Source organism: Hemicordylus capensis, chromosome 1 (assembly GCF_027244095.1).
Source record: "Hemicordylus capensis ecotype Gifberg chromosome 1, rHemCap1.1.pri, whole genome shotgun sequence".
Lineage (NCBI taxonomy): Eukaryota > Metazoa > Chordata > Lepidosauria > Squamata > Cordylidae > Hemicordylus > Hemicordylus capensis.
The window spans coordinates 300,355,365-300,643,722 of NC_069657.1; the positions used below are offsets into that span (position 1 = coordinate 300,355,365).

At 43.1% G+C, this 288,358-nt stretch overlaps 2 protein-coding genes across 2 annotated transcripts; one reads left to right on the forward strand and one right to left on the reverse strand.

The window, feature by feature from the left end:
* Positions 1–3,765: 3,765 nt before the first annotated feature.
* On the reverse strand, positions 3,766–223,269 carry LOC128337958 (protein eyes shut homolog). The gene is made up of 12 exons (XM_053279776.1): positions 223,242–223,269; positions 199,909–200,793; positions 197,444–197,557; positions 122,307–122,500; positions 108,408–108,535; positions 89,651–89,765; positions 66,241–66,400; positions 42,359–42,463; positions 39,252–39,391; positions 32,382–32,548; positions 3,982–4,235; positions 3,766–3,788 (listed from the first exon to the last, which is right to left on the reverse strand). The coding sequence occupies exons 2-12, from the start codon at positions 200,663–200,665 to the stop codon at positions 3,766–3,768; spliced, it is 2,157 nt and encodes a 718-aa protein (XP_053135751.1). The 5' UTR covers positions 200,666–200,793; positions 223,242–223,269.
* Positions 223,270–273,351: 50,082 nt separating this feature from the next.
* Positions 273,352–277,677, forward strand: LOC128338006 (uncharacterized). Its single transcript, XM_053279896.1, is given in 1 exon segment — positions 273,352–277,677. A coding segment is annotated over 1 exon segment (4,326 nt).
* The last annotated feature ends 10,681 nt before the right edge of the window (positions 277,678–288,358 follow it).

A 288,358-nucleotide genomic window follows, 5' to 3' on the forward strand; every position in this document is an offset into this window, starting at 1 on the left:
CTAAAACCCTCCCAGTGGTCAATATGAGACATTGCAGATGAGAGCTGATGCTGCCAGGGTCCTAGCTCCAACACTGTCTACCTTTCTGAAACCATCAGAACAGCAGCAAAGCAAATTTCTTGGCTTTAAAAAGGGCCAGATCTGCTTTTCAAAAACTCCATGTAGATTAGTTGGGTTGATAAAAATAAAAGGCCAGTTCTATCACTCAATTCAAGGTAATTTTTCTCCTCCTGTGGCCATAAAGAGACAGATATAATTGAACCTCATAAGCCTTGTCCTTTGGAAAATATCCCAGAATCACAAACGACACCAGGGACTCTACAAAAATAAAATTACTTTTGCCACTGAGGCACTAATTAAACACTTTCAAACCACAATAATAGAGTGCTACTCCTCTGAAATACAGTATCTTGTGTGTTATCTGATGTTGTGATGATGATGATGATGATGATGATGATGATGATAATAATAATAATAATAATAGCAGTACCAGTAATTCAATGCAATTTATTTGTATTTTTCAGTTTGTTTCATGGGAATTCTTATAATGCATTGCATACTGGGTAGTAAAGATATCACACACATTCTCACACGCAGACACACACAGACACCACATCTATATAAAAACCCATCACATTGCAGTCAAGTGTATCAAATCATGCAGTGTTTAAGTTTCAAGTGTGTAATGAAAATGTATTATGTTGGTATTGTTTGTTTGCAGTATACCTGGGGCATGATTTTCTCACTTTGGTTTTGCTCAGCCACTTAACTGCTCCTTCTAAATTGTAAATTTTAGGCCAACTTGGCTAGATTCAGTATAATGCTCTGCTAGTTGAAAAACATTAAATTCTTCTTAAGACCTGTGGACTAATGCTCTTCTCTCTGTTTTGTTTTTTACTGGAAATATCCTTCCAAGTATTCAGTCCAGGTGGGATCCTACATGTTGATAAAAGCTATTTGGCAACGTTTCTGTATCAATGGCAAAAAACTGTGTGAAAAACTAAAATCTGCATATTTTGCTCATCACAGAAGGTCACTTCTGAAAATATATGGGGAAAACAATTATATACAATGAAATAGAAACTAATAGGTACTAGGAGTATAAACTAAATACTAAAAGGATGCTACTATTAGATGTTTGCAACAGAAATGAAAAAAGTCCTGTAATGCAGTAATTTGCAGAGAAAGTTCTCTCTATGTCTGTATCATTGATTTCAGTGGGACAGAGTGTTGCATATGCACTTAATGAGCTTCATTTCGGCTGAACTGTGCTCTAACAAGTTTATTGTGGTATAGGTTTTAATAGGCAAAGTGATGCAACCTGCAAAGGAGACAGTAGTTCCTAAAACGCAACAAAAATCAATGGCTTTCATTCCCTGAACAGTTTCTATTCACAGTGATGAGTAAGTGTTCAAGAACTGATTTTTGGATAGCTATGACCAACCCTTGTGGAAAAATGCAGCGGGGTGGGGTGGCAATGTCGAAGATATTGTACAGTTAAGCCTATTTCACTGAACCAAGTGAAACAAACAAACAGAATGCACACTAGCCAGAGGCAAAGCCACCATTGAGTGGTAGGGTTCAAAGAACCCAGGCTGCCAATGAAAAGGGCTGCCGGTGCATCCATGTCTGTTTGTGATGTCACACACAAAGGGGGTGGGACCTGGGCTCTGGAGAGCCATGAGAACTCTCCCGAGATCATTTCCAGCCAGCGTTTGCTGTTGGGCTGTGTTTATTTCCCTTCCGAGGAAGAGAAAGGCAAATAAACACATCCAGCCAGCAAAGGCATGCAGCCTGCAGGGAATAGCAGCAGGGAACTCACACAGTGGCACACAGTGTCAGGGAACTCATGCAGGCTGCAAGGAACAGCACTGCAGCCACCATGGCCTTTGCTAGTGCAAGCTCCGCACCTGGAAAAGCGGTGGGGTGGCAGCGGAGCAGGTAAGGGCCTGCTTCTTAAGGGAACCACTGCCCACCCTGCCGAACCGGTTTGGCTATGGGTGTTCGATCTGGTCCAGCACTTCCCAAAGGAGGTGCCAAACCGTCTTGTGCACATCCCTACTACTAAGGTGGTATAATTCAGAAAATTATAGCAAAAACAGGATATTTGCTTTTCTGAGTACCCAGAATGTTGGGGGCAATATGCTAAATCATTGTAAACTGCTTAGAGAGCTTCGGCTATAGCTATAGAGCGGTATATAAATGTAAGTGCTATTGCTATTGCTATTGCTAAATTGGTGTCCCATGCATGTGAGCAGGTAAGTACAGTGTGTTACTGGGCCAGCACAGAACATTAAGAAGAGAACTAGTCTGCATGTTACTTTTACCATACAGAAGCTGTTGGAAAATGCAGCTCTCCCTTCAAAAAGGACATTTTTTTTACCATAGGAACTGGCTTGATTCATTCCGAGCGAGCACTGCTAAGATGCCTTGCTACTTTATTGCAGAGTTCTCTTAGATGTAGGATTTTAGATGTCTAATTTTAATACTGTGAGGCTGAGGCTCTACACACCAGCTCTCCCACACACAAGCAGTAGCGGAGTCCTGGGCAGCTGGATCAGCCTCCCACACAACTACCGGCTCTGTCACAGAGCTGGTTACGGCTGCAGGGATTGGGGGCGAGTACACGGGGCATCCTGGGGAGACCCCCGAGGCTGGGATGCTTGCTGTTGCCTCCTGGTTGGGGATCTAATCGCGCAGAGCTGTGCCATGGCAACTCATGATCAACTAAATGGGGTTAGCAGAGTGCTCTCTCCACTAACCTCATTTAGGAGGGGGCAATTAAGCGGGCTAACTGCTGGGAGCTGCAAAACTCCCGGCAGTTCACACGTATGGGGGGAACAGGGCTGGGCTCCCTTAGCTCATTTCCCTCCATTTGTGTGAACAGCCTCTGTTTCTAATTTATGAAAATCTAAGTGGAGCATAACAAGAGAAACTTGCAACAGCTTCTAAGTGGTGCCTTCCCCATGCCACCACCACAGCTAAACATATTTTTCTACCAACGTATGGATTTTCCTTCTAAATTCCCTACTTCTGATGGTAACTGGCATTGGTATGGAAACATTCCAGGTAATGGTGGAGAATCACATGACAATCCATATATACATAGATACAGGAGTCCCTAGATGTTGCAATACAGCTCCCATCATTCCCAGCCACAATCCCCAGGCAAGCTGATGGGAGTTATAGTCCAACAAGTGGGGGCCCAAGTTTGCAACATTAATAGAATGGTATGGACCTTCCTGCATTAATAGAATGGTACGGACCTTCATCCATCACCTTAATATGGACAAATTAGGCTGCCCACATGCCAAGCATATCCAGTTTTAGAATGCCAGCTGGCAGTTCCAGTAAAAGTTAAGGCAGATATGTGCATAGCTGCACTATTGACTGGTATGCATTCAGAACATAAAGAATAGCTAAACCAGACAAGCTGCCCAATTCAATCTGTATAATATTGTTGCTGCAGCCTTCTAGGCTACTGAGTCTTCGGGAATAGATAAGGATATAAACTGAAACAAATCAGATGTGTATCAAGGTAGAACAATCACGCAGATAACATTTCTAACATGATATATGTGAAAGGCCATGACCTGAGAGAATTTCTGGGATTGTTCTCTGGTGTGGAATGTACTGACGGATGTATAGAGTTCTGCCACAAATAAACAACCTCTCCTTATACTGGAGTCCAAAGTAATGACCTCAATTATTATGCATGCATTTAGTGGATACGTGACACTTTCAAGTGCCTAAAAATACCAGTTCTCATCTTCCTACTTCAAGTAACCCTACAATTACAAACGGAGGTGAAAGAAAAATATAAGACATTATAATGAACATTAAAGTTTCATAGGTATTGAAAACCACACACTGAGGCAAATTAAGAAAAATGCCTAATTAAAAATAATGACAATCCAAGCTAAAGTGAAGAAGAAATGGACTATGAAATGTGCCAAGTAAAAGGTGAACATTGAAACTTGCCTTTGAAGCCTGCGACACACTGACATGAGAAGTGGCCAATTAAATCCAAACAGGTGGCCCCATTTTTGCAGGGTGAACTTGAGCATTCATTAGCTTCCACTTCACAGAATGGTCCTTCATAGCCAAGCATGCAGTGGCAGGTATAATTATTCAAATGGGCCCGACAAAAGCCATAGTCTGAACATCGGTTTTGAATGCAAGGGTCTAAGCCGAGTTCACATAATGTACCAGAATAACCTGGAGGACACACACATCTGAAAAACACAAAGTGAGAAATTAACAACAAACCTTTCTAATCCACTGGGAAGCCATCATAATCATGATCACAAGTCTGTTCCCCCAAACAATATTAACAATCACATCCTTAGCTTTGAGTCAGCACCAAATCCAACATCACATAGTTAACCAAATGACAATTTGGTGAAGACAGTTACTGTTTTATACATTAAACAATATTTACTGGTCTGTGTCAAGAAAAGTGCATTCCTCCATATGTATGAAATGTCTATCAATATAGCCACTCTCTTAGCTAAGGAATTAAATTGATCTCTGTCTGCATTAAAAGTCTTTGCAAGATGGTGCTCAATATCACATGTTGCACTGGATTCACAGAGATGGAGAGAAATTTACTGTAGAAATAAATCCCACAACATACACTAATAAAAAGAACTGCTAATACTACAGGAGCACTGCTTGGATGGGAGATCATTTGGGAATCATATGCATGCCATTGTGTGGCCTGATGGGAGCACCAAAAAGTGTAGAGACAGGGGAGAAAAGGACAACATAGATTCAGAGGGGGGAGGTTCTACTTCACACATTAAACCATGTCAAACTGAAACATGTCTATATTTCACAACATTTCAATCTGGGAAGAGCACGTACATGCTTGCATGCAGAAATTTCCAAGTTCCCTCCCTGGCATCTCCAAGATAGGGCTGAGAGAGATTCCTGCCTGCAGCCTTGGAGAAGCCTCTGCTAGTCTGTGTAGACAATACTGAGCTAGATGGACCAATGGTCTGACTCAGTATAAGGCAGCTTCCTATGTCCCTAATCCAAAGATATTTACTCAGAAGCAAGTTCCATTATTTCAATGAGATTTGCAAAGTACACACGGGTACAGTTGTAACCTTAAAATTCTAACTTACGAGAATCAAGCTGCTCACTGCCCGACTGGGTGGTGCGGCTGCTTTGCCTCCATCCCCCTGCAAGAAGCACAGGATGCAGGCGAAGCCTAATTGGTTGGCCTGCCCATGCGAGGGTGGGGATAAGACTCACCAGTCTGTCTTGGCATCTCCAAGCTCATTCTGCTCATTGGAGGCAGCAGAAGTGGACGCGGAGGCTGGAGATCTGTCGGCCGAAAGAAGAGGCAGTTTGGGTGTGCGGCCTCCTCTCCCTTTGGGCCGGCGGGGTGGTCGGGCTCCACCTTGTGAGGTGGCAGCGACAGCATGGCTTGGAGTCAACGAAAGCGGGGGGAGGTTTTCGTAAAAAAAAACCCAACACCATGGTTTGGAAGAGGGCCTGTGGGCCAGGGGGCAAGCCAGGCAGGCATTTGTCCGGTGCCACGAGCAATGGTGCTTGGTCTCATTTGGGGGGGTTCCCACAAGGAACAGTGTGTGGCAGCAACTCATCCCGTTAACTGGGGTGGCAGCGGGGGTGATTTACACCTCCCCTGTCTGGAAAAGGTGGTAACAGGCGAGGCTGGGGAGCTAATGGGGGTAGTGGTTACAGCGTGGGGCAAGGAATAAGAAGACTCGCGTTCAGATCCCCTCTCAGCCAAGCAACTCATCTGGGTCATCCTCCCTCTTTCTGCCTAACATACCTGACAGGGTTGTTGTGGGCACTGTTCCCTCTCAGGCATGTGCACATGCGTGTGCTCACACATTTGGGCCAACCGGGGGGGGTAGTTATTTCACGGGCCCACATAGCCTAGGGGCTAAGGGGGGCCATGCCTCGACAACTCAGTGAGCTTTGGGCAGCATAAGCCCTAGAGCCAATCCTTGACATTGGAGCCAGCACAACTTGTTATGGGGGCCCAAGAAAGTGAAGGGAAAAACTGACAGGAAACCTGTACGGCCACCCAGGAGGCCCACTCCTTTGCCTGATTCTTCTTCAGATGAGGATAATGATATGGGTACACTCAGGGCCCTTATAGCACACTTGGAAGCTTTGGAGAAGGAGGAACAGGGGGCACCTGTGGGAAAAGATAAGGGTGGCCCCTCTGGGGTGCAGGCCGGGCTTTCCAAAGCCACCAGCCTTGGAAAAAAGGCCAAGCTGATGCAATTTTTATCTGATAGGCTAGAAGCACCAGAAGCAACAAATGCAGGGCCTGCTTCTGTGTGGGGGTAGACTTAACTGCAGACAACACAGTGGTCACGCCAATGATGGATTTGACAAGGGACGACGGGAGTGAGGTGGACAGGCCTGGTCAGATTGAGTCATGGGTGGTGCCCACCTTGGGGTCCCAGTATGGCCTATACAGTTGGCACCCCAGTCTTTATGGCCACTTGACATCCTATAGCGCCTGCACACAGGTTTGGCAACCTGGGTTCCCAGCTGCTTTGCCCCACTTGGGGTCGGCAACTCAGACATGCAGGAACGCATACCCACCTTGTGACTCCACTCTTCCAATTGGGGATCATCTTCTTCCTACAGTAAAGGGGCACATCTGGAGGGGGGATTTTGTGGATATGTTCCAAATGCTTTTTAGGGAGCTGGAGCCAGAAGATAAGGAAGGTGAGCAGAAGAGGGAGGAAGAGACGTCCAAGCGTAAGCCTATTGAGCATAACTGGACCAACTGGTTGTCGGCTTACACAGTTTACATGGGTGTAGTTCTCCAGGTCCACACATCCAAGGGCCCCGCTTTGGTTAAATATTCAGATATCATTTGGCGGGGCTACATAGACTTCATGGGAAATGCTTGGAGTGGTATGACCGCTCCTTCTGCATGAGGGCTGCCCTGAACCCAGCTATTCTGTGGGACAAGCAACACTAAGAACTCTAGCTACTTATTATGATGCCCTCCAGCCCCATTCAGGGTAAGTATTCTGACAGTGGACACATAGTTTCCAAGGCTCCCGCAGCACAGCCCTCTGGGCCCCCAGCTGTGCTGGGAGTTCAACGCAAGGGGCAGGTGCAACCACTCGCCATGCCGCTTTCTGCACGAGTGTAGCTTTTGTGGAGAGAAGCATGCCAGCGACCACTGCCAAAGAACCAAGGGGTCCCAGGGGATGTAACATCTGTATGAGAGAAATTCAATAGGAGCAGCTTTTCCCAGCATGAAAGTACAACAATGAAAGCTTCACCTGCAGTATTTCTACCAGCTATTAACAGCACAGGAGTCTTGACAACAAAGGAGGTGGCAGCCAATTGTTTCAGAGGCACTTTAAATGAAATGGTGCATTTAAAAAATCCAGGTGGCTAAAATAAGAGATGCAATCAACATGCCACAGAGAGCATAAGTGTGAGAATACAAGAGCAGAGAAAGAAAAGGTGTTGAGGTGAAAGGGCAGAAGGTAAATATGAGTGTTCCATATGAGGAGAGTGGGAAATCCACTTATACTCAGTCCTTTTACTTGGTATAAAACCTGAAATAGCTAACTCCTCTGTTTGGGAGGCCCATTTGCCTCTCAGTCCAGCATTCAAGCATTTGGAAATCCTGAACTGGCCTGCAGATTTACGAGTTTCATAACTTTCCAGGCTAGATGTCAGGCTATTAAGGCAATAAACTAAAGTGAGAGGAGGAAAACTTGAAAACTGCAGTTACATTGGATAAGCCAGTTCCTGGAACCTAGTTGAGAATATTAGTACCTGAGTAGCAGCTGACAGTCCCCCACCCACTTTGTCCTGTTACATTAAACTCAGCCTTCTTCCTCTCTCCTCAATCATAATTCATCAAGAGATATATGAACTTTCCCCTTTACTGCTACACCACTTAATATACCCTCAAGAATTCTTGTAGGCCATAGAAAACTCCATCTTGCTGTCTGAAATTGCATAGAATGTACCAAATAGCTTGTCAGCACAGTGGCTACAAAACAAAACAAAATGTGATTCATTCTGTCCGAGTTCCAATCAACAGCCTAGTTTAGAATTATACTCTGCCATGGACCACTGCCAGCTAAGAGGACAGACAAAGGAGGTGTTTGTGTTTTATTTTTCTGGTTGAACATTTACCGCTCAACACTCTCACTGTGGTACTGCCTATGTTGAGCTCATTAAAAGAAGAGCACAATATAAACATATTTAAACAAATAATCAAAATGACATGTTCTGTTGCCTGGAAATTATGCTAATGTACGTCGTCTGTAGTACTTCTTAATCATACCCTCAACATCACTGTTAGAGTTTGTATAAAGGAAACCATACGTACTTTCTGGCATTTGGTTGGTGCTTCCCAGTTGCAAAATAGCTTTTGTGCTGTTATAAGAATCATAATTCTGAATTCACAAGTGTTTCAGGAAATCTGGAGGAAAGTCAAGCTGCTATCAGATAGATAGCTTTGCTTTTCCCAAGGTTATCATAATAATTGGAAATCTTTCAGCTTAATACAGAAGGTCCACTGCCCTGCTTTCATTAGCATGGTTAGGCCCTCCATTTTACAATACAAATTTGAAAGAAAGAGCTTTGTTTATCCCCTTGATTGTGGAACATTTGCTCAGCCAATCTGTTAAATATAGATCACTGCTTTGTCAAATATACACTAGCTACTAATTATTTTTTGTATGTAAAACATGATTAGGAGAAAGAATTATAAACAGTAGGTTCTCCACACCACGTGTAACTGAATCGCTGATATATGTGCTTCCTCTTGTAATTAACATTTACTGTGTATAATCTGCAATCTAACAGTACTGAAACAGTCTTTGTTCTATCAGTATTTGATCCAAACATACAATAATGCAAAGAATGGTATTTCTAATCTCACTGATAGGAAATGTTTATTTTGTTCTAAGGGATAGGCATCAAATGCTAATGAATTCATGCTAGAAAATTGACTTGATAATAAAATCTATTCTCTGTTCATTTCACCTGTCAACAACCTTGCAAACTATTTTCCACCAAACCCCACCTCTACTGAATATATTCTGTTCAATGGACTAATCAATCATTTATTTTCCTCATTATAATAGATTTTAGCTTGGCATGTCTACATCAATTCTAAAAAATCCCCAATACCAATAATCCATCCATATAAATGTAGTCTATTCCATCAGACTCATTTAATTCAGTGAAGTTTACTGACGCTTCCCCGAACCTAACCTCGAACATTTTGGCCATTCTGCTGGAAGAGGGAAGTTTAATCATTTGTGAGGCCACCAAAACCAACTCATCTTACTTTGTGCATTTGCTGATAGAACCTGATTCATAGATTGTATCATTAAGAAGGCATCTTAGAAGACGGATCTCAGAGATTGAAATGGGACACTCAGGAGGCTGTCTCTGTGGCTGGATGCAAGAGAATAAGGGTGACAAAAACGGGCTGATAGAATGGGTTGTACCACTTCAGCCTGCAGATGGGGGTATGATACTGCATACCTTTGCTGTACCATTAAGCCATGTTAAATGGGTTGCTTCAAGTGGCAGATTGTGGTTCACCCACCATGGATGGCCTACAGAGGAAGGAAGGAAGGAAGATGGTTCTATACTTCCTAACAGAAAAGGAAAGAAGGGGGGAGGTTTTGAAAGAAGGAAAGAACTGGGAGTGTGGTTTTGATAGGGGGAAAGAGGGAGGGGCCATTCGGTGTTCCACTCCAGACAGCAAAATGTCATGGGTCACTACTGCTCCTTGCAGTCCGTCCTTATTAGAAGATGGGGCTGCTGCATTCTGCATCAACTGAAGTTTCAAAGCAGTTTTCAAGGGCAGCCGTAAGAAGAGCACATAAGCCATTTATGGACTACCATGGGATCACATTCCTAATCTGGTGCCAGTTTTTACAAGCCCTTATAAAAGAGTATTCCATATTGCAAGAGTGAAACAGGAGTGCAATATGGGAATATCCTGTTCCCATACTGCACTCCTCTTCCCAGCACAAAATGGGAACATTTTCAGTTCACTGTACTATACTGATATGGCGCAGCGGGGAAGTAATTTGGCTAGGGAGCAAGAGGTTGCTGGTTCGAATCCCCACTGATATGTTTCCCAGACTATGAGAAACACCTATATCGGGCAGCAGCGATATAGGAAGATGCTGAAAGGCATCCTCTCATACTGCGCGGGAGATGGCAATGACAAACCCTTCCTGTATTATACCAAAGACAACCACAGGGCTCTGTGGTCACCAGGAGTCGACACTGACTCGATGACACACCTTTACCTTTACTGATATTTCACAACCAGTTCCCTCAGACATTGGAAGATAACAGTTAATCCCTTCCCAATATGAACCACAAAGCAAAACAATAAAAGAAGCTACCTGTCATGGTAGTTTATGTAACATGAGGTGGTGCCCAAATGCAAGCATTTGCTTTCTTTGAGACACAAGTATGCTGTATAATCATCTCAGAATTAACAGATGAATGAGAGAGATAGAAATCATGCTTATTGGATCACTACAGGCTTCAACTGTTCTCATTTTCTGGAGTCCATGCCTGGTAAATCACTATTATTTTGTCCTTATTTTTGCCACCTGGGTATGCCTAGTTCAGTTTTTGTCATATGAGTTACTAAGTTTCTCATTCTGCAGGATTCAGCTCCCTCCCCACAGTGGCTAGAAATTAAATATCCAAGTGCATGGATAGGGGTGCACCTAGGTAATGGGGGCACCCAAACAGATGCTGTAAGCCCTCTGCTGTGAGGCCCCCTTAACTTGCTTGGGGGGGGGGCTCCCTGCACTTGCTGCAGTGCTCTGAAGCTCCGCTGCCCCCCTCCCATAATTTCAGCTGCCATGTGTGTGGCAGAGGGGCGGCAGCAAGGGGTGAGCCCAGCAGGCCTCTCCCCTCCACGGTGGCGGCAGCAGTGAACAAAGCGACCACTGAGCCTGTCCGGCCAGCCCAGCGGCTCTTGATAACAGCGAGGCACTCCAGAGTGCCTGCACAGTTGAAATAGAGCATCGCAAGCCTGTGACATCACAGGCTTGTGTGATCTATTTCAACTGTCCAGGCACACTGGAGCAACTTGTAGCTATCAAGAGCCACTTGGCCAGACAGACAGGTCCAGCAATCGCTCCGTTCAGCACCACCGTGGGGGGAATGCCTGCTCATCTCACTGCCGGCCCCTACCCCTTGGCCACACACATGAAGGCTGAAATTATGCGGGGGGGGGATGAAGGTTCAGTGAGGCAGTGGTGGAGCAGGCAGGGGGTGGCTACAGGAGGCCCCCCTGGCCATTTGGAGGCCCTCCTGGAGGCCACAGACCGGGGGTCCCAAGAGTGCTTATGATCATGCCTCGACTGCACCTGCATGTAAATGGAATCACAGTACTAAAGCACCATACAGTGCACAGCATTTAGCACATGGAATCCAGTCTTCAGCAATGTACAATAGTGGGTGAGGACTTTGGCAGTAATCCTTGATATGAGAATTTGTGGTTACAAATAGTAGAATCCAAGAGAAGTGGTGTGCAAGGACAAGGCACTGGAGTTGAATCAAGAATATTCACAGTTTAATGAAAGAGATATTATGCACACAGAGAGGCGAGTGTAGTCTGCCTTCAGTGCTCTTGCTGCTGGCTGTTTGTTAGCCCCACCTCTATTCCAGGACTGGCATACATGTAACTAAAGCCCCATTCAAAAGCTGGCCTGCATCAAGGAATATATGAACCAAAAACACCACTATCTCCATTTCCATTTGTAAAATGTTGGAGGATAAGGGTATGGCCCATTTGTGTTGGTAATCTGGAATGATGGGCTCTGCATGTACTTTATTACCTACTTTCCATTTGTGGCATGCTTGTAGTCAGAATTGTACACCATGCTTCCCACACCTTGGCCACACCTGCTATATGTTTACAGGAATACCCCTATTTCCCTTGGTGAAATGTTGGAGCCTTTTAGGCTAGCCAAAACAAAGTAAGAGGTCCATTTTGAATGGCAGGACAGCTGGAGGTCTTTGCTTCAATCCAGAATTATGCCTGTGCAACAGGGGACTGCTCTGTGCTTGCTTCCACAAACTGAGACTCTCAATACATTCAGAACCATATGCCAGTTTTTAAGGGTTGGCTGAGAAGGAGCAGAGGTTGAGAAGTGGTGCAGGGTCAGGGTGTTTGACTAGATCAGGGCTGCACAACTTCAGCACCCCTGTTGTTGGACTACAGTTCACATCATCCCTGACTATTGGCTACTGTGGCTGGGGACTATGGGAGTTGTAGTCCAACACGCTGGAGGGCTAAAGTTGTGCAGCCCTGGACTAGACCAAGGACTTAGCTCCCCACTCAGCCATGAAGCTCACTGAATGATTTCGAGGCAGTCACACTATCTCTCCACCTAATTTCTTCAAAGGGTCTTTGTGAGAGCCGAATTGGAAATGAGAAGCCCTGAGCTCCTTGGAGGAGGACAGGCTAAAAAGCTAATGAATGTACAACTACAATTTTCTGTTCAGAGGGTGCAAGCAGTGAGGAGGGGCTGGATTCAGAGCTCTGTACTCCACAGCCTTCTGATCAGCACTATTGCTAAGGATTTGATTGGGATTGCCAGTGCACTGTCCCAGTTTCTGGAGTAGATCTGCTGACATCTGCATACAATGCCTGCTTGTGAATGTATTTCCTCATTTACCTAGGATAAGCACATAGAAGCCTTTGGGTGTGTGTGTGTGTGTGTGTGTGTGTGTGTGTGTGTGTGTGTGTGTGTGTTTTCTTGTTTTGCATGCATACTTGCAACCCTACTTGGGTTGGAGGAATTTTATATATTCATTTAGGCACTACTGTGTGTGGCCCTCAGTTCTGTATAGCAAACCAGTTCAGAGAACTTGGCAGTCTTCTTAGCCCTGAAAGTCTGTCTATGTTTCTATGCTTTTTGTGCTAATGTGCTATTTTCCATGTCTTGAACAGTGTTCTTCCATTAAATACTGCTTTGAAGGGCACTGAACAATCTTTAACTCTATGTAAAAGATGTATATCTATCAAGTGATTAGACGTCTGCTCTTCTAGGGGAAATAATCATGTTGGTCTCTAATGAACATGACCTTGCATTAATGTCCTAAATCTTTCTAGCGGCAGTACACTAAACACACTATTAAAAGCTTTGAGACACAGGTTAATTTGCTATTTAACTTTGCTGCAAGGTTAAACTTAAAATGGCTCTTCTAACAAATTTTGGGGAAACCATTTTGATTTTTCAAACAAACGATCTTGTGGGATTCTTCTTTTACTTTCTCTAAAAGCACCACATTTATGGTATAACTTAGCCAATAAGCCAGTGTAAAAGCACCACATTTATGGTATAACTTAGCCAATAAGCCACTTAGCCAATAACCCAGCAAAGTGCTGGGCTTGGACTGGGGAGACTTAAGTTCAAATCTTCACTCAGCCATGAAGCTGGGTGCTTTCCAGATTACACACTGTTCAGCAGTAAATGCTTTGGCTCACCAGGATCATTTTGAAAACATAAATAGCTTGTGTAACCCTCCTACAATGGGAAAATATAGGTGTGGTTTTTTTGTGTGACACACATGCAACGTTGTAGGACTAAAACTCAAGGATAAAATCCAAAAGAAGGCATCAGAAATGTGAACAACACCTTGCTGACCGTGCAGGGACTGCAATGTCGAAACACAGGCAATACGGAACCACACTGAATGGACACGTATTGACACTGTTGTAGCGTGTAATCTGGAAAGCACCCTTGTCTCGGAGCATGGGTTGAGAGCACATGAAACCACCACCTTGCTGAAGATAAGCAGGTCTAGGTTTGATCAATGCTGAATGGATGACCACCTGAGAACACCATGTATGCCATCTTGAGTTTCATGATGGAAGAAAGATGGAAAACAAATATAATAAAATCAATACTTATAGAATAAAATAAGTCATGAAGTTCACTGACTGACTGAGCCAGTAGCTGTTTCTCAACTGTCAAGACAATTGCCAGTGCTGGGTTATGGACAGCCACTGCGGGGGTCCGTCAGAACACTGGGAGGACTAATCAGAGGACCAGAAGGAGCAAGAGAGTCAACCAAGAATCTGGGTCAGGAAGCAAACCGGGAATCGACGTTAAAGCCAAGCAGAAAAACAGGAACCAGGAGTGCAAGACAAGTTGAGCAGACCACCAGGACCAAAGAGATCTTGAAACTGTTACAAAACCTGAGCCCAGACAAAAAGAGGAGAGCTGGTCTTGTGGTACCAAGCATGATTTGTCCCCATAGCTAAGCAGGGTCTGCCCTGGTTGCATATGAATGGGAGACTTGATGTGTGAGCACTGCAAGATATTCCCCTCAGGGGATGAAGCCACTCTGGGAAGAGCAGAAGGTTTCAAGTTCCCTCCCTGGCTTCTCCAAGATCGGGCTGAGAGAGATTCCTGCCTGTAACCTTGGAGAGGCCGCTGCCAGTCTGTGAAGACAATACTGAGCTAGATAGAGCAATAGTCTGATTCAGTATATGGTAGCTTCCTATGTTCCTATGACATGTATATCTTTCCTGTGGGGGGATAGTGAGGAAGGAAGGTTGACTCTTTCCCCCCACACCATTTTCCTGGTGAAAATCACCCCCTGAAGCTGCTCTTTGCCTCGAAGCTATTTGCTATTTTAATAGAGTATTTAAAGACACTGATGTATAAAAGTCTAGAGATGTAAACAAATTTGTATTAAAAGCTGGAAAATGTGATGGCTGAAGGCAGCTAGAAAGAACAGTAGTGACATAGCCAGCAGGACCAAGAGATAATGGCTCCCACAAGCCTTGGAGCAGCCCCTGCCCTGTCCAAATCTGAATTTAAAAAATCTAGACCTCATGCACAGAGCCATTGAAGAACTGTGCATGTTTCATAACTTCTAGAGCTACTGGAGGCTATAAAGAACATTGTGGGTGTGAAGTGCTCTGTTTGTGTGGCAGAAACCATGAATGTAAACAGAGGCACTCTTACCCCTGGACTTCAGGGCCAAAGTCCAGGGCCTCCACACTCTGAGGGCCCCCCAAATTCTCTTTAGTCTGTTTCCCTGGTGGTGTGGTCGCCGCTAGCCTGTGATGCAGTGGGCGGCTGGGCATTACCTCTGCTTTAGAGACAGAGGGAGGAGGGGAGAGAGAAAGATATGGATGGGAATATGTTAAGTTGCCTGTTGAAATGTTCCTGCTAATGAATATTTGCCTAAATAGACCTGTTTTATATTCTTACATTCTTATGAGTTCCGTTGCTGATTGTGCCCTCAAGAACCCATGTGTTTAAAATACTGCATGTGTACAGGGACAGAGCCACCATTGGGCGAAAGGGTTCAAAGAATCTGGCCGCCCACAAATCAGGGGCCGTGAGCATGGCCCAGAGACGCCCCCGCGTCTGATATCAGATGCGGGGGCATTATTTTGGTTCAAAACGGGCTGCACGGGGCTGAAATTGGCCATGCTGCATGGCAGGAGTGACTCTTCCTAACTGGGCAGGGACTCGGAGCTGCTTCTAATCTCACTGCTGATCAATTGGCCCCACTGCATTGCCAGCGTGGCCGGAACGGCACCGATGTCTCCGATCTGCTGGAGAAGCACTTGCGAGAGCTTGGGCTGAAAATGGTAGCAGCGGCTCCCCTGCAGGCGAAGGGCAAGCTGGTTGGCCGTCCAGCTGGCCTCTCTCACCCCAGCAGCCCGGCCCCCCACTCAGTCGCATGCGAGGGAGATAGCAAAGGAGCAAAAGAGCAACACGAAGCTGCCCCTGGCAGCTAGGAAGACATGGCCATACTCTGCAGCTGGTCAAGCCAGCTTGGGGTGAGCTCTGCTTTTGTTTCCTACTCTCCATTTCTCTCGCACGGACACACACACACCCTGCGCGGGCGGGCAGCCCCCTCCTCTCGCAGCCCTGCCTGCCACCTCCCAGGTTGGCTCCCAGTTGCAGATGTATTATTTGGTGGAGCCCGGTTTACTGGGCTCTTCTTAAGTATCTTGCAAGCTCTTTCTCCCCCCCTCCCCACTCCCAGGTACGCTCGGTCCCCCCTTCCAATGAATGAGACTGGACAGAGGTAACTAGAAACAAATCAAGGAAGCCTACGGACTTGGGGAGGTGTAAACTCCCCTAGAAATGGGATGGGAGTGAGGTGAGTGCGGGCTATCCCGGAGCCACATACAGACGCGGCGATGACTTGAAGGCGGTTGCTCTATAGGAGAAAGGAAGCGGGTTTTTCGGAGCAACCTTGTGGGCGGAGGGGCTGGGGACACACACCTGGATATTATTGCTTCGCACCCTTCTCCCTCCTTCCCTCTTTCTTGGAGTCCCTCCCTTGAGGGGAAAGTGCTTGGCTCTCTGCGCTGGGTTTATTGATTTATTGATAGGGCTGATAGATCTGGGAAGCCACACCCCTGCGTCAGACGCAGGGCATCTGACATCAGAGGGGGCGGGGCCAGGGGTGGAGGTGGCTGCACATGGGCCGCCACCAGCCTCACTGTGCCACTGCATGTGTCACAGTGTGTGTGTGTGTGTGTGTGTGTGTAGGGGGATGATACTTAACTTGCAGCGTGTGGGGGGCGGATCCAAAGTCCTTTAGGTCCAGACTCTAAATTTACCTAGGTTCACCTCTGAATGTAAACTAAGAAACAGGGAAAGAAAAAGGAAGCAGTTTGCTTTCTAGATGCTTAGATCTCCACTGCTTAAATTTCAGTAGAGAAATATGTAAAGGTCTGAGCAGTATGTGGGAGAGAAGTATAACAAAGTAATTACTTCATTGCACCTTTCTTGGCATGCATCAGTAAGTGGGCCAGAATCACAGCTTGAATTACATAGCTAACACATTTGGCAGGCATTTCTGTGAACACAGTTAACTGATGTTTATGTGTCAGGAGGCAAGCTGTTTTGTTTTAAATATGTATTGCCAAAAAGATATATAAAAGCACCTTATGGCTGTGTCCACAGCCTAGTTAGTGTACTGCTCATGCAACAGAAAGTGGGTGAAAGGATTTCATCCTAAATTGTAATAATTGTTCAGAATTGTTCAGAATATTGAACCATCATTCATTTTATCAGATACTTCATGGCTTCCACGGGTATTGTTAGATTCTCATGCCTAAACCTGTCAGTGTCTGCATGAGAAAGAGCATGGCTTTTCCTTGCAAACCAGCAAGGCTGGTACTAACTGGCGGATGATGCACCAGTCAACTCCTTCTAATGGTCAATGACAGTCTTCACAATCTCTCTTTAAATGTTTCTTCAAATGTTGCCTTTTCCCCAGAGGCCCAATCATACAGTTGTCATATATGTGTCTTACGGTGTTTTGTCCAACGTTAAGTCTAAAAGGTTTCCCACATCTCCTTGGGACATTGCAGAAGGGCACTTTTTAATATGCTGGAGCAGTATGATGTTTTTTTAATTCATTCATTCATTCATTCATTCATTCATAAACAAGTTTACCTTTCAGATTAATTGACTGCCTGTATTTTTAGTCCACCTTTTGTATTTTGACCCACAAGGCAGCTTACAAAGAATTAAAGCATTAAAACTACATCAAAAAAAGGAAAAAAGCCCCTTTAATTTACAGCTAAAACAGACACAGGCACAAATAGAACCATATATATCACAGTGGCTGCAAAGTTATCTCAAAAATCCTTTTATGGTCCAAAGGCCTGAAAGAAGTCACATCTCCCCCCACTCCTTTTCAGGCTACAGCAGCTCTCAGCAGCTCCTGTCCTCACCTGGGGGCACCTGTCAAATCTCCCCAAAAACTAACACTCCCTACTCCATCTGTTGCAGCCTTGTTCTCACCAGGCCTGCTGCCAAAGCTAATCAGGGGAGAAGACCAAGCCCACAGAGACAGCACATGTTACCCATTCATCTGTTCCTGTCCTCTCCTCTTATCAAAGAACAGAAACAAGGGGATCTGGGAAATGAGTGAAGGCGTTGCTCTAGCAGTCATTTCACATTGAGACCTTCAAGAATGTGATAGAGGCATCCCACTCCCAGGCTGATGTCAGGGCAAATTAAGGTCTTGGAGAAGGAGGACATCATTCTGAGGAAGAGGGAAACACTCCCTTGAAGCGACCTCTTCAGTGAATGATGAGCCCATATCCTCTTACACAGGGGATACTGCTCTGGAAGGTGGAGGCATCCCAATAGTGGGCAAAGTGATCATTAGGGGTATAGAGAGATGGGTCTGTGACCCATCTAGTCCACATATACCATATGTGGTGCCATATAAGTTACCATATAGTCCACATGGTAACTTGTCTGCCTGGTGTAAAGATTGTGGACATCACACAGCATCTAGGCAGGCTATTAGGCAGTGCTGGGGAGGAGTCAGCTGTGGTGGTGCACGGAGGAATCAACGAGGTTGGGAAATGCAGTTGAGAAGTCCTGGAAGTTAAATTTAGGCTGTTAGGTAGCATATTGAAGTCCAGGCCCCGCAAGGTAGCATTCTCAGAATTATTATTTTGGGCTCCTTTATGCTGTCATTAAAATGCTTTTTAAGAGGGAACACCTCTCCCCAGGAGAGATGGTTTCTGCTGCTCACTGTCTCCTCTCCTCACTGTCTCCTTTTTAAAAAAGTTACGAGGAAGTCTTCCACACAGTCACTGCTTAGCTTCTGCAAGGTTGCTATGCCATGTGCCTTCAGATTATGCCTCATGAGTGGAGTTTGATCAATAATCATTCTCATTGGGGCATAAACAAATGCCCCTGACAGGACTCAAATCCCTGGAATTAGTATCACCCTGTCAGTGCCAGGATAGATGGTAGTGTCCTCTCTATTTTCTCCATCCTCTAGTGCTAACAGTTCTCCTCATATCTGTGATTGGGATGAGAAAGTGATTCTGCTCTTGTCCTTTTGCAATCTTAGTAATCTGACCCCAAATGGAATTTAAAATAGTTCTTCACATAGGCAACAGTATTCAATTAATCTTGTTCTGTGTAGTGTGTTTTCTTCATACATTTTCTTATGCATTATGAAAAGTCAGCAGGGATCTGTGTGCAGTTCACTATGGATCTGTGGACCAGCCATAGTGGGGTGCACGCTGCTTTCCTCTCCCTTAGTGCACACTGGTGGGGGCAGGAGAGGGAGGAGACATCTGCTGCTGCTGGTGCGGCCAGCCCCTCCTGTGCAGCAAAGCCCAGGTAGGCTGTGCTTCATGTGGAGCTGATGGACACTGACTACACAGCAGATGAACTGTTGGTGGTCACTGAATGGTCATCAGTGGTCATCGAGGTGGAGGAATGGCTGTCTGGGAAGCCAAACCTTTGCCACAGGTTCCTGATCACAGACAATGGCGCCATTTCTTGTTGCTGCTCTTCTGCTGGAGAAGACAATGGGTGATCTTCAGGCCTTCCGGACCACTGGGGAAGCACATGCCCTGGCAGGCTGATCGAGGACTAGAGTGGTGGAGTATCTCAACAACACTTTGGGTCAATCAGCAGAATATGTTTTGGCCTACCTATGTGACCCAATGATGAAGGGCAACACTATCACCCCTGACAAGTTGCCCAGATGGAGGGACCTCCTGGTTCAAGGTTAGGCAGGCCTATGGGAGGAGGCAGCTGGGTCTGAACCAGGAAGAGGCTGCTGGTGCACCTACTTTTAGTGTGCTTTCTACTCCCAGCAGCAGCATCACAATTGCTTCCCAGACCAGCAGCAGCATGGTGTCCCTGGCAACACCAACAAAGACAGCAGATAAGCCCGAGCATTCCACCCAGTAGTTGAAACGGGGGTGCCTTGGCACCTTGCCAGGGGTACGAGAGGAACCCACCAGGTCCTGGAGCACTGAGGAGCAATCTGCGCTCTTTATACGTCTGCTCAAACCATTGAATCATTTCAAGCTGGTTCAATCAAACCGACCAGTCCTCCAGTTCGCAGAACCAGTTTGTGGACCCACGGTCGAGTCCGAATCCAATCTGAATTCGGACCGAATCTCAAAAAATGATCTGTGCAGTCCCCTAGTTCAAACTGTTTGAACCAAATCATGGAAAATGGATCTGTGCATGACCCTATAACTTACAGTAGATTGCCCTTACTCTGTTGCCCACCCCATACTTTTATCACACACAAAAATGCTGTGCTATCATAGATATTGATCTGAACATACAAAACAGAAACATTTGGCACTATAGTATTGTCTCAATTGGTGCCTTTTCTTTGAAAACAAAACAAAACAAAACAAAAAAAACCCCTCATAGTCATAATGGCTGCTTTCATATCAAGAGCACCATCCAATTTCAGCATGCTGAGCCTAACCATCAAAACGCAGCCATGGTGCTTGAAGCTCTGAAAAAGTACTGGCCAGGTCAACATCTTCATCTATAACATAGAGTGATAGTGTTGTCTTGGGGAACTTTGCCAGTTTTGATTTCGCCTCTGTTTTGTGACTATGGGAGGTTAATAGGGATCAGAACACAAACATATCCAGCTCGACCTTGCTTTGGCATTAAAGGGCTTCTGTGCACTGGAACCTTACTACACACATTTATCTCATCTTAATGCAACAGCAATGAAATCTCACCTGTGGAGCCTGCATGAAACATCATTTGGAATGTCCATCGCCTGAATCACTGCACAAAAAGTGTCCCAAACAGAAGGGCTATATTCTGCTTCAGTTTATCCCACAGTGCAGCAAAATGTGAAAATTAGGATCAACAGTACCAGGTAATTTCTCCCCCTTCAGCTATCACTAGCAACCCAAAAGACATTGCTGAAATATGCATTATTTTCATTAATGAAAATAACTTTTTGCCGGTTTCAGAAATGTTTCAGTATTATTACTACAGTTCATCAGTACAGGTCAAAACACTAGGTTACAAAACACAGCCCAAAGGCACGATGTGCACGCACGCACACCCCTCCTCCGGTGCCAGCACAGGCAGCCAAATGCTGGTAAACCTCAGCATAGCTGGTGTATGAGACGGACCAGCAGTTGTGCAGCACCACCAATGCTATTGGAACTGGTCACAGCAGTTGCAGCAGCTCCCATCCAGTCCTGTGCCTAACCGGCTGCAGCAAAATCAGTGGCAGTCACTGGGCAGATGATGGGCTACACAGTTTCAGCATCCTAAATTCCAAGTATGCCTAGGACTTGGATCTTTGCATGAGTCTGTGTGCATGTCTGTCGCAGCATAGTGCCCCCCCCCCCAAAAAAAGGCTGAAGATAACACCCTGACACTTTATACATTGTTATCAATTAGAGTAGTTCAGTTTCAGGCATTCAGTTAATTAATAACTGCAGAGAAGTGGCAATGAAAATAGTGTGATTTTCAAGGTGTTGCATGTAATACAAAGGCGCAAAGTCTAAAGATATTCATAACAGCAGTAATGTTGACTCAGATGAACTAGGCAAAATTATGTTTTTAGAAATTGTGTAATATGTCTTTAAGAACTGGGTTGACACAAATGGAATGTTCTTCAACTCCCAAATAATGTTGTTAGTGTGCAATTTTAGCAATGTGATACTTGGTAAGGTGTTGCTGATGAAATTAAATTATACATATACAGAATAAGACATTATACTGAAAATGCCAAGAGAGCTGAGAAATGGATAGAACATTCAGGCTTCATTATAAATAGAATCCATCTTTTTCACTGGGGAGATTTTTCTCAGTCACTTTCTCTAAGTGTATATCTCAAACTTGAGGTGCATGCCACAACTACAGAATGTCATTGTTCAATTAGTTCATCAATCCCACATTTGAAATCATGATAAAGCAGTGAGATTACTATACACTAACCTAGAAACATTGATGCAACATAGTAAAAGTAATAGTCCTCCAGTCCCCCAATGCATATTATTGAAAACGTATTTGAGTTAGCCTAATTTATGATAGTCACCTTACGTGGCACAGTGGGGAAATGCTTTACTAACAAGCAGAAGTTTGCCGGCTCGAATCCCCGCTGGTATATTTCCCAGATTATGGAAAACACTTATATCAGGCAGCAGTGATATAGGAAGATGCTGAAAGGCATCATCTCATACTGCATAGGAGGAGGCAATGGTCAACCCCTCCTGTATTCTACCAGAGACAATCACAGGGCTCTGTGGTTGCCAGGAGTTGAAATTGACTTGACGGCACACTTTCCCTTTAATTTATGATGCATGGAAGGAAAATAAGAGTGATTAACATGATGTTTGAGTCTCATGGCAGCCTTGTAAGAAGCTTTGTCTGAAAACTAAGTTGCCAAAGGCCACTCACTGAGCTTCATCAACAAGCTACCTCTCTACAGAGCAAGTACTCTGTGAGGAAGAAGAAGAAGAAAAATCCATATACATTAATACTTTGGGTTTTCTTAAACAAAAGGCTCTACTAAAATTGGCTCTACTAAAACGGCCATATGCAACAAGTGATACTATATTTTTGATGAGGAACTTGGTTCCAAAGAAACTAAGTCAGCAGCAGCATCACCTTCTAAAGAGTGAACCAAATTTAATGAGTTTCTAATTACCTACTTGTCAAATGTTGGGGGCACAACCCACCAAGAAAGAATTTTTCCTGTGCAAGCCCCAGTGGAATGAAGGAGAGCACTGCAGTGTGAGATTGTTGTGGCACTGTGGCAGTCCCAGTTAATTCTATCAGAAGTCATCTCATCTCCCGAAACAGCTCTGTATACCTGAAGGACCTATAGCCCAGAGGTAGGCAGCTTCATATTGCATTTTCTACTAACAGGTGATGAACTGCAACATCATAAACCATTTAGACTGGAACAAATAATCTGTCTCCTACATTTATGTATTGTTGTTGGGTGGTTTGTTTGTTTTTTCCCCATGTTAGCTGGGAGTTGGGAAGGATACTGGCAGCTGGAACAATTTAGCTATTTTTATCAATTCCTTCTATTATTTATTTACTTTGGGGAATTGATGGCTCACCTTTCTTTCAATTACCTGTTGTTCCCAAGGCAAGAACAATTGTTAAAACATTAAACAATATCAGGGTTAAAATATACAATTGCCAAAAGTCAGGCAGTGGCACTTTCCATGAGCGCAGTTGCACTCACAGAAGGTGCTGCCGCCCAGTCTGTGCAGATTCTCTCCTCCTATGGAAGCCCCTCATATGACATCCCACACCACACTTGCAACCCTGAGAAGTGAGTTCATGTGGACTCAGGAGGCTACAGGAGGGAGGGAGGGTTGAGAAAGTCTCCCCCCACCTGCCAGTGAACTTCATTACACTTCACTTGTACAATAGTTAGGAACTCGATACCATTAATAGATAGAACTCAATACTATTAAAACCAATTGAGCAAAAGGAATGAATGCATTATATAGCAGCTAATGAAATCGTGGGAGGTGGGGGGAGCTAAATCTTCAATGCCCATTTAAAAGGGCCAAGGAGAATGTGGTGAATTCCAGGAGATAATTGATTCTATAGCCCAGGGAGAGAGAAAACTCTTTCTGCAGTGGTCATCAATGTAATAAATGGTAAGATCACCAAAAGATTATCAGAGTTCAATCTTAATTATCAAGGAGATACATAGGAGAAAAAATGCTCCTTCAGATATCCACCCTGAGCCCAGATCATAAAGGCCTTTAAAAGTAAGTACCAGGACCTTTAATTTAGCCTTGAAGCCGATGAGCAACCAGTGAGCTCATGCAAAGCTGGCATTATATGCTCCCTGCGGCTAACACTGGAAATCAATCTGGCTGCTCATTCTGTAGCACTGCAGCCTCCAAACATCTTTCAAAAGCAGCCTCCTATTGAGTGTATGACAGTAGGCTAGTTGGGAGGTTACCAGGGAATGCTTCATTTTTTCTGGAGGAACGTGACCCCATTTAAGAAAGGCCTTTTCACCCCTTCACTGGTACCAGAGCTTCCTATCATGAGCAACACTGGAGTAAAATTTCAATTTTAGGATATCTGTAGTACACATGTATCTCTTCTGATGCCACAAATTCCTATTCTTTATATGACACAAATGGCAAAATATATGAACTGCTATTGTATTTCATCAGACAGAAGAGGACATGAAAGCAATGGCACCTTCAATGTATGCATGAAGAGGGGTCAATACTGACTAAGAGAAAGTGCCCACATTTCCCTTCCACTGGGGAGGGGTGTTATACCTCTGCGGCCTTAATAACGTTAGTGATCTGAATGACAGTACCCTTAAGAACTGCTAGCTACTGATATAAGTATGCTGTGACAGAATCACTCCTCAGCTGGGACTGAGTCATATAGCTCCCTGCTGAGATGTGCGTGTCCTGGGCACATGGTGCACTTCATGGACTGAGGCATTTGTCTCCTTGCTTCACCAAACACTTCCCAATCAGTGTGTGATGATGCACTGAGGGAGTGGGCAGGGGGGACATATCCTCAGAAAGCTGTACACAGCATAGGGAGTGAGATATATAAGCATGAAGCATGGTCTGTATGGAAACAGATACATACATGGCTGTATGAAAACAAAGTCATTTCTGAATTAGGCTTCATCCCACATAGCACAACATGAGCAGGGCAGTGGGGAGTAAGAGTTAAACCCATGCTGCATAGGAGAATACCTTGAATTTCAGGCTCATTGTTGCTGTGCACCACTTAATGGCGCAGTGGGGAATGACGTGACTAGCAAGCCAGAGGCTGCCGGTTCAAATCTTCGCTGGTATGTTTCCCAGACTATGTTTCCCAGACTATGGGAAACACCTATATCAGGCAGCAGCAACATAGGAAGGTGCTGAAAGGCATCATCTCATACTGCACGGGAGGAGGCAATGGTAAGCCCCTCCTGTATTCTACCAAAGACAACCACAGGGCTCTGTGGTTGCCAGGAGTTGACACTGACAATTTACTTTACTGTTATAACAGAGGACTATGTGTGATATTGATGAGATGTCAGAGAGATGGAGAACAGGAAGCTCAGGCATATCTTCTAGAGAGTCTCTTTACTACTATTACTACAACTACAAATATTTTATATACCACTTCTCAACAAATGCTATCAAAGTGGTTTATGCAGAAAAAATAAATAATAAAATCGTTCCTTGTCCCAAAAGGGCTCACAATATAAAAAGACAGACCCCAGCAAAAGCCATGGAATAGATATACTGGGGTTGGATAGGGACAGTTGCTCCCCAATGCCCCACCACTAAATACAAGATAATCACCATTTTAAAAGTTAGCAGGGTCTCTGTACAACTGCCAGCATCCCCAGCCACAATGCATTTCTGGGAGCTGTAGATCAGCAACATCTGGTGGGCCCCACATTAAGAACCACTGCATTATTGACTCTGGACTGCCTTTTTGTAATTTGTTATTCAGTATAAATCAAACTGCTACAAAGACCCTGCTAACTTAGAAAACAGCCACCTTTTAAAATGGTGATTATCTTGTATTTAGTTCAGAAACATCTGGGTGGACCCCACATCAAGAACCACTGCAGTAATGTTATAAGACCAGAGGCTCCTTCAGACATTAATCTGGAGGGTTGCCAATTCTGTGAGCAGTGGGGTGAAGGAAAATGAAATCCCGCCCCCACATCACTCATCCCCATGCCCCATTGCTCAATGGTCCAACAGGGCTTGTCTGAAAAGGGGGGAAACCCTCTCTGTGGTGGTGGATGGACCAGTGACTGCAAGGGTGGATTTATTGCTTGGAAGAGATTACTGCCAGTGGTAAGTTTTGTACCTCTCTATTCCACCTCTGAAAGAATAACTGGAATCTCTCCTCAAAAGAGGCATAGCAAGTGTGGAAGGAGCCTGTGTTCGATGCCCCTGGCTCACAGACCCATCCCAGCAGTGCTCAGGGCTCCATCCTATTAGTGCACCTGCTCATGCACACATACACCCCACAGACCCACTGCCTCCACCACTTCTTCCACTAGAGATGTGCAAAAGTCATTTTTTAAAAATTTGATTTGTGCCCCAAATGTTATCAGACCAGAAGCTGATTTGTTTTGTATTCAAATCTACCCCCTCCAAATCACCCCAGATTTGATTGGTATTTGCTTTGCTTTGCTTTGGATTTGGACTGATTCGGACCACTTAACAAGGCCCTAGGGGCACCAGAGTTGGTTGGTGGGTAGGTCCCCATAAGTGACACCTATCAGCCAAATTTCAAGGCAGTGGGACATTAGGTTGATATTTAAAGATTTTTTTACTGATTTTGAACATTAACGCCATAGGAAACAATGGGGATTCGAAGTTGCTGTATCCTAACCCTTATAGGGATCCCCAGCTTTCATTTTTTTAAAAAAGCTAAGCTCTAGCCTTTGTAGAAGTAGACTTATGGAGCAAAATGTGCAGTCATTAGTTTTCAAGTGTTTGGATTATTTGGTGGATAATAACTTTTCCTCATAATGAATCCCTAGGAAGATTCATTGCACACCTATTTCTTCTGTTCATTTTGACTATCAAGTGCCATGTGCCAACTACACCCCCCACCCCACCCCTACCTGCAAGGCAGTGTGGTACACATTTTAATTCTTAGGAATATTGAAATGTTTAGATTCTTTGGTGTCTAATAACTTTTCCTCATAATGAATCCCTATGAGGATTATACACCTTCCTTTCTTCTGTTAATTTTGACTATCATTGGACAATGCCAACTGTCAACTGCCATGTATCAACCACACACACACACACACACACTGGGGTACTCAGTTTATTTTTTAGATATTTTTGAAGTGTCTAGATTCTTTGGTGTCTTCATTACACATCTTCATTTTTTTTGTTCATTTTGACCCACTGCTTTGCAGGTGGGGGTGGGGAATTAGTGGCATCCCATGTTCCAACTGTCCAACAACCCACAAGTCACTTTATATTTTAGGAATTTTTGAGGTGTTTAGACTCTTTCGTATGTAATGAATCCTCATAGGGATTCATTATGTGGAAAGGTTATTAGACACCAAAGAGCCTAAACACTTGGAAAAAAAACCCTAGAACATAAACTGAGTAGTAGCCCACTGCCTTGAAGGTGGGAGTGGGGTGCAGTTGGCACATGGTAGTTGACAGTTGACACTGTTGAAAAGACAGTCAAAATGAATACAAGAAATGAAGGTGTGTAATGAATCCTCATAGGGATTCAAAGAGGGAAAGTTATTATACACCAAGAATCCAAACACTTGAAAACTAGTGACCACACAATTTGCTCCATAACGCTGCCTCTACAGCATCTGGGGGAATTCATAGGAGGTATGTGAATCTTGAATTGATTTGAATTGAATCAGGTGTGATTCGATTTGTACCCGAATCTCGCCAATGGACTACAGGGGTGATTTGTTTTGTCTCCAAATCACCCAAATCAGCTAGATTTGGGTACAAATCGATTTGCACTCATATCAATTTGCACATCCATATCATCCATCCCTCTCTCTGCTGCACCTCTTTTGATGCCAGCTAGTTGGCTGGCCACTGCTGCTGCTGATATTGCTGCTGCTGCTGCCACCACTCACATGCTAGCCTCTGCTGGCTGCCTTGTACTTCTTGCTCGCTGGCAGGCTGGCCTGCCTCCTCCTCTTCCTCTGCCACTGCCTCCACCACACTTTCCTTGCCAAGGAAATGTGATGAATGGTTTGCAAGTGGTGGAGGAGGAGGCAGAGGAGGAGGCAAGCTGACCAGTCAGTGAGCAAGCAAGCACAGGGTGGCCCACGGAGGCAGGCGCATGTGTGAGGAGGCAGTGGCAGCAGCAGCAGCTGGCCAACTGGATGGCAGCAAGAAGGATGAATCAGGGCAGTGTGGAAGAGCACCGTCCCAATGGGTGAGTAGGCCCATGTTATGCCCCTGGTCTACACACTTTTGCAGCTTGCTAGTGGAGTTTCAAAAAATAGTAGAGCCATTGCAGCCCAACAACGGGCATCACTAGCATTAGACAAGGGGAAACAGTTGTCTTGGGGTCCCACTGCCTCAAGGGCCCCCCAGAGACATGTCACATGACTCCCCACCCACCCGTTTTGCACCCCTATTAATTAATATTGAATCTCTTGGAGATTGGCACTTCGGCAGCAGCAGAGAGTCAAGAAAGGGTTAACCTTTCTCTCAGCCCTATTGGTTCTCCTGGAGTCTTGTGCTCCTCCCCCATTTGGAATTTGTATGGAACTTCAGATCCCAGGAACCTGGCTGTTGGCTTGTTGTTCTCCCTCCAAGAACAAAAGTAAGAAGACATTTTGTAAAAATTAACCCTTTGCTGTTTGTTTGTTTGTTTTGTCTGTGATTTGTTCCCCTTGATCAAGCTACCATGTTGCTTGCTTTCTCCCTCCACCCCCATGTACCATGTCTCTGTGTGTGTGTGTGTGTGTGTGTGTGTGTCTTGTACATGTGAGAGAAACCCCATCCTGTGTATGTGTGAAAGAGAGAATTCTTGTGAAAAAATTCTTTGAAATTTTTTTTTCAAAGTATGCCAAAACTATTCTAGTGCAAACTTGTAAGAAAAACCCTCCCCATCCCAACAGTATACCTTGTAGGGGTGTGCATTTTGGAATTTCTTGTTTCTATTTGTATCCGAATCGAAACATCCCCGTTTTGTTTTCTACCCAAATTTTCTGATTCCGAATCAGCCCTGTTTTGTTTTGTAGCCAAATTTTCTGAATCCAAATCCGAATCAATTTGCATTTTTAAAAAAGGGTCCCAGGGCAAAAAGAATGGGTGGTGGTGGTGGTAGTGTCCAATGGGTGTAAGGTACCACCCAAATTTCAAAGGAATTAGGCAAAGGGCTGATTTTCTTTGTGAATTTTATTTAAGTTTACACATCTTTAAGAATTTTCCCATAGGGAATAATGGGGATTCCAGTAAATTTATTGCTTCAAATCAAGGGGAAAGGGATGACCCAGAGCAGAGTGTGGTGGGTGGTAGTGCCCAATGGGGGCAAGGAAACTTCCAGAATTATTTCAAAGGAATTGGGCAAAGGGCTGATCTTTTGTGATTTGTTGAAGTTTACATGTCTTTAAGATTTCTCCCATGGGGAATAATGGAGGTTTCAGCAGCCCCATAATTCCACTTGGGGGGCACTGGGGTTGCCCAGAGCGAGGGGTTGTGTAGTGCACATAGGGTGCCAAAGCCTGTGGGGTACTGGGCTTTGTTATTTCTGAGGTGTTCATTGTAGATTCTCTGGTAGCATATGAGATTTTCAGTGAAAAGCAAGAATACACTCTCATATGCTACCAGAGAATCTACACTCAGATCACCACAGAAACAGCAGAACCCAGCACCCCATAGGTTAGCAACCCTTCCCCTGGCCAATGTGGGGTTCAGTAAAAAGTGGGAAGAAGCAAAAGAGCCAATGGGGAACAAGGAGGGAATTGTCAGCAGGTCAGCCCATGATTTAGGTCACTGATCAGAAGGCTGGAAGGGTGGGAAATTCAAAGAGATGTCAAACACAAAATGGAGACTGACTCCGAGCTCACCACAAAATGGAGGTCCGAAACAACAAAACGTTTTGTAGCCGAAACAGGGACGTTTTGTTTTGTATACAAAACTTTTGGATCTGGAAAATGGGTGTTTTGTTTTGTCTACAAAACACCTGAAACAGGGTGTTTTGGGTACAAAACGTTTTGTATCCGAAACGTTTCGCACATCCCTAAAACCTTGTTGTGAGGAAATTAGTTAGTGCAAAAGTATTAAAAGCTTTGAAAAGAATGAGGAGGGGGATGCTCTGACAAAATGGATCTGTTTTTGTTTTTGTTCCTTTTTATTCTTGAAGTTACACTGCTTATACTCTAATCTGGTCTCTGTGTGTGTTGCTTTCTCTCCCCGCGCTATTTATTTAATATTTATATGCTGCTTTTTTTAGCAACAGAGTTCTCACAATGGAATAAATAGCAAAATATGAGAAAATGTTTCTCTTAACATGTTTTCTCTTTTAAACATTACTGTTTTACTTTACTTTGCTTTGTGCTTGTAGCATGCTCCCCCACCAAAAGTCTATTTTTGTACTGTGTACACTTGCTTCAAAATGAGGCTTTGCAAATCCGTTCACAAGAAACTCATTTTTAAATTGGCATGAAATGATTGGTTGTCTTTAAATTCTGCAAAATTGGGGTAGCTCCATATATGACATTCTGCTGTCCTATATGATCAAAATGGTGGCTTTTGTTTCTGTAGCGTATATAGACATACACTATAGTTGCATTTGATTTTTTTGCATATGATTTTATTGCTTAAATGAAATGTACTAAATAAAAGATCAAACTGAATTGCGTGCTGATGTGATTGGTGTAAAAACACACTGGATCTTTTAAGTACCTAGCAACACCTTTGTAATGGAGAGAGGAAGAGTGATAGGATTTTCTATGTAAAAGCTGGTATTAGCAGGTATGTTCCGAATTTCTTCTTTAAAAAAATAAATCAATCTTTCCCTGAGTGTATTTTAGTGTAAAAAGTAATGAATTCAGCTAATTGGGGACGGGCAGGGGAGAAAAGGAATTAGAGAAAGAGCTGAGAGGAGGAGGAAGATAGGTGGTGTGAGGTGGGCACAAGGCTATGTGTGCCTCACCAGAGGTGTATCAGAATCTAATCTGGCCCACCACCAAATTTTAGTTTGACACCCCCTGGCATAGGACCCCCTGGCCCTATCCACCCTTAGCACAGTACTTCCAGTGACTGTTGCTGGTGTCTATCTGGTGTCTATCTTGTGTGTGTTTTTGGATTGTGATCCCTTTGGGGACAGGGAGCCATCTTATTTATTTGTTATTTCTCTGTGTAAACCGCCCTGAGCCATTTTTGGAAGGGCGGTATAGAAATTGAATGAATGAATGAATGAATGAATAGTGCATTTGCAGAACAGAGAAAATTCAAGACCCAATATTTATTTGGGGGGGGGATATTTTATGGGGGTAAATTCTTGTTGTACCCCCTGTAATTTCCTGCTGGATCTGCCCCTGTGAACTAGATTCAATGTGAACTAGATATTCACCATATTCATAATGGGGATGTGAGTGTGAGTGCACTATATATTGTGAAGTGTGTTTGTGTGTATATATCAGCGAGGGGCCCATTTTAAAATCTTGTCTTTGGGCCCACTGCAACCTTGCTAGGACCCTTAGCCAACGTTGAATTAGTCTCTTCTGCCATCCACAGGATGGTGCAGCAGAACAGCGCAGATCAGACCAGCAATGCCCTCCATCAGCAAGTAGGGTTGCCAACCCTCCAGTATGAGCCTGGAGTCTCTCAGAATCAGCATCAATCTCCAGGAGACTATTAAAAGGAATCCTAGAGACTGCAGTAGCTTGATATTGGGGGAAATGCCGAGGGGAAAATCTCCAGGAGTAGCTTCAGTCAGAACTGGCAACCCCACCAGAAAGCTGCCCCATTAGTACAGGAGGGAAACCTGGGAACCATTGGCAATAGCTGCCTGGGAACCATTGGCAATGCAGTATATTGTGAGAACCTGGAGTTTCTGAGTGATGCTGGTTAAATTGCTATGGTTGACCAGCAATTAACCGGGGTTGCTAATCCTGGTTAGAGATCCCATTTAAATGCTGGTTAACCACAGCAATTTTACCAGGCTTGCTGGAAATTCTGGGTTCTCACAACACACTCCATGGTGGCATGCAGGGCTTGCTGATCACAATTAACACTTTAACCATGATCATTCTATGTTGAACACAGGTACAACAGTACACTTCCTATCAGCACCATATATTTGAGGGTCCTATACCCAGATTTTAAAAATGAACCCAGGTACAGTAATTCACACAGGAACATGTGCCTGGGCACAGATACTTGTACACTCTGCACGTTGATTAGAGCTTTGTTGTCTTACACTGGTGCAATGCAAAGGCTTTATGAGGATTAAAGTAAAATGAGGATACATTGTAACATCCCCCAGGGATTTTGGAATGGTGCAATTATCACAACACCTTTTACAACAGTATTTAGGATGCTCAGTATGACGCTGGTGTGGAAACTCATCATGCAGAAGTGATTTCTCCAAACTATTCTCCTGTTTAAAATGGAAGGATGAAATTTATATTTTTTTAAAAAAGTAGAATGTTTTTGACAACTTTACTTTTCCTCAAATGCTACTATAGTTCTGTATGTGTACTATCCAAATAGTTATTTTCCAAGTTTTTAATATATGCACTATATAAGAACGGCTCCTGCTCTTTTCACTTGTTCTTTATGCTGAATTTATTTATTTTGCTGGAGAAAAGAATATATTCATTAGAGATTGTATCTCAGTTGCTTGACTTTCTCCTTGAGTCAATGCATTTTTTTTTTATTTTTTTTGGAAATACGACTTAGGTAATCAATCTGTTTACTTAAATAGCCATGTTTATTGCAAGGTACTGCCCATAACATTTTAGAATGTGAAGGGGATAAATGCAACAGCAATGACATTTTAATTGCAGTTGGAAGCTGCAGGAGGGAAACAGTATTTCAATCATGCCTTGTAACATCCCAGAGGTTTATGGAGAAAGCTGCCGTAATGGAGGCATGTTAGTACCTGTATTCATTGATTCCATCTTCACAAGTGCTGCCATTCTCACACCAATTCACTTCACAGTCATTAATATTTTCCAGGCATGTAGTTCCAGTCCATCCAGGAGCACAGACACACTGATAACCCTGGTTTTCTTCATCTTGGAAGCATCTTCCTCCATTCGCACACAACTAGAAGTGAAAATTATGCACATAGATTCAGGAAAAGAGTTGATAGTTCACCTGTAATACCATTGTAGGAAAGTCATGAGGAATTAAACATTCTTAATGCCCTAAAATACTAGATGATATGTTGAAGAAAGGTACATCTGTGGCTGCTAATGAGTTGCTGCCAGGGTATATTCTTTGGTGTGTCTACACAACTGTCAGCCTAAAGCTGAATAAGACATATACAAGGTTTGGACATATTTTGATGTATGAAAATATATTTCCATGCAAGTATCAAGCTTTGTTTGCTCTTAGAGATAAGATGCTGAACTTGAGATTGATGGACTGGCCAGATAAAGTTGTTCTCATGTAAAGATAAGATCAATATTGAAAATTATTGCTGACCATAATGGCATGACAGGGCTCACTGTAACAATGTACAGTAGTTTGTTGCAATGGATTCCAAGTACATTTCATTCATGTTGGAAGGAACAAAAGAATTGCCTTGGTGACTGAGGCCAAAGGTTTAACTAGTTCAGCACTCTGTCTCCAACAGAAGCCATCCAGATGTCCTTGTAAAATTCTCATACCATCCCACTGTTTTTCCTTAGCATTTGACAACCAGAAATATGCTAACTAGGATACAGAGTTTCAATTTATGCCTGTCATAGCTAACAGCTGTTGACAGATTTAAACTACAGGAATTTGTTTAAACTTTTTTAAAAGTCATTTTTTAAAAGTCAATTTGCGGGGTTAGTGTAAATATTTTCCCCTGATAGTTCAGACACAACTAAAATCCCAACAATACATGATTTTCTCTAGCAGATTCCTGTAAGTGAAAATAATTCCTGCTTTTTCCTAATCAATGAGAAGAAAAGGGTGACTCAGGTGGAGCTAATCAGCCATCCTGCTTTCCACTCCCCCAATCTGATTGAGACAGAACCTATTTAAAATGCTACTGAGATCTGCAATAACAACAACTCTTGGCAGAAATGTGCTATCTTAATTTGTCTCTGATTAAATTTTAAATTGACCTTAAAATTGGATCTTTTTGCTATGCCATTAGTGCTAAATTCCAAAATTATGCTGGGACATTTCTCATAAAAAGCCACTAGTCAGCTTGAGCAAACCTTGCAAAATTAATCCCATATTTGCAACTATGGAAGTATTCTTCCTTTGCCCATTTTTTTAGATTACTGTTTCCAAGCTAAGTGCATGTAAAGCAGATTGTACAAATGGGAATTTAACAATTGCCCCCCAAATAAGGCTAACCACAGTGTTTTAGTACACATAAGTCTTTCTGTATACCTGGCTCCTTTCTAATTCCCAGCAGTTGATCTCATAACAGGTGTCCTAAGGATAGGTCCTTTACTAGTAGCATACAGTGCTATTAAAATGAAGGCCTTGATTTTGATTTAGACGTACAAGGTAGCTTCTGCTTGTGTGTAGGGGCTTTTTGATTTCTACTTTCTCATGGCAGTCTTCCACCTCTGCTCCAGCCACACAGAAGACCAGGCAGCCTCTGGAAGAGCACCCCTTGTGGACTGAGGAGCTGCCAAACTTTTATGCAAAAATCTGGGCAAGAAAGTGCTTTCCATGCATGCACAGGCCCCTCTGGATCCCAGGCCTTCTGGATCCTTACTGATGGTAATGAATGCCATCAGAAATTGTGGGAAACATAAAATAAAATAAAATAAAATACATTTTCAATGTTCTTTTTATTACCAGTAGAGGTAATAAAAGAATCTTGTAAACCTAATAGGAATCCAGAAAATAATATAGTAAAACCACCTGAAATTTGCACACAAAATGGAGCACTATTGTCTCTGCAACTGAAGTGTACTTACCCCTCCTGCCGCTTTCCCCCCTCTGGGGGTCCACTTCAGAGCAAAGGTTTGGGGGTGGCAGCGTTCCTCCCTGCCGCCCCTGCCCCCATAGTTGGCCGGGAAAGGGGGAAGTTGCCTCCATACATGCACCCATTGCACAGTGTGCGCACCTGTCGCCACCGTACACGCTGCACACGTCACATGTTGCGTGCACATGCAATGTGTGATATGTGCGGCACACGGAGCGGCGACAGACGCGTGCATGCCGCAATGGGCGCATGCGTGGAGGCAACTTCCCCTTTTCCCGGCCAACTATGGGGGAAGGGGAGGCAGGGAGGAACGCTGCCACCCCAAAACCTTTGCTCTGAAGTGGAGTGCCAGAGGGGGGAAAGCGGCGGGAGGGGTAAGTACCCCCCCACACTTAAAGTTAGACACCCCCCAGTGCTGGGCCGGGCCTCCGTGGTTCCGTGCACATCCCTAATCCAAGCTATGTACATTATAGCCTGAGCAACTGTCATGAAGCAGCACACAAGTGGATGAAAAGTATGCTAGAATCTTTTGGAAATATGCATTATGAATATTCTGGTGAGAGGTATATGTTATCTTTATGGTCAAAGCTGTGACTATAAACATGTCTGACAGATATGTCGGGTCTCTGACTGGCTGAGATCCGATACCCATGACACTGTAGTTGGGAAGCCCCTCTCGACAGCCTCACTCTTGGGTTAGATTCAAGTTCGAATCCCCATTCTGCCATGAAACTCCCTGGGCCAGTCATGTCTCTCTCAGCCTAACCTACCTCACAGGGTTGTTGTGAGGATAAAAATAACTATGTACACCTCTCTGAGTTCCTCAGAGGAATAGAAGTGTAAAAATGAATGAATGAATGAATGAATGAATAAATGTTGGGCTGTGCGTGCACAGTCCTAGTTACTATCTTATTACAACATAATATATGCACAAAATATTTAAATTACCATCTGTATGTATACAAGGTATACAGTAGTAGAATCAACATATTTATTTTCATATGTTGGACATTTTACGTGTATTGTGCATGCATTAACAATATGTTTGAAATGGCATCAGGACACTGAAGGCCAGATCACAAGGCAGGCAAGAGCAGAATCTAGGCTATACACAGTACCTAGATCAGAGATCAGGGGGGTTAGGCAGTGATCTACCTCACCAAATCAAGCCCAAATCTTATCCCCCAGTGTACATATTTAAAATAAACAGATGTGCAAAGGCTACAAAAATAAGTTCTACATTGAAATATGCAAGAGATGGTGTATTGCCTCTACAACTTTCACTATTATAACATATTCACAATTGTGCCCAATACCATTCTGAGTTATTATTATTTTTAGCAATTATTCATTTCATTAAGCAAATGCTATTAATTTATTGAACTTTGCATTAGTGGATACCAAAAGGTCAATATATCTCATAAGTACCATTAACCTCTATTTCCATTTACTTTAGAAAACAAAGTAATTTACCTGATTAAATGCCTGGTATCCTACATGTGAGTACAAGAAGCACAAATATATATTATAATCCATGTAATGATGGTTTGAATAAATTAAGCCTGTCTGAGAGCTTTTAACAAATATTACATGGAAATGCTTTAGTAGCTCCCATCAGAATCCTCAGCACATCAGCACTTCCCAGCCTCAATGGCCATAATGATTATTGCATTATTTCAAACAATTGCCATGTGCAACTGATATTTATCCAGGTTTAAAAAAAATACAGACTCCAAACTATTTATGTTAAAGAATTTCTGAAGTAGTGTGTATGCCTGTAGAATAATTAATACTCAGTCAGTGTGGTGTGGTGGTTAGAGTGCTGGACTAGGACCGGGGAGACCTGAGTTCAAATCCCCATTCAGCCATGAAACTAGCTGGGTGACTCTGGGCCAGTCACTTCTCTCTCAGCCTAACCTACTTCACAGGGTTGTTGTGAAAGAGAAACTCAGGTATGTAATACACCGCTCTGGGCTCCTTGGAGGAAGAGCGGGATATAAATGTAATAATAATAATAATAATAATAATAATAATGTGATACTAATGGATTTGAAGGTAAAATAAACGCAGAGCTTCTTAGTTAATGCATTGCCTAGGCCAAGGTTTCTTAACTTTGGATCCCCAGAATCTGGGGATCTGAGATGTTGTTGGATTACAACTCCCATCATCCCCAGCCACAAAGGCCATGGCTGGGAATGATGGGAGTTGTAGTCCAACAACATCTGGGGACCCAAAGTTAAGAAATCCTGGCCTAGGCTAACAGTATAGCAGTGAGGTATTAGATAGCAAAGGAGCTCCTGGTAGCTCCTGGACTTGTCTTCCAGCATTGGGCTTGCTTCTCCCTCCTACAGCAATAGGGATGTGCAAAAAATTTCAGGCACAGAACGATCTGTGCCCGAAACGAGCAATTTTGGGGCCGAACCGAATCACCCCGATATCCCCGTCGGGCATGAAATTTCGGGCATGAAATTTTGGGGCCGAACCGAATCACCCCGATGTCCCCGTAGGGCATGAAAAATTTGAGTGATTCGGTTCATGGTTGATTTGGGGGGATTTTTTGAAGTTTTAGTGACTTTGGGGCAGTTTGGGGGCATAGCATGGGATCTGGGCAAAAGAAGTGGGGTGGGGTGGTAGTGCCTAATGGGTGCAGGCTACCACCCCAATTTCAGGGGGATTGGGCAAAGGGCTGATTTTTTGGTGAATTTCTGAATTTTTCATGTCTTTGGGGCAGATTGGGGCAGATGGGGCAGAAAGTGGGGACTGGGGCAGAATATTGGGGTGGGGTGGTAGTGCCTAATGGGTGGTGCTATCATTGAATGAGAATTCACACCTCAGAAAATAAGGGAATAACATCCCTTCAGAAAAACTTCTGAGGTGTGAATTCTTATTCTATCATAGCAAATAAGATTTTTTTCAATTAGACAACTCTCATGACCCCACTTTCACTTTTTCACACTCTCAATTACTATGAATATGAGGAAGTAATCTATTTAGCACACTTCACCTTATGAAGACAAACCTCAGAATTCACCAAAATTCACCCCTCTGCCAAATCACTCTGAAATTGGGGACGGGTGGTAGCCTCCACCCATTAGGCACTATCTACCAGCCCACCCCACTCCTTTGGGGCAGATCCACTTTCTGCCCCCAATCTGCCCCAAAGACACCAAAACTTCAAATATTCCCAAAAAATCAGGCCTCTGCCCAATCCCCCTGAAATTGGGGTGGTAGCCTCCACCCATTATGCACTAACACCCCACCCCACTATTCTGCCCCAGTCCCCACTTTCTGCCCCAATCTGCCCCAATCTGCCCCAAAGACATGAAAACTTCAGAAATTCACCAAAAATCAGCCCTTTGCCCAATCCCCCTGAAATTGGGGTGATAGCCTGCACCCATTAGTCACTACCACCCCACCCCACTCCTTTTGCCCAGATCCCATTCTATGCCCCCGAACTGCCCCAAAGTCACTAAAATTTCAAAAATTCCCCCAAAACCAGCCCTTTGCTCAATTCCCCTGAAATTGGGGTGGTAGACTCCACCCATTGGGCAATACCACCCCACCTCAGAATTTTGCCCCTGGGCCCCTTTTTACCCCCTGAATCGATTCAGATTCAGATTCGGATTAAATCCGAATCCGAACCGAATCAAGGGTGATTCGGGTGGCCTATATTCGGGCACAAAACAGAACAGGGGTGATTCGGTTCGGGTCCCGAACTGAATCACCGAATTCCCAAATTGCACACCCCTATACAGCAAAAGGTTTTGATGTTAACATTGCTTATTCTGCCCATGTAATTTTTTGTATAAGCTGCTATTCTGTGACTGACTCTGCCTCTTCAAGTCACCATTTTGGGACCGACTCAGCCTCTCCAAGCTGCTATTCCATGCTGGCATCTCCCAAGGCTCTTGCAGGTGGGGGAGTAACTTCTGGAAACCTTACATCTGCTCATCCTTGCTATACAGCATGGTATTCCCAGTAGTGGTATTAAAAAACACTAGTTTTCATACTGACTTTCAGATCATGGCTTGTTAGATACTATGTCTTTGCATCTGTTTATAAACATTTTATAACCCCATGCATATTGCTGTTGCAAGTGAGTGAATAATTCAGTTTAAAAATCATAATTCTGAACTTGCTAGAAAGCATGCATGCAATATTAAGCAACTTATGGGACACACAGACTTAGTTCAGGGCTTAAATGAAATGGTGCGATCTTCAATGTACAGAAAAATCAGTATTAGGGCCGAACTTGTCCCCACAGGACACAAAAGGCCAAAGTTTTTCCTGAAGGGCAAGCAAATAACACAACTTGAAATGAATGAGGGTCCACAATCACACCTGTCAGGTTGACAATGGAGAACATATATTTTACTCTGTTTAAGAGTACCATCCCTTCTCTGGAGCATAGAGTCCTCTAGCACTCAAGGATATAATTTCTGGAGACAAAGGCAGCTGCAAAAGGAATGGGAGATCACTGAAAATTGCCCCTTCTTTCTCACGTGACAGAAACTCTGGCATGTCCGTGCCGAATTTTTCACAATGTTGGCCAGTTACTTGTATCCTTTCAATTACTGTGATATCTATGCATTGAATTCTTCAACTGCTAGCACTGAGAACTGGTTCACACTGCATTTTGTTATATATACATGAAATACTTTCTGCCTCTGGAATTATATTCAAGTGGGAAAATGTCATTTGTGAACTAGACAGTCATGAATATAGTCTACAGCACCTGGGAAAAGAAGGCAGCACAATCACAGGTACCGGTGACGCAGAGACTTATATCCAATATCACACATGGGAACAGATCCTGACTTGTTTTAATTTTCAAAGCTATGAGAGCAATTCTCACCATTCAGCTGATCTTACCATTTCATTTTCCTGGCATGCTGTCCCACACATATAAGCAAGTTGGTATGGTTTGTCCACACACTGAGCTCCAGGGCTGCAGCTTATATTGTGAAGTAAACATGCATCAATATCAACTTCACACTCTTGACCTTCAAATCCTATACAACAAAAAATACTTTTCAAAAACAAAAAAATTAAACAGCATTACATTATTTACATTATACTGAAACTGGAATAATTTGCATTGCACTTAGCCATACCATCAATTACAGACGGGACATCATGCATGTTCTCAAAAAGCACCCCTTCAGTGCAAAATTTAGCATCTGTTAAGCACACAGAATGAAATTATTCAATTTTCAGACTGAATTGATGCACATTTATTCAAACGTAAATCCCACTGGCTGACATGTCCCACAGTATACCACAGGTGCATCAACACCACCCACACTGCTGCAGATGACTGAAAGAATGTTACAGATGTTGCACAAAAAATTGGAAATAATGGCTGTAGTGTTGTGGAAGCATGATTGTTTAATGTTCCATATTAGTGCAAATGCATTCTTGCGCAACACCTCCAACACTGGAATAGAGCCAGCATGGTGTAGTGGTTAGAGTGTTGGACAAGGACCAGGAAGACCCAAGTAAGTTCCCATTCAGTCATGAAGTTCACTGTGTGACTCTGGGCCAGTCATGTATCTCTCAGTCTAACCTACATCACAGGGTTATTGTGAGGACAAACATAACCATGCACACAGCTCTGGGCTCCTTGGAGGAAGAGAGGGATATAAATGTATAAATAAATAAATGTTTTAGTCACTCACAGTGGCAAGGCAGGTACTGAATTTCCTGTGGTATGCTGCGGGACATGTCAATCACTGATGTCAAGGGGACTGACCCCCAAATAGTTGAATCCTATTAACTATTGTAACCTTAACAGATTAATTCTTCCACTTTTTTTTTTTGTTTGTTTAGCTTCATGAAGTAGGACTGAGATTCATGAAGTAGGACTGAGATTACCAGCTGGCAAATTGCATAAAATATTGTGCCCCTGAAGCAATTATTTAGTAGGGGTGTGCGAAATGTTTCAGATACAAAACGTTTTGTACCCAAAACAGCCCGTTTTGGGTGTTTTGTAGACAAAACAAAACACCCACTTTCCAGATCCAGAAGTTTTGTATACAAAACAAAATGTTCCTGTTTCGGCTACAAAACATTTTGTTGTTTCGGACCTCCATTTTGTGGCGATCTCTGAGTCAATCTCCATTTTGTGTTTGACATCTCTTTGAATTTCCCGCCCTTCCAGCCTTCCAATCGGTGACCTAAAGCATGGGCTGACCTGCTGACAATTCCCTCCTTGTTCCCCATTTGCTCTTTTGCTTCTTGCCACTCTTTACTGACCCCACATTGGCCAGAGGAAAGGTCAAAGAAGGGGCAAGGGTGGGGGGAGTTCAAGGAGGGGTTTTCAATTCATTCAGCAAGTTAGTAGTTGGCATTCTGCCTTTCTGCCGAGAGAGAGAGAGAGAGAAAGAGAGAGAGAGAGAGAGAGAGAGAGAGAGAGAGAGAGAGAGAGAGAGAGAGAGAACTAGTTTGGAGCATTGTATTTTTCAAGTTGCCATGATGCCATGCCATTGCCTATGCCTGCCTTGTTGCAAGCCTGAGCCCAGCCTGCCAGCCTGCTATGGCTACTGCAAGCCAGCCTGAGAATGGATTCAGGGGCAGAAGAGTGGGTTGGGTGGTAGTGCCCCAGTGGGTGCCTGCCAGTCTGCCACTATCCTGATTCCAAAGGAATTGGGCAAAGAGCTGATTATTTGTGATTTGTTAAAATTTACATGTCTTTAAGATTTTTCCTCATAGGGAATAACTGAGGTTTCAGCAGCCCCATAACTCCACTTGGGGGGGGGGGCACTGGGATAGCCCAGAGCGAGTAGTGGTGTAGTGCACATAGGATGCCAACCACCCCCATGGGTTGCTAACCCATGGGGTGCTGGGTTCTGTAGTTTCTGTGGTGTTCTGAGTGTGGGTTCTCTGGTAGCATATGAGAGTGGATTCTTGTTTTTCACTGAAAATCTAATATGCTACCAGAGAATCTACACTGAACACCTCAGAAATAACAAAACCCTGTACCTCACGGGCTTGTGGGTATGGGGGTGGTTGGCACCCAATGTGCATTACACAACCACTCGCTCTGGGCAACCCCAGTGCCTCCCAAGTGGAATTATGGAGCTGCTGAAACCTCCACTCTTCTCTATGGGAGAAATCTTAAAGACACATAAACTTCAACAAATCACAAAATATCAGCCCTTTGCCCAATTCCTTTGAAATAATTCTGGTAGTATCCTTGCCCCCATTGGGCACTACCACCCACCACACTCTGCTCTGGGCCACCCCTTTCTCCTCAATGTGAAGCGATACATTTGCTGGAATCCCCATTATTCCCTATGGGAAAATTCTTAACGACGCGTAAACTTAAAAAAAAATCACACAAAAAATCAGCCCTTTGCCCAATTCCTTTGAAATTTGGGTGGTACCTTCCATCCATTGGACACTACCACCCCCCACTCATTTTGCCCTGGGACCCTTTTTAAAAATCCAAATCAATTTGGATTCGGATTCTGAAAATTTGGCTACAGAATGAAGCAGGGGTGATTCAGATTCTGAAAATTTGGGTACAAAACAAAATGGGGGTGTTTTGATTTGGATACAAATCAAAATGAGAAAATTCCAAAATGCACACCCTTATTATTTAGGTCTAGAAGCAATTTCATAGCTCCATAACATTGTACTGCAGGTATGGCAAAAGGTTTGCCCACACTTCTTCTCATAAGGAAAAGTAAATATGCTTTCAGTTTGTAAGAGATGGAGATAGTACACACTCCAGTGTTACACATTTTGGCTGGAATGTTCTGGTTATGCCCAAAATATGTGCTCTATAATTGTGAGGCCCTTACCGCAAAAACTTAAAGACACGTAAATTTTAGAGTCTGCCCATCCCTGAAGAGATCAGTTTGTGTGGCAAAATTTACTTCTGGTTCCCAGAGCATTTTCTGATTTTCCAGAGCATTTTTCAAGGGCCACAGATGAGTATACAGCAGTTGGTTCATACCTCATATTAGAGGACTTACCTAAAGGGCAGATGCACTTAAAATGCCCGATGAAGTCATTGCATAATCCTCCATGTTTGCATGGATTAGAATCACATTGATCGACTTCTGTCTCACAAAACAACCCTACATTATTTGTAAAGAGAAAATTAAATATTAGTATTTTTACATAAACACATTATATCAAATAAATGTGCTCAACATTTAAACAGAATATATTATAGATCTATTATACAAAGAATAATTCACAGTCAGTTAGATACACTTTAGAAAAGATACTACATGCTTAATAATAATAATAATAATTATTATTATTATTATTATTTTATTATTATTATCAATAATCAAATGATGATAATGATGATGATGATGATGATAGTCTGGGAATGATCAGTATCTTGTGGAAGATCTCTCAGAATCCTAGAATCTCTGCCAATGAGTATCTCTGTCAATGCAGTATCATTGGAACTGCAAAGAAGTACCTATGTTTGCTTACCTGACTGCAAGAGTATTTGCAAAATAGACTCTGGACAAATTTGGACATAAGGCAAAACCAGAGTCAAAGAGGGCAGAGGTTGGAACTCCATTATGTGTGGATGTGTGCAACTGCAGTTTCGCAGCTAAAGGAACCTGTGGTTTACCTCATCAAACTCCAATTTGAACCTTTGGTTCGCACTAAGGTTTACCACCAAAACCATAGGTTTGGCTGCCAAATTGTTACATCTGAACATGGACAGCACCATAACTGCAGTTCCATACAGGTTTTGGAACTGCAATCATAGAGATGGTGCTGCAGACCTGCCTGAGATTTCACCCACTCCATGCCTGTGGTGCTTCTTGTTGGCCACCTCTCCAACCACTCACCCCGCCCCTCCTGTCTCTGATCCAACAAAACAGTTGCCCAGCAACTGGGAAACTGCCATGTCCAATCCCAAGCTTGTTCGCCTGTTAAGCAGCAAAGTCCCACAGGGGCATGCCCTCTTTCCACTCTGTCCCTTGCTCACCCATCCGGACAAGCAGGAGGGAAAGGGGACAGGATGACAGGATGGGCACTAAGTGCTTTGCTCAGCAAGAATGAAGTGACAAATGATGTATGTTTACAAGCACAAACAGTCCAGGTAGCAACATAAGTAGGGTACCCCATTAGAGCACCATGATGGAAACATATGTTAGGGTGGGGACTAGGTATGTGCACGGAACTGTCAGGGGCCAGTTCAAAGGTGTGGGAACACCTTTAAGGGTGTGGGAGGGTTCACTTACCCCACCTCCATGTTTTCCCTACCAGCACTCTTAAAAAGGCCTGGCAGGGAAGCAGCGTACCTCCCTGCCACCCTGTTCCCTCCTTGGTCTGGAAGTGAACAGAAGTACCCCACGCATGTACGTGCATGTTGCATGTGCGCCCAATGCATGTGAGAGTGAGCGCGGTGTGCGTACGTGCACGGGGTACTTCCAGTCATGTCTGGACCGAGGAGGGAACGGGGTGGAAGGGAAGTATGCTTCCGCCCTGCCGGACCAGTTTTTAAGATAAGGGGGAAACGCACATGGGGAGGGGGGTTAAGTACACCTTCCCCCACCCTTAAAGGTGTCTCCCCGTCTTTGAACCATTCAAATTGCCAACTCTGCAAACCTGTTCGGAGGCCAGTAAAATGGTCTCTGAACAGGTTCGTGCACATCCATAGTGGGGATACCTGGTGTCGGGTTTGAAACCAAAGATTCTTGATTAGTCAATTTCTATTTTTTCACAAATATGTTGGGGAATGGGGGACCACCCTTCCCCTTGGGGGTGTCTGTGCAGTCCCTAGGCTTACTCATGTGAATGGCCAGACACCAGGAACAGCACTGCCAACACTGAGAGGTGAGATTGCTCATGAGTGATGGTGATGGGCGCTGATCCTGAAGGGACCACTCATACATTTGAGTGTAAGGCCATGGGTACAACCCCCCCCCCCCGCAACTAATGAGAAGAACTGTCTGTGGGGCCAAGGATGTTGGGCCCAATTGCTAATAAAGTGTGATGACAAAACACCATGGATCACTCTCTCATGGCAGATGCTGCCCAACCAGGTTTCTCTTTAGAAGCTAGCAGTGGGGATGGGTACCCCACCAACAGCTCTCCCTGGTGACCACCGCCAAGAAGCTGTCAAAGCATGCCCTCTGCCAGCCCACCTGCTCACTTAGACATGTCCACTATTGCATGTGCCCCAAAATGTTGACCCCACTCTCCTGTGATCTCTGGAAATCGAGGTTCCCCTCTCCAGTGATTTATGTAGTGGCATGTCTTCATAAGGTGCAACACCAGCCCAAATCTGGGAATTTTGAATGTAAATAAAGATCCATCCTCGCACCCTGTTCCTTCTGTCCATACACATTGCTAGGCACATCTGACACATGGAGCATAACAATCTCCTTTGGGACCATGCAAGGTTTCCCAAGGAAGAGGAGGTTGCAGTGCAAAAGTTATATCATTAACCAGAGAGAGTGGGGGGCCTCACCCAAGCGGGGTCCCCATTGATGGGTCAGCTCAACTCATGACTGCGCACAGTCTGATGGAAGACTGTTCTACCCTATGGTCCTTCCCAGCAGCCTGGCCCTCTCATGAGAGTACTAATCAGCCAGCAGCAAGCTGCCAGGGGAGCAGGAATGTGGTTGGTTGTGCATGGACCGCTTTAGCATGATGAGCCCTCACAAGAGCATCCTAAGTCACAGAGGGACAGACCATCAGGATCCTTTGGCCCCCCTCATATACATAACCCCTCTTACGAAGTCATCACATTACCTTCCCTTTCCTGAGTAACAGGGCTTAGTGCCCCTCACAAGATCTTCCCCCCAGGGCTCTTACGAGGATGGCGGTACTATCACTGTCAGAAGGAGCACTGGTTTGGCACTTGGCTTGGCTTGCCGATGGCAGGTGGACAGTTCTGAAAAGGCATGATTGCACTTAGCACGCCCCCTTTAAGATCACGGCCAATGACAGTTACTCTGGTGACATGCTGCTGATGCCTTCCCCACAATCTGGTGATGCAAGCACTACACTTTGGTTTAGTTTAGTTTTAATCAGAGGATTAATCAGATGATCTGCTCAGAGGAATCTCTAGAGGATGTAAGGAAGCCTTAAAAGAGATAAACACTGAGAGCATGATCCGGTCTTCAATAGGCTCTGCACATGTAAGATACATCATTGGTGGCAAACAAATATATTTATATATTTAGTTAGTTTTTTAAATTTATTTATTTATTTATTTATTTATTTATTTGACCTTCCAAAAATGGCGCAGGGCGTGTGTGTGTGTGTGTGTGTGTGTGTATCCACAATCCAACACAATCTTCTAAATGTCAGAAAAAAATGTAGGCAAATTCCAATATCTCTCCTGTCAATTAAAACAATCTCTTGAGGCCAGCACTGAAAGTAATCTAAAAATTAATCCACCTAAGGAAGAGAACATGGCTGTTACTCAGGAGAAATAATTGCCATATGTAAACACAGTGGCTGGCATCCTGACTAACAAAGTGCTTGCATAATAAACAAAGTTGAGTTAGCACAAGGAGATTGTATAGTTGCACTAAAATGGGGATTTGGTGAATTGGGCTCTTGGGTATAGCACTCTTGTGCACAAGTTCCCTTTTAAACAAATGAGGTGTACTGCAGGTTGCACAACTGATGCACAAGGATAATTGTAGTAACACAACACTAGTTAGAACACAAGATTCAGCACAAGTAGCTAGCACAACTTTGCACTAGTACAGTGTCCATCCACAAGTGCTTCATTTGTCAGGATGTCAGCCGGAGCCATTTTTGGAAGGGTGGTATAGAAATCGAATAAATAAATAAATAATGAAATAATAATGCAATGTGGACATGCAATGTGGAAGATGCATCTGTGCTGTGGAGAGCTTTCCTAGCTGTGCACCATCAGATGCATACTAGTAGGGGAAGTTAGACTTTTGACAATCTGCACTGCCTCTGGAAGGGCCCTGTCTCATTTTCAAGTAATATAACCATCCATGATCTCTATCACAAAATTTGCTCTCTTGCCCATTGCTTGTGGGCACAGTGGTAAAGGGGGAAGCTCTCCGCAAAATGGACGTGGCTTCCTGGAATGTCCATGCTGTGTTTGTTAGGATGGCAGCTACTGCCCTCCTAACTTCTGAAGGAAGGGGCCTCTGAAGTTGATTATTGTTTTTGGAAGGACTCAGGACTTATCACATTATTTTTATTTATTGTTAAATTTATATATCGCCTTTCATTAAAAAAAATCCCAAAGCGGTTTACAGCAGAATTTAAAAACAAGATTGTAAAAATGACACAATTAAAATATTAAGCTAAAAACAAAAACAAATCTGATTTAAAAATTTAAAACACAGGCATAAAAACAATACAAAATACAAAGTACAAAGAGCAGCAGCAGAGGCAATCATATAAAAGCCTGGGTAAAAAGCCAGGATTTAACATGCTTTCTAAAGGCTGTGATGGAGTCTGAGGAGTTAATAAACACCAGGAGAGCATTCCAGAGTCTGCAGGCAGCAAGAGAGAAGGCCCTGTCCCATGTGCATGACAACCGAGCCTCCCTCATTGTTGGCACCTGGAGCAGAGCCCCCTCAGATGACCTCATCAAGCGGAAAGCAACCCTTGGGAGCAGGCGGTCCTTCAGATATCCAGGGCCCAAACCTCTAAGGGCTTTAAAGATCAAAACCAGCACCTTGAATTGGACCCAGAAACAAACTGGTTGCCTGTGCAGCTCTTTCAAAATTGGTGTGATATGCTCCCATCAGGTAGCTCCAGATAAAACCTTAGCTGCCACATTTTGCACTATCTGCAGTTTCCGGATATCCTTCAAGGGCAGACCAAAGTAGAGTGTGTTACAGTAATTCAGCCGTGACGTGATGGGTAACTGTGGCCAGATCTGCCTTCTCGAGAAAGGGTCTGATCTGCCTTCTCGAGAGAGGGCGAGATCTGCCTTCTTGAGAAAGCTGGCACGCTAGCTGAAGCCATGCAAAGGCACCCCTGGCCAGTGCCTCCACCTGAGCCTCCAAAAGCAGAGCCGGGTCCAGTAATACCCCCAAGCTGCGTACTTGCTCCTTCAAGGGGACTGCAACCCCATTCAGAACCAGTAAAATCTCCTCATCCCAATTGGCTCTCCTACTGACCAACATTACCTCAGTCTTGTCCAAATTAAATTTCAGCTTATTAGCCCACATCCAACCCATCACGGCCTCCAGTCCCCGATTCAGGACATCCACCGCCTCCCTTGGATCAGGTGACAAGGAGATATAGAGTTGAGTGTCATCCGCATATTGCTGACAACTCAGTCCATGTCCCCAGATGACCTCTCCCAGCAGTTTCATGTAGATGCTAAACAGCATGGGGGACAAGATCGGACCCTGTGGGACCCCACAGGCCAGTGGCCACGGAGCTCAGCAGTAGTCCCCCAGCACCACTTTCTTTCCCACAAGAAAGGACCCGGATTACTGCAACACAGTTCCTCCAATTCCCATACTCAAGAGGCAGCCCAGAAGGATACCATGGTCGATGGTATCGAAAGCTGCCGAGAGGTCCAGCAGAACCAACAGGGATGCACTCCCCCTGTCTAGTTCCTGGTGCACGTCATCCACTAGAGCAACCAAGGCAGTCTCAGTCCCATATCCAGGGTGGAAGCCAGATTGAAAAGGGTCCACATAATCCATATCATCCTCTCTCTGCAGCTGGGATGCCACCACATGCTCTATCACTTTGCCCAAAAAGTGCAGGTTAGAGACCGGTCTATAGTTGTCCAGGTTGGAGGGCTCAAGGGAGGGCTTTTTTAATAATGGTCTTACGATTGCCTCCTTGAGGCACAATGGCATCTTGCCCTCCCTTAATGAAGCATTCATAATCACCCTCAACCATCTACCTTACCCACATTACTTGGGTAAAGCTCAAGTAATATGTTGGGGGGTGGTCCATGATATTTAGGCGTAATGAAGGTAAGGATGCCATTAGAGGTGGGAATGGAGAGAAATATAAGGTCCACTCCCATTTTTGAAAAATGTGATAAAACTCATATCATAGTTTGACACAAGAAATATTTGTGATACTTCTCATAAAACTTTACAACTTTGAGAACTACAATGAAGTCAAGATAATGCCAAACTCGTATACCTTTTATTTAGACCCTAATTCTACTTGGAAGCACATAATTTATAGCATTAATATCTGATTAAATGTTAAATGGATGTCAGGAGAGATCTTGACAGTAATCCACTCAGCTTTTGATGCCTAATTATCACTTTGTTCTTGAATGAGGGCTAAATAATTGAGGACTGCAACAATAAAAACACTCAAATAGGATTTTTATGTATGCAATTAAACAAGACATCCTTCCACCAGTAATTTAACTTTAACAGGTAGACAGAGCATAAGGGAGACAGATTGTAGGGAAAATAAGTAGGTTAAAATTGCTTTACTTTTTTATTTACCTAATTAAGTGTCCTTGGCTATCTAATTCAAAAAGCATGGTACATCATGATCTTAAAAAACAATATACCAAAACAGTGGGCACTGGGTAAAACAAATCAAATTATCGTATTTAGCCTAGTGCATTTTAGAGTAACAATACTAATAAAATAGAACAGCAACTCATCCCATGATAATTCAGCTACGAGAAAAGCAAGAAGGGAGAGCAGTTTATTGGATGTCCTCAGATTCACCCCTTCTCAAAGAAAGAAATAACGCTGACCAAATAAATAAAGAAGAAATTGGAGAAATAATGTTTAATTAAACCTGAGTTGTCTTACAGAACTTTTTGAGGTTATTGAACCTGAAGAAGCATGCCTGGTAGGCCTGTGTGCGTTCAGAAAATTTAGATTTGGATCCAACCTGAACTGAATTTGGCAATATTAGATTTGGATTCTATATGCTCTGGCAGTATCAGATATCAGATCAGATTTGGAATCCAAATCCTAATTTTGACTTAAATGTGGATTTTCCCCCATAGCAGTAAATGGGGGGAAACTAAAAACTGGTTGGCCCTAGAGCCATGAAACTTAGCACACATGTGGGGAGGGGGGTGAATGCCTCATGTAGTATTTTTTAAAAGAATTCATCAAACCCCTGGTTTCTGGAGAATTTTTGAAGTTATTGTAAAAATGGCTAAAAATAATGAAATCTGGCATTTTGTGAAGCCAGAACTTTGCAAAAACTTCTGCAGCTGAAGATCTCCTTAAACCATCATTTCTCCAGCATGTGGAGGAATCTGCCCTTTGCCTTTGTGAAAAGGGGTAACAGCCCCATTTTCTATTTCTGGAATGAATGGTCATAGAGTAATGAAATCTGGCAGACATGAAGTCCACATTGGAAGGACTTTTTGTAATTTTCTTTAAAGCAATAGGTCAATCCCATGATTTGTATTTGTGTGAATTTTTGAAATTATTCTTTAAAATGGTTAAAAAATGTGAAATCTGGCTTGTTTCAAGCCAAAACATTACAAAGGTTTCTGGATCTGAATCCCCTCCTTCAACCATAATCCCACCCCCATGTGTAGGAAAAAGGACATTCCTTTGATTTTATATTAAGTTTTTTTCATCCCTATTGCAGGAACAGGCAGACCTTTTAAAAGGGGTTGAAAGGACTTTTACACCTTTTGATCCTGGAATGGCTAGAAGGGAAAATGAGAAATTCTTTCTAACCACAAAAGCAGAAACGTTCAAAGTACTTTCACTTTTACAGACTGTGTGCTTCTGCATTGTGGAATTAAAACAAATTAATATGAAATCAAAGAAATGTCCTTTTCCCTCCACATGGGGGTAGAATGATGGTCCTACGGAGGGCGTCAGATCCAGAAATTTTTGTAAAGTCCTGGCTTGAAACAAGCCAGATTTCTACATTTTTAGCAATTTTAAAAGAAAAATTTCAAAAATCCACCAAAACATCAGAGGATTAACCAATTGTCTTAATATTTGTGACAGGGGGCCATGACTCCCTTTCCTCATATGTGTGGCCAGCTTCAAGGCTCTATGTCCAACCAGTGATTTTTTTTCAATTTCTCCATTCATCTCTATGGGGAAAAGTCCTATTCCATTTTGCTAATTCAAAAATTTTGAAGTATATCTGTAATTTATTATGATATTTCAGAATTAATTCCAACTTCATCAATCCATTTTAATTTTTTTTTAAACCAATTCAAATTTTATTGATTTGGGGCAATTTCAGATAAAATCAAAATTTTCAAAGCTGGTAATGGCTGACATTTGCTCGAGTGCTGAAGAGATTAACTAGCTCAGTATGAATATGAGGATGCTGGGCAAGTTATTAGACACATTTGTTTCAATCCAGATTATGTTAGTCAAGCATACAATCACAAATCCCACTGCAATCAATGCAGGTAGATATATATGATACTAATAGATCTCCATATTGATACAAGTCCCTCTTGTATTAAGATTTTACATGTTACCAAAAAATTGATAAAATAAATAACCAAGGACATCCTATTGTGTCAGGTTAACAACCCACCTTCTGAAAGAAAATATCTATATATCGACTTAAACTTACATAATTCGGTACAAAATGTCCCATCATATATTAAAAGTAGTAATGATTTCCTAATCATTCCAGTCTATTAATATTCCAATAGACAATATCATTTTGGCAACAATACCATATTGGTTATGTTTGATGTAACATTTCTTTATACTAATATACCACACAATGATGATATTCAGGCCCTTCATGTTTTCCTAAAACACATAATTTTGAATGATCTTTCCACAGAATTTACCACTACCTTAATTAAGCTAGTCCTTACTTGTAATAATTTTACATTTGATGGAGAACACTATTTGCAACTTCAAGGTAAGTTATAAACTTCCCAAATCTACTAGTTTACATTAGGTGGTATAAACATGCAAAAATAAATGAAATAAAAATAATAAGATACTGCAATGTTCACTTGTATGGTCCCATCCAATGCAAATTTATTCATGGGAAAACTGGAACAAGACATTCTTAAAAAAGGCCACTCACAAACCACCTAAGGTAAAGTGTGCCATCAAGTCAGTTTCGACTCCTGGTGACCACATAGCCATGTGGTTTTCTTTGATAGAATACAGGAGGGGTTTAACATTGCCTCCTCCCACGCAGGAGGAGATGATGCCTTTCAGCATCTTCCTGCATTGCTGCTCACCAATATAGTAGCAGCGGGGATTCAAACCAGCAACCTTCTGCTTGTTAGTCAATCATTCCCCCACTGCACCACTTAAGGTGACTCACTACACAGTGGCAAAATATCAGTGACATCTTTGTAGTCTGTATGGTTGGTAAAGAGAGGGATTTTTTTAAAATGACATTAACTCATTTCATTCACATTCACATACAGCAGCATCTTGAATAATCCTCACACCCATCATTCCTGTATGTCCCGCTCACCATCAAGATCAATGGAATAGTCACTGATCCTTACAAGAAACCTAGTGATGTCCACAGCTCCATGAACTGGAAATCCTGACATACAAAACTCATGAAGAGAAACATCACCTACAGCCATCTCTGAAATTTAAATGCATCTGCAACAATAAACTAAAAACACTTCTGCTATAGAAAGGGTATCCCCCACACACACAAATAATCAACTACATCCACTGTCCACTGAGCATCTATATTACCTAGAGATGTCATTCTCCACAACAGTTGTACATTTACAACAAAGCACAACACATCTGTAGTTTATTTCCATTCAGCAGCCTGTCACCTAGCAATTAGGGAAAGTTACCCAGCACTAGCCAATCTGGAATGTCTGCCTATAGCTATCAGTCTACCATCAGTGATAGCGTTTCACCAACTTCCCAGTCTTACTAGTGAGAGTAGTACTTAAACCACCCATCAATAATCCAGGATCACATCACTGTGATTCCAAATGCTGCATTACTTGTGCTTACCTTAATGAGACTGTCACCTGCTGGAGCACTATGACTGGCAGAACTTACTATAGTCAACAAAGCATGAGCTTCAGATCCTACAGTGTTCGTTGCATCCTTGAATGTATACAGCCAGGAAGCTATATTCAATACACAGGCTAAATTACCATTGAACTACATGCTCGCTTTAGATACAACATATCTGCAAAATTGACACAATTAGAGCAATCATTTTAATTCTGATAATCACAGCCTGCCTGATTTATGCATAATTGCCACAGAAATACTATCTGATCCAAAAAGGTCAAAATGAGAAAAAATCTGGATATATAGACTTGATAGATTAATACTATTCATTATTATTATTATTATTATTATTATTATTATTAAAACTTTTATACTGCCCTTCCAAAAGGCTCAGGACAGTTTACATTAAAACACCATTAAAATCAATTAATTAGTAAAACAAAAATTATAAAGCATAAAAACAATGATTAACAATTAAAAACATCATAAAACAACAATTAAATAATCAGAACAATTTAAAAACAAATTTTAAAAAGCTGAGAAAGCCTAGCTGAAGAGATGTGTTTTCAGGTGTTTTAGGAAAATTCATTAGAGTTGATAGTATATATAGATTTAATAGATTAATGCTTTAATCTAGTAATGCCATAATCTTATTAATGCTATAATCCTATATAAGATATATAGACATAATAAGTTAATGTTTTGGTAACATCCAAATTAGACTACTGCAATGCGCTCTATGTGGGGCTGCCCTTGAATATGGTTCAGAAGCTTCAGCTGGTCCAGAATGCTGCTGCAAGGATGCTCATGGGCACAATTCACTCCATGAGTGTCACATCTGCATTAGGTACCAGTCCACTTCCAGGCTAGATTCAAGGTGCTGGTCTTGACCTTTAAAGGTCTACATGGCTTGAGGCTGGGGTACTTGTTGGACTGCATCGCCCATAGTAACCTTCCAGGGCCCTCCACTTGGCATCTCAGGCCCTGCTCATGGCCACTAATAGAGATCCGCTTGGCAGGGACTAGAAACAAGGCCTTTTGGTTTGTGGCCCCTTGGCTTTGGAATGCCCTCCCCGAAGAACTCTGCCATGCTCCTCAATGCTTTTAAAAATAATTAAAAACACACCTTTTTAAAGAGGCTTTTAATGTTTTATCTGCTGCTTATATATGGTAAGTTCTTTCATTTTTATAGTTCTCGGTTTTTTTGCTTTTTATTAATAACTTTTATATTGTAACTTTTTTTAAAAAATTGAAATTTTAAATTTGGTTTTAGTCTGGTCTTTTAACTTGTTTAACTTTATTAGTCTTCTATTTTACATTAATGTTGTGAGCCATCCGAAGCAGTAGTGTACTGGAGGGGTGGGGCATAAATATCTTAAATAAATAAAACCACATTCTTTAAACCTGGAGGATAACACCTGATATCTCCTTGTCATCCCTGGTTTCTTACTTTGCATGGTATTTTCTTTTCTCACTGCTACCCAGTTTGTTATGCCATTTATTTCACACTGCAAAGAAGTTCAGAAACAAAACCAGTGTAAATTGTAGCTCAAACACTCTCAACCTGATTTATAGAACATCCACAACAACATGGGTTATTAAAGTTTAATATCTAATTGCTCTTAATGGCAGAATGTTTATAAATTATAAACAATACAGCTGCACCAAAATTTAGGCAACACTTAAATAGGAACTGGCATGAAGCAATTTAAAATGCAATGAGATGCTTACTTTTTCAAAACTATATAAACATAGCCTTTTTTAAAAAAGGAAGAAAGTAAGCTGTATATTTAAAAAACCTTAAACATTGCTGAATGATTTCTGTGTTTACAACATATTGTTAATGGTATTTTGTTTAATGGTTTGTTTTATTCTTAGCATAAGGTAAGATCTGACAAGTTTTTCAATGTAATTAGAAACTGCAAACAATGAATATTCTTAAATGAACAATCTTAGTAGGGAATTATTAAAATCAGAACCTGATCCCAAGTATATTCACTCGGAGATAAAGCCCAAAGAATTCTTCAAAGTTTGCTTCCTTAGAAACATGCATTGGGCTACAGGCCAAAGATATTTTGAAATTTCAGACTGCAGTGGATCAGTTTAAAGGAGTGGTTCCCAACCTAGGAGACACCAGATGTTGCTGAACTCCTCCAGATATTGCTAGCTACAAGAAGCTGGGGATGATGGGAGTTGTAGTTCAGCAACATCTGGAGGCCCTCAGGTTGGGAATTACTGGTTTAGAGTCAACGCCAAAGAGGGAATTGTAGCCAAATATTTATGAACAGAAGAAAACCCAAGCAAGAGAGCTACCCCGACCCTTCTCCCCCTCAGCCGCCCCCTGAAAAGCTCATTTTGAGGGTTGGGGGACCATAAAAATACCATTAAAAGGGACCATATAATGGTGAAAATGTGAGGTAGGGCACAAGGAATGCAATGAGAAAGGAAAACGCCTCCAGAAGAGGCACCGATGAGCTTTCTGTTATTTGAGGGTGTGGCATTCTGTTGAGCTTAGCAGCACATCAGAATGAATCCCTGATGGGTGAATTCCTCAGCTGGATACAAGTTCAGCTTGGGATATATGAATCTTCTCAGAGATGTTTACTTTTTACATTTGTAAAAAATAAGTTCAGAGTGGCTTCTATGAGGTTTTTCCTATTTTATGGTCACACAAAAACATTGGCGTACATGCAGTGCAGCAAGCTGTGCACCCAAGGTTGCGTGAAGCTCATCACTCCATTGGTATTCTAGTGAAAGCAGAAGAGACTTTGTGCGAATGATGCTGTGCATCATCAGTGCCGAGTAGGGGTGTGCTTGGAACCGGCTGCTCCGGTTTGGTTCAAGTCCAAATTGGACCTGAACTGTACTGGGCCAGTTCAGTCTGGCACCCCCTCGAACCCTGCTGGTCTGGTCTGGTCCAGTCCAGAGGGAGTGGGGTTTGCGAACATTTTTTAAAAGTGTTTTTTAAAACCTACCCCTTCTGGATGGTTCTCTGAGGTGGTGGTGGTGGGGGTTCGTGGAAGTTCCCCCTCCCCTGCTGGCCTTCCATCCTTCCAAATATGGCCCTTTCAGCTGTTCCCCCAGTGTGGTGGCCATTTTGGAGGCCGCCGTGCCTGTGCAATGGGTCTGTGTGTGTCCTGGCATGGGGAGGTGGCAGGGGGATCTGTGTGGCCTGGCATCACCCTCCGCAGAACCCCCCCCCCCAGCGCCACCTCGGAGAATCCCCCCAGAGGGGGTAAGTTTTAGAAAAGGTTTACATTTGTGGGGGAAACATTCACAAACTCCCAAATGGGCCAGGGAGATTTCAGTCCAGGGTCAAGCTAAACCGGGGGTGGTTCAGCTTGACCCCTAGCCTTCAGACCAAACCAGTTTGACTTTGAACCAGTTTGGTACCAAACCTGTTTGCACATTGGTCCAAGCCCTACTCTCATTGAGAATGCTAGGAATCAGGCACAGCTGTGATGATGGAGTGGTGAGCAATGGCAGCTCCAGGGGGCACATGGGGGGAAGCACTCCTCAGATGTTTGCTCCCCAATTTCTATTTCAGAAATCTAATATGTGGGACAGGCTTGCCCCATCAACAGAGGAGTAATGTGGTCTCTCCGAGATGACCCAGAGACCAACCTGGCTGCCGCGTTCTGAACCAGCTGAAGTTTCTGGACTACGTACAAAGGCAGCCCCACACAAAACGCATTACAGAAGTCAAGTCTGGAGGTTGCCAAAAAATGTACCACTGTTTTGAGGTCACTGATCTCAAGAAACGGCGCGGCTGGCGTATCAGCCAGAGCTGATAGAAAGCACCCCTGGCCACCACCTCCACCTGAGAAACCAAGGAGAGACATTGGTCCAGAAGTACTCCCAGACTGCGAACCTGTTCCTTTTGGGGAAGTGTGACCCCGTCTAAAACAGGTAGATCAAAATTGACTCTAGAGTTCTGACCCCGCACAATAAGTACCTCCGTCTTATCTGCATTCAGCTTCAGTTTATTCTCCCTCATCCAGCCCATTACTGCTTCCAGGCAGGCATTTAGGGAGGATATGCCTACTTCCTGAAGAAGTTGACATGGAGAAGTAGAACTGGGTGTCATCAGCATACTGGTAACACCCAGCTCCAAATCCCCTGATGATCTCTCCCAGCAGTTTCATGTAGATATTAAAAAGCAATGGAGAGAGTATGGAGCCTTGAGGGACACCATACTTAAGCTCAGATTTTGAAGAGCAACAATCTCTAATTGACACCATCTGGAATCTGTCCGAGAGGTAGGAGAGGAACCACTGTAATACAGTGCCTCCAACCCCCAACACCCTCAGACCTTCCAGAAGGATACTATGGTCAATAGTATCGAAAGCAGCCGAGAGATCCAAGAGGACCAACAGAGTCACACTTCCTCTGTCCATTGCCAATTGGAGATCATCCATCAGGCCAACCAAGGCAGTCTCCACCCCATAGCCCGCCTGAAAACCAGTTTGAAATGGGTCTAGATCAGGCCTGCTCAACTTCGGCCCTCCTGCAGATGTTGGCCTACAATTCCCATAATTCCTGGCTATTGGCTCCTGTGGCTGAGAATTATGGGAGTTGTAGTCCAAAAACAGCTGGGGGGCCTAAGTTGAGCAGGCCTGGTGTAGATAATCAGTTTCCTCCAAGACCGCCTGGAGTTGAGAGGCCACCACCCTATCAATTACCTTGCCCAGCCATGGGAGGTTGAAAACTGGCCTATAATTGCTCAACTCTGAGGGATCTAATGCAGGCTTCTTTAGAAGAGGTCTAATAATTGCCTCCTTAAGACAAGGAGGCATCCTGCCTTCCCTCAGAGAAGCATTTATGATTTCTACCAGGCCGCCTACAACAGCCTCCCTGCTAGATAGAACAAGCCATGTTGGACAAGGGTCAAGGGAACAAGTGGTATGCCTCACCACTCCAAGCAGCTTGTCCACATCATCAGGAGTCACAAACTGAAATTGATCCAGTCGAATTGTATAAGAGGAGTTGTTGGATACCTCCAGCTCAGACATCAAATTAATTGTAGAGTCTCCATTTAAGTCGGCCCAAATCCGAGAGATTTTGTCTGCGAAAAATTCATTAAACACACCACAGCGGGTAACTGATGCCTCCAAATTCTGGTTCAAGGGAGAGGGAGCAGATACTAGTCCCCTCACAACCCTGAACAACTCTGCTGGATGTGAACTCGCAGAGGCAATACAGGCAGAAAAGAACCACTTCTTTGCTGCATGTATCGCCTGAGCATAGATCTTTAAATGTGCTCCATGTCGTAATCTGTCGGATTCGAGTTGAGTTTTTCTCCACTTGTGCTCCAGTCGCCTACCTTGCTGCTTCAGCCCCCGTAGATCTTCCGTACACCAAGGGGCCAATTTTGAAGCGGGTTGGAGGGGACACTTAGGAGCAATCGTGTCTTTTAAAAAATATTTTATTTTATTTTATTTTACTTATTTGATTTTTATACCGCCCTTCCAAAAATGCCTCAGGGCAGTTTACATCAAAATAAAAACAATTAAAATCAAAATAAAATCAATTAAACAATTAAAATCAACAATTAAAATCAATTAAAAACATTAAAACCATTAACATTAAAATAATTAAAAACCTACATTAAAAATTTAAAGCCATCAATCTAATTAAAAGCCTGGTTCAATAAATGTGTCTTCAGTGCCTTTTAAGAAGTTGCCAGGCTCTTATTTCAACAGGGCGCGCATTCCAAAGTCCAGGAGCAGCAACAGAGAAGGCTCATTCCCATGTAGCCGCCAATCGAGTTGGTGGCAACTGCAGACAAACCTCTCCAGATGATCTTAACAGGCCCATGGGTGCTTTCCAGTTTAGACCCTGCAACAGGGTCACGACGTATCTCTGAAGTGTGTTTCCGTACTTCCTGTGTTGTGACACCACAGTCCCTACGCTGACAGCAGGGTGCCGTTCATATTTCCTACGCCTTGTTTAGAATTTAATCGCTGTGATATAGTGCTATAATGTTGTATATCCGGTGTAAAAAAAGTTGCTGGTTTTTTTGGTTGTTAGCTTTTGTGAGACTGCTCCCGCTGCTGGGTGCTTTGCTATTTACCTTTTGAATGCAATTTGCCTGAACGGAAACATTTTGCCGCTGTTGAGTGGCTAACTGGAAAGCGCCATGGTGAAGAAGACGTTCTCTTAAATACCCAGGGCCTAAGCTGTTTAGGTCTTTATAGGTAATAACCAGCACCTTGTATTTCCCCCGGAAACTTATTGGCAGTCATGTAGTTCTTTCAACACAGGAGTAAGATGGTCTCTTCTAGATGACCCAGAGAGCAATCTGGCTGCCGCATTCTGGACCAACTGTAGTTTCCGGACTACATACAAAGGCAGCCCCACATAGAGCACATTGCAGCAATCCAACCTAGAGGTTACCAGCATATGTACTACCATTTTGGTACATGAAATGTACCAAGCACGTTTCATGTCTGAGCAGGGATTTGTTCCCTGGTCTCACTGGTTCAAATCCAACATTCTTTCCATTATATCACACCAAATTGTCCTTCCTTTGTGCACATAAGTTTAATTGCAAGAGTTTGGTATAATGGTTCAATGAGGAAAGCTCCTGCACTTGCACCATTTTCATGTTGCAAGATGTATCAACCAAGTTGTGCCATTTACTACCCAATTCATTGTCTTCTTCATTCTGGCAGCTGCATCAAATTGCCATCTTGATACTGTGGTGTTATACATTTGTAATCAGGAACTTAAAAGGAAACATGAAAGGCATAAAATTATATATAGGGGTGTTTTTTTTTAACCAAAGCAAAACACATTCAAGTGATGCTTTTTTCTGTTTTTGATTTCTTCATATGATTTGTGCCTGATTTTGCTTTGCTATTTATTTTCTAAAGAAGCAGCTGGTGCTATTTCATAAGGCTGTTTTATGACATTGAAAAAGCGGAGGGAAAACCCATGTCAGCTCTTTCTCAAATAGTGCATAGTCAACCAATTGTCCTTGAAGTAGCTTCTTTTAATTAATTACTATCTTTCCTTGCGTATAGAATGATCATATTGGCAGGAATTGACTGGGTGTATTAGACATTTCATTTAGAGGTGGAATAATCCTTTAATTAAAATAATCTTATTGCTGATAACATTAACTGCACCCTGTATAAATTCATCAGTTTGAATTTAGAGTACAGTACAGGTTCAATGATGGTTTTACTCAGAATAAAGAACCACAACCTTGTAATGTCAGATACATTCAATAAGATCAAGTCCAGAAAAACAAAAACAAAGTACAAATGAATGCTCTTTGAGTCTATTAATATTGTAGCATTAACTCTTCCTAGAGCTAATGCTACAACAAATTATCACAATGCGAAATTATCACAAAAATTAATTCACTTTGGAGTGAATTGGTACTCTACTGTAGTGACAGGATTATCTGTATGGGAAGGAAGGAAGGAAGGAAGGAAGGAAGGAAGGAAGGAAGGAAGGAAGGAAGGAAGGAAAATCCTATTATTAACATATCTGCTATCTAAAACATTTTATATTCTGAGGTCATTCTAGGTCTACTAATTAACTTTTTATCATTATGACTAAACATCAGAGCAGTTCATTCAACATTCATATACAAGGACTGATTTTTTTTTCTCTGGAAGAAGCTACTAGCATTCAATAAAAAGTTAAAGAGACAAAGGTGTCAAGATGGGGAAGAGAGTTTGATTTGGCAGGATGCTGAATAAAGAATTAGAAATGAAGAGAAAAACTCCCTTCCGAGCACATCCAAAGAGAGAGTATAAAAAACCCTAAGTATCTCTCTCTGATTATAATCCCTTGGGGCCATTTCACCCATTATGTAGAGGCAAAGCTGTGCTTGCTCCTAGTATACACTCAACAAGGAGCTGCAGCCAATCACATTTCATGTATTGTTGTGCCGAAATAAATGTGTTTGCAAATGTTATATTCAGATTTCACACTTTAAAGTGTGCACTTGAAGCACCATAAAACTGAAGTGTATTGTGCAAACTGACCCTGATTAATGTGCCACCAAGGACAGTAAAAATGATTTAGAGTATGTCAAGCGAAAGGAAAGAAGAAATATAATGCTCATGGAACCTGAAACCAGTCCTGCTATATAGCCATATAGCTTACAATACTAGGTTATTTAATTAGATTTATAGGATGCTCTGTCCTATGTCAATGAACTAGCTCCAAAGCAGAGGCTGCCAGGGACATACCATTGAAGGGTCATAGCTGAGCCTGTGAAAAGGAAAAATAGTCCAATCCACCCTGACACGATCCAACATGAAAACGATTGGATTCAGGATGAGAAGGCTTTAAACTTGTTAGACTGTCAAATAGTGTCAGATTTCAGTCAGAAATATCTGACGTCGTATTTCCCATAGAGATCAATGGGAAACATTTAAAAATTCATAACTCCTGAATGCCTGGTCAGAAAGCTCTGAAATTTCACATGGTGGTATTACATCAAGAAGCATTATGTTTGTTGACTTTAAAGGAGGCTGGTCCACTTATTAATTTTTAGTGAATTTTAAAGTAGTCTTTAAAACTTTCAAACCATGCCATAGCTGCTTCTTTTAATGGCAGAAAGTTACAAAAAGTGCAGGGATTGAAGCTCCCATTCTGGCCTTTAAACATGCCCTGTCAGGTGAAAAATGCTGCCTGCTTTCATATAAAAGGACTATCCCCCACCCCCCATTTTTGGCAACCAATGCTATAATTCCAGAGTGGCTGGGCAGAAAGTTGTCAAATCCAGTAGCGACCAGTGAGTGTCGCTTTATGGGGTCAATAAGGGCAGGAGCATACAACTTTAAACAGTGGCAAACGTGCCCACTGCAGGTTCCCAGTATGGTCTATGGGGCCGTGTTGCCCACCCTAACTTCCAGCACTCATTTTCTTTCCCTTAAAATACTGGTGTATATCCCTGTGCACAAACACAGACTCTTTTCTATCTTAGCTACCACTACACACACACACACACACACACACACACACACACACACACACACACACACATCCACCCCCCCCCCCGGCACCAGGTAGTTAATGGAGCCATTCCACTCACAAAGTCATCTGTTCTGCAGGCAGCTATGTCCTTAGGGCTTGAGTTCAGAGAGCTCTTTTTGAAGCCACAGGACTCTTTGAGAACTGGTACCTCAGTGGAGTCTTACTGTGTACATGGGGGTCTAGTTCAGACCCAGTCTGCATGTTGCCTCAGTCTGCATGTTGCCTGCATATATAAAACAAAAGCTAGGGCAAACAAAGGATCCTACACTAGTTATCTAAACCCAAGAAAAGTGAGATTAAAGAGAGAAAAAACAGGAAATATTTATCTCCTAGCTGGTACAATGCACATGTTAAAAACTATTCCCAATCAAAATAGGCTGAGTTATAATCCAGTATTGTGAATAGGTTGTATCTTACCACAAGTCAAATCACTATGGTTTCTTGAATTCAAATTCAAATCAATAACAACACTTGATCCTCGTAAATATATTAAAGTATTGCATCCAGTTAGTGAATAACTGGGTGAAACCCTGAAAGCAAGAAAATCAGATCTGAACTGTTCAGAATGAAATCCTATAATATGTAATGGGCAGGTTTAGACTAACATGGCTCCAGGAAGGGAGCGCCAAACTGGTTCGTGCATATCCCTAATTGCTACGGTGCAATCTAGTATTTCAGAAATCAATTTTAAAAGGATCAGTAACTTGCAGGATTCTGACCTTTGTGGTCTGGGTTGGTTTTGCAGCATGTGTCAAGGGGTGATTCAAATTGTCAACACACACACACACACACACACACACACACACACACTCTCTCTCTCTCTCTCTCTCTCTCTCTCTCTCTCTCTCTCCACAGGATTAAAAGACATGTTGAGAATGCATCTGCAAGTCCTTTAATGATGTTATGGTTCATGCTGTATATATTAGGCACTTTCCCACTTAAGTTCAAGAAGTACCTCCCAATTTGGTGTAATAACTGAATGTGATTAATGTGTTGTTTAACCATGCTTCCAGTTCATCAATAAAGGTGTTAAACAATGTTGGGACTAACATCGATCCTTATAGCACCCTACTGGATATGTGCCCCAAACAGAGACCATAGCTATTTATCAACGCCGTTGGTTTATTATTCAATGCAGCCACATAAACTTGAATTTCTTATGTTCATAGCCAAAAAGGCCACAAGTAATTTTTCTTTTTCTTTTTCTTTTTCTTAATTTAATGTTTTTTAACATTTTGTTTTTTACAACACAAGTAATTTTTCAAGGAAGGCATGGAGGAGCAGTTTATCAGAAGGTTAGGGGCTGCAATCATCCCTGAATCTTTTGAAGGTGGAGAGTACTTTTTTCTTTCTTTCAGGACTGCTAAGTCCTCGGCAACTCAGTCCTTTGGAAAAAACAGGGCTGGATGGAGAGTTATAATATCCAGCTATCCTTTTATTAGCTTTGTCTATTCTGATTCTAAGACTCATGCTTGGTCAATTCTTTTTGTAGTATGACTCTATCATAATCTTAAGGAACGCTATACAGCAATTTACACAACCTACCATAAAGCTTTTTATATAATCCCCTAATCTTTTTTCCTCACCTGAAATAAAGCCTAAGTAGATGTAACTGAACTTAGTCATATTCATCCCTTGTTTTCTATGGCTCTCAGTATCCATCCTCTCCCTTTGTTATCACCTCCTCTATAAAATTCAGGTTGTAAAGTCCTGGGGGCAGGGGTCTTATGTCTTTTTGTTGTGCTATTCTTTAAAACATCATGAGGTTGTTCACATGAGCAGCCCTAACCAGGTGTAGGCAGCCCTACCTGGGTAAAAGGACATGAGTGTGCCCTTTTACCCAGGTCTGGGATAGTGTGTCTGCTTGGGCTGCATTGAGCGGAAATCCCTCACTGCACTGTGCTCCTCATATCTGGAGTTGATGCTTCATTTTCCCAGCCTCCAGAGATCTGTGCTGCTCAGAGCGCACACACAACACTTCTGTGATTGTCAGGGAGGAGGGTAGGTTCATCCCTGCCTTATCCCGCCCACCCTCCACACCAGAAATGGTTGTGTGAAAGACCTCCATCTATCTTAGTGGGGGCATACACACACTAACACATGAGAAAAGGGTTATCTTGTGTAGGGCATTCTTTTATTTTCAAATCTAGGACCCACCTTAAGTCCCAACCTGCTACAACATGGGACATATTCTTTAAAGCCCCTGGTGGCGCAGTGGTAAAAACTGCCGCCCTGTAACCAGAAGGTTACAAGTTCGATCCTGACCAGGGGCTCAAGGTTGACTCAGCCTTCCATCCTTCCGAGGTCGGTAAAATGAGTACCCAGAATGTTGGGGGCAATATGCTAAAATCATTGTAAACCGCTTAGAGAGCTCCGGCTATAGAGCAGTATATAAATGTAAGTGCTATTGCTATTGCTATCCTACACACACACACACATATACACAAACACACACACACACACACACACACAGCATTCACGTGGGCTGATCCCCCCTCCCCCCACTCTCCTGTCCAAATTTGGAGGAGAGAACTGGCTGTGCAGGCTTCCTTCTTGACTGAAGGACAGCCCGCATAGCCAATCATGGCTAGAGTTCTTCCCTCAACTCCGGTTGAAGGGGACACAGCCTGAGGAGGACACAGCCTTGCAACATTTGGATGCAACACAGGCTGTGTCCAACCTCAGGCTGTGATGATGAAACTCACTACAACCTGAGGGTTCTGACTGGAGTCAGAAAATGGAAACCTTGGGTACATCACCGCATAGAACAGCATTTGCACGCATTTGCATGTAACACTTGGGGAACCTCTGGCCCATTCAACTCCAGTTCTGCATTATGTGTGAATGAGGCCTCTCTCTGTGTTTTTCTCCTTCCAGTCTCCCTCCTTCCCTCTCTCCCTCCCTCCCTCTCTCTGTGTATCTGGTAGCATAGTCTGGTCTTCACTCCCCTGAGTTGCAAAGATATCCAGGGACAGCACTCTGAGTTTTGTTTACTTCAGAAAAGTAGTGAGGTGCACTGGAGACTTAAATGTTTCTGTAATAATTGCTTTATTTACAAATATACAAGCAAAACATAAGGGGAGGGAAATAAACAGTCCAGCAAAGCAACTAAGCAGCCCTCACAAGGTTGCATCATTCCCAGCCTGCCATAAAAAGTGGCACAGCTAATCTCAGCTAGAAACTCTTTTGCCCCAAGTGTATGCTTTCAAAACTTTCAACTGTGGTTTACATCTCTCTCTGCATCCTTGTCTGGAAGGATGTCACCTTTTCCAATGATCACAGAGAGATTCCCATCTATCAGGAACTCATCCCTAAACTATTAACTCCTATTGATGAAACATGACCCAACCATCTTGGACTACTGACCAGCAAGTTTCTTAATGGTACTACTGGCCAACACCCTTAACAACATATACATGGAAAGCAGCCCCATTACAGTTCAAGGTCTGGGTTTAGTTTACAGTGAAGCCAAATGGTGCTGTGTGGAAGACTGGAACACCTTTCTGCCAGTGATCTATTGATAAATAAGATGCTCAGCATGCCACATATTATGGCAGGTTGGGGATTGGGGGATTTAAATTGATTTACACATTTGTACTGCAAATGTGCAAACAGGAAGGTTTGAAGCAAACTAACCCAAGAAAAATAATATGGAAGACAGCTTTAGTTCCAGTGGAATCAATTCCATTAACAAACATGCATATTGGCAGTGGGTTGTAGCGGTATCTACCTACCTACCCACCTATCTGCCAACCAGGGGGTTATCAAGGTTGAAGTGGGCCCTGGGATAAGAAGTAAAGTTGAGCCCTTGTTCCCCTGTCTTCTTATCCTTCTCCTTCACTAGCCAGCCAGTCAAGAGGACACATGGATGGAGGGATGCTGCCTGACAGTCCTCCCCCTTCCCTCCATCTCACTTCAAGCCAAAAATGACTCTTCTGAGCAGGAGCCAAGAGTGTGCCAGCGGGTCAAGGAGCTGGGAGTGAGAGAGTGAAGAGTGAGTTCTTGCCCAGTCAGTGCTCACCCCTTAGGGCCTATCCATCCCTCTATCCATATTTGTGACACAGAAACCCATAATGTGAGACTCATTTTTAAGTCACAAGATTTGAAGGTTTTATTCTATAAACTTAAAAGATAATTTTTATTTAAAAAGCAATCTTCCCCCCAAAAAATATAGAATCACAGTTGATTAAGTACACTAATCTAAACAAACATTCAGCTTCTCTTTCTTGAATAGCCTTAACAAGCATTAGTAAGAGACAGACATATGGAAAGACAGTCTCTATTACTGGGTATTCTTCTAGGTAAGATTCATCCTTTTTGATGAACTAGCTCTGCTAAAATATGTATTTTCTTCTTACTAAAGGTGCTCAGTGTATGAAAAAACAAAACAAAAAGAGAATTATGCTGTATTGAAGTAAATAAGCTAAGCGGAAATAGCACTCAATTTGTCTTGATGGGTTTTTTTCACACACACAAATTGCAAATGACATTTAAGTGACAAATTTAGATACAATTATCTTTGCTCAAGAGCAAGCAGATGGAATATATCACCTTTTTAAAGTCCCCTATAATTATAGGAGTTTTGATCCCGCACTTAACCAACCAAGTTAGAATTACTGTCATTAATGTAAAACACACATATGGATTGAATGACCTTGAAGAGGTGACATAATATAGAATGCTATTATCTATCATGGAAAACCAGAGCACACTCTATCATATAACCATTTATTATTAGCTTTTATATAAGGAAGCCAGCATATAAGCTTTTAGCCACAATATGACAGTTAGACATGCTTGAACCCATTCAAATAAGTGGTTTCAGTATGCCCTCTGGACTGGACTGCAACCTTTGTATAAAAGAAACATTCTTCATACATTACAATGCTTTTTTCAAGGCCTAAAGTGAATAATATTTACCTATGATTACAAACAGATATTCAACCTAACAATTAGAAATGCTAGTTTTTGTGGACAATCTTCTTTCTTACCTGTGAAACCAAGTGGGCATTCACATTCAATTTGTGGTTTGAGCTTTGACTGACTCACATCAACACAAGTAGATTCACTTTGACAATGGTCAGAGTAAATTAAACAAGCATTTTCTACAAATTGGCAAAATTCTCCTGTCCATCCTGGAGCACAGAGGCACTAGGGAGGGAAAAGAAACAAAATGAATTAAAGAGAGATTTGACTGATTATTGTATCTGACACTATAATATAAAATAGGAAAATAGATTAATTGATCACACTGTCACATGTGTGTCCAAGCCTATTACATGGAAAACTGCTGATTGATATAATGTCCAGATCAGTTTGTTGGAAACTGGATGGATAAAATGAGTATAACTGAAATGAAAATCATGTCTATATCATGTAATTTATACTTGCATATTGTGTATGCTATCCTACTGCAAAAAAAGACTGTATACATTAGAAGTGCAGAAGACATCACCATACAGTTCACCCTTGGCCTTCTGCACAGTCTGAAAATCATTTTTGTATTTGGGTGGATCTTCAAAGTATAAAACTCCATGAAACGCAGAGCACCTCTAGACATTCTGCTTTATCTTACAGATTAGAATCATCTTCTTGTGTCTGTCAGCTGCCTCCTCCTCAATATCTGGAGAGCAAAGAGGACTTTGCCAAGTACAAAATGGCCCTGGGAATATCTGAAAGTTCCTAATTGCTCCCAGTTCCTCACAGATATGTACTGGATCTCTTTGTTTTACATCACCCTCACTCCTTATTTTCCCACCTCTTTCTAATTCCCCTGTATCATACTTGCCGTACATCCCACCCCCCGCATATTTTATTTCAAACTGCAATGCTTTTTCTCTGCTACTGACCTAATCCTGAATCAGTTTCCATTACTTCAAACTTCTCACCCACCCCCAACACTTTGCTCTATGGGTTTTTTACTGATGATCTCCCTTATCATGCCTCCACAGCAAGCAAGCCAGCTTCCCTATCCTTCTCCTCAGGAGAAAGCAATTCACAATGTGTGGCTATTGATTTCTCTTCATGGGTATTACTATTAGGGCTCCGGGGACTTCTGTATCCATTATTTCTCTTGTCCCCATTATGTCAGCTCCTATATTACTGACCATATTTCTTAATTATCTGGCAGTAGTATAACAACATACAAACTGCATTCTGTTATTTATCAATTTAAGGTATGGCAAACACCACTGAGGATGAGAACAATGGTGGGTTTAAAAATTAATAATTTTAAATAAAGCAATAAACAACTTGCTAACATTTCAATTCAGCCCAGCCATTCTTCCTATTAATTTACTATTACTAATTTATTTTTTTCAATGACAGCTGACAGGAAATATATCTGAGAACAGTTACCAATTTCCCCCTAAGTTTGTTCTTCATCATATATATATATATATATATATATATATATATATATATATATATATATATACACACACACACACACACACACACACACACACACACACACCCGGAGATATGGAGGGAGATATCCAGGAAGAGGGCTCTTCTTGCAGCTTCATGATTAAATGAGCATGTATAAGTCTTAAGGTTGGACGCAGCTCCCCAGATTCTCAACATTGGGTCCCCAGATGTTATTGGACTTCAACTCCCATAATCCCCAGCCCCAGTAGCCTTTGGTTGGGGATTATGGAGTTGAAGTCCAATAACATCTGCGGACCCAACATTGCGAAGCCTTGCCCCAGATTATGTATATAACTCAGTGCATGTCTTGGCCCTATCTTTTCAGACATGTATCATAAGATCTTGCATTTACACACTACTAAGGTTACAAGCATCATTTAGGGGGAATTACATATGTTAATTTTATATGTGTATGTCAAAATCCAGTTGTGAGACTATGCATCTTCATTGTGTAATGGACATTCTTGTGACCCTTTTTATGTGGCCATCTTATTCATCAGCTGCAGCATAACTGAACAAACACATTCTGTACTCATGTTGTGAAGTTTAATCAGATAAATTTGCAGGATTTACTAACTTTAGGATGCTGGAAGGGGCTGCCCATATATTGCACAAATATACATGCTGCACAAATATTTTGGGAGGGACCATCAGATTTTCAGTATTCATCAGCGTTTCACTGAGACACATACTTGCAAATCAGATTAAAATGATAAGCAATAGATGATGTAAGCTTTGTAGACAATTATAGAATGTTACCTTTTAAATGGATTCCTGCAGGGATTGTTAGCAGCATTTTGTCACAGAAAAAGGACTAATTAATGTCAGGTAATAAAACTAGCAGTGACTTTGAACTTTTGCTGTCAGCCCAGTTCATCTGAGCAGCAAATTCAAATAAATACAGCAGGAAAAATTAATGGTGGTGACAAACTGACTTCATAGGCATAAAATGCTAGTACAGTCAGTGGGGACTTAGCAGCAGGAGGGAGTGTAGAATGGCTTTGAAAATAGAGACAATAGTCTATTTTGGGTATTTGAAACCATCAATATGAAAGTTGCAACTGAGAACAGCAGATTTTGCACTGCCAATTTTTCTAGCTCCCAGCTTTGCTGGTGGAGATGTTTGTAAATATTCAGAACAATTTTATCACTCCAACCAACTGCTTTAAGATATAGTGTGCCAAATACATTAAATGTTTGTTTGATTAGGGCTTTATTTTAATACTTGGAGAATAAGTGTTGACTGAAGCAGTACAGTTGGCTTTTAAACATTTGAGTGCCTTATTGTTTTAAGAGGAAAATTTGGTAAGCAATGTAATGTTCCTTTGGGTATGCTTTTCTTCATTTTAGATGTAGAAGCAAGACATTTTCTTCCTTTTGGCATCCCATGTTAGTTTGAAATTTTTAGCACAGGGCTATGAGGTGTGATGACAGAAATAACTTAGATTATTTTTAATCCTGTATGGGGGGAGCAAAAGGTCATTGCAGTTATGTTACAGATGGCTGCAGAGTAACATGTAGTGCCCCAATGCATGATCTCGGGAAGCAACTTCATTGCTGTATTTCTAACAAAAATATACAATTAAGAGATAAGATAAAAGAAAGTATAAGAGATTAAGCATTCTTTAGAACTTCAGCAATGATTATCCTCAACAGGCCAAGGCATTTCCAGTTTTACAGCTGTTGAGAAGCACACTGAAGTTCATCAATAGCAAGCTCTGTGGTAATAATTGGTAAATCAATATCAACTGGTAGAAGTTAACAAAGCAGGACTTTGTGAAACTGAAAGATCTTTTAGGTTTATGCTCTGTTTATCAAGTAGTTCATCTGACCAATCAAGTCTCTGTTTACCCCTGGTTTCTCAAATCGAGGATTGGTTCAAACAAATTGACATTTAATTTTCTAAGCAGCAGACAACAGTAGCTTTTAAATCCTTGCTCCTCAGGTAAATTTTTTTGCCAGTTTATCTTCTAGTGGCAGAGGCAGCCAAGAAAGACGTTCTGCATCAGGGCTACTTATTGCAATGTTAGGCTACTAGTTCTACACAAACCCATATGAACTCTGCATCCCATTTTCTGAAGAGGAGATTTCTAAAAGATCATAAGCTTGACCCTTCATTTACTTATTTTATTTACCATTAGCTAACACAATTCAAGAGCTTGCCCAGAGGAAGTAAAAGTTTACCATTCCATTGTACAATTCATTGGTTCACTGTGGAATGGTAAATGTCATAAAGCTCTCTTAGTATCAGAGCAGCTGAGCCAATGACAGCCTGTCCTATCCCGCTATGATGTTAGGAGGAGAGTGCCAATAACGGCTGCCCTCCAAGGGCAAATAGGAGTTTTTTTGGGGAGGCAGTTTTAACTGGGACTGTGGAGAAACAGATCAAGCAGATGATTTTTTTATTTTTGTTTTTGGTTATTTAATGTTCAGCAAAGGGTTGAAAGCTACATTGTAATGTCATGGCCTGTTGGCAATCTGTCAGGGACAAAAGCATGATATGGTTACTGTAGCCAAGGTGAGTTCCAGGTGGGTTACATGATAGGCCTTTGGGACTGAAACAATTATCAGAGGTATCCCAAAATAGTCTTCTGAGGTATTCATAGATGTATGTGGGGCAGAGGTATATGAAAACGATGAGTATTTATATATTGCTTTTCAACCAAAGTTCCCAAAGCGGTTTACATTCAGAAATTAAATAATTAATTAAATGGCTGCCTGTCCCCAAAGGGCTCACAGTCTAAAAAAGAAACATAAGAAAGACACCAACAACAGCCACTGGAGGGATGCTGTGCTGGGGTTGGATAGGACCAGTTGCTCTTCCCCTGCTAAATAAAGAGAATCACCACTTTTAAAAGGTGCCTCTTTGCTCAGTTAGCAGGGGTATCCAAAAAGGGACAAAAGGGTTTAAATGGTTGCTCAGGGATTGGACATTCCATCCTCTATAACTGATGTTCGGTGTCAGGCTAATGAGACTCATGCCTGATATAGGTCAAGTAATGATTGGCTGAAGAAGTCAAGGCACAGCCTTGCTAGAGAGAGTGACTTAGGCAGGGAATCAGAGAGCCTTGCTTAGAAGCTCTCTGGGGCCTGAGAGACAGCAACAAAAAGAATATGGAATTGCTAACATTGTGAAGGGAGAAACAGAAGGAAAAATATCTGTGAGGAAAGGGTGGGTGGGGATGGGCAGGGGGGATTTCTAGAAACAATGGCCGCATTCGCACATAACCTGAACCTGCAGTTACAGTGCAGAGGTTGGAATTTCATGAAGTCCAAATGCGTGCACCTGCGGTTTCAAGACAAAAGTGACCTGAGGTTTGCCTCACTAAATTCCAATTTCAACCTTAAGTATGTAGTGAGTTTTGCTGCCATAACCTGAGATTTTTTGGAGGCAGCATTACATCCGAATGTGGATGGTGCCATAACAAGTTTTGTTCACTGTCAGGAAGCATAATCATAGAGACCGAGGCACAGACTACCTGGGATTGCACCCACTCCATGCCTGCAGCACTTCTCGCTGGCTGCCTCTCTGAGCACTTGCCCCAACTCCGGAGACCTTGTTGCTCTCTGATCCAGCAAAGCAGTTGCCCAGCAACTGGGATGCCACCATGTCCCATCCCAAGATTCAAAGCCTGACATACAGCAAAGCCACACAGGGGCGTGCCCTCCTCCCCCCCACCAGCTTCTTAATTCATTGACATGACCTGGGAAAATGCTTGCATTTGGCCCGTTTGGGCCTCTGTAAGTGTGTGAGGTGGTCATTTTGGCCGCCACTGTGCATGCGTAAATGGCCCCTGTGAGCCCTGGCATGACCCAGGGCCTCGCAGAGGTCATTTGCGCATGCGCAGTGGTGAATTAAGAGGCCGGTGGGGGGAGGGGAATACCCCTTCACACAGCCTCCAGGAAGCCCCCCAAAGGGGCTAGAGGTATTTTGATTTTATTTATATTTAAAAAATTTTTTAAAAAAATTGCAAACTCGTCCAGACCAGACCGGCGGGGTGGTGGGTTCGATAGGGGCCAGACTGGACTTGGCCAGTCAATTTCAAGTCTGGTCTGGACTCAAACCAAACCAGGCCAGCCAGTTCCATGCACACCCCTATCAAGAATGTGGTTTGGTCTCCATTGACTGCTCTGCTGCGGTGAGCCCTCTCAAGAGCACCCTTGGTCACAGCGGGATCCTTTGCCCTTCCTCACACACATATCCCCTTCTAGGAAGTCATCATGTTGCCTTCTCTTTCCTGAGTAATAGGAAAAGTTTTCCACCAAGACCCCCTCATCAAAAAGTGTACTGATGTGAGGCTATTACTAGGGTGGCAGTGCAACTGTCAGATGGGCTTGAATGGCATGGCATTTAAAGGGATTTAATTCTGAAAAAGCACAATGGTGCACCATTAGCTTGAAGATCATGGCCAATGGCTGCCACCTTGCAGAAGTTCTGACACCTTGCCCACAGTCTGGCAACACGAGCTTACTGGGATGCTGCCTCGATGGACTAGGAAAAGGGAGGAGCTCCTCTGCCCTGAAAACAGAGGTTGCCAGACTTCAGTTAGAGAAAACATCTGCAATGTGATTCATGGTTTGGAAAATTAGCTGCAAATCCAGCAACCTCTGGTTTCACTATATGTGCGAATGCAGCCAATCAGAGAATGCTTCAAGCCTTGATGACCAGCAAGGACAATCTTTGAAGAGGTGAGGCTCAAGCAATGCTGTCTTCAAGGAGCAGAGACTCGACTGCCTCTTGTATCTCATGCTTTTAGTAGTGTGCTCTTACCAGAAAGAAGATTTTGTGCCCAAATGGCTGTGAATGCAAACTGGTGAAGGAGTTAAGAGTAAGGAAATTGGCCATTGATAGTAATTGGGCAAGTGACCTATCTCGGGTTTATTAACACATCTCTTCATGACTGCTTGTAATGACCTGCCTTGGCCAACTGCCCAGCAGCTGCGAAAACCACTATTTTCCAAGGGGAAGGGAGAACCAACAGATAGGGATGGAAAGTCAGACATAGCCAGAAGTCAACACCGGAGAACGGACGAATGAAGAATCCATGAGAGTGGATTCATGATTTGTCATTGAAAACCTCATTTGCTACCAGAGAATCTACATTCAGAGCACCTCAGAAACAACAAAACCCTGTACCACATGGGTTAGCAACCCATGGGGATGGTTGGCACCCTCTGCGCACTACACCACCACTTGCTCTGGGCCACCCCAGCACCCCCCAAGTGCAATTATGGGGCTGCTGAAACCTCCATTCTTCCTTATGGAGAAAAACACGTAAAGACGCGTAAACTTCAAAAATCACTTAAAAATCAGCCCTTTGCCTAATTCCTTTCAAATAATTCTGGTAGCTTCCTTGCCCCCCTTGGGCACTACCAGCCACCAGACTCCACTCTAGGCCATCCCTTTCCCCCTGATGTGAATGTATCACTATACATTTGCTGGAATCCTCATTATTCCCTATGAGGAATTAAAAAATATTTTTAAAATTCACAAATAATCGGAGGAGTGTCTGATTGCCTTGGGGTTTTGTGCCTACCACCCACCCCACTTTTGTGCCCCTAGGTGCTCCATGATAGGGGATAATGGGCTTCGAATCCCATTATACCCTATGAGAAAAATAATTTAAAAATATTTCAAATATTCATAAAATATCATAGGAGTTCAAATATTGGTTCGAATTCAAACCATTTGCACATCTCTACCTGTCAGTTGTGGCTCTGTTGACTGGAGTTTCAGCCTGCTCCCCCTGCTCTGGTTCTTCATCTGAGGAATCCTCCTCCATGACCCCCATGGGAGTCATTACACTGCTTTTATTAAGCTAGATCTGAAGCAAACCAGTTTTTAGCCTACTTTCCTTAAGGAAACTAAGCTTATGAGATCACCCGGCATTCTGTGAGGTAATTCACACATTCAAAAACTGTGTTCTACTCGGGTTTATGGATGTGCAAACCAGCTCAACCTTAAGCCATTTTGACATCTAACTGGTCCAGCTCGAGGGCTCACCCTTGAGCTGAACTGAGCCCAGTTTGACTCAAAGTGGAGCCGAACCCCCTGGGCTGGCTTGGGGCTGGTTTAGGGGTTCTAGAGGTTTTTTTTTTTTTAAAGTATGTTTTTACTTATCCGGCCATGCAAATGGCCAGGGCGTATTCATGGTGGCCGTTAAAATGTATAGTGCCATATCTGAAAGGGCTGAAACAGCCTGAAAACATGCCATAATGGCCTTTTTGAGAATGGGGGGAGGCCAGAAGGGGGAGGGGGAACCGCTGGGGTCAGCTCAGTGGTCCCTGGGGTGCTTGCGATGAGGTGTGTATGTGTGAGGCTCAAATTTGAGCCAAGCCGGGGCCCTCATTCGGGGTGACAAAACCAAACATGCCTGGGCTGATTCAAGTCCAGTTCAGACTCAAACTGAACTGTGCAAACCAGTTTTGTGCACAACCCTACCAAGGCTTGGGAGCAGAGTGTGTGCCCAATGTTCAGTTGTGTGAAAGCAAAGTAAAAGAAAAGCTACCCAAGTTTTCCTCCTACCTTGCTTCTACATGATCACGTCTACCCAGGTTTTTGTCTTACCTTGCTTCCACGCAACAGAAAATTGGGAGCACACACTGCTTCCAAACCTGGGTTTGTGATGATGTCACCCACCCCAACTGAAGATAGAGGATGCAGAAACATTTGAGGCTCACATGGGCTAACTTGTGAACAGCCTAACTGATTTGAATCAAATTTGCTACAACTGTAGGGACACATTGGCAAACCTCAGTGGTATAGCTTGTGATGATCTTATCCATCCCAATTCAAGATGGCAGATGCATGAATGTTTTAGGCACAAGTGGGCTAACTTGTGAACTGCCTAACTGATTTGGACCAAATTTAGTCCAGTTGTAGGGATAGTGAAAGGAAAGTAGGCAGATAAGTTCTTATCAGAACTTGTCTTTTCCTGCAAGAAGTAAATATTCTGTTTACATGTTTAAGATATATTCATTCTAATAATTATATTTTAGCCTACTTTAAGAAATTGGTCTCACTGCCTGTCTATCTTAAGTCAAGAACAGGACCAAGTTACCAAAGATTTAAGGAAGAGGTGGGAGGCGGGGAGGACAGAGAAATGGTAATTGGTGGCAGTGGAAATAAATGATAGATTATAAGACAGTGTTAAACAATCAATACAACATTTACAGAAACAATTACCAGGATTTCTTGGTTTGGTTGCAATGAGAGATATTTGGCCCCTTCTAAGTCCGGACTGGAAGGAGAATCCTTCCTCCTTTAGTATGCAAAATGCATTCCCAAAGGCTATGGAACTTTATATGATCAATCCTGGCTCTACTGTACGTCTGAATCAGGCCAATGTGTCGTTTGACCCTCAGTGTTTGGTAGTTCACCATATGCTAGTAAATATATGCAGAAATTGCTAAACCCATTGACTTTGAGTCATAGAGGTCATTCACACAATCAAAAACTGTTATCTATCAAGGTTAGGGAGCTGTGTGCTGTGCTTCCAATTTTTGGTTGTGTGGAAGCAAAGTAAGAGGAAAACATGGGTAGAAGTGATAGGGTGGAAGCAAGGTAGGAGGAAAACCTGGGTAGCTTTTCCTCCTACCTTCTCCTACCTTGCTTTCACACAAGCACTGTGTGAATGACCTCATAATAAACTTTTCATGATGAGCTCATCTGACCACAGCACGTTCCCCCTAAAATTTCCCTGCTCAAGCTCTAATAGATTAGCAAAGATAAGGAGAGTACGCCAAAATCTTGATTCTTAATCTAGAAAAGGTTATTTGACTGTTTAGTTTAGGTTTATTGATTATTATTATTATTAATATTATTATTATTATCATCCTGTAAAAACATCAACAACCAGGAGCAAAGAATAAATTGTATTCCTATAAGCAAGCTCTTTCAATGAATTTTCATAACACATGGTATATGGGTTATATGTGAATAAATACACAGGCATCACTGGATAAAAGAATGAAATGAGATTAAGAATAAAAAGAAACCAAAGACCAAAGGGGCGGGGGGAGATAACTGAGCAGCATTTCTAAATGGCAGAGAAAGACATCCTTAAAGTTGGTGGATTAAGGCAAGTACAGCTGCCTACAGCCCCAGATAAAGATGCCACATCGGGGACTGACACGCAGAGAAAAGAACTGGGATAGTTTAATCCTGGCTTGTTTGTGCCTTCTTGTGCACTGTGTTTCAGCACAATATATTCATCCTCAACAAAAACACCAATCATTCGTGCCAAGTCCTTTAATCCTCTTTTTCACGCTTCTTCCACTTTGTCTGACCAGCATTATTTGTCAGTCCCCAAGGCCTGTCATGTTGGTTTCCAAGCATATATTGTATCCTGTTAGTCTCTTCTCATAGGCAGAATGCAGTCTTCCCTGTGCCAGCATGTTTAGCTCTTTCTGTTCAGAAAGTTTCATCATTGCCTTGCTCCACATACTGAGCAAAGAGCATGTGCTATGAAGGTTGTGTTGCCTTTTAGGAGTGTGTACAAAACTGGCTTGGCCTGTTTGGTTCGAATTCAAACCAAATTTGGTTTTGGTTTTGCTTGGAACCCCCCCTCCCCATTCGAACCCAACTCGAACTGTTTCTAAAAGGTTCTACACAGAGTATAATGGGGACTCAAACTGGCCCATTATTCCCTATGCAGAGCACCTAGGGACACAAAACCAGGATGGGCGGTAGACACACATGGGTGCAATGGGTGATAGACACCCATGCAAAGCAATCGGACACTCCTGCCATTTTAAATTCTTTTGGTGGGTGATTTTGGCACCTATCCCATGGGTAACAAAAACCCACCCTGGTTTTGTGTCCCTAGCAGGCTGCAATACAACAGGCAGTGACTCAACTAAGTAGACACCAAGCTGCAAAAAAAACCCCACCAAACCCCCAAACAAAAAAACAACCAAAACAACCCACCCACAGAGACAGACCTGCCAAGTCAGCACAACTGCAAAACCAAGGAAATCAGCCCAAACTACTACTGCCAGAAACAAGCACCTATCAAGACACACACTATGGCGCAAGGCAGCAAAACCAACCCAGCACACAAACTGCAAAGGAAGAGGGGTGGCTGAGGCAAACCACATTGAATGAGAAATTAAAACAATGCACCTTGAGATTTTCTCCACTCCTTTCTCTTTGTGCATGTAGTGTGCTTGCAAGGGAAATCCGCCTCAGACTGGCAGCTTCAGACCTCTTTGCTGGAGGCCACACAGGCCCCAGACACGTGTTGGCAACAGACCACTGACTCATCATTGGCAGTGCATACATTGGTGCATGTGTGTGTGTCCTAAAACTAAACTGAAGAGGGAAAAGAAAAAGAAGGGCCCATATACATATTGCACACATACATTACATACAAGCATATATATACACATCCATCTATACAGCTGTAGTATTTACACACCAACTATCTACATCAACCAAAACTTCCAAAACACTATCTACACACAAAAAAAACCCTCCAGTCTTTACCACACAAGCAAAACCTCCATCCACGAACGCATGTGCACACCTGCTCACTCACCTCTGCAATATTTCTATTTGTTTGTTTGTTTGTTTGTTTGTTTGTTTAAATATTTCTATACTGCCCAAACTCATGTCTCTGGGCAGTTTACAACAGAAAGGTTAAAACATTAGTTAAAACAATAAATGACAGAAAAGTTAAAACATTAATTAAAACAAAATAAATAACAAAAAATTGACACATAACAATAATTAAAATTTTAAAACAATGTTAAAACTATTAAAACACTATTTAATTAAAAGCCTGGGTGAACAGATGCATCTTTAAAGATTTTTAAAAAGTTGTCAGAGATGGGGAGGCTCTTATTTCACTAGGGCGTGCATTCCAAAGACTTGGGGCAGCAACGGAGAAGGCCCATCCCTGAGTAACCACCAGACGAGCCGGTGGCAAATGCAGACGGACCTCTCCTGATGATCTCAATGGGCAGTGGGGTTCATCACAAAGAAGATGTTCTCTTAAATACCCAGGGCCCAAGCTGTTTAGGGCTTGGGCCCTGGGTATTATACCCTTCTACATGTCTACAGCAGCTAGTTCTACATATTCAAATATTTAGTTTAACACATTTTCAAATTTACATTTTTACAAACCATATATTTATAAATCCACATTTTTATCCCCCCTCCACCGCACTGCCTCCTGCCCAAGACAGGTCACCTATGTACACATTCAAAAATCTACATATGTACAAATTTACATTTTTAGAAATACACAAATTAAATCTACACATTGACAAATATAGACAGTGCCACACTGGCACAACTGCCTAGAGTTCGTGTGTGTGTGTGTGTGTGTGTGTGTGTGCCCATGGCCCCCCAAGTGCTGCTGGCCTGGTGGGACCAGAGGGGGTTTTCAGCACCATGCGTTAAGCTAGTGGGGGAAGTCCAGTTGTCATTAGGGGTATGTGAACCGGTTCGGAATCAAACCGGTTTGACTTTGAGCTGGTTTAGTTTGACAGTTCGGGATTGAGCGGAACTATCCCCGGTTCGGCTTGACCCCGGACCAAACCTCCCCCAGCCATTCAGGGGGTTCATGGACCAAAAAGTTAAAAAAAAAAAAATTCCAACTAAACCTCTCCAGAGGCTTCTCTGAGGTGGCGGGGAGGTGTCAGCAAAGGTTCCCCCTCCCTCTGCCGGCCTCCATCATGGACCCATCACCTGGTTTGGGAAGTCTTCAGCGCTTCACACTGGGCTATGGGTGCATTATGGAGGCCAGTAGGGAGAAGGGGAGCCTCCGCAGACCCTCCGCTGCTTCGGAGAAGCCCCTGGAGGGGGTAAGTTGTAAAAACATGTTTTAAAACTTTTTGTTCTGTGAACACCCTCAGGACCGAACCATGGGGGTTCGAGGGGGTGCCAGACTGAACTGGACTGGTCCAGTTCAGGTCTGGTTCGGAAGCGAACTGGGCCAGCCAGTTCCATGCACATCCCTAGTTGTCATGTCACAATACTAGAGGCACAATGACATGGCACAGCTGAAGAAAGAGGGGGGGAGGGGAGGGATGAGGAGAAGCTGTTGTCGGGCATGGGACCATGGGCCAGTCACTCACCCAGCTCAACTTCCAGCTCAGGGTAGCCCAGCTCGGTATAGCAGAGCAGGGGGAGGTTATCTTTGAAGAACACCAACTGCTCCACCAAGCAGGGGCGTATCTAGGGTGGGGCAGGCAGGGCACGTGCCCCGGGCACCACTTGAAGGGGAGCGCCATTTCTTAAAATTTAAAAAAAAATGGCCACCAAAACCAAAATGGCCACTGGACATGCTCAAATGGCCTCTGTGAGGCCCTAGACCATGCCAGGCCTTGAAGAGGTCATTTGAGCAAGTGTGCTGGCCATTTTGTTTTCAGCGGCCATTTTTTTTTAAAAGAAATTATTTTAAAAAATGACCACCACACATGATGTTTGGACAGGGGGCGCAATTTCAGTGCTTGCCCTAGGCGCTATTTTCCCTAGATACGCCTCTGCCACCAAGCCATGGACCAAGCAGGTGTTACCACATTGCCAGCATGTGAAAACACGTGCTCGCTCTGGATGCTGGTTGGGGGAAAGGAGCGTACAGTAACCACTACCAGATCCAGCCAGACTTGGTGGTGAGTTGCTCAAAACTGCACACAATTCATCTCAACGTCTTCCCCCACGGGGGTCCTCCAGGTACTGTGCAATGCATTGGGAAGCACTGGTGGGCCTCATAGGCTGAGCATCCCACACATCAGGCAAGTGCTATGGCTAAAACCACTGGGCTGATTTAGCAGGAGGAACTTCCTGCTGCATTGGTGGTGGTGCCTGGGATGCTGTGCTGCTAGACTGGGAAGAGGTAGGGATGGGAGTTGAAGGGTTACCCACACTGCTTCAGGGTGTGGCTCGTGCATGTTTGGGAGGCACACGATCACCACCCTCCTGGTTTCTGGTCCAACAATCCTCCTCCTCTCTAACTCTCTGGTCCAGGAGGTCCCTCCACATGGGCAAGTAATCGTGCAAACAACATTGCTCTTGATGGTCAGATCACAGAGACAAGACAGGATGTACTCCCCTCTGTTACCCAACACCCCAACCAGCCTGTCAACAACCCTGTTCCTATGCCTTCCAGTCAGCACACTCCTCTCTGGCATGGTCAGCGAGGTCCAGAGTTCATCAGTCAGCATTTCCAAGAGAATAGCTGTGATCAGGGCCTGACACAGAGAAGTGGTATTGGCACACAAGCTCTTCATGGCAAACAGGAAAGGCTTTAGTGCTGACACCATCTCAGACATGAACCTCCATTCTGAGTTGGATAGGTCACACATGCCCAAGGCCTTGTTCCTTCATGTCACCACATAACCTGGGGTAAAGAACACACCAGTGGGGATCTGTGGGACCCCTTGCCATCTTCTCTGCCTCCCAACCTGGCCTCCCGCACCAGATTGGGGGCCCCTCTCACTTCTGCCTGCCATCCTGCTGTGAGCACGGCTTGCCACACAGTGCTCAGAAATTACCCCTGTGGGTGTGGGCTTTTTAAAAAAATTAAGAATTCTTTTAATTTATTTTATTATTTATTTATTTGATTTGATTTGTATACTGCCCTTCCAACACGGCTCAGAGCGGTTTACAATTAAAAACAAACCACTAAAACAATAAAGAGCTAAAACAATAATTAAAAACAATAACACAACAATTAACAATTTAAAAACTTTTAAAAATAAGAATTAAACAATTGAAATAATTAAAAACCCTGAAACCGGATTAAGATATTAAAACCGATTTTAAAACCCTGGAAAGCCAGGCCAAACAAATATGTTTTAAGGGCTCTCCTGAAGGCTAACAGAGAATTCAAATTATGGATTTCTGCAGGGAGCACATTCCACAGCCCCGGAGGAGCTATAGAGAAGGCCTGCCTCTGAGTCGCCACCAGACAAGCTGCTGGTAACTGAGAGAAGAACCTCCTCAGATGACCTTAATGTGCAGTGGGGATCGCGCAGAAGAAGGAGCTCTCTGAGGTAACTCGGGCCTAAGCCATTCAGGGCTTTAAAGGTAATAATCAGCACTTTGTATTTTGTCCGAAAACATATCGGCAGCCAGTGCAATTGTTTCAAAATAGGCATAGTATGGTCTCTCTGGGTTACCCCAGAGACCAATCTGGCTGCCGCATTCTGAACTAATTGAAGTTTCCGAACTACGTACAAAGGCAGTCCCACATAGAGCACATTGCCATAGTCAGCCAGGAGGTTACCAGCTGGTGTACCACAGTTTTGAGGTCATCCTCTTCAAGGAATGGGCGCAGCTGTCGAATCAGCCGATGCTGACAGAAAGCACTCCTGGCCATGGCCTCCACCTGAGATACCAGGGTGAGGCCTGGGTCTAGGAGTACTCCCAAGCTGCGCACCTGTTCCTTCTGAGGGAGTGTAACCCCATCCAGCACAGGAAGATCTATTTAACCCCTCAGATTCTGAGCCCCCACAATGAGCACCTCCGTCTTGCTTGGATTAAAAAAAAATTGGATTTTAAAAAAATGTATGGGGGGGGGAACACACACACTAAACCCTATCCAAAAAAAATCCAAAATTAGACTGCACACCTACCCACCCACTCCACCCACACCACCACCACAATACAATACAGTAAAATACAATGGGGGGCAACTAAGGGGAAACCTTTAAAAACAATGAACAACCTGTAAAAACAAGAGACAATCTGTAAAAAGAAAAAAAGACACAGAAAAAATATCTCCCCCAATCCAAACAAGAAAGGAGGCCCGATGTAATGAAAGTGAAGGACAAAGGGGGCGCACACACACACAAAACCCACTTACCCCTTTTTCCTGAAGAATCTTCTGCCCCACACAGTGTTCGGGGGGGGGACACACCCTTACCTGACCAATGGCAGGCAGGCTGCAGGTCGGCACAGCCCGGGCGGGGGCTGGGCCAAATGAGCAGTCTTCCAGCTACACACCCACTCCAAAAAACAAATTAAAACAGAAACCCTGAATGAAATAAAATGAAAAGCTGGTGGGGAAAAAATTTGCTGGGGGAATAGGTGAGGGGGAAAAGGAAGGGAGGGAAAGAGGAAAGGGGAAGCAACCACTGCACTGAAGTCTGGAGCAAGCCGTGTGCTAAGCACAGCAGGAAAAGGGCTAAAGAAGAAAAACACCTGCTCCAGAGAAAAAAAGGAACCCCCCCCCCCAAAGAAATAAAATAAATGGTTTAAACTGAACCAGGCTCAATTTTTCGATCTCGGACTAGCATTGCCAATGCAATGCCCTATTTGGTCCCAATTTGAACCTTTGAACCAAACTGGTTAGAATTTGAACCAGTTTGCACACCCCTATTGCTTTCCCTTTTTTGGAGGGGGGGGGCTTTCACTGTGGATTCCCCCCTTTCAGTATTTGCCAACTTATACTTCGATATCAGTAATTATTTTACCATGTCACATGAACAGCATTTACTTGGATGAATTAAGCCCCTTATACATTCTAATCCTTATACAATAATCTCTATATATAATTTTCTAAGGCGTACCTGTGGCAAATCCCACGTGTGGCAGCTCTCGTGAGAGTTTGCAATCAAGAGTACCTGATTGGGCAGTGGAGATTCCATATAGCAATAGCAATAGCACTTACATTTATATACCGCTCTATAGCCGAAGCTCTCTAAGTGGTTTACAATGATTTAGCATATTGCCCCAACATTCTGGGTACTCATTTTACTGACCTCGGAAGGATGGAAGGCTGAGTCAACCTTGAGCCCCTGTCAGGATCGAACTTGTAACCTTCTGGTTACAGGGCGGCAGTTTTACCACTGCACCACCAGGGGCTCCTCCAGATGCAGATAGGGAGGAGGAGCCTGTGAGAGCAGAAGCACCATGTTGATTGGGCAGTAGGGATCCCATATGCAGATAGGGAGGAGAAGCCTGTGGCACCATGGTGATTGGGCAGTGGGGATTCCCTATGCAGATAGGGAGGAGGAGCCTGAGATGGTTAAAGTCAGTTGTAACGCAACGGTTACGCATCGGAAGATGTTTTTGATTGTAGAGGAGAGGAATCTATATCTATATAAGTGGGCAGGGGTCTGTGAAGAGAGGGGTCGTGAGAGAGGAAAGAGCCTTTTCAGGAGAAGGATGCTACCATTGTGTGAATTAGATGAGGAAACAAGATGAACAAGATCTGTCAATTCAGGAAGAAGGGGGGGGAGAAAGACAGAGGGGAAGAATGAGTGGAGGAGAAAGAAAGAGAGAGAGAGAAGGGAGGGGAAGAGAGAAAGAAGGAAGGGCGAGGGATGGGCCAGAGCCCGTCTGTGGCCTGAGGAGAATAAGTGGCCATGGCAGTGGCAGGAAAGAAGGGCCCAGTCAACCACTACTGCTGTTTGGGGCTACTGAATGCCACTGGCAGAGGGAGGTAGGCAGGCAAGGGATGTGCCCAGGCCTGTCAGCGGCCTGAGGGGAACGAGAAACCATGGCGATGGCGGAGGCGAGGAACGGCCCGGTCAACTGCTGTGGAGAGCAAGATCAGAGCTTGGGTGAGGGTGGGGAGGTCTCTGGGGATAGGTGGCTGCAGCTTGGCCAACAGGCACCAACAATGCTGCAGCCACAACCAAGAGGGGTGAGGGGGATAGAAGCAACCGGATGAAGGAGGAGGAGCAGGAGTATTGTTCAGGTGAGGGTGGAGAGATCTCTGAAGTGAGGGGGGCTCTAGCAGGGAGTGAGGGGAGCAATCAAGTACTAGCATGCAGATGCTCTGCATGGGTTAAGCTAGTTCATTTTATCGTCGAATGCAAATGGGCTTGGGAAACAAACAACTGAAAAGAGATGAATACGGTGCCTTCACTTTGCAACAATATGGATAAATAATAATGTATATCAGCAAACCAAAAAAGTGGGGAAGGTATGAGGTATTTCTCCATGTTCATTTTAGCAAGAACACACAGGCTAAAAAATGTTTCTTTTTTAAATCTGCTGACTAGCCCCTATTTTCTTATTACTTTAAGGAAATCCAAATAATTGGCACTCCCCACCTTTGGGGTATGCTCTGATTATTTAAGATATAGGCAGATGAGCAATAAGATAGCATTCACAAGGTACTGTGAATTCTGCTCAGATAAACATCATTTAAAATTTCACATAAGTATTTCCTGGATTCAGAATTTATTGCAAGAGATTGCTGGAAATAAGAAGACATAAAGGTGCACAAGACAACAAAAGACAAAGCCCCAGAAGAGGAAAAGTGAGGATGGCAGTATTAGACTTTTGTTAATCACAAACTGATTTTGAGCCACCAGCTTATCTCAGTGCAAAAGCAGATATAGTTGGGTACACTTCTTTATAAGCCACCGAATGGCGCAGTGGGGAAGTAAGAGGGGAGCAAGAGATTGCCAGTAGGGGTGTGCAATTTGGATTTTCAGTGTTTCGATTTGGATCCGAACTGAAACACCCCTGTTCTGTTCTGTATCCGAATATTGCCCATCCGAATCACCCCTGATTCAATTCGGATCCGAATTAATCCGAATCCGAATAGATTCAGATTTTAAAAATGGGTCCTGGGGCCAAAAGAGTGGGGTGGGGTGGTAGTTCCTAATGGGTGGAGGCTACCACCCAAATTTCAGAGGGATTGGCCAAAGGGCTGGTTTTTGGTGAATTTTTGAAATTTTAGTGTCTTTGGGGCAGATCGGGGGCATAATGTGGGATCTGGGCCCAAAGCGTGGGGTGGGGTGGTAGTGCCTAATGGGTGGAGGCTACCACCCCAATTGCAGAGTGATTGGGCAAAGGGCTGATATTTGGTGAATTGTTGAAGTTTACGCGTCTTCAAGGTTTCCCCCCATTAGGTATAATGTAGGGTGTATCGCTTCATGTCAGGGGGAAATGGGTAGCCTAGAGTGGTGTGGGGTTGGTGGTAGTGCCGGGTAGGGGCAAGGAAGCTGCCTGAATTTTTTCAAAGGATTTGGGCAGAGGGCTGATTTTTGGTTAATTGTTGAAGTTTACATGTCTTTAAGGTTTTTCCTCATAATGTATAATGAAGCTTTCAGCAGCCCCATAAGTGCACTTGGGGGGTGCTGGGGTGGCCCAGAGCGAGTGGTGGTGTAGTTCACATGGGGTGCCAACCACCCCCATGGGTTTCTAACCCATGGGGTACAGGGTTCTGTTGTTTCTGAGGTATTCTAAGTGTGGATTCTATGATAGCAAATTAGAGTGGATTCATGGTGTTTAATTGAAAATCATTTGCTATCATAGAATCCTTTACCTTTACCCTTCTTTATGGTTGTGGTCAATTCTAGTGATAAATCCATTTACATTACTTATTGCTAATTAGAATAACATTTTTTATTCCACCTTTGCATTTGGGGTGTGGGGTAGGGTGTGGGGGTGAATGCCCAGGGTAGCTAACAATCAATGTATAAATAAAACCAATTAGTACAGTTGGTTATACCATCAAAAAAACATATTTAAGAACAATCTAAAATAGACAGTGATGGCCAAAACAATTTTAAATAGTGCACAGAGGATAGGTTATAATCACGTTCTTATTTGAAGAACATGTTTCTTGGTTAATATCAAAACAGTGACATACTCAGAACTCTTTTATGTCTTCAGAAAGCACCAATGATCTCAAACGTTAATTTGTTGTGTCTTTATTGGATAATTGGAATGACCTAAAAGGCTTTAGCACCCATTTTTATAACAGTCTATTTGTCTGTTTGAGAATATTATTGTCTCTCTAATTCCAAAAGGAAAAGCTTGAGGTGGCTTTTAATAGCAAATGAAGTTGAAAACTTCAAGTTTGGGGTTAAAAAAGATATAACTATAGGAGATTTCATGAAAAATAATTATATACATTATAATTATGTATGTATATAATATATTAATAATATATCATTATATAATATTATATTAATAAAATAGTTAATATAATATAATCATATTGTTATAATATAATATGATTGTGAGTGTGTGTGTATACACACACACACACACATAGACTTTAATTATGATATATATAATTATAGTCATATAATTATAATTTTTTTATTTTAATGGTTAACTGGTTTTAATTGTTTTTATCCTGTTGTAAACCACCCTGAGCCATTTTGGAACAGCGGTATATAAATCATATATATAGTCATTCTCATATATATATATATATATATATATATATATAAAATTATGATATACATCATAATTATAGTCCTGTCATTGACTGGGCAAAATCATTTTGCCTAGATTACACTTCTAGGAAAGTTCAAGAAACTAAATACATGTAATAGAACTTTTTATTAATATCAAGGGAAGTTAAAGAACAATTTGAAATTTATAGGTTATCAACGTCAAAAATTTATTTTATGATATAATGACCATATATGGTAAATTTGAATACTAGAAAATCTGAATCTGAGAAAGATCTTCTGTTTTTCTTGGGCATTTTGTCACTTTGGAATTATTGATCTGCTTATTAAATATTAAAAATCTCTTGAGAACAATAGCAGTTAAAATATTATAATTAAGATTTTCTGTTAAAACATTAAAAATTAATGTTTAAAAACATTAAATTAAATTTAAAAAACATTTTTATTATTTATTTGTTAATTAATATTTTCTTATATACTGCCTCCTCCAGACTCTAGGCAGTGAACAACAATACCAATAACAATTAATTAAAATAATAACAACAACAACAACAACAACAATAATAAAAAATGAACAGAGGAAAAATAACAAAAATGGAAGGAATAGAACTGCCGCCTAGAAGCAACAACAAGAACCTAGAAGAGAAAGAATATTACAAATACTTGGGCATTCTCAAGGCTGATAACATCGCACACTCTGAAGTTAAAAGAAAAACTGGAAGTGAGTACATCAGGAGAGTTAGAAATATCCTAAAGTCCAAAATCCATGGTGGGAACACCATACAAGCCATAAACACCTGGGCTATACCTGTTATCAGATACACTGCAGGAATAGTAAACTGGACCCAGGCAGAGCTAGAGATGCTAGATCGTAAGACCAGGGGGAAAAAAGACCATCAGTCATGCTCTACACCCCCGCAGTGATGTAGATAGGCTATACCTCCCTCGCAGCTCAGGTGGAAGAGGAATGCTGCAAGTCCATCAAACAGTCAAGGAGGAGAAAAGAGGCCTTGAAGAATATATAAAATTGACCACTGCATGGTCAATATTTGCACACTATAACTGGAAAATCAGACATCACCAAGACCTGGAAATGGCTTAAGAATGGCAACTTGAAGAAAGAAACAGAGGGTTTAATACTGGCTGCACAAGAACACGCACTAAGAACAAATGCAATAAGAGCAAAAGTAGGAAAATCCACAACAAACAGCAAGTGCCGCCTTTGTAAAGAAGCAGATGAAACCGTGGACCACCTAATCAGCTGTTGTAAAAAGATCGCACAGACTGACTGAAACAAAGGCATGACAAGGTAGCAGGGATGATACACTGGAACATCTGCAAAAAAAATACAAGCTACCTGTAGCCAAAAATTGGTGGGACCATAAAATTGAAAAAGTTGAAGAAAATGAAGATGTAAAAATATTATAGGACTTCCGACTACAAACAGACAAACATCTGCCACACAATACACCAGAAAAATACCAAAATAATCCCAGTGGTAATTGGCGCCCTAGGTGCAATTCCAAAAAAACTTGAAGAGCACTTCAACACCATAGGGGCCACAGAAATCACCACCAGCCAATTACAAAAAGCAACTTTACTGGGAACAGCCTATATTCTGTGACAGTATCTATAATAACAGCAACAATATTGATAATAAAATTCAGCCATCCCAGGTCCTTGGGAAGGACTCGATGTCTGGATAAAACAAACCAGTCAATAACACCTGTCTGACTGTGTAAATTAATAACAATAACAACAGCAATAATAATAACAACAAGAAGCAACTTTACTGGGAACAGCCTATATTCTGTGATGATATCTATAACAACAGCAACAACACTGACAATAAAATTCAGCCATCCCAGGTCCTTGGGAAGGACTCGATGTCTGGATAAAACAAACCAGTCAATAACACCTGTCTGACTGTGTAAATAAATAATAATAGGGCAAATGCCTGGAGAAACAGGTGGGTCTTAAGAAGCATCCAGGGAAGGGGCTGAAGGAATCTGCGGGGGGGGGGATGTCTATTTTCTAGTATAAAATTGAGTGTATTCAGGTAATTTAAGTGACAGGATTGTTCGTGAAAAATTTGGTAACTGTAGGTAATTGGGAAGTATGATATTCAAAATTTCTTTTAAAAACTACTTAAATTATCATCAAGCCTATTCTGCCGTAAAAAGTAGTGCATTCAACTAATTTCAGTGGCGTGTACATGTATGCAATATTTGGTGTCTGTAGGTCATTGAGAAGCATGACTATTTTATTATGCAAGTTTTGGGTGGTGGAGAAATATTTATTATTATTATTATTATTATTATTATTATTATTATTAAATAAATGATTTTTTTCATAAACATACAAATGAACAAATTATTCAAAAATATAACAGATATATTGGATATCTTCAAGTACAACCTTCTCAAGTTGCGTCTTTAAAATGTGCCACTTAATTGAACAATATATTTTAATAAACATTGAAACATGAGAAATATCTTGCATCCCGTTCCATCAGGTTTATTTTTCAAATCAAAAGCTGTTAATAAGCCATGAGACAATGGGAACAAAATTTTTGCATGATGACAATTCTTATGTCAATTTACTCTAAACAGACATTTTTCACGCAAATTTAATGTTTTTTTAAAAATTCTAAGTCAATGGCAATGAAACCATGACCCCGCAACTGAGGAAATAATTTTGAGTTATTCATATAGGGCAGCAGTGATATAGGAAGCTGCTGAAAGGCATACTGCATGGGAGATGGCAATGGTAAACCCCTCCTGCATTCTACCAAAGAAAACCACAGGGCTCTGTGGGCCCCAGGAGTCGAAATCGCCTTGACGGCACACTTAAGCTTTACCTTTTTTCATATCTAGTTGAACCATCAGTTTATTATAGTCAATGTGTAACCAAAAAGAAAGGTTAAATTTTAAGGGAGAAAACAGATTGATATTTTGATGACAACTGTTAAAATTGCAATTTTAAATTGCAGGCTATAACTGGAAATTGAAACTCTTCTGAGGAAGTGGGCACTGTGAAATCTTATGCCATAATAAAGGAACAGTGCCACAGGTCTGCTATACCAGCAGGGCTAGTAACTGACAGACTTTCAGTGCCAAATCTTGAGAAGTGATTAGCACAAATTTGGAAACATATCATATGTACGAGATTGAACTAAAAAACACTGTTGATCAGAAAAACAGGACAATCTTTTTTAAAAAATTGCCCTCATTAATCCTTGGAAAAGGAGATATGTGTGTTCAAACAGATATCTTTGCTATCAGATACCTGTTTGTGATTCAGGTATGTAGATTTTGTTCATTTTTCAAATCTCTAAAAGAAACAAGGAAAAGGAACACAGATTTATTAAAAGCCTTATTTATTTATTTATTTATTTATTTATTTATTTAGCTTGTTGTTGAGATGGCATGAAATCTAATTAATTTTGTTTAAAGTCCTTCAATTAAATGATTGACTAAGTTGCTGACTTCCTTTCAGTATAAATGCTACAATCCATTAAAAATATCTTTTTAGCAGAATTAATATGATGGTATAAATGTGGTTTTCATCTAAGTGAGTTAATAGAACTGTCCACAAATTAGCTGTATATTTTAGCAAAGATAAAATAGTTTTCCCGTTATTTGATACAGTTTAAAGAAGAATCCCAGTGGAGAAGTTATTTTTAAAAACTCCTTATTACCGGAGTTAATACTTGTATTACTGACTGAAGTATATAAAAAGTATAGAAATATGTTGCTATTTCTTGCGTGTTTGTGTGTCTGTGTCTGTATCTCTTGGCTGGCTGAGGTTTTCCTATTTTTTAACTACTGAATACATTTACCATATTAAATTACTTACACGGAATCCTCCAATTATATTGAGACATAATCCTTCATTCAGACAGTTGATGCTGAGCAGCCTGCAGTAGTCAGTTACTTCTTCACAGTTCTTTCCAGTGTATCCTGGCACGCAGCTGTAATATACCAGCAGATTTCAGAACACTAGCAGAATTTTGCAGTACATAGTCCATTTTTTAATTAGCTTCCATACGTTAGTTCCACCAAATAATGTTCTTCTAATAAGAAAACAGTGCCTGCTATTTGTGCACAACGTGAAAAAAACAGAGCAAGCCAAACAATAACACATTAATGTCACCAATTGTCAATTGGTTATTCCAAGTCAGATTACATTCACTTTGGTAAAGAAATATGGGTTTTGTCTTATATACATTAAAACACTTTTTGTTGGTGTTAAATACAAATATAAGTGCAGCCTTCCACATGCTCTTGTATAAAATCAACCTTGAGCTAAACAGATCTTAACTGCAAACTCTGTATATAAACTAAAGGCTTTGGAACACTATTAGAATAGATGGCTCTATTACTGAGAAATGGAGAAGAATGATGACAAATGTGATTTGGAACAGTTAGCTAATGATCACTGTATAATAGCTATGCTAACAATAGTCAATAATGACACACACTGGCTTGAGGAAACAATAGTAGGAGCTTCTGCAGAGTATAATGGCATGCCTATTGCTTTATTTACTATAATTATCATTATCGATTTTCTTAATTATAAAATTAGCATTTCTGCTCTGTATCAGCTCAAAAGGTCCAATGTATGACAAGTATACAAGTGCTACTTCCATGGCATTAGTTCTGCTGTACCATCAATACCCCCAAAAAGGTTCACCCCTCCTATCTACCCTGCCCTTGCTGATTTTTAAGGGGTTCTTCCAGTTTAAACTGAAAAACACATTCAAGGCAGTTGACAGAAATGATTCAATCAATCAAATAACCCAAGAGTAAAGATCTTGTGTATAAAGCTGCACACAAGTTCTAAAAAAACGCAAAAGAGCATTACCAAAAATTGTCCTCCATCAATCATTTTGCAGAAACTTGCTCCTTCAAGTAGCTTGATGTGGGTGCACAAATGGAAGTTAAAAGTAGTGGGCAGCATCCAGTCTAGTTTGTAATGACTAAGCATCATTGCCACTAAGACAAGTGTTTATAATTGCTTCTCTCATACAAACAAGGGAATCTTATGTGGATTTAATGAAAGCTTTATTCAGCAACAATTCTATTTTCTCCTTTTTCTTCCCTTCCCTTTTTCCTTTTTCACTCCCCCGCCCACACTCTCTAAAGAGTCCCCCTTGAACAAAGGTCCAAACAAACTGCAAAGATAACCGGAAAAGATACTACACATTCCTCCCCTTTACAATAAACAAAAACTGAATTGATTTAAAATGTAGTGACATAGTCTTGAAGTCTTTTAAGTGGTGTCCTATCATGCACACTCCCCCTAAGTCTTGGGTTCTCTGGCACACGAGCTGTTTATTCTTCTGGTACTGAGGATCATCCATCACTTTAATCAGCCTTATCTGCGAGGTCAAATTCCTCTTCAATTCCTCTCTTGAAATCAGACTCCCTTCCCTCTTGTCTCATAGTATGCATGCTTGAAAGTCTCAAACTGTTTCATTTCTTTCCATCACCCAATAGTAGGGATGTGCAAAAGATTTTGGGCACAGAACGATCTGTGCCCGAAATGAGCAATTTCGGGTGATTCGGGGCTGAACCAAATCACCCCCGATGTCCCCCGATATTTTTCGGGCCCGAGCCGAATCACCCGAATTTCGTGCACGAAAAATTCGCGTGATTCGGTTCATGGTTGATTTGGGGGGATTTTTTGAAGTTTTAGTGACTTTGGGGCAGTTTGGGGGCATAGCATGGGATCTGGGCAAAAAGAGTGGGGTGGGGTGGTAGTGCCTAATGGGTGCAGGCTACCACCCCAATTTCAGGGGGATTGGGCAAAGGGCTGATTTTGGGGGGATTTCTGAAGTTTTCATGTCTTTGGGGCAGATTGGGGCAGAAAGTGGGGACTGGGGCAGAATACTGTGGTGGGGTGGTAGTGCCTAATGGGTGGAGGCTACCACCCCAATTTCAGGGGGATTGGGCAGAGGCCTGATTTTTTGGGAATATTTGAAGTTTTGGTGTCTTTGGAGGCCGATTGGGGGCAGAAAGTGGATCTGCCACAAAGGAGTGGGGTGGGCTGGTAGATAGTGCCTAATGGGTGGAGGCTACCACCCATCCCCAATTTCAGAGTGATTGGGCAGAGGGGTGAATTTTGTTTGTCTTCATAAGGTGAAGTGTGCTAAATTGATTACTTCCTCATATTCATAGTAAGTGTGAAAAAGTGAAAGTGGGGTCATGAGAGTTGTCTAATTGAAAAAAATCTCATTTGCTATGATAGAATGAGAATTCACACCTCAGAAGTTTTTCATATCTGGTCTTGTGAACAGATATGATGTGTAGCTTGGCATTACATGCCAGAGGAACAGAAGAGTCTCCAATGGTTTTGGTTCCAAGGCAAACCTATTCCTGCATGATAATTGGCAACGATGAAGGATCTGCCCCAAATTGCACAAGGGCAGAAGGGTGGGTTGGGTAGTAGTGCCCCAATGGGTGCCTGCTACCACCCAGATTCAAAAGGATTTTGTGAAAGGGGTGATTTTTAATTTTTTTCTGAATTTTGTGAGTCTTTAAGCTTTTCCCCCATAGGGAATAATGGGGGTTCCAGCAGTCCCATAACTCTACTTGGGGGCACTGGGGTGGCCCAGAGCAAGTGGTGGTGTAGTGCACACAGGGTGCCAACCACCCCCATAGCCACAGGCCCATGGGGTACTGGGTTTTGTTGTGGATTCGGAACTTCAGAAATTCTTTAAAAATCACCTCTTTCACCAATTTCTTTGAAATCTGGATGGTAGCAGGCACCCATTGGGGGCACTACTGCCTGACCCACTCTTTTGTCCCAAAAACCCTCTTTCTGCCCTGAATCTGCCACAAAGACAAGCCAACTTCAAAAATCATTTAAAAGTCAGCCTTTTGCCCAATTCCTTTGAAATCTGGGTGGCAGCTTCATTGCACCCATTAGGCACTACCACCCACCACAACCTGCTCTGGGCCACCATGCTGCTGCCACCCCCCCTCCCAGGGAGTTATAACTAAGGCTGATGAAATCCCCATTATTCCCTATAGGGAAAAGCTTAAAGGCATGTAAATTTCAAAAATCATTTAAAAATCATCCCTTTGCCCAATTCATTTGAAATATGGGTGGTAGCTTCCTTGAATCCATTGGGCACTACCACCCACCACAGCCTGCTCTGGGCCACCCCAGTACCCCCCATGTGGAGTTATAAGGTCACTGAAATCCCCATTATTCCTGATGGGGAAAAGCTTAAAGACGTGTAAATTTCAAAAATTCTTTAAATATCACTCCTTTGCCCAAATTCTTTTTGGGTGGTAGCTTCCACCCATTGAGAACTACCACCCACCCCACTCTTTTGACCCCGGGACCCTTTTTAAAAAACCCACATCTGATATTGAAAATTCAGGTACAAATCAAATCTGGGGTGATTCGGGGGGGGTCAGATTCGGACCCAAAACAAATCTGGGGTGTTTCAATTTGGGTACAAATTGAAACAAAAAAGAAGATTCGTGCACACCACTAGTAATTGCCATTGGGTAAGTTTGGAAGTAGCTTGGCAATATCTCACTTGTTCAAAAGGTGATTTTCCTGTAGTGAATGGGGAGTAATACAATAAGCACATAGAGAGCTGGGTGTCACAATCCGTGAGACCCAGTTTCATTTGGTGAGTGGGAAGAGCGGGCTAAGCCTGCTCTCCCTGCTCACGAGTGGGGAGGGAGCCCTGGGCGGCCGGATCAGCCGCCCACACAATGGCCGGCTCCAAGACGGAGCCGGCGGGGGCTGGGGAGCTCAAGGCCGTGCAGCTCCCGGAAGCCCCAGTATGCCCTGAGCGAGAGAGCAGGGCATATTGGGAAGACCCCCAAGCTGGGAGGCTGCTTTTAAGCCTCCTGGCCGGTGATCCACTCACGAGTAGCCGTGGCGCAGAGCCGCAGCACAGCTACTCATGAGCAGTTAGCCCGGGTTTGCGGAGTGCTCGCTCCGCAAACCCAGGCTAAGAGGTGGGCTACAGGAGTGGGTTAGCCACTCCAGAACCACCGGGCTCAGCTGCGAGCCCGGTGATTCTAACGATCACAAAAATCGGGCTAGGATTTTCCTAGCCCAATTTTTGTGACCGTAAGAATAGCCCCAGAGTTTCATGGATTGCCTCTTTCCAGGGTTGTTGTTGCATAGTAGCCAGTTGTAAACTTTTTTTTCACTAATCTGTTCATTCTTTCCACCAAGCCATTCCCTTGAGGATAGTACAAGGAAAGAATATTGTGTTTTGTCTGATGGTTAATGTAAATATTGCTCCATTTCAAATCAGGTAAGCTGTGTCCCATTGTCAGTCACTATGTTCTTTAGGAAGACCTTCCCTCATAAAAACTGCAGCCATGAATTTGGGTCACCTTGATTGTGGTAATGTTGTCAACAAATGAAACTTCTGGCCACCTGGAATAGTAATTCACCACCACTATAACAAATCTTTGCTTTGCAGGTTGGTTATCAAAAGGCCCCATTATACCCAGAGCAAATTTTCCCCAGGGACCATTGGGGTACCCTAACAGAGTCAAAGGTGTGGTAAAGGTCTTCTGCCACTTGTCACATACAGCACAAGCCATACAGTGCTGGATTACATTTTCAATGTGTTTGTCCGTATGTGGAAACCAAAAACTTCCCCTGATTTGCCTTTTAGTCATGCCCAGGTGAACTTCATGGGCAATTTTGATCACTTTTGCTAGTAAGGAGGTTGGCACCACCAAATGATCAATCCTCAGCATTGAGAAGCGGAAACTCATTGAGAAGGAAAAACTCACTCGCTACTTGCATGTATGGTTGAAGAGATTCAAGTACCCTTTTTGCATGGCCATCCATTCATTACATCAGGTTTAAGTTCAGTAAGCACTTGATCAGCACTGAGGGCAGCTTTCCATTCAGAAAACATGGTCACTTCATGAGTGAATGAAGCTATTTGCACAATTACTACTCCTTCATCCACGTCTTCTGGGATCTCCTCTGGGCCTTGAAGTGGAAGTCAAGATAAACAATCTACAGTTGTATTCCAAAGTCTTGGCAGATATTCCACCTGGAAATCAAAATCCATTAGTCCAGTGATCCATTTTGCTATTCTTGGGGTTGCTCGACTTGATCCCAAAATAGTAAATAAAGCAGAAGGGGTTTACAGTCAGACCATGAGGTGAATTTTTGGCCCCACAAGTAAGTCCTGAAATGCCTTACTGCCCAGAAACATGCTAGAGCTTCTTTTTCTCAGCAGTAAGCACTGGAAGCAAAGGCAACTGTAACTTCCCTGTTCCCTTTTTGCTGGGTCGAGACAGCACCAAACCATATTCAGAAGCATCAGTGGTTACAATAGTGTGTCTGTTGGTGTTAAGAGAAGTGAGAGCAGGGCTTTCAGCAATGGCTGATTTGATCGTCTGAAAACTAGCCTTGCAGGATGCATCCAAGCTAAAGACTACATTCTTTTTAAAAGGAAAATGCAATGGAGAAACTTTTGAGGCAAATAGTCTGACAATTTTAGAGTAATATACACAGAGTTATAAAATGAGTGAAGTGCATCTTTGTTGTGTGGCTCTGCTGCCTCCCAAATAGCTTTCACCAACTCTGTTTTGGGGTGTATGCCACTCTGAGATATTTTATGTCCCAAGTACGTCACCAATTCTGAGCTAAACTGACATTTCTTTGCAGAGATAATAAGTCTGTGTTGTCTGAGTTTTTGTAAGACTCATGTCAGTTTAGCATCATGCTCCTCAATGGTTTTGCCATACAATAAATTATCATCTTGAAAGTATGTAATGCCATCTGACTAGTGACTAGTTCCAGCATTTCCCCCATAATTGCATGCATCATTTGTTGAAATACCAGAGCTGCAGAGGATAATCCAAATGGCAGCCTTTTGTATCGAAAAAGACTGTCTGGGCTAATGAAGGCTTTGTATTTGAGAGAATTTTTGAGCAGAGGAATTTGATGATAGACCAAAGACAAGTCCAAAGTTGTGAACAGGGAGGCATCTTTCAGAGTAAACAACATTTTATTGATATTGGTAATAGATGACAATCCACTACCATGTTGGACTTCACATCTCTTAAATCTTCACACATTTGAAGTGTACCATTTGATTTCCTCACAAGAACAATGGGAGAGGCCCAATCTGATGAATAAACAGGCTCTATGATGTCAGCATGCTGAAATCTTAAAAGCTACTCTTTAAGTGGTTGGTGCAATGCTAAGGGTATGTTCTTCACTTTGTGTTGTATGAGAACTGCATTTGCCTCCATCTGAATTTTGTGTTTGAAATGTATGGCAGTGCCAGGAGTATCAGCAAAAACATCCCCAAAATCAGCAATCATATCAGCATATGGGTGCTGCAACATCTATAATATGGGTTCCATGCTATTTGGATCCAATATTACCCATAGATTTTTTTTAATGTATTGAGTCCCAGTATTGAGACTTCTTTTTGTGACACATACACTTTCCCTTCTGCATTATGTCCTTTGTACAGCAGTGAAGTATCCATTTATGGCAATAGGGGAACACCCATATGCCCATGGAAGGCAACTGAAAGCTACAGTTGCAGGTATGATGTAGTGAGGAGTTTCTCGTAAAGCAGATGGAAAATTGTAGTGTACAGAGAACCAAAATCAGCCACCATCGGTCATAGCCATTAAGTTTAACATTACAATGTGGTGAAGTAGGCTCTGCCACACTTAAAATGCTGTCAGGAAGTGGGTCAGCTGCCTCATCCTTATCATATGGTGAATCAGTAATGGAGTGGACAGCAGATTTGCAAACCTCAACAAAGAGTCCCCCTTTTTTCCAACCTGTTGCAAGTTACCTTCCATGCAGGACAGTGAGCAAAATTGGCTTGTGGGCAGACTCTCCACATTGGCAGCTCCTTCTTTCTTCTGCTCCCATTGTCTGGGGCAGTGCCATATGAGAAGACTGGGTATGGAAGGATTTAGACTTAACAGCCTGGATTTCAGGAGGTGGGTTTTGGGGTACCAAAGAGAGACAGCATTTTCCACCTTCATAGTCATCTCTATAATTTTATTCAAGGTAAGCTTCTGCCCCAGTAGCAGATTTTCATGCAGTTTGGAGCAGTTTGATTTCATAACAATTGATCCTTGATCATTTCATCAGTAAAGCCGGCAAATTCACAGGTTGCACTTAAGGCACACAGTGCTGTGATAGATTGATAGATTCACCAGGCTGTCGGGATCTAGAACAGAACTTGTAACATTCAGCAATCACATTCAAAGTTGGGTTGAAAAAGATCATCTAAGACTTGAAGAGCATGTTCATAAGGGCTGGCATCCCCTTCCAAATTGTCAGGAACAGAAAAATGATTCTATATTCTTCAGGCCCCAGGCAGTGAAGCAATATAGCCTTCAGCTTTTGCTGGAGTAAAATCAGGGGTCTGTATGGTGAGGAGGTAAATTGGCAAGATAGGGACTCCATGGTTTCCAGGGAAGAGCAGGTTCTCCTCAGGCAGACAAGGGAAAAAAAAGTGGTGGTCGGATCTGAGTTATGTTTATCCTCAGTAAACAACAGCGTGCCAGATAGATAAGGGGAAAGTGCCTTCAGGGTTTTTGCAGGTCAGGAAGCTGCAGAACCAACAGCAGCAGCGATAGTAGAAAGCAGTGCAGAAATGTACACTGCAAAACAAACTGCGAAAGATAACTGGATAGGATACAAGAAGTTTGTTATTACTACTTGAAGTCTCATTAATTTCCATGGGACTCAATTCTAATGACTAATTTGGTCTGGATGCTGCCCAGTGTAACTAGAATGAAAAACATACAGGGGCCATTCACACAACCTACCGGGCATGCTTGCGGGCAGGTGAGTTGAAGGCTTCCCAAACCTTGCCTTCCCCACAGACGATCATTTATTGCTCAGTGGAAGCACAGAGCATGCTCCCACATGATCAGCCCTGCTCCATGCAGCACGGATCAAGGCCCATTGATCTGAGTCTGGGACTTCTTGTCCTGGCCTCTGTGAATCCCACAATGCACCATGCAACACATGTGATGCATTGAAGGATTTTCCCCAAGACATGGGCACTGTAGGTGCCCGTATCAGTGTGCAGCCAGGCTGAAAGCAGTCCTGCTCGCACATGAGCAAGTGGCCTGGGTTTAAGGAGTGTTTCCTCTCTAAACCTTGGCTAGCAGCCGGGCTAGAAAGCTGGGCCAGGTGGCGCTGGCCTGCCAAAATCAGGCCCAATCCCAGCGATTCTCATGCGCAGCCTAACCCAGGCTAGGTATCCCTAGCCTGGGTTAGGCTGAGCATGAGAACAGCCTCTCAAAAATGTTCAAAGTACCCTGCTGGATCAGACCAAAGATCCATCAAGACTAGCATTCCATTTCTCATGGTAGCCAACCTCTTGTTTCTGGTAAGAAGGGGTATTACTAGGTAGTCAATAGATCTGGGGCCCCATCCCTTGGACTTCGATTAAAGGAATTCCTTTCTCTAAAGGAATCCAGTATTCTCTTTCAGTTTTCCGTTGCAATTAAGACCAGGGCACTAAATTGATCTGGAGCACATGCCCAGGTGGCTGAATGCCATCAGTGTCCCTCTGGGAAGCACACAAGTAGGGTCATGTGGGAAATAGCCCTCCCCTGCTGTTGCTCCCTTAGCAACTATGCGACCTCTAAAACATGGAGGTTTCACATAGTTTTTATGACTAATAGCCAGTGATAGATCTCTCCTCTGTAAATATGCCTAATCCCCTTTTAACCCGCTCTGAGCATGTGACCATTAGTACACCTTGTGGCAGTGAATTCTATACATTAATTGTGTATTCTTATCATGTGTCTTCCCTGAATCTCCAACCTATCAGTTTCACTGGATAACCACAAGCTCTTCTCTTTTGAAAGTAGGAGAAAAGCTTCTCTCTAGCCACTTTCTACATTTCATTCATAACTTTAGATACCTTTATGACCTTCTGCAGTCCTTTTTTGCATAAACTGAGAGTCACCATAAGGTCTTTCTTTGTACAGAAGGTGGCATATGTATTGTGGCGTATGTATGTTTTTAATTATTATAGCAATGGTTTATATGTATAGTTATTGTTAACCGCGCAGATAGGCAAGTGGGAAGTCAATATTCATTTATATGTAGAAATTAGATAAATGAATGCAATTTGAATGCAAACGCTATTGTAAAATCCTATAAAATTTAAAATGAAGAAGAAGAAGAAGAAGAAGAAGAAGAAGAAGAAGAAGAAGAAGAAGAAGAAGAAGAAGAAGAAGAAGAAGAAGAACTGTGAGCACAGTAAGATATTCCACTCAGGGGATGGAGCTGCTCTGGGAAGAGCCTCAAAAGGTTCCAAGTTCCCTCCCTGGCATCTCCAAGATAGGGCTGAGAGAGATTCCTGCTTGCAACCTTGGAGAAGCTGCTGCCAGTCTGTGAAGACAATACTGAGCGAGATAGACCAATGGTCTGACTCAGAATATGGCTGCTTCCTATGTTCCTATGTTCCACTGTTTTGGACCACTGTCCAAAAGACAGTCAAAATGAAAAGAAGAAATGAAGATGTGTAGTGAATCCTCATAGGGATTCATTGAGGGAAAGTCATTATACACCAAAGAATCCAAACACTTGAAAAATAGTGACCACACATTTTGCTCCATAACTCCACTTCTACAAGGGCTAGAGCTTAGCTTTTTTAAAAAAATGGAAGCTGGGAATCCAGGGAAATTAATAGGAGGAATCCAAATCTCAAATTGATTTGAATCAAATCAGGCATGATTAGATTTGGATCCAAATCTAGCCAATGGACCACAGGGGTGACTTGTTTTGTCTCCAAATCACCAAAATCAGCTAGATTCGAGTACAAATCGATTTGTACCCAAATCAATTTGCACATCCCTACAAGTGCAACCACATCACAGATTTGCATAAGGGCACTACAATACTGGCAGTTTTGTTTTCAGCGTCTTCCCTCATAATTCTCAGCTTGGAATTCACCTTTTTCATAGCTGATGTTTTCACTGCATTTTCCACCATGACCCCACAATGTCTTTTCTAATTAGTTACCAGGATGCATGAAGACTCTGTAGACCAATGTAAAACTTTGGTGCAGTGAGGGATCAGTAAAAACACTATCCCCTCACTACACCAGAGGGCCATTGAGCATGTGTGATCCTATGCTACCTTACATGAGATTAAGTTCCATTGAACTCAGTAAGACTTACTTCTGAGAAGACATGCATAGCATTTACTTCACACAAGTGCTATTTTGAATGTACTTTTAGACTTCTGTTTCTAAAAAGTCAACAAAATGAAAATTAACAGTCACAAAGTTGTTGGGAAGTTTGAGGTATTAATCCCTTGTTCTTAATATCCTTTTCTACTTCGTGATATTTTAGTGCTGTAGAAAATGTGGAAATCAAAAACACAGAATTACTATCATCCATTGTGATGGATATAGCTAGCCCCTAACTATCTATTTCCTCTCTTAAATTTTGACATTTGAGGGGGGGAAATGATATATTAAATTCTTAACACAAGCCTGTGCAGGATATAAAGACCAAAAGGATGAAATTAGGATACAAAGTAGTCATATATCACAGCTGAAGTGAGGAAAATTAAATGGAATCTGTTTGGTTATATGTTTAGAATAGAAAAAACTACTGTTCCCAAACAAAAGGAAAGAGTAAGGTTGATAGCAAGACAAGATGGATATAGGTAGCAAAATATCTTCTGAATAAGCAGAGGTAAGTGATCAACTACGGCTAAAATCAGACAGATGGAACAAAATGGATGAAACTATAATGTGTAGGTTTTTTAAAAAAAGCACAATGCACAAAAAGGGCAGTATTACACATCAGACAATGTAAGATAACAGAAAATAATCCAGCAATGCTGTGTAAATGTGAGCAATCTGTTATGTATCTGATTTATAGTTCCACGAGCATTCTTTATACCAAGAAGGCAAAAGGAGTACCTGACATGGATGTGAGATGGTAATGGAGCAGATACAAATATTACTTAGGCCCCATGTATACTTTCTCCTTGATCCAGCTAGGGCCATCATCAGTGTGTGGAAGCAGGTATCATGAGGTCAGCCTGTTCACAATGAATGCAGCAGCACACAGGGGCTGGTGTCCTGATCAGTGCAACAGAAGAAACACCAATGCTTCTGAAAACTTCAACTGACTCCGCTCCAGTGCTGGCTCAGTGGTGAGGGCAAATTCCAATGACCTCTTGTTCCTCAGGAAGCACCCTGTGCCACCCAAAAATATGTCCCTGGCAGTTGTACAGCCCTCAGGGACATATTTTGAGGGGACACAATGGGCACAATGGGGGAAGATGAGGTAGCTGAAATCACACAAACACGTACAGTGTGAGTTTTGAACTCTCCAGAAGTCTGGTAATTCTCCAGTGCTCTTCAAATTACTTAATTATCTGGGGTCTAAGACAGAATTTCCTACCACTTCTTAGAGCAGGTTCATGTGAGTAAATAGCCCTTTCATGATCATTGGCAAAAGGGTCAATCATCTGTTCAGTGGGCAAGAACAGCAAATAGAGGGCTGGGTTCATCATTCTCCTCATCTCCCAAACAGTTTATTGGCACTATTACTGTCTGTCTGATGAGGATTATGCAAACACAATAGCTGCACATGTAGACTGTTGGATTGTGGTGGTTAGGTATGCAATTTCAGGATTAATGCTCAAACATTAAACTAATCCATTGCTGCAGACCTATTCTTAGATGATATTTGGGGACTTAGGTTCCAATACTCAAATACAAAACACAAACATCTTGTCTTATGAGACGAGATTGCATGTGACAGTGGGTTCAAATGCAGGTCAGAAGCTGTCAAAGAAGAACCACAAGACACTCGGTGCTTCTCCTTTCCTTCTTTACTACAGTAGTAAAGAAGTGGGACCCATGATGAGCTCCCAAAAATCACATGTTGCAACTCGTATGAAGCTGCCTGCCCCCTGAGGTCATCAGGTGAGACCCTCTTGCATGTCCTATTGCCTCTAGAAGCTGGATTGCTGGTGACACACAAGTGAGCATTTTCTGCTGTGAGCATCTAGGCTGTGCAGCTCTCTGCCTTGAGAAGTACTTTGGTTCCCATTCTGTCACCATTCTGCAGATAGTTGAAAACTTTTGTTTCTCGAAGCATTTAATTTGATTTAGTTGGTCTGCTGTCCTGTATTTCACTTTAACACTTATGCTTTCTCTGCCCCCCCCCCGCTCACTTAATTGTTGTTGTCCAGTTTATTATTATTTGCTGTCAGCCTGAGTAAATTTCCTCAAGGAAGTCCCTTTGAAATTAAAAGGACAAGTCAGGCAAGTCTCCCGTCGCTTTTTAATTTCAATATGACTTCCTAGAGTAAATTTAGTCAGGCTGTCACCCATTGTTTTTATTTGATGTTTTAATTATGTCTGTTAACTGTGTTGGACTTCTCTTGTTAAAAGAGAAAAGAAGAGATACAATTTTTTGTAATAAACAATTAAACAAAAACATGCATGGCACTTTGTTTCCCCTACTTTGACATAATATAGCATTTTTGCTATAAGTGGGGATGAGTGAATAAATTTTCCCATTCCATTATTTTTCCATGGGTCCACCCTACCCTATGTTCCATGCTGCCTGCCTACTAGGTTAACCTGGAGAATTAACATTAATTAATTAATTTCAGAACTGGAGCATGGACAATTTATTACAGTTCTCTCAACTCTTGTACTTTTTTTCTTACACGAGATCAATGTATGCCAATGTTTGATGAAGAATGGATCTAAAAACCAGTGTACACCAGCACTGGTGGAATCACAATGGGAAAAGACATTGTGATGTGATCATGAAATCACACCAGGGTTCCTTTTTGTGCTGTAAAATAATTAGAAAAGCATAAATGATTATGCTAGACCCATTTCAAACTGGCTTTAGAGCTGGCTATGTGGTTGAGACAGCCTTGGTCGATCTGATGGATGACCTTTACTGGGGAACTGACAGAGGGAGTGTGATTCTACTGGTTCTTTTGGATCTCTCAGCAGTGTTCGATACCATCAACTATGGTATCCTTCTGGATCACCTGGGGGAGTTGGGGATAGGGTATCCTTCTGGATCGCCTGGGGGAATTGGGAATATGGGGCACTGCTTTGCAGTGGTTCTGCTCCTATCTCTCGGGTACATTCCAGATGGTGGAGCTTGGTGACAGCGGCTCCTCAAAGCAGGAGCTGTTATATAGAGTCCCTCAGGGCTCCATTCTGTCACCACTGCTTTTTAATATTTACATGAAACCGCTGGGTGAAGTCATCAGGGGGTTTGGTGTTGGTTGTTATCAGTATGCTGATGACACCCAAATCTACTTCTCCTTTTCATCTTCATCATTAGGAAATGGCACTCATTCTCCAAATGCCTGCCTACAGGCAGTAATGGGCTGGACGAAGGATAACAAATTGAAGCTGAATCCAAACTAGATGGAGGTACTCATTGTAGAGGTTCAGAATCTGAGGGATGAGTTAGATCTTCCTGTGCTGGATGGGGTTACACTCCCCCGGAAGGAGCAGGTGCACAGCTTCGGAGTACTCCTGGACCCAGGCCTCACCCTGGTATCTCAGGTGGAGGCCATGGCCAGGAGTGCTTTCTATCAGCTCAGACTGATTTGAAAGCTGCGCCCATTCTTTGAAGAGGATGACCTCAAAACAGTGGTTCCTCAGATGGTAACCTCCAGGCTTGACTATTGTAATGCACTGTACGTGGGGCTGCCTTTGTATGTAGATCGGTAACTTCAGTTAGTTAAAAATGCGGCAGCCAGATTGGTCTCTGGGGAAACTGGAGAGACCATATTATGCCTTTTTTGAAACAGCTACACTGGCTGCCGATATGTTTCCGGGCAAAATACAAAGTCCTGGTTATTACCTTTAAAGCCTTGAATGGCTTAGATCCGGGTTATCTTAGAGAGCACCTTCTTCTACACAATCCCCACTGTACGTTAAGATAATCTGAGGAGGTCAGCATCCAGTTACTGCCGGTTTGTCTGGTGGCAACCCAGAGGTGGGCCTTCTCTGTAGCTGCCCCAGGGCTGTGCAATGCAGGCCCAGTAGAAATCCATAACCATAATTCATTGCTGGCCTTCAGGAGAGCCCTTAATACCTATCCATTTAGCCTGGCCTTCTATGGTTTTTAATTTGTTGTAAAATGTTTTTAATTGCTGTAAATGTGCAGCCTGGCTCTCCAGGGTTTTAAACTGTTTAAATGTTTTAATTGTTAAGTAGTTTTATGCTGCTTTAAATACTTTTTAAAAAATTGTTAATTGATTTTAATTGTTTTATTTTTATGTAAACTGCCCTGAGCCATTTTTGGAAGGGTGGTATATAAATCAAATAAATAAATAAATAAATAAATAAATAAATAAATAAATAAATGCATTAATGAATGAATGCCCTGTTGTGCATTGGTGACATGTAAGGGGGGGAAATATGCAAACTGAAAAAGAATAGGTGACATCCAGAGCTCTGGTGGAGCAGCACACCATCAATGGAAGCTCCTTCTGCAAGCAGAAGAGCTGCTGGCATGCCTTCCACTTTTGCAAGGAGTCCTTCTTTGAGTGGCAGGGTTCCTTGCACATGTTCTTCTGTGAGTACTACTCTCCTTCCAGCCACAAAAGTAGATGGTGCACCAATCTGGCAAAAGTGGATGCCACCCAACATGTGAAGTAGTTGTTTATAGTCTGAAAATCCTAAATGGATTAATGGTTCCTAATGCATTAGTGCCATTCTAGTAACAAGATCATGTACTTCAAGTCATCATAACTATTGTCAAGGCATTTCTGGTTTCTAAAAACAAGCTTTTAAGAATGCCTTAAACAGAAACAATGGCACTTTCAATGAATCCTTTCAGAAATGTCCAGATCCTGCACACTCTAAATAGTCTGCCCCAAATTAATGGCCAAAAATCTATAGAAGATACTCTGAACTAGTTAAGCTAGAATATCTGTTGATCAGGTCAAGGAAATGATAACACCAAACTCATTTTCAGATGAGACATAAATTATTAGGGGTGTGCAATTCGGGAATTCGGTGATTCGGTTCGGGACCAGAACCGAATCACCACTGTTCTGTTTTGTGCCCGAATATGGGCCACCCGAATCCCAATCCAAATTGATTCGGGTGGTAAAAAAGGGGCCCAGGGGCAAAATTTTGGGGTGGGGTGGTAGTGCCCAATGGGTGGAGTCTACCACCCCAATTTCAGGGGAATTGGGCAAAGGGCTGATTTTTGGGGAATTTTTGAAATTTTAGTGCCTTTGGGGCAGTTTGGGGGCATAGCATGGGATCTGGGCAAAAGGAGTGGGGGGGTGGTAGTGCATAATGGGTGCAGGCTACCACCCCAATTTCAGGGGGATTGGGCAAAGGGCTGATTTTGGGGGGATTTCTGAAGTTTTCATGTCTTTGGGGCAGATTGGGGCAGAAAGTGGGGACTGGGGCAGAATAGTGGGGTGGGATGGTAGTGCCTAATGGGTGGAGGCTACCACCCCAATTTCAGGGGGATTGGACAAAGGGCTGATTTTTTGAGAATTTTTGAAATTTTAGTGACTTTGGGGCAGTTTGGGGGCAGAAAGTGGATCTGCCCCAAAAGAGTGGGGTGGGGTGGTAGTGCCTAATGGGTGGAGGCTACCACCCCAATTTCAGGGGGATTGGGCAGAGGGCTGATTTTTTTGGAATATTTGAAGTTTTGGTGTCTTTGGGGCAGATTGGGGGCAGAAAGTGGATCTGCCCCAAAGGAGTGGGGTGGGCTGGTAGATAGTGCCTAATGGGTGGAGGCTACCACCTGTCCCCAATTTCAGCGTGATTGGGCAGAGGGGTGAATTTTGGTGAATTCTGAGGTTTGTCTTCATAAGGTGAAGTGTGCTAAATTGATTACTTCCTCATATTCATAGTAATTGAGAGTGTGAAAAAGTGAAAGTGGGGTCATGAGAGTTGTCTAATTGAAAAAAACCTCATTTGCTATGATAGAATGAGAATTCACACCTCAGAAGTTTTTCTGAAGGGATGTTATTCCCTTATTTTCTGAGGTGTGAATTCTCATTCAATGATAGCAAATGAGATTTTTTTCAAGAAAAGAACTCTCATGACCCCACTTTCACTTTTTTCACACTCTCACTTACTATGAATATTGAATGAATCAATCTACCACACTGCACTTTATGAAGAAAAAACTCAGAAAATCAACAAAATCCAGCCTTCTGGCCAATCACTCTGAAATTGGGGACGGGTGGTAGCCTCCACCCATTAGGCACTATCTACCAGCCCACCCCACTCTTTTGGGGCAGATCCACTTTCTGCCCCCAATCTGCCCCAAAGACACCAAAACTTCAAAAATCCCCAAAAAATCAGCTCTCTGCCCAATCCCCCTGAAATTGGGGTGTTAGCCTCCACCCATTAGGCACTACCACTCCAACCCACCCTTTTGGGGCAGATACACTTTCTGCCCCAAACTGCCCCAAAGACACAAAAACTTCAAAAATTCCCCAAAAATCACCCCTTTGTCCAATCCCCCTGAAATTGGGGTGGTAGCCTTCACCCATTAGGCACTACCACCCCACCCCACTATTCTGCCCCAGGCCCCACTTTCTGCCCCAAACTGCCCCAAAGACATGAAAAATTCAAAAATTTCCTAAAAATCATGCCTTTTCCCAATCCCCCTGAAGTTGGGGTGGTAGCCTGCACCCATTAGTCACTACCACCCCACCCCACTCTTTTTTCCCAGATCCGATGCTTTGCCCCCGAACTGCCCCAAAGTCACTAAAACTTCAAAAAATCCCCCCAAATCAACCATGAACCGAATCACCCGAATTTTTCATGCCCGAAATTCGGGTGATTGGGCTCGGGCATGAAAAATATCGGGGGACATTTGGGGTGATTCAGTTCGTCCCTGAATCACCCGAAATTGCTCATTTCGGGTACAGATCGTTCTGTGCCCGAAATTTTATGCACATCCCTATAAATTATTCTTACTCCAACACCATAACTGCAGTTATCAGAGAACACAAAATGGTATGGTTACCTCAGTGGACCATTGAGGTAAGCGTGCCATAATATTTTGTTATATTATACAGTTTGTTTTGAGTATTCCTGAAGCCTCCTAAAGCCTCCCTGCATTAACTTTAAAATAGCCTCTGGGCACAGCACTACTACACTTCTCCACAAGGCTGATTCATGTTAATAAAGTGGATTACAGAACAGCCTCATAGTATAATGCAGTCAGTGGTGCACCTAGGTAATTTTGGAGCCTGATCTTAAAGGCCTTTGGAGGCTGCCCTCCTCCCCTGCAAATTAAGCATCATTATGCTCAGCCAGGCAACCACACTACCTGGGACAGACTAAAGAGGATTTGGAGGCCCCCAGGGGCTGTGGTGGCCCTGGACTTCGGCCTGGAAGTCCAGAGGTAAGAGCACCTCTGAATGCAGTAGCAGATACTAAGAAAATATAGAATTTAAGATACGCTGTGCAGAGCACCTAGAAGAATGAGTGGTTCAGGAGATGGGGACAGAACTTTCTGTTGTATTCTATCTAGTAATCTTTTATGTTGTGTTGTTGAGAAGTTTGTCTCAGTGGGGATCATGTTGAGAGGGTGGGAGTGGAGTCACAACAGAATTGAAAGTGGATTACAGTAGAATTTAGTAGTTATCTGAATCAGTGGTTTCCTCTGACTCTAACCTATCAGTTCTTAATTTGCTTTTTCATTCACATTACCTCTACAAACACAGGCTTGGGAACACAGGCTTGCAAGGTATTGTATAGATTATCCCTATTTCAACATTTCACCAAGTATGCACAGAAACTTCACAAATTCTGTGTCAATTAGTTTGCTTTTTATTTCCATTGCTACAGTATTTCTCCATCACATCATGAATGATTCAAATTGGGATTCTGTTCAGACCATGGGGCTGTATCAAACACATCTATCAAATGCATGGACTTTGCAAGTTCATGTCTAATGTATTACTACCCTTTTATGTACCACATATTTTAATATTCTTCTTTTATGAATATGCTAAAAATTGGAGTTTGTTTACTCCATTTGAAAAATGCTCCACAGAACCCACTTTAAGATGGCCAAATAAAAGTCAAGCAAGTGTGAAGAGTACAAATTGTACTTCTTAATGGTGTGAGGAAATTGTCTATAAATCTATATAAACTGGAGTAGAATTAGATTCCTATATACCTGGGCTACTTTTCGCATTTGCAAAATGTATTTTTAAAATGTGCGGCCTTATTTTTAACACACTAATTGATTAATAATTAGACTGAAAATGATTATCATAGATCTATCTGTTAAGAATGATTATCATCATACTCTTTTCAAGGATGTTGTCATATACACACACTGAATCTTTCCAACTTGTCTTTCCAACTTGTTTCACTTGCAATATATATTTTATCTTACAGAATTCATGATGAAACAACATAAAACTCCTTCCAGGCTTCAATGATTTTAGTCGTCATTCCCCCCCCACCCTGAAAGATTGACTTCACATACAACATCACTGATAAGCTGGCAGACATTATTAAAAATGAACACAGCATCTTTTCTACATCTTCTCTGCCTCTGACAACCTTCTGCAAACAATTTCATATTATTAAATAACAAGATGTTTAAAATCATCTTACCTGCAACGATAGCCTTTCAATTCAACTACGCAGGTGCCATTATTTAGACAGGGGGATGGCTCACAGGTTGTTCGATTTTTTTCACAGAATTTTCCCATGAATGTTGGCAGACAGGCACATACAACATCCTAGAAAGCAGAAAGATTTAAACAAATATATAATTGCTCAATTTCAGAAATTAGAACTAATACTGCATTTAATCCAGTAATGTGTGCAGATCCCAAATATATATCACCATTATACATAGAGATCATTCTATGGCCCTATCTCTGGCCATATTCATCCCCATCACAGTACCTCCAGTGACTGTTGCTGGTGTCTGCCTTATGTTTCTTTAGATTGTGAGCCCTTTGGGGACAGAGATCCATCTTATTTATTTATTATTTCTCTGTGTAAACTGCCCTAAGCCATTTTTGGAAGGGCAGTATAGAAATCCAATGAATATATATATATATATATATATATATATATATATATATATATACGAGCCATGGTCAGCTTACAACTTGAATAGAAATGGTAGACTAAAAGGAATCCTACAAGAGGTTAAGAAACAGTTGCTAGAAAGTAATAAAACATCAATCGCACACAGTACCAATCAAAGACTTAACTAACAAATGGCCGTGAATAAGTAAGTAAAAACATACATACATACATACATACATACATACATACATACATACATACATGATAGGGTGGGTGGGAAAGCAGGCAGGAAGTGAGGAAGCCTGCAGAATCCTGCCTTCCCCACAGACAATTGCTGAGGACTCTCTGCGCTCACACATTGAGCACCCAGTTGGTGTGCCAGGATGCATTGTCCTGCCCCTGGAAATCCCACAAGGCATTGTGCAAGTGCACAGTGCAGTGTGTGGAACCCCCCATTGATGGGAGGATGCCTGTCCGTGTGTCAGCACTGACTGAAAGCAGCCGGTACTAATGCACAGTCAAGCAAATGCAGCTAAGGGAGCACTCGCTCCCTTAACCCCATTTAAGAGGCAGGCTCCCCAGGCTGGTTTGCTGCCGAGATGCTCCTGCAGGTTCTCCCGGGCAGCCAAGCCTGGGCTTAGCCCAGGCTTGGCTGCTTGTGTGAACAGCCTCATAGTATAATGTAGTAGCAGATGCTAAGAAAGTATAGAATGTAAGAGACGTCAAAGCACCTGGAAGAACGAGTGATTCAGGAGTCGGGGACATCATTTTCTGTTGAATTCTATCTAGTAATCTTTTGTGTTGTGTTGTTCACAAGTTTGTCCCAGTGGGGATCATGTAGAGAAGGTGGGAGTGGAGTCACAAAGGAAAAGGGAGTGAAAAGAGAAGGAGAAAATAGTTGTTGCTGAATAAACCTTTAATTAATATACATAAGATTGATTTGTGTGTATGAGGGAAGTAGGGCTGTGCACAAAACTGACAGGTGCAGTTTGGTTCGAGTCCAAATTGGACCCAAACAGGACTGGGACAGTTTATTTATATATTAGATAGATAGATATAGATACACACACACATACACACATTTATGTACTTGGCCATGGGGGTGTCCCCTCCCCCCACTGGCCTTCCTAAAAGCAAAAATCACCCTGTTTGGTCATTCTTTGGCCCTTTATGGGCCTTTCCCCCTTGCAGTGGCCTCCAAAATGCATGGGCCCATTGAGCATGAGCGGCAGCCTCCCAAATGGCCACCATGACAGGCGAAAGGCCTGGAAAAGGCTGAAGAATGCCTGAATCGGGCAATTTTTGCCACAAGGAAAGCTGCCGAGGGAGGCGAACCACTGCGGACCCTCCCATGACCTTGGAGAGCCCCCCTGAAAGGGTAAGTACTATTTTTAAAAAATTGACTAGTGAACCCCCTAAATGGCCGGGGGGTGGGGTTCGGTCCGAGGTCGGACTGAATGGGGTGGTTCAGTTTGACCCTGAACTGTTGGACCAAACCAGTTCAACATCAAACCCATTCTACATAGAACCTGTTTACACATCCCTAGAGAGAAGCAACTATAAAACATTTGGCAATGGGATTTTGAACCTACAAAGCATGTGAGCTTGCAAAGCTTGTGAATGTTCCAGCAACCTCATTGCATTGCATCACTGGGTCTACATTCCTACACTGCTTTCTACTATCACTGATGCTGGTTGTTTCTCCAGCTTCTTGACCTAGACAACCCCGGAAGGTACATTTTCCTTCTGGACTCTGCTGTTCAGTGGATGCCCACTGCAGCATGACTCATATCCCACCACCACCTTTCTTGCCCACCCTAGGTAAACCAGCTCTTCCCTGGAAGCAATGAAGGTCCTATTTCTAAAATTACTTCCTCACTATACTGCTATACAGAGTCCTGATCTTATTCTAGCAAAGCAGCAGGCTATATTGTTTCACTGCCTGGGCCATGAAAGCCAGATAATATATAATCATTTGCTTTTTCCTGCCAACTTGGAAGGGGATGCTAGTTCTTATGCAGGTACTCTTCAAGGCTTACATGTGTTGGAGCTAGGACCCTGGCAGCATCAACTCTCTGCTGCAATGTCTGATAGAGACCACTGTTGCAGGGATTAGGGTCATGGATATGGATAAAAGTGCTGGACTCCTCCCCTCTTTGTCCTTCCAGTGTTAGCCTCCATTTTGTCTCTCCAGAGATGGCTGTTTGTTTTTGGTCTCTCTCTTCAGCCATGAGCTACAGCAGAAATTAAGCTGCAGGCTTTTTCACATTTGTTTGTAACCTTTTCTTTAAATAAAACCTTGTAGTTCTTCAGTACTAAAGAACTGTCTCAAGACCTCTTGCTTTGCTGCTTTCTCACCAAAATGGTTTTGCTTTGCTATTTGGGGACTGAACTGCCATTTCCCCCTTACAAGGTGATCATTTCAACCCAACTTTGAGTGTGTGATTGTTGAATGTTAAAAGTTCTATTCTAGATCCCAGCTACCTGGAGCAATCCCAGAACGGGCTTATAGCTCACTTCTCCAATGGAATGGAGGGTGTGTGTGTTCACACATCGGCCAGATTCACACTGAAGTCCATCCAAGATATTGAGGAGCACTTCAGACACAATTCAGGTTTTTTATTGCGCAAATCTACTTTTGACATTGGTTTGGTTTTTTTTAAAAAAATTGAACTCACAGTAAAGCCCCGCAGTAAAGCCTACTCTCTGGGAAAGCTTCTGGTGTATCTGTCAATCAGTATATTACAGCATTTTGTGCCTTGAGTGTAACGTGTGAGTTTTCCAGCTTTACTGATGAAATAATCAGGGATCAGATTGTTATGAAAGCAAACTGCTCCAAACTGCATGAAAAACTGCTATTGAAGTACAAACTTACCTTGGATAAAGTTATAGAGATGACTAGGATGGTGGAAAATGCTCTTCACTGTCTCTCTTTGGTACCCCCAAACCCACCTTCTGAAATTCAGTGGTACTGTCTAAATCCTTCCACACCCAATCTTCTCATATGGCACAGCCCCAGACAGTGGTAGCACAAGAAAGGAGGATCTACCATTGCTACCAATGTGGAGACTCTGCCCACAAGACAATTTTGCTCACTGTCCTGCATGGAAGGTCACTTGCAACAGATTGAAAAAAAGGTGGACACTTTGCTAAGGTTTGCAAATCTGATGTCCATTCCATTACTGATTTACCATATGATAAGGATGAGGCAGCTGACCCACTTCCTGACAGCATTTTAAGTGTGACATAGTCAGAGCCTGATTGCTTCTCTACATTGTCAAGTTAAACTTAATGGCCATGAAGTGCGGATGCTGGCTGATTTTGGTTCTCTGTACACTATAATTTTCCATCTACATTACAAGAAACTCTTCACTACATCATATCTGCCTTCGGGCATCCACCCATGGGAATACTTCACTGCTATCCTGGAATGCAAAGGACATACTGCAGAAGGGAAAATGTACATGTCACACTTTGGACTCTGTGAGTATTACTCTAAACATGTTAGACAAATTGCCTCCAAACTTGCTCTATTGCATCTTTTCTTTTAAAAAAGAAAGTAGCATTTAATGGGGATGCATCCTTCAAGGCTAATTTTCAGATTATCAAATCCACCATTGCTGAAAGCCCTGCTCTCACTTCTTTTAACATCAACAGGCACACTATTGTAACCACTGATGCTTCTGAATATGGTTTGCTGTCTTGACCCAGCAAAAAGGGGACAGGGAAATTACAGTTGCCTTTGCTTCCAGAGTGCTTACTGTTTCAGGGAAGATGTATGAAGTCAATGAAAAAGAAGCTCTAGCATGTTTCTGGGTGGTGAAGCACTTGTGACTTACTTGTGAAGCAGAAAATTCACTTTATGGTCAGACCATAAACTCTGCTTTATTTACTATGTGGGGATCAAGTTGAACAACCTCAAGAATAACTAAATAGATCACCAGACTTATGGACTTTGATTTCCAGGGGGAATATCCTCCAGGATTTCAGAATACAACTGCAAATTGTTTATCTCAATTTCCACTTCCAGGCCAACAGAAGATCTCAGAACCATGAGGACGAAGTAGTAGCAATTGTGCAAATAGCTTCATCTAGTCATGGAGTCATCACATTTTTTGAATGTAAATTGGCCCTCAGAGCTGATCAAGTACTTACTGAGCTTAAACCTTACATAACTAATGGATGGCCATACAAAAACAAGGTATCTGAACGTCTTCAACTACACATGCACATAGCAAATGAGCTGTCTCTTCTCAATGAGTTGGTGCTGAGTACTGATCGTTTGGTGGTGCCAATCTCCTTACAAGCAAAATTGATCAAAATTGCCCATGAAGCAAATTACCCTGGACATGAACTTGACTAAAAGGCAAATCAGAGAAAGTTTTTGGTGGTCAGGTATGGACAAACATATTGAAAATGTAATCTGGCACTGTATGGCTTGTGCTGTATCTGACAAATTGCAGAAGACTTTAACCATCTCCTTGACTCCAGTAGAGTACCCCAATCATCCTAGGGAAAAATGTGCTCTGAATACAATGGAGCCTTTTGATAACCAACCCAAAAAACCCAAGATTTGTTATAGTGATGGTGGATTACTATTCCAGGTGGCCAGAAGTTTCATTTGCTGATGATATTGCAAAAAACAAGGTGATCCAATTCATGGCTGCCGTTTTTGCAAGAGAAAGTCTTCCTAAAGAACTAGTGTCTGACAATGGGGGACAACTTGCTTGATTTGAAATGAAGCAATATTTGCATAACCATGGGATAAAACCCAAGGCTCTTTCCATGGATCATCCTCAAGGGAATTGTACTTTGTACCATCCCTGAATGAGAAGCAACAAAAATATAATCAGAAAAGGGGTGCAAAGCAGCAAACATTTCAGGAATGGGACTTTGTTCGAGTATGGCTGCCTTGTAAAGTGAGAAAGGGATGTACCCAGGACTTCGAAATGTGCATGGTAGGAGATCACCTAAAAGACTTCAAGACTTTGTCACTACATTTTTAATCAATTCAATTTTTGGTTGTTATAAAGGGGAAGGTAGTGTTGTATTCTATCTACTAATTTTTTATTTTGTGTCATTGAGCAATTTGTCTCAGTGGGGATCCTGTAGAGAGTGTGGGAGGGTAGGGCTTTATGAGCCAGCTTGGTTCGAACTGGGCCCGAGGTTGAGCCAGCTTGGCTCAATGGAGATGGGGTCGAATCAGGTTGGTTCGAGACAGGCAGGGGTGAGAGGTGTCAAAAGTATAGAGGAGGTGGGAGGGGAGTAAATCTGTACTTACAAGTAGAAGCCACAGCTGCAGCAATGGAAGCCATGAGGACTGGCAAGGGTGGGGGCAGATCCCCCCGCTACACCAGCAGCTTCCACCTGAGTAGCCTGTGCTGATGGTGGCCTGATTTGGGGCCTCTGAGCATGTGCAGAGGCCATTTCAGCAACCTCCCCACATGCGCGGAGGCCATTTGAATAAGAACCACAGCTTCTACATGTAAGTACAAATTTACTCCCCTATCTCCTCCTCTATACTTTTGAAAGCCCCTCTACCCCTGTACTGGTAAAGGGGGATCCTCATCAGATTCCCCTTTACCAGTATAGCTCTGAGCCCATTGAATCAGCTCAGTTTGAACTCAAACTGGGGCCAGTTCAACTGGGCCAAAACCAAGCCAAACTGGCCATTCTGGTTTTGTGCATATCCCTAGTGGGGGATGGAGTCAGAAAGCAAAAGGGAAAGAAAGGAGGGGAAAATGGAGTTGTTAATGAATAATCCTTTAGCTGCTCCTCGGAGGAAAACTGGGATATAAATTTAAAAATAAGTACATAAATAAATAAAAGAGTTAATCTACATAAGATTCCATTGAGGGAAGTAGCTATAAAACACTTTCCCTTTAAAGAACTGTGCTCCAGTCCCCAGCTTGCTTAATTCTGCTTTTAGGGCTGATTCATATGCTCCTTTTTAATATGATTAAGTCAATGTGAAATTATTTTGCCACATCTGTTTCACTGGTTAATACACAGCCATACAATTGTGCTTCACTATGTAGACATGGTAACTTGTATATGACATAATCAAATGGTTTTCTCCTGCAAGTTTCATTAAAAATGGGAGAAATGTTACTTAGAATAACTCCCACTTGTTTTCTCTCATTCCTCCTTCCCTTTTGTTGACACTACCTTTTCTTAAATAGAGAAGCATTTGTTTCATTTTTCTTTACAATCTAATGAAAGCATCCTGCTGTCTCTTCAAATGTGCTAAGCAGCGATCAAAAACTGTTGTTGATCATTAGATCTGATCCACATTGTGTATCTTTGGTGGCAACTGTCTTTTTTTGTTTTACTAGTTATGCTTTCTCTAGTCGCAACAACGCTCCAAACAAGCAGATGCCCTGACCTTTCCATCACAAAGTGCCACTGCGGGATTAAGTGGCATCATTTCCCTAACTTTTTATTTACAAATATGCCCACAATAATAACAACAACAAATATTTCTATACAGCTTTTCAAGAAAAGTTCCCAAAGCAGTTTACATAGAGAATGAATGAATGAATGAATGAATGAACGAACGAACGAATGAAATGGATCCCTGTACCCAAAGGGCTCACAATTTATAAAGAAACATAAGATAGGCACCAACAACAGTCACTGGAGGTACTGTGCTGGGGGTGGATAAGGCCAGTTACTCTCCCCCTACTAAATAAAGAGAATCACCACATTAAAAAGGTGCCTCTTTGCCAAGTTAGCATAAAGCTATTACACATTGATCCCTCAAATTCTGAATCTATTATATTGATCCTGCTAATTCTGGAATTTCTGCATCATTAATTGACTTGTGGGGTAGGCCAAGTGAATGGTCTGAAAACATCAAAGATTGCAGCATTGCTAAACTAAGCAGGTGTGGACAGAATCAGTCTGCTGGAGGGGGATCTCATGTAATATCAGGAACATAGGAACATAGGAAGCTGCCATATACTGAGTCAGACCATTGGTCTATCAAGCTCAGTATTGTCTGCACAGACTGGCAGCTGCTTCTCCAAGGTCACAGACAGGAATCTCTCTCAGCCCTATCTTGGAGAAGCTAGGGAGGGAACTTGGAACCTTCTGCTCTTCCCAGAGCGGCTTCATCCCCTGAGCGGAATGTCTTACAGTCCTCACACATCAAGTCTCTCATTCAGATGCAACCAGGGCAGACCCTGCTTATTTAAGGGGACAAGTCATTCTTGCTACCACAAGACTAGCTCTCCTCAGGATATATTTATAATAAATTGTTCTTTTTAAAAAGACTTGAAGGTTTAATTACACATGATAATGTAGTTAGTATATAGTGAGGCAATTCTCATGACCTCCAAAAGGCGGGCTAAGGGAGCCTAGCCCACTTTTTGGTGGTTGTATGCTGCAACGGGAGCCATGTGGCTGCCGGCAGCAAACCCTGCTAATTCTCCCTCCCCTTAGCCCAGGTTAGCAAGCGCTCCGCTAACCCGAGTTTTTTGGTTGTGTGTTGCTGCGGTGCAGCTCCGCACCGCAGCAACATGTGAGGAGACAGCCTCCCGGGCTCAGGGGTCTCTCCCGGATGCCTCATGTGCTTGTGCGGGGCATCCTGGAACTTCCGGGAGCCACATGGCCCCCGATCCCTGCAGCTCCCGCCAACTCCATAATGGAGCCAGCAGTCGTGTGGGCGGCCAATCCAGCCGCCCAGGGCTTCCTGCCTGCTCGTCTGCAGGGAGAGTGGGCCAAGCCTGCTCTCCCCACAAACCTCTTCCCGGTGAGTGGCATTGATCATGAGATTCGCCTCATTATGTCTGAGATAATTTGTGTCTCCAAACATAGCAGAAGATTGTTAAATGGGAGCAACAGCCACTCAACATTAGATGAAGTAGCAGGCTAAATATTGGATGAGGCAGCAGGCTATGAGTCAGAAAGAAGAACTCCACCACCTCCTAAACCTCAAGATGACAACTAAAGTGTAGGTGCTCAGCCAAGAACTGGAGGACCTGTAATGGAAAGCTGAAAATGGGAGGCTACCAATAGAAGGTCAGCAATGGATGGCAACTCATAATGGAAGAATCTGCCAAGCGGGAAGTGTCAAACTGCTTAAGACCAGACCACTTGCAGCACTGAGATCTTCTTATTTCTTCCACTAATAGAAATAGATTTGTTTGTTTTCTTTAAAAATTTACAGTGGAAGGTACTTCATAGGATTTGCTCTACTTTTATACACTCTCAAGGGTGTAATTCTAATCCCCTTTGTAAAGCCAATAAACTGGCCTAAGGGGGAAAGTGATTTGTATCTTTTAAAGCAGCTGCCTTTAGCAATTACATCCAGCTTTACTTGGAGATACTTCAGGGACCGCACTCAGAATAACCATCTTGTTTTATTGTTTGCTTTGATTATTTCTGCATTGTGGTAACAGTATAAGTAACTGATCTGTAATGTAAGCATTGTGAAACAGTATTTCCCAGCTGTGCAGCCGCTGCACCTTAGGAACCTATATGCTTTGTGAAAGGTCTGATTATACTCATGTTGTATTTTGGATCCATGCCTGCTATGGCATCTCTTAAGCTGTCTCATAACTTGCTCCAGCTTTTAATAATGAATGCTTGCAAATGCTCTTTCTTATTAGATTTAATGGCTGTTTTGTTTTGTTTTCAAAGTTATTTTATAACTCTATCAGTTGCACTATCATTCTGGGAGTAGATTGCCATGAGCAAACCTTTGAGTAAAAATGTTTGGAGTGGGCTGCATATGTCCCTGGCATCTCCAAGACAGGGCTGAGGGAGCCTCCCCACTGCAACCTTGGAGAAGCCACTGCCAGTCTGGGTAGACAATCCTGAGCTAGATGGACCAATGGTCTAACTCAGTGAGGCTATTTACACGCATGTGTAAAACTGGGCTAAGGGAGCCCAGCCCGGTTTTGCATGAGTGAACCATGGTTGCCAGACTGTGGGGAGCCCGTGGAGGGGGAATCACCATGATTCATCAATTTCTCACACAGTGCATCATGTTATTTCCGGGGGCTGGGACAACACATCCGGGGTCCTGACCCTCCCTGCTGCCTGGGTGTGCAGGGAATCGTCTGGGCGTGTGGGGAGTGCACCCAGCAATGCCACATCCATAGTCTGCAGGGAATGTAGGTTTAACCCACCTTCCCCACAGCCCACTCTGGAGGCCTTCTCACTACTCGTGAGAAGAGCCTCCGTATATGGCAGCTTCCTATGTCTATTCTTTGATCTTGCGGACCACTGAAAAGCAAAACCATGTAAGATCCAACAGGTAAAGATGAGTCACACTTTCCTGACTCCCTGAAACATAATTTGGTAGGTTTCTACTTCAAAACCTAGCTGGCACCTGGCATAATTTACCTAATATTAACCCTTTCAGGCCTAAAATTGTTCTTTTGGAAGTTCCCTTATATGAACAGTGAAAATAATGCCAGGGGAAACTATGTGGAATTTAGAGTTCATAATTTACTCCCACAACCTGAGAATTCCTTCAAAAGAAATACTGTACATACCACATGAAAATAACATAATATCTCACAGTGATTTTCCCATGCCAAAAACAGTAAAATGAGTCCCAGCAGGGGAAAAACAGGACTTAAATCATGTTAAGGTTTTATTCTGCTTTCCCCCCTTTTAAATTTCAAAGGAGGCATGCTTCACATACACTGGAGCAATGTCTATCCCCACATCCATAAATCTAAAACTTTGGGCTATGCTGAATAATCATCCACAAACATTTTGGGGCCAACACATTGCTATGGGAGGATATAAATGTGACATTGTCAAATGGCCAATCTGATTTACGAATACGATGAATATTTATATACTGCTTTTCAATAAGTTCCCGAAGTGGTTTACAGATAGATAGATAGATAGATAGATAGATAGATAGATAGATAGATAGATAGAATGGCTCCCTTTCTCCAAAGGGCTCACAGTCTAAAAAAGAAATGTAAGATGGACACCAACAACAGCCACTGGAGGGATGCTGTGAGGGGTTGGATAGGGCCAATTGCTCTCCCCCTGCTAAATAAAGATAACCACCACTTTTAAAAAGGTGTCTCTTTGCTCAGTTAGCAGGGGAAATTATTTGGTTGCATTATCATGTCACCCAGCCAATTCAGAGTGAAGGGAACGCAACCTGAATTGCATTGAAATGCATAAACACTCTTGTGCCTTTTTGAGTCCACCTAAAGTTGCCCAAACAGGACTTTTTGATGGAGATGCAACTCCTGATGGCATCAACTCCTAGCACCAGCAACCCTATTGACCAATAGGGGCATTCCCCCTCTGTCCATGCTTTCTCTACTCTGATTCCTCTTTGTTAGACTGATGATGATCTCAGGTTTCATTCTCTCATCTGAGAGAGATACTTCCTTCTTCTCCCTTCCCTCTTCCTGTTTGTAGCTAGCAATGAGGCATGATAGGTCTTCTCTATCTCCCTGTTGGATTTCCCGAAAAAATGACTTTATTTAGAACATTAACTCCACGTGTCCATACAATATTAATTAGCAGTGCTCCCTTAGCTGTGCAGCCGTACACTTGTTACAAAGAATGAAAGCATTCCTGAAATGTTCACCCTGCTTCCCATTTTGACTCAGCACATACTAAAAATATGTGCTGTTGTTTTTTAAAAAAATTCTTTCTCTTTGGTGCTATTTGTCAGATTCTGCCACATTCTGCTCAAAATTCTCAACACAGAGATGAATGCTATCCTATCAGACCTGGATGTAATCAGTATCCTTAGCAATAGCTTTTTATACATTTTCTGCTGCAGAGTGTGTTCCGTCTTAACAGTCTAGAGAACAAATGCCAGTGGAAGTCAAGTTTAACAGCACTTTACACAGTACATAAGGCATTCTTCTCAGTTACAGCTTGGTAATGGACAGAGGTCAGCACAAAACACACTGATTCACTTATCTCAGAGACAGGAACAGGAAGGAGAAAAACAGAAACATCCAGAAACCCAACCAACAGCAGAACAAAGTGAAACTCCTCCTTCCCTTTCATTATAACTCCTTTTTTACAGTGTCCCCTATAGACTTATAGCAGATTACATCCAAACTATACAATGAAGCTATTCCCATGATCCACGGAAAGCAGGCTAAGGGAGCTTAGCCCACTTTTCGTGGATCATGGGAACCACTGGGCTCACAGGTGAGCCCGATGCTCCCCAGGTGGCTAGCTCGCCTAAAGCATCCTCCCCTTAAATGAGGTTGACAGAGTGAACACTCCATTAACCTCTTTTCATTGCTCGTGTGTCACTGCAGTGTGCAGCAACACATGAGTAGATCACCAAGTGGGAGGCTGCAAGCAGCCTCCCGGGCTCGGGGGTCTCTGCAGGGTGCCCTATGCACTCGTGCGGGGCATCCTGGAATTTTGGGGGCCATGTGGCCCTCGATCCCTGCAGCCCCTGCAGGCTCCGTGATGAAGCTGGCAACTGTGAGGGCAGCTGATCTGGCCACCCAGAAAGGAGCCAGTGATTGTCTGTGGGGAGGTAAGTGCTTTTGGGCTTCCTCCCCGCAGAAGGCGGTAGCCTCCTGCAGTGATTGTGAGGATCGCTTCAATATGTGCTAAGATGTACCTATCGTATTTACCCAAATCGAAGATGACCCCGAATTTAAGATGACCCCCTTAAAGAGTATAGGTTATATAAAGGTTATACCTACTGTACATTTATTCAAAAGCAACAGGACCCTGAATTTAAGGTAACCTCCCCATTTCTAATATCAAAAAACTTGGAAAAAACCTAGTCTTGGATTCAGGTAAATACATTACTTCATATCCCAACCATTTCTCCAAAGTTTTCAGACATTAAAGCTATTCTCACAATTGATCGAAACCGGGCTAATGGAGCCCAGCCCAGTTTTGATCCATTGTGGTAATCACCAGGCTTGCAAGCCTGACTAACAATCCCTCCCATTAAACAATGTTAATGGAGTGAGCATTCCGTTGACCTTGTTTTTTGGAACATGTGTCAGCCACGGCTGCAAGCACACTTCGGGTGGGGGGAGGAGAGGGGCACGCCAGGAAGGTACCGTGCACTCGTGTGGTGCCTTCCTGGGGTTCAGGAGGCAAGGGTGCCGCATGGCAGTGTGGCCCTTCTCCCGACCGAGCCGCGGCTGGGTGAGCAGCACCCGGCTGGAGCAGCCGCTTGTCTGGGTGGCCGATCTGGCTGCCCAGCAATGAGTGACTGCTCATCTGTGGGGAGAGTGGGCTAAGCCCGCTCTCCGCACCAAATCCCATCTAGCGCTTCACACGGATCATGTGAAGTGCCTCACGTGCTAACGATTAAGGACTGACAATTTCATTTTAGTGACTGCTAACATTAAGAAGACTATCTGCAATTTTGGAGATATGCAATATTTGTCTGGGACTGACACCATTTAAATATGAATGGCATCATTCTCCAAAAGCTAGACATTTACTGCAACAGATAGATTGATATAGGAAAGATGGAGAAGAGGGAACACATTCAGTTTCATAATACAGTTCATGCTTCCTTTAATCAATTTTATTAGCAGCAACTAGTTTAAGTTTGGATCCCATATGTTAACATTGTCAGAAGTTGGCAGTGCCAGTTCAGGCTATGGAAGAAGAAAGAGGGTAAGGGAGCACCTCAAGCTACTCTGCAAAGAAGGAAGCAACTTGAGGATGCTTGGGTTTGGGGTTTGAGGAGCTTGGGTTTGGCTGGTTTTCCCCTTGTGCCTATTTAGCCTGGAGTTTCCCAGAGTTGGGCACTTGGGGTTTAAGAGATTAGCACAGGAACACAGGATGACCCTTTCAGGATCAGGCTTAAGGCCTATCTAATGCAGCATCTTATATCCCACAGTAGCCAACAGATTCCTCTACAAGCAAGAGATGAAAGCATGCTTCCGTTCCTGCCTGACTCCTGCTTTCTTTCTAAGTTTGGTTAGGTCCAGTATATTCTCAATAAAGCTGTAGCCCATGCCATTCCCTTTATGACTTCTGTCTTCCTTCCTTGGGCAATGGTTAGTTGGTCTTTCAATTTATCTTTTTAAAAGGTTTACTCCTTTGTTATTTGAGCCTTTTAAAGTTACACCAATGAAAGAAGAAGAGGGAGATAATGCCTTTCAAAATATGCCCCCATTATCAGACCTTTTCTTCCTTCTCCTCAATTTACACTTCACTTTAAGTAACAAGAAAAAGCAACAATGGGGAGCAATCAATAACTAATAAAGGAGAGTGTAAAAAGCATCATGTTTTCAGAAGACTTTTCTTTAGGACAGAGAGAAAATAGCCAAATAATTTAGTTTCTTTGGTGAACTCAAATCAAGTCAGGATGACAACAGGAAAAATACCTTCATGGTGCTATTGTCAAAGCCCCAAACTTAAACGCCACTTACAGAGATAATATTGTGGAAATTTGTATTAGAATATGAAAGAATAACTGCAAAAACTGGCTGTTGCTTATCAAATATTTTGGCTTTTCACATGAAATCTCTTAGACATTATACTTACATTTGCCATATCAGTGCATGTGCCTCCATTTCGACATGGTCTTGATAAGCATTCATTGACATCCATTTGACAGTCATGACCTAGGAATCCAGCAGGACAATCACAAATGTATCCAGAAGGATTATTATGGCATACCCCTTTGTTCTGGCATGGCTGGGAATTACAAGGCTCAGTTCTGTCTTCACAAAATGGACCTTAAAACAAATAAATAAGCCAGAAAACAAAAATGAAGAGGCTGTTTGTAAAGAAATATCTTATTGTTCTGTCTTGCCCTGCCTTCCACAAGAGTATTGCAGAAAAAGGTTGTACATCAGGCTATTAAGATATTGGAAAACACACCATCTTTGCTATATTTTCCAATGCAAATTATCTCCATGGAGTGTGTAGAACTCCATGGAGAAATTTTGCTAATCTTATTATTATTATTTTCGTTTCTGCTTTAGTCAACATTTCTTGAACATGTCACCTAAGAACTTCAAAATTTATCTTGAAATTTCAGTGGCAGGTTAGGGATGCATGAATCAGAGACCTATTTTTATTCATTTCCTAGTACAAACAGAAGTCTTGTTATGGGATGTGCAGAAAAACACTAAGGATTTTTGTTATTTTTTCAGGAGCCTCTATTTTTATTCCACACTTCTGGAAGATAGAATAATTTACATTTTAAAAAGACTGTTAGGGGAAGGGAAGGTAACAATAGCTTCCATCAGGACATTCAAGCTAGCACTCTTCTCACTTTTTCCTCTCAATTCATTCTGTTTCTTGCTGTGCCACCATAGATGATTATCCTTAGTGAGGGCTGGCTGCTACTGCTGATCCCCTTTCACAAATGGAGAATCGGGGAATGTGAGAAGTCATTTTCTTTGGCAGTGGCAGCTCCCACCTTCATTGGGTAGAGCTGCTGCTCTCACCATTCACTGATGAGGAGGCTGGGAAGAGAAGGAGATGCTATTGCTGCCCAGTCCTTCAGCAGTCTCTCCTTCCACTCCACTCCCCTCCCCACTGGTGAGTGAGATTTTGCCCAGAAGCCCCTATATCATTGCAGGGTTAACTGGGAAGAATACGAATTTGAATACAATGAAGATTTATATATCGCTTTTCAACCAAAGTTCCCAAAGCAGTTTACATACAGAAATTAATTAATTAATTAAATGGCTACATGTCCCCAAAGGGCTCCCAGTCTAAAAAAGAAACATAAGAAAGACACCAGCATCTGTCACGGGAGGAATGCTGTGCAGGGGTTGGATAGGGCCAGTTGCTCTCCCCCTGCTAAATAAAGAGAATCACCACTTTTAAAAGGTGCCTCTTTGCACAGGGAACCCATTTACAGATGAGAAGAGCAAATGAAAAGCCCATTTGCAGATGAGAAGAGCAGAAGAAGGCCATGGTGGCACAAGTCTTTTGGCTGATAGGCTTGCACCAGTCTTACTCCTGCAAAAACCTGGGCACTAGGCTTCAGGGCCAAGCTGGGAGGCCTCCCCGGGGCACTTTGTCCCTGAGCCAGTGCCTGACCTGGATGACCCTTGATGCCATCTCTGCTACTAGCATAAGAAGCTAAAAAATACTGATTGAGGCAGATCCCACAATCAGTGGGAGCCGCTTGGGGAGGGTTTGTGGGGAGAGCAGGCTTAGCCCGCTCTCCCCGCAGATGAGCAGTCAGTCTGCTCCGGGCGGCTGCAGCGGCCGCCCACACAACTGCCAGCTCTGTCACGAGCGCGCAGGACATGCTGGAGAGACCCCCGAGCTGGGAGGCTGCTTTTGAGCCTCCCAGTCAGGGGTCTACTCATGAGTTGCCGCAGCGTGGAGCCACATGCAGCAACTCACGATTGCAAAAACCAGGGTTGCAGAGCGCTTGCTCTGTAAACCCGGTTTAAGCATTGGGCTACTTAAGCAGGTGACCCGCTTAAGAAGTACCGGGCTCGCAGCTGAGCCCGGTGGTTCTCACGATGGTAGAAAAACAGACTAGCAGAGGCTAGCCCAATTTTCTACCATCGTGTGAATAGCCTCATTATCTTTAAAGTAGTAACAATTTATATGGATGATAGTGACAATTGTTTCCTTCACTTCATGTTCAATAGTTTTCTAGGGACATATTAATGGACTAGATTGATATTTGGTGTAATCCAGCAAATCCATTCTAATTTGAGGCATCAGTTTCAGAGAAAACAAAGCCATCTTCAGTAGAGGTTTTGCTCTATGTCCTGCCTCCATCAGATATTAAATTGGTCAGGGCATGGGAAAGGACTTCTCAGTGGTGACACTTAAGCTTTGTTGCTCCCTTCCATGGGTGGTCTATTTTACCCCTTTGCTTACAGGCTTTTGGCAAACTATTATCCACAAATGTTTTTTAAATGATCTGATTCACCACTGATGATATTGACGATAAGTGACACATATTGACGTGTCACGCATGCGTTACATGGGCATTTCACTCACACAAGGGGATTTTGCTGTGCTTCCCTTCCCTCTGCCCCCAATGTTTCCCCAGAGCATGTCCCTGAAGGTCTCCCAACCCTCAGAGATATATTTGGGGGGGGGGCATCAGTGGCAAAGAAGGAAGGAAGGATTGGTGAAGATTAACTCTCCCCCATTGCACAAGTGAAACATGCTTGCTACATTGACAGTGGTCAGCATGTAGCCCAGTGATTTTTATCATCTGTTATTGCTGTTGGCATTATGATTGTGGCTTTAATCAATGAGCATTGTTTTATAAGCTTCACCAATTAATTTCTTTTTATTTTTAAATTACAAGCTAGTTTGTTGGTTACTGAAAAAAGCATGTAAATGACAAAATATAAATAAGCTAACAAACCAAACAGCATACCACCAAAACTTCTTGTTATGGTGTTTTGTGGTAAGAAAGAAAAAAAATCAGGAAAATATACTTTGTTTTGAGACTGCTATTTATTCTCCTGGTTTTTAAAGTCTCATCATTGGCACTTGATCATTCTTTAGGAAATATGTAACACACATATGTTCTTAGCTAGTTAGAGAACTGCAAAGTAAGATAACTTATTTCACACTTTCCTGTGTATAACTATCCAATAATGCAGAGCAGAACACAACTATTTTTACGGCTGAACTGAAAGCATAGGGAGAAAGCAAGCCATAATACACTGCTGTGTTACTCCTGATACATCTTTCTGTAAAAATGAGAAAGTATGGAGATTATCTTTAAACCACTGTATCTTAATACCGCTTGAATAAATTTATTTTGTCAGACTCTAATGAAATCTTAAGATTTCTGAGGCAGTTATGCATAAAAGAAAATGCTTTAGGACACTGCATATGTTACATCCATATGAATTTATTTCATCTACATGATTAAAAGGACAAAGGAACTGTGCTGAAAAGGCATGATCAAGTAGGACACTGATTTGCTCTTAATTTTTCTGCATTGACTGGTTGCTAGGAGCTGGGCTCAAGAAGGAGAGATTCAGCCCTTTCCCCGGGGGCAATTCTAGGTTATGTACATGAGCTCAGTGTCTTGTGAGCAATTTCATGCTGATGTACATGCTCAAATGGGTCCTTCATCCTCTGTGGGAAAGCCCAGATCTTGGGGTTGAAGGCCTCAGAATACCTATGGGAGGGGTTGTCCATCACCCTGATCTTCCTCCTAGGTGGGATATAGATCATTATCACAGCCCTTCTCCGAAGGCCTGTGACTCCCCCTCCTCTGTGCCACAGAACAAAAAATGGAAACCTCATTCCCAACACAGAAGACAGCACAAAACATAGTCCAAAAAAGAATAACTGACCCGGAATCTGCCAATCAAGGTGCCAGGTGCCGATGCTGCATTATTGGAACAATTTGCTTTCCCATACACTGAGCTGACACACACAATTAAGACTCCATTGCAACAGCAACAGCAGCAGCACCCTTTGCAAGCACACCCATAAGATGAGCACACATGCTGTTTGTGGCAACAAGGACTGGCTCGTGTGTCAAGACAACCTTGGAAATGAGCTGCCAGTCTGTGCTGGACAGATCACCCAATACCAAGCCACACCTCTTTTCCAGGGCATGTATGTCCGCCTCTTGCTCCTTCAGGTGCTGGAACAAGAGAAAGGTGGAGTTCCAGTAGGTCTGAACATCCTGCAGGATCAGGTGTTCAGGTAAGTGGAGTTCACACTGCCTCTATCTGAGCATCCACCTAGCCTTCTCTCTCTGGTGGAAGTGGGCTGCTAACTTGTGGCATTTCTCCACAAGCACAGCCATGACAGCATCAGCGTCTTCAGCAGGGAGGCCTCGACATTGCCTGTCCTTAGCCTCCTTGAGGCCAAGCGCATCCATCACAGTCAGGTGCAGAGTGTGTGAACATAAACTGCAGCTGATGGGCCACCCTCACCACATGAGCACCATGGTCAGTAATCAAGAAGCCTCAGTGAAGTTTTGGCTGCCTGGTCAGCCATTCCTTCACCTGGTATCTGATACTGCCGACAGCTTATCTGCTGTGTAATCAGTGTCCATCAGCTCCACATGCAGCACAGCCCACCTGAGGTTTGCTGCATGGGAGGTGCTGGCCCTGCCACCACCAGTAGATGTCCCCTCTCTCTCCTGCCCCAACCAGTGTGATGTGAGAGACAGGAAAGCATCGTGCATCCCACTACAGCTGGTCCATAGATCTGTAGTGACATGCATGCTGGTGTCAGGCCCTGCTAACTCCAGCAGCCCCAGCACGAACTTCCTGCATGCCCACTACTGTGGGGGCACCACCCACCTGTTGAAGGTGATGCTTGCAGGGATCTTGTAGTTGGGGGCAAGCAGTTGGAGTAGCTGGCAGAAGCCAGCATTCTCCACAATATGGAATGGATGGTGGTCCAGAGCCATCATCTCACCAATGGCCCAGGTGATGAGATGAAACTCTGGACAACCAGACCTCTTGCCTACTGACAGCACCCACTGAGCAAATGGCAACACCCCCTGCTTGAAAGCAGGAGCGTGTGCCTTGCCACCACTAGTCAGGGGCACACCAGGTAGCTAGCACTACGAGCAAGAGCAAGGATTCCTGGGTGATGACACATTGCAAGTGCCTCATCATCACAAACCTCCCAAGATGCTTAGGGTCCTTACACCTGCTGACCTGTGCCATGCAGTAGGTGCAGGCAGCATGTGTATGGTCATTTTGGCATAGCTCAAAGTGGCCCCACATCATGCTGCTGTTAGTCCTGGACCATTTTGGTGGCGGTTGTGGTGGTGCTCGGATTGTTGGTCACTGCTGGGGACCACCCACACCCCTACCGCTCTCTATCCAGGGCTGAAAAGGTCCAGGAACAACCTCCTACTCCTCAGCAGGCAGGGAGTCCACCTCACCAATGGGGATTGGTGAGGATGGAGAGATCTATTTCAGGTGGCTGAGTTGTGGGAGCAGGCAGCACCAGATAGGTGAGCCTGAATGCAACAACCTCTAGGGGGACAGAGACAATGGGGAGTAGGCCCCTCTCACTGCCCTCACCCCGACCAGCATCACCCCTCCCCCTGCCTGAAACCCTACTCCTAGCTCTGCCCTGCACCCACCTGCCTTCCCTCAAACTAGGCCCTATTTAAAAGAAAGCTCTCTAACCTAAAACCAAGGGGTCACTCTGTGGGGCCTCTTCTTCTTTCAGCATCCAGCCTCTTCTTCTTTCAGCATCTTCAGCTCGACACTGACCAGGAGAGAGCTCAGGCAATCAGGCCAAGCAGCACAAATGCACTCAACAGCCAGGGTTCCAGCAGGAAGGCCCAGTGGCAAGAAGACCCAGCGGAGTCGGGGGTCCAGGAGAGTGGGGGTCCAACAGAGCAGGCCCGGCCAGGCAGGACAGGGGCCCAAGCAAAGCAAGTCAGCAGCAACAGAACAAGGCAGCAAGGCAAGGCATCAGCAATGCCAGAAGGCAAGGCAGCTGTCTTCCTCCCTTTTTTTGAGGCCGGTCTGGTTTGCAATCAAAGCAGTCGAACTGGCCTGGTTCAAATTGAATTGGTTTGGCAGACCCCTAGCCCAAACTTCCACGGTTTGTAAAATAGACGTATGGATGATTTTCACCGAGTGGATCAGTTTGGACAATACACTGACTGGCCTATTTAAACACATGGGGAGGAGTGTGGGCACAAACACCTCTCCCTCACTCACTCAGTGCATCAGGGCCTCAAGCAGCTACAGTCAATGAGCCACCTCTGTCCACAGTAATACGGAAGCTGTTCATTGCTGTATATCTTCAATAATGGTATACACACATACAATTACTTCACATCTTCTGAAAAACGGTGAAGAAAGAAAGAAACTTACTAAGATGTTAGTGGTCAGACAAAAAGATTAACCAATGGCTATCCATCATATGGCGAGCACATGTAGAGAAATAGGAGAAGCACCCCCTCAGCATATGAAACAAATTTCAACACCTCATGAACAATAATATTTGTGAGGAAAATCCTAGTTCTTCATGAATAAAACTCTTACTACTCCTATTGACACCCTCATGCTGCTTTAGTGCAATGGTTATACAGTTCCTGTGCCTTCACTTCTCCTACTTTTTGCCTAACAGCAGAAAAGCTTAAGAAATTTGTACTCGCATAAAAATAAAACAAAGAAAGCTATAGGTCTATTACATACGGCTACGACCGGGGCATAAATCTGTCATATTATAGCTTTAGAAACCATTTTGAGCTTAAACTGGAGAAATGTTGCTTTTTCTCAGAAATTAAGATAATTTGATCTCTCTCTAGAGCATAGGCCAAATGCCTCTTAACCTTTTCCTGTAATAAGCTGTTATACTTTGCAGTGTGGCCTTCTAATCACTAATTTAGGCTGATACAAAAACAAGTAGAATGGATTTTCTTAACTAGGGCACCGGTAAAATGGCACTGATTTCTCAGGGGAACCGTGAAAGGAAACTGCAGTCTAAAGGAAATCCTATAAATGTAAGAAACATTGCTGAAACAGCCAAAAGTATAGAGGGAGTATATTCTGAAACTTTTCCTTTAAAACATGAACTTACTTTTATGAGCAACAGATTTTGCACCATTCACATCAAGTTAGCAGGAAGGTCCCAAGTGTAAAGAGAAGCTATCAATACATACTAAGGCTCTACACATGATCAATGTGCAGAGCCAAAAGGAGTTCTGCGGGGAGAGCAGGCTTAACCCACTCTCTCCGCAATCAATGACCCCTCCCCGGGCAGGCAGATCACCTGCCCAGACAAGCAGCGGCTTCGCTCCAATGCTCCTGCACCCAGATGCGGCTCGCCTGGGTGCTCTGGGGGGTTGGGTGAAGGGAAGCATCGCCATGTAGCGCATCACTCCCAGAACCTCAGTAATGCACTGCATGAGTGTGTGCTGCATTCCTGGGATCCCCCTCCCCAAGAGTGCCCGCGGTGTCTGTGAGCAGCCACGGCAGACACCCAATCATGAAAATGAGGTTAACGGAGCACTTACTCCATTAACCAGATTTAAGGGGGCGGGAATTAGGTGGGCTTGCCACCGTGGAGCCACCGGGCTTACCGCCAACCCGGTGGCTCTCATGAGTGAGCACAACTGGGCTAAGGGAACCCAGCCTCGTTTTGCTCACTTATGAGAATCGCCTCACTGAGCCTTATCTAGAAATGGCTGAACTCCCTTGTCTAAAAAACAATTGTGTTAGGTTTTTTGGTTTTTAAAAAAGTATTATTAGGGAAAACTCACAAGCTCAAATGGGTGCATATCTTATTCTTCCAGTCACTGCTATCCCCTTTCAAGCAAAATATCATAACTTCAAAAGAGGGAGGTGATAATCAATAAAAAAGAATGGGTTCCTGGATAAAGGAGAAGTCTTCATTTCCTAACACAGAGAATTGAATTGTCGTTTCCGCCCACCCACCTACCTCCTGAATGGAAAGGAGCATATGATTCCATGCTTCCTGGAAGCAAAGATGTTTCCCTGTTTCTACCAACCATTCCCACTCCCTTTTCAAAATTAAACAGTTTTTTACTTGAGGAGGAGGAGAAGGAAGTGACAGGGGCAGTAGCAGCCCATATGGGCTGGTGGGGAGCAGAATATGAGCTACAGGTGTGGCTATCCCACTCTCCTCTCCCCAGTCTGGCTGCCTCGCTCTGGCTCACCTCCCCTGACACAATGTTAGTCCCAGGCATGCAGGTTGGTCATTTGCCCAGGTTGAGGAACCAGGTGAATGACCAGCCTGTTTGCCTGGGGTTAACATCATGGTGAGGGAGGTGAAGCAGGCAAGGCAGCCAGGGAAGGGAGAGGAGAGTGGGAATGAGCTGTTCCTGTGACTCATTTTCCACCCCACCCCCACCCCATGTGTATGGGCTACTATTTCCAACATCAGTCATGGCTGAGGCCTCAGGAAAAAACCACAATTTATCAGAATCACCCATGTCTTTTGAGGAGAACAAAAGGTCACTTTCCTTTGAGTCCTTGAGAGGTGCAGCGCAGATTCCACTGGGAAATGGAGTTTTTTCCTGAAGCTGAAGCTTTTGGAAAAAACTAGCAGTCTCAGATGCCCTTGCACCACTAAAGGACCCCTAGAAGAAAGGTTTAAGGAAAGGAGAGAGAAAAACACAAGCCTTTTAAACACAAGCCTCGGAAGGGATGTGTGTATTCCCTTTGAGAGAAATCAAGCAACGTGGAGCCCTGTTCCTTGCTCCCAGCCATTAAAGGAGAGACGGCAGGAAGCAAAACCAAGCCTCAGACTGAAACAGCATCATATCTTGTTTCATATTTAGCTTTTACACCACATACACCTTCTTTAAAGATCACCTGACTAGAATAATTTGCACAAGTTATTTGAGTAAAGTCAGTATCTAGTCCCTAAGCTACAATAAACAATTTTGTTTAGCCCATTTGGATTCCCTATTTGTTCCATTCTTTTCTCATTTCCCTCATAAATGGCCTCATTCTTCCCAATTTCTTCCCAAGCATGATTATTACTTATACAGATGAGATCTTAGAATTTCCAGGTGTGTATGTGTGTGTGTAGTAAGAAGAGGAAGTAATAATTTCAAAACAATAAAAGTGTCTCTTGAAGGAGAGAGAGAGAGAGCGCGCGGAGGGAGGTACTGTTTGCTATACTCTTAAGAAGTTGTCATGGAGCAGACAAAATGAAATCTCAACAATGGACAGCTCTGCTAAGAAACCAAGAAGCACACAAATAATGTTCCTTCAGAATAAATACAGCTCTCTCTTCAGATCAAGTAAGCACCCAACTGCAGCATCTAGGGGAAAGGGTCTATGATATGCAATACACTGTGCAACCTGAAATCAGACCTCTTTCAGTTAAATAGATTTTAACCTTTCCAGTGCAATTTGTGGGGGGCAAACTGGCCCTGTGAAATAGCAGATAGTCTTGTTTACATCATTAGTACATCATTAGTAAACAGATTTACAAACAATCATGGGCGTAACTATCATTAGGCAAGGGAGACAGTTTTGGGGCCCGCTGCCTTAAGGGGCTCCCCAGAGACATGTTGCATGACTCTCCATTGCCCGCTTGCCCAGCCCCAAGGCCCCTCAGCCAGTCCCCCTTGCCCTGTTCTCCCTATCTCCTGCTTTTCCTGGCCGGCAATCTAAGCAGCCTGCAAGTTGCTAGAACTCTTTCTCTCTCCGCTTCTCAGCTGATCGGTGGGTGAGCGGGGCTTCCAGAGAGGCCTATGCATAGGCCTGACTGAAGCCTGAAGCTCTCCAGGCAGCAAGCAAGGAGGCAAGCAGATTGGCCAGTGCTGGCTGCCCTTATCCACCACTGTTCTCTGCAGACCCTCTGCCCAGCCCAGCCAGCCCAGCCTTTTCCTTTTTGTGGTTAACCCCCTCACCCCATATAGGGATTTGCTTGCCGTAGGGCTTTGATATGGGGGGTGGAATTTGCTGGCTTAAAAAAAAAAAAACGATCTAAAAGTCCTATAAGTGGCTTGTTTCATGGCAGAAAATTACAAAAATTTCTGGAACAAACAATATTATATTTAAATTTATTTATTCATTCATTCATTTATAAATGAGCTTATGTTCAAGTTGTTTTGAAACCCAGAAGGTCTGAGTGAGAACTGTGAAGCATGTGTTGTGCTTTTATTTTATTTTTCTTTAAAAATGCCAAGCTGGTTGGACATGTCCAAAAACCTCACTCAAACTATTTACAACTGTATGTCATCAGTCAATATGATTCTGTAATGATATGCAATGTTAAGGAGGCCCTGCACATGCTGATTTGCCCCCCAGCCCCACACCCACTAGGGATGACCCTGCTTCTGAACACCTGCAGAGAGTGGTTCTTCTCTCAGTACAGTGAAAGACCACAACCAGCCCTGCTTCCACATTGGGGAGCAGGGAGAATAACTTTTTGGATAGACTAGGGCGTAACTTCAGGAGCTCCTTGAGCCCTGGCATTTCTCATCTAACTTAAACTTTTACCAAGAAGAGGCAGATTCCTCATTCTCTCCTCCCCCGTTTTTCTCCTGGGGAATGGTGCTAATTCTTGCTCTTTTCTCTATTTCTCCCCACCTATCTTCCTTGCTTCAGTGGGACTTACTGGTCTCCTATAGGGAGCAAAATATGCTAGGAGCACAATTAGTTTGGTTTGCTTTACATCTCTGAGCATGTGCAATCCTATATGCACTTACCAGGGAAGAATCTCAGACAGTTGAATGCAAAGCAGTTTATTTTTTAGTAGACATGCTTTCCTTGCTAGGAAGTCCTTTAGGTTTCAATGAAATGTACTTCCAGCTAAATGTGGTTAGATTTGCTGCCTGAGGCTGCAATTCTCCACACACTTACCGGGGACCTTTACACACAGCAGGCTTTACTGCAGGTTTACTGGCAGGCTTTACCGAGAAACTGAAGTTGTCCCAAAGAACCAACACAAAATAGTGGATTAAAAAAAACAACAGATATAAATCAGGCTATACTCTAACGAGCAGTGAAAACCTGAATTGCGTGTGAACTGCTCCCCAATAACTTGCAGGGACGTCAGGGTAAATCTGTCCAACATGTGAATGCAGCACCTCCATTCTAGAGGAGAAGATGTGCTTTAAAAGGCCCGTATGAAAAACCTCCTGGAATAAAACTTTACTGAAAACATACATAGGCTCACACTGCATGCATGGTTGAAAGTCTCCTTTGCTAATCTGCAGCGAGGGGCCTATTTCAATAAATAGTGTTTCTAGTGTTTTCTAGGCATCAAAAATAGCACAAATATATAGTATTCAATGTATATCACTATATATTGTGAAGTGTGTGTGTGTGTTCAGTGAAATGTATTTCCAGGCAGCATACTTATTTTGAGGGACTGGGGTGTGCAGAGGCCCTGGACTCTGAGGCGAGGCCCATTTTAAAATGTCATCTCTGTGCCCACTCCAACCTTGCTACGCCCCTGCAAACAATATTTGATATCTGAACTGAAAGTAGGGGAAATTTGCATGTCCAGAAAACTGCTAGTTTTCTAGTGCACTGATCTTCATTTGATCTTCATGACTCAGAAGGGTCTAACAACCTAGACCCCATCAGTGCTATGGCCATTTTATTTCATTCCTTAAAAAAAAAAATTGGTGAGTGAGAAAGCATGGCTACAATGGGGAAAAGCCATGCAGAATGAGGTGGAGGGTCTAAAATGGCTGCTGCAGAGCACTTGAGAATTAGTAGCTGGTGTTAGTCTGGTCTAGGCTGTATGAGGTAGTGAGAAGCAGAGGGGTAGAAGAGAGTGGCGAGAAAGAAAGCATAAAGAGAGAAAAAATGGGTCTCGTGTTAGAAGTTGGTGGAGTTCATGGCAGAGCACTGGGTCTGAAAAGCTGAGACCACTGTTCCAGCATATTCCATTATAAGCTACCTGATGATCTGGCTATGTTGGTATATTATTGCAAGACCATTGTACCACATTAAAAATTGTCCATATGAGTTGGTCCTTAGAAAAAGAATTACAGAATCAACTCAAAGAGTGGTAAGTATCCTGAAGCTGGGGAGAACAGATTGTCCTTCTAATTAGGGGTGTGCACGGAACCGGCTGGTCCAGTCCAGTTCGAGTCTGGACCAGACCCGAATCGGACCAGGCAGTTCGGTCCAGCACCCTCGCAACCACCACCACCCCAATTCTGTTCAGACTGGGTGGGTGGGTTCACAAACATTTTTTTAAAAAACATTTTATATCCCGCTCTTCCTCCAAGGAGCCCAGAGCGGTGTACTACATACTTAGGTTTCTCCTCACAACAACCCTGTGAAGTAGGTTAGGCTGAGAGAGAAGTGACTGGCCCAGAGTCACCCAGCTAGTATCATGGCTGAATGGGGATTTGAACTCGGGTCTCCCCGGTCCTAGTCCAGAACTCTAGTCACTACACCACGCAGGCTCCACTTTTTTTAAAAGATAAAAAATAAAAATTTTACTAACCCCCTTCGGGGGAGTTGCTGGAGGCAGTGGTGGGGTTCACTGAGGTTCCCCCTCCCCCCGCTGGCCTCCCTTCATGCTAGGGATGTGCAAAACGTTTTGGGTACAAAACATTTTGCACTTGAAACGACCCGTTTTGGGTGTTTTGTAGAGAAAACAAAACGCCCATTTTCCAAATCCAGAAGTTTTGTACCCAAAACAAAACATCCCTGTTTTGGCTACAAAACGTTTTGTTGTTTTGGACCTCTATTTTGTGGCAATCTCTGAGTCAGTCTCCATTTTGTGTTTGACATCTCTTTGAATTTCCCACCCTTCCAGCCTTCCGATTGGTGACCTAAAGCATGGGCTGACCTGCTGACGATTCCCTCCTTGTTCCTCATTGGCTCTTTTGCCTCTTGCCACTCTTTACTGACCCCACATTGGCCAGGGGAAAAGTCAAAGAAGGGGCAAGGGTGGGGGAGTTCAAGGAGGGATTTTCAGTTCATTCAACATGTTAGTTACTCATTCGCCATTCTGCTTTTCTGCCTCATTGAAGAGAAAGAGAAAGAACTAGTTTGCATTGCATGGTATACCTCAAGTTGCCATGATGATGCCATTTCATTGCCTATGCCTGCCTGAGCCCAGCCTGCCAGCCTGCTATGGCTACTGCATGCCAGCCTTGGAATGGATATATGTGCTGCATTGCTTTTTCCTCCATTTTTTTCACACCCTTGAGAGAATAGCTACCTGCCTTTGCCTGCTGTGTCTGTCTGTGCCAGCCACCAGTGCCACCAGCCCCAGACCCTGTGACCACTGGCCAGTGGCCACCTGGCCAGACACTTCCTTTCCCCCCAGATTTTCAAGGCTTTTGCCCCAGTCCCCACAAATCTGAAAACTGAGAAGAAAATTGAAGAGTAGACTCAGAGACCAGACCACAGACAACTGGACACACCTAGACTGAATGAGTGTACCCCCCTTTTCACACACACAAACACACTGGAATTCTGTATTTTGGGTTTTTTTCCCCTTTTTGGAGGGAGGTTTGAGGTTGCAAGTGAATTTAAAAAGTTGTGTTTTTGGTTTAGTTTAGAAGAAGTTTAAGTTTAGAAGAGGTTCTGTGTGGGAGGGATCCCCATACTAGTAGGTGGTTAAGGGCAGTGTAGCCTTGTGTTTTGTTTTGTTTTAAAAACCATTCTGTCTCTTTCTCCATTCCAAAGATGTGGGGGTGGTGGCAGTACTTTAAAAAAAAGCACAGAAGCCTGCCCTCTGCCCCATAAATGATATTCTCTGCTCAGCAGCCTATTGTCTGATCTTCCCTAGTCACTATTGTTGTATTAGTTAATTGTATCTATTCTGGGAACTAGTTGTATGGTTTGTATCTGCTTGTGTCTCTGTTCCCTTACTGCTCCCTATCTGTTCCCTTGTATCTGTTTCCTAGTTACAATGTATATATATTATGCAATTCAAATGCCTTGGATGGTTGTTGTGCTGTATTTTGGGGACCTCATGGATGGGCATTCTGGTTCTCTCTCTCTCTCTCTCTCTCTCTCTCTTTGTGGACTTCTTTGCAATGAAGATTGGGTCATATTGTGACTTCTAGCATCATCATCATCATCATCATCATCATATTCTTCAAGCTAGATTGCTTGCATAGGTTGTGTGGTGCCACAGGCTCCAATTTGTTGGAGAAATTTGAAAAACCGCACCATTATTTGCTATGGGAGAAATCTTAAAATTCAATAATTCACCAAAAATCAGCCCTTTGCCCAATGCTTCTGAAATTTGGGTGGCAGCTCCCACCCATTGGGCACTACCACCCCCACCCACTAGTTTTGCCCCAGGGCTATTTTTTAAAATCCAAAACATTTAAAATTCAGATTTTGCAATTTCAAACAAAGACAAAAATTGGGGTGTTTTGGATTGACTGATTTCGAACAAAAAACAAAATGGGGGTGTATTGGATTCGGGCCAAAAACATGACAGAAAAACAAACAAACCGGACAACCCACTTCATGCCTCTACTGGCTGTTTGGTTGGCTCTTCGGCCCGTTCAGGCCTTCCTCCTCCAGCACAGTGGCCATTTTGGAGGACTCCGTGCCTGCACAATTGGCCTCTGTGTGGCCTGGGTCATATGGACCCAGTGTGACCAACTCATATGGACAATTTTTATGTGGTACAATGGTCTTGCAATAATGTACCAACATAGCCAGATTATAAACTAAGTTAAAGTTTTAAAAGTTTTTTTTAAATTTTTTTTTTTTAATTGTTTGCGAATGCCCCGTACAGTCAGGGTTTGACCCCGAACAGTCAAACTGAACCAGTTCGACATCGAGCACATTCAACCTCTAACCTGTTTGCACATCCCTACTTCTAATGTAGGAGTGTCAAACTGCAGCCCTCCAGCTGTTGTTGGCCTCTCCCATCATCCCCAGTTACAGTGGGCAGAGATGATGGGAGTTACATGCCAACAACAGCTGGAGGGCAGCAGTTTGACACCCCTGTTCTAATTCTTTTGTACTTTATACCAGCTGCTCCCTAAACAAGCTGGCTGATCTACACTACATGATTCCTCAGAAGCACAGAAAAATAGCAAATTGAATATCTGAAATATCTGCTTTATTCAGGGTCAGATATTTGGTCCATCAAAGTTAATACTGCCTATGCTTACAGGCAGCTCTTTGGGGTTTCAGACTGGTGCTTTTTGAGCACTAGTTGGAGAGGCCAGGAATTGGACCAGGAACCTTTGGTGTGTGCTTTATCATTGAGCTACACTCCAAAATGTAATCATAGGAGTAGACTTCAAGTTCCTTTGGAACTTGAAGTCTACTCCGATGATTACATTTTGGAATGTAGCTCAAAATGTCCTTTCTCTCTCTCCCTCTCAGCACGTTCCTAGCCCTTATGTTTGTAAAGATGTGTGTGACAGCAATGTCTTCTAACATTTCAGAGGTGTCTGAATACAATTTTCAGAGTAGCAGTGAGGCTTCAGCATTCTTGTTCTTCCATGTGAAAAGACAAGCAAAGTTAGAATAGTTAGAACAAGTTAGAATAGTTAGAATAAGTTGTGCAGAGAGAAAAAATCATGTACATTTTCCTAATTTGCATAATGTACATTGGTTGCAGAATCCAGCATTTTTTGACACAGGATTTGGATTGTTAAGAGTATTTTATTTTATTTAGTGTGGAGTACACCTGTATTCTACCAAAGACAACCAGGAGTTGACACCTACTCGACGGCACACTTTACACATAACTCAGATCTGTGATATCTGATGGCAGTTCTACATGGTAGAAACAAAATACAGAGTGAATCACCGTATGGATTAACCCCTTTTGGAGAATCACAATATCACTACCAGGCATTCTTCCACATGGCTAGCCATTCTCCACATTACAACTACAATATGTAGGTTAGGCTTAAAGCAGGCTTCCTGTCTTTATTTCTGTGTTGTCTCTTGTAGAAACAAGTTGCTAGTCCTCACAAGTTAGCACAGGGGAAAGAGTGCTTGCATAAGGCTGTATATGTTTTGAGTAGTCAACAGGCCAGTAAGCTTAATGTCCTTTCCAGGCAAATTGATGGAAAGCATCCTCAAGAATAAAATTGCAAAGCACATAGAACAACAGGCCCTGCTTGGAGAGAACCAGTATGGTTTCTGCAAAGGTAAATCTTGCCTCATGAACCTTCTGGAGTTTTTTGAGGGTGTCAACAAGTGTGTAGATAAGGGTGATCCAGCTGACATAGTATACCTGGACTTCCAAAAGGTTTTTGACAAAGTTCCTCATCAAAGACTCCTGAAAAACTTAGCAGGGATAAGGGGACAAGTATATATGTGGATTGCTAACTGGTTGAAGGACAGGAAACAAAGGGTAGGTATAAATGGAGAGTTTTTACAATGGAGGGAAGTAAGAAGTGGGGTCCCCCAGGGATCTGTACTGGAACCGGTGCTTTTTCATTTATTCATAAATGATCTAGACATAGTGGTAAGCAAAAATTGCAGATGATATCAAACTCTTTCAGGTAGTGAAACCCAAAACAGATTATGAGGAGCTCCAAAAGGATCTCTCCAAACTAAGGGAGTGGGCAACAAAATGGCAAATGAGTTTCAATGTTGGCAAATGTAAAGTGATTCACATTGGGTCAAAAAACACCAACATCAAGTATACGTTGATGGGATCTGAGCTGTCGGTGACTGATCAAGAGAGGGATCTTGGGGTCGTGGTGGAAAGCTTGTTGAAAGCCTCAACTCAATGTGCAGCAGCTATGAAAAAGGCCAATTCCATGCTAGGGATCATTAGGAAGGGGATTGAAAATAAAACAGCTAATATTATAATGCCCTTATACAAAACTATTGTGCGGCCACACCTGGAGTACTGTGTACAATTTTGGTCACCACATCTAAAAAACGACATTGTAGAAGTAGAAAAGGTGCAGAACAGGGCAACCAAGATGATCAGGGGACTAGAGCACCTCTCTTATGAGGCAAGGCTACAACACCTGGGGCTATTTAGTTTAGATAAAAGATGACTGAGGAGAGACATGATAGACATCTATAAAATCATGCATGGACTGGAGGAAGTGGATAGAAAGAAATTCTTCTCCCTCTCACATAACACTAGAACCAGGGGTCATCCAATGAAATTGATTGCCAGGAAATCTAGGACCAACAAACGGAAGTATTTTTTCACACAACACGTAATCAACTTGTGGAATTCTCTGCCACAAGATGTGGTGACAGCCAACAATCTGGATCACTTTAAGAGGGGTTTGGATAACTTCATGGAGGAGAGGTCTATCAACGGCTACTAGTTGGAGGGCTATAGGCCACCTCCAGCCTCAAAGGCAGGATGCCTCTGAGTACCAGTTGCAGGGGAGTAACAGCAGGATAGAAGGCATACCCTCATCTCCTGCCTGTAGGCTTCCAGTGGCATCTGGTAAGCCTCTGTATGAAACAGGATGCTGGACTAGATGGGCCTTGGGCCTGATCCAGCAGGGATGTTCTTATGTTCTTAGGGTGGAAAAGAATATACCTGGAGGGAGGTATAAGAATATCAAATTATATGGATGTTTAAATATCCCTTGTCTATGATGGTATGGCTAGGACCCCAGCAGAGGAGCAGTGAGACTTGTTCCATTCTCCAAGTCTATTTGCCCACTTGACATACAAAGAAAACAGACAGACCCAAAATTTAAAACACAAGCACACAGATTTATTAGTATTATACAGGAACACAGTCATGCCAGTATAGTAAAGATGAAGAATGTTTTCAACATTCTGCCATTATAAGCCCTGAAGATTCTATTGGATATAAAATCAAAAGTGTCCATCCAATCACCATGACACTTTGCACATATCACCTAGGGTACAAGAGACAAATTTGGTGCAAATCTGGATGCTTTCTAAGCAAAGCCTCTGAAGAAGGTCTTAAATCAGAAAGGTTCGTAGGGGGATTAATTCTTACAACAAACATGGAAATTGCCAGAAAGCCAGGAAATTTAGGACCAGAAAAAGGAGGTACTCTTTCACATAACGCATAATCAACTTGTGGAATTTTCTGCCACAAGATGTGGTGACAGCCAACAACTTAGATGGCTTTTAGAGGTGTTTGGATATCTTCATGGAGGAGAGGTCTATCAACGGCTACTAGTTGGAGGATGCCTCTGAGTACCAGTTGCAGGGGAGTAACAGCAGAAGAGAGGGCATGCCCTCCACTCCTGCCTGAAGGTTTCCAGTGGCTTCTGGTGGGCCACTGTGTGAAACAGGATACTGGACTAGATGGGCCTTGGGCAGGCCCATCCTGCGGGGCTGTTCTTATGTTCTTATGCTCTCAGATGGATAGCGTCTGCAAAACCTTGTCAATGCAAATTTTGAAAAATATCAGTATCTATATATTTACACTAACTCTTGCTATTTTATCTTCTTTCTTGGATAATGTTTGCATTTAAACATATATTGTGGTCACTGAAGCAGAACTTTCAATTGTATTGGGTGTTTGTGTACACACTATACATAATCCTGGAGAGCAACTGAATGCTGGTTAGGAAGGAAAATAGAAGCAAACTAATCTGAGGACATAATATTACCCAGGATTTATCTGCAAAGAGATTCATTTTGTAGGAAGCTTTGAAAGTTAATTGATAAAAATAACCTTTTTCAGTTTCCTGGTTTTATAGACAAGAAGCTAGGTCACATTTCTGTTGTATTGCTGGCAAAGGCGGGGGGGGGGGGAACCTAATCAAATGATGCCCTGATGCTTAGAAGAAAACATAATTCAAATATGATAAATTTCTATACCTTCAAAATCTCAGATTTTGCTGCAAATAAATTGCCATAGGTTATGGTGGCTTAAGATACCCTTCTATGTGTTCTTTCATTCGTATGATTTTCTGACTTCTCATTATACACTAGGCTTCACTCTTAATAATGCACAGCTCTCAGCCCCATACACATTACTTAGAGTGAAGTTCCAATGAGTTAAATGAGTTTTACTCCCTAGTAAATAACTGACATCCTAATGAAGCAAACATGCAGCGGGAGGCTATGTCCTTGCAGCAGGAGGCTTCCCCATTACTGCAGTGTGTGTGTGTGTGTGTGTGTGTGTGTGTGTGTGTGTGTGTGTACATGGGGGTACATGGGGGAACAATTGTAGGTGTTCTTCCTTGCTTCCAGATGTGCTCTTTGCCTTCCAAAGAGGGCCATATCAGTTTATTTCAGTCTCTAAATCTGAATTTTGTGGTAGGATTTGTGATCCTTTGGTATAAAATTCCTGGTGACCCGAGTTCATACCCCCATTCAGCCATGATACTAGCTGGGTGACTCTGGGCCAGTCACTTCTCTCTCAGCCCCACCTACTTCACAGGGTTGTTGTGAGGAAAAACTCAAGTATGTAGTACACTGCTCTGGGCTCCTTGGAAGAAGAGCAGGATATAAATGTAATAAAATAATAACAACAACAAGAAGAAGCAGCTTTACTGGGAACAGCCTATATTCTGCGATGATATCTATAACAACAACAACAACAACAACAACGACAATAAAATTCAGCCATCCCAGGTCCTTGGGAAGGACTCGATGTCTGGATAAAACAAACCAGTCAATAACACCTGTCTGACTGTGTAAACAAGAGATAATAATTTTTAAAAACACATTTTAATTGACTGAGATATCAGTTAATAAAATCATGGGTTTTTTTGTATATTCTTGTTCATCTGGCTTATGGATGAAATAATGGATGGAGGAATGAGAGAGAGAGATAGTCCCTCTAACGTTCTTTACCCCACATGTAGATGGCAAATTATGGGGGGGGGGGATTCCAGTGATTTGGAGGGTGACTGAAATGTATGCAGAAGGGTTTGAGCAGCTTACCAATTAGTTGTGACAGCACAACACTTTAAGTGGCACAGGTTTGTTCTTTAAAAGCATGTATTTTGTTTCCATTGCAGGCAGCATCAGAACACCTCTCTGTGGCTGATACTCTGACTAGTGAAGCAGACATGCTTTCAGGGACTGTGTGGATATGCACCAGGAGCCCTCATGAAGCACCCCCATCCCCCCGATATGTGCACTCTTTGCAAAAGCTCTTTGAGTACTGAGTGTTCCCCATGCTCTGGAAGTGTTCTGTAGGATTGGAGAGAAACACAGTGCTGACCCTTATGGAATTGCATGAGGGCTTCCAGTATATCTCCACCATCCCTTGAAGCATATGGACCTTATTAGTCAGGATGTTAGCTTTTGGTTCCTTCCTGGCAGCTCCCATTTTTGCCACTTTATGCACTGGAATCCGGACACTTGCTGTGTGAATAGGTGGCCTGGCCTGTTTGCCCTAGCCTGTTTGCCCTAGCCTGCTGCCTTGTGCAAGGAGCACAAGGCAGCAGGATGAGCCTATTGGCTTATAGGGGCTGAGGGGGTGGAGCCCAGGTGGACTGTCCTTTCTCCTCAGTCTGTTATTTTCAGACAAGGAAGAAGGACGGGTGCTCTGCTGCTCATCCACAGAAGCAGCGGCAACTTTGAGCAGCGGCCACCATGAGCCCCTGGTGGCGCAGTGGTAAAACTGCTGCCCTGTAACCAGAAGGTTACAAGTTCGATCCTGACCAGGGGCTCAAGGTTGACTCAGCCTTCCATCCTTCCGAGGTCAGTAAAATGAGTACCCAGAATGTTGGGGGGCAATATGCTAAATTATTGTAAACCGCTTAGAGAGCTCCAGCTATAGAGCGGTATATAAATGTAAGTGCTATTGCTATTGCTATTGCTCTTGATAGTTTGGTGACCTTGGAAGCTGACAAGAAGGGAACTGAACCTGCACCTGTGGACCTGACCCACAAAAATGACAAAGTGGGGCCCAAACCAGCTGCACCCTCTGAGGGAGGCTGAGAGCTGGCAGATGCTGGTACTAGTGAGTCAGCTCATGGGTTTGGGCCTTGGGGCACGGGGCCCTATGGGCAGCCCCCGGGCCGCCTTGGGTGGCATTGTGGCACTTTTTCCAACTGTCCCCTTAGGGGGCTTGTAACCAGGTATGGCAAGGGGCAACCCCTATGGACTCAGCCAGATGGCCTGTGCCACCTGCTTCGTGTCCTGTGGTGCTTGTCCCTTCACAGGAAAACTAACTATGTGGCCAGACTTCCCTTCCACTGGGGGATCATCTCATGCCAGCCATAAAAGAGCACATATGGTGAGGAAAGTTTGTAGATGTCTTCCAGCTTTTATTCAGGGAACCAGAGTCTGTGCCCAAAGAGGGTGAACATAATAGGGATCAAGAAAAGACCAAGAGGAGACCCTTGGAACACAACTGGACTAACTGGTTGTCGGCTTTCACAGTTTACATGGGAGGGGTCTTACAAATTCAGCCTGCCAAAGGTCTGGCCTTATTTATTTACTTATTTATTACATTTTTATACTGCCCCATCCACAAGCTCTGGGCGGTGCACTTCATGAAGTATTTAGTGAAGTACTTTGACATAACACACAGGGGCTATATGGACTTTGTGGGCAACTTATGGCAGAGATATGACCAGGCGTTTAGGATGTGGGCAGCTTTGAATCCCATGATTCCATCAGATAAGCAGCACCAGGAGCTGTGGCTCCAGATCATGACCCTGTCCAGACCAATGCAGGGAGAAAGGTCCGACACTGGACACATCATGTCTAAGACCCCTGCAGTGCCCGCTAATGCTATGGCTGCTGCCCAGGGTGTTCAAAGCTCCCTGGTATGTCGAGAGTTTAACAGCACACATGCACACCTTGCAAGTTCCGTTACAAGTGTGGTTTCTGCAGGGGTGAGCAACTGGGCACCAACTGCCCACAAACTAAAGGTTTCAAAAGTGGGTTTAGGGACCAGGCCTCAGGAAATGGGGAGTCTCCTCCCCACTGAGGTAATGGGAAAGGGTCCCAGACCAATTAAGTTGTGGGTTTTAGCTCACCTTTTGTGAGATTATCCATGACTGGCACAAGCCACATATTTGTTCTCAAGTTTTAATTTTGGTTTTTGTATTCCCTCTGTACTCACAAGAGTGCACCAGGAATCCCCAAACTTAAAATAAGCCCAAGGTATGGAGGCAGTGGTAGAGTGGAAGAAATAGAAAGAGTTGCTCTAGGGTGGGTGTTGTTGATCCCATTTACTTCATTCTCTCTGCTCACATTGCGGATTTTGCCACTGGTAGTGGTTCCCAAGAAGGTGCCTGGGGAATTTTGTTTGATACACCACGTGTCTTCCCCCCGGAGCTCTTCAGTGAATGATGGCATTCCTATTGCTATTGCATTGTAAAATTTTATTAGTTTTTACAATATCTTAACAATCCAATTACATTTAATTAAGTAAATACTGACTTCCCACTTAGCAGTCTGCATGGTTAATATTAGCTATATATATAAACCATTGCATTGGAATGATGGCATTCCAGCTAAGCAGTGCTTGGTCAGATACACATCATTTGACAAAGCAGCGCAATGGTTCGCTCTTGTGGGCAGTGGGCATTGGTAACAAAATGTGGCATTGGATCTGTATTTTGCCTTCTGCAAGCACACCCCAGTGATTTTTGACCTGCTTGGTTTTTCTTTCCAGGGCCACTATTACATTGACCAGGCCCTACCGATAGGCTGTTCTGTGTCCTGTGCTACTTTCAAGGTGTTCAGCTCCATGTTGGAAAGGGTGGTTCAAAGCAGGTTGGGGCTGAAGACTTCAGCACAAATTACTAGATGATTTCCTTTTTGCTGGACAGGGTGGCCCTGACCCAGAGGCGTATCTAGGGAAAATAGCGCCTAGGGCAAACATTGAAATAGCGCCCCCTGTCCAAGCATCTGACACCCGTCTTTCAGATAACTTTACCATAATATCAGCTGAAAAATACAAGTCAAGCTCGTTAATCTTTTAATATTTCAAAAACTATTTAGCAGTGGACTTAGCCAGACCAAAAAATGCTGGAAAGCTACAAATTTCAGTATGTGGGGGCTCATGAAATACCCAAATACTATGTGGAGATGTACTTGGAAAACTAAACAGAAGTGCCTGTCTAATTCTCTAGTATGCATTGTAGCATCACCATTACATAAGTTTTAAAAATCAATGGAGAATTTGACTTTTCCCAGATACTCTGTAAATAATTAAAGGATATGCAGAGGAAACTGTGTCACTGCTTGGAATATATTCTAGTCTTTCAGAAAGACAGTTAAAATGAGAGAAAGAGAGCAAGAAACTCCCAGTGGGCCTTAATATTAAGGGTTTCACACTGATTCAAAGACAAACTCACCATTAATAGCCATATTAGCAAGACATCACATTTAACTCACTTATCACAAGAAGCAAAGTAAGAGCAAATGAATACAATCCTAGCTCTTAAGCGTCAGCTCAGTATTCACAAGCCCTGATTCTCTGTACATAGTGCCAATCTGAATATGTGTACAGTGTCTTATATTATTTTTATTATTATTATTTTTACCCGAAGCTACTTTGGGGGGCTTCCTAAAGGCTGGGGGGGGGTTTGCAAAGATTCCCCCTCACCCCGCTGGCCTCTAGGGCCTCGCAGGGACCATTTGAGCATGTGCAGTGGCCGTTTTTAAAAATAATCTTTTTTTATTTTAAAAAAAAGGCCACTGAAAACAAAATGGCCACCGCGCATGCTCAAATGGCCTCTGCAAAGCCTGGCATGACCTAGAGCCTCACAGAGGCCATTTGAGCATGCACGGTGGCCATTTTGTTTTTGGCAGCCATTTTTTAAAAAAAAATCAATTTTACAAAATGGCACCCCCCTTCAAGTGGTGCCAGGGGCATGTGCCCTGCCTGCCCTACCCCTAGATACGCCCCTGCCCTAACCAATGTGCCCATCTGTTAGAGCCAAGGCAAGACTGAGAGACATGCCCCCCGGCTCACATTTCTGAGCACTGAACTGGATACACAAGCAGATTGCTCCAAGCTAAACAGAAGAAATAAGACACACTGGGTCAGATGTTGGCAGAGTGTAGGGGAGCTAGCAAAGTCATGCAGCAGCAGCTGCAAAGCTTGATAGGCCACCTGAATTTTGCATGCAGAGTGGTGGCCCTGGGCCGAGCCTTTTTATGGTGCCTCTGTGAAACCATGGGGGGGTGTCCAGGAACTCACTTCTGGATCTGGGTTACTGTGCTCATGAGCGCAGACCAAACTCTAGGCTTTATGCAACAAGATTTCCTTCTGGCACAGCACACAACTGCTGGAGGCTGACCGACAGGTACACAGCTGGCGGCTCCGGCTTTGGGGTCCATTTCAGAAGTGCATTTGTGTGCAAAAGGTTATTCCTAGAATGTTTTCCCGAAGTAGTGGTGGTTCATATCTGCACCAACCTTTTCTGGGACTCTTTGGTCAGATTTTGATGTGACAAACAAGCCACGATGCAGGTCATCAACTGCCAAACATCTAAGTCAGCTAGGGTCATGAGCATAGTCCAGGCCTTTGTGCTGATTTGCCTGATGCACAACTTATTGTTTGTTGCCAAGCATGTTCCTGGACTTCAGAATGGCCTTGTGGATGCACTGTCTCAATTTCAGGTACAGTGTTTCTGCCAGCTTACCCAGAGAGCAGCACAGGAGTCTGACCTGATGCCCAAGTGGCTCTGGAATCTTGGCACATAGAAGCACACAAGGCCATCCATGCCTCCCTGGCCCTGACTACAAGGGTGGCCCACAACAGGAAGTGTCAGGAATTTAGGTACTAGGTAGTACTTGAACAGCACTGGCCGACACCTCCTGAACATCTGATGCAATATTTGGTGCATCTGCTGTCCCGGGGCTATCCTCCAGAATTTTGGCTGCCCACCTGGTGGCTTTGTATTCTACTCCAAATCAAGGGGCTGGCAGGATCACATGGGGGATTTCAGGATCCAGCACATGCACTTGGAGGGCACTGGGGTGGCCCAGAGTGAGTGGTGGTGTAGTGCACATAGGGTACCAGCCACTCCCATGGGGTTGCTAAACCATGGGGTACAGGGTTCTGTTGTTTCTGAGGTGGTCTGAGTGTAGATTCTATGGTAGCAAATGAGAGTGGATTCATGGTTTGTACATATTGAAAATCTCATTTGCTACCAGAGAATCTACACTCACCTCAGAAACAACAGAACCCTGAACCCCATGGGCTAGAAACCCATGGGGGTGGCTGGCACCCTCTGTTCACTACACCACCACTCACTCTGGGCCACCCCAGCAACCCCCAAGTGCAGTTATGGGGCTGCTGAAACCTACATGATTTCCTATGGAAAACTTCAACAATTCACCAAAAACCAGCCCTTTGCCCCATCCCTCTGCAATATGGGTGGTAGCCTCCACCCATTAGGCACTTAACTTAAACTGAGTAGTACCTCACTGCCTTGTGGGTGGGAGTGGGGTGTAGTTGGCACATACTGTAGCAGTTAACAATTGGCACTGTCTAAAAGACAGTCAAAATGAATAGAAGAAACGAAGGTGTGTAATGAATCCTCATAAGGATTCATTGAATGAAAGTTATTATACACCAAAGAATCCGAACACTTTAAAAAATAGTGACCACACATTTTGCTCCATAACTCCACTTCTTTAAGGGCTAGAGCTTAGCTTTTTTTTTTTTTTTTAAATGAAAGCTGGGAATCTGGGGAAATTAACAGGACAGATCTGAAACCTGAATCGATTCGAATCGAATCAGCTGCTATTTGTACCCGAATCTAGCCAATGGACCACAGGGGTGATTCGTTTTGTCTCCGAATCACCCGAATCAGCTAGATTCGGGTACAAATCAATTTGTATCTGAATCGATTCACACATCCCTAGTATTGACGCTTTTGAATTCTGGTGCTGGAGAAGACTTTTGAGGTCTTCTGACCATTGACAGCCAGGAAAACAAACAAATGGATCATAGAACAAATCAATCCAGAATTTTCACTCAAGGCGCAAATGACCAAGCTCAAACTATCATACTCTGGACACATTATGTGAAGATCCAGCTCCCTTGATAAGTCCATAATGCTGGGAAAAGTTGAAGGAAAGAGAAGAAGAGGACGACCAGCAGCAAGGTGGATGGATTTGATTATGACAGCAATGAATGCACTACTGAGAGATCTTAACGGCAAAGCCGAAGACAGATCATTCTGGAGAGAATCTATCTATGTGGTCGCTAAGAGTCGACACCAACTTGACGGCACTTAATCAATCAATCAATCACTATTGCAAAGTAACTTCTCAGTGTTCAGCTGAGTAGTAAGAATACAACAGGTGCTAAGCAAAGCCTGAAAAATCTTTGTGATTAAAGTGCTTTTTAAAATTTAAAACATTAAGTAAAAAAAATGTCTCGCATCTGGTGGCCAAATTCTGTACAGCTGCGATTAAGACCCACATACGGTGTGTTGGAGAATGTTAATTCAGATGCTTAGTTCATTTTGTTTTTATTTTGTCATCTTATTCCATTTTATATTGTATGTAATAGTTCTTAATTGTATATTTTATGTGTATGTTTATATATATGCATGCACTGTTATCGATGTGTGCTTTTGGGGACTCTTGTATCTGGATTTGATCTGTGTGCTGATCTTTGATTATAATAAACTGAATTGAAATTGCTAATAAAACTTAGCAGATAAGGAATCTGGCAGTTCATATTAGTGAAGACTGAGATCTCAGAAAAGTAATAGTCATGGCATTCCTGATCAAGGGGAGGATTTCTCCCCTGGTAGAACATTTGTCTTGGACAGTGGTGGGGGTGTGGTTAAGGAGTGTGTCAGCATGGGGATAGAGTTTGCCAGCTCACTCCTGTTGGCATTGTAATATGTACAGCATAACAGTGAGCTAACACCTGAAAAGGGTTAATGTATTGAAATCTAGCAGCTTAATAATCCTTCATGGCTTCAATAGCAATTTGGATAAACTAGCTCAGTTCAGGAGTATTTTGTAATATTTGTAACTTGAAATAACTCACTGGCACTGCAGAGTTTATTATCAGCTAGCAGCACAGTTTGTGTATCAGGAAATATCATTTGAAATAGCTGACTAGAATATCGGAAAACATTGTCTTTCTTAACCAAACAGTACAGCTTATCTCAGTTACTTTTCTGTCATGTTTGTAGATTTTCTAGCGACAGGAGAATACTTTCTCTTTCCTAAAGGTAACACATTTAGATGTCATTAATACTTTGAGAAGATCCCAAGGTATTAAAAAACATCACAGAGCTTATACAGTGCCTTGTGCCATGGCGTTACCTTTTTGGCAAGCATTCCTGTATCTAATATCATGAGCTGCCACATCATGAGCTGCCACATCAATACCACATATTTTGAACCACCACGATTAGCTGATTAAGAAGTAGTGGAATGAGTACATGGTTGTCCACTAAGAGCAGCCTCACAAGTGGAACCATGCAGGTGACACATCACCACCTCTGCTGGCTTGCTGCCTTGAGTGCTTTCCTCTCCATCTACATAATATTAACAGATTGGTGGTGACAGAGCCTCCTCTGCTCTTCCTCCTCTGTCAAGTTTCACTCTCCCTGCAAGGTGAGTGGTGGGTGGGGGAAGAACATCTTGGCAAGTATCCATATTGGATTCACATTACTTTTAGTTGTAAAAAGTAAACTTTCCAAAAAAGAGGAGCAAAACCTGTCAACCAAGTCACTGCACCAACAAACACAGGGTCATTTTTTTGTTCTTGATTCATAATTGCTAGGCACAAAATTGGATGAGTCAATCCTCATTCTAATTACCATGGTAGTAAGAACATATACGCTCCGTTCACACAATCCCCATCATGTGTATAGCAAATGTATGGAGGGGATATGGTGCTGTTCGTGCCCCTACTGACCCAACCCCATTGGCTTCATGCCCACTAAGGTTGACATGAGGACCTGAGATTGTTTCCTCTCCATGCATTCGCTATACACCTAGTAGGGAATGTGTGAGTATAGCTTTACTGTTTGCACACACTACACTGAGGACCGATTCCTAGAGAATAAACATGAATAATGAGAGAAGCCAAATACTGATTCTCAGTATTCTCAAGGAATCTTGGGAGCTGATAGAATTAATGTTCACATTAAGATAAATAGTATTATATTTATTTTAGAACAATTTATATATTTTTCTGGGCATATTGTGGCTGCAAGTTCTCATCCAGTAGAGGTGTTCTGGATTGTTAGGGGTTTAACTCAAGCCCCTTCTGTTTCAAATCTGTTTCCAGAAACAATGTCTCACTGTGAAGCATTCAGTGAAATCTTTGCAAATAAAATCTCTCGCATTTGGGCTAATCTGGACTCTAATATCTCTGCAGGGCCAGTTAGGGAGGTGTCCAGCAATCCTCTTGCAATATTTGACTGGATCAGTTTCAGTTTGTGACTCCTGAGGATGTGGATAAGCTGCTTGGAGTGGTATGGCCTACCACTTGTTCTTTGGATCCTTGCCTAATATGGCTTATTTCATCTTGCAGGGAGGTTGTCCGCGGTAGCCTAGTTAATATCTCACTAAGGATATTACTAGTTAATACCTCACTAAGGGAAGGTAGGATGCCACCTTGTTTGAATGAGGTAGTGGTTAGACCTCTTCCGAAGAAGCCTGCTCTGGATCACCTGGTGATGGATAATTATAGGCCGGTCTCCAACCTCCCATGGTTGAGTAAGATGATTGAGAGGGTGGTGGCTGAGCAGTTCCAAGTGGTCTTGGAGGAAACTGATTACCTAGACCAATTGCAAACTGGCTTTAGGGTGGGCAATGAGGTTGAGTTGGCCTTGGTCAGCATGAAAGATGACTTTTACCAGGGAACTGACAGAGGGAGTATGACTCTGCTGATTCTTTTGGATCTCTCAGTGGCTTCTAATACCCACTAACCATGGTATCCTTCCGGATCAACAGAGGGATTTGGGGATAGGAGGAATTGTTTTACAGTGGTTCCACTCCTTTGTCTCAGGTGGCGCTTGGTGACAGTTGCTCTTCAAAATGGGAACTACTATGTGCAGTCTCTCAGGGCTCCATTCTGACACCAATGCTTTTTAGCATCTATGTGAAACTGCTAGGTGAGGTCATCAGAGGATTTGATGCAGGATTTTATCAATATGCTGATGACACCCAAATCTATTTCTCCTTGACATCAACATCAGAAAATGGTTTTAGCCCCTTAAATGCCTGCCTACAGGCAATAATGGGCTGGATGAAGGATAATAAACTGAAGATGAATCCAAGCAAGATGGAGGTGTTCATCATTGGTCATCGCAATCCTGTCTTGGATGAGGTTACACTGCCCCAGAAAGAACAGGTTCATTGCTTGGGAGTGCTCTTGGACTCGGGTTTCACCCTGGTGCCCTAGGTTGAGGCTGTGGCCAGGAGCACTTTTTACCAGCTGCAATTGATTCAACAACTCCGCATTTTCCTTGAGGAGAATGACCTGAAAACAGTGGTACACCAGCTGGCAACCTCCAAGTTGGACTACTGCAATGCTCTATGTAGGGCTGCCTCTGTACATAGTTTGGAAACTTCAGTTAGTTCAAAATGCAGCAGCCAGATTGGTCTCTGGGGAATCCCGGGGAGGCCACATTATGCCTGTTCTGAAAAAATTGCACCGGCTGCCGATATATTTCTGGGCAAAGTACAAAGTGCTGGTGATTACCTTCAAAGCCCTGAATAGCTTAAGTACAGGTTACCTGAGAGAGCACCTTTCACTACAAGATCCCCATGACCTTCTCACTTGTCACTTGTCACCCCTAGGTTGTAGAATGCACTCCCCATGGACATAAGAGGATTATCTTCATTGGAGCTTCAGGAGAGCCTTAAAGACCCATCTTTTTGGCATAGCTTTTAATAATTTCTAGTTTAAAATTAAATTTTAATCTGGTTTAAATGTTTTTGGTTTTTTTTTTTTATTGTGTGTTTTTGATTTTAATGTAAACTGCCCTGGGCCACTTTTGGAAGGGTGGTATATAAATTGCATGAATTGATGGATGGATGGATGAATATTGACCAGAAATAAAATGGAGATGGGTGGAAATTATAAGCATTAGTCTCCATCAGTCAAGGAACATTTGATCCTTGTCCTTGAGCAATCTAAAGTACCAGGGAAGTCTATGATGGCAAGCTGCCTGCTTGGTCATGTGTAGGGGGCAGGGCAAAACAATCTACTTAACTTGAGGAGAAGAGCACAGGGGCACAGAAAGCATGAGCAGAGGTTTATTGGTTCATATTATTCCCAAAGATCACCTAGCTGTTTGCAGCGTATGAATCTATGGGCCTAACCTTGAATAGTGTGCCTCAAGAGCTGTTCAGGACATCTGTAGCAATTAATGTATCAGCATTCCTAGCATCAATAGAGGCCCAAAAGGTTCTACCTTGTCAGCAAGAAATAAAATGTCTGCTGTCAGACAGGGATTTCTCAGGCTAGCTGCAGTCCTCTTTGTCACTGATTGATTCACTTTACTCAGGTCTGTTCTTGTCAGAAGGGAAATCTTGCCTGTACTCAAACTGATACGGATACACAACTGTATACAATAATCAGATTCCTCTGTTTTCATGGGCTTCTACTCATGTAAGGTGAAATTATGCTATCGGTGTCAGATAAAGGAACTGAATGAGTTTTACTGCTTCCCGGCAAACCAGTTGCAGAATTATTACAGTTAAGTAACTGATAAATAGCTAGATATGACATGCATAACTCTTTTAGGATCGGAAGCTGCTGATGCTGATACAAACAAGTTAAGGAAGCCTGAAATCCTCTGAACAGAAGATACAAAACCACATTTCTATAGCATGTTATAACCTGAACACTCAGATTCGCCACAATCAATATTATTCTGATTCACTTTGGAATTATTTGTCATAAAAACTCAGAAGATGAATATAAGGTGAAATTTTAGTAGGAACTTGAATATACATTTTTTAATTTTTCATATTAAAATAATCAGGGGCAAAATGGTTAAAGGCATGACTCTATCTAAACACCGATTTTCACTGAGACCAGATGGGTAATATTGTGTAAAAGGTTCTATTATTGCTAAATTGGAGTTGATATTAAATAAAATAATGCATTTCCAGTGAAAGCAAATTGAGCAGCATGTTCCTCTAATCTTCAAAGACGAAATTGTGTCCAGATTGAAGCCCACAAGCTTGTCAGGCACTGACAGTCAGCAAAACCTAGTGAAATAGAACTGCCTAAATGTCTTCCAGATGATGCCATCCTTCTCCCAAAATGATATCATCTGGGGGTCAAGGGTTAGGAATGCTGAATACTAAATGATCCTTTCCCCATATTAGATAAAGGGCAAATGAACGCAGCTGTAAAACAGGTCCCTGAGCCCAGACTGGTTTGTTACAGCATGAAAAAGACCTAGACCAGCACTCTAACCACTACACCATGCTGGCTCTTAAATAAAATTACATTTTATTTTATTTTAAGCCTAAAAAGGCACATGGATAAAGTAATATATAGGTTAAATAAAAGGAGAGAAGCAAAATACAAGCACGGGGGATCAACTTTTTTTATTTAAAAAGAGATGGTAGCTTTGGGATAGTAATGGGGGAAAATAAGTATTCTGCCCATTTTTAAGAATAAGTTATTTATTTACTTCAGTGATAAATAACTTAATTTCATCTAGTTGAGATTAATAACATTCAGATTTCAAGTTGTAGGCTATTCTGGGCCATCAGGCAAGTGTAGTTATGGTGTACTGGTTTCATTCTCCTGTAGAACCAATGTATGGATGTGGTTAGTGCTACAGAAGTTCCTCTTCTTCAGTATCACTTACATCAGGCCTGCAAAACCTCTGACTCACCAAGCAAAATGAAGCGCAGCAAGTACTTAACACAACTCTGTTTTTGCAATCCAGGTGGGAGGTAAAAATCAGGTTTCCAGAATCCTGAGGAAGCAGCCATAAATGACTGGTGGTAGGGGTATGCACAAATGTTTCAAGCCAAACAGTTTGCCTTGACCCAGGGCTGGTTCATCGATTCAATCATGGACCAAATCAGAGGCAATTCAGTGCATGATTGAACCGAACCTGGCCCGGTTTGGGAGAACCAGTTTGGCACAATAAGGGGGCGGGGCAGGTGTGGTAAGCAAGTAAGTAAGCTGATTACCTGGCTGGTGCGACTGTCGGCAATGCCACTCGCCGCTGGCTCAGAAAAAGAATGGGGAGTGCACTGCTTGGGGCTGCTGGGAGGGCACGTAGTGGCTGCCATGCTGGCTAGGTAAGCAGCTTACTTACTCACTCGCTGTCCGCCCCCCGCCCAGCCACCCCTTACTGGATTCCCCTTTACAATTATATCCCCCGAATCAGTTCAGCCCAGTTTGATGGTTAAACTGGACCAGAATTGGTTTGCGCAGACAATGAACCAGACTGGGCCATACTGGTTTGAATCTGGTTCAGGTTCAGATTCAAACCGAATTGGCCAAACTGGTTCCATGCACACCCCTAACTGGTGGCTTGCATGCCACTTGGTGGGCTACAAGTTGTGCCAGCCTAACATTCGTGGTGCTATAGACCTTGCCTATGTGATTGTTGGCATGTTTAAAAAAAATACTGGAGTACAGGTACAGTGCCATCATCCAGATAATCTCCCTTAAATGGCTGTTGCAGCCACTTTAAGAAATGTAATCGGCATCATAACACACTGACCAGAATCACTCTCTCCCCACCCCCACCCTGCCAAGTGGACTTGGTTTACCATCTGCAGAGTGCTGCAGCTGAAGCAAAATATGTTTGCCCTCCCCACTACAAAAGAAAGGTCACTGAAGGGGATGGCCATTTTCATGGGAGTGAAATGTTTTGCGAAAGCAGGCTCTTGTTTTGACTTAGCCCTACTATTTATTAAATGCATTCCCAAAGTGAGATGTATTTTGTCCAATTTTTCTAACATTAGGTCATAAAAGCAAAACTAAGAAGCATAACTGAAACATACTTTGACTGATGACACTGAATATTTAATGGGTCAGAACAACTTGCTTTTTTAAATCAAAATTGCATTTGACTGTTTATTATAATGTCCTGGAAGTTTTTAATCAAATAGAGAGCTCTAATTATCAATTGCTCTTGATAATGGGTCAATTTTACAGTCTCATCAGTATTCAATACTTAACATAACCATGTAGACTTTTATTAAAAGCCTAATTTTGTTAAAAACTTGATAATTTTCAAAGTGAAAACCAAAATAGTTTGAGAAGTAAGAAAATTGGAACAGTCTTTTCATTTCCAGTATACATTCACTGGTTTTTGTGGGGAAGAAATGTGAAAAAATATATGAGCATGTGTCCATATAGTCTGTACATAAGAAATAGTATAGAGATTTGATTTATGAGTTTGAGTAGTATTTCTATTTTTCTATGTGTCTGATTTTTCTATGTGTCTCATAGGAGTTTAGGATTAAGGAACCTCCTCACTTACGCTAGAGTTTTGAATGAATGTGAAAGGAGCTGGAAAACCCCAAAACAAGTTTGTAAACTCCAAAACCACAAATTCTTCAACAGCAACACACTGTTGCTTTTTCTGTGCAAATCTATTAGGTCTAAATCACCCTTGTTGGATGCTGTCCTCTTTAGCCATGAGGTTGTTATGGTTTTACTGTAAATAATACAATGTTCTGCCTCTTGAAGCACCTTGCACATTCCTTTGTTAAAGCCCACAGAGCTATGTCCTGCCCGCCAAAGACAAGGTGTTTGCTCTATATGCCAGAAGGGGGTGTTGGTGCTGGTGTGTCAAGAGACAGCATGCACATTGCCAGATGCAAACTAAGTAAGCGTCCCCTTCTTGGCTGAAACCATACACATGCACACCACTCAATAAAGATGTGCTGGAACAGGATGGAGAGCAGCCCCATAACAGCAGTCCTACAACAGCACTCTGTAAGAGTACGTCTTCCGAGGCTGAAACTTCCCTGACATGAATTTCTTGGCATGCTGGGAAGGTCTTTTCCCAACGTCTTTCTAGTTTCTTGAGTGAAGTGGCTGCCCTTCTTGGATGCACACCTGATTCCAGTGAGAGCATTGTTTCCAAAAGACACCTTGACTGCCCGCATGAGCAGCTGGCATGGCCAGCACTCCCCTATGGGAAAGTCCTTGCTTTCTACAGGTGTTGAACTACCAACGTAGGCCCACCTTGGGGACAGAGACACATGGAATGAGGGGAATGAGGGATAAAATGGAGAAGGCAAGGCAAGCTTGCTGCTGCTTCCTGTTCTGGTTGCACAAGCTCCCCAGACAAGGAGAAAATTTATGGGCAGGGAACTTAGGCCATGCAGGAGCAGGGATATACATACATTCTGATATGGCTTGGTTAGAGTTGTCCAAGAACCTATGTGAGATTGCATTAAGAGGGGCAGAAATGTCATGCATGCAGCTCATGGCCATTAAGAAAAAGGAAGAGCAGCTGGCACAAACTGCTTGCCCCAACCATGCCCTGGACAGGGCACACACATGAAAAGGCCCCTCCCTTGCTGGAAAACTGTCCTTTGCTTCTGGCCACTGTGCAAGCTGGGTGGGCGGGCACTCCCGGCCACTACCAACTTCACAGATGCCGCAAGCGGGTGCCATGTACAATTTAAGTTCCCACATGAGCGTGTGCCATTACCCCACCTCCCTTCCAGACAGAGAGGGATAGTTTTGCAATGGTGGGCACAGCACTGAGCATCTTCAACACCATGGAGGAGGAAGCCAGACACAGAGCCCAGCAGAGGAGCCAGTCACTGCAGGCACTGGGATAGTTTGGGCCCATGGGGGCAGCAGCTGCCTGTGAAGAGCCAGCAAGGTTCCTTCTGGTGTCAAGGAGAAGCAACGGCCTGATTGCATGCTCCGGGGCTGTCGTGGCGACTGTCCAGAGAAATATCCTCTCCTCTCCTCTCCTCAGTTTCTCACCTTCTGCAGGAAAACTGTACATCAGAGTGTATGTACATGGGTGCTTCCAAGGAATGACAGCACCTGGAGGTCTATGGAGGATGAGTGAGATGATGGAGCATTTCCAGGGCAGCTTCAGGATGTCTCGAGGAACCTTTTACTTTCTCATTAGCAAGATGGAACCTGTGCTCTGCCAGCAGGACACAGTGATGCGCCATGTGGTGCCAGCACACAAACAGTTCACCATAATGATTTACACACTGGCCTCAAGTCCAATTACCTGGTACTGAACAACATGTTTTTGGTTTCAAGGAACTGCTCAACCTGCTGGCTGAAATGTTCCTTGGGGACGTGATCCGCATGGGCGACCCACAGGAGGTGATGTCAGGGTTGCAGCAGAAGGGGTTCCTGGGCATAATTGGGTGTATAGATGGCACACATGTGGAGATTGTAGTTCACTGCAAATGCCACGAGGAGTACTATTCATGAAAGGAGTACTATACCATGACCCAGCAAGCTGTAGTAGACTCCACAGGGTGGTTCATGGATGTCTGTGCTGGGGTATTGGCTAGGAGCCATGACACAAAAAACTTCTGAATCTCTCCCCTCAGCTGAAAACTGCACTCTGGGACCTGGGTGAATGTTCGATCCTTGGGGTGTGTGTGCAATAGTTGAAGTTGGCGATATTTGGGTACCAGGGATACAGCCTCCAAGAGTGGCTGGTCACCCCCTATCATGCACCCAGAGGGGCCTTCGAGAGAAATGTTAACTTTAGGAACTGTAGTGAGAATTACGGTTGAGCAGGTGTTTGAGAGGCTGAAGGCCCAGTGGCACGCCATTTACAATTTGCTGGACATGGATGAGGATCTAGGTCCAAAGATTGTTGTGGCCTGCTGCATCCTGCACAACATATGAAAGTCTAGGGGAGATGCCCTGATAGTGGAGCATGTGGATCTGCCAGTACATCCAGAGGGCAAGAGTGGTGGCAGACAGGTGAAGAAGGGGATGGCATGCCAACGAACCCAACAGCCCCATTCTAGATGATAGTTGGTGGCAGCAGGGAGATGTGTGCTGTAAGACCAGCCTTTGCAAGACCTGCCTGGGGGACTTGGGGATCCTCCTCTTTGTACAAAGAGCCACCATACTTTTGCAGGATATTTGGCAACCATGGCCAGAAGAATGACAAGTGGGCTTCTCCAGCCCCACCATGCCACCCACATCCAGTTAAATGCCTAGAGATCTTGAGTCAAGTGCCCCTCAGCCATACTGCCTATTTCAGATTTAGTGTGTGCATCAATGTGCTGCTGTTGATTTATAGTTAAGGCACAACTGCAAGTACAGTGAGGGAGTAAGCTGTCACAGCCCTTACAAAGCCAACTGGAAAAGCTGGAAAGGCCCAATTGTGCTGGACACGCTTCTTTGGGGATTGTGGCCAATGGCAGCCAACTTGACAATGTGCTGACGCCCTGCCTGTAATCTAGCAATGCAGGCAGCATGCGGCTGGTTGGGATGTGGCATCAGAGGCCAAGGAGGAGGGAAGGGGCACCCTGCCTTGAAGCTGGAGCTTGCCGAACCACAGGTGGGCACACATCTGTGATGCAATTCACCGTCAGAAAATTTAACCGCGGGTTCAGCAACATCTGGTTTTGCGTTATGTGCGAATGCAGCCACTGAGATCAGTCTACTGATTCAACCAGGTTTGTTTACATTGACTGGCAGCAGCTCTCCAGCGGTTCAGATAGGGATCTTTCCTAGACCTCATTAAGATTCCTGGGTTGAATCTGTGATCTTCTGCATGTATATCGTGTGGCCCATCCATTCTCCTTTCTGTGTTATTTTTCCTCTGATCCATATTGTTGGAGGCTGCTGGCAGGAAATTGTAAAATGTGGAATTTGGTCACATGTGGTAAGTTTATGAAGGTGGAGCTAGATATATGGCTGCCTTTTGATAGCAGCTGCTTGTTTACAGTAAATATCTTATTTGGCACTAATATTCAGGTGCAGCAGGACACTTCCTATCTGTATCCTGCATTTCAGGGGTCTGTAATGAGGTTCACTTTCAAAATGAATGCAGGTAAATTTATCTTCACAAAGAACTGTGTGTGATTAGACATCTGAATGCAGATAAACATAATGTCTGAATAGGGCTTATTTTTGCCGTAACTGAGTTGCTGGAGAGGAGGAGGAAGAGTGATACAGTCAGTTGTTCTGGGGGAATAATATTTCATGTAAGGCTCTTTCTAGAGATTATGAAGGTGCCTGATTTCACCTAAGGCACAACTCCTTCTAACTGCTTACATCTTCATTCCACTCTTTAACAGGCTATCAAATTGTCAGTTTTTCAAGAATGCATTGTTGCACACCAAAATATTTTTTTAACACATATGAAAATGTTTGAATCCTAGGAAGTGATGGGAAGGGTGGGGGAAGCTGCTCTGGCACTATTCTATAGTTTGATGACATTGATTCATTGCTTTTTGGATGGTGTTAAAGTCAAGATCTTGCTGAAAGGTGTACTTGCTGTTAACTTCAGAGTGATTAATGGCAAGACAAGATATCATGTATAGGAATTGAGAACCCATTAACTCAGGAGAAAACTGAAAACGCCAGAGGGAAGGAGTAAGTCACAGTAAAAAAGGGAGACCAAAACACAATGTGCATCTCGAGTGCATCTTCTTGATATGATCTTGTGCTCCTGTTTAGTTGCTGAATGAATTTCATATTACTTTTTGTGTAGCATATTGCCTGATATGCCATCACATTCCAACATGCTGAAGTGTGCAATTTAGCCTTAAATGAAAGAAATAACAGCTACCTACTGTTAAAGAGATCAGGAGGGGAGATTTCTTTATCTGCCCCAGCTACAGTGGAAGTAGTACTGCTAATTAATGTTGTCTGGAAACATGGAGTTGGAGTTCCCAATAAAGTAGTTTATTTAGGAAATCCATCAGGGAGATAGAGAAGACCTACATGCTCGGTTGCTAGCTTCGTACAGGGGTGGGGGGAGACAGAAGTCTTTCTCTCTCAGGTAAAAGAATGAAACCTGAGGCTATCAGTCTAATAAAGGGGAATCAAAGTAGAGAAAGCATGGCCAGAGGGGGAATGCTGTTACTGACTATCTCTACCTCTAATGCCCCAGTGGTCAATAGGGTTGCTGGTGCTAAGAATTGACGCCATCAGGAGTTGTATCTCCAACACCTACAACTGCAACAAGCTCATTGGAAATAACTGTCTGTACAGTTTAACTACATTTTTACAAGGGTAAATTAAAACTACAATGCACAACACAGGTAGCCACAGAACTTGTGTTTTAAGAGCCATTGTTTCACAATGGGTCTGCAAGCTGGGTTTAGATGTACAAAATAGCCTGTGTAATCCCTCCTAACCAACACTTTTTGCACCATTGCAATAACGCAGCATCATTTCCATGGAGTAAAAGTTTGCACATTTCCACCTATCCCTTCTCCCAGCCTTGATTAATGAGCAGGAGCAGAATTTGTTCCTATTAGACAGGGTAAAAGACCTGGAGTGGGGAAATACATGTTTTATCACTATAGGCTAATGAATATCCTGAGAGCCAATAGAGCAGAGCTTCATCTTGAGCAGACAGGTAGGCAGGCTACTGAGCAGTCCTTTCATGATTACCTGCCCATCCTCCCATTAGAGGACTCTGGACATTCTGGGCTTTGGATGGTCATCTTGTGAGGCTAAGGGGGAATGTTTTACTATTATCTTCACTGAGTGGGCATAAAAGCCAACCAGAGAGATAGCCATTAGCTTTTATGCCCACTCAGACGGTTTTGTACAATGATTTCTGAACTGACATTACACAGGGTAGTTTGGCTGTGATTCCTGACTGACTCCAGTGGTTGGGAAGGTCACAATTTAGGTGAGCAGGTCAAAGGACTAATGTTTTGAAGAAGGAGAAGGAGAAAGTGATGAGAGTGCCTTTCTAAAATGGGTTTGGCTCCTTTGAACCTAGCTGGCTTTGCTGATCCAAATTCCAATGCATGGAGATATAATGCTTCTCTAGGCTTCACTACACCTCTGCAGTAGGGGAGCCTGGCTGAGAAGATTCTTGAGACACAGCCATAGCTTACCCTCAGGACTCTGAACTAGGATGGGATTACCCAGAAGTGAATGGGAAGGAAGCATGAAAACATGTAGTGGTAGCAGTAGCATTGCTCTCTGTGTTGGAAGGTTAAAGCAGTTGCAGGTTCATTATTTATAAATTAATAAAATCATGGTCTTCATTTATTCCAGATAATGTATGCTGGTCTTTTTTCAGATACAAGGTATTTTTTGAGCTATATCTTTTTCACTGCACGATGCAGTTTCTGTACTTGGGGAGGATATTCATATACTTGAATAAGTCCTAAATAAGCATATGCTGTATCCAAATATTTGGGCTGAATGAAGCTGTGGACTTGACTGCAGGTTGTATTTAAGAAGGGCTATGCTGAATTTTTGCCTGCAAATATTTACAAGGCCAAAGGAATTTTTGGGGGATTTTTCCTCACAAACCTCCATAATGGGGTGTGTATGTGTGTGTGTGTGTGAGAGAGAGAGAGAGAGAGAGGGAGAGGGGGGGCATTATAAAGAAAGGAAGACGGACAGATGAGGTGGCCTGGGCTGAGTGGTGGGTGGGGTAGGAGGGAGGAGAGAACTCATGGGTGTTGTGGTAGAATGAAAGAAAAGGGGAGAGGGAGAAAAGATGTGAGAGATCGGGCATGGGAAGGGTGGAGAGAGAGAGAGAGAGAGAGAGAGAGAGAGAGACAGAGACAGAGACAGAGACATCAGGCTGGATAGGAGAGAAAGAGAGAGAGAGCAAGAAGGAAAGACAGGGTGGGGAAAAGAAGTTACACACTGTGTGTACTGTGGGTATTAAAAATTGAGGGTAGGGTAAGGACAACTTTGGCTGGTATTTTGTGCATTGCAGAAGGCAGTAGCATTCCATTCTGCTCCTTCCCACCCCACTCCACCCACTCCACCCCACCACCCACCTTAGGTGCCACAGGAGCTAGGACAACTTCTACCTCATTGGTACTTGACCACCCGTCTGTCCATGGACACACCTGCTGCTTCTGGTCCTTCTGCTCTTTGACGGGCAGATCCTGCACTTGATCTTGGCCTATCTTTGATCACATCTACCACCTCTGTCTACTCAAACCTTCAACCTACTCATCAAACCTTCCCAGCAGCATCCCACCTTGGAGCTCGGCCAAGACCCAACACTAACCTGTACTCAGTATGTTACGTTGCTTGTTGCTTTAAATGAATGATATATTTTAATCTTATTTTGTTATTGTGTATAGTAGAGGAGGAAGGAAGTGTTTGTTTATATCCTACCTCTCTTTTCTACCATGCAGCTCAAGGAGATGCACATGTGGTTTTCAGGCAATCAGTTCTCCAAGGCTATATTATGTGCCCTGAGACATTTCTGTCCCCCTGATATTCTGTGGATGCATAGTGAGGTGGTGTACGTGTTGTTGCTTTTTAATTATGAGCACAGCAGTACCACTGGAAGCAATTGACCTTCAAACTGGAGGCCGCGCAGTACCTGGATCCTTATAAACAGTCCCAAGCATTCTGGGAATGGAACATCACTGTTAAGAATCCTCGCTATAAGAGCAAAAAGATAAATCAGTGCCCATTTGCAAATAAAAATCTCACCTACCTTGTGCAAATGCATAACAAGTACTAATAAAGAGGTGGCAGTCTATCTCTCTGTCTGTGTTTATCTCACCTGCTTTTACTGTCATTCGTATCACAGGGACTTGTTACCTGTTAGAAATCTGTACAGGAGTTTAGCACATCTAACTTCTCTCTCTCTCTCTCTCTCTCTCTCTCTCTCTCTCTCTCTCTCTCTCTCTCTCTCTCTCTTAATGAATGGCCCTATAAATTTTACCTTGCTTACTTCACACTTTCCAGTCCAGTTAAATTAAATGGCTATTTTTTTTGTTTCATGTCAAATCTACTGAGAGCTTCACAAAAGCAATGGTACAGATTCAACAGCAGTCAGCGATGCCAACTTTTGTGATTTAATTGCCAATTCCACCACTTCTAGGGTTTCTAGAAATCTGACATTTTGAGATATGATAAAATAATGAGGATCAGAGCTTCACATATGAAACAGTCTTTTTTAGTTTTTGTGGTTGCCAGGAAAACATTATTATAGTATGTCTTAAAGGACTGTATGACCCACAGATGCACTTACAAAGAAGGCCAGATTTATTTTTAGAAGTTAGTAACTGGTGAAATTCTCCACTTCAATGAGGCAATCCGCTATCATTACTAAAGTCAAAAAGCCTGAATCTTTATTGTTTGTTTTTAAATCATGTATAAGAAACACATATGGACAAACACATAAAGAGCCCCATGGGGAAAAAGTGCTTTCTCTTTGGACCATCTGTACTTATGATACTAAATGGGTAGTTTATCGGTATTCTGTAGTCAGAATGGCCTGAACAGATATCTATATACTTTGATTCTAAACCTCTATGATTGCTGTTTTGGATGTGGTTCTAAATAAGATAGATAGATAGATAGATAGATAGATAGATAGATAGATAGATAGATAGATAGATAGATAGATAGATTTCTATATCATCCTTCCCAAAATGACTCAGGGCGGTATACACAGAGGAATAATAAATAAATAAATAAATAAATAAATAAGATGGACCCCTGTCCCCAAAGGGCTCACAATCTAAAATAAACATAAGACAGACACGAGCAACAGTCACTGGAGGTACTGTGCTGGAGGTCAATAGGGCCAGTTACTCTCCCCCTGCTAAATAAAGAGAATCACCACGTTTAAAAGGTGGCTCTTTGCCAAGTTAGCAGTTGTCCTTGAGAAACTCTACAGGCCTTAAGAAAAGGCATGGGTCCTGTTGGCAGCCCAAATTAGGAAAGTAGGGAGCCATTCCAGCCCAGCCCTAGAATTTTTAGAACCACAGGAAAAGTATGACTATGGCACCCCTCTCCCCAGCCACGTCTTTATTGTTTGCCTGTACTTTATAGACTATAATGTTAACACTCTCTCTCTCTCTCTCGTCATACTTGGTGTCTGGTGCTGCCTGGGGAGGGGGTGGTGCTGAAGAAGCAGATTAAACCTTTAAAAGATGTCCCACCACTGCCCAGCTCTGTGCAGAATCTTCCCCCACTGCCTGCCCTGCCCCACCATTCAGCTGGCTGGTAAACATGCATGTCAGCCATTGGAGGAGTCAATCCAGCAACGTTTTTACCAGGCTGACCCCTCCTGCTGCTGCACATGCAGATTGGCCACCTGAGGGGTGGAGGCAGAGGCATGGCAGGCATGGACTCTGCATGGGGTGGGGCATCAGCCGAGGGTTATGAATGTTTAAAGGCATAACCTGCTTACTCGTCTCCCACTCCGCCACAAGCCAGCTGCCCCTGGGAGCTGCAGCAGCTATTGGGTGGGGTATGCCTGCACCCACCCCAAGATTTGGCATGCAGGGTGACCTCCTAAGTCAGCCTAGTGCATGGACCAGCTCTGGAGTCATTCCTATAGTCTCCTAGTCAGAGTAAAACATCTGTACTACAAGGAGCTATTTTTATTGACTACAGAAATTATGAAGATGGCACATTCTGTTGGCTGGGGAAATGCTTGATTTCCTAGGATTGCTGCTCCCTCAAGGACCAGTTAACAACAGCATCAGGGTTCTTCTGAACCCAGCTTTGCTTGTGAAGTCCCAGAAGTGACTGTGGCTTGGGGTGACTTTTGTCAACTTGAGCTGAAATGCTACTGCTACTGGTGCAGCCTCTTCTCTCTCTTCAAGTTCCTTCTCCGATTGGGAGGTTGGCGGCCAGCAAAAATCCTCCTACTTGTTGCCAAATTTTTGCTCTGACCTGTTCCTATATTTTATTCATACTAGTGCTCAGCTAAACCATTTAACTGAAATTTATTTCAGTGAAGATGTTCTCGGGGGGGGCAAAAAGAGTTTGGGGAAAGGACAAACTTGAGCCTTTGGGGCCAATTTTCACCCCAAGGTTTTGGGGGCTTACCAGCTCTGATACTGTAGATTTGATTTGTAATTTCATATGCTTAGCATTGCACCTGAATGCCCATTGGAGTGGAGTGGAGGATGCAGCAGCATCTATGCGATATTGCATAATTCCCTAGTGCATTCCAGGTATTTTTTTTAAAAATAGTGGCAAACAGGAGTGGCAAGCAGGAAGGCCTCCAGCACTGCTACTGCCTGCACAGGTTTATTGTTAAAAGAGAAAAAAAAATCAAGAGAACACTACTGCCACGACCACCACAGTAAGCCCCCCATTCCAAATGGCTTTTGAGTGAAAGTCAAACAAAATGTCCCCCTACTTTTAAAGGTAAAGTGTGCTATCTAGTCGGTGTTGACTCCTGGTGACCACGGAGCCCTGTGGTTGTCTTTGGTAGAATACAGGAGGGGTTTACCATTGCCATCTTCCATGTAGTATGAGACGATGCATTTCAGCTTCTTCCTATATTGCTGATGCCCAATATTGGTGTTTCCCATAGTCTGGGAAACATGCCAGCAGAGATTTGAACCAGCAACCTCTGGCTTGCTAATCACGTCATTTCCCCACTGTGCCATTAGGTGGCTATGGGTCCTCCCACTTTTACCACTTGTGAGTTTAGCAGCAAAAATGAGGGGGCACTTTCTGACCAGCACTACACAACACCCTCCACCTTTTCTGGGCACAATTACTGGCAATCCAGACCCATCTTTCCCCCTGTCAGGCTTACAGTAAGAGAAGATGAGAAATCTCACCATGACAAAAGATAAGAATTGTACACTTGGGAAAGGGCAATAATCAGGGGTGTAGCTAGGGAACAGGGGCCCCATGTTCACCTCTCTCTCTGGTGGCCCCTTGGAGTGAGGGAGATAATGAAGAAAATAGGGAGGAGTGGAGCTGTGGGAGCCCTCAGGAGCTGGGGGCCCTGGGTTCATTGAACCCATCCACTTAATTATAGCAACACCCCTGGCAACAGTAGAAAAGAAGAGACATGAATCAGGCAGCATTTGACCAAAGAAAATGGAAAGTGGAGAGATACAGAGGTTGCTATTCTGCAGGCACACAGCTCTAGCCCTCATACGACTCCCTAGGATACTCTGAGTCTTCTAGCACATGTGCTATTGTTGAAGAGGACTAAGAATTCAGGGTATGGGTAGCTCCAATCTATTGGCCCTCTTCTGCAGGAGTGCATGTGCTAGAGGACCCGGGTTGTAGCACAGGGGTTCGTGCTGCATTCCCGCAGGGACTCAAAGTGAGTGTGCCTCATTTGTCAGAATGTCAGCCAGAAATGTTCTGGACAAATAACACAGCAACACAGAGATCCAGGTGGTTGTGGAGAGGCTCTGAAAGAAGACTTTACTTCAGTGGACGAGATTGCTATCAATGGTGCATCTTGCATACATTATAGTGCATTATGATGTCAATAAATTGGAACTGCAAATGCATCTTCAACACTGTTGCTTCTATTTCGAAGTTAATTGTAAGCTATTAAATACTCAGTCAACATATTTAGACAAAAACAAAAAGGTGAAAGCCACAGTCAAGCCATGTTAGAAACACTGGAATTCAGACTCATCAATCATAACCTCTCTTTCCTCCCAAAGCCCTAAGATATGAAGTTTTCAGATATAATTCCTCCACTTTCTAAAAGTATATTGAGCCGGTGCTGATAACATGAGCTGCCTGGGTTACCCCAGGATGCTCATGTCATCTGGAGCAATGGAAGCAGGAGAGCACTTAGCTGTACTATAAGAACGTAAGAACAGCCCTGCTGGATCAGGCCCAAGGCCCATCTAGTCCAGCATTCTGTTTCACACAGTGGCCCACCAGATGTCACTGGAAGCCTACAGGAAGGAGTTGAGGGCATGCCCTCCCTTCTGTTGTTACTCCCCTGCAACTAGTACTCAGAGGCATTCTGCCTTTGAGGCTGGAGGTGGCCCACAGCCCTGTGACTGGTAACCATTGATAGACCTCTCCTCCATGAAGTTATCCGAACCCCTCTTAAAGCCATCCATGTTGTGACTGTCACCACATCTTGTGGCCGAGAACTTCACAAGTTGATTATGTGTTGTGTGAAAAAGTACTTCCGTTTGTTGGTCCTAAATTTCCTGGCAATCAATTTCATGGGATGATCCCTGGTTCTAGTGTTATTTGAGAGGGATAAAATTCTCTCTCTATCCACTTTCTCCACACCATGCATGATTTTATAGACCTCTATCATGTCTCTCCGCAGTCATCTTTTTTCTAAACTAAAAAGCCTCAGGTGTTGTAGCCTTGACTCACAAGGAAGGTGCTCTAGTCAGGCCACCAGAAGAGGATAGCCTGATTTTCTGATCTGGCATTTGACTGAGGTAAAATGAACCTGTTGTCCATTTTACCTGAATGAACCCCTGTGGTTCATTTTAACTTTGAAAGTGATTGTGTGAATGATTGCCTCTGGGTAAAAAGGCTTCTGCCTGGCCCCCTGCCAATTCTGGCAGCATGCCAGGGGGGAAGAGCGGTTGCGCTGAGTGTGGCAGCTGCTTTAATGGGAGCAGCAACCGTGCTTGTGGTGCCTGACACTCTGGGATGCTACTCCCAGCCTTTGCCTTTGCCATGCTGCCACTCGTGTGGGTACACTGTGAGGCAAAGACAAAGATGGTGATGCTCATCTGCTCCTGCCTCCCCCACAGACCTCCCCAGCAGCTTTCTTTTTTAGCTTCTTGTGTGTCTGTGCAGCAATGTTTGTCCCAGCCTTGTGTTGTCACACGCTCTCCTCAAATTGAGCAGTGCTGCTTTCCTCTTGTTCCTCCTCAACCTTTCCCCACTACCTTGTTGTTTCAGCCTTTGATACTCATTAACGCTTGTTCACTGAATATTATCAAGCTTAGCAATATATGCATTTTTAGCACAACTTTACTGCCTTGTGTGAAGAGACAAATTTCACAACTAATTACATCAATGCTGTTAAACTTTAGCATGTAATAAAATTTATTAGGTTCGTTTTCACACTTCCAAAGGTGACAGCTTTCTGTAGAACAGAGCCTTGTCATTATAAATGGTCATTCTTCTTTGCTTGACAACCTTTTGGGACTTGATCAGGAAAATTTCAGTGATGACCCAAGGATACCAGTGTGGTGTCCAGCACCCCACCAGTATGTGCAGATGGTTAATTATTGTGCCACCATAAACACAGAGAAGCACACAGAGATTCTGACTCTTAGTGTTGTCTCTTCCTCCTCAGATTCTCTTCTTTGTTATTATTTAAGGTGTCTGAATCACTTTGCTAAATATCATATCCAAGATTAGTATTTCCCTGTTCAGACAATTCCCATGGCTTATCCTTTCTGTCTTCTCACTCCAAGAGCAGTTCCCTTTCATCCCTGAACTGTTTTCTTTCCCTCCCATTCTCCTAAACCCTTCCCTGCTCTCTAAACCTGTCTTGTTTCCTACCTCTCTGATTCCTGGTGTTTTGCTTCTTCTTGGGGTAATGGTGGAGATGCTTAATTTGAAAACGTTTAAAGCTCAACTTATGAACTTGAAACTATAAGTTAAGCAGAATGAAATTAATAGGGTTTAAAAATATATATCTAAGCACAACTGCTTTCAGAGGGAACTCTGACATTTGCTTCATTATTAGTGTACAGGGCGGTTTCTAGCCTAGCTGCTCAACAGCAGCAAAATGCCTCTGTTAAGTCAAGTCACATTCAAAATGTAAACAGCAGTGTAGCAGTCTCACGGAAACTAACAACCCAAAAAAACAGCAACCTTTTTACGCCGGATATACAATATCCTAGCTCTATAGCGCAGTGATTAAATTCAAAACAAGGCATTGGAAATGTGAATGGCACCCTGCTGTCCATGTAGGGACTGAGGTGTCACAACACAGGACATGTGGAAGCACATTTCAGAGATCTGCCGTGACCCCAGTGCAGGGTCTAATCTGGAAAGTGCCCAGGAGAGAAAAGGTATTTTCTGGAGAAAGCAATCACTTATCACTTGTCAACATGCTACGATCTTTCCCCAGAGCAATCAGTGGCCTTTAAAACCAGTGATATTAGTTTGGGGTGGTATACAAATTTGATAGATAGATAGATAGATAGATAGATAGATAGATAGATAGATAGATAGATAATCACTGGTTTTAAAGGCCACGGGTTAAGTATTATAAGTATAATATATTTTATAATATAATAATATTTAATAAGGTAAAGTATTATTTAATGTTCCATAAGAACAGCTAAGTTGAGGATTGATAGGCCATATCTATACAAAAATGTAAATTCACCTTCCCATCTTGCTTGCCTCTAGGATTCTGAATTATACTGTAGGTGTGTCAATGGGCTCTGGCATTTATTGCATGGTCGGAGGATGAGAGAAGTCAATCCAGTACATCTTGCTGTCTCAACACAACTGTCTTCCTATCAAATTAGGTTCCATTAGTTGTCTACCCATTGTTAATGACATATGTACTTCCATATTTAATTCTTCTACATAATTTTGTTGTTGTTGTTGTTGTTATCATCCTCTAAGGCGTACCCATGGCTAATCCCATGCATGGCAGCTCTCACGAGAGTTCACAAATAGAAGCACCATGGTGATTGGGCAGTGGAGATTCCATATGCAGATAGGGAGGAGGAGCCTGTGGCACCGTAGTGATTGGGCAGTGGGGATTCCATGTGCTGATAGGGAGGAGGAGCCTGTGATGGTTAAGGTCAGTTGCAATTCAACTGGTAACTGGTTGGAAGATGTTCTTGATAGTGGAGGAGAGGGCGAGGGATGGGCCTGATTCTGTCAGCAGCCTGAGGGGAATGAGCAGCCATGGTGGCCCCTACTGGCAGCAAGGAAGGGCTCAGTCAACCACTTCTGCTGTTTGGGGCTACGGAAGCCATTGGAGGAGGGAGGCAGGCAGGCAAGGGATGGGCCCAAGCTTGTCAGAGGCCTGAGGGGGACGTGCGGCCATGGAGATGGGCTGCAGCTTGGCCAATAGGCGCCACAACACTGCAGTCATGACCAAGAGGGGTGAGGGGGTGGAGTAAAGGGATGGAGGTGTGACCAAGAGGGGTGAGGGGGATGGAAGCAAATGGATGCAGGAGGAGGAGCAGGAGTGCAGCTCAGGTGAGGGTGGAGAGATCTCTGAGATCTCTGGTGGCTGTCATAGGGGGTGAGGGGAGCAATCAAGCACTAGCGCACACATGCTCTACATGGGTTAAGCTAGTTGTTATGATTATGATTATGACTGAGTGACATATTGCACATATTGTGACATATTGTGACATATTGTACAATCCTTTGATGATAGAAGGAGGGTTGTGGGTCTGTAAGGAGCCTTCAGAATCCTTGCACTGAAGGCTTCTTGTGCAGTGGACTGGGCACAGAGGGGGAAAACATTTTCACATTTTCTACTATCTCTAAGTACCCTTTCCACTTGTATTATGCTCCTAAGGGCTGAATGACCCTAACAGAATGATTTATACTAGTGGAAAGGGCTTTTGGATTGAGAGGAGATACATAAACCTTGTTCCCTTCTACCCCTCTGCAGCCAGTCTTCTGCACAAAGAAGCTTTAAGCACAGGGATGCTGAAGGCTCCTTGTAGACCCTTAGTCCTCCTTCCACCAGCCAAAGGCCTACACATCATGTAAGCCAGGTCTGCACAGCTTCAGCCCTCCATCTGCTTTTGGACTACAGCTCCCATCATCCCCAGCCACAGTGACCAATAGTCCAAAACTCTGAATTTTTTAATCCAATATGAACAGGAAAGCTGAAGTTGTGCAGCCCTGATATAAGCTATCTATCTATCTATCTATCTATCTATCTATCTATCTATCTATCTATTCCTCCTCCTCCTAATTTTCTGTATCAACCTTCCACAATATCTCCAGGGCAGTTTACAAACATAAAACAAACATAAAACATCCTCCCCCCCCCTCTCATATTCTCATACTGCCTGATAGGTACAACTTTAGGCAGTGCAAAAATTTAAAACATAAAAGAGTAAAAACAGATTAAAGAGTCCTTCTGAAAACAAACAGAGAAGGAGATGCTCTTATTTCAGCAGGGAGCATATTTCAAAGCCCTGGGGCAGCCACAGAGAAAGCCTGGCCCCGAGTCACCACTGGCAACTGTAACTGGATCTCTCCAGAAGATTGTAATAGGCGGCAGGGTCCCTGAAAAAGAAGGAGCTCTCTTAAGTACCCTGGGCCCAAGCTGTTAAGGGTTGGCTTTACTAATAATCCATACAGGACAAATTATTGTTTTTAATTGTGTGAGAATTTATACCACCGTTAGTTCCAGTGCATCTGCTGCTACTTTGAAATACAAATATGTGAGAAGAGACTCTATTTAAACAAGGAATACAGATGTCAGGAAACCAAATTGCTCCTCATTAAGTATCCCATGGTCATCACACCAATCTAGTAGTTTGTTGAATAGGTGTCTAGCATATAACTTGCTTATAATATTAAGCAGGCTAATAGGACAAGAGTTTGCCGGTAACTTACGATCCTTCTTCTTATAAATGGGGATAATTATCAACACTTCCCAGTCATTACGAACCAAAGCAGTCCTATCAATACATGTGAGTAGGCAGGCCAGGATTTGTGTCCACCATTCCAAATTGTTATTAAGGACTTCCGCCGTAATATTGTCAGATCCAGGAGCCTTGCCCGGTTTTAGTTGGGCAATTAAGGCACCTATTTCCTCACAGGTCACAGGGGGCCACTGAGGTAACTGACTGAAATCATCTGTCGGGATATAATCAAAGTCCTCAGCCTTCTTATAAAGCTGAGAAAAGTGTTCCTCCTATACAGACGAAGGAATCATATAATCCATTCTCGGTGAACAACCATGGGAGTGAGAGGCAATCAAGTGCCAGAATACCGAAGAATTTTTGGATTTAGCAGCATCTATCAATTGCTGCCAATCAGCCCGTATAGCCTCTCTTCTTTTTTGTTTCACCAGCTGTTTATAACATTTCTTTTGATTTATAGCATAATTGAGGGAAGAGGATGACAGAGCAGACCTATAGGATTGGTAGGCAGAAATAAATTGATCTTTAGAATTCATACAGTCCCTGTCAAACCAACATTTATAGCACAAATTGGTCTTATTGGTGCCCTGGTTCTTTACCCTAGTTAAAACAGCTTGAAAAACCTGAATGATATCATGGTAGTGTGATAGAACACTTGGGTCCAGTTCATTCATTAATACCAGGGTCCGAAAATGCATCAAATTCAGAGAACTCAAAAGTGTACTAATTTGTTTACCCAGATTATTGGACCATTTAATCTGGTTGGGTTGTACCTCTAATTCAAAGGCCAGGGTATAAGTCAGTTCCACAGTAATTGCTTTAGCATCAAAGTTTAAAAGTAGCTCCCCTGGCAGATGGTCACTCTCAGGGTGCCCAGCTATTCTAAATTTGGTACAATGATAGAGCAAAGATGGAGAAATTGCCATATAATCTATTGTTGAAAATCGGGAACCTGACCAGACGGTAAACTCAGCTGGATAATCATCTGGAGTGGATCCATTCAGTAGAAGAAGATCTAACTCATTAAAGGTCTGTAAAAGACATAAACCAGCGAGATCATCAAATTTATAAAAATAAATAAATTATTTTTAGTACAGATGTCCAGTTATCCAGTACAAAAGTCCAGCTGATTGAGAGGGAGGGAATATGTAAAGGATTACATTGGTTACTCTGTGTCAGAGTTATTAATCTTCTCAGACGCATCACCTGAGCATGGTTTCAGCTAGTCTTTTCATATGAACATCTTTGACTGCATCCTCTATACCACATGAATATGTGACAGAAGGCTTTTATGTGTTTTTAATATTGACATCTCAATGTGTTCTTTGGTTGCTAAGGCTATTGCCTATCTGCTTGCAATATTAAGAAAAAAGGAGGTGACAGTCATTTGTTTCTTAGTAGAAGCTGTGATAAAATTAGCGTCAAAGGATAGGAACAGCTGTAAGCTCATCCCAGTTTCAAGGACTGATTTATATGAGCAGGTGGCGACAAGGTATATGCTGTGATATTTTGAGGCTTTGCAGGATTTTTTTAAAAGGCTTTTTTCTGCAGTTCATAGAGTTAGAATTCTTTCCTGCTTACATTCTTTCACCTAGCAGAAGGCAGGGAACTTTGGGTTTTTGGAAGGCTCTTTACTGTACAGTCGGAGTCATACAGTATTGCAGTTTTCCACTGCTGAATGAGAGAGTTCTTCAAAGCAGGAGCTATGAAAGCCAAGTCTGGATTTGTTGACCTCCTTGGAAATCTCATGAAAACATTGTGCACTGCAGGGTGTCATGTATAAGAAGTTCACTCTCTTAGAAATAGCCACCTTATTGCTGGAAAGAGTGCAGAAAGTGATTTCTATTTTATGTTTTCATTCATTTTGCTTATATTTCATTTCATTTCATTCTCATTTTAATTCATTCCTGTTATTCGATTCATTTTCATTAATAATAATAATAATAATTATTATTATTATTATTATTATTGAGAAGAAAACAAATTTAAGTGTTGCATGGATTGACTACAAGAAGGCCTCGACTCACTGCCTCACACATGGATACTAAACTGTTTAGAAACAACTGGTGTCAGCAGAAACATTCAGATATTTATTTTAAAAAGCAATGAGCATGTGGAATACACAGTTAATAATCAATGGCGAGACACTTGGACAGGTTCGCATTAGAAGAGGTATTTTCCAAGGGGACTCACTATCCCCTCTGTTGTTTGTAATCGCCCTGACCCCACTTTCACAAATACTAAACTAAACAGGCCTCGGATACCAAACATCTAAAACATCAAGTCAAATCAACCATCTGCTGTACATGGATGATCTGAAGTTGTATGGAAAGTCCCAGTCAGAAATTGAATCACTGCTAAACACTGTCTGGATATTCAGTAGTGATATAGCAATGGAGTTTGGACTAGACAAGAGTGCTGCATTAATAATGAACAGAGGAAAAATAACAAAAAAAGAAGGAATAGAACTGCCCAATGGAAGCAACATCAAGAACCTGGAAGGGAAAGAACATTACAAATACTTGGGCATTCTCCAGGCTGATAACATTGCACACACTGAAGTTAAAAGAAAAATGGGAAGTGAATACATCAGGAGAGTTAGAAAAATCCTCAAGTCCAAACTCAATGGCGGGAACACCATACAAGCCATAAACACCTGGGCTATACCTATTATCAGATACACTGCAGGAATAATAGACTGGACCCAGGCAGAGCTAGAGACACTAGATTGTAAGACCAGGAAAATAATGACCATCAATTATGCTCTGCACCCCCACAATTATGTCGATAGGCTATACCTCCCTCACAGCTCAGGTGGAAGAGGAATGCTGCAAGTCCATCAAACAGAAGAGGAGGAGAAAAGAGGCCTTGAAGAATATATCAAGGACAGTGAAGAAGATGCACTTCAAATGGTCAATAATGAGAAACTATTCAACACCAATGAAACAAAGCAGGCTTACAAGAAAAGAACGGAGCAGAAAAATGGAAAAATAAGCCCCTGCATGGTCAATATTTGCACAATATAAGTGGAAAATCAGACATCACCAAGACCTGGCAATGGCTTAAGAATGGCAACTTGAAGAAACAAACAGAGGGTTTAATACTGGCTGCACAAGAACAGGCACTAAGAACAAATGCAATAAGAGCAAAAGTCAAAAATCATCAACAAACAGCAAGTGCCGCCTTTGTAAAGAAGCAGATGAAACAGTGGACCACCTGACCAGAGGTTGTAAAAAGATCACACAGACTGACTACAAACAAAGGCATGACAAAGTAGCAGGGATGATACACTGGAACATCTGCAAAAAATACAAGCTACCTGTAGCCAAAAATTGGTGGGAACCATAACATTGAAAAAGTGGTAGAAAATGAAGATGCAAAAATATTATGGGACTTCCGACTACAAACAGACAAACATCTGCCACACAATACACCAGATATAACTGTAGTCGAGAAGAAAGAAAAACAAGTCAAAATAATCAACATAGCAATACCAGGGGATAGCAGAATAGAAAAAATCACAAAATACAAAGATCTACAAATTGAAATTGAAAGGCTGTGGCAGAAAAAGACCAAAATAATCCCAGTGGTAATTGGTGCCGTAGGTGCAATTCCAAAACAACTTGAAGAGCACCTCAACACCATAGGAGCCACAGAAATCACCATCAGCCAATTACAAAATGCAACTTTACTGGGAACAGCCTATATTCTGCAACAATATCTATAATAACAGCAACAACTTTGACAATAAAATCCAGCCATCCCAGGTCCTTGGGAAGGACTAGATGTCTGTATAAAACAAACCAGTCAATAATAACAACTGTCTAACTGTGTAAACAACAACAACAACAATAAAACATATGTATGTTATTTGTAACAGGAGCTTCCAATCACAATTCCTCCACGTATTCATTTCCTTGCAAAGGCCAACATAATTACTCATACTTATTCTGTAGCTTGATTGATTGATTTGTTCCAAAATAATGATAACAGCCCTGCTGGATCAGGCCCAAGGCACGTCTAGTCCAACATCCTGTTTCCCACAGTGACTCACCAGATCCCTCCGAGAAGCCCACAGACAAGAGGTGAGGGCATGCTCTCTATCTTGCTGTTGCTCCCCTGCGACTGGTATTTAGAGACATCTTGCCTCTGAGGCTGGAGCTGGCCTGTAGCTATCAGACTAGTAGCCATTGGTAGACCTACCCACCATGCATTTGTCGAAACCCCTTTTAATATTTTCTATTTTTCGGAATCTTCACATTTGTTTTGTGGAATTTTGGCAGGTCATCTTTACATTGCTCGCACTCTCTCTCTCTCTCTTTCTCTCATATAGATATAGATATAGATATATAGTATAATGTCTGTTCTCACAACCATGAAGTTATTTATGGCTTTCTTCAAGTGAACCGAAAGTGTAAACATATTTGGAAAGGAAGCATGATATAGGCATGCTTCTAGTTTGTTTTTGTTTGTTTGTATAGCCTGTCAGATTCCCTGCTCCTGTCAATATCCAATCCATCATTTGTTGTGAAGGAGACCTTGCTTATACAAGCACAGAATGACTGGTGTAGCTACACAGCAATAAATAAAGAAGGTTGTCTATACAATCTGCCAGTTATATAGTTTATCTTCATGCACTGCATGCCCTAACCTAAGAATATTGTAATTTTGTAGAGTGGTATAGGTTGGCGGGGTGGGTGAGGGAGAGACTTCAATTTATTATGTATGAATATTGTATTCCAAGTGATCCCCTAAATAAGGACTTTGTAAAGCTTTCTCCCCACTTTTGGCATGTTTTGGTGGGCATGAGTACCTTACGCATTTAACTCCTGGTTTCTGTTGAACATCTGAATCAGCTCAAAGCAGCTAAGGCTACCTCAATCCAATCTAATTGTCCTGGCCTGGGCATCCCCACAGCAAACAAAGGAAAGTAAAAAGCAGTGCTGTCAACCAATTAAATAATTTTAGTTGATTAATTAGCAGCCTTTAACTTATTTGCATGTTACTAAGACATTAATTCATGGTTCTTTTGTGATGCTGTAGGACATGCAAGATAATTCACAATTTAGTATCCAAATTCTAGCACATTGTTTGGGACAGATTGGATGATATTTCTCCCTAGTTCAGTGAGTGCCTTCATCTGTAGTAGAGTACCTGCCCTCCCGTTCCACTTGGCAGGCACACCTGTCCCACGTACGACACCCCTGCACATCCACATGTGATGTAACATTTGATTACTGCCCACATTCATAATATTCAAAAAGGATCGGCCAAACTTGCATGGTTGATTATCATATTGTACCAAAGAAATCCATTATAGGATGTTTGCTGATGCATACACATTGTATTTGTATATTTAGTTTGTTTGTTCGCTTAAATGCATTTTTATACTGTTGCATATGCAAGTCCCTGGGCAGTTCACAATCTAAAAACAAAACAATTAAAACATTAGCACAATTAAAACATTTTAGAATACAGATAACCATGCTAAAATTTAGAACTTTAAAACTTTTGAACCTTTGTGGATGAAGAGATGTTGGAGTTGGGCAAATGCATTGGGTAGAGTGTGCATTCATTTCAGAAATAATGAAAGAGTGAATCAATCAAATGGAAACCATCAGTTCATTTTTCATTCCTTTTGAAAAGACTGACTAGAGCTCCAAATTAATGGTGAATACATTACTAATTATTTATTATTATTTATTTATTAATTATTAAAACTTTTATACCGCCCTTCCAAAAGGCTCAGGGCAGTTTACATTAAAACACCATTAAAATCAGTTAATTAAAACAAAAATTATAAAGCATAAAACAATGATTAACCATTAAAAACATCATAAAACAACAATTAAATAATCAGAACAATTTAAAAACAAGTATTAAAAAGCTGAGAAAGCCTGGTTGAAGAGATGTGTTTTCAGGTGTTTTCTGAAAATTGCCAGAGATGGGGAGGATCGTATCTCAGCAGGGAGCGCATTCCACAATCTCGGGGCAGCAGCCGAGAAGGCCCGTCTCTGTGTAGCCACCAAACAAGTTGGTGGCAACTGGAGACGGACCTCCTCAAGTGACCTCAACGGCTGGTGGGGCTCATAGCGAAGAAGACGCTCTCTTAAATACTTAATTAGTAACCCATTTGGTATTCATTCATTCATTCATTCATTCAATTTATATTCCATCCTTCCTAAAGTGGCTAAGGGAAGTTTAGATTAAAATCAAAAACACATAAAACAATTAAAAATTCTTTAAAGAAACGTATTTAAACCAGATTAAAATTAAAATTAAGATCAATGTATCATCGAAAGCCATGCTAAAAAGATGGGTCTTTGAGGCTCTCCTGAAGACCTCCAAGGAAGATAATCCTCTTATAACTACGGGGAGCGCATCCCACAACCCAGGGGCAACAACTGAGAAGGCCCAATCCCAGATCACCACAAGATAAACCGATGGCACCCAATGATAGATCCCTCCTGATGAGCAGTAGGGATCTTGTAGGGAAAGGCGCTCTCTCAGGTAACCTGGACCTAAGCCATTCAGGGCTTTAGAGGTAATAACCAGCACTTTGTACTTTGCCTGGAAACATATTGGCAGCCATTGCAACTACTTAAGAACAGGAATAATATTGCTTCTCTGGGATGCCCCAGAGGCCAGCTGCTGCATTTTGAATTAACTGAAGGCAGTCTTACATAGACTGCATTGCAGTAGTCCAACCTGGAAGTTATCAGCTGGTGTACCACTGTTTTCATGTCAATCTCTTCAAGGAACGGGTGGAGTTGTCAAACCAAGCAGCTGGGGGAAAAGCACTCCTGGCCATAGCCTCAGCCTGAGGTACCAAGGGCACTCCCAAACTATGAGCTATAAGTTACACTTTATGGGGGAGTGTAACCAGAACAGGAAGTTCTATCCCATCTTACAGATTATGACCCTAATGAGCACCTCCATTATGACCCTCCATGAGCACTTTAACTTACAGAGGTAAGTTAAGAACCTCTGTTCTTAACTTACAGCGGCAGCCTCTGTAAATGCTTTCCACGGCTTGAGATTGCTGATGGTAGCTTGGAAAATGGTGTCCCCGCTGAGTTCACTCTGAGAGCCCCCAGAATCTTCAAAGAGATCCCAAGTATCTCAAAAAGCAACCCCTGGCAATTAGGCATCCCAGCACTCCTCTTCTGTGACGTAGACTTGCTGTCTTAAGGTCAAAAATAAAGCCATGAGAGGAAAGCAACAAAAAATGGCTTACTTTCAAGGTGCCATCTGCTTTTTTCCTAACACAATTTTCTGATGTTGATGACAAGGAGAAATAGATTTGGGTGTCATCAGCATACTGATAATGCTGCAGAGTGTGTTCTGTCTGCATGGTGTATAGAGCAAACACCAGTGAAAGGTTTAAGATAACTTTACTTGTGAGACAAAGTCACTTGGAGATGAGTACAGAACTTGCTGACTCAATACACAAAGGAACAGGAAGGAGAACAGAAATTCCTAGTTAGCCAAAACAATACAGAGGAGAAGAAACTATAGTGCCCCCTCTGACTTAACTTTTAGGGAACTTTAGCGAGCGGGGGGCAGGAGAACTCCCTGCCGTCCGCTTGCCTTGCCGGCTGGGCTGCAACTGGCTTCTAGGAAGCCTTTTGTGCAGGCGTGCAAAAGGCTTCCTAGAAGCCAGTTGCAGCCCAGCCGGCAAGGGGGAAGGGGACGGCAGGGAGTTCTCCTGCCGTCCTCTTAAATGGGGCTAAATTTGGAAACAAGGGGGCGGCGGGGGACCTCTGGGGAGCTTCAGGGGGCGGCCGCCAGCCGAGGGGGACTGAGCTTGAAGGGGGCGGCAGGGACTGGGAGCGATCCTGCCGCCCCGATAATGGCTACGAGAAGCGGGAGCCCGCGCCGAGGGAGATTGAAGAGGGCGGCACCCTGCCGCCCAATTACTACAAGGAATACAGTACAGTACAGTGCCTTACTTTCATGGAAGGGGTGAGTAAAGCCCCCCCTTTTTAAGTGGACCCCCCCCACCCCAGTGCCATTCGGATGTCGAAAAATTCGTAAGCGTGCGGCACTTTTTTCCGTTCGTAAGTCGAAAATTTCGGATGTTGACTAGTTCGTAAGTCGAGGGACCACTGTATAGGCTGTTCCCAGTAAAGCTGCTTTTCGTAATTGGCTGATGGTGATCTCTGTGGCCCCTATGGTGTTGAGGTGCTCTTCAAGGTCTTTTGGGACTGCACCCAGGGCGCCAATTACCACTGGGATTATTTTGGTCTTTTTCTGTCACAGCCTTTCAATTTCAATTTGTAAATTTTTGTATTTTGTGACTTTTTCTATTTCTTTTTCTTCTATTCTGCTATCCCCTATGTTGATTATTTTAGCTTGTTTTTCTTTCTTCTCGACTACAGTTATATCTGGTGTATTGTGTGGCAGATGTTTGTCTGTTTGTAGTCAGAAGTCTTCTTCTTCTTCTTCTTCTTCTTCTTCTTCTTATTATTATTATTATTATTATTATTAACAACAACAACAACAACAACTTTGTTGGCCACCCCATTAAAAATTGTTCTCTGGTCAGCTCACAACAAAACATTAAAGGGGCAAGGGGGCTTCTCAGAGCTTCCTTGCTGTGATCCTTTGATGTGAGTACAATACCCAAGTTAATTTTTAAAATTCGTTAAAAATAAATGAATGTGCAAATTTGTTCAAAATTAAGTACACTGTTTCCTGCCACAGAGGATTAGATATATACTTAATTTCGAAGCCATACACCCAAACATTTATTTTTAACCATTTTTTCCCATTTACTTCAATGTAAAAACATCTAATTTTAGGTTGGATTTCCAATCAGATATCCAATCCTGGCCTGACATCTGACACTCACATGGGGCTAAAATCCTACGCCAACACTGTCAAGATCAGGTCCAACTTTTTAATTGGTGCACACCCCTATTATCCATTTCCTAATAAAAACCTGAGCATAGTATTTGCCCTTTTCACAGGTGCCACACACACTGAGCTGATGTTTTCAGGTTAGTTTTCTGAAGCAGAAATTGGGGGGAGATGGGGGGCAGATTATTTTCTGAGTGGGCATTTGCCCACCCTTGTTCAGCTGTTCCCCTCCTTTGCCTAAGAAAACATATGCTACTATAAATTCATAAGAGGGGAAAATCTGGATAGTGTGAATTCCTTATATTGTGTTTTTCAGTGATATATAATGAATCTCTGCAACAATTTACTTAGGAATGTATTGAATTTTCTATCATTCTTAGTTTGTTAAATTAACTGTCAGTGTATCTGTAGGATTCATGCAACAGTAAAAGCAGCCACGAAAGCCTTGAAAAATGTTCCAAGTTGCATTCTGTACATTATGTAATGTAAGAGTTTATACAAGGTCTTGATAACTTCTATCACCATTCAAAATCTATTTTATTTATTAATCTCTACTGACATGTAACAGCTTGTAGTCACTTATGTAAATGGGGAAAAATACAGCTGGATACTAGATATGGGTCATTAAAATAATGGATGTATACTGGCAATCTCTTCAATACATGCTTTTTAAAAAATTCTTGTGGAAACAATTTGTTTTAGGGATGGCCATTCCCTCTGAAGAGTTCTCACAGATTAATTGCCCACCTTCCAAATGCAGGGGCTGGATTTCAATGCAATGACTTGTTCTCCAGCTGCATTCTATGTCCACCCTGGACCTGCAGGTCTCTCAATTACATGAGAACTTGGCCAAAGACTTCTAAACATTTGCATAAGCAGATGTTATAACTGGCAAAGGTAAGCACATAGAGGCATCTGATCCATGCCATAAAGGCTGTTTAAAGTGTGGGGAACATGATGTTGCTCCTTGGGAACAGCGGGGAGGATCTATCCCTGCCTTGCAGCTCTCAGCCTGCCAAGAGGCCTTCCAGTTATGCCCGCCTCACTATACTTGTGGTTTTTTCCCCTGTAAATAATGTGATATGGTACATTATTTTATTCTCTCTCTCTCTCTCTCTCTCTCTCTCTCTCTATCTATCTATCTATCTATCTATCTAAACTGCTTTGGGAACTTTTGTTGAAAAGCAGTATATAAATATTTGTCATATATTTATATGTGCGGGCTCACACAGCAAGGTCTTTGGCCTTAGAAAAATGCCAATGCAACTTAACACTGCCCGAAAGCTCTAGGAACCATTTTGGACCGGACTTCCATGGTCCAGTTCAAAATGCCTCTGCTGAATTGCAATTATCTTTTTTCTTCTTTAGAAGAGTAGTGAATTCCCTTAATTGGATTCAGCTACCATGCCTCACAGGACAGATTCAGGCAACTAGCCTTTTTTTTTTCCAAATGTGCATGGACTTTTACAGTCTCAGGTAGTGGAAATCAGATAGATTAGATTGTTTGAAGGCAGCTGGCTCTTTGTAAACTCTAAAACTGACAATAGTTGTGACAAATTAATTGAATAAGCATTGTCTCTAGTGCTTATCATCTGTTGTATCCCTTCACTTGATTGATGCAAGTTATCCAGTCAATATAAATGCAGAAGTTTTTATATCTAGCTCTCCTATGCCCATATCTGACACTGACCCAGGTAATTCCCAGAAAGGCATACACATTTAAGAATGTGCTGAAACCCCCTGAGAAATATCACTTGTTTACACAAACCCATTTAGCTGCCTATGAATCTTTTTCAGACATTTCTCCTTTGGGAGGAACCCTGGAATTTGCTTTGAATTTTGCTTTTTGGAAAGACTGCCCTAGTATTTGGAAGACAAAAGTACATCCCCTGTTTCTTTTTCTTTCTTTCTTTTTTAAAGGAATGCCGATAACCACTTGATGCACTCCCAAAAAATGAAAAATTAGAAGTGTGTATTAGTCTCACTTCTATTTCTCTTCTTTGGCAATGGGTCAAATGAAACTTGCTGATCACACCCATTTGCTTTCTCAGCTTCTGTGCAACATATAAACTGGCGACTAGAGATAAACTCTACACTTTGTATCGTAAGCCTCTATGCAAATCACGTGACCAGAACTATTGTACTTGCTCCCCCCTCACCCCGTTTTTGAGGCCAGGCTATAAATATGCAGTTCACACTGCAAGCACATCATCCGTTTCAAACAAAACAACATTCTCAGCATTTTTAATGTGTATTTGTGAGAAAAGGGAAGAGCAAAAATAGAGATAATGGAAAGATGGTAAAGTAGAGACAAAAAACAAGAAGCATGAGGCTTTTTTTATTATTCAAAGCACAAAATGATGAATGTGTCTGACCTTATTAAGTATATTCAATCCTTTCCCACCCCTTTGCAAAGGAAAATAGTTTTTACACTTGACTACATCTGATCCAATCCATTCACAAGCTAAAGCATCAGACTGGAAAGACATCAGTTAATTCTCCATTACATTGTTTTTATAAACAGATTCAGGGGAAAGGGTCTGCAGTTTACAGTTTCTCCACCACCAGCATAATTGGAAATATTTTCTTTGACTAGTAGAGTAAGCAATGGCTTACACCTAGACTTGTTTTATTAACAGACAGACTTGTACCATAACCCACAACAATTTTAATTGTTGTGATCCAGCCAAAGTTAAGCACTTTAAGCAATGTAGTCTTATGCACACTGATCTTGAAGTAAGCTTCACTTAGTTCAGCAGGACTTACTTCTGAGTAAATCTAGGCTGCATGTCTCATTGATTTTAACAGGAGAGTAATAAAGCACATACTTAACCCTGTCTCACTGAAATTAATAGGACAACTTAAGTTGATCTGAAAGTTGGGCTTCCTATTCATTTTAATATTAAATTCGTGGTGGTAGTAGAAAATGCCAGATTTCATAGTATCTTGTCACAAAGTGCATAGCAAGGTTACCCAGAAGATCCATACCTTTCACCCTTATGATTTAATTAGAGGCTTACTACCTTTTATCTCTTTGATTTACAAAAAAAATCTCTACCTGCTCTTCTGCTTAGATCATCAGAAGGTGAGCCTCTTTCTAAGAAGGATATCCTTCTGCCACTGCTGCAAAGCCTTGTTGAGTATAAAATGCATGACAATCTTCAAGAGGATATTTACTTGAGGGCCCATCAGGTCAAAGGGGGGGGGGAACTAATCAGAAGAGTGCAACACTGCTAAATCTTCAGATTTGACTGCTAGTAGGGTTTCTAGGAGAATTATTCTCTAGAATATCATCTCTCATTCTTGTCCCCTTAATCCCAATCAGTCCCTAAATATCTTAATGTCACTGCTTAAGTGAAGCGTAACAGTTAAGAGACTGAGCTATGAACCAGTGAATCCTCATTAAAATCTTGTCTCTCTCATGAACTCTCTAGGTTGACTAAGGCTGGGTTGACTGTCTTCTCTCAGGCTCAGTACCTGATCTTCAACACTGACCTATGTTACAGGAGTCTTGCAAGATTTATTGAGATAGTGCTAATTAATTATTATGTTATTGGTACTGGTATTGTTCAGGGATGCCATAGAAATGTAGACAGATTTGTGGATGCCACTGGGTAAATTTTGCAATGTGACTGTAATGACAGCAGGAACCAAAGAGATTCATCAGTGGTTAATGGGAAGAGGTTCTGGGAAACATCAGTGTAGAGCTGAAACTCTAGGGCAGCAACTGTTTTCGATCAGTAGTAAAAAGCATTCCACAGGGTTTAAGTGAAGGTTGTTTGTTCAACAAGCCATCCTCCTATTACAATTATCTTTCCCAATTGCCCATTGAAATCTAAATTTCTGTGAAGTTCTGATGCATAGCTGAGAGCCACTTTGGACATTTCAGAAAAGTCACAGGAGCATGAGTGGCTTCTGCTTCCTTTCCCCGCTCTCTCTCAGGTCTCTTTAGAAGGGAGGAGATGTGCATGTGTACTCCAGACAAATGCACAAAATGGACCTCCATGCCAGGGATATGTCGGTCTACTCCCTCTTTCTGGGCCTTGTCCAAAATCTGACAAGACCCAGAAGAGCAGAGGGAGGAAATGCAAGCCACTTGTACTTCTTCTCCTACCACTTCTCTGAAACATCCTAATCAGCTATGGATGAAGCAGACGTCTTTTGCTCTACAGCAATTTATTTCCAAAGTGACAGTTCTCTTTGGGGGCTGAGTGAGTGGGGAGGCAAAGATTTCCTATCGGATTAATCTATACAATTCAATGGAAGTCTGTACTCATCTGTTAAAAACACGTTTTCCATGTACACTCCAGTGGCTTTCAGGCCGGCCCTATAAAGATGTAGATAACATAAATGTCTACCATTTTAATTGTTTTTCTGGCATGATGCTATAAGCAAACCTAAAAACCAGAGTGCACTTGCAATAAAATACTGCAGTTGCGATCTCATAAAAATGGGCATTCAAAATAACTCTGAACAGAGGAGAAACACTAATGGGGGGGCAGCTTTTATTTACACACAAATGTCTTTACAATCAAGTACATAACATATAGAAAATAAATCACTATATAGCAAAATTAGTTTGTGGAATTTCAGCTTGTTGTGATTCTAGTAATATATATTCTGCTAGAGTTACATCAAGCTGTAATTTACCTCCTTTTTCATTTCCCACATTTTGCTGCTACAGTGTAAACATAAGTGGGAATGCAAGCACAATATTATGTTCATGTTCTTTCTTCAGAGATTCTACCTGCTTCTTAATAAAAGTGTCTGCAGTATATGTTTAGAACTGGAGTTTTTGTTTTAGTGTATAACCCCACCCTACCCTTGAAGGATCAAAGTGATGAAGACAATTCATAAGAAATAAATATTAAAACATATACAGCTAAAATCTCTGTTTTGTCCAGTTATAAACACCCCTTTTATCTCCCCCCCCACGTTTCTTGAATACCATAGTAGAAACTATATTCTGCTATGGTAGAATTACTACCCAGTTGTCAGTGGCTGCCATTATGACTAGGCTGCACATTCAGACAATGGGTGCATAAAGATATTGCACTAGCTCAAGTCTGTGGAGCTAGCTGGTTGTACTGAGTCTTGAACTTGTGTTCCAGACTAGTATTACACTACTGCAATAAGAGGCTGGTTCACGCAATGCTAAATAGGGTAGGAAAAGCATCCTAACCTAGCTTGGGAGCTGTGTGTACTCCTGTTTTCTGCTTGTGTGTGAGTAAAAAACAAGGTCAGAGGCACCGACAGTGATCATCATTAAGGGGTGGGTACAGCTGCTGGGTGGGACAGAGCCCTCCTACTCAGCTGCTGCTGAACCTTGTTTTTTACTCACACATGAGCATAAAGTGGGTGTGTGCACAGCTCCCAACTTAGGGTAGGATGCTTCTTCTACTCCCCTTCGGCAACTTTTCACCTGTGGAGGCTATACAAATGAAATTCCTCAGATCTATACTTCAGATGCCTGGTTCTGTCTCAAATGTCGCCATTAGGCAGGAAGTAGGAGTTTTTACTCTGGAATCGGGCTACTGGTGATGTATTTATTTTATTTGGTTAAAATTGAAGTTCTTCCAAGTGGGCCTGGCCCCTCTCACACTGGTCGATTCATTCAATTTGAAATGGAAGTGGATGGTCAAAACAAAATTTCAACTTTACAGGCTTCCACTGGAAGAACTTATTAGGTTGGGACTTGATCAAGCTATGAAGGTCATTAAACAGCGTATCCTTGATACCGAATTACAATTTGAAGCTGCCACAATACCAAGAGGCCTGTTTGTAGGTAATCAGCTTTTTAATTTGGATCCTGCTGATTACTTAAGCAATATAACATTCCCCAAATTTAGATGTGCATTATCTCTTGCTTGTCTTAATGCACTCCCCACTGCTGTACTTGAGGGAAAGTTTAACAGGATTCCATATTCTTCCCGCCTATATCCTTGCAGCTCAGGTGCTATTGAGTCCACCTCCCATGTTATTTTATATTGTGACCTTTACAGGGACATTCGATTAAATCTTCTATCACCTTATTTGAAGTCTTTTCCTGGCCACTCAGATGAATTTTATCTTGATCTATTGCTGTCTAATTTTAATGCTACGAGTACTAATTCAGTGGTCAGGTTTTGATATATTTTCTGTAAACCTCGTACTGCTTTTTCATGATATTCTTTTGTTCTGGTCGATGACCAAAATAAAGTTATCTCTCCTATCCTATTTAGCTTCATGTGAACTGTATTAAGGTGTGCAACCTATGACACACCTCATTTGTTTTTCAGTGAACTTTTGTGCAAAAGCACAATTCCAAAAATTCTGTGATTTAGCACAGTTCATAATCTTCTTGCACCAGAGCAACTTCGTTCATTTTGCAAACACAGCGTTATTCAGGATATTGGCCAGTTATTGCAATCCGGGGTTACTGTATCATTTAATAACTTAAGTGATATTCCTGAATTCCACTAGAACAATCCCTACACAAGCAGATGCACAACAATGACTGCAGAGCTGATTTTTAAAGCAAAGCCCTGCATGCACTGTTGGGCAACCAGCTGAAGAAGAGCACTAGCATTTTCCACAGTTCTCTAGAGTCATCCCAGTAGAATATAAACATTTCTATGAGCTAGAATAAGCAGCTATTGAACAATGTAATTGATAAGTTGCTTTAAAAATATTCTTTGCCACAAGTTAGTAAAGGCAGCTCCAGAGGCTGAGCAAAAGCCCCAGCAAAAGAACCTGCCTCCCCATTTCTGTTTCAGAAATCTAACCTGTGGAACACAGCTCACCCACCCAGAATTGCACTTTGCTCCTTCTGTGTTTCCCGCTCAATTTTTCCCAGTGCCACCATTGCACACTGGAATTTGATGGTTGCACCACTTAAACATACTTTGATTAATGCATACCGATTTGGTTGAGTTGATCTGAATTTGACTGAAAAGAACCACCTTTTTATGCTGGAAAATTACATTCCAGTATTTTCTCCACAAAATATACTGATGAAATGTGACATGAACCGGATTGTTGTGCTATCCCTTCTGTACAACTTTATTAATCATTGCCTTAGGTAAAAGAGGCCATGTTTATGCTTTTAAAAGGTAAGGTTTAACCTTGATTGAAATATAACTGTTCATGAAAGTGTCTGACATAGACAGGCACTGCTAACGGACAAACCTAGACAAACCTCTGCTAACTTGGCAAACAAACAGACAAACATAGACAAACCTCTGCTAACTTGACAAAGAGGCACCTTTTAATGTGGTGATTCTCTTTATTGAGCAGGGGGAGAGTAACTGGCCCTATCCACCCCCAGCACAGTACCTTCAGTGACTGTTGCTGGTGTCTATCTTGTGTTTCTTTTTAGATTGTGAGCCCTTTGGGGACAGGGATCCATCTTATTTATTTATTATTTCTCTGTGTAAACTGCCCTGAGCCATTTTTGGAAGGGCAGTATAGAAATCGAATGAATGAATGAAGAATGAATGAATGAATAGGTCATATGGAAATTAAGGCAGTGATGTGAGAACACAATGTGTAGGGACCACAAAAGGCCACAAGAAATATGATGGTTAAGAGTGACCATCATCTGTGAAGGATGGGGCATAATTGAAGCATTATGGTGATGTGCAACCCCTAGAGCCCTTTTATCAATTCTATCTGGTCAAGCATCAGAATAAAGATGCAATGAATATTCATGGGTTTTTATTCCTGAAGTAAAAATCACATACGTGGCTATGGATAAGTGTCTCAAATAAAGCAACAGACTCCCAAGCTATTTCAGTGGATCTGTGAAACAAAAGCAAAAAGTAGCACTTACAAGAGATGTTCTTTTTAGCCAGCTGTTCAGAATAGGGACCAATGAACATCGGTAGAGACTTTTGAGAAACAGCCTCGCTGGCACCATCCTCAACAGCAAGTCAGAATTTGAAAGCAGGGAATTGATGTGAGCTAGCATGTAAAATTATATATCTGTTTCTCCAAGAGAAAGACATTTGTCATGATGTCCCAAACACATCATATAGAGTTTCTTTTTTGGAAATAATAGAGATGGTTTTATATTCTTTTATCAGTTTTACTCTGAGTATTTTTTAGGTATTTTGAGCCTCTTAGGGTCAGGGAAGCACAATTATTTTTCTACATAAACCATATTGATATCTTTTGTTGAAAAGCGGTATATAAATATTTGTAGCCATATACTTATAGGATTGGAATTGAAATTTCTCTGAAATGAGATCTGGAGAAATTATAGGGTTCACTCAAGGAGAAATATCATAGAATGTTCACAAACCATTTCTCCACATTGCTGTACTCTGTGGCAAGTGCTCAAACCTGAAAGAAGAATGCTAAGGAAGAAGGGGAATATTAACTCCATTGACTTCTGTGTAGAACTGGAAAGAGTCAGCAATCATAACTACCAATGAGTGAGAAAGTCACACTTATCACACTGTCCTGAGTCTTGCTGTCTTTAAGGCTCAGGGGAGTGGGCAGGTGCTTGATCCCTTTGCAGCAGTCCTCTGTTTATCCTTTCTCTTGCTCCTTCCTGCCTCTTTATTCTCCCTCCTTGCCTCCATGCCTCAGAGGACACATCAAAAGTGCCTGATTGCTGCAGTTGAGAAACCATCATCTTGTATTTGATCCTGATCATACTGAATGCACGACTAACTGCATCCAATCAGTCATGCTGTCAGGAGAGCTGCCACCAAGGCTTATCTAAAACAAGTTGTTGTAGTAAGAACTAATCAGCCTATTTTCCTTTCACTGTCTCTACAACTGGACTAAATTTGGTTCAAACAGAGGTCCACAGGTTAGATCTCTTGCACATCAAATGTTCATGTGTCTGCCATCTTGGATCGGGGTGGATGACATCATTACAAACTACACCATTGAGGTGTCCCTGTGTGTCACTCAGTAGAACTGTACCAAATTTGGTTCAAATTGGTTAGACAGTCCTCAAATTAGCTCATTTGCACCCCAGATGTTCACATGGCCACCATCTTGGATTGTGGTGGATGACATCAGACACCACACCATTAGGGCATCCCTATATATCCCTATAGCTGTAGCAAATTTGGTCCAAATCAGTTAAGCGGTTCATAGGTTAGCCCACTCATGCCTCAAAAGTTTACACGTCCAAATTCGGTGTGGATGACATCATCACAAACTATGCTATTGAGGTGTTCTTGTGTGTCACTCACTGCAACTGTACCTAATTTGGTTTAAATTGGTTAGACAGTCCACGAATCAGCCTGCTTGTGCCTCAGAAGTTCATGTGGCTGCCATCTTGAATTAGAGTGGATGAAATCACCACACCATTTGGGTATCCCTATGTGTCCCTACAGCTGTAGCACGTTTGGTTAAAATCGATTAGGTGGTTTGCAAGTTAGCCCACTTGCGCCTCAAAAGTTTAGGCATCTGCCATCTTGGACTGGGGTGCATGACATCATCACAAACTACACCATTGGGGTGTCCCTATGTGTCCCTACAACTGTACCTGGTTTGGTTTATATTGGTTCAGGCATTGTGAAGTTGATAGGGATGGACACACGGACACACACACACACACAGAATGCCGGGTGATCTCTTAAACCTACCGGAAAGTAGGCTGGCAAAACTTGAAGTGATTGGGAGCTACTCTACAGGTGAAAAATCTGAGAAATTTGAGGGATGCCAAAGGAACATGGAAAGGACTTGCAAAAAAAAATCAGGTGCATTTTGTTCTTCCCAGGACATCAAGTAAGGGTGTCTTCATCTTGTACATGTCAGACATGCATAGTTTGGCCACATGCCTAGAAGGTTTAAGCCTAGTAGCACTTAGGTTAACCCCAACTGAAGAGTTGCATTCAGGTACTTTACCTCCTCAGTTACAAAGCCATAGGATGACTAAATGTGCTGTAACTAATTCTCTTAGATTGTGTGGAGCACAGAGTAGGATTACAGTCTCCCTTATCGGGTCACATATATCTTCTGCTCCATCACAATCTCTGTCACGGATTATAATTTATCTGGCAGTGTAGACTTTTTTCTGCCTCAATCAGTGTTGTCAAAATTACTTGTATGGCAATCAAATGCCACATAACCAGCAAACCACTATCTAATATACTCTTTCATGAGATTGCCATAATCAACGATCTGCAGCTGTATAGTAAAAACCCTGTTGTTTTCTATTAAGGACAAAATTCTCATACAAATATACATCACTTCATGACTGCGGCATTAAATGAGGATGTGCATTAAGTGTTGCTCTCTGAAGGAGCCATTGGAGATCAAATCTCTTGTATCACCTTAAATACCATACCTCAATTTAGAGAGGAGAGCTGGTCTTGTGGTAGCAGGCACAAATTGTCCCCCTTTGCTAAGCAGAGTCCACCATGGTTTGCATTTGAATGAGAGACTACATGTGAGCACCGTAAGATATGATGGCGCTGCTCTGGGAAGAGCATCCACATGCTTGCATGTAGAAGGTTTCAGGTTCCCTCCCTGGTATCTACAGGGCTGAGAGAGACTCCTGTTTGCATCCTTGGAGAAGCTGCTCCCAGTCTGTGTAGACAATACTGAGCTAGATGGATCGATGGTCTGATTCTGTATAAGTCAGCTTCCTATATTCCTATGTTCCAGTGGTCTCAGTTCTCACATTCATCTGGGAGTCATGAAGTGTTCAGAAATTAATATTCACTTACATGTGTGACTCAGCCATAAGTCAGCCTTCATACATGGGAATCTTAACTAATGACATTCACTAGTTACATTTTGACATAGTATATGTCAAGTAATGCAGCCTGCAAACCAGTTACTGAATGTTACAGGTGCTTGATTAAAATTTTAAAAAGCAGATTTTTACCATACCTCTGTGTGATAGCCAAACCATCATATCAAGTATCCAACTATGCTGTACATAAAAAAAAAAAATGAGCATTAAGCCTGGACAGAAAACGTAATATGTCAACAAAACATAGAATTTAGTCCACAAAAAGACTCAAATCCTAACAGGGCTTCCCAGATGTTGTTGACTACAACTCCCAGAATCTCCCAGAAGGTCATGCAATCGCTTTTGCTTGGATATTATGGAAATGGTAGTCAACAACATCTGGGAAGCCCTGTTAGAGGAAACAATTGATCCAATCCTGGTTTTATGTCCATGGTTTGTAAACCAACTATGATTTGTACAAACTACTGTTCCCTGTATTTGGATGTAACAGGAAATTGCACTTCGTTACAAAACCATCATCAGAAGCTTCTAGACACCTCCCCTCACATATCTATCTATCTATTAGGGTTTTGCATTTTGTTTTGTTTTTCTGTTTTGTTTTTGGCCTGAATCTGAAACACCCCCATGTTGTTCTTTGTTCGAAATCAGCCAATCCAAAACACCTCAAAATTGTTCAAAATTGAAAAATCTGAATCTGAAACATTTTGGATTTTTAAAAATGGCCCCGGGGCAAAACTAGTGGGTGTGAGTGGTAGTACCCAATGGGTGGAAACTACCACCCAAATTTCAGAGGAATTGGACAAAAGGGCTGATTTTGGGTGAATTTTTGAAGTTTAAGGTTTTTCCCATAGGGAATAATGGAGGTTTCAGCAAAAGTATAGCTTCATGTTGGAGGGGAAAGGGGTGGCCCAGAGTAGGGGGGTGGTAGTGCCCAGTGGGAGTATGGAAGCTGCCAGAATTATCTCAAAGGAATTGGGCAGAGGGCTGATTTTAAAAGATTTAATGGAGTTTATGCATCTTTAAAGTTCTTCCCCATAGGGAATGATGGAGATTTCAGCAGCCCCATAACTACACTTGGGGGACACCAGGGTGGCCCAGAGCGAGTGGTGGTATAGAGCACGTAGGGTGCCAACCACCCCCATGGTTTGCTAACCCATGGGGTACTGGTTTCTGAGATGTTTTAAGTGTAGATTCTCTGATAGCATATGAGAGTGGGTTCTTCGTTTGTTGTAGAAAATCTCATATGCTACCAGAGAATCTACACTCAGAACACCTCAGAAACAACAGAACCCAGCACCCCATGGGTTAGGAACCCATGTGGGTGGTGGGCACCCTATGTGCAGTACACTGCCACTCTCTCCCGGCCACCCCAATGCCCCCCAGGTGGAGTTATGGGTCTGCAGAAACCTCCATTATTCCCTATGGGGAAAAACCTTAAAGATGTGTAAACTTCAACAATTCCTATGAATTCAGCCCTTCGCCCTATTCCTTTGGAATCTGGGTTGTGACAGGCACCCCTTGGGGCATTGCCACCCAACCCACTGTTTTGCCCCTAAGGCCCCCTTTCTGCCCCAAATCTGCCCCAAAGACATGTCAACTTCAGAGATTCTTTAAAAATCAGCCCTTTTCCCAATTCCTTTGGAATCTGGGTGGCAGCAGAATCTGGGTGGCACTACCACCTGACCCACTCTTCTGCCCCCAAACCCCCTTTCTGCCCCAAATCCACCCCAAATAACATCAATATCACACAACAACAGCAGAGCTTTGCAAAGAACCATGCAGATTTCCAAATGTCATGCACATCCAGATCGCCCTCCAGAAATGCAATTGATCTACACACAACAGTGTGAAACAACAATGAAAGGCACACTGCCCCATGGCCAATGAGGGTAAATGCACATGCCTCACTGGCCAATGAGGGTAAATTTTACCCTCAAATTTCCTTAAAAGTAATGAGGAGGCAATTGCCAGCAGATCAGCCCATGCTTTCGCTGGCCAATCTGCAGGCTGGAAGGGCCGGAAATTCAAACAGATGCCAAAACTCAAAATGGAGACCGAAAGAGAAAGATTTATCGCAATTGCAAAATGGAGTTCCAAAACAGCCGAAACAACAAAACGTATTGTATCTGAAAAAGGGATGTTTTGTTTCAGCTACAAAATGTTCTGTTTTGAGCATTGGGTGTTTTGTTTGGGCTACAAAACAGCCGAAATGGCCTGTTTTGTGCACAAAACGTTTTATATCCAAAACAAAACGCACATCCCATCTATCTAATCTAATCTAATCTAATCTAATCTAATCTAATCTAATCTAATCTAATCTAATCTATCAAATTTATACCCCGCCAAACCTGCATCTCTAGGAAACCATATGGAGCATTTGGGCCTATGGCCCATTCACATGTAACACCAAACCACAATTAAATGGGGCAGAGGTTAGAATTCCTGTACATCTGAATGTGTGAAACTGTGGCTCTGTGCCCAAAGTGACGTGTGGTTTCCCTTACCAAACTCCAAATTGAACCTCTGGTTTGTAGTGAGTTTCACCACTCCAACCTGAGGTTTGGGGGTGGCAGCATTATGTCCAAATGCAGGCACCACCATAATTACTGTTTTGTGCTGTTTCTGGGATCAAAATCACAGAGAGGGTGGCCCAGACTTGCTCAGAGCCATGCCCGCTTCATACCTGCTGCACTTCTCGATGGCCAACTCTCTGAGCACTTGCTCTGACCCCTGTCTCTGAGCTACTCAAGCTGTTGCCTGGCAACAGGGACACCACCACATCCCATCCCAAGCTTCTAAGCCTATCAAATGAGAAAGTCACATGTGGAGATGCCTGCTTCCCACTGTGTCCCTTGTGTCCCACTGTGTCCCTTCTAGCAAACAGAAGAGAAAGTGGATGGGTTGGAAAGATGGGCACTATGTGTTTTCCTCTCCAGAAATGAGTAGATTAAGAAGTATGTTCACAAGCACTTGCAGTTGTGGTGGCACCATAAACAAGGGCAACCTGATGAGATTGCTGCAAAGATAATATATGGCAGGGCAGTGATACCAGGGTCGTGTTTAAAAAGCAGCCCTATCCAGGAATTATTGAATGGATCAGCTCTATTTTTTGTACAATACAGTTGGGGAAGGGGCCACCAGCCCCTTCCCATTGGGTGAAAGTGTGCACTGTATGCATTACTCATGAGAGAACTGTCCAGTAGGAGTAACATTGCCTCCAGTTAAAAGACAGATGCTTCCTGTGTGATGCTTCGGCTCTGGAGTGAACCACTCTATCACATGAGTGAAAGGCCATGGAGACACCCATGCACTACTCATGAGAAGAACCATTCTGGGGTATGCAAGGATCAAGCAGAATCATTAATAATGTGTGATGTTACCACTTCTCCCAAGGACTGCTGATTCACAAGAGTGTAAGGCCATGGAGACACACATACGGAACAGATGGCCAATGCTGTCCAGCCTGGCTGCTCCACACAAAGAAGACATAGAGTTGGGTACCCCAGCAACACCTAACCCTGTCTGTGAACAAGCAGCCCAAGCAGGCCCTCTGCCAGTCTGGCCACCCATTGGAACATATGTATTTTTATTTTTGCCTGGCATGGCAACCCTACTCTCCTGGGATTGCTGATAATTGGGGCTCCCTTCTCCTGTGATTCCCCGTGGCAGCCAATCTTCATATACCACATCACAGGTCCGAATTTGGGATATTTGAAAGAGAGTGGAGATCTATCCTCAGTTCGAGTGTTTCCTTAATCTGCCCACCCAGGTCTACCCAGACACATGGAGTGGCAAATTCTTCTTTGGGTGCATGGAAGGGTTGCCTGTGGAGGAGGGACTTGCTGTGTAAAAGTTCTATTATTAACGAGAGAGAGTGGTGGCCTCACACAATTGGGACCCCCTTTATTTGGTTGGCTTACCTCATGAGAGTGCAGTCCGATGGAGGACCAAAAGTCTTGGAGCCTCTGGTCCTCCCCAGTGGACTGGTCCTCTCATGAAAGGGCTAATACCCCAGTGGCAAGCCAACATGTGGGCAGGAATGTAGTTTGGTGTCCCTGGTCTGCTTAGCCAGGGTTGGCCATCGCAAGAACATCCCTGGTCACAGTGGACCAGATCCCAGGATCCTTTGGCCTCCCTCATATATAATTTCCCTCCTAGGAAGTCATCACAATCCCTTCCCGGGGTTACATAAAAATAGTACCCACCATTGCCTGCAGCCGTGCTCGTGCAAGACTGTTTTGCTGCAGGGCTCTTACAAGGGCAGCGGTGCAACTGCTGTCAGAAGAAAGGCTTGCATGCCATTTAAAGGGATTTAAATGCCCTTTCTGAAAAGGCACAATCACACTCGGCACACCCCCTTTAAGATTGTGGCCAATGGCTGCTGCCCTGCCGACATTCTGACATCTTGCCCAAATTCTGGTGATGTGAGCACTATGGAGCTTGCTGGATGCAGCCTCAGTGGACCAGGAAGAGGGAGTGGCTCCCCTACCCTGAAACCAGAGGTTGCTGGAATGAGGTTGGAGGAACATCTGTGATGTAATTCAGGTACAAAATTAACCATGGGTTCAACAAACACCGGTTTCCAGATTACATGCAAATGAGGCCTCAGCCTCATGCCTGTTGATTCTGGTCACAGTAACTATGGTTTGTATGATGGCTGTATCAGGTCAAAGTATGTTTTAAACAGCAACCACCTACACCTCCACACCAGCTTTTCCTAACCCATTCTGTCCAGCACTTGTGGCTGCGAGGTCCCATTTATTTATTTATTTATTTATTCATTCATTCATTCATTCATTCATTCATTCATTCATTCATTCTTGGTTCCTGGACCACTGCCTGATCTCTGGATCTCTGTTACTGCCTTCCTGCTCTGAAGAAGAGAAATCTCTTGGTGAAGAATGAGCTGCAAGGTTTCAACACATTTCTCTTGGAAGGAGTGAGGTAGTATATAACTCCTATCTTTAAAACTCTACTCACCTTTCTCCTCATTTCTCCTAAAATCCAAATCAGTTCATTTCTCTCTAGCCAGCCTTGAGTGAACCTAATTCAAAAACTTAAGCCAGATTAACTCCTTGTGAGCCATAACCTAGTCTTTGCAACTTGTTGGTCTTCTAGTCTTGCTAGTTAAATGTTATTACTTAATAACCATTATTTTTCTCTCCCTGTACCCCTAAACCCTTCAATAAACCTCATTTTATTTTTGAACTTTAACCTCTCCATTCAGTTCTTTCTGCGACCAAAGCTTTGAACAAAATTATTATGAAGGTGGGCTGCTCCATTTAAGATAGCTAAATGCCCAAACAAGCCTACAAATGTAGCTCGGGGTCCCACCAAATCCCTGCGAACAGTTCCATTAACATATCAATGGTATTAAAAGCTGCAGAGAGATCCAAAAGAACCATCAGAGTCATACTACCTCTATTGATTCCTTGGTAAAGTTCATCCATCAGGCTGAACAAGGCTGTCTCAATCCTTTAGCCCGCTCTCAAGTCAGTCTGAAATGGATCTGTATAATCAAAACTGCCTGGAGTCTGTACAAGTCTGTTTATATTAACTGAAGACGCTATACTTTATGGACAGCATCATGATTCCTCATGAACGATTATCACTGTAGATATTATAAAGCACTTACGACATTCAGTGAAAACACTTCTAATTTTTCTTATGGTAGAATGATACCAGCTTTTCTAGCAGTTGGAAGGCAAACAATTGAACCTCGTCAGCTTCTTCGAGACAATTGATATCAGTGTAGCTCAAGTCAGTCTTATTGGAAATAAGTGAACACTCCTGACTGAAAGCCATGTCACATATTGTACAGAGCAAACTTGGATTTGCCATTGAGTACATTCTCAACAGGGAACTCTAGCTCCTCACATCACCTTCGTTAGCCTATATGATATATGGGCCCAAAGCATTCACACCAAACATTTTTAAGGTATCCTGTAAACATTTTACGTATAGATGTACAAATATATACAATTAGGTACAGATGTATGAGCGGTGGGGAAGTAACTTGCCTAGCGAGCAAGAGGTTGCTGGTTCGAATCCCCGCTGTCCCCGAATTCCCAGACTATGGGAAACACCTATATCAGTCAGCAGCAATACAGGAAGATGCTGAAAGGCACCATCTCATACGGTGTGGGAGATGGCAATGGTAAACCCCTCCTGTATTCTACCAAAAAACCCCACATGGCTCTGTGGTTGCCAGGAGTTGACACTGACTCGATGGTGCAACTTTACCTTTACAGATGTATGAAGTGGCACACTGTGATCAGAATGAAGATATAGATAGCTATAGATACAGATACAGATACAGATACAGATACAGATATAGATATAGATATATTTCCTCCTCACACTGCATTAAGCTGACAGTCTCTTTACCAATATTTTAATGGAGAACCACTCAAATATACAGCTTTTTGTATGACAATAAATGTGTTTCTTACCTGCAGAGTCTCTTCCACACTGACACCTGTAAGTATTTGGAGTAACATTACTGCAATTGCCATTGAGGCAACTATGTGGCTGGCATTGTCCGATTATCTCTGAACAGTTCTTGCCTAATAAAAAAGAGGGAGACCGCAAATATGTGCAGAGTACTTCCAAGCAAGTTAGCTCAAATAGAAGAATTAAAATTCACTGTATGAAAATTCACTTCATGAGTAATACCTTTCTGAGAGAGAAAATGTTACCAGTTCTTCTCAAGCAAACTGTTGCAAGATGCTTGTTGAAGAAGACCTACCTGGAGCACCTATGGGGCTCCTTTAGGGGAAACTGAGCCCTCTTGAGCCCTTGCACCATCTTGCAAGGCATGCACAGAGTGTTGGGAAGTGTAATCCTTCCCAGCACTTTCCCCATAGAGCTCTTAAGAGAGGGCTCAATCTATCCTAAAGCATCCTACCAGGAAATGGCTCTCACATTGAAGTGGCCCTTCCTCAAAAAATAGTGAAGGTTAGTGAACTAATGGTGCTTGGCACATTATCTGGAGCAGCATAGTTTCTACTTCCTCCATGGTTGCTTCTATATCAGTTTGCCCATATGGTTGGGGTAGATCATGTTGTCCACATTAGTGACACATTTCATAACGGAGCAGACATTTGCAATGTATTTAACCACATCCTAACCATGCAAGCATATTAGATATTAACTGGAGCATTATGGGACAAACTATGGAAGAGGCAGTACTAGCAACCATGCTACTCCTAGAAACATGTAAATATGGCCTCAAGCAAAGTCAAACAGAGTACAAGCTGGAAGACAATTATCATAGCAAACAGGCACAGATTAGAAGCTTCTAAATGGAACCTCTAGTTACCAGATATTGGGGACAAACAATGCAGATCAATATCACCTTCTTGCCTTGCTTCTGAGGTTCAGCAAGATATCTAGCTGTCCACTGCTGGATACAGAATGCTACACTAGATACATCTAGATGGATCCAGCAAGATAATTCTTAAGTTTTTACAGTTGCTTTGCTTACAAGGTATATCTTCTAAATTTCAGGGAGAAATCTGTTCAAATGTTTGAATGTAACAAATACACCTCATATTTATTTTTCAGCATATATTAACAGCTGCTTGGAAATGCAGGCAGTTTGAGGATGAATTCTGCTTAAACATGTTGCTTCCTGGAAATTACCAGTCATAAATTGCTTGTGCTTTTACAGCATATGGGACTAAATAGCGTATAATTATGCTTGTCATTGGAGTTGTTGCTATACTGTTATTCACACTTCAGCAATTCTTTTCAATTTTAAAAAAATATTTAACACTATGAGAGGCATTTTTCTCTCTAGTACACCTGTGACACATCCGCAACCCAACAACTGATATTTTAATCCCACTGGTTTCTTTTTCTTTGTACGTAAGGAATAGCTTTGCTTCGGTTTTACATGTCGTACTATTGCAGTCTAATAAGGAGCTCACATTGTAATTGACTGTGCTAGAGCAAAAGCATTTTCCATTGCTCAGGGGTGGGGGTAATTTTCAGTGATTCCTCCTTCCCTCCACCACCACCACCTGTGCTTCCTGAAAATATGTCCCTGAGGGTTATGGGGTCCTCAAGGACAAATTTTTGGGAGGCACAGGAGGCTGCGAAGGGAAGGAGGATATCTGAAAATCACTCCCCTCATGCAATGAAAAATACTATTGTGCCAGTGTGGCATTAGTCTGGATGCTGGCCACTCTTTTCTAGGGATGTGCAAAATGTTTCAACATCAAAATGTTTCAACCCAAAATGGGCCGTTTCAAGTGTTTCAAGCTCAATACAAAATGCCCTTTAAATAAAGCACCTGTATCGACCTCGGAACAAAACAACCCCATTTTGATTCAAAACATTTCAACGTTTTGAGGACCATTTTGGAGGCCTGTTTTTCCCTTGCTGATTGGTTTTCTGGCACTGGCTTGCAATCCTACGTGGGTTGGGGAAAAGGTTAGGAAATTGTTTAAAATTGCCTGCTTGCCCATTTCTTTTGTGGGTTGGATGGTATATGGCATCAGTCATGCTTTACCACCTAACCCACTTTGGTGTCCCTAGGTGCTAACCACGGAGAACAATGAGATGTTTATAGCTTCCCCATTGTTCCCTATGACCAAAACACTCAAAACATTTCACGTTTTATTTCATCAAAACAATGGGGGTGACAGCAGTTTCAATGAAACATTTTGGCCATCTGCATTTTGTTTCAAGCTTGAGAGATACCCAAAATATTTTAGGAAAAATGCACAGAATTGGTGGTCAGTTAAACTTTCTGGGAATTTGAATCTTTGTGACTATCTGTGCTGAAGTAATCGTTAAAAATATTTTCCACTGAGTGTATCTCATACCTGTTATTCATTAATTGGATGAACACCATTTAAACACCTTTTTACTATTCAGCCCTAAACAGGTTCTGAAATATACATATTCTTACCTACAAACAATGGAGGGCATATGCATTCATAGGCATCTCCACCATGATCCCCTTTTTTTCCTTTGCCAATGCAGGTGGCATTATTGTAACAAGGTTTACTGAAACACTCATCAAATTCTTGGCAGAATTGTCCTGAATATGGCTGGTTACAGCGGCAGCTATATGCTTCATCCCAGACATGACTTAGACATTTGCCACGTCCAGAGCAAGACGGTGCACTTGGCGACTGCTGGCAAAGGTTGGGTTTCACTGTCACATTCAGTCTAAGCCCTAAATGACATAAATGTGGGCCTTGGTTTGGGACTTCCGCAAAGTAATGTGTTCCAGTTCCAAGCCACTGTGGGTCAATTTGGTGCATCCCACTTAATCTGCAACCAAAAATTAGTTGTTTTTGAGGGACATCTTTTTTAGGGCAGCTAATAAAGTCTTCCATGGAAACATTAGCCAGGTTCATTCCATGTGATTGAAAAGATGGCTCAGACGAAATGAAGAGTGTGTCTCCTAACTGAAGTTGAAGAGGACAAAGCTGAAGAGTATTCAACTTTTCTATGGCATTCCTTTCAAGATCTGCACCAGTATTCCAGCAGTCTGTGTAGAAGTTGGAACAGATGTTTTGGGTCAGGGACCACTTCACTGTGTGCACTGTGGGCTGTGTTTGCCATTCTGAAGTCAAGTAGCTTTTGCATATTGCCTGCCCATCCACAATGAAGCCTTGAAGAAAATGTACAATCACAACAATTGTTGATCTTAGTTGCATTGTTTGGCTTTTAAAAAAGGCTTCTTTACAACTGTATGGTTCTTGAAGAGAGGACTGCTTCTTTCAAGTGCTATGCGATATATATTCTGTTAGAGACATCTGCCATTTCATACAGTTTATACCATTCCCTATGAAATAAAAAAATATATAAACATCATCATCTGTTGACTAAAATACAGCAACATGAGATACAAGAAAATAGTTTCTAGGCAACATGTTAATGAATATTTTGTATATTAAGACCACAAATCTATGTACACCTACATGGGAGTAACCAATCCCATGTATTACAACCAATCTACACTGGTTGTAATAGCAGCAGGGAAGTAACTTGCCAAAGGAGCAAGAGGTTGCTGGTTCAAATCCCCGCTGGTAAACACTTATATCGGGCAGCAGCGATATCGGAAGATGCTGAAAGCCATCATCTCATACTGCACATGAGACGGCAATAGTAAACCCCTCCTGTATTCTACCAAAGAAAACCACATGGCTCTGTGGTTGCCAGGAGTCGACACTGACTCAACAGCACAACTTTACCCTTAAACACACATAAGATTTGTCTGCATGTCACAGTAATCTTTATCGGAATACATACTTGTTCAGAATGTTCACTAGCACCCTAGGATCAGATGACACAATGAAACAGAGCTGGGGGTCATCTACATATTAGTGACACTGCTACCCACAACTCCTGATAAGTACTCTCCCAGCAGTTTCATGTGGATGTTCAATAGCATAGGAGACAGAATAGAATCCTGCAGGACCCCAGTGACCAAGAACTGAACTGTGTCCCTTAGCAACACCATCTGGACTTTCCCTCGAGATAGAAATGGAACCAGCACAATACAGTGCTTTCCAGTCCCAAGCTAAAAAGTCAGCCCAGAAGGAAATGATGGTTAGTGATTCTGCTGGCTGAGAGCTCCAGCAGAACCAAGAGGAATACCCTCTTACTGCCCAGTTCCCAAAATAGGTTATCAACCAGGACAACCAAGGTGGTTTAAATCCCCAAATTGAGGCAGAGCCGCACTGAAAGGGGTCCAGATAATTTGTTTCCTTGAAGACCCTCTGAAGCTAAAATGCTACCACATGCTCAATCAACCTGCCCAGAAAGAAAAGACTGGAAACAACAGACACAAAACAAACAAGGCCCATTCACATGTTATGTTCAACACTCATACAATGAGTGTACAGTGTACACAGGTACAGATCTGTACATAGGCACAGTCATTCCCATATTATGATGAACGAAGGTACAGAAGTACACTTCCTATCTGTTCCATGCATTTGAAGAGCCTGTATCCAGGTTCACTTTAAAAATGAACACAGGTACAGCCATTCATACAAACATGTGCATGAGTGTATAGACATCTTCACATTCATGTAGCCTAATGTCTGAATCGGGCTATAGAATGAGGGAAATCTTCTTATACCTGCTTACAATATGTGTTCATTGGCTTCTCTGCAAAATTATTTGGCTACAGTCTGAAACACACCTACCTGACAGCTATGGACAAATCAGAGTTTTAATAGAGAGTTGGCTTTGTGAAAGAGGCTGTAAAGGTCTCAAGTTTTTCTGCTCATTGAACAATATTCTACAGAGATATTCTGCAGAGATGTCTGGCCCTTTATACCTCTCTGGTGTTGGGCTCAGCTCTCTCCCTTTTATGTCTCTCTTTGGCTACAGTTGCTGTTGCCCTATGCTTCTCTATTTGCCTCCATTCTGCATGTTTATGATAAGACTCCCTAAAGGTCATTTAATTGTGTGCTTTTAAATGTAAGACCTGTAGCTAAAGTATACCTAACTATGCTTATTATTTCCCAGTGAAAGGCCATTGCTGCTGCTGTGAACATGTGTGGCAAGACAATCAAGCCACAGCAGACAAAATTTTGTTTCCACATTCAGCTTCTAGACTCAGCCAGTAAAAATGGGAAGTACCTATTCCATTTGCTAGAGGCAATAGTACTAAAAAGGAAGAGGCAGTTGTATAAAAAGTGTTGTAGGACTGAATAAGCAATAACTTTTGCCAAAGTTAAAATGGGAGCCACAAGGTAGAACAGTTTTAAGGAGATGTATGTAGCATTCTAGCAATCACAGATTTTTTTCCTGGTTTTTCTGCATTTGATAATTTACATGCTAACATTACCATTTTTTTTTCTTATAGCAAAATATTTTAAAAGATTAATAATTTATCCTAATTTGTGTTCTGGTAAGGGCTAGTATATGTGTTCAGGAGACACACAGGTCTGGCATTTCCTGGATTTGCCATTTCCTAGGTCACTCTTGGGTTTACCCGATGATACAGATGAAGGAGCATCCCTATGTTGATATGATTGCTGATTTCTCAGACATTTTTGCTGATATTCCTGGCACTGCCATACTTTTGAAACTTAAACTTCAGATGAAGGCAAATTTAATACCTCTATAATACATAACCATAGCATTGCGCCAACCACTTAGAGAAGAGCTCTACAACATGCTGATATCATAGAGCCTGTTGATTCATCAGAATGGGCCTCTCCCATTGTCCTTGTGAGGAAAATCAAATGATACACTTCAAATGTGCATAGATTTAAGAGATGTGAACCCAAACATGGTAGTGGATTGTCTTTCATTACCCTATATCAATGAAATGCTGCTTACTCTGAAGGAGGCCTCTGAGTTCACAATTTTGGGCTTGTCTTTGGCCTATGATCAAATCTCTCACTCAAATGTTCTCGCATTATTCTCTTCACTCAAATGTTCTCGCATTGTTCTCTTCATTACCCCAGAGGGTCTTTTTCCATTCAGAAGACTGCCCTTTGGATGAGCCTCTGCAGCTTTGGTCTTTCAATGAATGATGCATGCAGTTTTTGGGACTTTGAATGGAATCACTTGCATTCCGGATGACATTTTAGTGTACTGTATGGAAAAACCATTGAGGAGCATGATGCTAAACTGACAGAAGTCTTATGAAAACTCTGACAACACAGACTATCTGCGGAGAAATATCAGTTTTGCACACACTCAGTGACATACCTGGGACACACAGTATATCAGAGTATATACTTCTATCATTTTAGGACTCTGTGAGTATTACTCTAAATTTGTTATATAATTTGCCTCAAAAGTATCTCCATTGTATCTTCTTCTAAAAAAGAATGTAACATTTAACTGGGATGCATCCTGTAAGGCTAGTTTTCCAATGATCAAATCAGCTATTGCTGAAAATCCTGCTCCCACTTTTAACACCAGCAGGCACAATATTGTAACCACTGATGCACTCAAATATGGTTTGGGTGCTATCTTGACCCAGCAAAAAGGGGACAGGGAAGTTACAGTTGCTTTTGCTTCCAGAGTGTTTACTACATCAGACATGATGCATTCTGTCATGGAAAAAGAAGCTCAAACATGTTTTGGGGTGGTGAGGCACTTCAGGACTTACTTGTGGGGCAGAAAATTCAATTTATCGTCAAACCAGAAACCCCTATCTGCATTATTTGCTACTTGGGGGTGAAGTCAAGCAACCCCAAGAATAGCCAAATGGCTATTCTTATGGACTTTGATTTCCAGGTGGAATTTCTGCCAGTTCTTTGGAATACAGCTACAGATTGTTCATCTCAACTTCCACTTCCAGGTCCAGAGGAGATCCTGGAAGATGAGGATGAAGGAGTCATAATTGTACAAATAGCTTCTTCCATTCATGGAGTGATCATATCTTCTGAGTGGAAAGTGGTCCTCAGTGCTGATCAGGAGCTTACTGAACTTAAACCTTACATAACTATTGGATGGCCATGCAAAAACAAGGTACCTGAACAACTTCAACCATACATGCATGTAGTGAATGAGCTTTCTCTTCTCAATGAACTGGTGCTGAGGACTGATCGTTTAGTGGTGCCAACCTCCTTACAAGGAAAAGTGATCAAAATTGCCTGTGAAGGTCACCTGGGCATGAGCTAGAGGTGAATCAGAGAAAGTTTTTGGTGGCCAGGTATGGACAAGCACATTGAAGATGTGATCAGGCACTGTATGGCTTGTACTGTATCTGACAAGTTTCAGAAGACTTTTGCCACCTGTTTGAATCCAATAGAGTAACCCAAAGGTCCCTGGGAAATACTTGATCTTGACTAACAAGCAGAAGGTTGCTGGTTAAAATCCCCGCTGGTACTATATCGGGCAGCAGCAATATAGGAAGATGCTGAAAGGCATCATCTCATACTGCGTGGGAGGAGGCATTGGTAAACCCCTCCTGTATTCTACCAAAAGAAAACCACAGGCATTGTGGGCACCAGGAGTCAAAGTCAACTTGACGGCACACTTTACCTTTAGATATAATGGGGCCTTTTGATAACCAACCCACAAAGAGAAAATTTCTTATAGTGATGGTGGATTACTATTCCAGATGGCCAGAAGTTTCATTTGCTGACAACATTACTACAAACAATGTGATCCAATTCATGGCTGCAGTTTTTCTTAGAGAAGGTCTTCCTAAAGAAAGAGTGACTAACAATGGGACACAGCTTACCTGATTTGAAATGGAGCAATATTTACTTAACCGTAGCATAAAATACAAGACTATTTCCTTGTACCATCATTGAGGGAATGGTTTAGTAGAAAGAATGAACAGATTAGTGAAATAAAGTTCACAACTGGGTACTACGCAATAACAATCCTGGAAAGAGGCAATCCATGAAACTCTATTTCCTTGTACCATCACTGAGGGAATGGTTTAGTAGAAAGAATGAACAGATTAGTGAAAGAAAGTTCACAACTGGGTACTACGCAACAACAATCCTGGAAAGAGGCAATCCATGAAACTCTATTTGCTTATTGAACTATTCCTCATTCCACTACAGGGAAATCACCTTTTGAACTCCTGAGAGGATGCAAAGCTACCCAGTGGCAACAACTGATAGGGCTTTCCATGCTTTCTCACCCTGTGGTTGCAGAGATATGTGGTTGGGTAAGGGATAAGCAACAAAAATACAAATTGCATATGGATCAGAAAAGGGGTGTGAAACAGAGAATATTTCAGGTGGGAGATTTTCTTCAAGTCTGGCTGCCTTATAAAGTGAGAAAGGGCTGTTCTCATTATTCTGTACCACAACAAATAATCAAAATTTGAGGAGCTTCTGTCATAATTGCCGATGTAAAGAAATGGTGAGACTTTCCAGCATACATACTATGAGAAAGGAGGGAAGGGAGTCTGGTCTCGGGAGAGGAACTGGAGAGGACTTTGATCTTGCCTCCATCAGTGACCTCACAAAGGAAGCTGATGAAAGTGATGGACAATCCTCTTTACCAGAAAGAACATCACTAACAGCTCCTGTGCCAGAGAACCCAAGAATTAGGAGAAGTGTAAGTGACAGGAGACTACCTAAAAGACTTCAAGACTGAGGTGTAGCTAGGGGATAGGGGGCCCGTCGCCCTTCTCCCTGGAGGCACCTCTGAGAGAGGGAGATAATGAAGAAAATTCCATTCCTTGCAGGTAATGGAAGGGAAGGGAAACCTTGTAGAGCAGAGCAGACAGGCCTGTAAAGGCATGGCTTATTCCAGTGGGGGCCGGCGATGGTAGCACAGGGAGGGTGGCAAGAAGTACCTTTGAAAGTCTTTACCGTCAATACTACAGGCACCTGGAAGCTTCAGGGAGCAGCAGCAGCTTGCAAGGCATCCCGCAGGATGGTTGCCATGCCTATGGCACTCACTTGATTGCTGCACCTGTGAAGCAGCCAGGTGAGTGCCATAGGAATGGCAGTCACCCCATGTGATGCTGGGTGGGGAGCAGAAGCAGAGGGAGCCTGGTGGCAGCCCGTATCCGTGGCCCCCTGGCCCCACCCCCCCATCTGATGTCAGACACAGGGGGCCAGCTAGCCATGCCCCTGCATCTGATATCAGGCACAAGGGTGTGGTCTCCCTCCCAAATGGGGCTGCATGGCTCCATTTGGAAGGGAGATCAGCCCGCGTTGTTATGGGCAGTGTGGGCCGGAGCAACTCTCCCTGCCTTTAAAGGCAGGGAGAGCCATTCTAGCCACACTGCCAATGCAGTGATTGTAGACAACTGAGCTAGATGGACCAATGGTCTGACTCACGGCAGCTTCCTATGTTCCTATCCTCACTTTATTGCCTTTGTACTCTTGGCTCCAGAAGAAGTTTGAGAGAGTGAAGGGGTGGCAAAGAACATGTTGTATTCTAACTAATAATCTTTTGTGGTTTGTAATTTGGAAGTTTGTCACAGTGGTGGGGACCCTGTAGACAGTGTGGTGGGTTAGAGTCAGAAAAGAAAAGGGAGGGAAAGAAAAATTAGAAAATGGAGTTGTTTCTGGAATAAAGTCTTAGTTAAATCCACATAAGATTGTTTTGTGTTTACAAGGGAAGGAGTTATAAAATAACATTATTTGCAATACAATATTGAGAGCCAGAATTTTGCTATACATGAAATATTTGTAGAGGTAAAAATTGATATTAGCTTATTTACCTTATTAATGAAGCTCGCTTGGCATTTTCAGACATTTTCAGGAAATGGGCCAGATTCCTTTTAGAAAATGTTCTTCCTTTTAGACACAAGCCGCCTGAGCTTGTGCAGCCCTACCAGGGTAGGCATGCTTGTATAATGAGCCAGGATCGTGGCTGATCCCAGCACTGCCCCACTAGGTAGCACAGGATTTCCCCCCAGGCATTTACCTGGGGATCAGGGCATGAGTGCACAGAGCCAGGCACCTAGAATGCCCAGCTGAGGGGGAATCCCTCAATGCACCGAATTCCTCACATGGTGCATCTAGAGGCCGGGCTGTGTCCCCCCAGCCTCCAGAACACTACGCTGCCGAGAGCAGCGTGGATCGTGTGGGCATGCGAGCCATGTGCCACACAGAAGAAAATGGATTGTCTGGGGAGAAGGTGATATCAGTCTTGCCTCCCTGTCCTACTGTAAGGTCGTGAGAACAACCTTGTTGTCTTCTTGTATGAGGCCAAACCTTGTATTAGGCCAAACAGTCTACTTTACAAGTAGACTGCTTTACAGGCTGGTTTTCCCTTGATACCCAACACCATGTGGCAGGAAAGACTGGGGTGGGGAGAGAGGTCAGCACTGGGTCAGCTGAAATCTGCAAGGGAGGTGAGCCTGCATCCCATTCCCTGCACACATGTTCTCACTCAGCCCAGGAAGGAAGTCAAGGGCTCCTGGGAGGTTCCTACCTACCTGGCTACACTGATTTCTGCTGCTTGTCTGGGGCAGAGCAGTGAGTGACTGAGGCTATGGAGGCCTTTAAAAATAATTAATTCAAACTAGACAATCATTATTTACTATAACTGTATTGTCTGCTATGAAGTTAAGAACACAAGGACATAAGAAAAGCCCTGCTGGATCAGGCCCAAGGCCTATCTAGTCCAGCATCCTGTTTCACACAGTGGCCCACCAGATGGGCCCACCAGTCTGGTGGATAGGGGAAGCAGGAAATATTTTGTGGAGAGCATCTGCTGCTACCCCTTGCTACCCCTTGGAGTCATCCCTGCTTTGTATAATAATAAAGAATCGACGCAAAGCTCTTGAACACAGCACAGTCAGACACAAAGCTGATGGACACTGATGAGAACAATAGACAATTGCATTCTAGAAAAGCACCGAGGACTGGAATTGTTTAAGCAGAGAGGTTTACAGGAGGGAAATCAGATTTAGGATGAAAGGAAACAAGAGATTATTAATTGCTGTTTACCACTTACTCACTTACTTACTCATGAGACTTACTCACTTGGGCCAACCAATTCAGTGCAGAATTTTATGTCAACATTTAATTTTAAACACACTTGGAAGAACTGTCTGTGCGTGCAATTAAAATAATATGGGCATTTAAAAATATGCAGGGATTCTCAGTGTAAATGGAAAACCCAGGAAAAAGAACCGCTTTACATTAATAACTTATTGCACCCAATTCTGGGATGCCTGTGTGGGACCCAGAGCTTCTGTGTCTGTTTCTTATAACTAACTGCTGAGTCTACCGCTATTCTGGCACCATCGTGGCTGTTCCTGAGCAATTTCTATGATAATATATTTCCCTCTGTGGTCCAAATGTTATCATTTGTTTTTCTGGTTTCATTATTCCATTCGGAAGCATATTATATTATTAAACAATACTTAGCAATGCACATTAGATTTGCCTTCTGCTGCTTCTGTTGCTGTTACTTTCAAGCTGAAGATTTAAGAATTCCAAGACACTGTTTGCTGTACTCACTGTAAATATATTGTGATTTTAGAGCAAGATACTGCACCTTTCATATGCCTAAGAAAAAGCCACCTATCAACTACATTACAAGACTACAAAAAACTGATTTTCATTGGAAATTTGCATTTGGGGCACTAGACATCAGACAGTGGGTTTTTTGTTTGTTTTTCATGACAGGAATTATAAGAGAATAATACAGCAACTTCTTTTCAGTGTATATTTCATCTATATTTTTGGGGGGATGAGGGGGAAGCCTGACTAATACTAAGTCAAAAGGCTCTCTATAAGCTGCATTTTAGCTAAGTATAAACTGAATGATGCAAATGTAAGCAGGGCAACATGCAAATATGAGCACAATATGCAAATAAAGTGTGATCCATTGCACACAGGGGAAGAGAGCTGGACTTGTGGTAGCAAGCATGACTTGCCCCATTAGCTAAGCAGGGTCTGCCCTGGTTGCATTTGAATGGGAGACCACATGTGAGCACTGTAAGATATTCCCCTCAGGGGATGGAGCCACTCTGGGAAGAGCATCTAGGTTCCACGTTCCCTCCCTGGTTTCTCCAAGACAGGGCTGAGAGAGACTCCTGCCTGCAAGCTTGGAGAAACTGCTGCCAGTCTGTGAAGACAATACTAAGCTAGATAGACCAATTGTCTGACTCAGTATATGGCAGCTTCCTATGTACTATATATACACATACACTAACTCAGAAAAAATGCTAATAGCTGATATTCTGCACAGAGTAACATGGGTAGTTCGCAACTGCCCATGCTGTGGCGGGCTTCTAAAATAATGCCTGTGGTGTTGCACAAGAGTGCTCTTGTGCCAATACATAAAATTGCACAGTCACACTTCCATGGCACTATGGTCATTATTTCCAGTGGCTGTAATGCAATGGTGCAGTTTTATGTTTTGGAACAAGAGCACTTTTGCACAATACTGTGGGCATTGTTTTTGACAGCCAAGCAACATGAGCAGTTGAGAACCGCCTGCATTACTCTGTGTGGAATAGCAGCCAGTGTATTTAGTGTGCAGAGGTTTTCAGCCATGTAACTTTGGATTCTGAATTCAACAAGTATGTGAAGACATGCCTGATGTTTTGATCTATTTAGCTGAATCCCAGACCAGTAATTCCTAGAGAACTGACAAGCAGCTTCCCCCCCCCTTTTTTTTTGACAGACATGAAGACAGCTGTAGGTTATATCAGTCTACGGCAAGCCTGACCAACTTTGGATCCCCGGCTGTTTTTGGACTATAATGCCCATAATCCCCAGCCATAGTGGCCAATAGCCAGGGATTATGGGAGTTGTAGGCCAACATCTGCAAGAGGGCTGAAGCTGAGAAGGTCTGGTCTACAGTCATATCAGCAACAGGTCATAGGTTCATAACTTCATATACTACACAATAATACAAGCAGGGGTGTACATGGTTTCAGTAGGCCCTAGGACAAGATTTGAAAGAAGCCATAATCCTAAAAGGCACAAGCACAAGTCACATAACTGGCATCGCTCCTTAACAAGTGTCCTTAATAGCAGACAGTCTTTTAAGTACCGGAGTTAAATGAAGATATGGATTAACCTGCAATCCACTGCTGAGACCCCTGCCTGCCTTGTCTGGTCCCTCTTTGCCTCAAACGTAGCTGAGCAAGGACTGAGCTGGGGTTGGATGGGCAGCTCAGCATGTGAGGAGAACGCAAAGGATGCGGGGCGGGGGGCAGGGGGTGGGTGAACACTGATGTAATCATGAGCGGCAGGCTGCAGGGTGGAGTGACGGGGCCACGGCAGGACTTCCAGTCCTGTTTGAGAGGGCACCACCATCATGGAAGTGGTCAGCTCTTCAGATGACCACTGCTGTAATTGTGAGTGGGGCTGAGTGATGGGCCGGGGCAGTGGCCGGGGACTTTTGGTTCAGTTTGAGATGCTGTCTTTTTCTAAATTAATGTCTGAATATGACATTAATATTCCGTAATGTGAAGGAATCTAGGATGGAAAACAAATCATACACTGACCCAGGATATACAGGAATACAGATTGATTCCAGTGGGTCTTGAGATTTTTGTCTTGTTCACCTTCTTAAGAACCCTGTAAAAGGCAAGCCATGCATCTGAAAATATGTTGTAATTTTCAATTAAAGAATTGCAGTACTTTCATACAGCCTTGAGACACCCTTTCATATAATTGAATCTTACAGTCTGATTATGTATTACACCATTCTATATGAGCACTAACTATATACTAAAATATTGTCCTGCTATTTTTTATTCATGAACCAGTTTAATGGATTTCATCAGTTGCACTGCATAATACAAAGCAATATGCTGAATCCTCTATGGGGTTTGAATATGATCTTAAGACAGTCATAATTACTTGTTTTTGGATGAATGATCTTTTATATTCCTTCATCTCACAATAGCAATGCAGCTACTTTTCCATCTGTGAAATCCAATTTTAAGCACAACATTTTTGCTTGTTAGGATATTTGATCTTGAATTAAAACACCAGAGCCCTAATAATTCTCTGTGCCTAACTGAACTGAGCTTTCCACAGTTTCAAAATCATTTTCTCTAAATCATTGCCCTTACTTGCTGCTTGTTTTATGCTGAATGGATTTAATTCTTGCAAAGCAGATGCAGCTTTCCAGTTCAAGAACACACTATACCTGCCAATTTTTTAAAATCCAAACATTTTCGTCTCCAAAGCAGACAGATCTCATATAAGCATACTTACTCAGAAGTAAATCCAATTAAGTTCAGTGAAGCTGGAACTTACTTTTGGGTAAATTTTGATCAGCATTGTAGCAACAGAATTCTGCACTCTGACCCTTAAGTTCCCAACACAAAAACACACAAAAACATATTTGCATTCACCCAAACCATATTCCTCAAATAACATCCAAAGCCTCAAGGTACTTTTATGGATATGCTTTAATGCTTAACAGCAGTTTCAATATTTGTGATTATTCTCTGTTTATAAATTATTTGCTAGGAATCTTGTGCAAAATATATGTTCAAAAACTTGCATCTGTGCAATCTAGCAGCTCAGATTTAGCTAAATGTTTTAATTCAGAAAATATCATACTTGAAAATTTTGTTTTTATTTAGCAACTTAGGGCATACAAGGTTGAAGGCCCTAGAACTGAGCTTGCTAGAGCAAAGCACTGTATTCTGAAATATGTGATATATGTGAGAAAGTACTGTTGGGATTTTGCCTTGGACATTGTCTCAGTTCTTTGTGTGGCATGCTTGCCTATGTTTGATTGCATCAACGTATAGTTGAAGTTGGGTTTTTTTTGTCCCAATGTGAATCACTTACACTTTACACAGGATACTTTCCATCAATTTGCCTGGAACAGACGTTAAGCTAACCAGCCTGTAATTTCCTGGATCACCCCTGGATCCCTTTTTGAAAATCAGAGTTACATTGGCTACTTTCCATTGGCTACTTTCCAGTACAGAGCCTGATAGCAGTGATAAATTATATATTTTAGCAAGGAGGTGGGCAATTTCACATTTGAGTTCTTTGAGGACTCTTGGATGGATGCCATCTGGCCCTGGCAATTTGCTAGTTTTCAGTTTTTCCAGATGGTTTAGAACATCATCTCTTGTCACTTCTATCTGACACGGTTCTTTGGCCTCCATCCCCAAAAAGCATGGTTCAGGAGGAGGTATATGCTCAATATCCTCTACCGTGAAGATAGATGCAAATAACTCATTTAGCTTCTCTGCAAGTTCCATATCCTCCTTAATAATCCTTTTCACTCCCTCATTGTCTAATGATCCAACCGCATCCCTGGCAGGTTTCCTGCTCTGATGTATTTAAAGCAGTTTTTGTTATTCCCCTTGATACTTTTAGCTAAATATTCCTCAAACTCTCTTTTTGCCTCTCTTATTGTCACCTTGCATTTCTTTTGCCATAGTTTGCATTCCTTTTTGTTCTCTTCATTTGGACAGGTCTTCCAATTTTGGAAGGAAGTCTTCTTCCCTTTTATGGCTTCCTTGAGTTGACCTGTTAGCCATGCTGGCATCCTCCTGACTTAGTTGTCTCTTTCCTCCTTTTGAGTATACAATCTAACTGGGCTTCTAGTATTGTGTTTTTGAGTAAACTCCATGCATTCTGGAGCAAAGTGACTCTCCTGAATTTCCCTTTCAGCTTTCTGTTTACCATATTCCTCATTTTGGAGAAGTTTCCTCTTCTGAAATTCAAAGTGTCTGTGTTAGACTTCCTTGACGATTCTCTCCCCGCTTGTATGCTGAATTTGATCGTACTATGGTCACTGTTCCCTGAAGGGTTGAAGACACTGACATCACACACCAGGTCCTGGGTACCACTCAGGATTAAGTCCAAGGTCGCCTTCTCTCTGGTTGATTCCAAGACCAGCACAGTCATTTAGGGTATCTAGAAATTTGACCTCTTTGTCATTACCTGACATTACCTGACTGTTAATTTATCCAGTCTATGTGTGGGTAATTGAAGTTACCCATTATTATTGCCCTGCCTCTCCTTGACGCCTCCCTGATTTCCTCCTGCAACTCCCAGTCACTGTCAGCATTTTGATCCGGAGGGTGATAGCACACCCCAGTAGCACATTTCCTTTCAGGCCTTGTATTGCCACCCACAGGGTTTTTGTGGAGGACTCCGGGCCTCCTAGGTTTTCTAGCTTGTTAGATTCTATCCCTTCTTTAACATACAGTGCTACTCCACCTCCAAGGCGCCCCTCCCTGTCCTTTCTATAGAGTTTATATCCAGGGATAACAGTGTCCCACTGGTTCTCACTGTTCCACCATGTTTCTGTTATGCCCACTATATCTATTTCTGTATTAGCAACCAAGCACTCCAGCTCACCTATCTTGGCTCGGAGGCTTCTGGCACTGGCATATAAGCACCAGCCTCAAACCTGTTTGCAGAGTGGATTCATGGTGTCTCATTGAAAATCTCATTTGCTATCATAGAATCTACACTCAATACCTCAGAAACAACAGAACCCTGTACCCCATGGGTTAGAAACCCATGGGGGTGGTTGGCACCCTATGTGCACTACACCACCACTTGCTCTGGGCCACCCCAGCACCCCCCAAGTGCACTTATGGGGCTGCTGAAAGCTCCATTATAACTTATTATGAGGAAAAACCTTAAAGACATGTAAACTTCAACAGTTCACCAAAAATCAGCCCTCTGCCCAAATCCTTTGAAAAAATTCAGGTAGCTTCCTTGCCCCTACCTGGCACTACCACCAACCCCACACTGCTATAGGCCACCCCTTTGCCCCTGATGTTAAGCTATACATTTGCTGACACCTCCATGCTTCTTTATGGAGAAAAACCGTAAAGACGCGTAAACTTCAAAAATCACTTAAAAATCACCCCTTTGCCCAATTCCTTTCAAGTAATTCTGATAGCTTCCTTGCCCACCCGAGGAACTACCAGCCACCACACTCCACTCTACGACATCCCTTTCCCCCCTACATGAAGCTATACATTTGCTGCAATCCTAATTATTCTCTATGAGGAATTCAAAAATACTTTAACAATTCACCAATAATCAGAGGAGTGTCCAATTGCCTTGGGATTTTTTGGGTGGTAGGCACCCCTGTCTGTCTACCACCCACCCCACTTTGGTTCCCCTAGGTGCTCCACAATAGGGGATATGGACTGGTTCGGTTCCCATTATACTCTATGAGAAAAATAATTAAAAATATTTCAAATATTCATAAAAAATCATAGGGGTGTCTGATTGCTTCAGAGTTTGCATGGTTGTTGGCACCCATGGGTGCTCCACAATAAGGAATAATGTCCTGGTTCAAGTCCCATTATATCCTATGAGAAAAAAATAAAAATAATTTGCAAAAATTCATAAAAAATCGTACGAGTGTCTGATTGCTTTGGGGTTTGGGTGACAGGTACCCATTGGTGCCAGCCACCATCCTACCAATTCTTGGGCATCCAAACTGGTCCAAACCTGTCCAAACCAGTTCAGATCCAAACCGAACCAGGGGGTGGTTCGAACAAAACCAAAACCGAACCACCCCCTCCTGGTTCGGACCTGGTTTGGATCTGAACCGAAGCGGGCAAACCAGTTTTGTGCACATCCCTACTGGCCACTGCCGCAACCTGACAAATCAAGGAGAGCTTTGGGTCTAGGAGCACTCCCAAGCTATGTACCTGATCTTCTGTCTTCATTTTCTGCCCTGTCCTATCTTTGTAACTTGTACATGTTATAACTTGTAACCTTCATATTATAAAGTATTTTAACTGCTGCAGCTGCTGCTAACAAAAATAATTTTTTAAAAAAAACCCTCACAGCCATACTGATAAGTATTGCACAAAAAAGCTCACATTCAGTAATTCTGTGAACTAGGCCACTGAGACTTCAGACTTCATTGAAGGGACACTATGCAAGCCACCCATAGATATTACAATGAAAAACATGCCCCATTATTGACAACATTGCAGGAAATCTATCCAGCACCACTCATCTGACAAAAAATATGACAAAAAACAGATTACACATGAATATCTGTCTGAAGATACTTGTCCAAGAACACCTACAAAAAACTAATTTTTGAAAAGGGAGAAACTTGAGTATATACACCCCGTCAATCTTCCCCACAGAGTCCCAACACATCTAACCAGCAGACAGTTTTAAAGCTGAACTTTGCCCAGCATGGATTTTGAGCACCTGCCGCTCAGCCATTAAATGAGAGCAGTGTTCTTACCGAGCCCGAGGCTCATTTTTTAAATGCTAAATAATAAAACCTAGCGTAACATGATAAAAGAGTCCTGTTGCAGCATACAGGCACCATGGGGATCCCGCTGTCTGTGTAGGAGCTGGAAATCTGGTGGTTTAAGTTGATCAGATGGTCAACAAGAAGATATATTTCTTTTCATATCTGGTCCTTTAAAAAACCTGTGGCAAAATGAAGCTCTTGGGATTAGATATAACATTTTGCACACCTCTGATTGTTTTAGAAGTAGAAAACTGGTCAGCTTTATTTCATAATAAAGCACATTATTAAAGAACTCCAGTTAATGGTACCAAGTCACCCAGATTCTGCCCTTAGATCTGGTCCCTGTAAACCAAATGCACGTAAAGCAATGCATTTCTGAAGCAGAGCAAGTGTCTCTGGTCACACATATTCATATCTATAAAAGAAATGTAGATTTCCTTCTGCTATCCCTGCTCTGAAAAACTAAGAATGCTTAGTATTTCAAGCATTTGGGGGTGTATGGGCACTGGTGGCCAACAGGTGAACCAACAGGTTCTAGGACTCAAAGACAATAAGCTCACACCTTGAATAATACCTAAAGAAGATTACAGAACAAAGGATATACCATACATCCCTTCTGCTTGTCAGGAACCCAAGATGACGGTGGACGGACACCCTGAAGCCGGCTGGTTATGTAGTACCTTGCCAGGTCTCTAGGTCTACGCCGAGGTTCAAAATACTAGGGTGTCCTGCTGCCTTTTTATACTTTTGCAAAATCAGTAAACAACAGCCAGAAATGGTCTGGTGGGTACACCTTATCAGTGGTATGGGTGAGACCCAAACACTTTGGGTCTCACCACCTGCTAAGGACATTCGAATCAAGATACTGTCCTTGGCTGCACATCTGTCTGTCCTCCTTTTTTCCAGGTGGTCAGCTAGGGAGTATGTTTTTAAGTAAACCTTATCTCTGCCTTAATGTACTAAGTGGTACAAAGATATGAGGCACCGCCCCAAACTTCCATCTCCGGGCGGTCTTTTGTGGGGAAGTGAGATAAGCTAATATCATGGTCTTCTCCCCCTCTCCACCCATTGCATTATGAGGCAAGCCCTGAGTTCAGCTAGTCTATCCATGTCCTGCAATGGTGGAGCTATGTGGGTGGAGCGCTTGGTTCATTCTCCTCAGGTTGCAGAGAATGCCAGCCACTATATTTACCTTTGATGTGATATAATTTATATGGTCAACTCCACCCCATTAATATATTTTCCTCTAAATCGGTGTTTCTTAACCTTGGGCCCCCAGATGTTGTTGGACTACAACTCCCATCATCCTCAGCCACAAAGGCCATGTCTGGGGATGATGGGAGTTGTAGTCCAACAATATCTGGGGGCCCAAGGTTAAGAAACCCTGGTCTAAATAGGTTGAGAGGGAGAAGTGCTCGGAAGCCTCATGGCTTTGGAACGCAAGTGGTTGGGCAACATTAAGCTCTTGTTCCAAATTTAGCATTTCCCCGCTTCAGACTTTGGTACTCTGTTTTCTTCTTTCATTGCCTGCTTTTAGCTAAATGTGTCATAGCTGAACTCTTCTCTGTGTTGTAACTAAGCTTGAACATGCTGTTCTTATTAATGTATCACCTGTACAGGAACTGTTGCTGTTTGCTCACCTTGAGCTGTGCTCTGGCAGTGAAATATTTCCTGCGGTCTTGTAACCATCTGTTCCATGTATCTCTCTATCATTAATCCTGAGTCCTGATCCTGTATCTAATAGCAACCTTCTTACTTCCTAGCTAGGGTTTATGATACATGTGAGACATTACCCTGTAAATAACAGTTTGATGGTAACATCTGACTTTTAAAAATATAAATGGACATTAAGTACACTGAAGTCAAAGGTGTTGTCCATGTAGGACTGACCTGTATGGCTGCATAGGAATTTAGGAATGTGCAGAAACATTTGAGAAAATTCACTTGGGAAATTTCACTTGTCTTACTGAATTTTGTTTGACTTCCCTTGGAAATTGTCACAAGTTTTGCCTTGGAAGGACCTCTGAAATGCACTTTGATGCACACATCTGCTCCAACACATTGGGAAAACACTACAGGAAAATAATATTGATATAACCATACATGCAATTGCATTAAAACTATTTTTGCAGTGTTTTATTAATGTGTGCATATGCATTTGAAATTCACTGTTTGTTTGTTTGTTTGTTTGTTTGTTTTTGCACCATTCCTACATAGGATTGTGACAGATTAATGGAACTACAATGTCAACTCTCTAAACTACATTGATATGTAATAATAAAAATAATTGCTACTAGCTTAAGTGTTCAGGGGATGGGGCTATAACTCAGTAATACAGCATCTACTTTGCATGAAGAATGTCTCAGGTTCAATCCCTGGCATCTCCAGGTAGGGCTGGGAAAGACTCCTGCCAAAAACCACAGAGATTCACTGCCAGTCAGGGTAGGAAGTACTGAGCTAAACAGACCAATGGTCTGAATCAGTCTAAACTAGTTTTCTATATCCTATGAGAATAATATAATTATTCTCTTAAGTTATTTTTCATCTGGAATGAGTTGCTGCATAGCAGGATGGTATATTCTCTGTGTGAACTTGTGAGAGCTGAGGTCATGTAGGGGAAGGTTGCTGTTTCTTGGAATGCTCCCAGCATTCTCATCACCTACATTTCTACTCAACTTTTGGAATTCTAGATTACCTGGTTGTTTCTGAAGTGGAACTGATGCAGTAGGAATCCTCCACTGTTCTGTTTTACATTTCCAGATTTTGTAAAAAGAAGTGCACATGTGCAGTTCAGTTAGTGCAGTTCAGGACTTTACATCCATTCATGTTTTTTTCACTACACTAGCAATGCACATGTACACATTAATAAAATACTGCAAAAATAGTCTTGATGCAATTGCATGTATGGTTGTATCAATATTATTCTCCTGTAGTGTTTTCCCAATGTGTTGGAGCAAATGTGTGCATCAGTGAAACACTACACAAAAAGAACAGATTCTTTTGTGCAGTGTTTCACTGATGCATACATCTGCACCAATGCATTCATCAGAGATATGGGTTTTCTGGAAAATTTTGAATTGGATTTTTAAAACAAAAAATCCCCATACAAATTCCCCTCATTTGCATAAAACATGCATTATTTTTCTAAAAAACAACCACTGTACAAATGTTCCTGATGCCCTAAATAGACTGTGATCTAATGTGGCATGTTAGTTAACCTATTTATATGGTTAAAATGACAACCCTTCACTATATTAATTTTCCCTCATGACATCTCTACAGTTTTTCAACTAGCCAAGTAGAAATTTTAGAAATGGAATTCCACCTTCCCACCATACTTTATTTTTCCATGGAAAATTTTCCATCCCACTTCTCTGTCAGCCATATGTGTATGTATTCTTGACTACACCAAGAATGGTTCCCTTTTTTTGCTGTGTTATATCAATGTACATGTGTACCTATGTGCACATAAGGTAACACACAGGGGGGAAGGTGCAAATGAACTGAATAAATTCAAATCTGGGAAACTGTGCAGAACAAATTTTTAGAAATTAAACCAGCATTAATTAAACCAGCATTCAGGAGGTGTGGAACCCATGGCAGCCCATGAAACAAAAGAATGGAACAGAGAATTCATCTCATCTCAAGTTGTTTCCCAACCCATCCCTCCAATGTTTTTTGCAATGGCCTGAAGGGCTGTATCCTGGCAACAGGCTGAATAATGCCAGCAATATGAGGATGAAAGTCCTGTAATATCTGAAAGGTCACAACAGTCAGGTTCAGTGTGAGCAGCAAGGACGTGTTATCAGTTATCTCAGGCATATTTGAGTAAGAGGGGAGTGTCCAATCAGCATCTTAGTGATGTGAGGACTATGATTGGAGCTCCTACTTACAGTGGCACTAGGACCTCCTTCTTACACTGGAGCTCCTTTTTACATTGGCACCACTTCCAAGGCTGAATGCTTGGTGGGTTAAGGTCTCTCAAACTGCCATACTCTTAAGGAAATGAGGAGCAGGGATCTGAATTGCTATGATAAGGAAGAGTGGTTGCCTGTAGCAGGTTTGAGGGAAGGATGCTACTGACTCACCTCACCACCAGAGGGTGGCGTGTAGATCTGCTGCAGTTATCTGTTGTAATTGTTTAATAATGTTGTGTCCCTTTATTTGTCTGAGTTGTATTTGCCTCATGTTTTCATTGGTGTGGGGGCAAACCAATGCTCTCAACTTCAGTTGGATTGTGTCCTAATTGATCTTTCTTATTATTTTAATCCTCTTTTTAAAATATTTATTATTTATTTATGTTATATACCACCCCACCAAAAATGGCTCAGGGTGGTTTAAACATCAGTTTTGCATCAAGTCATGTATGCAAATGTTTTATTATAATTAACCACACAGAATTACAAAACTAACATGGTTCCATTTTTAAAACTCTTTCAGTTATTCGTGAATGATGTGTTTAGTTTGAGAGAGAGAGAGAGAGAGAGATGCTTCCTTTTTCTCATGTATGAACTAATAAGCAACAGCTTTGCATTTCAAATTCCTCAGAAGGAAACTAACCAGATTAACTGCTCTCATAGCTAGATTAGTGCTGATCAGATCATAAATGTGAAGGCAAAAGCTCTAAGCAAGGAATTGTATGGATAATCACTATCAATGTCTTCAAGTTGCCCAGTTTTTTATTCAGGACCAGTGTCCTGATGTGGGTTTTTCTAGCAGCAGCACCTGGAATTTTCTATTGTGTCTGAGAATGCTGTTCCTTGGGAAATCTTGAAGCATCCGCTTCAGAGGTGAAGTTTCACATCAGGATTGTCTTGGGGGCAATCCTTGACACTGTATTCCCTTTCACTCTCAAATACAAGAATCTGTTCTTCCAGTGTTTCCACTCACAGAGCAATTCTCCACATACTTGGCTTTTTATGTACATATATGTGTGGCAGGGTCACAGGGTGCTGAGTCATCAAAGAAATCATTTTAAAAGCAGAGAGAGAGAATTATTGTGGTCATGAAAATTCATGAAAATATTTAGCACTCTTTATTCTTGCCTAGCAAAGTAAAGCCCCAGTTTAATTCATATGTTTGGCATGTTTTGTTTGCTTATTTGTTTGTAATTTCATATTATTCTTGATTCTTAGTACTCTTTAAGATAGAGTATTAGACTTGGTATGAAATGCAGGACACATATCTACATCTCAGGTTTGAAAACTGACCTAAACTATCTATCCCCCCCACCAAACCTTTTTCCTCCAAAGGGAAAGTAGGGGAAAAACTTGTGATGATAACTTGGTGAGAACTTGGACTGTACTAAACACAAACTATACTGTGCACAGTCTTGAAATATCTGAACCACAAATTTTCAGAGTTAATTTTGGTGATAGTCATTCCAGGAGCCATGTAATCCCCTTGACAAACAAGTGCTAAATGGTTAACTACACATGATGCCAGTGGATTCATGTGTTAGAATAAGAGTCAGTTGTCAGATGCTTATGAAGTGGATGGAGCAAGTTAAATGGATCGAGCAAGTTAAATCAAAGAAGCAGGTGGGAGGGGAGTGTTTGAACCCTCTCCCACCTGGTGTTCAGTATTTATGATTCTATAATATCTGATTCTATGGTTATGTGAGGCTCAGTGGTGGAGCAAGGCTGGTGGTGGCCTGTGTGCAGCCACCGGGGCCCTTGGCCCTGCCCCCCGCATCTGCTGGGCTAGCCACACCCCCACATCTGACATCCAACGCGGGGGCGTGGTTCCCCAGCAATCGTTTGTGAATCATACTGACTGTCAACCACTTCTGGATCCGCAGGTGTTTTGCCACAACAAGAGACAGGCATATGTCTGTATTTTGTTGGTTTAAAACTTAAGTGGGAGAGCTGGCAAATTTTCAAGGCAGAGAAACCAAGATCCCTCCTCATCTTTTCCCTTCCAAAGCTCCCCTCTTTCCTGCCTTTGCATTTCCCATCTCCTGCCACACACCACAAATGCATTTCATACTCAACAGATACCCTGAGGGCCCGTGTGCAAGAGTCCAGTGCTTCACGAGTGGGAAAAACACACGCTGAGTTCCCACTGGGGCTGGACCTAAAGCAAGAGCTCCCGTACACGGCCCTTCTCCTTTCCTAGACGCCTCTCTAGGAATCGGATCTCCCTCCCTTTAACCCTTCATCAATTCCTCCAGGAAGCAAACAGGGCAGAGGTGTCCTTTCTCCTCCTCCCCGCTAGCAAAAGCCAGAGAGGAAGCAGGTAAGGGGCAGTTGCTCAAAGTGTGTGATTCATAAAGAAGCAGGAACTGTGAAGAGTGGATCTGTCCTGGCAACTCCGGAGCCAGAAGATCTGTACTGTGGTGAAATGGGATGCTGCTCTGACATCCTCTGCCTAGCTGCCCCCCCCTTCTTCGTCTTCCTTCCCCCTGTGCCCCCAATCTTGCTGTCTCGGTTCCCAAGCACCAAGCAAGAGAGAACTCATGTTGCTAGTTTTGGGAAACAACAGCTTATATTCTGGCAGGTTGGGGTGGAGATGAGCTGGGAAACCCACTTTCCTATAGGAAAGCTCAACTAGGGTCTGGGAGAAGGAGGATCTACACATTGCAGGGTTGGTGGTGGGGAAGCATCAACTCCACTGAAGAAAGCGCCAACTCAGCTCACTGCCGCAATGTCAGCAGTGACACAGCATCCATTCCCATCCTTGTAAATATAATCTTGTAAATATAATCCCATCCTTGTAAATATAAATCATAAAGACCTGCTGCTGCATTGCATTGTTAGACGCCAGTAAAGAGACACCAGAAGCCCTTCTCACCCTCACTCCTTAAAGGGCAGGAGGGTGCACTCTCCCCCATCCGGAAAAGAAAGAGAAAAGCAAATGAGGAAGGAACAAGAGAAAGAAAGGGGGGAGCAAGCAGTAGGAAGGGGCCTGAAAGCAGTCAGAAGTTGGCGTCTCCTTGCAAACAGCAGTTAAGGGGCTGCAAAGTGGGTGCTCTCTCGCTCAAACTAGGGGAGGATAGCAGAGGCCGCCTGGAATGGGGAACAGCCCTGGACTGAACCCAGGTGACAGGTCCCTCAACTGCAGGGGCAGGGGCGTAACTTTAATAGGGCCAGGGGAGACAGTTGTCTGAGGGCCCACTGCCTTGGGGGGGGGCATTTTAAAATCTTGTCTCTGGGCCCACTCCAACCTTGCTACGCCCCTGTGCAGGGGTGTTCCCTGGGGCAGACCATGCAAAGGAGCTCAGCCCCCGCAGACTCAGGCACAAGAGAGGCACCTGGCACAGCCCGAGAGCAGGAACGGCTCTCCCTGCTTTTAAGGCAGGACGAGCAGTTTGGGGTGGGGGGGTGTAAAAAAACAAACACACAGCTACTTCCCTCTCTGCTTTCTTTGTATTGTCTTTCTCCTCCTCTGAGCAGCAGCAGCAAGTCAGAGAGATGCAAATCTTCTAACCCCACCCCGCCAGCAACTCCCTTTCTCTTTGTTCTATGAACCACCAAAGTTAGCACACAGATGCACCCGAAATCAGACAAACAGCCCAGTTAGGGAGAGTCACTCCGGCCATGCAGCACGGCGGATTTGGGTTCCAAATGGGACCAAACGGCTCCCATTAGGGCAAAAATAAATCAATTTATGGTGTTGGTTTTGACCTTTAAAGCCCTGCTGGGTCTGGGCTTGGTTTACCTTAAGGACTGATGATGAAGCCTCTCTCTCTCTCTCTCTCTATATATATATATATATACTCTGTGTGTGTGTGTGTGTGTGTGTGTGTGTGTGTGTGTGTGTGTGTGTGTAGAGAGAGAGAGAGAGAGAGAGAGAGAGAGTTGCCTGAGATTTATGATCAGATTTGCAAGCCCTCCCCTCTGGCCTAGCATTTCCTGTCAATATGGCCAATTGACAGGAAACAAGGATGGTGCTTTCTTGTAGGTGTGTGCATGAGCTGTTCATGCACTCCCTTGCAGGGCAGGGAGGGGTGCCTTTAACAGTTAAAGAGTTCCTTACTTGCTTGCCCCCTTTACCCCCACAGGTGCTTGTTTTAGAAACAGCCATGTGGGCCTGCAGCATTCCTTCCTGGAGCCCCAATCGATATTAGCATGCAAATGACTGGGGTACACACCGGCATTCGAACAGGTTTGGAGCTCCAGAAAGGGAGAACCAAACTTTTCCGTGCACATCCCTGTTATCTTGGTGGCAGCTAAATTTTATTTATTTAGTTAGTTAGTTGATTTATATACTGCCCTTCCAAAAATGGTCAGGATGGTTTTCAGAACTGTTTCCCTGAGAAGATTCACCAGATTCCTTCCACAGCATCATTAAAATTGATGGTTAAGAACTTTTCACTGTGCTTGGCTCTTAGTTGAAGATCTTATTCTGATTTTTAATTGTGCTGCTTCTTTTTCAGTGTTTTATTATTAGAATAAATTATTGAGATAATTTCTGTTTAAATTATGTGAATTTGAACAATATAAATGTTTTATTGTTTTGAAATTGATTTGTATTTGAATTTGAAATGCTTATTTCCTTACATAATAAATTATGTTGGCCTATTATACAGCGAGAGTAAGTATAATTTCTAACTGTTAACCTGATTGCTAAAAGTTGACCTTATTTTATAGCAAACTAGAAACAACCCTTTGCGAGTCACAAGGCAGCTTACAGACATACAAAGAAAGTTATGCTTTCATAAAGCAGCCCTTTCATGCATCAGAGTCTTTGTGGAACAAGAGTGTTCTCCAAGGATCTACAACAAAGCCCATAGAAATAAAAGAAAATACAAAGGCTACATGCTTATTTTAAAGTTAAAAGAAGCATTGTCATGGTAGTACTAATGGCCACCAGGAGAAATTAATACAAGCACAATTTTTCAAACGAATTATTCCATTAGTCTATCAGTAAAGCTTCTGTGGACTGGTGTTGTTGTTGTGGTTGTTGTTATTGTTTGCACAGACAGACTGGTTATTATTATTATTGTTGTTGTTGTTGTTTGTTTATTTTTTATTTACACAGTCAGACAGGTGTTATTGACTGGTTTGTTTTATCCAGACATCGAGTCCTTCCCAAGGACCTGGGATGGCTGGATTTTATTGTCAATTGTTATAAATATCGTCGCAGAATATAGGCTGTTCCCAGTAAAGCTGCTTTTTGTAATTGGCTGATGGTGATCTCTGTGGCCCCTATGGTGTTGAGGTGCTCTTCAAGGTCTTTTGGAAGTGCACCCAGGGCGCCTGGCCTGGCCAAGCTGTCCCGGGTGAGGAGGAGGAGGAGGAGGCCTCGGCTGGCTGCTAGCCGCTGGGAGGCGGAGGCAGTGGGATGCCAGGCCATCCCATGTAAGGAGGAGCTTGGCCTGGCCAAGGAGGAGGAGGAGGACTCGGCGGGCCACTGGCTTCTTGGGGGCAGAGACAGCAGGAGGGCCTGGCCTGGCCAGGCCATCCCAGGTAAGGAGGAGGAGGCCTCAGCATGCCTCTGGCCACTGGGAAGCAGAGGCAGTGGGATGGCCTGACATGGTCAGGCCATCCCAGGTAAGGAGGAGGAGGAGGAGGAGGCAGCCTCAGCTGGCCGCTGAGAGGCGGAGGTGGCGGGATTGCCTGGCCTGGCCAGGCTGTCCCAGGTAGGGAGCAGGAGGAGGAGGCCCGCCCTAGCCTGGCCGCCGGGAGCAGGAGGCAGTGACGGGATGGCCAGGCACAGGCGAGGGGGTGCCAGCAAGAGGGCAAGGGGGCGGGGAAGCGATTGGGGCAGCCTGGGGTGGGAGAGATGCGGGCGGCGGCCCAGGAGGAGGAATGGTGGCGGTGGGGGCCTTTGTGGGGGTGGGGGCCTTTGTAAGGAGGACCTGGCTGTGGTGGCAGTGAGGTCTGGCTGGAAGTTGCTCAGTGTGGGTGGGTGTGTGGGGCAGGGAGGAGAGGAATGGAAGGGGAGGGAAGGCAAGAGAGATTGGGGCAGGGGGAGGGCGGGCAAGGGAGAGTGGGACAGGAGGGGGGAACAGCCGGCCCCCAAGAGCACGCAGATGTTCTGTGAGGCTAGTTTTATCTATTTCTTTTCTTCTTTTTTGCTATCACCTGGTATTGCTATGTCGATTATTTTCACTTGTTTTTCTTCCTTCTCCACTACAGTTATATCTGGTGCATTGTGTGACAGATGTTTGTCTGTTTGTAGTCGGAAGTCCCATAATATTTCTGCATCTTCATTTTCTTCAACTTTTTCAATTTTATGGTCCCATCAATTTTTGGCTACAGGTAGCTTGTATTTTTCGCAGATGTTCCAGTGTATCATCCCTGCTACCTTGTCATGCCTTTGTTTGTAGTCAGTCTGTGCGATCTTTTTACAACAGCTGAATAGGTGGTCCAGTTATTATGATTATTATTTTCTGTCCTACGATTTGAGAGGAGTGATTAGTTTAGAGTAGCATTTTCAGAAGCAAGGTGTCAGGATTCAACCACCAGAAATAGAATGGGGCATGGGTGGCTTCTGAACTTCTCCCCTTTAAAGTTGAGTGACTCAAAGCTTCAGAAGGCTGAAACCATTATATTAGGCTTCCCAAGTTCCAGTATGGCTCCATCATTCAGGCACCCCATAGACTCACTCTGACCTAATATCAGTGCTTTCAGGTCAGGAATGGGTCCTTGTTTGGACAACAGCCGTATTTTGATTTTGTATGTTTGGTTGTCGGTGGCAGGGGTAGCCCAATATTGTCCTTTTCCCGAGTTTCACGTATTTCCCCACACCCCACAGTATGCTGCCCCCACCCAATGTGATGTCAAATATCATCCTTCTTACTTGGTGCTGCCACACCACCGGTCCTTTAACTGCCCCTCCTCTCACACTCCCTGGATTTAAAAAGGAAGATGGACACAGAGCAAAGGAAGAAGTGTGGAGGAGAGTAGGGATGTGCACAAAACCGGCTTTCCCAGTTTGGTTTGAGTCCAGATTGTACTCAGACATGTTCCAATTTGTGCACACCCCCTCCCACCCCGGTTTGGCTTGAGTTCAAGCTGGTACAGGGTTCAATTCTTTAAAGAACTTATACTCATCACTGTGCCAGTGGTAAATTTGCTGCCTCCGGGGGTGCTGCTGTTGAGGGGGTGTCTCTGAAGCTTCCCCTCCTCCTGCTGACCTCCCCTAGATCTATTCCAAGCTGAGGCATACAAATAGCCCATGTTTACGCATGGTGGCCTTCAAAATGGCCACCATGATCCAGGAGAGGGCCAGAGAAGCTCAAATATGGGCTGAAACACCAGGGGGAGGCCAGCAAGGGAAGCTTCAGATATCACCCCCGCCCCCCCGTGGTTGCAGCAGCACCCCTCAGAGGTGCCAAATTTATCTCGAGCCCAGCAGTGAGTTTAAAATTATTATATTACTATTATTATTTATTTACACAGTCAGATGGGTATTATTGACTGGTTTATTTTATCCAGACATCGAGTCCTTCCCAAGGACCTGAGATGGCTGAATTTTATTGTCAATGTTGTTGCTGTTGTTATAGATATCGTCGCAGAATACAGGCTGTTCCCAGTAAAGTTGCTTTTTGTAATTGGCTGATGGTGATTTCTGTGGCCCCTATGGTGCTGAGGTTCTCTTCAAGTCATTTTGGAATTGCACCTAGGGCTCCAATTACTACTACTACTACTACCATTATTATCTCTTGTTTACACAGTCAGACAGGTGTTATTGACTGGTTTGTTTTATCCAGACATCGAGTCCTTCCCAAGGACCTGGGATGCCAGAATTTTATTGTCAATTGTTATAGATATCGTCGCAGAATACAGGCTGTTCCCAGTAAAGCTGCTTTTTGTAATTGGCTGATGGTGATTTCTTTGGCCCCTATGGTGTTGAGGTGCTCTTCAAGGTCTTTTGGAACTGCACCCAGGGCACCAATTACCACTGGGATTATTTTGGTCTTTTTTTGCCACAGCCTTTCAATTTCAATTTGTAGATCTTTGTATTTGGTGATTTTTTCTATTTCTTTTTCTTCTATTCTGCTATCCCCTGGTATTGCTATGTCGATTATTTTGACTTGTTTTTCTTTCTTCTCGACTACAGTTATATCTGGTGTATTGTGTGGCAGATGTTTGTCTGTTTGTAGTCGGAAGTCCCATAATATTTTTACATCTTCATTTTCTTCAACTTTTTCAATTTGATGGTCCCACCAATTCTTGGCTACAGGTAGCTTGTATTTTTTGCAGATGTTCCAGTATATCATCCCTGCTACTTTGTCATGCCTTTGTTTGTAGTCAGTCTGTGCAATCTTTTTACAACAGCTGATTAGGTGGTCCACGGTTTCATCTGCTTCTTTACAAAGGCGGCACTTGCTGTTTGTGGTGGATTTTTCTTCTTCTTATTATTATTATTTAAATTCTGGACCGGCTCTGAGCTGGCCTGGGGGATTTGGCTCAACCTTGGCTCAAATCCATTGGGCCCAGTATGGCTCAAGGGTAAATCCTCAAGCCAGCCCAGTTTGATGGCGAACCAGCTTGACCTTGAGCCAGTTCACTCATCCCTAAACAAGAGGCATGATGGGGTAGAACATCTCCTGGAGTGGGTGATGGCAGATGACAATCTTTATCTCTATCCACCACCTATGACTACCCCATTCCACCTCATGAATCCTAAGCGCCATCAACAGCCTAGATTATCCAGCTTTCTTCTGTTTTCCTGTCTCCCTGCCTGCCTGTCATCCCAGTTCTGATTAAGTGACAGTCCTGCCTGTCATCCCAGTTCTACATGTTGTCTTACTGCTTTGGAGTTCATCCCCCAGAACTTCTGGGTCCTGTACCCGTGGCCTGTATGTCTCAGCACTGGTTGCCTGATGTCTCAGTACTCAGACTCGTATATCTCAACACTGATTCAACTGGTGATGTAGGAAGAAACATCTTATTGTAGAGAAAACAGGACTTGAAAGCCAAAACTTGACAATTCATCTGTGGAGTGTTCACTGAGGAAAATGTGGCCACTGAACCCAACAGAGGAAACCAAGATAAGGAGCCAAATGACAAAACTGCCCTGATGATTATGCCAGAAACAGCCTTGGGTTTACGAAAACTTGAACCAAGGTCTCCTAATGTCTCCTAAATGACAAATGGCTCAGTTTTCAAATGCAATACAGTGTGCCTGATAATACCAATTCATTCCATGAAGAAAATGCAGTCTGCGCTGGATGTCCCAAACCTGCTCACAATAGCTAAAATTAAATGGGAGGGGGGAATAATCAACAAAAAATGTTATGATTAATTAGCTTCCTGGATAAAGTGACATAAGATAGACGAGAAAAACAAAATATGCAAATGTGATTCATAATCTTTGGAGTAATTTCCAGGATTTTCCTTGGGTAACAATAAAGCCTAAATTGTGATGTGGATGCAACAATGCACTGCATGAAGTTCAGTTGGAAGACTTGAATTTCAGAAGTACTTGAAGTTAATTGGCTCAGTAAGACTGCCAAAGTAATTAAAGCAACAGTGGGTGGCTTTAAGATGAAGCCCCATCAAACATAATACAATCCTGCCACTTTTAACCTGAGTGGATTCTTCAGTGAACCCACCCATGTAGAAGAACAATTTCATTGGTTCTGAAAACACATATACTTAACTGCTCCCTGAAATGATTTAAAACAACAACAACACCTTATTCAGCATACTGATCAGGCTACTGCTCCATACTTGGCATAGGAATCTTGTATTTGAAATCGATCGCCTAGTGAATAGAGTTTTGAGTGCTATTTGCTACTCCCGGTAAAAGAATAAAGGTGTCTTCATCACAAACATTTCATTTATATTAAAGAGATCACCTAGTATTTAATGAGGTTGTGCACATGAGCAGCCAAACACAGGCTTGGGCAGCCCTGCCTGGGTTTGGCTAGGATCGAGGCCGATCCCAGCGCTGTCTCCTCTTTAAGCTTGGGAATTTAGCCCAGGCTTTAACCAAGGTTAAAGGGACTGAGCAGCCCTTTACCCCAGGTTACGGGTTGTGTGTTTGCTTGGACTGCGTGCAGCCCAAGCAGACACAGAGCTGAGCTCCTAGAGTTCTTGACTCATGGGGGAACCCCTAAATGCACCACACTACTCATGTGGTGTGTTTAGAGATTCTTGGAGGCTGGGACTCATTTTCCCAGCCTCTCAAGATGTGCGCTGCTGGGAGCAGCATGGATCATGCGGGCGCACAAGCAGTGCATCCCACAGGTCAACCAAAATAATCTGTGGGAAAGGTGAGGTCTATCTTGCCTTACCCCCATGCCCTCCCCGCCCACAGAAAATGGTTGTGTACATGGCATTAGTGTTGTTTAGAATATCTTTTTGATTGAAATAAGAGCTTCAATTAAGAAACAAAAACAGTTTTCAAAACTACATTCAAAATTTTGGGCAGTATTTGCTACAAGCGCTGTTCTGAATAGTATCTAACTGGGAAACTATTTTCTATAATTTTTTTTCAGGGAGATTAGTTAGCGATTTTACTAGTCCTATAGAAACTCCTTTTGCTTCCCTCAAAGTGCCTTAGATGTTTTGCCTGAGTAGGAACTCGTAAATTTTGCTTTTGGTGAAATCAGCTGGCAATGAGTGATAGTCATCCAAATTCTTCTATTTATAATCAAATTCCAATTTACTGTCTTTTGGTATTGATATTTATGGGTACTTTAGCAAGGTAATAGAAGTACTAACAACACTACACTTTTAGAATTCCCCTGCTGTCTCCACACAATGAGGGACACAGAGAGGCTGTTCTTATGTGCAGCCTAACCCCAGGCTAGGGAAGCCCAGCCTGGGTTAGATTGTGCTTGAGAACCTCCAGGATCAGGCCTAATCTCAGTAGAGCATTACTGCCTAGCCCAGTTTTTTAGCCTGGCTGCCCTAAACCTGGACTTTGCAGTCATGGATCTCCTCAGTCTGCATGCACCCCAAGGAGACACAGAGATGAGCGCCTAGATCTCCCATCCCCTGTCGAAATTCCCCACTGCACTGCACTCAGTGTGCAGTGAATTATGGGATACCTGCAGGCTGGGACACGTCGTCCTGGCCTCCGGAGCTCTGTGCTGCCTGACACAGTGCTTAATGTCCGAGAGTGTGATCCGTGCTCCTAGAAACATTCGAAGGATCGTCTGGGGAAAAGGTACAGTTCCACAGCCTCCAACCACCCACCCGCCCGCCTTCCAGAACGGTTGTGTGAATACCCTCAGAGTATTCTGCTCCAACTCAAGATGTTTACAAGGTAACCCCCACCCACCTCCACTAAGGAGGCAGGTGTTATTCCTTGACCAGTCACCCAGCCTTGCCTTTGCATGTTAATAATTGAATGGCTGAGCAACACAGAATGCAAGAGCTGCATGTCCTTCACGTAATGTTGTGAGGTGACTTCCTTTTTTTAAAAAGATAGTTTATTTGTTTTGTTCTGTTTATTTGTTTGTTGGTTATATTTGTACACCACCCAAAACTTCAATCTCTGGGCAGTTTACAGCAAAATAAAACAAATTTGAACAGAAATTAGAAACTTAAAACAATTTAAAACCACAAGTCTAGGTAAAAAAACTTGGGTGAATCAATGTGTCTTTAAAGAGTTTTTAAAAGTTGTCAGAGATGGGGAGGCTCTTATTTCAGCAGGGACCTTTACACACGGCAGACTTTACCACGAGTTTACTGGGAGGTTTTACTGCGAACTCGAGGTTGTCTCAAAAAACTGACGCAAAAAGTGGAATTTTTTTACCCCAGATATAAATTGGGCTACACTCTAATGCTCTGTGAAAAACCTGAATGGTATGTGAACTGCTCCCTGATAACTCACAGGGACTTTGGGGTAAATGTGGCTGATATGTGAACACATCCCCTCCTTTCCAGAGGAGATGTGAGTTAAAGGGCTTTAAAAGCCCCATGTGAAAAACTCCTAAGGACGGAGCACATTTGAGAGTCTCGGGGTGGCAACAGAGAAGGCCCATCCCTGTATAGCCACAAGACAAGCTTGTGGCAACTGCAGATGGATGTCTCCCAGTGATCTCAATGGACGATGGGGTTCATAGTGAAGAATACATTCTCTTAAATAAGAGAAGCTGTTTAGGGCTTTATAACCAGCACCTTGTACTTTGCCTGGAAACATATCAGCAGCCAGTATAGTTCTTTTAATTTAAGAGTAATATGGTCTCTTTGAGATGACCCGGAGACCAATGTGGCTGCTGCATTCTGTACCAATTGCAGTTTCTGGACTGTGTACAAAGGCAGCCCCACACAGAGTGCATTGCAGTAGTCAAGTCTGGAGCTTACCAGCATATGTACTACTGTTCTGAGGTCGTTTATCCTAAGAAACAGATGCAGCTGGTTTATCAGCCAATGCTGATAGAAAGCACCTCTGGCCATTGCCTCAACCTGAGACACCAGAGAAGGATTGGGGCCAAAAGCATTCCGAGACTGCATACCTTTTCCTTCTGGGGACACATGACTCCATCCAAAACTGGCAGTTCAAAGTTGTCTCCTGAATTCCGACCCCGCACAATAGGTACATCTGTCTTATTTGGATTCAGTCTCAGTTTATTATCCCTCCTCCACCCATCACCCCTCCTCCGCCCATCACTGCCTCCAAGCAGTGATCCATTTTATGAGATCTATTCCTTATGAAATAATAAAGCATATCAAAGGTCCATAGGAGAAAATTCCACCTGCTTGTGCTACCTGCCCTCCTTTGTTTAATCTTGGGAAATAGTGGGGGAAATAAAATATTTGCCTTCTAGGGTTGCCAGGTCACAATGCTGCAGTGAGAGAAACTGAATGTGTCTCCCTACTTGGCTGGCCTCTTCCTCCCTGCCACTAGTGCACATGTCCCCCTGACTCTAGGCCCCATGTGTTATTTCCACCTAGTTCTACTTTCTTCTTGACTCTTCTGTTCTTCAACTGCACATCTTCACCTCAGTTTCTTGCTTTTCAGACCACATCCAACTTCTTCCTAAATCATACAGCCAGCCATCTTGACTCTTGACCAATCTCCCTATCACAACTTTCTCCCTTCCCCTCCTTAGATACAGCCCCTCCTGACCTTTAAGTTCTGTGAAGTTTCTTTGGAGACCCTTCTCTGATTAGTGCCTTCTTTCCTCAGCCTTTCCGTTTTGCTTTTTTCCGCAAGCCTTCTTTTCAGCCAATTTATTCCTTAAGATCTTATTTCTAAGAACATTGACTATATGCAGACTTCATTCATCCTCCTTGCTTCCACACCTCGGCTACCATATATTCCAGGACCTCCTCTCAGTGGCCAGCTGTGACACTGGCAAATGCTAATCCTAGTCAAGCTGACAACTTTTCCTTTCTTCAAGAACCTGAACTACAAGCTGCTTTCTTTCCTGAGTATTTCTAAGTCACCAACTCGTTCAATCAATCAGTGTAAAGCGTATAGATTAGCATAATTTATTAGCATAATTCAGTATAGATTTTTCTTCCATTCCCATAAGACTAGAACTTGAGTTCATTCAATAACATTGACTGGCATTGGGTTTGGAGCAGCCAAAGAAAACATGATATAAAACAACACACAATTCATCTACCACAAGCTGTGGTGATGGCCATGAGCTTAGATTAATTTAAGAGCAGGGAAGTAACTTGCCTAGGGAGCAAGAGGTTCCTGGTTTGATCCTGTTGGTATGTTTCCCAGACTATGGGAAACACCTATATCAGGCAGCAGTGATATAGGAAGATGCTGAAAGGCATCATCTCATACTGTGGTTGCCAGAAGTCAACACTGAGTGCACAATTTTACTTTACTTTAGATACATTCCTGGAGACTAGGAGCTGGTTCCAGGATCAATAAAAGGTAGCTGAAGGGACAGCCAGCTAAGATTTGGAGCTGTATGCACTCCAGAAAACAGTGCATGTGGTGGTGGAAATCCCACTTGGAGGAATAGAAAGTGATTGTGTGAAAGGGGTGCTCTGCCAAACCAACATCAGCAACCTTAAATCGGGTTTATCCTCAGACTGCCTTTATTGACCATGAGAACCAGCATTCTGAATGATTATTCTTATATAAACATTAGCCATGACTGCTAAATGGAACCTCTGAGCTAAGAGGCAGCATACCTCTGAATATGAAATGCTGAAGCCAAAAAACCAGGGACCTTCATATCCTGCGTTTGAACTCCCATGGGCATCTGGTTGGCAGCTGCTGGAAACAGAATGCTGAACTAGATGCAGCTTGGTCTAATCCAGCAGCACAACTCTTAGATGCATATGTTAGAAGTTCTGCCCCCCTCCAGCTTGGCCTTGGAAGGCAAAGAGCAAGGTTTCAAACCTTGTGACTACAGTAACTTTCTCTTGTTACACTAATGTATGTTTTTGAGAAGGAGCATTCAGCTGTATGCATGAGGCAGAAAGGGGTTCAGCAAAACCCATTAGGAATAGCAATTTAAAGTGAAGAGAGAAAATGCTTTGTCTGCCACTTTCATACATCTGCAAATGAAAGTGTAGCTTTATTGGTGGCCTGGCCTTGCAATGGGGAAGGAAGGGTTGTGTGTATACAATGGCCTTTTGCTCTCCTTAGTCTCTGAATGATTTTTTTGCAGATAAATATGCCATCCCATTTGGTTAAATGAAAGACTAAAACGGATAAGAATAGCAGCTTTCCAATGAATAGATTCAATTCTACAGGGTTGGTTTTGGGATTTATGTTTTTCTCGAGCCAAAGAAATGATGCTTCAGTTTCATTTTTTGTGCCTCTGTCTTATTTTTTGTAACAGGGAAAAGGTATTGGCAGCTTATCTAAATAAATATCCTGCTGGCTGTGTTTTCCGGGCTCTTTTCTATGTATAGGTAGCTGTGATTGTTCAGAGTCATTCAGCAGAAAATTGAAAGCTTCCTTTAAGGGGAGGGGGGGAAAACGCTTAGCAACATGAAAAAACTCTTGCGGGGTGTAGGCTAAAAAAAGCAGGAAGAAGAAATATCACAATGCAGTTTGCAAGAAAACAATGGCTGCACTGTTGTCACTGAGGTAGCAATCCTGCCCCTATTGACTCAAGCATACATCTCTAAATTCAGTGGTACTGACCCCAAGTGTAATGAATAGCAGGATTTCACCCTGTATTTTTGTCCCCACCCTATCCCCATTATAGAGTTTTGGAGTCTCTTGTGAATAATTGCTTCTTTAGTTATGTCCAACCTAAAGTTTGTTCTGCTTGGGAAATTGATTTTTTCCTCTCAGTATTTGGCTATTTAAATCTGATGGATAAATGTTATGATAGGAACCTTTGGTTGCTAATCTGATTACTCTTTTATCTTGTCGAAAATATTATAGCAGGGATGATATCAATATAGGCTGGAAGCTTTGGTACCAGTTCTGGAGTGTTCAGTCTAGTTATAATACTAACATGATTTTTATAAATGTCCTTAAAGTTAATTTTAATGTCTAGGTTTGTGTGTGTGTTTCATGTTTTTAAAGGTCTAAAACATTATATACTTGAACAATCAAGACTAGATTCAGAGAAGCAGTTCTAGGCATAATTAAGATGTTTACACATCTATTGAGTGGTTCTTTGTTTCTGCATGGCTATTGCCATGCTACAGTAGAGCATCCTAACCAACCAGTACTGTTGTGTTGTTCATAATGACGCATTTTTGGTTTATGTACTTGGACAGAAATTGAAGAGGCTCAGGGATGGTCCTTCACGAGGCAAGGTGAGTTGGTCACTTCAGGTGCCAGATTGTGGCCATCTGCCAATCTTGTGCTGGGGGATGACATTTTGCTTCACCCAACCCTTGGACCAGTGCAGGGCAGGTGGGATTGGTCCTTGCCTCTGCAGGGGGTGGGGCTGGACAACCATTGCTGTCTGCACACACTCCTAAAGACTCAGTCTAGCCAGACAGGCTCTGAGGTAGGAGCTCCGTTCCTTCCTTCGAAGCTGTGTGGGGAGGCCTAGTGCTAGGTGGTGGGAATTTCAGCAACAGTTGGGGCAGTTCTCCTTTAGCTAGGGACTTTGGGCCTTGGGGTATGAGGTAGCAGCCCAGGATCATCAGTGGAGGCAGTGGGACCCACAGTGGGAGGCAATGGGATCCGCAGCCCAGGATCGTCAGTGTTCATGGCCGTGCAGCCTGCAGTTTTCAGGCCTCGGGGTGAGAGGCAGCGATGGCCCAGGATTGGCGACAGAGAAGGTGGGGAATATTTCAGGCTGCACGGCCTGAAGGCAATGGACTGGAGAATCTGGCTTGTGGTTTGGAGGCAGTCAGCTCTCTTGTGGGGCTTGATTGGTTAGGCAGGTGGGTTGTTCCCTACACCACCCTACACTGCTGTGAGGTGGGGTTCTTCCCTGCCAGTGGACCCCATTCCCCCCTTATTATTTCTGTCCCTGTTCACCACTTGGGATCCAAAGGGGGTGAGGCCAGTTGGGTACATAGAGGGTTATGTACCCCCTTGCCCGTTGGCTGTTCTGTATAGCATGGGTTTAGATATTTTCCCCCAATACACACACACACACACACACGATTGGGGTTGCTGGGATATTGTCCTTTGCTAAGGTGCTCTGCTTGGGTTGGCATTTGATGGACACTTTCTCTGTGTGTATAGGGTTTATCTTTCCAGGGGCTTATTTCCCCTGATGTGGCCCTGTGTACATCTTTTTAAAAAGCAAAAGCAGAGCAGGGTCTACCCCCGTGTTTATTTTGAGGGGCAATTGGTTGCAGATGTTGACAGTCATTCTCTTTTGGGGGGTTATTTGTTATGGGCCATTTCTTGATACTGTTCCCTCACTGGATAATGTAAGGGGCTAAGCAGGATCCACCTGTGTTGTTTTTGGGAGGGGCAATTAATTGCAATTTTGCTGGTCATACCTCTTCAGCTGTTTTTGTTCTGGCCCTTATTGACCACTGCGAAAGGCATGGTGCCTAAGAAGGCCAAGGGCAAGAAGGGCACCCGACCATGCCACCAAGTGCGGCTGCCATGGTGGCCAGAACCCTCTCAGTTGTCTTCACCTAAGGATGAAGCTGATTTGGGGAACGTTAGGGCCCGTATAGCCCATTTGGAAAAACGTTAGGGCCCTTATAGAAAAAGGGTAGCAAGGATGATGGTGCAGGGCCATCCCGGCCTTCTCACATGGGCACAGCATGTACCTGGGAAACAGTACAGGCTGAACTTTTCTGGACTCTTTCTGACAAGTTGGCGGGTGGCACTTGAGAAGGGCATGGAGCACCCTGGTGCGGGTGCCCCAGATGTGGTGGATGTGACACCACATCTACAACTCTGAACTCAGTCATGCCACCAACAATGCCAGCTTCAGGTGAGGACCTGAGAAGTCTACCGGGTGGTCAATTTGAGGTGTGGCCTATGGGCCCCCTAGTGGGTAGACCTTACCAGTGATGGGGTTTGGCAATGGTGGCTGCCCGATTCTCAGGTATGGCCTAACATGGACATGCAAAGTCCCCTGCGTGTAGATGCTTCCCCATATGGGGATTGCTCTCAAGTTGGGTGTGGTGCTGCTTCTCCAGTTATTCTGGTTGCCGGTGGTGGGGGGGGGGGGTTCAGAGTTTATCCCATGGGATAAACAAAACATGGAACAAGGGTGCAAAGGGGCAGCCCCCTAACCTAAAGAAAGGGGGTGGGTTTGGTCCCCTAACTGCTGGAAAAATTCCTAGCCACATATGGCTGGGGATGATCGCCCATCTGTTGGTGGGCTACCCATTGGAGTTGGCTTTAAATTATCTTTGGTTGGGTTTTTTGTTAGGCTTTTGGATCCGTTGTAGGTTTTACCACATTGCATTTCAGGCTCCCAAGCTTTTATTGGTGATGGGTATGGAGGGTGTAGTGCAGAGGAAGATCAACAAGGAAGTGGCAGTGGGCAGGACCATTGGACCCTTTCCATCCCTCCTCAGTCCATCTGACGGTCTCCCCATCGGGTGTGGTCCCAAAAAAGGCCCCCAGGCAGTATTGGCTTATACACCACTTGTCTTTTCTGAAAGTCTCCTCAGTTAATGATGGCATTCTAGAGGACTTGTGCTCACTGCGTTACACATCTTTGGATGAGGTGGTTTGCAACATCCGGAGTTGTGGAATGGGTGCTCACCTTGATAAATGCGTTATTGTACACCTTTTACCTCCTCCCCATCCACCAGATGATTTTGAGTTGCTGGGGCTTGTCTTTAATGGTTGTTATTATGTGGACTGTGTGTTGGCTGCTCAGTCTCTTGTGCAGTCTTTGAAAAGTTTAGCACCTTTCTGGTATTGTCACTGAGAGGTGAAAAGGGTCTGGGCACTATGGCACACTTCTTGAAGGATTTTCTTTTTGTTGGTTCCTGCACTTCTGGACATTGCCATTTTCTGCTGGATCATTTTTGGCATTGACCACTGAGCTGGGAATTCCATTAGCTGCAGGCTAAATACAATGGTATTTAGATTAATTCTGTCACTGGGTATAGCTGGCTACCGCTTGAAAAGTTGGCCATCCTGAAATCAATGATTTGGGGCATACTCTGTGCAAGCAAGGTCACACATAGGGACTTACTGGTACTACTAGATCACTTGGATTTTGCATGCCAAGTTGTCACATGTGGGAAAGCATTCTTGCATCACCTATCTGATGCATCTAATGTACTCAAACGGCCTCATCATTGAATTCGAGTTACCAGTCAGATGAGGGCTGTTTTTTTTAGTGTGGGGCTGATTTTTGGACAGCTTTAATGGGGTTTCCGTTTGGACGGAAGAGCAGTTGCTTGAAGCACAGCTGCAAGTTCATTCTGATGCTGCTGCTGGTATGGGCTTCGTGGTTTATTTTAGGGGCCTCTGAGCTTTGGCCAAATGGCCCCAGACTTGGTACCAGTCTGGCATCACCAGGGGTTTGCCTTGCTTTGAACTGTTTCCCATAGTTGTAGCCATGCACCTGTGGGCTGAGGAATTCAGTAATTCCATGCCTCACTTTTGGAGCAATAATCAGGCTGTGGTTCATGTCCTTAATTCACAAACATCTCACTCCACTGGGGTTATGAGTCTGGTACGCCCTTTTGTTTTACATTGCCTGCAATTTACTATACTGTTTGTGGTTCACCATGTCCCAGGCTTGCAGAATGTGATAGCAGATGCCCTGTCTTGCTTTCAGGGAGTTAGGTGTTTCAGGAAACTTGCCCCGAAAGTCATGCTAGAGCTGGAGATGCTCCCAGAGGCAATTTGGAGCCTTGGCGTTTAGAGGCACATAGGGCAGTTGACACGTCACTTTCCGCATGCACTAAGGCTAGCTGTGTTTCCAAAGTGTCTGCTTTTTTAAAAAAAACATTCCAACAGCAGGTAGGTCTGGGGGAAGTTTGGCCTCTCCCTCCAGACCATATCATGGAGTTTTTGGTACACCTTACCTAGTAACCCCTGTAGCCTATCTCTTTCATCTGCATCTTCCTCATCGTTGTAGAGAGTTTTCTTTGGCAAGATTTAATGCCCTGCCTTCTACTCTTGTTAAAGTTAGATATAAAAAACTTGCATACCATCTACACCTCTGCCCCTGTGATGCTAATCAGGTAGAAATGTTAGAGCATGTCATTCTTTGCTGTAAACTATATAACAATGTGAGGTCAACCTTTCTTGCTCCTTACCAAATGGTTGAATTTCTGTATCTGATTTAAATCCTTATATTACACATCAGGTTGCTAAATTCTGTGCAGCAGCATTGAAAATAAGGCGGGCCATAGTCAAAATATTTGCTAACTGCTAATTTCAAATAAGTATCACTGTCTGTAAGTTTGTTTTTATCTTTCTTTTAAAAATTCTCTTTTATTAAATATATTGTACTGTAATGTATAAGTTAATGTTTTATGCTGGTTTAAGAGCCCCTGGTGGCTCAGTGGTGAAAACTGCCGCCCTGTAACCAGAAGGTTACAAGTTCGATCCTGACCAGGGGCTCAAGGTTGACTCAGCCTTCCATCCTTCCGAGGTCGGTAAAATGAGTACCCAGAATGTTGGGGGCAATATGCTAAATCATTGTAAACCGCTTAGAGAGCTCCGGCTATAGAGCGGTATAGAAATGTAAGTGCTATTGCTATTGCTATTACGACTGCAATCAGTCAGTCCTTTATTACGGTCATGGACCAGTGCATAGCTAAAACATACATACTTACATGCTTACATATAAGAAAAGAGACTCAGCATAATAAAACGGACACATTATAACACAATAGTACCAAGTTAAAATTAGAACAGTTATAGTAAACTCCAAATAGGTCTGACTGAAAACCTTATTAAGCAGAGCACCCTCAATTGCAATCATGAAACAGGAATCACAGGGGAAGGAAAGAAAAGAACAGAACATTATTGAAAACCTGAGCGGATGGTGCAAATGATATAACAATACCTTGCCATTTTGATGATTAGGTTGTCATCAGAACTGGACAATAAGTACTTCAAATAGAAGTCATCCAAGTGCCCGGGAAAACGTTGCAACAAAGGGGACACTAATCTTAAGCGGGTGTCCCTATAAAAGTTACAATAAAGTATGGCATGCGCAATTGTCTCCACTTGACCAGACCCGCAAGGGCAAAGTCAAGCAGAAAAAGGGGTACCTTTAAATCTTCCCTCCATGACAGCAGATGGAAGCGCATTAAGACGGGCAAGCATCAGAGCACGTCTAAATTTGGGGATGGTAACTAGACTTAGATAGCTAGCTGGTTTAGTGTTGAAGATTTGATCCCCTAGAAAGATATTCTTAGGCAGAGAAGCGACTTCTTCCTGCAGTTCCATGTCCATGATACGTTGTTTAATCTCAATCCTGGCACGATCGTATCCCAATTTTATAATCTCATCCTGAGAGAAACCATAGTGAGCCAATTTGTCAGCAATTTGGGTCTGCCACTTAAATCGGAAACAATCAGTCTTAATAAGGGGGGCCAGTCCTACGCAAGAGAAGACAAATTTTAACCAAAATAATATGATAGTCCTCCAATAGCAAGTTTCCAATCTAATCATACCCACCTCTCATCTAAGCGCAGCATTGGGCACGCATTGGGGGACTAACAATATAGATCTCAGAAATTTAGACTGCAGGATTTCTAAAGCCATAAAGTTGCTGACAGGTCCTATTTGGGCTCCATACAGCACTTGGGAGTGGACTTTAGATACAAGACTGCAATAAAATATTTGTATTTGGTACACCTCAAGTCATTGGGTCGGGTGGTCAGCACCCTGGATGGGTATATTGCTGCCCTGCTCTTTGAAGCCAAGGCTTGGGATTGGGATGACTCCACTGTGGGGCTTCCAGATCTGGAGGGTGTTGGAAGGCTGGAGTAAGGCTTGCCCGACTGTACTTGATGCAAGGAGACCAATTATACCAGAGTTGCTGCAATCCACCTTGTGTGTCCTTCCAAAGCTGTGTTTCATGCCTTGGGAGGTGGATGTTTTTAAGGCTTCCATTCTGGTTGCCTTTTGGGGGGCACTTTTAGGCCCTCAGATGTTTGGCCTTGCAGCCAACGGTTTGGCTGATCCTCCTGTTTACAGTTCACTGATCTGTGCATCACTGATGTTGGCATTAAGCTTTTTCTGCATAGGTCCAAGACCGATCAGCAGGGCCAGGGCCAGGATATACGGCTTCATTGGGCTGCTGAACCTGCTTTGTGTCCTGTCCGTACCCTGGCAGGGTATGTGGCATTGTGCCCAGATCCTGGTAGCTGCCTCTTTGTTCACACCTCTGGATCCCCTTTGACACAGTTTCAGCTTTGGGCTGTGCTGCATAAGGCTCTGTTGTCCATTGGGGAATCCCCTTTTCAATTCAGCCTTCATTTGATTCGCATTGGGGCTGCTTCTATAGCTTTACACTTGGGTTTCCAGGACTCCGCAGTTCAGCATATGGGGCATGACATTCCTGCATTACATGTGCCAAATTATTGTTTTTCACCTGTTGATGAGCAGTGGCTTATCTGTGGCCATTCAATTGTGGCCCTGCTTATCTGTGGCTGCTTATCTGTGGCCACTCAATTATGTTCTGGGCCCATAGACATGCCAGCACCTCACATTTGGGTACTCAGTTGTGTCTGAGAAATTGGCTATCAATTTCTAAGTTGGGTAGGAGAGGCATGCTATGGGTCATCTGCTGCCTACGGTTGGTGGGTTCTTATTAGTTAGCCCCCAGGCTGAGTTGTTGCTGGTTCATTTAGGGGGAAATAACCTGGCTCAAAGAACATGTGTGTCTTTGGTGCAGCAGGCACAGCATGATTTTATCTTGATCCAAGCATGGATCTTTGGTATAGTTATTTTATGGGTGGATCTGCTGCAGCTCAGAATTTGACGGAGAGCTGTTAACTTGAAAGGGGTTGAAAGGCCAGGCATAAGATCAGGATTTGGGTAGGGCAGTAGTGGAAGATTGATTGATTGAGTGATTGATAAGTGCCATCATGTCAGTGTCGACTCTTAGTGAATCCACATAGATAGATTCTCTCCAGAATGATTTGTCTTCAATTTAGCCTTTAAGGTCTTTCAGTGGTGCATTCATTGATGTCATAATCAAGTCCATCCACCTTGCTGCTGGCCATCCTCTTCATCAATCAATCAACCAATAGTGGAAGTGGGGGTGTTTATTCATCACCCACAGATAAAATTGTCCTGCCCAGAATTATTTAGGCCAGATGGAGTCCACTTGTCTGCTTTGAGTTGTGATTACTATTGTTGGACCTAAAGTGGGAACTCCAAGAAATATTGGGGGGGGCAAGACCAAGCAAGGTTAGCCTTCCCCTGTGACATGTGGCAGGGGCAGTGCGGGCTTTGAACAGTGATCGGTTGGGTTTTCAATGGTGAGCATCCTTGGGCTATTTAAATCAGGTGGGTAGTTTACCTATCTTTAAAGTCTTCATGGCTCAAGGATGTGGTCAGCACCCATACCTGCTTCCTGGGCTTCATCACTTCAAAGGCTGTGTGGCTTGTTTTGGTGAAGTCCATGAAAGGCCAAGACCCCACTGGGTTGGCGAAGAGGAGCAGGAAGCAGCATGCCCTGTTTCCTGGCTCTGAGCCAGGATATGTTGCCCTAAAAGCTTTAGGATGATAGAAGTCTGACTCCAGCCTTAGTGAAGCCTGCACTGCAGGGGGTGGAGTTTATTCTTGCCATCATCCAGTTATGTGATTTGATATAATTGTGGCCCTTTATCCCATAAGAATTGGTTGTGTGTCTTTCTATTGTGTGCTGTAAGGTGTGGGGCAATATTAGGGGGCCAGCAGGGCAATAAGATGCCCCTTCTGCTGCAGCCATTGGAGGAGCTATTCAGGATCTATTCGACCCTTGCAAGCTTTTCCAAGAATGTCTCTCCTTACACTCCTTGCAAAGCTTGCAAGAAGTATAAGGAGAGAAAAGGAGGTTGCTGGCAACCTTCCCTCCTCCTTGCTTCCTGCACAATCTTCAAAACTTGTGTCAGTTCAGAAAGGGGGCTATGCCCCATCAGTGTTGTGGGGTAAAGCAGCATTTGGAAGCTCTCCAAAGGCACAATAACTTGGGCCATCCTAGAAACCAGAGTATGTCTATCTTCTTACAGTCTGAGCCCTTTCCCAGAGAAGATGTGACAGGGAAGTAGGCTTGTTTATTCCTTTCCCTCCTCAGGAGGCCGAGGGCACAGTAGAGATATGATTTCACAAGTTTTTTGTGTTAGACTGGTACAGTCTGTTGGGCTGACTGGAGGGAACTACTTAGTTTTAACCTTCAAAACCCGCTATTTAATTAGTTACTTCCCCCCACACTAATTATTCCAAGCCTCAGTGTTATCTGAAAAGTCCAAGTGGGAACCTTCAGAGAGAGAGAGAGAGATGCATATGTTTGTGTTGTTTGGATGGGGAAGATCTCTGTGTTTTCTCTCCCTGTTGGAGGCTAAATTTACACATTTGGGCTACAATCCCAAATCACATGAAACACTCCTCTATGTTGGTACCTGCTTGTATGAATTGGCTTGCATGTTGTTTATAACCACAGTCCAAAAATCCTTTCATTTTCAATGAGCTTCCAGGCACAATTGTATTAAACCCAAAACATGTTATTAAATATGATTGTATTAAACCCAAAACCTATTCACACAAGCAGCTGTCCATGTAGAGATGCCCACAACATTTAGGATCATATGACTGGTATAGAATCTGTAACTTAGATACTTAGGGTCCACAGGAAGAGAGTAGACTTTTTATAAGATAACTTTTCTTTTACACTGAGGCCTTCGTTCTTTATGCAGCATTCTTCTTGAAGTAACTGTAATGTGCTCAGCTTTGTTTGAACACATACCTGACACCTTGTTGATTTGGAAAGTTTCACTTTAAATTAGATTAGAGTTTAAAGCCCTCTGAACAACCTATGATGGCTTCTAATGTTCACCCTTGCCTAATGTTAAGGGTCTCCTGCTTTGCTTTAAATGTCCATGCCCTGTTTAACATCTATATTCTTAATACAGAATGATAATATAGAAACTATGGGTTCAATGCATCCAAAGTAAAGTAATTGTAAACTCATTGATTTAATTGGGAAAGATTTAAGTACATGTTTTACTCTACTGTTGAAATCAGTGGAATTAAAATGTTCTTCATTTTGGTCAGGCTGTCTTGTCGAGTAAAACATTTATAAAATTCTTGAACAACTCTCCAGTCCACCCTACAGCAAGCTGTTTGCTTAAGAATCAGTCCATGGAAAATGAACTCAAAGCTGCAGGCATCATAATGGTTCTCATAGTTTGATACTGATTAGATGTGACACTGAAGCCTGAGAATTGAGAAGCATCATGTTGGAACAAGAATGCTATAATATGTCTCACTTTAGCAGAACTTCTGTGTTCTCAAGGGGATCTCCCTTTATAGCTCTGCTGGTAAAGGAATCACTGACATGCTTTGGGAGATAGACTTAATTCCCACCACACACAAAAGTGTTTTCTTCAGTGGTTACTTGAAACAACAATACAAAATAATATATATATTTTTAAAGTGTCATTTAAAAGCTGGACTATTTTTCTGCAACCTGGTTGACTTGACTTGGACTATTTATTAATATGTAATTTCAGGATGCTCATCTTATCTAATAGATAGACAATCCAAAGAAATTTAAGCACACTGAGGTCTTGCTGAAATACACAATTTAAGACTAATAGTACCCATAGTTGTCCTCTCTTGGAGGCACACAGTCCCACACAGTCCCAAGTGGCAAACCTGGACTTTACACTGAGTAGGGCTCACTTTTGAGTGTATTGGCACAATGCCTCATTCACATTTTTAGATATAGACTTAAAACATCTTAGGTGCACATGTTCAATTTTCTAATGTATGAAAGGACTGTATGATCCCACCACATGGCCTACATTCTAACTAACAAAGCAGCAGTGTTCCATAAGATAAGCTGGTGCTGCAGACAGGTTCAAAACTTAGCACTGGTGCTCATGTGGCAGGGACAAATTTTGATGATATCTGTTCAGAAGACCTCTGTGTCACTCAAAGACACGTACCTGAGGGTTGTGCAGTCTTCGGAGACATATTTTGGGGTGACAAAAGGGACATCCAGAGGAAGGAAAGGTCCTCAAAATACCGCATGCCCCTGCCATGAGCACCTGTGCTGCATTAGTCTGAAACTTATTGACAGCATAAATGCATCTCATGTGCTTCATACTGCACTGGTGCTTCATTAGTTAGGATGTAGGCCTGTGTCTTTTCAAATCCATGAAGGATTGAATCAAGAGGCATGTGAAAATGTATTACTATTCCATTGCTGTACCAACACTAATGATGATGATGATGATGATGATGAAATTTATATCCTGCTCTTCCTCCAAGGAGCCCAGAGCGGTGTACTACATTCTTAAGTTTCTCTTTCACAACAACCCTGTGAAGTAGGCTAGGCTGAGAGAGAAGTGACTGGCCCAGAGTCACCCAGCTAGTATCATGGCTGAATGGGGATTTGAACTAGGGTCTCCCTGGTCCTAGTCCAGCACTCTAACCACTACACCACGCTGATGAGTCACAAAATATGGAATTAGTTTCCTTTGGGATGAGAGAGCACTGGAGACCAATGGCACTTCTGCTATAATATGAGCATGGAGGTACAGCACTATTCTGTAAAGCAACAAAAGCTCCCCACAAAAGCAGCTTCTACATGAACACAAACATTCAAGCTCCTTATTTCTGCCAGCTAGAACTCAAATATGCTTCTCACACACATTGCATCTCCCTAGAAACCTTCTCACCCTAACCTGAGCTTGGGCAGTATCTCTGCTCATTCAGAAGGCAGTCATGGAGGAAACATCAAATGATAATCAGTGACCATTAACAAGCTATCATACATAAGATGAGCACTTAGTTGTTGGAGTCTTGATTGGGAGGTGCTGGGGTGAACTGTTTTTATCCCCGGGACCCCAGCACTTGTTTATAGTACACTTGTTTACTTGGTGACTCGGTTTGTCTTCCAGAGGAGATGCATTTTGCACCAAGTCCACTCCTTTTTGTTATGCACACCCATGTGCATGTGTGTGCCCAGGCACACATACACTTACATTGAAAATAGTTTAGTGAGTGGCTTCCTCGGTTATTCACACACACACACAGACACACACACACACACACAGACAGACACACACACACACTCAAGACCAAGTGAAAGGTGATATAGTCAGAGTCCAGACAAAACAGCAGACAATTCAGCTGCTCTGGACAAGTCTTTGCTGCCTGTGACCCCAATTCTAATCCTAAAGTAAATAAAATACTGTCAGGTTTGATTGTGATGCCATTCAGGTCAGGAAGAGTTAATTTAAACTTGAGCATGAAACCGCTCAAAAAGGTATCTGATTGCCAAATAAATAACAACACCTGTGATAGTGTGCAATCCTTTTTCCTTTACAGTGTAGACAAAATCTCATTGCAGTCTCTTCTCCAAGACAGCTTAAAGTAAAAAGAGATTAACCTTTCTCTTTACTGAGTATTTCCCCTCCATTTACCCAGTCAATATATGCAGTGCTAATCCAAGATTAATAAGCATGCTCTAGCCTACAGGCTATAGACACATAAGGCTAAAGTCCTAAGGATGAAATTATATTTAATTCAGATTTGTTTCAAAATGTTTGATCGTTGGAGCAATTGATTATTGTTTTGTGTCAAGGGAAGAAGGGGAATACAGCATTCATTCATTCATTCTCTCTCTCTCTCTCTCTCTCTCTCTCTCTCTCACACACACACACACACACACACACACACACACACACTTATCTGCAGCACCATCCTGTGTGAGGAAATTGTGATAGGCTTTCCTCACAATTCTGTTTGTCATCTGCAATGCCATCCTAAAACATCTTGCCAGCAATAGTTAGGTCCCTAATGGTTTGCCAACACAGTGTTGGACCTTAAGAGAGAAGAAAGGTGAATTGTCATAATGTATAATTTTTGAAACATTTGGAATGACCATCCACCTCTCCTTCTTCCATTGGTAGTGTGGTCAATCAACCTGGGATAAAAATTGAATTACAAGGACTGTAAGTGTTTCCTGTTCTTAAACTTATTAGGGTTGAATCGCACACATGTTGCTGTGAAGCAAGGCAGATGCTCAAATGCTTTTGGGGGTAGTCTTTCTTTCTTTCTTTCTTTCTTTCTTTCTTTCTTTCTTTCTTTCTTTCTTTCTTTCCCAGTCCCCCCACCCTGCCCCTGAGCCCAACCTTCCCTTCCCCTTTCAGCACTGGTTGGGGGGATATGGGAAAGGAAAGGAGAGATGGAAAGAGAAAGAGGGAGAAAGAAAGCAGAAGGGGAGGGAGGGAAGAGGAGAAGGGATACTCACCATTGCACTAGTAGGTGTGGGTAGATCAGAGGGGTTTCTAGACTAAGGATAGTTCAAGGAAGTTGTCCCAGATTTCTGACCATTTATCTGATTTATTTACTTTTAAGAGGGCCCATTTTTCATGTGCTGCCAGCTCAAGCAGGTCCTGCACCCATTCCTCAGACCTAGGGGGATTGGGAGATTTCCACTGCCTCAATACTAACCTCTTGGCTACCAGCAGGCTCCGCCATAGCCATTGTTTAGAACTGGGTTTTAGTCCCCAGTCATATGAGATAAACTCTAGCACTACATACAGGTCCTTCAGTGCAAGGGATGACTCCAGCACTAAGTTAATTTACATAGCAACCTCCTTTATGCAACTCAGACATGGAATGCGAGAACTTCTTGGTGCTTGATCACAATACACACAATTCATGCAGTCAGAGGTAAAGGATGGGGAATTGTTTAATTACCAAGTTAATTATCAGGGAAAGAGTAAGATTAAAAGTTGAAAGGAAAGCAAGGAGAGCAATGTGTATTCACTACTTTTAAAAAGTTGTCACTCTACACACACACACACACACACACACACACACACACACACACACACACACCTCCCTTAAGGAAATATTAGGCCTGTTTGTCAGGCAAGTTACTTTGAACTATTGCTTAAGATATTAATATTTCAACAAGTGTGCATTAAAATGTCTCCTAATAGCCTGGGTGTTGTAGGATAATGTAATACTAGAGAATCAAGTCAGTTTTTATGTGAATTATTGCCTCACATTTGCCATCATATTTTCAAAAGCTGAGTGTTAAATCATTTTTAACATGTGGAACTTGAGGATTGTTAGCAAGGGGGGAAGGAGATTGGAAGTGTCTTTTTCAAAAATGTGATTTTACATTATCATTTATGTATTACTCACTATGGGCTCTGGTAGCCTTTTCATAATAAGGTACCAGTAGGTTTGAAACCATGTCTTGTGGAGTGCATCATGCACAGGACAATTGTTTGCTTGGAGCCAAATGAAAATTGTAGTGCATTGTCATTTTGTTGAAAGAAGTATAACACCATTGCAAAGTGACGAAAGAAATGTAGGTAAAATGAAGCCATTTTCAACTCACTTTTGTTTTGCTAAGGATGAAAGCTTTCCAGCTTCACTGGTCAGCTAGACACAGAAACACAGAGGCTCTTCAGGGAGGCTTTGGGAGAGGCTGACAAAGCTATGGTTATTCTGCAGGCTTGATAGTGCCTACAGCAGAACTGGAGTGAGTGAGAGAGGAAGGACAAACAACAACAACAACATGTGAGTAGGTTAAATGAAGCCACAACTTTATGGGGACTAGTTTACAGTAGATTTAGCAGAGCACAGGTAGGGACCCCCAAATCAAGGGCAGGCCACCAGCTAACTATAGTACCAACTCTGGCTGCTGAGAAGGTGTTGGGGAGAAAAACCAGCTGAGGGGGCATAGGCTGCTCCTCCTCTGTGCAGCTGCCAAACAGAAAAGCAGCTGGCCTTCCAGACTCCAGATTAGACAGACCCTGAACCATTACCCAGAAAGCACCTTAAGGAACCTCTTCATGGAGCACACAGGAAGCCCATTCCTGTACATGCCCATGTAATGGTCCCTGATTTTCCGGCATCTCAGGAGACAGATCACATACCCTGTGTGCTACCACTGCCCAATGAAGGAGCATCAGCATTCCAGACCCCGGGAAGGATCTCTTCCTGAATACAGAATTTGTCTCTTCCAAATCTCTATCCCTCTCCCCCCCCCCCTCAGGCTGGGGTTACATAGCATGTTGGCATGGGCACAGGGTTCATTGGGTGGCATTCTAAGTGTGTGCATTGTATACACTTACAATAGCACCTGGATAAGGCTAGAATAATCTTCTCCAGCTAACAAACCTATGCACCATGTTCGGCATGTAGACAATAGGTTCATTGCATAAAACCTGGCAAGCCTGTCACTGCAATAGATTTAAACAACAAATTGAGCTATATGTTGCAAAGGAAAGCAACCTCGCATTAAAATTTAGGTTGCATTTGCATGATATTATTCTGCTATCAGATGTAGAAATGTGCAAATTGATTTGGGTACAAATCGATTTGTACTGAAATCTAGCTGATTCGGGTGATTCGGAGACAAAACAAATCACCCCTGTGGTCCATTGGCTAGATTCGGGTACAAATCGAATTGCGCCTGATTGGATTCAAATCTATTTGAGTTTCGGATCCCTCATATTAATTTCCCCAGATTGCCAGCTTTCATTTTTTTAAAAAAGCTAAGCTTTAGCCCTTATAGAAGTGCAGTTATGTAGCAAAATGTGTGGTCACTATTTTTCAAGTGTTTGGATTCTTTGGTGTATAATAACTTTCACCCAATGAATCCTTATGAGGATTCATTGAGTGTAAGTTATTATCATAGTTATCCTTATGTCATAGTTATCATAAGGATTCATTACTCACATTCATTTCTTGTATTCATTTTGACTGTCTTTTAGACAGTGCCAATTGTCAACTGCCATGTGCCAACTACATCCCACTCCCACCTGCAAGGCAGTGGGGTACTACTCAGTTTAAGTTAAGTGCCTAATGGGTAGAGGCTACCACCCAAATTGCAGAGGAATTGGGCAAAGGGCTGGTTTTGGGTGATTTTTTGAAGTTTTAGTGTCTTTGGGGCAGATTTTGGGCATGAAGTGGGATCTGGGGCAGAAGAGTGGGGTGGAGTGCTAGTGCCTAATGGGTGGAGACTACCACCCAAATTTCAGGGGGATTGAGCAAAGGGCTGATTTTTGGTGAATTGTTGAAGTTTATGCATCCTTAAGGTTTTTCCCATAAGGTATATTGGAGGTGTATCGCTTCATGTTGGGGGGAAAGGGGTGGCCCAGAGCAGTGTGGGGTTGGTGGTAGTGCCCAAGGGGGGCAAGGAAGCTACCAGAATTTTTTCAAAGTTTTTGGGCAGAGGGCTGATTTTTAGTGATTTGTTGAAATTTACGCAGCTTTTAAGGTTTTTCTCCATAGGGAATCATGTAGGTTTCAGAAGCCCCATAACTGCAATTGGCGGGGGGGGGGATTAGGGTGTCCCAGAGTGAGTGGTGGTGTAGTGCACAGAGGGTGCCATCTACCCCCATGGGGTACAGGGTTCTGTTGTTTCTGAGGTGTTCTGAGTGTGGATTCTCTGATAGCAAATGAGAGTCAATTCATGGTTTGTATTGAAAATCTCATTTGCTAACAGAGAATCTACACTCAGAACTTCAACAATTCATAAAAAATCAGCCCTTTGCCAAATTCCTCTGCAATTTGGATGGTAGCCTCCACCCATTAGGCACTACCACCTCACCCCACTGTTTTGGTCCTGGGACCCATTTTTTGATCCGAATTGATTCAGATTTGGATTCAGATTAATTCAGATCCAAATCGAATCTGGGGTGATTCAGATGGGTCGGATTTGGACCCAAAAACAAATCGGGGGTGTTTCGATTTGGATCCAAATCAAAACACCAAAAATCTGAATTGCACACCCCTAATCAGATGACCAGTGATGAGGATCCATTTATAAAGCCAGTGGTCCTTCTGAGATGGACACCAGTACTGTGTAGGGTGGACTGAAGCCTAGGGATAGCCAGTGGACTCATGATATGTTTGGGAACAGATCACATGGCAAAATTGTTCATATGAACTGGCACCTCCACTTTGAGGTCATCATGACCCCAAGATTCTATGGGATCATGGCAACTCATTAAAAAGGCCACCTTGATTGTGCATATTGCAGGACCATGTGTACAGCCTCAATATGGAGGCATCATTTAATATATTGGTGTCTCTCCTTGAGGTCATTGGCAACACTGCACATTCCTGGTGCCCACTATATATCCGTCCCTCAACTGAAAGAACAGGTTAAGTGTTATGTTCTGCTAATTTTTATTGTTGCATTTAAGTTTGATTTGGTTCTGGAGTTTGTGACATTCTAAGAGTTGGAGCCTAAGCATTATTTTTTTTTGGGGGGGGGGAGGAAAATGACTGAAGAGATTATCCTTTGGCAAGACAATGATATTAAGAGAATCCACACTCTTTCAATAAGCAAAGAGTTCCACAGCCCAAACTTATGCATGTTCATTTGAAAGTAAGACCCACTGGATTCACTATGTACAGTACTTCAGAGTACGTGTGCATAGAACTGCAGGTTCAGTTCTGTTAGGATGCAAACTGAAATTTTAATCCACTTCCAAAGTGAGCATCTCAAAGGTGACCACTGTGGAGAGTGGTAGATTCTCATTTAAATTTCCTTAACATTGCTGGGGTGTGGATTCATCATGGGTTAACAGAGTTGTAATCTCACAGATCTGGGGCCATAATGTATATGGAGCACAGGATAAAAATATAATTGTGTTCCATTTTGCTACTGCAGTTTTCAGCAGCTGCATGCTGCATATTTAGAATAGGGTAGTAAGTCAAAATAGAAATAAAAATGTAGCTAGCAAAAAAGATGTGGCATGTGGAACTCCTGCTGAATTAGATAACAATAAGCACCAATTAAGTAATTGATTTTCTTTTAAAAAGAAAGAATAGCTCATTAATAGAATATTGGGTATAATGGAAATGAATGACTCTTTCTCTTGTGGCAGACTTTCTCAAGTTGCTAGCTGCAGTGAAGAGAATGGAGCTTGACACAAACTTCTCTCTGTCTGAATGAAATCAACCATAAATGCAGTTCCAGAAGCTTCAAGCCAAGGAGTCAGCTTCATGTTACACATACATGGATAATATAACTTGGGTGGAATGGGAAACATAGTAGCCTCCTCCAGACACCCAAAATCTGAAATCCAAAACAGATTGTGAGGAGCTCCAAAAGGATCTCTCCAAATTGGGGGAGTGGGCAACAAAATGGCAAATGCATTTCAGTGTTGGCAAGTATAAAGTGTTGCATATTGGGGCAAAAAAACCCAACTTCACATATATGCTGATAGGATCTGAGCTGTTGGTGACTGACCAGGAGAGGGATCTTGGGGTTGTGGTGGATAGCTCACTGAAAGTGTCAACTCAATGTGCGGAAGCTGTGAAAAAGGCCAATTCTATGCTAGGGATCATTAGGAAGGAGACTGAAAATAAAACTGCTAATATTATAATGCCCTTATACAAAACTATGGTGCAGCCACACCTGGAGTACTGTCTACAATTCTGGTCATGACATCTAAAAAAGGACATTGTAGAACTGGAAAAGATGCAGAAGAGGGCAACCAAGATGATCAGGGGTCAAGAGCACCTTCCTTATGAGCCAAGGCTACAGCATCGGGGCTTTTGAGTTTAGAGAGGAAAAACACAACTGAGGGGAGACATGATAGAGGTCTATAAAATCATGCATGGTGTGGAGAAAGTGGATAGAGAGAAATTTTTCTTCCTCTCACATAACACTAGAACCAGGGATCATCCCATGAAATTGATTGCCAGGAAATTTATTTTATTTTATTTTATTTTATTTTATTTTATTTTATTTTATTTTATTTTATTTTATTTTATTTTACATTGTATATCCGACCCATTGGAAAAGTGATATTAATGCAATGTTAGTGTCCTTGGATTTTTCCCTGCCCCTGATTAGATTAGAACTCTGGGCCACAGCAAGGCCAAAATTGCCATAACTCAACGTATCTGGGATATGATGAATCAGGGGGATGTTGCCCAAATAGGCTCTGGCCTATTCCTAGGAGATCAAATTAGTAGTCACTCCCCCGCTGAATATTTACTTAGGATCTCTAACGGGGATCATCGCAGGGCTCTTTCAGTGGCTAGACTTAATGCCCTTCATACGGTGGTACTGGAAGGACGCTTCGGGAAGGTGCCCTATGATCAAAGATTATGCCTCTGTCAGAATGGTGAAGTGGAGACCACGGAACATCTGATGCTGAAGTGCAGATTTTATACTGAATTAAGGGGAAAGCTTCTCTCCCCACAACTAATTATAACTCTAATTGCCCTTCTGATGGGGACAAGGTTCTTTTTCTGCTTACTGCTAAGTCAGAGCACGCTTACAGGAGGGTAGCAAAAAAAAATTTCATAGCAAGCAAGATTCGGTTTAGAGTGATTGAGGCATGAGATGCTGGGTTGTGCACTTCAGATTAACCGGTTTTATTTGAATGAAATTAGTTATGTATACAATATCTGAAGGTATTAATGTTTTATGTATATTTTGTATTTTACTGTTGTTGTTGTTGTTTCTCTTTGTTTTTCTTGCATTTATGCTGGCCTTGGGCCGAAATATACAAATACATACATTTTATATCCTGCTCTTCCTACCAAGGAGCCCAGGGCGGTGTACGACATGCTTAGGTTTCTCCTCACAAAAACCCTGTGAAGTAGGTTAGGCTGAGAAAGTGTGACTGGCCCAGAGTCACCCAGCTAGTTTCATAGCTGAATGGAGATTTGAACTCGGGTCTCCCCGGTCCTAGACCAGCACTATAGCCACTACACCATGTACTTTTTCACACAACACATAATCAACTTGTGGAATTCTCTGCACAAGATGTGGTGACAGCCAACAACCTGGATGGCTTTAAGAGGGGTTTGGATAACTTCATGGAGGAGAGGTCTATCAACAGCTACTGGTCGGAGCGCTATAGGCCACCTCCAGCCTCATAGGAACATAGGAAACTGCCATATACTGAGTCAGACCACTGGTCTATCTAGCTCAGTATTGTCTTCACAGACTGGCAGCAGCTTCTCCAAGGTTGCAGGCAGGAATCTCTCTCAGCCCTATCTTGGAGAAGCCAGGGAGGGAACTTGAAACCTTCTGCTCTTCCCAGAGCGGCTTCATCCCCTGAGCCTCAAAGACAGGATGACTCTGAATATCAGTTGCAGGGAAGTAACAGCAGGAGATAATGCATGCCCTCCACTCTTGACTGTTAGTTTTCCAGTGGCACCTGGTGGGCCACTGTGTGAAAGAGGATGGTTGACTACATGGGTCTTGGGCCTGATCCAGCAGAACTGCTCTTATGTTTTTATTAAGATCTCTAAATAAGAGGATTTCTGTTGCCACTGAGAGAATAAGTAAGAAGTTGCAAGGGTTACGAAGGGAACTTTGGAAGCTGTGTTATACCAAATCAGAGAATTGACCCATCTAGCTTTGTATTGTCTACACTGACTGGCAAGCTTTCAAGGAGAAATCTTTCCCAGCCAAGCCTGGAGATGCCAGCAATTGTAGTGGAGACCTTCTGCATGCAAAAGTGAAGCTGTACTACTGAGCATCAGTCTCATCCTCAATGGATCATTCTATTTCTGGAATGGCAAAGGATGTCTTAGGCATGAATAGTGTGGCAAATGATGTAATTCCTTCCTTGGTGTCCTTATTGTCCAAAGCAAGCTTTAGTAAAGCTGGTAGACTCGGCCACTTTTATAGTAGAAATATCTCCATGAGGACTCCTTCTTTTAAAAGTTGTTGATGTTGGGTAGATTGCAATGACTATGAGCTAATTCAAATGTTGACTCTTCATATATATAGAATAATTACGATATATTTCATGAAATTTCATTTTTATTTTACCATTGCTAAAGAGCTCATATTCAAATGTTATTTCTTATTTACTCCTGGACTCTAGATAGCATTGCAAAGATACTCTAAGTAAATGAGCAGATTGCCTTAATTCAGCTTCATTTCTAACTATGTTTACATTATGCTCGAGTGAATTTAAGCTAAGGAGGCTTCTGTGAAGATGTTCAGTATGCCATGAACAATATTTTTTCTGCCATTTTTAAAAATACGACAATAGATTAAGATCAATGAAACAAAAGTAAGGTTGTAACTTCACAACCTGGACACCAGGAGGATAGCAAGGTTGAAGTGGGCCCTGAGACCAAAAGTGCAGATAAGTCCCACCCTGACTTCCTCCTCCTCTTACGCAAGCTGTTGCCTATACAGTCCCCATCCCTACCCTCAGGGATACAGGGACATTTATTCCCCTTTGCTGAACACTGTATGTGGATGAAAGGACAGACAGACTCACAGACAGACACGTTCTGAAATATCCTACTAGAGCAGGAGACAAAGCAGCCGTGGCTTGGATTCTACTGTTCCTCTGGAAAGGAACCCCTCCTTCACTTCTAAGCACTTGCAAGTGAGGGAGAGGAAAAGAAAATTGAGATAACAAACCTATAAGGACACACATTTCCATAGCTGTCTGAGAAGAAATATTTCTAGCTAGCTCAGCTCTTTGCCTTTTGACACTGTCCACCACATGCTCCAGCAGTTAAGATCATAAAGCAGGGCATAAAATAGTGACCCCTTAGTTTATCCCCAATATCAGGTAGGTAGTTTATCACCTTTGAACATGGAGACAGCAAAAATAGTTCTCAAGGCTCATAGTCACTCATCAACTTGTACTATTCCTAACCCTTTTAAACACAAATCTATGCCAACAGCCAACACAACACCCTTTGGCAATGAACCCCATAATATATAATGCTATGAAGAACTTTCTTTTGTTTTTCGTGAACCTAGTGCAAATAAGAACAAAGAAGATGTGCATACAATGGGCTGGTTCTGATGTCATGTAGAACCTTGTTTAAAAGTGATCTCTATGTGATTATTATGAACCATGAGCAAGTGTGCTCCTGCTTCCCATCTTTGCTGCTTCCTATCTAGGTTACAAAATAAGTCAAAATTGGTCATAACATCCAAACAATCTTGGTGTGTTCTAGCCTACTTGCTTAAAATATGCTGGGATCTGTAACTTACTACAAAACTTGGGTTCAGATCTCGGTATGTTTGAACCAAGTTAGCCTAGAATAAACTGAGATTGGTCTGTTCAGATGTCACAACCAATCTCTGCTTTTTAACCTGGGTGTTTGTGGGTGTTTGTGCAAGGTGTTTGTGCAAGGATGGGAGGGAGGAGCACATGTGCCTGAAGCTCTGAGGTAACCCAGCTCTAATGGAGGTCTCAAATGGTATCTGAATCAGCCAATTGTATTAATTTACAAAAGTATTCAAAATCCCAACTAGGGATGAGCAGATTGTCCCCTGCCACTCGTTTCCTTTATTGTTCTGTGAGCTTCATTCCACCTACATTCCTTTCTTCATTAACTATAATGAAGACATTGAAGACATTGAAGTGGTGGGTAGCTTCTGCCTTTTAGGATCTACCATAAACAGTAAAGGATCCAGAAGCCAAGAAATACGCCACAGACTAGCACTTGTTAGGGTTGCAATAAAGGCCTTGGAAAGAATATTTAGATGTCGTGATATGTCTACCTACAAAGATTAGAATCATTCGGACAATGGATTTTCCCATGACACTCTATGGATGTGAAAGCTAGACTTTGAAGAAGCAAGATAGAAAAAGTATTGACGCTTTTGAACTTTGGTGCTGGAGAAGACATTTGAGGATACCATGGACAGCCAGGAAAACAAACAAATGGACCATAGAACAAATCAAGTCCAGAATCTTAACTCGAGGCACAAATGACCAGGCTCAAACTATCATACTTCGGACACATTATGTGAAGATCCAGCTCCCTTGATAAGTCCATAATGCTGGGAAAAGTTGAAGGAAAGAGAAGAGGACGACCAGCAGCAAGGTGGATGGACTCGATTATGACAGCAATGAATGCACCACTGAGAGACCTTAAAGGCCAAGTTGAGGACAAATCATCCTGGAGAGAATCTATCTATGTGGTCGCTAAGAATAGACACCGACTTGACGGCACTTAATCAATCAATCAATCAATCAATCAATCAATCAATCAATCAAAGAACATTACTAAAATTAATTCCAGAATTGAATGATGTAGCATTTGCCGCTACTTTCACTTCTTTAAGTTCATTTGCATCTTTTTTCTGTTTTATTGATGTACACATTGAGTCCATTGAAATGTGGGGGGGGGGGTGTTCCCCACAATCTTGATGTGATCATGTGTCCAGTAGTATCAAGATACTTTTTGTGTGGTGTTTTGTGTGGTGTTTTGTCAATGCCAGGAATGTGCCTGTGAAATAGTAAAATGGTGCAGATAAAAATTATTGATGCAGTCATATGTACAATCATATCAGTATTGTTTTTGTGTACTGTTTTATCAATGCACACATGCAACAATGGTAATATAGAGTGGGGGAAAGACATGAAGGAACTGAGACCTGCAACCGAGTGCCCATGCATATCACTCTGTACAAAATTTGGAAGTGTTAAAAAAAAGAAAGAAAAATAGAGAGTTTTCAAATGGATTCAATCTACTTCAGAAACAGTATCAGAACTCCAAAATCAGAAGAGAACTTGAGCTTTTAGACAATTGACCCCAGCCACAATGGTTGAAGAGGAAACATGAGAGTTGTAGTCCAACAACATTTGGGGACACAAGGTTGAGAACCTCTGATGCAGACAGTGCTGACCTAGATAGACTAATTGTTCAACTCTGCAGAAGGCAACTTCATACTCCTGGTTCAATGTTCCTTTTTTATATAACATTTGACTTCTCTATTCTTCTGAAGATGAGCTGTACATTCCAAAGTAAATTGGGACTTTGAATATTTTAATGGATCTATAGTCTCCTTTGCATTTGTTTTTTGTGACATCCCTCCCTTTTGTGACTATGGTGGCAATACTGAACAGTCATTTTAGCTACAGTAGATGAGTTTCACTGGAGCTATAAAAAATTTTCTCTCCTTACTCTCTCTGGTTCATTATTTCTATAAACTGGATATGGTGAGAAATACTCTTATACTCTCTTACATCTTAAAGTGGTGTATGACAGATTCAAACCCTTCAAATAACACATCACTGTATTGTATTGCATTGTATTGCATTATATTGTAATAATTCAATTTCCTAACATTTATATATGTACACATAGGAAATCTCTCTGATTGTCCAAATTTTCTGAAGCAGAAAATTCACTGAAGAAGAAATTGCACCAAGTAGAAGCAATATAATTCTGCAAGAAACCACCAAATTTTGGGGTCATTATTTTGTTGACAAATGATTGAAAGCTGTACTTCATTGTTCTTAAGTTAGCTCCACTGCTTGTATGAAGGTGGGGGGAGCAAGAGCAATTAAGCTGGCTGGTTGCAAAATATGTATCCAAGGGGCATCAAAGCATCCGACATGCTATGGGGAAAGGTTTTCCATCACTTTAGAGGAATTACTTCTACAATAAAGCTCTCTGGCTATTGATCAGTACATGGCAACCTCTGAGAAAGCCTATAAGATGATACAAAGAATAATGGGTGTGATTGAAATAGCAAGTGTGTCAGATGGTGTCAGCTGTAAATAAGAAATGATAGTTCTGATTTTAGGACATTCTGTTGTCAAAGTGCTCTAATGATTAAAAATTTCTCCCAAGAACCAGTTTCAGTACGATCTATGTGTAATGCAGTCTCAGTTGACAACGTCTGGGGTCAATGGAAATGTATGGATGAAAGAACAGATCATGTATTTCTGGAGATTAGCAGCTGGCTGGGGCAATGTCAGTAGGTGAATGAATACCACACTTTCCTATTGTTGATAGTGGAACAGTGTGCATTTGCAGTTATTTGCTGTCCATTACTGGAACCCAGCTGTGTGCATAGTTCTTTGGATTGTAGTCCTTGTAATATACTGCTTGATAACTGTATAGAACACACAACTTCTGTTTCTCCTGGGGGTAATCATAGCAGCTATGATAATGAAGACCAGAAGTGGTCAGAAGTATTGCCTGCGTGTGTGCCCGTCGCATGTGTTAGTGCCTGCTATGCACGTCATGCACGTTGCCTACGCTGTGGGTGCGGCAGGCATGCAGACACGATGGGCACACGTGCAGGCAATACTTCCGGCCACTTCAGGCCAAGAATGGGGGAAGGGGTGGCAGGGAGGTATACTGCCACCCCATGGATTTCACTAAAAATGGAGCGCTGGTGGGGGGAAAGCAGCAGGAGGGGTAAGTGCACCCTCCCCCACCCTTAAAGAGGCACCCCTCCCGGCGTCAAACTTTCAAGCCGGTGCCGCCTTTGAACCAGTTCGGAACCTGAGGGGTATACTCGTGGGTCAAATGGGCCGCAACCCAAAATTTGGCTTTAAAAAAGCCAAATCTGGCAACAGAGGCTCGGAGGCCTTTAGGATAGCCTCTGGACCAGTTCATGCACATCCTTATTGCAAGGGAGGGCATCCTCTGACACTATGTCAGAGAACTGTTGGACCCATTCCAATCTGATTCTGACAGTTTTGGAAGGACCATTCAACTCTTCTGACAATTTCTGTATCAGGTCGGAATTGAGCCAGTATTTTTCACCATGCACAGGCCTACTTCTATGTTTAAGTTTCTGGACTAAGGAAATTACTATCATGAACTGCTTGTTGGGGTGAGAAGAGAGGGGTGAAGCTATGTGCAGTAACACCATAGGGAAGATGTTGGTTATTTTTCTTGTTTTTTTCTTGTTGGTTATTTTTCTTGTTGTTTTTCTAGTTTCCAGCAGGATTCAGCTGGTAGGAGTGGAAGGCTCTGGAATCTTGATCAACCAATTTCCTCAGCTGAAGTCTGGACCTGAACTGAACTCTTATGTATTCCTTGTCACCCTTGTCAGGAAGTGTAGAGGTCTCTGGTTTAGAGCCTAGCACTCCATCACCTCTTCACTGTTCTCAGCAAGCATACTACCTGCATTGTTGTGTGGACTTCTTGGAAAGTTAGGCCTGACAGAATTGAGCTGACAGTGGTTGAGCCTGAAAGAGGTAGTCTAAGCTAGAAAGCATTTAAGGCTTCATTCTAGCTCTGGCCCTTGTCAGAGCAAGTTGCTCACTTGTAGTTTTGTGTGAGTAACTCAAACAACTCCTGACTGCCTTTCCTTGCCAACTATTGGACCATGTGAGCTCTTATCTGTGAGACCGGACAGGTTAGGATGGAATATGCAGGAAGTTAAAAAAGTAGGATGGGATGGAGGGCAAAAGGTCTGGGGTAGAGAGGTAAAGCAAGATGCCATCAGTATATAAGTGCCAAAACCATGTGACTTGATGAGGTTGCCCAGGGACAGCGTGTAGCAAGAAAACAACAGAAAGCCAAGAACAGATCCCCCAAGGAAATTCCAGTGGAGAGAGGGAAAGCAGAGGAAGAGCTTCACCATATGGAAACGCTGAAAAGGTGATTAGACAAATAGGAAGAGAACCAACTAGACAGAATCATGAGACCTAGGGCATGCAAAGGAGGCAGGCAAAAGAATGTGATCAACCATGTCACATATGACAGAGATGTCAAGGAAAATTAGGACTCAGACCATTGAATTTGGTAGTGAGGAGACTATCGCTGATGTTGGTCAGCACAGTTTTACTGGAATGCAGAAACATGATTTGGGAAGTACTAGAGAAGAGTTGGAGGAAAGTAAACAGCAGGAGTAATTGGCATGCTCCAGAAATTGTACCCAGCAATATCTCAGAGAACTGGACACAGTAAGATTTTTGTTGTTGTTTCTGTGTAATCATCCAGGCAAATATAGACTCTAAGACTAGCTCTGAGAAATATTGTCAAACCACTTGCAGACAATACCCTTGCTAGGATTTTTAAACAACAAATTCATCTGAAAAAACTGGAGGAATAGAAGAAAGATGACACCATCTAATACGTCTTTGTCTAATGCTTTAGGGGATGCTATTGTTCACGTAGAAATTAGGAAGGGGGGCAAGTATCATTGCCTCTTGCCTCTGGAGACTCAAGTTCAAATTCTCATTAGTTCACAAATGAAATCATATTTGTTGAGCTCATTCTAATCACTGTGTGTCCTTATCATTAGAATACAATATGCCTCTACATAATTGGTTTTGGAGAATGAGACATGAAAGAATGAAAGTGACAGCCTGTTTTTGACTAGGTATATACCTAAAATAAAATGGAATAATGTTGTATTCTTGTACCAGGTCTGGATTTAAGATTTTTGGCAGACGTCTGAGCTGTGAGCAGCACAATCATCATATGAATTCATTGGAGCACATATTTCGCTGTACTATTTGCTAGGGTCCTGCAAACTTCAGAAATGCACAACAAATTTATTTAAAAATCAGAAAACAATTCTGCAGTTGAGCCAGCCACACACCAGGTTTACACGTGTATGTTCACTACGTGATAAGGATGTGCAAAACATTTCAACATCAAAACGTTTCGACTCAAAATGGGCCACTTTGAGTGTTTTGAGTTCAAAACAAAACACCCTTTAAATAAAGGGCTTGTTTCGAGCTCAGAAAAACAACAACCCCATTTCTATTGAAATTTTTGATGTTTCAAGTAGGGATGTGCAAAACGATTCAGGTACAAAATGATTTGTACCCAAATCTGGCTGATTTGGGTGATTTGTAGACAAAACAAATCACCCCTGTGCTCAGTTGCCCAGATTTGGGTACAAAACAAATCACCCCTGATTCAGACCTGGAAAATTTGGAGATTTGGACCTCCATTTTGTGGTCAAAGTGGGTTGGGTGGTCATGGCCAGTGGGCAGAAGCTACCACTCAAATTTCAAAGAAATTGGGCCAGGGGGTGATTTTAAAAATATTTTTGAAGTTCACGCATCCTTAAGCTTTCCCCATAGGGAATAATGGGGATTTCAGTAACCACATAACTCCATGAGGGGAGGGGCACTAGGGTGCTCCAGAGTGGGTTGTGGTGGCACATAGGGTGCCAATAGATTCGACTCTCAGAGGAACACCTCAGACATTGAAAACAACAAAACCCAGTGCCCCATGGGCTTGTGGGTTTGTTGGAATCCTATGGCACTGTGGCTGGCAGTGGACTGGATTCTGGTTCAGTGATTCCTTTTAGGCCATTTTTGTACTGTGTTTGAAATGTGTGTTCTGTTTTGAGAGGGACAGATTTACTGTGTGCGTCTGCATTGTTTTTCAAGGCAGGGTTGAAAAGTGCATTGCAAATTGTGTGCATGCACTCTGTGAGTGCAGCTTGTTCTGGCCATAGGAAACAATGGGGAAACTCAAAACACCCCATTGTTCCCCATGGGTAGCTTTTAGGGACACCAAAGTGGGTTGTGTGGTAGGGCATGATAGGTGCTACCAACTACCCAACTCCCAAAAGAAATGGGCAAGTGGGTGATTTTAAACAAATTTTAAACCTTAAAAAATAATAATCATAGGATCCCCCAAAATTGTGATATTTTTTAAAGGGTAAAAATTGTGAAATCTAGCTTGTGTCAAGCCAGAACCATGAATGGTGGGGAATCTCCGGTCAATTTTGGATTGCATCATTTTCATATTGGATCCACTAGTGTGGCTTCTCACATGGGTCTCCCAGATGCTGCCATTCAGCACATTGGCCATTGGTGTTCCCACACATTTTGGTGTTACATCTGTTAGTGTTATGCATATGGGTTTGTTAATGACAGTTTTGTCTTGGCAGGTGCTGGACGAGCAGCATCTCCACTGCATGAGCTGTTCTGTGGCCATTTGTTTGTCTTCTGGGTGCACAGAAGGGCCTGCAGCTCACAGTATGATAACCAATTGTGATTGGGTGACCACATTTCTATTTATTGGTTAGGCATGTGGGGTATGCTCTGGGGCCAATTGCTGTAGGTAATTACAGAGTTTGTCCCATACTTGGGTCAATTTTGGTTCATATGGGAGAAAACAATTTGGCACAATGAACAATGATCTCGCTGATACTGCAGGCTAAGGTGGACTTTGAAATGCTTGTTATAGCCTGGGTGGACAGCTGACAGCATAGGGTATGAAGGGGTGTGTCCAACATGAAAGGAGTGGAGAAGGCTCGGAAGGTTAATGGGGACGTGGGTAAAGTGGTTTTGGCACAAGGGGGTTTTGTGGTTACTCACTCTGATATAGTTTTCCCAAGCCTTAAATTATTCTGGCCTGATGGGCTCCACCTTTCTGCCTCAGGGTGTGATATTTATCTGTCCATCTGGAGGAAGGGGCTTGTAGAGTTTTTTGATGGTGGGAGAGCACAGCCAAGCAAGGCTATCCTTCCCTATGGCAGAGGCAGTGTGGTAGTAGTAGTAGTAGTTGGGGTTACACTGGTGAACATCCTTGGACTAGGTAAATCAGGGGAGAGTGCAATCTGCTTCTCAGCTCAGAGGCTACATTTCACACTCATACCTGCTTTGAGGACTTCACAACTTCAAAGGCTGTGCAGCTTGGGGGAGTGATGTCCAAGAATTGCCCTGACCCTTTGGGTTGGCTATGAGTATTAGGTATCAGCATTGCTCCGTTGCCAGATTCTGAGCCAGGGTGTGTCGCCCCCGATGGCTGGTGAAGCCATCTTCACCAACCCCAGGTCAGTTTAGACCCATACTGCCTAGGGGTGGATTTTCAGCAAAAAAAACCCAACCCAAAACCAAACAAAAAACCCCCAGTTCTTTAATTTTGTTAATAAAGTTGTGGCCCTTTCTCTCAAGTTACTTGTTTCACTTTGTTTATTGGCACTGTGCCTGAGGGTGTGAGGGCAAAGATTTTTTTTAGAAACACCAAATGCATTTGCGTTGTAACCACCCCTAGATTCCACTAAGGCCATGCATAGACCAAATCATAGGATCTGATCTGATTCCATCAAATCATGCAAGCAGTAATTGTACCAACCTGGAGCGAATAATCCAATGTATCACTCTCATAGGAAATAATGGTCAATAGAAAATAATGGGAAATCATCAAAATGTCTATAAGGGTATTATTGTCAACCACAATGGGAAACTTCTAAGTGTGGTAGACCTTTATCAGAGTTAATGGTGGACTCTCATTAGGGCTTGATTCCACTCCCCATTTCAAGATTTCAGAGGAGCAGGAAAACCTTCCCTACCCTGTTCAAGTGTTTGCTTTGAATATATACTTTCATCCTAGCTCTACTTGGTTGCTTGGAGACAAGCCACTCCTGGGAGGATTTTGTCCCCCAGTATGCAGGCTGATATATGCCAGGTGTCTGAAAAGAAGGCAGGCAAGCAAGGCATTCCAGGTGTGCTGTTTTGGAGGAACAGCAATTGTGACAAGGGCACAGGAAACAGGCTGAAGCGCCCAAGTCCAAAAAGGTAGGGAGGTGTTTCATTTTTGAGGATCAGCAGTTACACCAAAGACATGGATTCAGAAGTGTCCGAAGTATATTTAGTTCTATTTCCCTCCTCATAGGCACTGTGACTGGGAGATGAACCCTCTGCAGCCTGTTTTGAGAAGCTGCAAGGCTGAAGAGGCATTGATTTGAATCAGGGATGTCAATCACATATGGCTCTCCTTCCCCTACTCTGTGTTTTCCACATATTTCACATCACCAGATTCAAGTACAAGGACATTTTATGAGATCAGCAACAGAGAAAAGCAGCATTAAAACAAATATCTGATCATCAGATAGAGTTCGATACAGCCTGATACAATACAGAAAATATATCAGGCAGTGCCAATATTAGTAATTATGCATCAAACGTGATGTGATGGAAACGTTGCCAGTAGGAACTGTATCAAATTGGATCCAATTATTGTTCCAGTTCAATGCATGATCCTAACTTCCATCTATTGCAGTGATCCAAAGGGCTCCTTCCCTCCCTCCCTTTCTGTTCCATGCATGCACATAGTTGTCTGTAGTGCTTCTTTGAAACATATGAAACGGCTTTACACGGAGTCCAGCTATTGGTCCATCTAGGTCTGCTTTGTCTACACTGACTGATAGTGGCTCTCCGGGGCTTCAGGCCAGAGTCTTTCCCAACCCTACCATGAGTTGATAGGGTTTGATTCAGCTTGGGACTTTCTGCATGCAAAGCATGTGCTCTTTCATCAAGCCAAGCCTTTCCTGGGGTACGCATATTGGGACAATTTGGGGGACAAGAGGGCTCTTTTTCTGTTAAAGGAGTCCCCTAGTGCTGGACAAAGTGCAGCACTGCGTGTTGGGAATAGTTGGCTCCACATGGTACCAGGGGAATTGTGAAGAGTATTTAGCTTTGGCTGAAGCTTCACACAGGCACAATGAACAACTTTGGAGCCCCATATAGAGTTGATGGGGATCACCACTGGCTCCTGGACCTTACAATGGAGAACACTGCATTAGACAATGAATACTTTAATACCTTTTTGAAAGTTCTTGGGGAGAAATAATATAGTTTCTCTAGAATCTCCACAGACATCAGAAATGGCATAGAACTATTTATTTTATTTATTATTTTCCGCTCTTCCTCCAAGGAGCCCAGAGCAGTGTACATAGTTAAGTTTCTCCTCACAACAACCCTGTGAAGTAGGTTAAGCTGAGAGAAAAGTGACTGGCCCAAAGTCACCCAGCAAGTATCATGGCTGAATGGGGATTTGAGCCATTGCTGTGGTTAATACTTGATGGTATGTTTATCCTTTGTTCAGATTATTAATTGGAGTTCAGTATGTGATTATGTTTCCAGATGTCCATTGCATGTCTGTTTCTGTAGACTATAAGTAAATGTGGAAATAATTTTATCAAAACACTCTGAGATTTTAGAAAGAACAAAAAGTGAGAAAGAAAAACATACTAATAGAAATAATTTGCATTCTGCTATCTTCCACCTTGTCAAGACCTACAGCTCTTTTAGATCAATTACTTTTAACATATTAATCACTGACAAAATGCAATTATTTCTAAAAGTGTATCCAGAATGGAACAAACAACCTCACTTATTTGCATGCATGAGAGGATAATAGAGCTTAGGAATTAAGGAGCTGCTCCATTGATTCTCCTGAATGCGTGTAACCATTTTGCAGAAGAACAAGCGAAATAATGTAAGATAGGAGACAGTAGAAGGCAAGAGAAAGCATTCTAAATTGTTTACGTAGAGTGCATAATCATCCATTAAGCTGAGAATGTAAATAAGTAGCAAAATGTTAATTAAAACAGGAAAGAAAATACATACACAATACTTGCAAATATATTGAATATATTATTGTTCCTTTATCAAGACAGATGTGCACATTTAAATCATTTGGTGCCCATGCTCCTCTGGAGTTGAGGGATATTTTGATTCTTATACAATTTGTGGAGTGATGTTGCGATGGATATTATTGCATTGCAAGATTAACACAGTGACTGACTCCCTGACTAATGAAGGACCAGTGCAATGTCAACTAACTCAGTTATACAGCTGGCTCAGTGGTGGTGGGGAAGTTTGTTGACCTCCCTTTCCCCAGGAAGCACTATGTGCAACTCAGAATTATGTCCCTGAGGGTTGTGCAGCATAATTACAGTTGACACAGAGGGTAGTGATTGGCACAAATCAATTTTTTGATTCAATTTGTACCCAAATCAAATCACCCCCAATTTGTTTTGGTTCCAAATCTGGCCAGCTAGCTCAGGACAATTTGTTTTGTCCACAATTCACCTGAAACAGGTAGATTCAGGTACAAATTGTTTTGTACCCAAATTGATTTGCACAGACAGCAGCGATTCTCTCAGCAGCAGGAAGCGGGTGGGAAAAAATTCTCTTCTCTTTTCCTCAATCAGGAAAGCAGGAATAAAAAGCAGAGAATCCATTTCAGGCAGCAGGCAGGCAAAGCAAAGCAAATCTCCCCTGATGCGCTCTCTCTCTTCACCCACAAGGCGGAAGGCTCTCTCCCATGAGGAGAGAAGGCTCTCACCCACAAGGCAGAGGTTCTCTCTTTACCCATGAGGCAGAAAGGCAGAATGGTGGCTGCTTGCTTCCTTAAGTACATTTGAAAATCCCTCCTTTGAACTCTCGCCACCCCTGTCCCTTCCTTGACCCTTCCCCTAGCCAATGCTGGGCCAGTCACCCCTGGCAACACAAAATTTGAATGGAAATGAGCCAATTTGGAACTAGAGGGGAATCACCAGCCAGTCATTGCACACTGTAAGTCACCAATCTGAAACTCAAGAGGGCAGGATTTTTTAAAAAAATGTTTGTTATTTAAATAAATTGGATAATAAAGGTTGATCTTTATTTTAAATTTAACAATATGATATTACTTTTCCCAGTATGGGAAAGTTCCTATTATCTGTTCATATGGATAAGGAACATTCTTTATAGGACTCAGGCACTGGAAAAAATATCATGGTCACAATTCAGCTAATAATAAGCATCTTAGGACTCACTGAACTCATGAGTTAGGAGGATGGCTGTCTCATCCAGAGAAAATGTCACGCCTTAAGGAGCAGTGTTAGTTAATTAAGCCGTTGTATCTCATAGATGAATCCCAAGAAAGGCGAACCATATGTCTCTGGCTCTTGATATAACCTTGGCAGTTTGAATAGGATTCTCTTGGCTGGTGAGCTACAATGGGTAATTGGAACATAGCTCCACATATTCATCCACAAATTAATTTGATAACAGAATGATGGCTTAAAAATAATGATATATGGCCTCTAGGTCTGTGCATGGCTCCAAATGCTGGGTGCTGATTTTACCCAATCTGACCTGAGGCTGTAAAGAGGGCTATGTAGCCCCCTCTTGGAAGATATTGCAACTCTGTCAGATTGGGGCTGGGTGGAACTACAACATTTCTGTGGGACACCCTGCTTTGCCCTCTCCTCCTCCTCCTGCTTTACCTGGGACCCAGTTGGGAGCAGGGGACAGACTGCATCACTTCCTCCTCCCAGAGCAAGCTCTTAACTACTTCTTTTGCCAGCTGGAAGAGTCTTGAGTTCAAAAAGTGAGGGTTTTTCTTCTTTAGCTGTCCTCCTAGGTGTTTGATAGTCCAGGTAATGCTAGAAACAGCTGGGGTGCTCAGGCACCCAGTAGAACAGCTTTTCTTCTAGTACCCTGAGCAGTCCTATTCCGGGCTAGGATTACATGGGCCATCAATCACCTAGCTAAAAACAAGCAAACAAACAAGCAAGCAAACAAACAAGCAAACAACCCTCAATGTTTGAACTCTCCCAGCTGGCAAAGGAAGCACTTGAGTACTTGGTCTGGGAAGAGGGAGCAGCCTATCCCCTGTCCCCAGCTGAGTCCCTGGTAAAGGAGGGGTAGGAGGAGAGATCAGGAGATGGCAGGGTTGGGAGGGGGTCTGGCTGTTCCAAGTTCCAAGTGTTGGAGGCTCCTGCTGTCATTTTGGAACTCTCTCTGACAATGCCTGACAGAAGGCATGTTTTGGCTCCAACCTGTTTGTTGGGCCAACACAGCCCTAATGGCCTATAGCCAAGATCTTAACTAAAGGCAAAGTTGTGCTGTCGAGTTGGTGTTGACTCCTGGTGCCAAAAGAGCCCTGTGGTTGCCTTTGGTACTATACAGGAGGGGTTTACCATTGCCTCCTCCTACGCAGTATGAGATGATGCCTTTTAGCATCTTCCTATTAGGGGTGTGAACGGAACTGGCTGGTCTGGTTCAGTTTGAGTCTGGACCGAACCCGGACCAGGCCAGTTCGATCCGGCACCCCCTCAACCACCACCACCACCGGTCCGGTCCGGGGGGGGGGGTTCATGAACATTTTTTTTCTAATTTAAAAAAAAATATTATTACTGACCCCCTTTGGGGGAATTGTTGGAGGCACTGGGGTGCTGGTGTCCATGGAGGTTCCCCCTTCCCACCACAGGCCTCCCTTCATGCCCATACCAGCTGTTTGGCTGGCTCTTCGGCCGTTCAGACCTTCCCCCTCAGTGCAGTTGGTCAGACCATGCAGAGGCCAATTGCACAGGCATGGCAGGCTGTATGGGCATGAAGGGAGGCCAGTGGGGGGAGGGGAAACCTCTGCAGATCCCCCCCCGCCATTTCCAACAACTCCCCCAAAGGGGGTAAGTAAAAAATAATATTTTTTTATTTTTTTAAAAAAAAATTCAGTGAACCCCTGACGTTGAACCTGTTTGCAGATCCCTACTTCCTTTATCGCTACTGCCCAATATAGGTGTCCCCCATAGTCTGGGAAAGACACCTGGGGGGATTCGAACCAGCACCCTCTTGCTTCCTAGGCAAGTTACTTCCCTGCTGATCTTAACTAGCCATTTATATATTCCTAATTAGGTATATAAGAATGCATATTTGACTATTATTACAAAGCATAGTGCAGATAAGACTATAGCTTAAAAGGTCTTTGTCTCCTCCCCTTGGGAAGAATGTTTAAGGCCTATAAGAGTCTTGTTGGGTCTTGTGAGCAAACAGAGACATACTCCATTGTTAGAGGGGACTGGATTTGATAGGTTTACTTGGTATTTATTTATTTTTCTTAATGTTACCAGACCCTAGTTTCGACTCAGAGGCGTAACTATAAGGGGGGCAGGGGGGGCACGTGCCCCGGGCGCCATCTTTTCTGGTCACGTGGGGGGCACTGCCATGACCAAATTTATTTTAATTTTTTTTTATTTTTTGTTAATACAAATGTTTCCTGCTCAGTGCAGCAGCGCTGCAGCAGTCAAGGGTGCGCGTCGGTGCCCCCTTCCCCACGAGTGGTCCCTTCCGCGTCACCTGCGGCCCCCCCATTGCTTTGCTGGTGCCTGGCAGCCAGTCAGTGGCCTGGCTTGGCGGCGGCGGGCGCTTGTGAGGAAAAACCTAAGTATAATGTAGTATGTTGGGGGGCGCGCGGGGGGGCGCCATTTCAGTGCTTGCCCCGGGCGCCGTTTTCCCTAGTTATGCCTCTGTTTCGACTGCTTCCTCCAACTGCCTCAACTGTTGTTTTTTACTGACAGCTGCTCAGCAAAGTTCCAAGAACTGTGCAGAGCATCCTCCCTTTAAATGCCTAATCATCACAGGCTCCTGTGGGAAATGCCTGATATTTATGCAGCATGACTGAGTTACAGTTGTAATTATGCGTTACTGCAGGACAGGTAGTTGGCACTGGTTATTCACCCAGTTTGGGTGGTCTCCCAGGTTGAATTTGGAGAGTAACTGGGAGTGTGGGCAGGGCGTATGGTGAATAGTTGTTAACTGGATTTAGTCACTTTGGGGGCCAGGGGCTTTTAGTTCTTTGTGTTTCCCCTGGGAGGAAGCAAAGACACGTGGGGCAGTAAGCTTGGAGGAAATATTTGAAGCATAAGCATTTTATTTTGACAACAATTTTGTTTCCGAGAACAAAATTGCCATATCTGATTGCCATTCGTTTAAGAGAATTAACTTCTTCCCAATGTGTTGTCAAACCATTGATCACTATACTGCTGTCAAGTATTATGCATATGCAGATTTGCAATTTGTTACTTTTTAACATTAAAATAGTTCCTTCCAGTTCATATTATTTGAACTTCAAATCACACAGGGCAACATCAAAAGCCTTGCTGAAGTCTAGGTATACTTTATCAATAACTTGCCTCTTTTCTTTGTCTATTATATCATCAAATAAAAAGCTAGTCAGACCTATCTGACATTATCTGTTCTTTATAGGTTTAAAAAAACAAAACAAAACACCTGTTAATCATCACTTTGCTAAGTCCAAATGTTTCTTATTATGTTCTTATTCATGTAATTATTATTATCTATATATATATTTCTCCTGGGTGTGCCCAGGAGAAATGCGTCCCAGCAGCCCAGCTGATTGGCTGGGCTGCAGGGGGTGCCTGATTGGTCCACACCCAGGAGAACAAGCAAGCCATGGGGGGCGGGGAGGGGGTTAAGGAAGCCAGAGCAGGCAGGCAGGCACAGAGGCCATGGAGCCAAGCGGCAGCGGCAAGTTCAACCAGCGTGCACGCAGGCAAGAGGCAGCAACGGCAGGCATGGGGAGACCAGAGATAGCAGGGAGCCCGGCCGTGGGGGCAAGCCGCGGTGGCAGGCCTGGCGACCATGGAGCTCAGCGGCGGCGGTGCGCCTGGACGGCGGCGGCGCAGGCAAGCTGCGGCATTGGCGGGAAGGGCCGGGAGGCGAAAAATAGCAGGGAGCCCAGCCGTGGGGGCAAGCAGCGGTGGCGGGCCTAGCAGCCATGGAGCTCGGCGGCAGCGGCGCGCCTGGATGGCGGCTGCGCAGGCAAGCTGCGGCATTGGCGGGAAGCGGCAGCGCGCCTGGATGGCGGCCGCGCGGGCAAGAGGCGGCATTTGCGGCCAGGGCCGGGAGGCCAAAAATAGCAGGGAGCCCGCCCGTGGGGGCAAGCAGCAGCGGCGGAGGGCCTGGTGGCCACGGAGGCAGACAGCGGCGGCGGCCCGGCCCTCGAAAAGCTGATGAACGCTGGCTCGACCCAGAAGCAGCAACGCCGGCCACGGCAATAAGGTGGAGAGGATCCAGCCTGCCACAAGCCGGAGTACCTGGGTGAAGCAAGAGACAGCCGCAGGACCTGTCTGCAACGAGGCGGCTGCCCTAGAAAAGTTAAAGACAGAGCACATGGGGGTAAGGCCGCACAAGGGGTGAGGGATACAAAACTCAAGGGCGTGCGAGAGAGCCAGTAGGGGGACACGTGACAGAGGAGATGGTTGACTGACAGAGGAGACGGTTGACTGACAGAGGAGACGGATGACAGGGCGAGACTCAACAGTTGGTCTCCCTCACTGTATCGGTGGCTAGAGATAGTAGAGATGGAGATTGAGGGACATTTGATGACACTTGATGAAAATGTACAAATTGACAAAGAAAAAGGGACCATGGTATAGTAAATAAAAAAGAGGGCAGAATAAGTGGCAGGGGATGAAGCTGAAGGGCTGCGGGGGTGGGGGGTGGGGAGCTACAGAGAACCAGACTGTGAGGAGAAGCATACACCAGATTCCCCCCTACACCCCCCCAACACTAAAAACAAAACACCCAAAGGACTTCTAGAACAAACACTGGGGTAAGAGGTAGGGAGGGGAAAGATTCCACAAAAACATTCAAAGAAAAAAACAAAAAAAACCTAGAGGCTTTTAGAGACAACAGTGGGGAAAGAGATGAGGGAGATTGCAGGCGAGACAATGGGGCAGAAGGTGGAGGGATGGAGAGCGAGGCGCTGGGGCAGAAGGTGGGGGGATGGAAGGCCAGGCACTGGGGGATAACGGGGGGATTGCTGGAGATAGTAGAGATGGAGATTGAGGGACATTTGATGACACTTGATGAAAATATACAAATTGACAAACAAAAAGGGACCATGGTATAGTAAATTAAAAAAAAGAGGGCAGAATAAGTGGCGGGGGATGAAACTGAGGGGCTGTGGGGATGGGGAGCTACAGAGAGACAGACTGTGAGGAGAACCATACACCAGATTCCCCCCTACACACCCCCCAAACACTAAAAACAAAACACCCAAAGGACTTCTAGAACAAACACTGGGGTAAGAGGTAGGGAGGGGAAAGATTCCACAAAAACATTCAAAGAAACAAACAAAAAAACCTTGGGGCTCTTAGAGACAACACTGGGGAAAGAGGTGAGGGAGATGGCAGGCGAGACAATGGGGCAGAAGGTGAGAGGATGGAGGGCAAGATATTGGGGCAGAAGGTGAGAGGATGGCAGGCGAGGCACTGGGGCAGAAGGTGGAGGGATGGAAGGCGAGGCGCTGGGACAGAAGGTGGAGGGATGGAGGGCAAGACAATGGGGCAGAAGGTGGGGGATGGAAGGCGAGGCACTGGGAGAGAAGTTGGGGGAAGGAAGGCCAGGCACTGGGACAGAAAGTGGAGAGATGGAAGGCCAGGCACTGGGGCAGAAGGTGGAGGGATGGAGGGTGAGACAATGGGGCAGAAGGTGGAGGGATGGAAGGCCAGGCACTGTTGCAGAAGGTGGGGGGGTGGAAGGCCAGGCACTGGGGCAGAAGGTGGGGGGATGGAGGACCAGACAATGGGGCAGACCCCCAGTGTCTCTCCTTCCCTCCCCCCTTCCCTTCCCTTCCATCCCCATACCTTCTGCCCCAGTGTCTCGCCTGCCTTCCCTCCCACCAACTGCCCCAGTGTCTCTCCTGCCCTCCCCCTCCCCACCCCCAGTGTGTCTCCAGCCCTTCCCCAAAAGAGGCATACCCAGGAGAATTAATAAGATAGATAGACAGACAGATAGAAACTTAAAGAATTTGAGGGGAGGGGGAACATTGAGAGCAGCAGCCTATGAGGGCCATCAGCTGCAAGATCCCCCCCATTAAAAAAAAGGGGGGAAAACCCCTGACATTTGATGAAGTCTGGAAAATGCACAGTGTATATTCTAATATAGCATAACCTTACTCCAAAAATGTAGGGCAGACAAGATCATTTGAAGGAAAGCAAGAAAAGAAAAAATTACATTGCCTACGATGCAAAAAAGAAAAAAGAAAGAGAAAATGAATCTGCAGAAGAAGGAGAGACAAGAAAAAAAGGAAGAAATCAAAGGGACAGAAAGCGAAGAGCGGAAAAGAAAAGAAAAAACCTGACAACTGAAAAAAAATGCCATCAAAGACAACACAAACTAACAAAGAAAATGAAAACATTGAGCAGAAAAGACTAAGCAAGAATCAAAGACAAAAAAGGAAACGAATGGATGAGAGTTTGGAATCCAGAGACCATCGTCTAAACATGAAAAGACGAGCAAAACAATGTAAATTAGTAGACCAACAAACCAACGCCACAAAAATCTATACAGAAGATAGCATTAAAGAACATAACTGTGGGACTCTGACTGAAAGCTGCCATTACTGTTGTGCACTTTATTGGTTAAATGAACTCAATTGTGCAAGAAAATACACTAAATGCTGTCATGATGGTAAAGTGACACTCAAAGAACTTAATGAACCACCGGAATTACTCAAAGAACTGCTTCTCACACAATCAACAGAGGCAAAAAATTACAGAGAGCATATCAGAGAATACAATGCTGCTTTGGCTTTTGCTTCAATGGGAGCTGAAATCAACACACCTCCAGGCAGAGGACCATACTGCTTCCGTATTCATGGACAAATCTACCATAAGGTATCTCCACTTTACCCAAGTGAACAACACAAGGCAGGGTATGGCCAACTGTACATATTTGATACGGGAGAAGCAACCAAACAACGCCTACAAAACAACTCGGCCTGCTTAGCAACAGTAATGGAAAGTCTGGATACCCTTCTAAGAAACATCAACCCATTTGCAAAGTCTTATGAACAAATGCATAGACTAACAGAAAGTTTGCAAACAGCTAAAGTCCAAATGATTTTCATGGAACAAGCAAACTTAGACCTCAGAAGGTACAACGCACCAAGTTCCCACACTGAGGTTGCAGCAATATTTGTCGGTGAGGATGGTGAACCACCCAGTAATCGAGACATCTGCATTTATCCAATCGGAGGAACTTGCCAAACCATCTCACCTATGAACTGCAACACCGACCCAATGGTATATCCTATGCTTTTCCCACATGGCGAGTGCGGATGGCATGTTGGAATGGCCCATGTTGAAGAAAGACGCTCAGCCAAGCGAGTGAGGGTCACACAACTGCAGTACTTTGCCTATCGCCTCGCAATACGGAAAAGTTTCAGTCTCCTACATAGCAGCGGCAAATTATACCAGCAATACATTGTTGATGCTTATGTCAGAACTGAAGGATCAAGATTGAACTACCTAAGACAAAATCAACAAGATTTACGCATAGAGCAATACCGTGGACTCTTAGATGCTCTGGAAACCCGTGTCAAAAATGAACACCTGAAAACAGGGAAGATGATAATATTGCCATCAACCTTCCAAGGCAGCCCTCGATATATGCAACAAAATTATCAAGATGCCATGGCCATAGTCAGAAGATTTGGACGTCCAGATTTATTTGTAACATTCACTTGCAACCCAACTTGGCCAGAGATAAGTAAGGCCATGCAAGCCACTCAAAGACCAGAGCACCGGCCAGACATTATCGTCCGTGTTTTCAAAATGAAATTAACAGCACTCTTGGATGATATCTTGCAACACCAAATCTTTGGCCAGGTCATTGCATACATCTACGTCATTGAGTTCCAAAAACGAGGTTTGCCGCATGCTCACATCCTGCTTACCTTAGATTCAAAAAACAAAATCAGAGCCAAAGATGATATAGACAGATATGTGCATGCAGAGATACCCTCCAAAACTGTCAGCCCAAAACTCTACGAAATTGTAACAAAGCACATGATTCATGGACCTTGCGGCACACTAAATCCACACGCACCTTGCATGAAAGATGGCACATGCTCCAAGAACTTTCCCAAGGACCTCCGGAACACCACAGAGGAGAATGTGAATGGATACCCTCTCTATAGAAGGCAAACATCAGCCCCAGTCAGGCTTGGAAAATATGATGTTGATAATCGCTGGGTGGTCCCATATAATCCCTGGCTCTTGAAAAAATATAACGCACATATCAACGTTGAAGTTTGTGCCTCTGTGAAGAGTGTCAAGTACCTTTACAAGTATGTGTACAAAGGGCATGATGCCGCATCAATCAAGCTACAGCAAGAAAATCAAACTGGCATACTAGAACATGATGAAATAAGAACATTTCTGGATGGAAGATATGTTAGCGCCCCAGAGGCAATGTGGCGAATCAATGAGTTTACACTAACAGAAAAGTCACACACCATAATCCGCTTACCAGTTCATTTGCCAGAACACCAGCAATTGATATATCATGAAGGCCAAGAAGAGCAGGCCATTGCCATGGCATCTACCAAAAAAACCATGCTTACTGCCTGGTTCACACTGAATCATGAAGACCAAGAAGCAAACAAGTTGACTTACACAGACATCCCCAAATACTACGTCTTCGATAAGATCCTCACAAAATGGAAGAGGCGACAGCGCGGAGGGGAAGGAGTTATTGGAAGAATGCCAGTAGTAAGCATTAAAGACTCAGAACGGTACTATCTGCGCATGCTACTCACCCGAACCAAAGGTAGCACTGGATTTGACAGTATGAGAACTGTCCATGGGGTACTCTATGACAGCTACCTAGAAACCTGCAGAGCACATGGACTTCTAGAAGGAGATAAAAACTGGCATGAAACACTGAATGAGGCAGAACAGAGTCAGATGCCGCATTCCCTTAGAATGCTCTTTGCTATAATCTGTGCTTTTGGAGAAGCAGAAGATGTGGCTGAACTTTGGAACCAACACAAACATGCCATGTGTGAAGATTTAGTACATAAATATTCAGAGGCCACTGGCCCACAATATGCGCTTGCTGAAATTGAAACACAGTTAAAAACTTATGGCATGACTTTGAAGAACTTGAATTTGCCAGTTCTGCATCTACCAGATGCTATTCAAAAACAGGACACCTTAGACATTCTGGGAGAGCAAGAACAGGCCGAAATACATACCAGCAAGCTAAACATAGAACAACAAAGAGCAGTCATCACAGTACTACAAACTATTTATGATACTCCAAATGACAAGCCACACTGCTTTTTCCTAGATGGACCTGCAGGAACAGGGAAAACATTTGTCTACACAACACTCATACACACTATCTGAGGCAAAGGAGACCAGGCTACAGCAGTTGCTTCAACTGGAATAGCAGCTACACTATTACCAGGAGGTAGAACAGCACACTCAGTATTCAAGATTCCACTGATCCTGGATGCAAGCTCAACCTGCGACATAAAGCCAAACACAATTGCAGCAAAACACCTCATAGACACAAAATTGATAGTCTGGGATGAAGCACCAATGACACATACACATGCCTTCCTGGCTGTAGACAGACTCCTCAAAGACCTCACAAAATCCACACAACCATTCGGAGGCAAAACCATCTTGCTGGGGGGTGATTTCCGACAAATCCTCCCTGTCATCATTAGAGGTTCAAGATCCTTAACCGTAGCCAGCTGCTTAAAAAAACACCACCTCTGGAAACACATTCATGTAATCAAACTCAACAAAAACATGCATGCTCTGCACAATGAAAAAGACTTTGCAACATGGCTCTTAGCAGTAGGCGATGGAAGGAACGGAGAGACAACACGTTTACCAAATAACTGCTACCCAGTGATACAGGACCCTGTGGAACAATTATATGGTGATATTGATTTCACCACAGTCACACCACAGCAACTAAAAGGAAGAGCAATACTGACTGTAACAAACCACATGTCCCTAGAACTCAATAACCGTGTCCTCGAACGTATGCCAGGTGAGGAAGTCATATATGAAAGTATAGACACCATCGAAAGTGAGCAAGAAGAAGATCGCCTGGCATACCCAGAGGAATTCTTAAACAGCCTTACACCAACAGGCATGCCACCGCACCAACTGCGTCTTAAACCAGGAGCAATCATCATACTGCTGAGGAACTTAGCTCCCACAAGAAGACTGTGCAATGGAACACGTCTCACAGTCATACGCCTTCAACCCAACATTATTGAAGCAAAAGCCATAACACACTCTGAAAACGACGAGATTGCTCTCATCCCAAGGATTCCAATAATACCCTCTGACACAAATATGCCATTCAAATTCAAAAGAAGGCAGTTCCCAGTAAGATTGTCCTTTGCAATGACCATCAACAAGTCACAAGGACAAACCTTTGAAAAAATATGCCTTTACCTAAAAGATCCAGTATTCAGCCATGGACAATTATATGTGGCCCTATCTCGAGTCAGATCATTCGACTCATTAACCGTCGTGTCAGCACAACAAGACATCCCAAACTGCGTCTACACAGAAATATTTGACAATAACCAGAAAGAAACAGACAAAGAAACACAGGACAGCAGAACAACAAAACACACTTACAGCTTTAGACCAAGAACAACAAAATAACCCTAGCAAAAACACAAACTGCACGTGCCACAAGTAACAAAAACAACCCCAAAGTTCTACCAAACTTCTCTGCAAAGACAAAAAAAAGAGTTGAAACAAGAATAAAATGCAGACTACACAAACAAGACCACAACAAACAAACAAAGACATACTAAATAACATAGAAAACCCAGCATCAAACACCAAACAAGCAGGAAGAGCAACACCTTTGCCCAAACAAAACAAAAACAAAACACCATGAAAATGCTTAAACCACCTGACAAAAAACTTTTAAAATACCCCAAACATCCTAGATACAACGTGACCAGCAATGAAGAAATTACTGCAGATAACACAGACAAGAAAAGCACTAAAAACAACAAATCAGACGCACAATGACTATACACTAACAGGCAAAGACATGCCAAAACCCAAGCCAAAAACAATAAAGAGGTGCAGAAAAAAAACACCCACAAAAACATCCAAAAACAAAGTGCACTGATGCACATAAAGAACTGCAAAAAGGCAATGAAGACACATGGGAAAATAAAGAAACAACTGAACAACCAGCAAAATTCACACAACACAACTCCAAAAAGTAAGAAAACTACCGCACAGAAGCTCTGTGCGGGTTCAGCTAGTATTATATATTGTTGTTTTCTTAGTCTTAGAGGCCTGACATTGCATGCAGCTTGACTTAAAGAAATGGATCTGGAAAGGGCCCAAATGACCATGCAATAAAGATAATTCTTAAACTGCCCTTTCCTGATCATTATTTAGCACTCTGTCATTCTTGTTCTGACAATATACTTTGGCTCCAATCCAGTGCACAGCGTTTAAGTAACAATGAAATAAATTAATCCGGGTTTTAGTCAGTCAATTGATTCATTTTTCTAATGGTCACAAATGACAAAAAAGAGTACAAAATATACTCAGCTTCTATAATGTTTCATTATTAGACACGGTGTCTATTCCTTCTATTACTCTTCCAACCTAAGGAATAAACTAGATCCACCCCCTTTTTGTGGTTTGCTCAGTATTATAGAGTTATTTCTAGTGATGTCACTAACATTCATAATTACTTGGTGTGCAGATTTGTCCAGCATTTAATCCTCATATTTATTATGAATTTAATGCCATTTTCCCAATAACTGTGTGGCCAGAACATCCAACCAACCAAACTCACATCCAACCATCAGACTTTTGACTGATCAGTATCTTCCATTTTTTGGTCAATCACTTGTTCCAGATGAGTTGTTCTTTCCCTTCAATTCCAATCAGTTTTGCAGTTTGTTTGTTTTTTGCAAACGATAAGTGGTTGTTGTTACCTATCTAGATCTAACTCCTCTTGTTCCTAGGCATGGAGGAGAACCAAAATCAGATCCCCTGAAATGTTCAGGGAGCTCTCCACTATGGCTGATATTATGGAGTGCACACAAGGCAGGTTAAACAAAGTAATTCCCAGGCGTTAATATATATGCTATATGATCTGCGGACATGTCAACACATTACAAGCCAAAAGTGAATTCTCAGAAAACACTGTTGGCAGAAAAAAGCAAAGTTGAAAGTTGTCTTACGGTTTTTATGTTTTTCTGAATTCAAAGACTGACATTGTCCCTAACCCTGTGCACATGAAGCAGACAGAAGTGTCCTCAATACAGAGAGCTTCCTGAGTTCCACAATGTTCACTGAGCAAATGCGGGGGGCAATTTTTATCTATCTCATCTTCATTTTGAAGAATTGTGATTCAAAGCACAATTTACAGAACTTCCCTGGCACCTTTAAAATGGAGGAGAGCTGCTCCTTTGCCACTCACCGCCACTTCCTGTCTTGGGACCACTGTCCCCCAGGTATCATCGTGCACTGGCTGTGCTTCTCTCAGCTGCCCCCACATGATGCTGGCACTCACATGCCCTCCGGCATGTGCAGAGGCCATGTTCATGTTGGCGTCATGTGGGGCAGCTGGGGAGAGTGCAGCTGGCATGTGATAATAGCTAGCTATCATGCTCTCATGCTCTCCTCCATTTTAAAGGTGCCAGGGATGTGCTGTTAATTGTGCTTTGAATCATGATTCATGTACATCCCTACTTCTGAAGTCACTTCACTTGCTGCGAATATGTCCTTCAGGGCTATGCAAGCCTCAGGGACACATTTTCAGATGATACAGGTTATTTTTGGGGGGAAGGAGAGATAAGCAAAATTTGCCCCCCTTGTGTGATGCACATCATGGAGCTCAGGAAGTTCTCTGCAGCAGGGACATTTCTACATGCTCTGCGCATATTTATGTTTTCATTTAACACATTTGTATACCACCTAAAACCTTCATCTCTGGGCAGTTTACAACAAAACAATACAAATTAAAACAAAACTAGCTGACCCCGCACAGAGTATCTGTGCACTCTTTGGGGCTGGCGGTTACCTCTTTCCCCCCACCTTCTGCCCCAGTCTCCACTCCTCTCCTCCCCACCACCACTCCTCCCCCCTTCTCCCCCTCCTGGGCCTTGCCTCCGCAGCTGGGCTGGGCCCGCCACTGCCTCTGGCCTCTGCAGCCAGGCCTGCCGCTGCCACGGTGACCAATCCTCCTGGGTGCGCCTCAGCCAATCAGGCCCGTCCGGCACCCAGCCAATCAGCTGGGCTCCGAGACACACATTTCAAGGCACACCCATGAGAATTAATATAATAGATTAAAATGTTAATACATAAAAATATTTTAAAATGGAACACAATGTTAAAAAATATATATTGAAAACTGTACATCTAATTAAAAGCCTGGGTGAACAAATGTGTCTTAACTGCCTTTTAAAACATTGTCAGACATGGGGAGACTTGGGTGAATAAATGTGTCTTTAGAGACTTTTAAAAAGTTGTCAGAGGCTCTTATTTCTGCAGGGAGTGCTTTCTAAAGCCTTGGGCAGCAATAGAGAAGGCCCATCCCTGAGTAGCCACTAGACGAGTTGGTGTCAACTAGAGAAGAATCTCTCTAGATCATCTCAATGGGTGGTGGGGCTCATGGTGAATAAGACATTGAGGTGAGTCTCATAATCGATGAGACTTGCCAGGGAGGGGTTTGCGGGGAGAGCGGGCTTAGCCCGCTCTCCCTGCAGACGAATAAGAAAGCAGCCCTGAGCAGCCATATTGGCTGCACACATGACTGCCGGCTCCATCACGGAGCCAGCAGGGGCTACAGGGATCAGGGCCACACAGCCCCTGGAAGTTCCAGGATGCCCTGAGCAAGCGCATGGGGCATCCTGAAGAGATCCCCAGGGCCAGTAGGCTTGTTTCAGCCTCCCAGCGGGGTTCTCCTCATGTGTTGCCATGGTGTGGAGCCGCGCTGCTGCAACACACGATCACAAAGACGGGGTTAGCGAAGTGCTCGCTCCGCTAACCTTGTCTAAGGGGAAAGGGAATTAGGAGAGTTTGCTGCCAGGGGCCACACAGCTCCTGTGGCAGCAGATGATCGGGCAAAAGCAGGCTTGGCTCCCTTAGCCCACTTTTGCCCAATCGTGAGAATCCCCTCATCCTCTTAAATATCTTGGGCCTGAGTGGTTTAGGGTTTTATAGGTTATAACTAGGGGTGTGCAATTCAGATTTATGGTGATTCGGTTCGGGACCCGAACCAAATCACCCCTGTTCTGTTTTGTGCCCAAATATGGACCACCCGAATCACCCTTGATTCGGTTCAGATTCAGATTTAACCCAAATCAGAATCTGAATCGATTCAGGGGGGAAAGGGCGCAGGGGCAAAATTTTGGTGTGGGGTGGTAGTGCCCAATGGGTGGAAGCTACCACCCCAATTTAAGGGGGATTGGGCAAAGGGCTGATTTTTGGGGAATATTTGAAGTTTTAGTGACTTTGGGGCAGTACAGGGGCATAGCATGGGATCTGGGCAAAAAGAGTGGGGTGGGTTGGTAGGGACTTATGGGTGCAGACTACCACCCCAATTTCAGGGGGATTGAGCAAAGGGGTGATTTTTGGGAAATTTCTGAAGTTTTCATGTCTTTGGGGCAGTTTGGGGCAGTTTGGGGCAGAAAGTGGGGCCTGGGGCAGAAGAGTGGGGTGGGGTGGTAGTGCCTAACGGGTGGAGGCTACCACCCCAATTTAAGGGGGATTGGACAAAGGGGTGAATTTTTGGGAATTTTTGAAGTTTTTGTGTCTTTGGGGCAATTTGGGGGTAGAAAGTGTATCTGCCCCAAAAGGGTGGGGTGAAGTGGTAGTGCCTAATGGGTGGAGGCTAACAGCCCAATTTCAGGGGGATTGGGCAGAGGGCTGATTTTTTGGGAATTTTTGAAGTTTTGGTGTCTTTGGGGCAGATTGGGGGCAGAAAGTGGATCTGCCCCAAAAGAGTGGGGTGGGCTGGTAGATAGTGCCTAATGGGTGGAGGCTACCACCCATCCCCAATTTCAGAGTGATTGGCCAGAGGGCTGGATTTTGTTGATTTTCTAAGGTTTTTCTTCATAAAGTGCAGTGTGGTAGATTGATTCATTCAATATTCATAGTAAGTGAGAGTGTGAAAAAAGTGAAAGTGGGGTCATGAGAGTTCTTTAATTGAAAAAAATCTCATTTGCTATCACTGAATGAGAATTCACACCTCAGAAGTTTTTCTGAAGGAATGTTATTCCCTTATTTTCTGAGGTGTGAATTCTCATTCAATGATAGCAAATGAGATTTTTTTCAATTAAAGAACTCTCATGACCCCACTTTCACTTATTCACACTCGCATTTACTATGAATATGATGAATGAATCAATCTACCACAAAGCACTTTATGAAGAAAAACCTTAGAAAATCAACAAAATCCAGCCCTCTGGCCAATCACTCTGAAATTGGGGACGGGTGGTAGCCTCCACCCATTAGGCACTATCTACCAGCCCACCCCACTCTTTTGGGGCAGATCCACTTTCTGCCCCCTATCTGCCCCAAAGACACCAAAACTTCAAAAAATCCCAAAAAATCAGCCCTCTGCCCAATCCCCCTGAAATTGGGGTGGTAGCCTCCACCCATTAGGCACTACCACCCCACCCCACTCTTCTGCCCCAGGCCCCACTTTCTGCCCCAATCTGCCCCAAAGACATGAAAACTTCAGAAATTTCCCAAAAATCACCCCTTTGCCCAATCCCCCTGAAATTGGGGTGGTAGTCTGCACCCATTAGTCCATACCACCCCACCCCACTCTTTTTGCCCAGATCCCATTCTATGCCCCCAAACTGTCCCAAAGTCACTAAAACTTCAAAAAATCCCCCAAACTCGGCCATGAGCTGAATCACCCGAATTTTTCAGCCCCGAAATTCGGGTGATTGGGCTCGGCCCCGAAAAATATCGGGGGACATCGGGGGTGATTCGGTTCGGCCCCGAATCACCCGAAATTGCTCATTTCAGGCACAGATCGATCTGTGCCCAAAATTTTTTGCACATCCCTAGTTATAACCAGCACTTTGTCTTTTGCCCAGAAACATGTTGGCAGCTGGTGTAGTTCATTCAATACAGGAGTAATATGGTCTCTCCAAAATGACCGAGAGACCAACCTGGCTGCTGCATTCTGTACCAACTGCCGTTTCTGGACCACATACAAAGGCATCCCCACATAGAGCACATTGGAGTAGTCAAGTCTGGTGGTTACCACCAGATGTACCAGTGTTCTGAGGTCATCTCAAGAGACAGACACAGCTAGCATATCAGACAAAGCTGATAGAAAGCACCTCTGGCCACTGCCTCAACCTGAGACACCAGGGAGAGGTTTGGATCCAGAAGCACCCCCAGACTGCATACCTGTTCCTTTGGGGGAAGTGTGACCCCATCCAGAACTGACAGATCAAAATTGTCTTCTGTGTTCCAACCCTGCACAATAAGTATCTTTGCTTTATCTGGATGCAGTCTCAGTTTGTTATCTTCACTCAGCCCATCACTGCCTCCAGGCAGGAATTTAGGGAGGTTATGCTTTCTCCCGATGATGTTGACATGGAAAAATAGATTTGTTATCAGCATACTGATAACACCCTGCACCAAGTTTCCTGATGATCTCTCTCTCAGTGGTTTCATGTAGCTGTTAAACAACATTGGAGACAATATAGAGCCCTGAGGACACCATACAAAATTTCAGATTTTGAAGATACCATCTAGAATCTGCCTGACAGGTAAGAGACCCTCCTACCCCGAAACCCCTAAGACACTCCAGAAGGAGTATTGAAAGCCAGAGAGAGATCCCAAAGGACCAACAGAGTCACACTCTCTCTGTCAGTCACCAATTGGAGATCTTCCATCAGGCCAACCAAGGCAATCTCCACCCCATAGCCCACTCAGAAGCCAGTTTGAAATGGGTCTAGATAATCAATTTCCTCCAAGACTGTCTGGATCTGGGAGGCCACCACCATCTCAATTACTTTGCCTTTGCCTTGCCACGGAAGGTTGTAGACAGGCCTATAGTTGCTTAACTCTGGAGGATCCAGTGCAGACTTCTTTAGAAGAGGTCTAATAATTGCCTCCTTAAGGCAAGGAAGCATCTTGTCCTTTCTCTCAGAGAAGTATTTATAACCTCTACCAGGCCTTCTACAACAACCTCCGTACCTGATAGTATAAGCCGTGCTGGACAAGCATCAAGAGGTGGCAGGCGACACAGTTCTAAGCAGCTTGCCCACATCTTCAAGAGTCACAAACTGAAACTGATCCAGCCTAAGCACATAAGAGGAGTCACACTTCCCTATCAGATACTGCAGTAACTGTCAGCCCGAATATGAGAAATTTTATCCACAAAAAATTCATTTAAAACACCACAGCAGGTAATTGCTGGTTCCAAATTCTGATTCAAGGGAGGAAGGCCGCCATGCACTAGCCCTCTCACAATATTATTAGTGAAGTTGTTAGACCCTAAAATTCTCTCATGTTCACTAAAGAACAAAATATTGCTCCAGGAAGACTGGTAATATCCAGTTGACCCTTATTTTATCATAAACACATCAATGGAAATACAGGATGAAACTTATCAACAACAAATGCATTTCTTCTCCAGATGAGAAAACATAGTGACAATTGTATTAGGTAAAATCACTTGAAAACTTGGTTTTAAAATACTTGTAAACATATTCATTTTGGGGTGGGGAGCCCTGAACATCTATGCTGTAATCCCAAACAAGACCAATTCTTAAGTAATGTTACATATCGAGGTCGTTCTCACAACCACTTACCTGGGTTGTGGGGAGGGTGGGAAGGGAGGCAGGTTCCTATCTGTCCTGCCACAGACGAGAGGTTCCTGAAACTTCCATCACTTACATGCTGGAAAGTGGGGGTAAAAGCTGCGCTGGGTCTTCCTCCATGGACCCAGAATGCAGCATGTGAGCAGCAGAATGGCTCAGTGCTCTTTACCACCACCTGTTCCCCCTGGCTTGCTGCAAAAAAAGGCTATGGGTTGTGGGGGAGCCTAGCTACCAAGGGTGATCGTTCACACGATCACTTTCCAAGGTAGAATGAATTGTCAGTTCGTTCTACCTCAGTAAAGGGCCAGGTATAGAAGTCAGCCTCTACAGGTCTGCAGCAGCTGGGACCAGAGGGCTCCTGGTGCGCCTGATTATGAGCTGCCTGGGCTATATCAGGCAGCTCTTGTGTGCATATGCTCTGCTTATAAATAGATATGTCTTTCAAAGTACATATACAGTGGATTGTTTTGGGCAATCTATAGCCATAAGCTACAGAATTTGGCAACTAGGAATGGCAGGTGATTGGGATCTTTTAATGTGTATTAGGGTATGATAATTTGACCATAGCGAATCTGTAAGGTGATGATCATTATAGGTGCATAGTCAAGATCATTTATGATTACTTACTCTTCAATATGCATTCACCACCATTTTGTACATGTTAAATTACACAAGAACTGATCTATAATTTGTTATAGTTTAGTTTTCTTAGAATCTAATTTAAGTTAATCTATTTTAAGTCTGTGTGTCTAACACCTTACATGCTTTCAAGGTTATCCCTGCTCTTCTACAGCCACATATTAAATTGTATAAGGTGTTGTCCACATGTATAGGCATTTAAATTTATAGTAAACTTTATGTATTGTGAAACCACTCATGTTTCAATGTTCAGTTTAATAACATATTTGTATATGTGAAGCCTAATACTTGAGGAACATTTTTTCCATCAAACACATTCATTTTATTTTTATTTATGGATATATTGGGGACATTTCAATGACAGTGTGTAAACGTAGCATAAATGTGTGTAAACATAGCATAAACGTAGCATAAACACTAGAACAACTTTTGTAGAAACAGAGGAAAGTGTCTTACAAATATATATTTCTTAGAATCTGTCCCATATTATGAGGAACTAGCTTAACCTGCACAGAGCATATGCACACTAGTACTTGATTGCCCCTCACACCCCCTGCTACAGCCCCCCTCATCTCAGGGATCTCTCCGCCCTCACCTGAGCCACACTCCTGCTCCTCCTCCTCCATCCGGGTGCTTCCATCCCCATCAACCCCCTCGATCATTTCTCCATCCCTTTACTTCATCTCCCTCACCCCTCTTGGTCATGGCTGCAGCACTGCTGACGCCTATTGGCCAAGCTGCAATCCCTATCCCCAGAGACCTCCCCGCCCTCACCCCGCTCCTGCTCCTCCCTACAGGAGCAGCAGTGGTTGACCAGGCCCTTCCTCGCTGCCACCACCGCCATGGCCACTTGTTCCCCTCAGGCCGCTGACTGGTCCAAGCCCGTCCCTTGCCTGCCTGCTTCACTCCATCAAATGGCCTCGGTATCCCCAAACAGCAGCAGTGGTTGACTGGGCCCTTCCTTGCTGCTAATAGGCGCCGCCATAGTCACTTGTTCCCCTCAGGCCACTGACAGGCTCAGGCCCATCCCTCGCCCTTCCTTCTTTCTCTCTCTCCCCCTTCTTTCTCTCCCCTCCACTCGCTCTTCCCCTCTGTTTTTCTTCCCCTCCCTTCTTTCTCTCTCTCTCCCTTCCTGAGTTAACAGATTTTGTTCATCTTGTTTCCTCATCTAACTCATACAACAGCAATCGACTTCTTCTGAAGGGGCTCTTTCCTTCCTCACGACCCCTCTCTTCTCAGACCCCCGTCCACTATCTTTTATCTATATAGATTCCTCTCCTCTATAATCAAGAACATCTTCTGACCAAGGTCAGTTACATTCCAACTGACCTTAACCATTCCAACTGCTGCTCCTCCCTATCTGCATATGGAATCCCCACTGCTCATTCACTATGATGCTTCTGCTCTCACAAGCTCCTCCTCCCTATCTGCATATGGAATCACCATAATGCTTCTGTTTGCAAACTCTCATGAGAGCTGCCACACATGGGATTAGCCACAGGCTCCTCCTCCATCCGGTTGCTTCCATCCCCCTCACCCCTCTTGGTCACTACTCCATCCCTTTACTCCACCCCTCCCCCCTCTTGGTCACGGCTGCAGCGTTGCTGGTGCCTATTGGCCAAGCTGCAGTCCCCTATCCCCAGAGACCTCCACACCCTTACCCTCCCCACAGGAGCAGCAGCAGCAGTTGATCGGGCCTTCCCTCGCTGCTGCCACTGCCATGGCTGCTCATTCCCCTCAGGCCACTGACAGGCCCGGGCCCATCCCTTGCCTGCTTGCCTGCCTGCCTCTGACAATGGCCTCAGTAGCCCCAAAAAGCAGCAGCGGTTGACTGGGCCCTTCCTTGCTGCCAATAGGCATTGCCATGGCCACTCGTTTCCCTCAGGTCGCTGACAAGCTCGGGCCCATCCCTCGCCCTTCGTTCTTTCTCTCTCCTCCCCCTTCTTTTTCTCTCTTTCTCTCTCCTCCACTCACTCTTCCCCTCTGCCCCCCTTTCCTGAATTAACAGATCTTGTTCATCTTGTTTCTTCATCTAATTCACACAATGGCATCCTCCTTCTCCTGAAGGGACTCTTTCCTCCCTCATAACCCCTCTCTTTGCAGACCCCTGCCCACTATCCTTTTATATATATAGATTCCTCTCCTCTACAATCAAGAACATCTTCCAACCAGTAGCAGTTGCATATGGAATCCCCACTGCCCAATCCCAACAGTGCCACAGGCTCCTCCTCCCACTTGTAGGCCCACCCAGACATTCATGTACAGGAGTGTCCTTATAATTGCTCAGTACCTCTGGACAGCAATTATGCCAGCATGCTTCCATAATAGAGTGGGGAGGGGGGGGGGCATCACGCCAGTTAAGAAATGGTATCATAGTGTAATACATGGAGTAACATGATTTGTTAATATTATAGGAGGGCTTATAGCTAGCTGTGCCATTAAAATGTATTATATCTAACAAATATTGTTCAAAATCCTTCCTACTGAACAGTTGAAGCTCATCGCCATGTTATTCTTTGATATGAGAAACATACCACACATAGGTTTTTATCAAACAACACTGCTTTTTCTTTATCTCACATTTTAATAACCTCTGTTTCATAATGGGCTTGTAACATTCTTCTTTTGTTCACTGCATACATATGATACTTTTAAAAAATGGTTCTCAGCCCTGCCTGCCAAGGATTTCCCCCCAGCGTCTTAGGTTTGACTTATTAATTTTCTACACCTCTCACTTCTGCAATTACCTAAAATAGTCTGGGGGCACACTTATCAAACTCGTGTTGCCTAGATGCATGAAAAGCAATCTTTTAAACGGAGAAGAATAATGCATTCGATTTATTGTTGTTGTTGTTAAATGAATAACGGTGTGAGGA

Coding starts and splice junctions, on each gene's coding strand:
- LOC128337958 (XM_053279776.1), bottom strand. CDS start 200,665: ATGCAACTAAGATCAACAATTGTTGTGATTGTACATTTTCTTCAAGGC. Junction 197,558..199,908: donor ATGCCCTCCATTGTTTGTAG/GTAAGAATATGT, acceptor CTTTTTTATTAG/GCAAGAACTGTTCAGAGATA. Junction 89,766..108,407: donor TTGAAAGGCTATCGTTGCAG/GTAAGATGATTT, acceptor GGTATATTACAG/CTGCGTGCCAGGATACACTG.